The 241,155-nt window shown below is 47.1% G+C and overlaps 1 protein-coding gene across 1 annotated transcript; it reads left to right on the top strand.

Annotated features, from left to right (window-relative positions):
• Positions 1 to 30,075: 30,075 nt before the first annotated feature.
• LOC138663070 (myosin-3-like) lies at positions 30,076 to 219,000 on the top strand. Its single transcript, XM_069749138.1, has 41 exons — positions 30,076 to 30,100; positions 31,646 to 31,686; positions 33,887 to 34,098; positions 34,281 to 34,424; positions 61,016 to 61,172; positions 61,390 to 61,417; positions 61,565 to 61,676; positions 61,980 to 62,072; positions 62,157 to 62,220; positions 64,989 to 65,087; positions 65,218 to 65,321; positions 65,417 to 65,555; positions 67,098 to 67,216; positions 67,300 to 67,449; positions 67,524 to 67,694; positions 68,597 to 68,906; positions 69,067 to 69,140; positions 69,304 to 69,391; positions 69,465 to 69,582; positions 69,732 to 69,855; positions 188,133 to 188,269; positions 191,433 to 191,688; positions 195,181 to 195,423; positions 195,501 to 195,677; positions 195,825 to 195,970; positions 196,110 to 196,200; positions 196,387 to 196,776; positions 197,211 to 197,337; positions 199,247 to 199,365; positions 199,459 to 199,655; positions 199,937 to 200,120; positions 203,723 to 203,888; positions 203,964 to 204,088; positions 204,547 to 204,855; positions 205,130 to 205,333; positions 205,522 to 205,647; positions 205,735 to 205,905; positions 207,606 to 207,710; positions 207,783 to 207,878; positions 208,514 to 208,651; positions 218,076 to 219,000. The coding sequence occupies exons 3-41, from the start codon at positions 33,895 to 33,897 to the stop codon at positions 218,097 to 218,099; spliced, it is 5,829 nt and encodes a 1,942-aa protein (XP_069605239.1). The 5' UTR covers positions 30,076 to 30,100; positions 31,646 to 31,686; positions 33,887 to 33,894; the 3' UTR covers positions 218,100 to 219,000.
• The last annotated feature ends 22,155 nt before the right edge of the window (positions 219,001 to 241,155 follow it).

Below are 241,155 nucleotides of genomic sequence, written 5' to 3'. Positions count from 1 at the left end.
TTATCCAAATTGTAAAATGGGCGGCATTGATTTAAAGGATGCCTACTACCATCTCCCTATTCCTAACAGATATCAAAAATACTTAAGAGTGGCAGTAACTCTTGAGGGGGAGATTCATCATTTCCAGTACACGGCCATGCCCTTTGGTCTCTCCACAGCACCGAGGATCTTCACCAAAGTAATGTTAGAGGTGATGGCCTACCTTCGCCAAAAGGACACCTTAATCATCCCCTATTTAGATGATTTTTTAGTTGTAGGAAATTCGTCCCTTCAGTGTGCTGAACGGTTAACTGACACTGTCTCATCCTTAAAAGACCTGGGCTGGATCATCAACTACGAAAAATCCAGACTCATCCCACTTTCTCTCCAGACATTTTTAGGGTTCAATCTAGACTCCACAAAACAAAAATGTCTACTCCCACAAGTAAAAATATCTCTAATAGAGGAGAAAGTAGCAGCGGCCATTCACAAACCCCAAATGAACAGAGGAAATTCCTTAGGGCACCTCGAATCAAAAATTACATTATCAGAGAAGGTATTATCTTCCTTGTTGTTGTGGCTAGATAATAAGAACTTAACGGGCAGTGTCCCTTGGGTGATAACACCATCCCACACGGTAACTACTGATGCTAGTCCCCACGGGTGGGGTGCACACATGGGGGATAAATTCTGCCAGAGAATATGGAATAAAGATGAGATTTTTTATTCATCAAATTTAAAAGTTGAATGCAGTAAACTGCACTGCGTCAATTTCTCCCACAGCTACGAGGAAATCATGTCAGAATCTGTTCAGACAACACTACGACAGTGGCGTATTTAAACAAACAAGGCGGCAAACGATCAGAAACTCTGTCTTCCACAAAGAATACCTTAATCCTGGCCGAAAACCATCTGTTGTCCCTCTCTGCAGTCCACATCAAAGGAGAGAGCAATCAACAAGCAGACTTTCTAAGTCGACACACTCTACATCAAGGAGAATGGTGTCTAAATCCTCACATATTCCACAAAGTAACATTATTGTGGGGCAGGCCCCAGATAGACCTGTTTCCTACGAAACAGAACAGACAAGTCCAGAAATTTGCATCTCGGTCCCGTGCAGACCACCCGGACATTCTAGATGCTCTTCAAACACCCTGGCAATTCAAGCTGGCATATGCCTTCCCTCCGATAATTCTGCTTCCACAAGTAATACGGAAGATCAGGGAAGAACAGGCCAGGATAATATTGATAGCACCATTCTGGCCCAAAAGACCATGGTTCTCGTGCCTGCAGTCAATGTCGGTGACAGACCCATGGGTCCTCCCCTCAATCCCAGACCTTCTCTCTCAGGGACCTTTCTTCCACCCTCATAATAATAATAATAATAATACTTATTTTTATATAGCGCTAACATATTCCACAGCGCTTTACAGGTTGCATACATTATCATCGCTGTCCCCGATGGGGCTCACAATCTAGAATCCCTATCAGTATGTCTTTGGAATGTGGGAGGAAACCGGAGTGCCGGACAGCCTCCACTTGACGGCCTGGAATTTGAAAGGCAGATATTAAATTCCAGGGGGTTCTCAAAAGGCCTAATTGATAAACTCCTGCTTAGCAGGAAACCATCTACAACAAAAATTTATACCAAAATATGGAAAAAGTTTCTTCAGTTCCATACAGGTTCAAACCCCTCTGAAGTCCCGATAAAATCTATCCTAGAATTTCTACAGAAAGGGAAAGAGGTCTGTCGGTTAACACACTAAAGGTTCAGGTGTCCGCTCTGGGTGCCATCTATGGCCATGATATTGCTGGTAATAAATGGGTATCCCGCTTAATCGCGGCCTGTGAACGAGTTACTCCTGTCCACATACCTAGAATAGCTCCTTGGGACCTAAACCTAGTCCTAGACTCTCTAACGGAACCTCCGTTTGAGCCTATAGACACAGTATCTCTAAAACACTTGTCGCTAAAAACAGCCTTCTTAGTAGCCTTAACATCGGCTAGAAGAGTCAGCGACATTCAGGCCTTGTCGATAGATCAACCTTACCTTCTCACTTTTCATGACAGACTAGTTTTAAAACCAGACCCCTTATTCCTTCCTAAGGTAGCAGGGAAATTCCACAGGTCACAAGAAATACACCTTCCTACTTTCTTTAAAGACCCCTCTACTCCTGAAGAACAAAAATTTCACACTCTAGATGTCAGGAGAGTAGTTTTGCAATATGTTGAAAAAACTAGTAGTTGGAGGCAGAGTAGGGCTCTGTTCATGTTCTTCCAGGGCAAAAAGAAAGGGTATGGAGTCACAAGAGCAACATTATCCAGGTGGATAAGGGACATTCCACCAGAGCCATGGCTTCCTCCTGGGCCGAAAAAGGGAATGTTCCAATTGAGGACATATGTAAGGCCGCAACATGGTTGGCTCCTTCCACTTTCTGTAATCACTACAGGCTTAATCTTTCATCAGACTCTGACCTACACTTTGGCAGGACTATCCTCAGCATGGTGGTCCCCCCCCTAGGTGTTGGTCTCTGGAAATCTCTCCAGTGGGTGCTGTCATGGCGAAGGGTAAATAACCGGATTACTTACGGTAATGCTCTTTTAATGAGTCCATGACAGCACCCAGTCACATCCCTCCCTAATAAATAAAAGCCAATGTAATTACTTCTATGAAGTTTATAGCCTTACGATATATCGTAATATTTGACTAATACTGGCGGTCCTCCAGGTACTACTGAAATTAAACTGAGGAGGAGAGGGGGACCGCCCCCTTTTATCTCTCTGTAGGTTTCCTGTTCCTTGGGGCGGATCCCTATCTCTCCAGTGGGTGCTGTCATGGACTCATTAAAAGAGCATTACCGTAAGTAATCCGGGTAATTTGCAGCATTATATGGAGCAAATATCTCTATGGAGCATCTTATGGGGCCATAATCAGCATTTGTGCAGCATTATATGGGGCAAATATCTTTATGGAACATCTTATGGGGCCACAATCAGCATTTGTGCAGCATTATTTGGGGCAAATATCTCTACGGAGCATCTTATGGGGCCATAGTATACATATTTGCAGCATTATATGGGGCAAATGTCTATGGAGCATCTTATGGGGCCATAATCAGCATTTGTGCAGCATTATATGGGGCCATAATCAACATACAGTGGGGCAAAAAAGTATTTAGTCAGTCAGCAATAGTGCAAGTTCCACCACTTAAAAAGATGAGAGGCGTCTGTAATTTACATCATAGGTAGACCTCAACTATGGGAGACAAACTGAGAAAAAAAAATCCAGAAAATCACATTGTCTGTTTTTTTAACATTTTATTTGCATATTATGGTGGAAAATAAGTATTTGGTCAGAAACAAAATTTCATCTCAATACTTTGTAATATATCCTTTGTTGGCAATGACAGAGGTCAAACGTTTTCTGTAAGTCTTCACAAGGTTGCCACACACTGTTGTTGGTATGTTGGCCCATTCCTCCATGCAGATCTCCTCTAGAGCAGTGATGTTTTTGGCTTTTCGCTTGGCAACACGGACTTTCAACTCCCTCCAAAGGTTTTCTATAGGGTTGAGATCTGGAGACTGGCTAGGCCACTCCAGGACCTTGAAATGCTTCTTACGAAGCCACTCCTTCGTTGCCCTGGCGGTGTGCTTTGGATCATTGTCATGTTGAAAGACCCAGCCACGTTTCATCTTCAATGCCCTTGCTGATGGAAGGAGGTTTGCACTCAAAATCTCACGATACATGGCCCCATTCATTCTTTCATGTACCCGGATCAGTTGTCCTGGCCCCTTTGCAGAGAAACAGCCCCAAAGCATGATGTTTCCACCACCATGCTTTACAGTAGGTATGGTATTCTTTTTCCTCCAAACACGACAAGTTGTGTTTCTACCAAACAGTTCCAGTTTGGTTTCATCAGACCATAGGACATTCTCCCAAAACTCCTCTGGATCATCCAAATGCTCTCTAGCAAACTTCAGATGGGCCCGGACATGTACTGGCTTAAGCAGTGGGACACGTCTGGCACTGCAGGATCTGAGTCCATGGTGGCGTAGTGTGTTACTTATGGTAGGCCTTGTTACATTGGTCCCAGCTCTCTGCAGTTCATTCACTAGGTCCCCCCGCGTGGTTCTGGGATTTTTGCTCACCGTTCTTGTGATCATTCTGACCCCACGGGGTGGGATTTTGCGTGGAGCCCCAGATCGAAGGAGATTATCAGTGGTCTTGTATGTCTTCCATTTTCTAATTATTGCTCCCACTGTTGATTTCTTCACTGCAAGCTGGTTGGCTATTGCAGATTCAGTCTTCCCAGCCTGGTGCAGGGCTACAATTTTGTTTCTGGTGTCCTTTGACAGCTCTTTGGTCTTCACCATAGTGGAGTTTGGAGTCAGACTGTTTGAGGGTGTGCACAGGTGTCTTTTTATACTGATAACAAGTTTAAACAGGTGCCATTACTACAGGTAATGAGTGGAGGAAAGAGGAGACTCTTAAAGAAGAAGTTACAGGTCTGTGAGAGCCAGAAATCTTGATTGTTTGTTTCTGACCAAATACTTATTTTCCACCATAATATGCAAATAAATTGTTAAAAAAAACAGACAATGTGATTTTCTGGATTTTTTTTTCTCAGTTTGTCTCCCATAGTTGAGGTCTACCTATGATGTAAATTACAGACGCCTCTCATCTTTTTAAGTGGTGGAACTTGCACTATTGCTGACTGACTAAATACTTTTTTGCCCCACTGTATGTGCAGCATTATATGGATCAGATATCTCTATGGAGCATCTTATGGGGCCACAATCAGCATATGGATATTCAAAAACACTTAACCTACTGATGTCTCTATTAATTGTACTTTTATTGGTTTCTGCTGCATTTCCCACCCTAGGCTTATACTTGAGTCATTAAGTTTTCCCAGTTTTTTGTGGCAAAGTTAGGAGTCTTGGCTTATACTCCGGTCGGCTTATACTTGAGTATATACGGTAATTTTAAGAGTAGGTTAATTTTAACATTGAGAGCTAGAATATCAAAAATAAAATCCAGAAAATCACATTGTACAAAATATATAAATGTATTTGCATTTTGCAGTGAGAAATAAGTATTTGATCCCCTACCAACCATTAAGAGTTCTGGCTCCTACAGACCAGTTAGACGCTCCTTATCAAGTCGTTACCTGCATTAAAGATAGTTGCCTTACATAGTCTCCTTCATAAAAGACTCCTGTCCACAGGCTCTATCAGTCAGACTCTAACCTCTACAACATGGGTAAGACCAAAGAGCTTTCTAAGGATGTCAGGAACAATATCATAGACCTGCACAAAGCTGGAATGGGATACAAAACCATAAGTAAAGTGGGTGAGAAGGAAACAACTGTTGGTGCAATAGTAAGAAAATGGAAGAAAAACGAAATGACTGTCAATTGACATCGATCAGGGGCACCATGCAAGATCTCACCTCGTGGGGTATCCTTGATCATGAAGGTGAGAGATCAGCCTAAAACTACATGGGGGAACTTGTTAGTGATCTCAAGACAGTGGGATTATAGTCACCAAGAAGACCATTGGTAACACATTACGCCATAAAGGTTTAAAATCCTACAGTGCCCACAAGGTCCCCCTGCTCAAGAAGGCACATGTGCAGGCCCGTCTGAAGTTTGCCAATGAACACCTGGATGATTCTGTGAGTGATTGGGAGAAGGTGCTGTGGTCAGGCGAGACAAAAATTGAGGGATTTGGCATTAGCTCAACTCGCCATGTTTGGAGGATGAGAAATGCTGCCTATGACCCAAAGAACACCATCCCCACTGTCAAGCATGGCGGTGGAAACATGTTTTAGGGGTGTTTCTCTGCTAAAGGCACAGGACTACTTCACATCAATGGAAAATGGATGGAGCCATGTACCGTAAAATCCTGAGTGATAACCTCCTTCCCTCCGTCAGGACATTAAAAATGGGTTGTGACTGGCTCTTCCAGCAAGACAATGACCCAAAACCTTCCGGCAAGGCAACAAAGGAGTGGCTCAGAAAGAAGCACATTAAGGTCATGGACTGGCCTCGGGCGGACTATAATAGGGTCAATCTGGGCGGTAGCCCAGGGCCCAGTGGTGTTGGGGGGCCCTGGGCTACCGCTCAGATTGCCCACCGCCATAAGGGCATTACTGCCCTGACTGGCGTATGGGCCCGGTGAGCAGAGGGGGCCTGCATCGGGCCCCGTCTCATCTGCTCACCGGACCCCTACCGGCGCTGCGGCAGTTAAACGCTATTGATGTGCGGGCGCGCGCGCACGTCAATAGTTAACTCATCGTCAGCCGCCGGCGAGTGCGCACTTCAGCTGCGAGGAGAGAGCATCGCCGAAGGAGCACGGACAGGTGAGGAGAACATTTTTTTCGTTGTTGCAAATGGCAATCCGGGGGGCCCAGGCCAGTATGCTGGACACTGGGGGCAGAGATGCTGGGGGCAATATGCTGGACACACTGGGGGCAATATGCTGGAGACACTGGGGCAGATTGCTGGACACACTGGGGGCAATATGTTGGCGACACTGGGGCAGGATGCTGGACAAACTGGGGATAATATGCTGGAGACACTGGGAGCAATATGCTGGAGACACTGAGGCAGGATGCTGGACAAATGGGCAATATGCTGGACACACGGGCAGAATGCTGGACAAACTGGGGGCAATATGCTGGACACACGGGCAGAATGCTGGACAAACGGGGCAATATGCTGGAGACACTGGAGCAGGATGCTGGACAAACTGGGGCAATATGCTGGACACACTGGGCGCAAAATGCTGGAGACACTGGGGCAGATTGCTGGACACACTGGGGCAATATGCTGGACACACTGGGGGCAATATGCTGGACACACTGCGGCAATATGCTGGACACACTGGGGGCAATATGCTGGAGACTCTGGGACAGCATGCTGGACAAACTGGGGGCAATATGCTGGACACACTGAGGACAATATGCTGGAGACACTGGGGCAGAATGCTGGACAAACTGGGGGCAATATGCTGGAGACACTGGGGCAGGATGCTGGACAATCGGGGCAATATGCTGGACACACTGGGGGCAATATGCTGGACACACTGGGGGCAATCTGCTGAAGACACTGGGGCATATTGCTGGACACACTGGGAGCAATATGCTGGACACACTGGGGCAGAATTCTGGACAAACTGGGGGCAATATGCTGGAGACATTGGGGCAGGATGCTGGACACACTGGGGGCAATATGCTGGACACACTGGGGGAAATATGCTGGAGACACTGGGGCAGATTGCTGGACACACTGGGGGCAATATGCTGGACACACTGGGGCAGGATGATGGACACACTGGGGGCAGGATGATGGACACACTGGGGGCAGGATACTGGACACATTGGGGGCAGAGATGCTGGACATTGGGGGCAGAGATGCTGGACACATTGGGGGCAGAGATGCATGACATTGGGAGCAGAGATGCTGGACATTGGGGGCAGGATGCTGGACACATTGGGGCAGAGATGCTGGACATTGGGGCAGAGATGCTGGACACATTGGGGGCAGAAATGCTAGACACTGGGGGCAGAGATACTGGACACACTGGGGGCAGGATGCTGGACACATTGGGGGCAGAGATGCTGGACATTGGGGGCAGGGTACTGGACACTCTGGGGGCAGGATGCTGGACACATTGGGGCAGAGATACTGGACATTGGGGGCAGAGATACTGGGCACTGGGGGCAGAGATGCTGGACACATTGGGGCAGAGATGCTGGACATTGGGGGCAGAGATACTGGGCACTGGGGGCAGAGATGCTGGACACATTGGGGCAGAGATGCTGGACACACTGGGGGCAGGACTGGAGACAGATGGGGCAGGATTGGAGACATGGGCAGAATGAAAGACATGGGGCAGGATTGGAGACAGATCGTGCAGGATCATGGGGCAGGATGGATACGATGCAGTCTGATGGGGCAGGATGGGGAGATCATATGGGGGAGGATGGATACTCAGGGCAGGATGGGAGAACATATGGCTGTAGCCAGGAATGAGATACACAGGGCCAGGATGGGGGATATTATTATTACCATAGGGGATAATTAAGGAATATTATTACTGCAGTAATGTATTTACTTTATTTTTTGAGGACACTGTTTTAATTGGGGGGGCGGTCCTGTTACTGTGTAGAGTGACACTATGTTGCCTCTTTTTCTTCATGTGGTGTAATGTAGAAGTTGGGAAAAATTAAGTAATGTGTTCTGCAAGCGGAGCTCGAGATAACTGTGTTATTTCCTGCAGAGACGAGTCCTGGCTGGATGAATTGATGGCGGTCTGTGCTGGATGAAAGATGAAGGTCTTCACCTAGAGACGTCACTGGTGAGTCAGTGTTACCTATACACTGACACGTGACACTGCATACTAAGTACAGATCTCCTGTAAATACTGGCACTTATGGTGATAGTATTGTGTTTTATTTTTTTTTCTTCCTAACTGAAGGGTAAATTGACTAGATCAATGGATGTTTGACAGGTTATAGTTTCACACAGCAACTATTTTTCTGGAATAATCTGGTTCAGGTATATGATGACCCCGTCGCATGACCCCATCACATGACCGGGGAGCCCACAGTGTCTGAACAGCCCGGGGCCCTGGCTACCCTTAATCCACCCCTGACTGGCCTAGCCAGTCTCCAGACCTTAATCCCATAGAAAACTTATGGAGGGAGATGAAGCTCCAAGATGGACCAAAATTCCTCCTGACATGCGCGCAAACCTCATCATCAACTACAAAAAACGTCTGACTGCTGTGCTTGCCATAAAGGATTTTGCCACCAAGTCTTGTTTGCCAGAGGGATCAAATACTTATTTCTCACTGCATGATGCAAATAAATTTATATAATTTATACAATGTCATTTTCTGGATTTTATTTTTGATTTTCTATCTCTCAATGTTAAAATTAACCTATCCTTAAAATTATAGACTGTTCATGTCTTTGTCAGTGGGCAAACTTTACAAAATCAGCAAGGGATGAAATATTTATTTCACCCACTGTATATCTGCTATAAATATCGGATCGATGCAAGCCCCAATATTCATATCTGGACACCGATGACGAAGAATTTTTGATCGGAGGAAGCACTATTCTTGAAACCACAGCAGTCATGCAATTCTCCGGCTACGCACGAAGATGTCTCAGACTTCATATCTTCATATCTAGTCTCCCTGCTGTAAGAATCTGGTCACCGCAGGAGGTCCCTACTTCAGTGGATATGGAAGTGTCTGATCTTTATCTCATTTCCCTTGTTTTAATTAGTCCCATATGTAGGCCGATTTCAATGAGGTTGAAGTGTCTGCTGAGCTCTTCTCCCTTCTCTGGAGACTTCTTATGGGTGTTTTTTTTTTGGCCAAGACTAGGTAAAAACAATGCTTCCCGACATTTCAGAAAAGTGAATTTATAAGCTGGTGCAGTCGCTCAGATAGCAATTACCTAATAGGAACAGATTTGCTGAGTTGTGAAGACGCAAGTAGTCGCTCAAAATACAATTCCCCAATATGAGTGCTGGACAGCAGAGCTTGACATTGTCTTGCTCCGAGTGTCTTGAGCTGCCTCTAATCCCCCCATATAATGTTTCCTGGCTTAAGCTAGGGGCTCAGAATGCCCGTTATTAGCAACTGGCATTTGCCCATTGTCTTGGGGGACTGTGTCCAACCCTCCTTATCTCATTCTTGGAGGGACGTGGCGCTTTCATAGAGATGGCATCTGGAGCAGATGGAGGAGACTTAGGGGCAAATGTCATGAAAGTCTGAGTGAGGACAGACAGGTCTATATCGGGGTGATACGCGGTAGGGAGGGGACACCACTTATAGCTGGAAAATTCATCTTTTCCCGATATGATGTCACATAACGTCCCAGGGTGGCGTCATCTCATATAGCAGAAAGTGGGGTAACGTAAAGTCTCTTACATCCAGAGCACTTAAAGGGCACTTCCACTTATTTCCTATTTATCCACCTATGGTCTCCACATGCCTGTACTAGTGCAGCACTGGTGTTCATATATTAGAGAACACTTTGTGCAATTTTCATGGTAGTAAAATTCAGAGAAAACGATGCTTTACAGCATGCTGCACACAAACCAGGGGCGGGGCTTCCTACATGAGCTCGTTTCACTGTTGTGTGGGGGAGTAGGAAGCACCTTATTTGTGGATGGACGCATGGTGGGCACCATATTTGGGGTCCTGCATTGGGTTGAGCACTGTATTTGTGAGCCTACCCTTTGGCAGGCACTGTTTTTGGGTTCTGGCCCTGTGATGACCACTGTTTTGGGGGTCCTGTCCTGTGCCGTATTGTATTTGGAGTCTAGTTCTGTGGTGGGCAATACATTTAGAGTATGGTCCAGCGGTGGGTGCTGTATTTGGAATATGGTCCAGTGGTGGGCACTGTATTTGAGGTCCAACATTGGAGATGGAACTGTATTTAGGGTCTAGTCCAGTGGTGAGCACTGTTTTGTGGTCTGACATTGGGCTGGGTTCTGTATTTGCTATCTGGCACTGTATTTGGGGCCTACTAATTTGGTGGGCACTGTATTTGGGTCTCGTCCCATGGTGGGCACTGTATTTGGTTCTAGTCCCCTGGTGGGAACTGTATTTGAGCTTAATCCCATGGTGGGCACTGTATTTGGGCTTAGTCCCATGGTGGGCATTGTATTTGGGATCTGGTCCCATGGTGGACACAGTATTTGGGTCTAGTTCCGTGGTGGACCCTCTATTTGGGCCTAGTCCCATGGTGGACACTGCATTTTGGTCTAGTCCCATGGTGGGCCCTGTATTTGGGTCTAGTTCTGTGGTGGGCACTGTATTTGATTCTAGTCCCATGGTGGACACTGTATTTGGGTCTAGTCCCGTGGTGGGCCCTGTATTTGGGCCTAGTCCCATGGTGGACATTGTATTTGGGTCTAGTCCCATGGTGGACACTGTATTTGGGTCTAGTCCCATGGTGGGCCCTGTGTCATGATCCCAATGGCAGGGGATCACTAAAGGACAAGCACAGATACAAACAAGCTCTAGGGCGATGGAACCTGAGCTGACCGCGACCCTGAACCTAACACACAAATAAAAGTAGCCGGGGAACGTGCCTACGATGATCCTAGACGTCTCGCTCCAGCCGAAGATCTAACTTCCCCTATTAGAAGAAACACAGACCTCTCTTGCCTCCAGAGAAATACCCCACAGAAATAGCAGCCCCCCACATATAATGACGGTGAAATGAGAGGAAAGCACATACGCAGTATGAAAACAGTTTCAGCAAAATGAGGCCCGCTAAAGCTAGATAGCAGAGGATACAAAAGTGAACTGCGCGGTCAGCGAAAAACCCTTCAAAAAACCATCCTGAAATTACTTGAACTCATGTGCCAACTCATGGTACATGAGGAGCAATTTCAGCCCACTAGAGCAACCAGCAGCAAGAATCACATATCTGCAGGCTGGACTAAAAAACCAAATAAAGCAAAACACCAAAACAGGAAAATCCAAACTTTGCTTGACCAGAAGGTTCTAGGAGCAGGGAGCAGAGGTAACAAGACACACTGGATACATTGATAACCGGCGAGGAAATGCCAGCAAAGCCAGGTTAAATAGGAAACTCCCATATCCTGATGGAACAGGTGGAACCCAGAGACCCAGGAAAGACAAGTCACCCAGTACCATCAGTAACCACCAGAGGGAGCCCAAAAACAACTCACAACAGTACCCCCCCCTTGAGGAGGGGTCACCGAACCCTCACGAGAACCACCAGGGCGACCAGGATGAGCCCTATGAAAAGCGCGAACCAAATCATCAGCATGAACATCCGAGGCAACCACCCAAGAATTATCCTCCTGACCATAACCCTTCCACTTGACCAAATACTGGAGTTTCCGTCTGGAAACACGAGAATCCAAGATCTTCTCCACAACATACTCCAATTCTCCCTCCACCAGCACTGGAGCAGGAGGCTCAAGCGAAGGAACAACAGGTACCTCATACTTCCGCAACAACGACCGATGGAACCCATTATGAATAGCAAACGATGCCGGGAGATCCAAACGAAACGACACAGGGTTAAGAATTTCCAAGATCCTATAGGGACCGATGAACCGAGGCTTGAACTTAGGAGAAGAGACCTTCATAGGAACAAAACGAGAAGACAACCACACCAAGTCCCCAACAAGAAGTCGAGGACCCACGCGGCGACGGCGATTAGCAAACTGCTGAGCCTTCTCCTGGGACAACTTCAAATTGTCCACCACATGACTCCAAATCCGATGCAACCTATCCACCACCATGTCCACTCCAGGACAATCAGAAGGCTCCACCTGACCAGAGGAAAAACGAGGATGAAACCCCGAATTACAAAAGAAAGGAGAAACCAAGGTAGCAGAACTAGCCCGATTATTAAGGGCAAACTCGGCCAGCGGCAAAAAGGTAACCCAGTCATCCTGATCAGCAGAAACAAAACACCTTAAATAAGTTTCCAAGGTCTGATTAGTTCGTTCAGTCTGGCCATTCGTCTGAGGATGGAATGCAGACGAAAAGGACAAATCAATGCCCATCTTAGCACAGAACGTCCGCCAAAATTTAGACACAAACTGGGATCCCCTGTCAGAAACGATGTTCTCAGGAATCCCATGCAAACGAACCACATTCTGAAAAAACAGAGGGACCAACTCAGAGGAGGAAGGTAACTTAGGCAAGGGTACCAGATGAACCATTTTAGAAAAGCGATCACACACAACCCAGATGACGGACATTTTTTGAGAGACAGGGAGATCCGAAATAAAGTCCATGGAAATGTGCGTCCAAGGCCTCTTCGGGATAGGCAAAGGTGACAACAATCCACTGGCCCGAGAACAGCAAGGCTTAGCCCGAGCACAAACCTCACAAGACTGCACAAAAGAACGCACATCCCTCGACAAGGAAGGCCACCAAAAAGACCTGGCCACCAAGTCTCTAGTACCAAATATTCCAGGATGACCTGCCAACGCAGAAGAATGGACCTCGGAGATGACTCTACTGGTCCAATTATCCGGAACAAACAGTCTCTCAGGCGGACAACGATCCTGCAAAGCACGTCGCAAGTCTGGGGAGACAGCAGACAAAATCACCCCATCCCTAAGGATACCAGAGGGCTCAGAATTTCCAAGGGAGTCAGGCACAAAACTCCTAGAAAGAGCATCCGCCTTCACATTCTTTGAACCTGGCAGGTATGAAACCACAAAATTGAAACGAGAGAAAAACAGTGACCAACGAGCCTGTCTAGGATTCAGACGCCTGGCAGACTCAAGGTAAATCAAATTTTTGTGATCAGTCAAGACCACCACACGATGTCTAGCACCCTCTAGCCAATGACGCCACTCCTCAAATGCCCACTTCATGGCCAAAAGTTCCCGATTACCAACATCATAATTCCGCTCAGCCGGCGAAAACTTTCTAGAAAAAAACGCGCATGGCTTCATCACTGAGCCATCGGAGCTTCTCTGTGACAAAACCGCCCCCGCTCCAATCTCGGAAGCATCAACCTCAACCTGAAAAGAGAGCGAAACATCTGGCTGACGCAACACAGGAGCAGAAGAAAACCGGCGCTTAAGTTCCTGAAAGGCCTTCACAGCCGCAGGAGACCAATTAGCAACATCAGCACCCTTCTTAGTCAAATCCGTCAAAGGCTTAACAACACTAGAAAAATTAGTTATAAAACGACGATAGAAATTAGCAAAGCCCAAGAACTTCTGTAGACTCTTAAGAGATGTAGGCTGCGTCCAGTCACAAATAGCCTGAACCTTGACGGGATCCATCTCAATAGTAGAAGGGGAAAAAATATACCCCAAGAAAGAAATCTTCTGGACTCCAAAGAGACACTTTGAGCCTTTTACAAACAAGGAATTGGCCCGCAGGACCTGAAACACCTTCCTGACCTGCTGAACATGAGACTCCCAGTCATCAGAAAAAACCAAAATATCATCCAAATACACAATCATAAATTTATCCAGATATTCACGGAAAATATCGTGCATAAAGGACTGGAAGACTGAAGGAGCATTAGAAAGTCCGAAAGGCATTACCAAATACTCAAAATGGCCCTCAGGCGTATTAAATGCTGTTTTCCACTCATCACCTTGCTTTATTCGTATAAGATTATACGCACCCCGAAGATCAATCTTAGTGAACCATTTAGCCCCCTTAATGCGAGCAAACAAATCAGTCAACAATGGCAAAGGATACTGATATTTTACGGTAATCTTATTCAAAAGACGATAATCTATACAAGGCCTCAAGGAACCATCTTTTTTGGCCACGAAAAAAAAACCTGCTCCCAAAGGGGACAAAGATGGACGGATATGTCCCTTTTCCAAGGACTCCTTAACATAATCCCGCATAGCAGTATGCTCTGGCACTGACAGATTGAACAAACGACCTTTAGGAAATTTACTGCCTGGAATTAAATTTATAGCACAATCGCAATCCCTGTGAGGAGGAAGCGAACTGAGCTTAGGCTCCTCAAAAACATCCCGATAGTCAGACAAAAACACAGGAATCTCAGAAGGAGTAGATGAAGCGATAGAAATCGGAGGTGCATCATCATGAACCCCCTGACAACCCCAGCTTAACACAGACATCGATTTCCAGTCAAGGACTGGATTATGAGTTTGTAACCATGGCAGACCAAGCACTAGGACATCATGCAAATTATACAGTACCAGGAAGCGAATCACCTCCTGATGAACAGGAGTCATACGCATGGTCACTTGTGTCCAGTACTGAGGTTTATTCATAGCCAAAGGTGTAGAGTCAATTCCCTTCAAAGGAATAGGAACTTCCAGAGGCTCCAGACTAAACCCACAGCGATTGGCAAATGACCAATCCATAAGACTCAGGGCAGCGCCTGAATCCACATAGGCATCGACGGAAATGGATGATAATGAACAAATCAGAGTCACAGACAGAATGAACTTAGACTGTAAAGTACTAATGGCAACAGACTTATCAACCTTTTTTGTGCGTTTAGAGCATGCTGATATAACATGAGCTGAATCACCACAATAAAAGCACAACCTTTTTTTCCGCCTATAATTTTGCCGTTCACTTCTGGACTGAATTCTATCACATTGCATTATCTCAGGTGACGGTTCAGACGACACCGCCAAATGATGCACAGGTTTGCGCTCCCGTAAACGCCGATCAATCTGAATAGCCATAGTCATAGACTCATTCAGACCAGTAGGCGCAGGGAACCCCACCATAACATCTTTAATGGCCTCAGAAAGGCCATCTCTGAACTTTGCAGCCAGGGCGCACTCATTCCACTGAGTAAGCACCGACGACTTCCGAAATTTTTGACAATAAATTTCTGCTTCATCTTGCCCCTGAGAGAGGGCCAACAAAGCTTTTTCAGCCTGAATCTCTTGGTTAGGTTCCTCATAGAGCAAACCCAATGCCAGAAAAAACGCATCCGCATTAAGCAACGCAGGGTCCCCTGGTGCCAATGCAAATGCCCAATCCTGAGGGTCACCCCGCAGGAAAGATATAATAATCTTGACTTGCTGAGCAGGGTCTCCAGAGGAGCGAGATTTCAAAGAAAGAAACAACTTGCAATTGTTCCTAAAATTCAGAAAACGAGATCTATCTCCAGAAAAAAACTCTGGGACAGGAATTCTAGGTTCAGACATAGGAGCATGTACAACAAAATCCTGTATATTTTGAACCTTAGCGGCAAGATTATTCAGGCTGGAAGCCAAACTCTGGACGTCCATGATAAACAGCTGGGATCAGAGCCATTCAAAGATTAAGAGGAGGAGGAAGTAGCCAGGCTGCAATAAGGCTAGGCAGCAAACTCTGAGGGAAAGTGAAAAAAAAAAAAAAAAAAAAACATCCTCAGACTACTTATCCTCCTACTTCAGCCAATACAATTAACACTTTGTGGCCGGTTATACTGTCATGATCCCAATGGCAGGGGATCACTAAAGGACAAGCACAGATACAAACAAGCTCTAGGGCGATGGAACCTGAGCTGACCGCGACCCTGAACCTAACACACAAATAAAAGTAGCCGGGGAACGTGCCTACGATGATCCTAGACGTCTCGCTCCAGCCGAAGATCTAACTTCCCCTATTAGAAGAAACACAGACCTCTCTTGCCTCCAGAGAAATACCCCACAGAAATAGCAGCCCCCCACATATAATGACGGTGAAATGAGAGGAAAGCACATACGCAGTATGAAAACAGTTTCAGCAAAATGAGGCCCGCTAAAGCTAGATAGCAGAGGATACAAAAGTGAACTGCGCGGTCAGCGAAAAACCCTTCAAAAAACCATCCTGAAATTACTTGAACTCATGTGCCAACTCATGGTACATGAGGAGCAATTTCAGCCCACTAGGGCAACCAGCAGCAAGAATCACATATCTGCAGGCTGGACTAAAAAACCAAATAAAGCAAAACACCAAAACAGGAAAATCCAAACTTAGCTTGACCAGAAGGTTCTAGGAGCAGGGAGCAGAGGTAACAAGACACACTGGATACATTGATAACCGGCGAGGAAATGCCAGCAAAGCCAGGTTAAATAGGAAACTCCCATATCCTGATGGAACAGGTGGAACCCAGAGACCCAGGAAAGACAAGTCACCCAGTGCCATCAGTAACCACCAGAGGGAGCCCAAAAACAGAACTCACAACAGCCCTGTATTTGGGTCTAGTCCCATGATGGGCCTTGTATTTGGGTCTAGTCCCATGGTGGACACTGTATTTGGGTCTAGTCCTGTGGTGGTCTCTGTATTTGGGTCTAGTCCCATGGTGGACACTGTATTTGGGTCTAGTCCCATGGTGGGCCCTGTATTTGGGTCTAGTCCTATGACGGGCCTTGTATTTGGGTCTAGTCCCATGTTAGGCACTGTATTTGGGTCTAGTCCCGTGGTGGGCCCTGTATTTGGGTCTAGTCCCATGTTAGGCCCTGTATTTTGTTCTAGTCCTGTGGTGGGCCCTGTATTTAGATCTAGTCCTGTGGTGGACCCTGTATTTGGATCTAGTCCCATAGTGGACACTGTATTTGGGTCTAGTCCCATGGTGGACACTGTATTTGGGTCTAGTCCCGTGGTGGACACTGTATTTGGGTCTAGTCCCATGGTGGACACTGTATTTGGGTCTAGGCCCATATTAGGCACTGTATTTGGGTCTAGTCCCATGGTGAGACCTGTGTGGGGGTCTAGTCATGTGGTGAACACTGTATTTGGGTCTAGTCCCGTGGTGGGCCCTGTATTTGGGTCTAGTCATGTGGTGGACACTGTATTTGGGTCTAGTCCCATGGTGGACACTGTATTTGGGTCTAGTCCCATGGTGGACACTGTATTTGGGTCTAGTCCCATGTTGGACACTGTATTTGGGTCTAGTCCCATGGTGGACACTGTATTTGGGTCTAGTCCTGTGGTGGTCCCTGTATATGGGTCTAGGCCCATATTAGGCACTGTATTTGGGTCCAGTCCCGTGGTGGGCCCTGTGTGTGGGTCTAGTCCAGTAGTGGGCCCTGTATTTGGGTCTAGTCCCGTGGCGGGCCCTGTATTTGGGTCTAGTCCCATGGTGGGCCCTGTATTTGGGTCTAGTCATGTGGTGGACACTGTATTTGGGTCTAGTCCCATGGTGGACACTGTATTTGGGTCTAGTCCCATGGTGGACACTGTATTTGGGTGTAGTCCCATGTTGGACACTGTATTTGGGTCTAGTCCCATGGTGGGCCCTGTATTTGGGTCTAGTCATGTGGTGGACACTGTATTTGGGTCTAGTCCCATGGTGGACACTGTATTTGGGTCTAGTCCCATGGTGGACACTGTATTTGGGTCTAGTCCCATGTTGGACACTGTATTTGGGTCTAGTCCCATGGTGGACACTGTATTTGGGTCTAGTCCTGTGGTGGTCCCTGTATTTGGGTCCAGGCCCATATTAGGCACTGTATTTGGGTCCAGTCCCGTGGTGGGCCCTGTGTGTGGGTCTAGTCATGTGGTGAACACTGTATTTGGGTCTAGTCCCGTGGCGGGCCCTGTATTTGGGTCTAGTCCCATGGTGGGCCCTGTATTTGGGTCTAGTCATGTGGTGGACACTGTATTTGGGTCTAGTCCCATGGTGGACACTGTATTTGGGTCTAGTCCCATGGTGGACACTGTATTTGGGTGTAGTCCCATGTTGGACACTGTATTTGGGTCTAGTCCCATGGTGGACACTGTATTTGGGTCTAGTCCTGTGGTGGTCCCTGTATATGGGTCTAGGCCCATATTAGGCACTGTATTTGGGTACAGTTCCGTGGTGGGCCCTGTGTGTGGGTCTAGTCCAGTAGTGGGCCCTGTATTTGGGTCTAGTCATGTGGTGGACACTGTATTTGGGTCTAGTCCCATGGTGGACCCTGTATTTGGGTCTAGTCCTGTGGTGGTCCCTGTAATTGGGTCTAGTCCCATGTTAGGCAATGTATTTGGGTCTAGTCCCATGGTGGGCCCGGTATTTTGGGTCTAGTCCTGTGGTGGGCACTGTATTTGATTCTAGTCCCATGGTGGGCATTGTATTTAGGGTCCAGCATTGGGGCGGGCACAATATTTTCAGTCCGGCCCTGTGGAGGGCACTGTATTTGGAGTCTGTTTTTTGGTAGGCACTGTATTTGGGGTCCGGTCCCATTGTGGGTACTGTATTTGGGGTCTGGTCTCTTGTTGGGCATTGTAGTTGAGGTCCGGTCTCTTGTCGGGCACTGTCTTTGAGGTTCGGTCCCTTGTCGGGCACTGTATTTGAGGTCCAGTTCCTTGATGGGCACTATATTTGGGGTCTGGTCCTTTGGTGGGCCCTGTATGTGGGGTCTGGCATTGTATTTGGGGTCCAGTTCAATGTATTTGGGTGTCTTGTCCTGTGGTGGGCACTGTATTCGGGGGCCCAGTGCTATAAAGAGAACAGTATTTGGGTCTGCTCCTTTGGCAGGCACTATATTTGACAGTTCAAAGGAAGAGTAGGATTTCGGCTCTGAGGACAGTGTGGTGCCTGGAGCAATGTGAGTGGGTAGGAGTCCGTAATGTAGTGACTGCACCAGCAGAATAGTGAGTGCAGCTCTGGGGTATAATGCAGGATGTAACTCAGGATCAATAATATGTGTACACAGTGACTGCACCAGCAGAATAGTGAGTGCAGCTCTGGAGTATAATACAGGATGTAACTCAGGATCAGTAATGTAATGTATGTACACAGTGACTGCACCAGCAGAATAGTGAGTGCAGCTCTGGAGTATAATACAGGATATAACTCAGGATCAGTAATGTATGTACACTGTGACTGCACCAGCAGAATAGTGAGAACAGCTCTGGGGTATAATGCAGGATGTAACTCAGGATCAGTAATATGTGTACACAGTGACTGCACCAGCAGAATAGTGAGTGCAGCTCTGGAGTATAATACAGGATGTAACTCAGGATCAGTAATGTAATGTATGCACACAGTGACTGCACCAGCAGAATAGTGAGTGCAGCTCTGGGGTATAATGCAGGATGTAACTCAGGATCAGTAATATGTGTACACAGTGACTGCACCAGCAGAATAGTGAGTGCAGCTCTGTAATATAATGCAGGATGTAGCTTAGGATCAGTAATGTAATGTATGCACACAGCGACTGCACCAGCAGAATAGTGAGTGCAGCTCTGGAGTATAATACAGGATATAACTCAGGATCAGTAATGTAAGGTATGTACACAGTGACTGCACCAGCACAATAGCAACCGGCCTGCACATCAGAGGACTCGGGGGTGAGACCCCAGGTCTGCAGAGACCCAGAGAAGTCGCAAGGCTTTCAACATGGAGGAGAAGCCTGCTAGCATGCAAGATGGTCCTTCCGGAGGAAACCTGAGTGCTCAAGGAGGTGAGGCTGACCTCACTGAGGAAGGTTGGGGGCTGCAGAGACCCTGGGAGTCTGTGTCCACCTATGGCTCCCAGGTCATGAGCCACCTCTGTGAGTATAAAGATGCAAGTAAGACCCTCAGAAGGCTCTGGGAGGAGCTGTGCTGCACAAGCGCCAAAGCTGCAGGTTCCTCCAAACCGAGGAAGACGCAACTCCAGGCAGAGGTGAAGAGACTTAAGATTGAAAGTAATTAGCTGGAGGTGAGGAAAGCCTTCATCAGAGAAAAAAGTGGACCATTTAAAGGAAAACTGCAGAATGAAGACCGATTCAGAGAAATGGCTCATAACAGAGAGCAAAGGCAGATGGGGCTGCAGCCTGAGAGCCAGGTGGATGATGACCAGCAGAAAGCCTCACCAGGCGGCCTGCAAAGTCACCAGCAGGCCACGTGCTCCGAGCTCCCTGCAGGATAGCCGACATTGACATCTGGGCACAGTTCTGCTGGCTCTGGGGAGGACAGTGATAATAGCAGCCAGGGAGGTGCGCTAATGGTGGAGATTAAGCTCCTGGAGTCCCCAGTGTGCCTTCAGAACTTCCATCTTGGTGATGATTTACCAGAGGAGGCAACTGTGCGGCTCAAAAGAAAAAGGCAAAGAAGACTACCAAAACAAAGCTACAGGAAGCGATAAGCTATGTGTATACCCCCTCCCTGTACCCCCTGAGTCGGCTGCAGGGTCAGTATAAGCCCCTCTGCCCAGCCCGGGTTCTGCTGTGGATCCGGTGCAAAGGTGCGGGGAGATTACAGAGCATGGTAGTGAGGCGTAGAGCTCCATCTCTGCTTGTAGTAGCGGGGACGTAGCAGGAGGTGCATCAGCCGAGAGGCTGGACAGTGAGGGCAGCCCTGCAGCGGGCGAACGGTCAGGCCACGATATTGTGGTGCACTCCACAGTGGGAAGGGGAGCAGCCCGGTGTCAAGTGCAGCTCTGGTAGTCTCAGCTCCCCTGAATGTTGTTGCCACTGATCACTTAGTTGAGAGGGGTTGCCGAGGCTGGGAGTTCCGGTCCTCCCAAAGTCCTATTGTGCTGCAGCGAAAGATCAGTGGCGCCTGGTATCAACTGTGAAACAGCAGAAATTACCAACGGATGATGCGGAGGGCACACGTAAGACCAGGGGTGAGGTCGCCTTCAGTTCTGTGGAGGAGATTGAACCTCTAGTGCCTGATGATGCAGAGGTAAAAATGTCATCCCTGTTGTCACTGGTCCAGCAGGAGTGAATGTGGCTATAGGTATGAATGAGGAAGATCTTTTTCTAGTGGTGTGGTTGCTGGTTTGGTGGATGGTGAGGGGGTAATGGAGGTGGGTAATAGTAATACTGTTGATGTTGATGTGGTCACTGGTCCGGTTGCCCCCCTGTTGGTGGCAGCACCCGTCAGTAGTTACGCCGCTTTCACATCCGTGGGACATAGGGCATCCTCCTCGTCTCTGGGCTCTGGAGACGGTATGTTGCAGCGGCGTCTCCTGGAGGCTCTAAAGAAGGGGGTGAGATCACTAATTGTAGAGGGTCGAGAGGTTGATCTAGCCTTCTGGATAGAGAGGCATGGCCTCAGGGCCTTCAGAGAGCAAAATGGGGGGATACTTTGTGGTTCCTCTCAACAGCCGAGCCAGGTAGTGTGCATAGGAATGTGGTCCGTCTTTAGTGGAGAGGCAGTGATGCATGTCCTCCAAGATCTAAGGTTGTGGAGCTCCTGCTGAAGATGGCCTTCAAGGCGATTGACATCTGCACCTTGATACATCCCTATTCCACGCCTGAGTTTGATGTCAGCTTTGTTCGGCCGGAGGGGCTTGAGCTCTTCATGTCGAATTATGAGTTGGCAAAAAATGAGCCCGGCTGGCGAGACTTTGCCAATCAGGCGGTGTTTCGACAAAACCAAGTCAAGAAAGTGACTGTGATGACTTGTAACGAGTCTCTTTCTTGTTCTTACATCATGGCGTGGCTTGGCCGGTATGGAGAGGTGGTGGATATGCCGAAGAAAAACCATGACAAGTTTGGTATCTGGTCAGGGGCCTGGACGTTTATGGTAAAACTTAAGTGCTCAGGTGGTACAGTTGCCCACATTCCATCATCTGCCTTCCTGGGTAGGGATCGTATCCTGGTCTTCTACTAGGGGCAATCGAAGCTCTGTCACAGGTGCGGCAACACCACACAGTTCAGTGCAAACTGCACTGTGCAGAAATTTGCATTGTGTGGGGATATCGGCCATCTTTCTGCATCTTGTGTGAAGATTAGGTGCCACCTGTGTTGTGAATTAGGTCACCCATTCAGCCGTTGTCCTTGCTCCTTCGCTAATGCAGTCATGAACCCGATGGGAGAAAGCCTTGAGGCTGACTCTGCTGGGGAAGGGACTAGCAAGAGTGAGAGAGCTGAGGGGTCAAGGAGGAAAAGCAATAAAAAGATGTCTGCCCAGCTGAGGTGTCTAGGCAAGCGCAGACAGGAGAGGGAGCTGGGCGAGCCAATGGCTACTGGGGTGGCCCCTGTCCTGGACGCCAGTCTTGCTGCTGAGGCCCTAAAGGATGATGAGTTGGATGAGGTGGTCAGGAGGATCCACAGGGAGGAATGCGCCATTTCCTCAGAATCCTCCCATTATGAATGTATGGATGAGGATTATAGGCAGTAGCTAGATGACAAGCATAAGCTCGGCACCAAAATGAAGAGAGAAGGGAGTTAAAACATCTTCTCCTGCTCTGACCAAGGTACCTAAGGAAGGAAAAACTGACTCCCCTCTGGTTGGTCTTTCTAACCGGTTCCAAACCCTTGAGAACATCTCTTCCTCTGAGGAGGAAGCTGAGGGTGAGGTTCTGGCTTCGGCGGGGCCTACAGGGGTTGCCGAGTCTCCTTCTTCTGGGAATGTAAGGTTCTTGCAGGGAGGCACTGGCCCAGAGTCTGGAGAAGAGGACAATAATAAGAAAAAACAAGTGGGAATGGATACCTCTATGTCATTAAAGATTGGGAAGCATTTCTCCTCTGAGGCAGAGGATAAGGGGAGTGGGAAGAAGAAAGCCATCTAACTCAATCACCAATCATGGCGGTACCCACTCCATTGATGCTGGCGTCTATTAATGTCACCAGCATAAAGTCAAATACAGCTAGATTTGCGGCCTTTGATTTTCTCAGCTGGGTTGAAGCTGACATTTTCTTTTTGCAAGAGACCAGGCTGCTAAACATGGCAGATGTGTTTAAAGCTAAGAGAGTGGAGACTCGGGCCCTCCTATTGGTCTCTTGCGGCCGAGCCATATAGCGGAGTGGCGGTCCTTTTTACCGCAGCGGTGGAATGCTGACGGGTTATTAAGTTAGAAATGGGGAGGTGCCTGATCTTAGATGTCATCATGAAGGGACAAGACCTCCGGCTCATTAACATCTATGGTCCCCAATCTAAATGGGACCGGAAGTGTCTTTTTACAAGTCGGCAGGTTGTCTTTGGAGAGGACTTCAATACTGTCACGAGGCCCCGAGATAGAGGAGGTTCCAGAGACAAGCTGATTTATGATAGCGTCGCCCTTAATAGTATAGCTAGTGAGGCTCTCCTTTTGGATGTCCACATTCAGCGCACACCAGGCCACGAGGGGTTCACCTATCATAGAGGTAACTGTAGGTCCAGGATAGATAGGTTTTATTTAAAGGAGGAAGCTGTCTCTTCAGCAGTGTCTGTTGTTGAGGTGGAATTCTCCGACCACTATTTAATTTTGTTTTCTCTGAGTGTTACAGAGACCCTCCGGATGGGAAGAGGCTTTTGGAGGCTCAATTCGTCTCTCTTGGAAGAAACGGAAATAAGACAGTCATTTGAGGATTTTCTTCAGAGCCATGTACCTTTACTGGATCTGTGTAGTAGTAAGTCAGAGAGGTAGGAGATGTTCAAGGAAAGAGTGGCGATATTCTTCCGCCAGCTGTGGCGATATGTCCTCCGTAGTACACAACTGCGCAAGATTGCCTTGCGCAGTTGTGTACTACGGAGGACATAGAAAGAACTTCAATCCAATATTGCGGCCAGCATGCAGCCAGCGGGTAAGGAAAGGGTGAATCAAACACCCGAAAACTCCGCCCATATGACCAAAAACTGGTCCCGCCAAATTCAGGTGACAGGTTCCCTTTAAGGACGATTTGGTTCCCCTCTTGACTGAGGTATTCAATGAGTCTTTTCCTCAGCACTCTGCCAAAGTCAATGAGGAGGTCTGCCCTGATCATCTTGTCAAAGGGTAAGGACCCATCTTGCATTGAGAATTGGCATCCCATAGCGCTTCTCAATGCAGACAGGAAGGTTCTGCCAAAGGTGCTGTTTAATTGGCTGGTGAAATTTGCACCCCAACTCCTTTCGGAGACCCAGCATTGCTCTGTTCCAGGCCACAGCACATTTAGTGCTGTGCTCTGTGTCCGAGAGGCAGTGGAGCAGGATAGGGCTGGGCACTGGAAGGGGCACATGCTGTCACTGCACCAGGCAAAAGCGTTTGATCCGGTTAATGACGAGTACCTCTGGGCTGTCCTTATGAGATATGGCCTGCCTGAGGGGTTTGTTTATTGGCTTAAGACCTTGTACAGTGGGGCAGAATGTTTCCTGCTTGTGCACAGTTGGATTGGCAGCTCTTTTGAGATTGGGTCTAGTGTTCGCCAAGGTTGCCCCTTGAGCCTGCTGCTGTACGTGTTTGCCATTGACCCACTTCTTAGGAGGGGGGAGCATGGACCGTTGGCCGGTTTTGGGATGGACCGGGCAGCACCAGAAGCCACTCTGAGGGTGGTGGCGTATGCTGATGATATCATTGTTTTTGATTCCTCTCACGAGGAGGCAGGGTGGCTGATATCAGAGGTAGATCGCTACTCGGAGGCATCCGGGTCCAAGGTCAGCCGGGATAAGTTTGAGAATCTCTGGCTGGGAGGAGGAGATCGTGGTTTTGATCTCCCGGACACCCTTCCAGACCCCAAAGTCTCTGCAAAAATCCTTGGCATCGAATTTGTCCAGAGGGATTACCCCAAACAAAATTGGGACAGCAGGCTAGAGATCGCCACTCAGAAGGTGAACCTGCTTCATTGTCCCTTCAGCACAGAGGTGTACAACAGGGTGGGCGCCTCCATTGGCTGGTCTCAGCTGGCTGGTCTCTCCTATGCGGAATCGGCCTATGGAACATTTGGAGACCTTGGTGGTCGGGACCGCTGCACCTTATTTTTAGTTAGCGCAGTGGTTAGGTATCACACGTGAAAAGCATGGTGCTTAGTATCGACGCAATGGAAAATCCTCCCAGTGGAAGATGTGTTTAGGACCATACTCGGTGACCTGGTGAAGGTGCGCTCTCTGGAGTATGGGAGCTGAGCACACGGAAGGCCGCTCTCCTCTGGAGGGGCTTTTCTTTTAGTGCGCCCTAGTCTGGTCATCTCCTTTCCTGGTGGTGGGCTGCTGCTGACACTGTAGATTTTGGTTTTGTTTGATCATTATACAGTGATGTAGGGCTGCAGGCGCCGAACTTGGGCTTTGTGATTTATGGTTATTGTAGTGTGCGCTGCTGTATATATTGTATATATTGTATATAGGGATGTAGATTTGGGTGTAGGTGTTATGTTGGGTGGTGGGAAAAGGGGGAGGTGGGCTTATCTTGTGGGACTATGGGACACTGGGGTGTTTGGGGGAAAACTAGCACTGCCTGATCTGGATTATGGACGTTGGACATGGACTGAGGCATGAGACGCAGGACTAGCGCTCAGGTCAGTGCGGGGGTTGGGAATGGTGGGCTTGAGTGTGGGATGGTGGTTAGCTTAGTCTTGTATATATTTGTATAGACAAAAGCGCACAGAGAGGTCAAAAAATACTCTGTTGTAAAAAAGTCACAGTAAATAAGCAAGTGCTAGTCAAAAAATGAAAAAATACAGGGTATTTAGTTAATACGGTTTTTTGCAAAAAAAAGTATGTTAAGCTGCTCCACCAATTTTTGGTTCTATATATTTGTATAGTTTGTGGTTATTAATAAAAAAAGTTTATGTATATAGTTTTTGTTTGCTATTGTTTATTTTATTTATTATTTTGTTTGGTGACCGGACCAGAAGGTGAAAGTAGTTATTATTCTTTATATATGTATAATATATGTGTGAGGTGAGAATGAGTGGCTGGACCAGTGTTCATTATACTGATTATTTTCTGGTTTATATTTCTGTTTTGTTTCTGTTCTTTTTATTATTATTATTATTATGTTTTTCATTTTTATAATAAAAGATCCACAGGAGGTAAGTCAGGATTATGTACACTGATGAGCAAAAGGATAACGATGTTCTGACCTTCTGACTCTCAGGCTCCATTACTCACCCTCCACTACAGCTCAGATCGTGAGACCACCATCATTTATAGAGAACCATCTTGGCTATCTCATACATAAAAGAGCAGGCCGGAGTGAGCCGTCCCCTCCCCCCAGGCGGTGTACGTGCAGGCCGACATGACAGGGGTTTGGAGCAGAAGGGTAGAGGGTGGAATAACCTTATTCTTCTGAAAACTACAAATTACAACCTGTTCTCACATTTCCTAAAAGCTCTGTGTGTTATTAGGAGGATTCCCAAGTGAAAGGTCACTGGTTTGAGTTGAGGAGCTGTCATGAAGACGATTTCCGTAGTAGAGAGAAGCAGCAGCATCCAGCTCATCGATAGCGGTCTCTCAGCCAAATATATTACCAAACTGCATCATGTGAGCGTGATGACAGCTGGAAAAATACAAAATGAAGTCCGTCCATTCATAAGCCAAGAGGTGGACGTCCAGGCAAAATATCCAAGTCACCAAGTTGGCTCATCACAAGGTCTATCAGTTCTTGAGCAGCAAACATGGCAGTGGAGGAGGCTCATATGCTTCATAATAGTGAGATCACAGACGTCTGTGCAAGCACCCTGCGACGCACGTGGCCTGAGTGGTGGCCTGAAAAAGGTGATGAAGCCTCAACTATGAAGAGGAGCTGATTTGGGGGAATATTAAAGAGAGGAGATGTGTGGGGGGATATTATGTAGAGGAGCTGTGTATGATGGGAAATTATGGAGAGGAGCTGTGTTAGGGAGATATCATGACAAGGACCTATGTGGGGGAAATTATGAAAAGGAACAGTGTGTGGGGGCAAAATACAGAGATTAGCAGTGTATGATGGGAAATCATGGAGAGAAGCTGTGTTGGGGTAATATTATGGAGAGGAGCTGTGTAGGGGGATATGACAAAGCTGCATGAGGGCAATTATGAAGAGGCACTGTGTGTGTGGACATTATGAAGAGGAGCTGTGTGGGGGGAATTTTACAGAAAGGAGCTGTGTAGGGCCCCATTATGGAGAGAAGCTGTGTAGGGGGATATTATGACAAGGAGCTGCATGGGGGAAATTATGAAGAGGCACTGTGTGTGGGGGAAAATATGGAGAGGAACTACTGTGAGGGAATATTATGGAGAGGAGCTATGTAGGGGGTAATTACAGAGAGGAGCTGTGTGTAGGGACATTATGAAGAGGAGCTGTGTGTGGGGTAATATTACGGAGGCGAGCTGTGTGGGGGAATATTACAGAGAGGGGCTGTGTGGGGGTAATATTACGGATGCGAGCTGTGTGGGGGAATATTACAGAGAGGGGCTGTGTGGGGGTAATATTACGGAGGCGAGCTGTGTGGGGAAATATTACAGAGAGGGGCTGTGTGGGGGGTAATATTACGGAGGCGAGCTGTGTGGGGGAATATTACAGAGAGGGCTGTGTGGGGGTAATATTACGGAGGGGAGCTGTGTGGGGGAATATTACAGAGAGGGCTGTGTGGGGGTAATATTACGGAGGCGAGCTGTGTGGCGGTAATATTACGGCAAGGAGCCATGTAGGGCAACATTATGGAGAGGAGCTGTGTGGAGGGGATATTATAGTGAGGAGCTGTGTGGGGTAATGTTACAGAGAGGAGCTGTGTGGGGGAATAATACAGAGATGAGCTGTTAGGGGGGAATATTATGGATATGATCTGTGTGGAGCAACATTATAGAGAGGAGCTGTGTGGAGGGAATATTATGGAGAGGAGCTGTGTGTAGGGACATTATGAAGAGGAGCTGTGTGTCGGGAATATTACAGAAAGGAGCTGTGTAGGGGTAATATTAGGGAGGCGAGCTATGTGGGGGAATATTACGGCGAGGGGCTGTGTGGGGGTAATATTATGGCGAGGAGCTGTGTAGGGCAACATTATGGAGATGAGCTGTGTGGGGTGTGAGGCAGTGGCTTATGTCACAGGTAGGAGTCGCTGTGTGTTCTCCACAGGTTGTGCATGCAGACGGATGAAGAAGTCCATAGGTGTGCATGGGAGTCACAGATTTCCGATCCGGGTTTCCCTGTGGCTGAAGGCCACAGGTTTGTGTGTGTTAAAAGCCCCTAAGAGGTATGGGTGTGTCAGGTGTGTGAGGTGCATGTCAGTGTCAGTCTGGTGTGTGCTGGTGTGCAGAGCAGAGGCCTGCAGAGCGCTGGCTGGGTGCATGGAGGCACAGGCCAGCAGAGCCAGCACCCAGGGCAGCTGAATAGCCTGGCACCCGTAGCGTGCACAGCGTTGCAAGTTGTCCATGGTACTGGTCTTGGATGTGGACAGTCCTGTGCCTGTAAGAGACTGTGATACAGTGATGCAGGACACCCACGAGAACTAGTCGGAGGGGAATGGCATGTGTAGTGTCTGCAACATATGAGGCTGTGTATATGGAGACTGTAATATGGCGTGCGGTCTCCCAGGGAAACTAGACAAGAGAAGTCTGGCCTGTTTAGGCCAGACTGCAAATCTAAAGCCATATAATATGTAATGCTATGAACTGGTGTGAACTGAACACTGATAATATACACTGAAGATATATGCATTTGTGTGAATTGGACTTTAATGCTGTGAGGAAACACATTAAAGAGATTTTTGTGTTGGAACTTTGTGGGTCACTGCCTCTTCACTGCGTACGATGCTACTGCAGCCTTACAGGGGGTAATGATATGGAGAGGAGCTGTGAGGGGGAATAATACAGAGATGAGCTGTGAGGGGGGAATATTATGGATAGGAGCTGTGTGGGGCAACATTATGGAGAGGAGCTGTGTGGGGGTAATATTACAGAGAAGAGTTGTGTGGGGGATAATTACAGGAAAGGGTCAGTGTGGGAGGGATATTTTGTGCAGCAAGCACAATAAGGGGCAATTAGTTATTCAGGCGTGCAGCATAGGAGATACCTTTATTCATAGGGCAGTATAATGATACTTTTATGTCATAGAGCACCATGTCAGGATGTGCTGTTAAAGATGGAGAAGAGGAAAGATTGCACTGATGAGCTGTGGGCATGAAATCTCATCATGGCGTCTGTACTACATGGAGACAAAAAGGATGGGAATGATCAGAGGAGATGTCACCTACAAGGTACCTGGATGTAAATGTATATGTGTGATCCTTCCTACATCTTGTTAGTACTGTGGTTCCTGTATGGTCCACAATCTGATGATGGCTGGTAACAACTCCCAGTATCTCCTTACCATTGTTAAGGACATATTGGAAGTTGCAGATTTAAGTAATACAAATATGGGGCTGACCTGACATTGCAATTGATTACTGTATTGCGTTTGGTGATTCATGTACTGATTGTGGTTCTGGCTCTGTATTCATGTACTGATGGTGGTTCTGTTGCTGTATTCATGTACTGACGGTGGTTCTGATCATGTAGCTTTCCATACCGTGCTTCATGTTAAAACTGAAAAATCCTCCAAATTTAGTTTTGAGATTATAAAGAGGATTTGATTGAATTTCTGCTCCAAAAACTTACAGGTTACCTACAATGCTATAGGTGCTCATATAACAGTATGTACCCCAGTGCACACCCACATTGTGCAGCAGTTAGCCCTAAGGATAACATATCATACGTAGAAATCACCCTTCACAATTAGCGTTTCTTTGTATTTCCTGGTCCTGCATGGTGCAGCATCTCATGCTGTGTCCATCAGGGGGTGCCATGGAGGAGGGAGCCTCTTGGTGATAATCTTGTTATTAAGACCCAGGAGTCGTGACTTCTCACCTTCGCCAAATTCTTAAGTGGAAACAAAATCGAGAAAGCGACATCATCGCTATATATACATTGTAAAGCCAGCGAAAAAAGTGTCCTCCGTATGGAGGAGCGTCCAATTATAGAGGAGGGATAAACAGTAGGGATTAGCTGAGCACTTTATAAAGCTCAGTGCTCCTCACCCACAGGACTCCGTGAGGATCTGCCATCAGTAAGTCCTTGTCCTGGTCAAGTGTCTCTGGCACAGACGGGGCGGAGGAGGGGGGTGAGAACGTTATATTATTACAGTCCAGTATATTACATCTGTGACCTGGGGCTGCTGGAAAACTATGATTCCCAGAATGCACTGCAGCAGTCATGGCGGAGCAGCGGCCGGAAAGCCATGTTGTATATTATGCTGCATCATTTATCTGCCTTTATATTATGTTGTGTTGTGGTCGGTTACGTTCCATGTTATACTGTGCTTTACAATAGGTTTTATATTATATATTATATTGTGTTTTATGTTGTACATCATGTTTTGTATTGTATCGTGTTTTATGTTGTACATCATGTTTTGTATTGTATCATGTTTTATGTTGTACATCACGTTTTGTATTGTTTCATTGTGTTTTATGTTGTACATCACATTTTATATTGTATCATGTTTTATGTTGTACATCACGTTTTGTATTGTATTGTGTTTTATGTTGTACATCACGTTTTGTATTGTATTGTGTTTTATGTTGTACAACACGTTTTGTATTGTATCGTGTTTTATGTTGTACATCACGTTTTGTATTGTATCATTGTGTTTTATGTTGTACAACACGTTTTGTATTGTATCGTGTTTTATGTTGTACATCACGTTTTGCATTGTTTCATTGTGTTTTATGTTGTACATCACGTTTTGTATTGTATCATTGCGTTTTATGTTGTACAACACGTTTTGTATTGTATCGTTGTTTTATGTTGTACATCACGTTTTGTATTGTATTATTGTGTTTTATGTTGTACATCATGTTTTATATTGTATCGTGTTTTATGTTGTGCATCACATTTTGTATTGTTTCATTGTGTTTTATGTTGTGCATCACGTTTTGTATTGTATTGTGTTTTATATTGTACATCACGTTTTATGTTGTATCGTTTTGTTTTATGTTTTACATCAGGTTTTGTGTTGTATCGTTGTGTTTTATGTTTACATCAGGTTTGATATTGTATCGTTGTGTTTTATACTGTACATCACATTTTATATCATATATTATATTGTTGTGTTGTACTATAATCTGCTTTAATATTACGTTGCGCTGTAGTTGGTTACGTTCCAGTGTTTTATTTTGTACATTACAGTATTTTACGTTTTATTATAAAACTTTTTAGAGTTGACCATAAAGTTTTGCGCTGCCCCGGTCCAATGTCCAGTCGTTGCTGCTCTTCATTTCTGCACTCGGTGTCCAGGGTGCTTTCTTCTTTTATGTCACAAGGTGCCAGGCCTGTCACAGCATCATGATGGGGGTGGTTCTGCAACAGCACGGGGCCTAGTGAGGTCAAGAAGCATTGGGACACAGCTGTGGAAGGACCGGACACCGGACCAAGGCAGCGCGAATCACAGCTCAACGCTGAATATTATATTTCTCCAATTTATTATACTACGTATCATGTTATGTTCTTATATATCACAGTATTACACTGTATACTATTACATTATAGTCATTTATAACATGTCATGTGTATAACAAGCTGATACCTCCTTACCTTTCTTATGACCCTTCAGATCTTCATTGCTCCTTATCAGTTGGTGGCTGGACTGAAGAGGTAAGATTTTTTTTTAACTTCCCCTTTAAATATCATATGCAGGCAGTACACCTGTCACCACTACACCTCTTACAGTGGGGCAAAAAAGTATTTAGTCAGTCAGCAATAGTGCAAGTTCCACTACTTAAAAAGATGAGAGGCGTCTGTAATTTACATCATAGGTAGACCTCAACTATGGGAGACAAACTGAGAAAAAAAAATCCAGAAAATCACATTGTCTGTTTTTTTATCATTTTATTTGCATATTATGGTGGAAAATAAGTATTTGGTCAGAATCAAAATTTCATCTCAATACTTTGTAATATATCCTTTGTTGGCAATGACAGAGGTCAAACGTTTTCTGTAAGTCTTCACAAGGTTGCCACACACTGTTGTTGGTATGTTGGCCCATTCCTCCATGCAGATCTCCTCTAGAGCAGTGATGTTTTTGGCTTTTCGCTTGGCAACACGGACTTTCAACTCCCTCCAAAGGTTTTCTATAGGGTTGAGATCTGGAGACTGGCTAGGCCACTCCAGGACCTTGAAATGCTTCTTACGAAGCCACTCCTTCGTTGCCCTGGCGGTGTGCTTTGGATCATTGTCATGTTGAAAGACCCAGCCACGTTTCATCTTCAATGCCCTTGCTGATGGAAGGAGGTTTGCACTCAAAATCTCACGATACATGGCCCCATTCATTCTTTCATGTACCCGGATCAGTCGTCCTGGCCCCTTTGCAGAGAAACAGCCCCAAAGCATGATGTTTCCACCACCATGCTTTACAGTAGGTATGGTGTTTGATGGATGCAACTCAGTATTCTTTTTCCTCCAAACACGACAAGTTGTGTTTCTACCAAACAGTTCCAGTTTGGTTTCATCAGACCATAGGACATTCTCCCAAAACTCCTCTGAATCATCCAAATGCTCTCTAGCAAACTTCAGACGGGCCCGGACATGTACTGGCTTAAGCAGTGGGACACGTCTGGCACTGCAGGATCTGAGTCCATGGTGGCGTAGTGTGTTACTTATGGTAGGCCTTGTTACATTGGTCCCAGCTCTCTGCAGTTCATTCACTAGATCCCCCCGCGTGGTTCTGGGATTTTTGCTCACCGTTCTTGTGATCATTCTGACCCCACGGGGTGGGATTTTGCGTGGAGCCCCAGATCGAGGGAGATTATCAGTGGTCTTGTATGTCTTCCATTTTCTAATTATTGCTCCCACTGTTGATTTCTTCACTCCAAGCTGGTTGGCTATTGCAGATTCAGTCTTCCCAGCCTGGTGCAGGGCTACAATTTTGTTTCTGGTGTCCTTTGACAGCTCTTTGGTCTTCACCATAGTGGAGTTTGGAGTCAGACTGTTTGAGGGTGTGCACAGGTGTCTTTTTATACTGATAACAAGTTTAAACAGGTGCCATTACTACAGGTAATGAGTGGAGGAAAGAGGAGACTCTTAAAGAAGAAGTTACAGGTTTGTGAGAGCCAGAAATCTTGATTGTTTGTTTCTGACCAAATACTTATTTTACACCATAATATGCAAAAAAAATGATAAAAAAACAGACAATGTGATTTTCTGGATTTTTTTTTTTCTCAGTTTGTCTCCCATAGTTGAGGTCTACCTATGATGTAAATTACAGACGCCTCTCATCTTTCTAAGTGGTGGAACTTGCACTATTGCTGACTGACTAAATACTTTTTTGCCCCACTGTATGTGGGCGGATGGCTGATTTTGGAGGATGAGGTCTCCAGCACTGAAATAGCCCCCAGGTCTTACGAGATCCTTGTAAATACTGTGGTTACATTCTGGAGTCATGATGAAGACTTCAAGTTCGGCTCCTCCCGTGATCGGCCCCTGAGTCATCCCTATAGTGCACATGTGTTCTCTTACCAACACATTTAACCCCTTCCCAACTTTTTTTTAGAGGAAACTGAGCAGTAATCTAAATGTTTCTATTTTTTTTAGGAAGATTTTGTGAGTTTCTGCTCCAAAAACCCATTGTGGAAACTTTCCAAAACTCCTAAAAAAAACTTCTGAGAACTTAGTGAAAAGGCTCGGTGTGTACATACCATAAGGATATGCGAACGCAGATTTTTTTTTTCCGCTTTTGAAGCAAAAATTGAGCAGAAACTTGGGAGTTTCCGCTTGAAAAACTGAGCAAAAATATCTTGTGTGTGCGTAATACCAAGAGCAGCAGATTATGAAACTTTTTCACTTTGTGCTCCACTAGCTGCAGCCATGAGTAGTGACCAGGAGATGATGGCGTTCGGTGTGGCCGCACCTTTCCTTAGAAAGACCGAGAAGGAAAGGACGGAGGCACAGAATCAGCCCTTCGATGCCAAAACCTACTGCTTCGTTACTGACCCAACCATCGAATACATCAAGGGGAAAATCAAGAGTTCAGAGGCCGGAAAGACAACGGTGGACACAGAGGATGGGCGGGTAAGAACCATGATGGCATAGGCATACGGGGACACTCCTCATTAGATAATTCCAGGGGTGGAGGACTGTTACCATGGGAGGAGCCATAGACCATGTAGACAATCCAGTGGTCAAAGGAACAATCACAGGGATTGTCAGGCAGGGTCAAGACTTACACCGTCCCTATTTTCTTCACATTTCAGACTGTCACACTGAAGCCTGACGACGTCTTCCCCATGAACCCACCCAAGTTCGATAAAATCGAAGACATGGCGATGCTAACTCACCTGCATGAACCGGCTGTCCTGTTCAACCTCAAGGATCGCTACAAGGCCTGGATGATTTATGTAAGATGTAGAACTGTATATACATGAGTAGTGATTAGCATAGCTCACAACAGTCCCTCATACTGCGGGACTGTCCCGATTTTGAGGCCGTGCCTCGCAGTCCCGCACGGGACTCTGCTTCTCCAGCACAGCCAGCAGGAGAAGCAGCTGACACGCCCCCTTGTATTAGGCCACGCCCCCTCCGTATTGTCTTCTCCGGTGGTTCAGAGAGGGAGAGAGGACATTCTGAGGTACATGTGTGTGTTGCACACATATATACAGCTGGCCCTGCGGTACTTACAGAACAAGGCATTATAACCAGGAGTAGTGGCAGCAGTTACAGCAATCCAGTGCAGCCTGTTAGCCATAGGCACAGTATATATATATATATATATCCTTTATATACTACAGCAGTTATGGAGTGGAGCCAATAGATAGTGGTGTTGTCTGAGTGCATGCAGAGCTGGGCTACATTGCAATGTGCAGGATCTGTGAGGCAGCAGTGTGGACAGCGACAGGTGGTGAAATCTTTGCCTGCTTTGTAAGCAGAGCTGCTGGGACACATCTACAGCCCCGACTGTACACTGGCATCGTCATGTTGGGCCATTATTGTTGTGAATTCTGTTGTCGAACTCCCTCCTGTGGTCGTGAATGGTACTTCGGCGAGTTCTGTCTATGGGCTCCCTCTGGTGGCTATGAGTGAAGCTGCTGCTTCTGAGGTTCCTTACACAGGTGACGTGGTTTGTCCTTTGGTTGGCTGCTCTATTTAACTCCTCTCAGATCGTTACTCCATGCCAGCTCTCAGTGTTTTTGCATTGGTTCAGTTCGCTCCCGGATCTCTCTGGTGACCTGCCTTCTCCTGCTGAAGCTAAGTTCCTGATAGTCATTATTTGTTCACTGTTTTCTTGTCCAGCTGGTTATCATGATTTTGTCTTGCTAGCTGGAAGCTCTGGGATGCAGGGTGGCCCCTTCGCACCGTGAGTCGGTGCGGAGGTCTTTTTGCATACTCTGCGTGGTCTTTTGTAGGTTTTTGTGCTGATCGCAAAGTTACCTTTCCTATCCTCTGTCTATCTAGTAAGTCTGGTCTCCCTTTGCTGAAACCTGTTTCATCTCTGCGTTTGTGACTTTCATCTTTACTCACAGTCAATATATGTGGGGTGCTTCCTTTACCTTTGGGAAATTTCTCTGAGGCAAGGTAGGCTTTATTTTCTATCTCTAGGGCTAGATAGTTCTTAGGCTGTGACGAGGCGCCTAGGTCTGGTCAGGAGCGCTCCACGGCTATTTCTAGTGTGTGTGATGGGATTAGGGATTGCGGTCAGCAGAGCTCCCACATCCCAGAGCTCGTCCTGTATGAGGTTTAACTATCAGGTCATTCCGGGTGCTCCTAACCACCAGGTTATAACAGTACAGCTGGCCCAAAGTATTAATGCATCTCAATAGAGGGATAAGAGAAGTTCTGAGACCATTTTTTTTTCTTTGCACTGTGTTTTGTCTTTCTTTTCCCCTAGACCTTTGGGTGGTTCAGGACACAGGTGTAGAAATGGACATTCAAGGTCTGTCCTCTTGTGTGGATCATCTCACTGCAAGGGTACAAAACATTCAAGATTTTGTGGTTCAGAATCCTATGTTAGAGCCTAGAATTCCTATTCCTGACTTATTTTCTGGGGATAGATCTAGGTTCTTGAATTTCAAAAATAATTGTAAACTGTTTCTAGCTTTGAAACCCCGCTCCTCTGGTGACCCCGTTCAACAGGTAAAAATCATTATTTCTTTGTTACGGGGTGACCCTCAAGACTGGGCATTTTCCCTTGCGCCAGGAGATCCTGCATTGCGTGATGTTGATGCGTTTTTTCTGGCGCTTGGATTGCTTTATGATGAACCAAATTCAGTGGATCAGGCAGAGAAAATCTTGCTGGCTTTGTGTCAGGGTCAGGATGAAGCGGAGGTGTACTGTCAGAAGTTTAGAAAGTGGTCTGTGCTTACTCAGTGGAATGAATGTGCCCCTGCGGCAATTTTCAGAAAGGGTCTTTCTGAAGCCCTTAAGGATGTCATGGTGGGATTTCCCACGCCTACTGGTCTGAATGAGTCTATGTCTTTGGCCATTCAGATCGATCGGCGCATCCGTGAGCGCAAAGCTGTGCACCATATGGCAGTAATCTCTGAGCATAGGCCTGAGCCTATGCAGTGTGATAGGACTTTGACCAGAGCTGAACGGCAAGAACACAGACGTCGGAATGGGCTGTGTTTTTACTGTGGTGAATCCACTCATGCTATCTCCGATTGTCCTAGGCGCACTAAGCGGTTCGCTAGGTCTGCCACCATTGGTACGGTACAGTCTAAATTTCTTTTGTCCGTTACTCTGATTTGCTCTCTGTTGTCCTATTCTGTAATGGCATTTGTGGATTCAGGCGCTGCCCTGAATTTGATGGACTTGGAGTTTGCCAGGCGCTGTGGTTTTTTCTTGGAGCCCTTGCAGTATCCTATTCCATTGAGAGGAATTGATGCTACGCCTTTGGCCAAGAATAAGCCTCAGTACTGGACTCAATTGACCATGTGCATGGCTCCTGCACATCAGGAGGATATTCGCTTTTTGGTGTTGCATAATCTGCATGATGTGGTCGTTTTGGGGTTGCCATGGCTACAGGTCCATAATCCAGTGTTGGATTGGAAATCTATGTCTGTGTCCAGCTGGGGTTGTCAGGGGGTACATGGTGATGTTCCATTGCTCTCAATTTCACCTTCCACTCCTTCTGAAGTCCCTGAGTTTTTATCAGATTACCGGGATGTATTTGAGGAGCCCAAGTCTGGTGCCCTACCTCCTCATAGGGACTGCGACTGTGCTATTAATTTGATTCCTGGTAGTAAGTTTCCTAAGGGCCGTCTGTTTAATTTATCTGTGCCAGAGCACGCCGCTATGCGGAGTTATATAAAGGAATCTGTCAGGATTCCCCTGACCGCTGCCACCAATTTGTCACAATTCACACCGTGACCGTCACCCCTACGTCACGGGTCGGGGTGGCTTTGGGCCAACAGACGGCTATCACATGTGCAGGGGGGCTTATCTTAGTTATCCCTCCACTGCTAACAATGTGATGAGAAAACACACACAAGGCTATTGACCTCTTAGTTTACAGCAGGGGCTTATTCTAGGTATCCCACTGCTTTCAATATACCACAAACTGCAGGGATTTATGTATATCCCGCTTACAGTTCCACTTAACACTTGCAGTTCTCTGGCACCCCCCTTACTCTCAGGTCAGATTAGGTACTGCACCCTGGGTAATTAGTCGCCAGAAAGGCTGCCTGCTATGTACTGGCTATTGGGCACGCTGCAGCGACGCAATAAACTACTCCCACTCAGGCAGGAACAATAATTATCAACCCCGCAGCCGCTTCAGCATCACCCAAAAGTCTGCACACTATCGGTATCACTGCCACCAGCTTCGATTAAACGGGTCCGAAGCTAACCCAACACAACAGTAACAGTAGCGTATTACCCATCAGAAGACTTAGGGTACGGTTTAGAACAGTAGAACGAACTAATATTAAATATTATATTCCATAAAAATTAGGCAGTGCTTTATCAAAAATATTTTATAAAGATGTTACAAATGAGACAATTGCAAATATGTACATGGGTAATTATAACAAAAAGGGAATAAAGGAGAAAAGATAACACTCACATGTTCAAAGCATGGCAGGCAACCATACGTCCCAGCTCATTGGACGTGCTGCTGGCTTCAGGAGAAGACAAGAAGTCAAGAAGAAGAAATCAAGCAGAAGACTGAGCTGGGGAGCCTGCCACAAACTTAAAACTTTAAGGCTGTGACATCACAGAAAGGCTGGCTTATCCAGACCCTCCTCTCTCTATATTCTGGGTAAACTTTAAACTATTTTCTCTGATTTCTATAACTTCACTACAAAACATGTCAGAGTCATAACAAACCTAGCATTCATCTCGGATTAACGTGAGCATTCTAATGAGATCAAATATGTCCTATCTGGGATACATGTTTACAGAGAAACCCCTACTTCTTTACCAGATGGAGTTAGAAGCTCAGGTTTTACGTGGTAAATAGATCCACCGAGGGGTGTAAAGAATATATATTTTCGTGTTTTTTACGTAAACGGGTTGTGTAATATCTTAACAAAACAAGACAAAGGACTTCCATGCATTTCTGGAAAGTTAGAATCCAGTTCTAGCCTGTCACTTTCCACTGCAAGAATGCTGGTCGTAAATACTTCGGCTCTCTGAGCTAGAGGTAATAAACTCTTCCTCCCCCATCTACATTGGCAAAGCAGCTCTTGGCTGAGTGAAAGGGAAGGAATTTGAAGCTACAAACTGTTGCAGCATCACTCCAAGAAGGGGGGCTTAGCCCACGCAGGCTAGCAAGAGAACTACTTATGATATTTCATACCATATCGTGACACTTCCCCCTTTTGGTGTGCGCTAGGGAGGCAGTGCCCCACGGTATGCCTCCATGGGCACCTCAGTAGGTTCACCCTGGCGGGAGAGTCCATCTGCATTCCCATGCTCTTTGCCCGTTTTGTGTTCAATGGTGAAGTCAAACTGTTGAAGGGCAAGGCTCCAGCGTAGCAACCTGCCATTGGCTCCACACATGGCGTTCAGCCAGCGCAGAGGGTTGTGGTCGGTCACCACAGTGAAGGGGTGACCGTACAAGTAGGGCTGCAAGCGGTGCAGGGCCCAGACTATGGCCAGGCACTCCTTCTCGATGGTGGAGTAGGCCACTTCCCTCGGCAAAAGTTTCCGGCTCAGGTATAACACGGGGTGCTCTTGGTCCTCCGAGTCAACCTGGCTGAGCACAGCACCAAGGCCAAACTCGCTGGCGTCGGTCTGCACCAAGAACGGTCGACTGCTGTCGACTGCTTTCAACACAAGGGCGTTGCACAGTGCGGTTTTCAATGCCTGGAAGGCCCCCTCGCAGCCATCTGTCCAGTTGACAATGTGGGGTAGCTTCTTCCTGGTGAGGTCCGTCAAAGGTTTTGCCAGGCTACTATAGTGCTGTACGAAGCGCCTATAGTACCCTGCAGTGCCCAAGAAGGACATCACCTGTTTCTTGGTCACGGGAGTGGGCCAGTTCACGATCACTCCCACTTTGTCAGGCTCTGGCTTCAGGGTGTTCCCGCCTACCCGGTGCCCCAGGTAGTGAACCTCCCTCATGCCCATCTGGCACTTTCCCGGCTTGATAGTCAGTCCTGCTTGGTGAATTCGCCTGAGCACCTCCTCGAGATGCTGCAGGTGTTCCTTCCAGGAGGAACTGAAGATGGCAATGTCATCCAAGTACGCCACAGCGTACTTCTCCAGTCCCTGAAGCAGGAGGTTGACCATCCGCTGAGAAGTGGCAGGGGCATTCTTCATGCCGAAGGGCATGACCGTGGACTCATACAGTCCAAAGGGTGTGATAAAGGCGGACTTCTCCTGCGCCTCGGGGCTCAGGGGAATCTGCCAGTATCCTCGACTCAGATCCATTATGGTTAGGTAATCTGCGCCAGCTAACTTATCCAGCAGCTCCTCGATGCGCGGCATTGGGTGCGCGTCAGAGGCTGTGATGGCATTGAGCCCCCTGTAGTCCACGCAGAACCGGGTGGTCCGGTCTTTCTTTGGCACGAGAACTACAGGTGATGCCCACGCGCTCTTTGACCGTCGAATCACCCCCAGCTGTAACATCTCATCGATCTCTTGGCGCATAATCTGCTGCACCTGGTCAGAGATTCGATAGGGTGTTCGCCATAGTGGGGCGTGATTCCCGGTGTCCACCTCGTGGACGGCTAACTCAGTCCTCCCAGGTCGGTTGGAGAACATGACCCGAAGGGTTCCAGTGTGGTTTGCAACTGCAACCGCTGGGGTTCAGTTAACGAGGCGCTTACCTCCACGTCCTCGATGGACCCATTGGCCTTGGCTTGGGCCAGCATGTCCAGGAGGGTGTCTTCCTCACCGTCTTCGGGCAAGCTGCAGACCGGTAGGACAAAAGGTTCACGTTCGTGATGAGCCTTCATCATGTTGACGTGAAAGGCCTTTCGCCTACCCCGAGCGTGGTCAAGCGTGACCACGTAAGTGACCGGGTTGAGCTGTTGGTGGACGACGTACGGGCCCTCCCAGGCTGCCTGAAGCTTATCCGTTGGTACGGGGACCAGCACCCACACCTTTTGACCCACGTGGTAGGTCCGCTCCCCGGCGTTCTGGTCGTACCAGTGCTTCTGATCAGCCTGAGCCTGCGTCATGTTGTCATGCACCAACTGCATCAAGGTCTGCATCTTGTCACGGAAGCGCATGACATACTCCACTATGGACACTTCAGAAGGGTTCGGCTCCTCTTCCCAGGATTCTCTTACCAACCCAAGGGGTCCCCGGACTCGCCTGCCGTACAGGAGCTCAAAGGGGGAGAACCCCGTCGAGGCCTGCGGAACCTCTCGGTAAGCGAACAGCAGGTGTGGGAGGTACCGCTCCCAGTCGCGCGTGCCCTTGAGTCTCAACCAGCATGCGTAGCATCTGTTTGAGGGTACCATTGAAGATACGCACTTGATACGAGGTGCTTCACCTGCATTCTCTTACAGAGAGCCTCCATTAGGCGAGACATAAATTGGGTCCCTTGATCAGTAAGCATTTCCCTGGGAAACCCTACACGTGAAAAGATAGCCAACAGGGCATCCGCCACCTTATGTGCCCTAGTTGACGACAGAGCTACTGCCTCTGGGTACCGGGTAGCATAGTCTACCACAGTAAGGATGTATTGCTTTCCAGAGCTGCTGGGGACGGCCAGCGGGCCCACAATGTCCACCGTGATCCTCTGGAAAGGCTCTTCTATCACTGGCAAAGGAATCAGGGGAGCCTTAAGAGCAGGCCCCGCCTTCCCCACTCTTTGACAAGTGATACAGGAGCGGCAGTAGTTCGACACATCTGTCCCCATCTTAGGCCAATAGAAGTGTTGAGACAGCCGGGCCTTAGTTTTGCTGATCCCCAAGTGTCCAGCTAGCGGTATCTCATGGGCAATCCGCAACAACTCACCCCGGAATTGCTGTGGGACGACCAGCTGTCTTTCCCTCAACCACTCCTTTTGTGATTCTCCGGGTACTGTCTCCCGGTACAACCTTCCTTGTTCCTAGAACACCTTCTCCTTATCAGTCTCGGAGAAGCGCGTCCCGGCGAGTTGTCTCAAACTCTCTAGGCTCACATCTGTGTACAGAGCGGCCTGAAACTCCTGGCTAGGGAAAGCCAGAAGAGACGTCAGGGTCCCTTCCCCACGGGAACCCTCTTGGACCTGCTCTGGGTCCACCTCTGGTTCAGTCACAGTGATGACTGAGGAGGGTCCGGAAGGCAGACAGTTATGTGTGTTCCGGGCACTCTGACTGCGGGTGACAGCAGCTACGTAGGCTGTCTCCCCGGGGGTTTCTTCAGACCCATCAGCCGGCGCTGCTATGGGCTCTACCTCCCCATCCACCCCCAACACTCCAGGGGCAGTGCTACTTATGGGCCAGTTACCTTCCTCAGTGGCACTGGTCACTTTCATGGCATCACCTTCCTCACGGTTCCCATGCCTCTCCCCATTTCCTGTAGCACCGACACTTGCCCCTGTTAGGGGTTCCTCAGCCGTCTCACTCCGCAGAGCGACGTGGCTGGCCATGCCTGTACCTATGGACACATCAACCTTCACAGAAAAATCATTATCAGGTTCAGCTGGCACAGGTACAACATTTTCAACATCAATCCTAGGAAAAAAATGGTTAATAGATGCATCATTACAAGATAAAGCATGGTCAGGTAACACATGCGATTTCCCATCATCATCATCATCAGGGTTAACTTTACCCTCATTAGTAGATTGGGGAGGGGTGTCAGGGACGTAGTATGCAACCATCCTCCCCAAATCAGTCCCCAACAAAACATCAGTGGGCAAATTATCAGACAGCCCCACTTCCTTCACCCCGCTCCCGGCACCCCAATCAATAAAAACCCGGGCCATCGGTAAGGGACAGCTGATGCCCCCAATCCCAGTGACAGTTAGGGTTTTCCCCGGAATGATTTCTTCAGGGGCCGCCAGTTCGGGTCGGATGAGGGTTCGTTCAGCCCCGGTGTCCTTGAGGCCTGTAGCAACATGGCCTCTCACAGTGACGTGCTGTACGTTGTCACACACCCTCCCAACCACACCACCCACCAAAAGAACTGCTGCATTAGGCCCTGGGGCCTTGGCTGGGGTGTTCTTCTGCTTGGTTGGGCAGGAGGGACTGATATGACCAGTCTGATGGCAGGTGAAACACTTGCGAGGTTCGGTGGTAGGTCTAGTGCTGTTGGCCACGGGGCCAGGACCTCTGGTGTTTTGGCTGGCAGGGATACTGGCGTTGGTTGCAGGCTTACCCCCTCTCCAGCTGGTGGTGACTGGCTTCCGCACTTCCGATCTACGGTTGGCCTCGTAGGCATCGGCAATCTGCGCTGCTTTCGTCACGTCTTTGGGTTCTCTGTCCATCACGAACTGTCGCACCTCAGCTGGGCAAAGATGAAAGAACTGGTCTTTGATCATCAGGTCTCGCAGCTGTGCAAAGGTGGTCACTGACAGTCCTTGGGTCCACTGGTCAAAGTGGGTCCCCAGTCCATGCACCACATCACTGTAACTGTCGTGTGGGCCACGTTGGAGGGTCCAAAACTTTCTACGGTACACCTCGGGTGTAAGCTGGTACTTGGCTATCAGAGCCTGCTTGATGGCCTCATAGTCACCATCTTGTTCTTGAGGGAGGGCAGCAAACGCCTCCAGAACTTTGCCTCTCAGCCCTGGTGTCAGGTATCATGCCTATTCATCTGTAGGCAGCCGGTACTGTCTGCAGGCTTTCTCAAAGGCCCGCAGAAAAGTGTCCAAGTCCCCGTCCTTCTCCATAACAGGAAAGTGATCGGGCCGGGGCTTAGGTATCTGAGCGCTGCTGGGCTCATGTCTCTGGGCGGTGGAGGGCATCCCCCCCTGCCGGAGCATCTCCAGTTCATGTTCTCACTGGGCTTGGCGCTCGGCTCTCTCAGCCTCCCGCTCAGCTCGCTGGGCCTCTCTCTCAGCTCGGGCCTCTCTCTCGGCTTGCTGGGCCTCCTGCCGGTATTGCTGAATCAGCTGCCGACGTCCCTCATGGTCGTCAGTGGGGAATTCTTTCAAGGCCGCCTGCAGGTGGGGGTCCAATTCGCCCAGATTGCTAACAGGGCCAGCATTCAGTGGTTGGACCTCTGCTGCAGCACCATGTTCACTGGTGCTGGCTTCTGCGGCCTCTGGGCTCTGTGACCTGGCTTGGTCGGCTTCAAATTGCACCAGGTCAGCGACCATTTGAGCCTTGGACTTTTCCTGGGGCTTCATGCCATGGTACATGCATATCCCAGCAAGAATGTCCTTCTTCTGCTGGTTGTACCAGACTTCCCCTTTCGCAGCCATGGTTGCCAAATAAAAGATAGTATAGAAAAACGAAGAGGAAGGGAGGGGATAATTACCAGTACGCAATTGTCTCACAACTAAAAACACTGAGTTCGTTCTCCAAACTTGTTTGCGCAGAGTCCTCGCAAGAACTTTCTGCAAGTTTTTAGTGAGAGGAATGATTGCTCAAACCAAATCACTAATGCTCTAATATCCCACCGCCTTGCCACCAAATGTCAGGATTCCCCTGACCGCTGCCACCAATTTGTCACAATTCACACCGTGACCGTCACCCCTACGTCACGGGTCGGGGTGGCTTTGGGCCAACAGACGGCTATCACATGTGCAGGGGGGCTTATCTTAGTTATCCCTCCACTGCTAACAATGTGATGAGAAAACACACACAAGGCTATTGACCTCTTAGTTTACAGCAGGGGCTTATTATAGGTATCCCACTGCTTTCAATATACCACAAACTGCAGGGATTTATGTATATCCCGCTTACAGTTCCACTTAACACTTGCAGCTCTCTGGCGCCCCCCTTACTCTCAGGTCAGATTAGGTACTGCACCCTGGGTAAGTAGTCGCCAGAAAGGCTGCCTGCTATGTACTGGCTATTGGGCACGCTGCAGCGACGCGATAAACTACTCCCACTCAGGCAGGAACAATAATTATCAACCCCGCAGTGGCTTCAGCATCACCCAAAAGTCTGCACACTATCGGTATCACTGCCACCAGCTTCGATTAAACGGGTCCGAAGCTAACCCAACACAACAGTAACAGTAGCGTATTACCCTTCAGAAGACTTAGGGTACGGTTTAGAACAGGAGAACGAACTAATATTAAATATTATATTCCATAAAAATTAGGCAGTGCTTTATCAAAAATATTTTATAAAGATGTTACAAATGAGACAATTGCAAATATGTACACGGGTAATTATAACATAAAGGGAATAAAGGAGAAAAGATAACACTCACATGTTCAAAGCATGGCAGGCAACCATACGTCCCAGCTCATTGGACGTGCTGCTGGCTTCAGGAGAAGACAAGAAGTCAAAAAGAAGAAATCAAGCAGAAGACTGAGCTGGGGAGCCTGCCACAAACTTAAAACTTTAAGGCTGTGACATCACAGAAAGGCTGGCTTATCCAGACCCTCCTCTCTCTACATTCTGGGTAAACTTTAAACTATTTTCTCTGATTTCTATAACTTCACTACAAAAAAATGTCAGAGTCATAACAAACCTAACATTCATCTCGGATTAACGTGAGCATTCTAATGAGATCAAATATGTCCTATCTGGGATACATATTTACAGAGAAACCCCTACTTCTTTACCAGACGGAGTTAGAAGCTCAGGTTTTACGTGGTAAATAGATCCACCGAGGGGTGTAAAGAATATATATTTTTGTGTTTTTTACGTAAACGGGTTGTGTAATATCTTAACAAAACAAGACAAAGGACTTCCATGCATTTCTGGAAAGTTAGAATCCAGTTCTAGCCTGTCACTTTCCACTGCAAGAATGCTGGTCGTAAATACTTCGGCTCTCTGAGCTAGAGGTAATAAACTCTTCCTCCCCCATCTACATTGGCAAAGCAGCTCTTGGCTGAGTGAAAGGGAAGGAATTTGAAGCTACAAACTGTTGCAGCATCACTCCAAGAAGGGGGGCTTAGCCCACGCAGGCTAGCAAGAGAACTACTTATGATATTTCATACCATATCGTGACAGAATCCTTGGAGAAGGGTCATATTCGTCCGTCGTCGTCACCATTGGGAGCAGGGTTCTTTTTTGTGGCCAAGAAGGATGGTTCTTTGAGACCTTGTATTGATTACCGCCTTCTTAATAAGATCACAGTTAAATTTCAATATCCTTTGCCGCTGCTGTCTGATTTATTTGCTCGGATTAAGGGGGCTAGTTGGTTCACCAAGATAGATCTTCGTGGTGCGTATAATCTTGTGCGAATTAAACAGGGTGATGAATGGAAAACGGCATTTAATACGCCCGAGGGCCATTTTGAGTACCTGGTTATGCCATTCGGGCTTTCTAATGCTCCATCTGTATTTCAGTCCTTCATGCATGACATCTTCCGAGAGTACCTTTATAGATTCATGATTGTATATTTGGATGACATTTTGGTCTTTTCGGATGATTGGGAATCTCATGTGAAGCAGGTCAGAATGGTGTTCCAGGTCCTTCGTGCTAATTCCTTGTTTGTGAAGGGGTCAAAGTGTCTCTTTGGAGTTCAGAAGGTTTCATTTTTGGGTTTCATTTTTTCCCCTTCTACTATCGAGATGGACCCTGTTAAAGTTCAGGCATTTACGATTGGACTCAGCCGACATCTGTGAAGAGCCTGCAGAAGTTCCTGGGCTTTGCTAATTTTTATCGTCGCTTTATCGCTAACTTTTCCAGTGTTGCTAAGCCGTTGACTGATTTAACCAAGAAAGGTGCTAATGTGGTCAATTGGTCCTCTGCGGCTGTAGAGGCTTTTCAGGAGTTGAAGCGTCGTTTTGCTTCTGCCCCTGTGTTGTGCCAGCCAGATGTTTCGCTCCCTTTTCAGGTGGAGGTTGATGCTTCTGAAATTGGAGCAGGGGCTGTTTTGTCGCAAAGAAGTTCTGATGGCTCGGTGATGAAACTCTGTGCCTTCTTTTCTAGAAAATTCTCGCCTGCTGAGCGCAATTATGATGTGGGCAATCGGGAGTTGTTGGCCATGAAGTGGGCATTCGAGGAGTGGCGACATTGGCTTGAGGGAGCTAAACATCGCGTGGTGGTCTTGACGGATCACAAGAATTTGACTTATCTCGAGTCTGCCAAACGGTTGAATCCTAGCCAGGCTCGATGGTCGCTCTTTTTCTCCCGTTTTGATTTTGTGGTTTCATACCTTCCGGGATCTAAGAATGTGAAGGCTGACGCCCTGTCAAGGAGTTTTGTGCCTGACTCTCCGGGTGTTCCGGAGCCGGCGGGTATTCTTAAAGAAGGGGTAATTTTGTCTGCCATTTCCCCTGATTTGCGGCGTGTGCTGCAAAAGTTTCAGGCTGATAGACCTGACCGTTGTTCTACGGAGAAACTGTTTGCCCCTGATAGATGGACTAGTAGAGTTATCTCGGAGATTCATTGTTCAGTATTGGCTGGTCATCCTGGAATCTTTGGTACCAGAGATTTGGTGGCTAGATCCTTTTGGTGGCCTTCTTTGTCACGGGATGTGCGTTCTTTTGTGCATTCCTGTGGGATTTGTGCTCGGGCTAAGCCCTGCTGTTCTCGTGCCAGTGGGCTGCTTTTGCCCTTGCCGATTCCTAAGAGGCCCTGGACGCATATTTCCATGGATTTTATTTCTGATCTCCCTGTTTCTCAAAAGATGTCGGTCATTTGGGTGGTTTGTGATCGCTTCTCTAAGATGGTCCATTTGGTACCCTTATCTAAACTGCCTTCCTCCTCTGATTTGGTGCCATTGTTTTTCCAGCATGTGGTTCGTTTGCATGGCATTCCAGAGAACATCGTCTCGGACAGAGGTTCCCAGTTTGTTTCGAGGTTTTGGCGGTCCTTTTGCGCTAAGATGGGCATTGATTTGTCTTTTTCTTCGGCTTTCCATCCTCAGACTAATGGCCAAACCAAACGAACTAATCAGACTTTGGAGACATATCTGAGATGCTTTGTTTCTGCTGATCAGGATGATTGGGTGTCTTTCTTGCCTTTGGCTGAGTTCGCCCTTAATAATCGGGCCAGCTCGGCTACTTTAGTTTCTCCTTTTTTCTGTAATTCTGGTTTCCATCCTCGTTTCTCTTCAGGGCAGGTTGAGCCTTCGGACTGTCCTGGTGTGGATGCGGTGGTGGACAGGTTGCAGCAGATTTGGACTCATGTGGTGGACAATTTGACATTGTCCCAGGAGAAGGCTCAACGTTTCGCTAACCGCCGGCGTTGTGTTGGTCCCCGACTTCGTGTTGGGGATTTGGTTTGGTTGTCATCTCGTCACGTTCCTATGAAGGTTTCCTCTCCTAAGTTTAAGCCTCGTTTCATTGGACCATGTAAGATTTCTGAAGTTCTTAATCCTGTGTCATTTCGTTTGGACCTTCCAGCTTCTTTTGCCATCCATAATGTGTTCCATAGGTCGTTGTTGCGGAGATATGTGGCGCCTGTGGTTCCCTCCGTTGATCCTCCTGCCCCGGTGTTGGTCGAGGGGGAGTTGGAGTATGTGGTGGAGAAGATTTTGGATTCTCGTGTTTCGAGATGGAAACTCCAGTACCTGGTCAAGTGGAAGGGTTATGGTCAGGAAGATAATTCCTGGGTTTTTGCCTCTGATGTTCATGCTGCCGATCTTGTTCGTGCCTTTCATTTGGCTCATCCGGATCGGCCTGGGGGCTCTGGTGAGGGTTCGGTGACCCCTCCTCAAGGGGGGGGTACTGTTGTGAATTCTGTTGTCGAACTCCCTCCTGTGGTCGTGAATGGTACTTCGGCGAGTTCTGTCTATGGGCTCCCTCTGGTGGCTATGAGTGAAGCTGCTTCTTCTGAGGTTCCTTACACAGGTGACGTGGTTTGTCCTTTGGTTGGCTGCTCTATTTAACTCCTCTCAGATCGTTACTCCATGCCAGCTCTCAATGTTTTTGCATTGGTTCAGTTCGCTCCTGTATCTCTCTGGTGACCTGCCTTCTCCTGCTGAAGCTAAGTTCCTGATAGTCATTATTTGTTCACTGTTTTCTTGTCCAGCTGGTTATCATGATTTTGTCTTGCTAGCTGGAAGCTCTGGGATGCAGGGTGGCCCCTTCGCACCGTGAGTCGGTGCAGAGGTCTTTTTGCACACTCTGCGTGGTCTTTTGTAGGTTTTTGTGCTGATCGCAAAGTTACCTTTCCTATCCTCTGTCTATCTAGTAAGTCTGGCCTCCCTTTGCTGAAACCTGTTTCATCTCTGCGTTTGTGACTTTCATCTTTACTCACAGTCAATATATGTGGGGGGCTTCCTTTACCTTTGGGAAATTTCTCTGAGGCAAGGTAGGCTTTATTTTCTATCTCTAGGGCTAGATAGTTCTTAGGCTGTGACGAGGCGCCTAGGTCTGGTCAGGAGCGCTCCACGGCTATTTCTAGTGTGTGTGATGGGATTAGGGATTGCGGTCAGCAGAGCTCCCACATCCCAGAGCGCGTCCTGTATGAGGTTTAACTATCAGGTCATTCCGGGTGCTCCTAACCACCAGGTCATAACACATTATACAATATGGAGCACTGTGTGGCTATTATACAGTATGGAACATAATGTGGGGCCATTATACAGTATAGAGCACTGTGTGGCCATTATGCAGTATTGAGCATCATGTGTGGCCATTATGCAGTATTGAGCATCATGTGTGGCCATTATACAGTATTGAGCACTGTGGGGCCATTATACAGTATGGAGCACTGTGTGGCCATTATGCAGTATTGAGCATCATGTGTGGCGATTATACAGTATGGAGCACTGTGTGGCTATTATACAGTATGAAGCATCAAGTGGGGCCATTATACAGTATGGAGCATCCTGTGGGGCCATTATTGTTGTGAATTCTGTGGCAGAGTTCACTCCTGTGGTCACAAGTGGTACTTCGGCTGATTCTCTCTGGGATCTTCCGTTTGTGGAGGAAAGTGGTACTGCAGCTTCTGAGTTTCCTCCCTCAGGTGATCTGGTGAGCTCGTTAGCTTCTTCTCTACTTAACTCCACCTGATGCTTTGATCTATGCTTCCTGTCAATGTTTCAGTGTGGGACTTGTTTTTTCCCTGGATCATTCCTGTGGCCTGCTGCTCTGCAAAGCTAAGTTTTGCTTATGTTATTTTGTTGCTATTTTTCTGTCCAGCTTGCTTTATTGGTTTTTCTCGCCTGCTGGAAGCTCTGAGACGCAGAGGGACCACCTCCGTACCGTTAGTCGGTGCGGAGGGTCTTTTTGTCCCCTCTGCGTGGTTTTTTATAGGTTTTTGTGCTGACCGCAAAGTTATCTTCCCTATCCTCGTTCTGTTCAGCTAGTCGGGCCTCACTTTGCTAAATCTGTTTCATCTGTATGTTTGTGTTTTCATCTTACTCACAGTCATTATATGTGGGGGGCTGCCTTTTCCTTTGGGGAATTTCTCTGAGGCAAGGTAGGCTTATTTTTCTATCTTCAGGATTAGCTAGTTTCTCAGGCTGTGACGAGGCGCCTAGGTTCTGGTCAGGAGCGCTCCACGGCTACCTTTAGTGTGGTTTGATAGGCTTAGGGATTGCGGTCTGCAGAGTTCCCACGTCTCAGAGCTCGTTCTATTATTTTGGGTTATTGTCAGTTCACTGTATGTGCTCTGACCTCCATGTCCATTGTGATTCTGAATTGCCTTTCATAACAGTACAGGAAGCCAAAAGTGCTAATGATTCTCAATAGAGGGAAAAAAGAAGTTCTGAGACCATTTTTTTTTCTTTGCACTGTGTTTTGTCTTTTTTTTCCCCTAGACATTTGGGTGGTTCAGGACACAGGTGTAGCAATGGACATTAAAGGTCTGTCTTCATGTGTAGATCAGCTCACGGCAAGAGTTCAAAATATTCAAGATTTTGTGGTCCAGAAATCTTTGCTTGAACCAAGAATTCCTATTCCAGATTTGTTTTTTGGAGATAGAACTAAATTTCTGAGTTTCAAAAATAATTGTAAACTATTTCTGGCTTTGAAACCTCGCTCTTCTGGTGACCCAATTCAACAGGTTAGGATCGTCATTTCTTTTTTGCGCGGCGACCCTCAGGACTGGGCGTTTTCTCTTGCGTCAGGAGATCCTGCATTGAGTAATATCGATGCGTTTTTCCTGGCGCTTGGGTTGTTGTACGATGAGCCTAATTCAGTGGATCAGGCAGAAAAAAATTTGCTGGCTCTTTGTCAGGCTCAGGATGAGATAGAGGTATATTGTCAGAAATTTAGAAAGTGGTCAGTGCTCACTCAATGGAATGAATCTGCGTTGGCAGCAATATTCAGAAAGGGTCTCTCTGAAGCCTTTAAGGATGTCATGGTGGGATTTCCTATGCCTGCTGGTTTGAATGAGTCTATGTCTTTGGCCATTCAGATCGGTCGACGCTTGCGTGAGCGTAAACCTGTGCACCATTTGGCGGTATTACCTGAGCTTAAACCTGAGCCTATGCAGTGTGATAGGACCTTGACCAGAGTTGAACGGCAAGAACATAGACGTCTGAATGGTCTGTGTTTCTACTGTGGTGATTCCACTCATGCTATCTCTGATTGTCCTAAGCGCACTAAGCGGTTCGCTAGGTCTGCCACCATTGGTACTGTACAGTCAAAATTTCTTCTGTCCGTTACCTTGATCTGCTCTTTGTCATCATATTCTGTCATGGCATTTGTGGATTCAGGCGCTGCCCTGAATTTGATGGACTTGGAATATGCTAAGCGTTGTGGGTTTTTCTTGGAGCCCTTGCAGTGTCCTATTCCATTGAGAGGAATTGATGCTACGCCTTTGGCCAAGAATAAGCCTCAATACTGGACCCAGCTGACCATGTGCATGGCTCCTGCACATCAGGAGGTTATTCGCTTTCTGGTGTTGCATAATCTGCATGATGTGGTCGTGTTGGGGTTGCCATGGCTACAAGCCCATAATCCAGTATTAGATTGGAAATCCATGTCGGTGTCCAGCTGGGGTTGTCAGGGGGTACATGGTGATGTTCCATTTCTGTCAATTTCGTCATCCACTCCTTCTGAGGTCCCAGAGTTCTTGTCTGATTACCGGGATGTATTTGATGAGCCCAAGTCCAATACCCTACCTCCACATAGGGATTGTGATTGTGCTATCAATTTGATTCCTGGTAGTAAATTCCCAAAAGGTCGATTGTTTAATTTGTCCGTGCCTGAGCACACCGCTATGCGCAGTTATGTGAAGGAATCCCTGGAGAAGGGGCATATTCGCCCGTCATCGTCGCCATTAGGAGCAAGGTTCTTTTTTGTAGCCAAGAAGGATGGTTCGCTGAGACCTTGTATAGATTACCGCCTTCTTAATAAGATCACGGTTAAATTTCAGTACCCCTTGCCATTGTTATCTGATCTGTTTGCTCGGATTAAGGGGGCTAGTTGGTTCACAAAGATAGATCTTCGTGGTGCGTATAATCTGGTGCGAATTAAGCAAGGTGATGAATGGAAAACTGCATTTAATACGCCCGAGGGTCATTTTGAGTATCTCGTGATGCCATTCGGACTTGCCAATGCTCCATCAGTGTTTCAGTCCTTTATGCATGACATCTTCCGAGAGTACCTGGATAAATTCCTGATTGTGTACTTGGATGACATTTTGATCTTCTCGGATGATTGGGAGTCTCATGTGAAGCAGGTCAGAACGGTTTTTCAGGTCCTGCGTGCTAATTCTTTGTTTGTGAAGGGATCAAAGTGTCTCTTTGGTGTGCAGAAGGTTTCATTTTTGGGGTTCATCTTTTCCCCTTCTACTATCGAGATGGATCCTGTTAAGGTCCAAGCCATCCATGATTGGACTCAGCCGACATCTCTGAAAAGTCTGCAAAAGTTCCTGGGCTTTGCTAATTTTTATCGTCGCTTCATCTGCAATTTTTCTAGTATTGCTAAACCATTGACCGATTTGACCAAGAAGGGTGCTGATGTGGTCAATTGGTCTTCTGCTGCTGTGGAAGCTTTTCAAGAGTTGAAGCGTCGTTTTTCTTCTGCCCCTGTGTTGTGTCAACCAGATGTTTCTCTTCCGTTCCAGGTCGAGGTTGATGCTTCTGAGATTGGAGCAGGGGCTGTTTTGTCGCAGAGAGGTTCTGGTTGCTCAGTGATGAAACCATGCGTTTTCTTTTCCAGGAAGTTTTCGCCTGCTGAGCGTAATTATGATGTGGGCAACCGAGAGTTGCTGGCCATGAAGTGGGCATTCGAGGAGTGGCGTCATTGGCTTGAAGGAGCTAAGCATCGCGTGGTGGTATTGACTGATCATAAGAACTTGACTTATCTCGAGTCTGCCAAGCGCTTGAATCCTAGACAAGCTCGTTGGTCGTTGTTTTTTGCCCGTTTTGACTTTGTGATTTCGTACCTTCCGGGCTCTAAAAATGTGAAGGCGGATGCTCTGTCTAGGAGTTTTGTACCCGACTCTCCGGGTTTATCTGAGCCGGCGGGTATCCTCAAGGAAGGAGTAATTGTGTCTGCCATCTCCCCTGATTTGCGGCGGGTGCTGCAAAAATTTCAGGCTAATAAACCTGATCGTTGCCCAGCGGAGAAACTGTTTGTCCCTGATAGGCGGACGAATAGAGTTATCTCTGAACTTCATTGTTCGGTGTTGGCTGGTCATCCTGGAATCTTTGGTACCAGAGAGTTAGTGGCTAGATCCTTTTGGTGGCCCTCTCTGTCGCGGGATGTGCGTTCTTTTGTGCAGTCCTGTGGGATTTGTGCTCGGGCTAAGCCCTGCTGTTCTTGTGCCAGTGGGTTGCTTTTGCCCTTGCCGGTCCCGAAGAGGCCTTGGACACATATCTCTATGGATTTTATTTCTGACCTTCCCGTTTCTCAAAAGATGTCAGTCATTTGGGTGGTCTGTGATCGCTTTTCTAAGATGGTCCATCTGGTACCCTTGTCTAAATTGCCTTCCTCCTCTGATTTGGTGCCTTTGTTCTTCCAGCATGTGGTTCGTTTGCATGGCATTCCAGAGAATATTGTTTCTGACAGAGGTTCCCAGTTTGTTTCGAGGTTTTGGCGAGCCTTTTGTGGTAGGATGGGCATTGACTTGTCTTTTTCCTCGGCTTTCCATCCTCAGACTAATGGCCAGACCGAGCGAACCAATCAGACCTTGGAAACATATCTGAGGTGCTTTGTTTCTGCTGATCAGGATGACTGGGTGTCCTTTTTGCCTTTGGCTGAGTTCGCCCTTAATAATCGGGCCAGCTCGGCTACCTTGGTTTCACCGTTTTTCTGCAATTCTGGGTTCCATCCTCGTTTCTCTTCAGGACAGGTTGAGTCTTCGGACTGTCCTGGTGTGGATACTGTGGTGGACAGGTTGCAGCAGATTTGGACTCAGGTAGTGGACAATTTGACCTTGTCCCAGGAGAAGGCTCAACTTTTCGCTAATCGCAGACGCCGTGTGGGTCCCCGACTTCGTGTTGGGGATCTGGTTTGGTTATCTTCTCGTCATATTCCTATGAAGGTTTCCTCTCCTAAGTTTAAACCTCGTTTTATTGGTCCGTATAGGATTTCTGAGGTTCTTAATCCTGTGTCTTTTCGTCTGACCCTTCCAGATTCTTTTTCCATACATAACGTATTCCATAGGTCATTGTTGCAGAGATACGTGGCACCTATGGTTCCATCTGTTAAGCCTCCTGCCCCGGTTTTGGTGGAGGGGGAATTGGAGTATATTGTGGAGAAGATTTTGGATTCTCGTGTTTCAAGACGGAAACTCCAGTATCTGGTTAAATGGAAGGGTTATGCTCAGGAGGATAATTCCTGGGTTTTTGCCTCTGATGTCCATGCTCCCGATCTTGTTCGTGCCTTTCATGTGGCTCATCCTGGTCGGCCTGGGGGCTCTGGTGAGGGTTCGGTGACCCCTCCTCAAGGGGGGGTACTGTTGTGAATTCTGTGGCAGAGTTCACTCCTGTGGTCACAAGTGGTACTTCGGCTGATTCTCTCTGGGATCTTCCGTTTGTGGAGGAAAGTGGTACTGCAGCTTCTGAGTTTCCTCCCTCAGGTGATCTGGTGAGCTCGTTAGCTTCTTCTCTACTTAACTCCACCTGATGCTTTGATCTATGCTTCCTGTCAATGTTTCAGTGTGGGACTTGTTTTTTCCCTGGATCATTCCTGTGGCCTGCTGCTCTGCAAAGCTAAGTTTTGCTTATGTTATTTTGTTGCTATTTTTCTGTCCAGCTTGCTTTATTGGTTTTTCTCGCCTGCTGGAAGCTCTGAGACGCAGAGGGACCACCTCCGTACCGTTAGTCGGTGCGGAGGGTCTTTTTGTCCCCTCTGCGTGTTTTTTTATAGGTTTTTGTGCTGACCGCAAAGTTATCTTCCCTATCCTCGTTCTGTTCAGCTAGTCGGGCCTCACTTTGCTAAATCTGTTTCATCTGTATGTTTGTGTTTTCATCTTACTCACAGTCATTATATGTGGGGGGCTGCCTTTTCCTTTGGGGAATTTCTCTGAGGCAAGGTAGGCTTATTTTTCTATCTTCAGGATTAGCTAGTTTCTCAGGCTGTGACGAGGCGCCTAGGTTCTGGTCAGGAGCGCTCCACAGCTACCTTTAGTGTGGTTTGATAGGCTTAGGGATTGCGGTCTGCAGAGTTCCCACGTCTCAGAGCTCGTTCTATTATTTTGGGTTATTGTCAGTTCACTGTATGTGCTCTGACCTCCATGTCCATTGTGATTCTGAATTGCCTTTCATAACACATTATACTGTACGCAGCATCATGTGAGGCCATTATACAGTACTAGATTGTGGCCCGATTCTTACGCATCGGGTATTCTAGAATATGCATGTCCCCGTAGTATATGGACAATGATGATTCCAGAATTCGCGGCAGACTGTGCCCGTCGCTGATTGGTCGAGGCAACCTTTATGACATCATCGTCGCCATGGCAACCATTATGATATCTACGTCGATACTGTGCCCGTCGCTGAATCAGAGACGCGGGATGTCTACATCCTTTATGACATCATCATCGCTGTGCCTGTGCCATTATACAGTATGGAGCATCATGTGGGGCCATTATACAGTATGGAGCACTATGTGGCCATTTTACAGTATGGAGCATCATGTGGGGCCATTATACAGTATGGAGCACTGTGTGGCCATTATACAGTATTGAGCATCATGTGTGGCCATTATACAGAATTGAGCATCATGTGTGGCCATTATACAGTATGGCGCACTGTGTGGCTATAGTGCAGCATTAAGCATCATGTGGGGCTATTATGCAGTATGGAGCACTGTGTGGCCATTATACAGTATGGAGCACTGTATGGCCATTATACAGTATTGAGCATCATGTGGGGCCATTATACAGTATGGAGCACTGTGTAGCCATCATACAATATGAAGCATCACGTGGGGCCATTATACTGTACGCAGCATCATGTGGGGTCATTATACAGGATGGAGCACTGTGTGGCCATTATACAGTATGGAGCATCACGTGGAGCCATTATACTGTACGCAGCATCATGTGGTGCCATTATACGGTGCGGAGCACTGTGTGGCCATTATACAGTATTGAGCATCATGTGGGGCCATTATACAGTATGGAGCATTGTGTGGCCATTATACAGTATTGAGCATCATGTGTGGCCATTATACAGAATTGAGCATCATGTGTGGCCATTATACAGTATGGCGCACTGTGTGGCTATAGTGCAGCATTAAGCATCATGTGGGGCCCTTATGCAGTATGGAGCACTGTGTGGCCATTATACAGTATGGAGCACTGTGTGGCCATTATACAGTATTGAGCATCATGTGGGGCCATTATACAGTATGGAGCACTGTGTGGCCATCGTACAATATGGAGCATCACGTGGGGCCATTATACTGTATGCAGCATCATGTGGGGTCATTATACAGGATGGAGCACTGTGTGGCCATTATACAGTATGGAGCGTCACGTGGGGCCATTATACTGTACGCAGCATCATGTGGGGCCATTATACGGTGCGGAGCACTGTGTGGCCATTTTATAGTATTGAGCATCATGTGGGGCCATTATACAGTACGGCACATCATGTGTGGCCATTATATAGTATGGAGCATCATGTGGGGCCATTATACAGTATGGAGCACTGTGGGGCCATTATACAGTATTGAGCATCATGTGGGGCCATTATACAGTATGGAACACTATGTGGCCATCATACAATATCGAGCATCACGTGGGGCCATTATACTGTACGCAGCATCATGTGGGGCCATTATACAGGATGGAGCACTGTGTGGCCATTATACAGTATGGAGCATCACATGGGGCCATTATACTGTACGCAGCATCATGTGGGGCCATTATACCGTGCGGAGCACTGTGTGGCCATTATACAGTATTGAGCATCATGTGGGGCCATTATACAGTATGGAGCATCACGTGGGGCCATTATATAGTATTGAGCATCATGTGGGGCCATTATACAGTATGGAGCATTGTGTGGCCATTATAGAGTATTGAGCATCATGTGGGGCCATTATACTGTATGTTTAATCATGCGGGGTCATTATGCAGTATGGAGCACTGTGTGGCCATTATACAGTATTGAGCATCCTGTGGGGCCATTATACAGTATGGAGCACTGTGTGGCCATTATACAGTATGGAGCATCATGTGTGGCCATTATACTGTACGCAGCATCATGTGGGGCCATTATGCAGTACGGAGCATCATGTGTGGCCATTATATAGTATGGAGCATCATGTGGGGCCATTATACAGTATGGAGCACTGTGGGGCCATTATACAGTATGGAGCATCATGTGAGGCCATTATACAGTATGGAGAACTGTGTGGCCATCATACAATATGGAGCATCACGTGGGGCCATTATACTATATGCAGCATCATGTGGGGCCATTATGCAGTACGGAGCATCATGTGTGGCCATTATATAGTATGGAGCATCATGTGGGGCCATTTTACATTATGGAGCCCTGTGGGGCCATTATACAGTATGGAGAATCATGTGAGGCCATTATACAGTATTGAGCATCATGTGAGGCCATTTTACAGTATGGAGCACTGTGTGGCCATTATACAGTATGGAGCATCATGTGTGGCCATTATACAGTATGGAGCACCATGTGTGGCCATTATACAGTATTGAGCATCATGTGTGGCCATTATACAGTATGGAGCACTGTGTGGCCATATTTTTTCTGTTTATAATTATTGTTTATGAAACATTGTGATCAGCAGTGCTAAATGGGTGTGATTGGGGAATGGATATGGGTGTGACTATTTGTGTAATGGGTGTGGTCAAGGCGTGGCTTAAAATTTGCCACTGGTGAGACGTCACTATAGTGATCAATACTACACCCAGATCTCCAGGACATAGAGCGGTGATATCACTGTATATACATCACTGGTGAGAGGTCACTATACTGTAGTGATCAGTACTACACCCAGATCACCAAGACACAAATCTGTAAAATCACTGTATATACAGGGGATGAAATTAGTATTGATCACGTCACCAATTTTATATATACTTATATTTTCAATATATTTGTAAAGTTGCTCTTGACATGAAATTCTCACCTCATCTCGGTAACAGCATTTCCAATCCACATATGCTAAGAAAACAGCATTGATGTTCATAAATTAAGTTATGTTTAATAATGAGAAATCATGCAGGAAGCCATTATTGATCACATGAAGAAAGGACCAAAAAGCCCTGGAAATTCCTAACACTGGCTGAGATCTATCAGTAATTAGAAAGTGATCCTGCCACTTAGTGACAAATAATACCAGCTGGTTCATCTGATTGCTGTAAAATGGTGTCTCATTTCCACGGAGCCACATAAGAAATATCTCATGATTGGGAACACCAGTGACCTGTCTCAAGACCTTCACAACCTTATTGTTGAAAAATAAGCTGATGGTATAGGTTACAGAAGAATTTCTAAACTACTGAAAGGTCCAGTGAGCACTTTTGGGCCATAATCTGGAAGTGAAAAAACATAGTTTCACCATAAACTGGCCACGAATAGGTGCTACAGGCAAGATTTCAGAGGAGTAAAAAGAATTTTCAAAAGAGTTGTCCAAGAGCCAAGAACCATATGTGGAGAGCTACAGAAAGACCTAGAATCAGCAGGTAGAATTGTTTAAAAGAAAACAATAAGTAATGCACTCAACCTCCATGGCCTGTATGCACACTCACCACACAACCTCCATGGCTTGTATGTACACTCACCACATAGCCTCCATGGCTTGTATGTACACTCACCACATAGCCTTCATGTCCTCACCATGCAAGACTCCATTGCTGACCAAAAAGTATGTTTTAGTGCGTTTAAAGTTTTCCTCAACTACGTTTAGACAAGCATGTGAAATACTGGGAGAATACAAGATGAGACATAATGCACATCATGTTTGGAGATCAAAAGTCACTGCATATCACCCAAAAACACCATATCAGGAGGGAAGTGTGGGAGTTGGATCATCATGGTGTGGGGCTGTTTTTAAGCATACGGCACTGGCAAACTTAATATGTTTGAAGTAAGGATGAATGGACAAATGTACCGTGATATTCATAACAAAACTCTGCTGCCATCCACCAGGATGATGAAGATGAAACGAGGGTGGACATTTCATCAGGACAATTATCCCAAATACATGGCCATGGAAACTCTCAATAGGTTTCACAGAAAGAAAATAAATCTGCTAGAATGGCCGAGCCTATCATCGGACCTGAATCCAATAGAGATTGTATGGAAAGAACTAAAGCTCAGAGTCCATAGGAGCCATGGAATGGACCTGAATCCAGTAGAGAATGTATGGAAATAACTAAAGCTTAGAGTCCATAGGATCCATGGACCGGACCTGAATCCAATAGAGATTGTATGGAAAGAACTAAAGTTCAGAGTCCATAGGAGCCATGGAACGGACCTGAATCCTGCAGAGAAAGTATGGAAAGAAGTAAAGCTCAGAGTCCATAGGAGCCATGGACCGGACCTGAATCCAGTAGAGAATGTATGGAAAGAACTAAAGCTCAGAGTTCATAGTAGCCATGGACTGGACCTGAACCAAATAGAGAATGTATAGAAAGAACTAAAGCTCAGAGTCCATAGAAGGAGCCGCGAAACGGACCTGAATCCAGTAGAGAATGTATCAAAAGAATTAAAGCTTAGAGTCCAAAGAACGAGCCACGGAATGGACCTGAATCCAATAGAGGATGTATGGAAAGAACTAAAGCTCAGAGTCTATAGGAGCCATGGACCGGACCTGAATCCAATAGAGAATGTATGGAAAGAACTAAAGCTCAGAGTCCATAGGAGCCATGGACTGGACCTGAATCAAATAGTGAATGTATGGAAAGAACTAAAGCTCAGAGTCTATAGAAGGAGCCACGGAAGGGACCTGAATCCAGTAGAAAATGTTTGGAAAGAACTAAAGCTCAGAGTCCATAGAAGGAGCCATGGAACGGACCTGAATCCAATAGAGGATGTATGGAAAGAACTAAAGCTCAGAGTCCATAGGAGCCATGGACCGGACCTTAATCCAGTAGAGAATGTATGGAAAGAACTAAAGCTCAGAGTCTATAGAAGGAGCCACAGACCGCACCTGAATCCAATACAGTATGTATGGAAAGAACTAAAGCCCAGAGTCCATAGGAGCCACAGACCGGACCTTAATCAAATAGAGAATGTATGGAAAGAACTAAAGCTCAGAGTCTATAGGAGCCACGGAACGGACCTGAATCCAATAGAGAATGTATGGAAAGAACTAAAGCTCAGAGTCCATAGAAGGAGCCATGGAATGGACCTGAGTCAAATAGAGAATGTATGGAAAGAACTAAAGCTCAGAGTCCATAGAATGAGCCGCGGAATGGACTTGAATCCAATAGAGAATGTATGGAAAGAACTAAAGCTCAGAGTCCATAGAAGGAGCCACAGACCGGACCTGAATCCAATACAGAATGTATGGAAAGAACTAAAGCCCAGAGTCCATAGGAGCCACAGACCGGACCTTAATCAAATAGAGAATGTATGGAAAGAACTAAAGCTCAGAGTCCATTGAAGGAGCCATGGAATGGACCTGAATCCAGTAGAGAATGTATGGAAAGAGCTAAAGCTCAGAGTCTATAGAAGGAGCCACTGACCGGACCTGAATCCAATAGAGAATGTATGGAAAGAACTAAAGCTCAGAGTCTAAAGAAGGAGCCACTGACCGGACCTGAATCCAATAGAGAATGTATGGAAAGAACTAAAGCTCAGAGTCAATAGAAGGAGCCACGGAATGGACCTGAATCCAACAGAGAATTTATGGAACGAACTAAAGATTGAGTCCATAGAAGGAGCCATGGAAGGTTCGGGATGTGATGAGAGTTTGTGTGGAAGAATGGGCCAAAATCCCACCTGAGCAATGCTTGCAACTCGTTTCTCCAAACAGATGGCGTCTTGAAGCTTCATCGCCAACAAAGGCTTTTTACCAGGTATTAATTACATGTCAGTAACGTGGTCAATACTTGTTCCCGGTGTCATTTCTCATTATTACACACAACTTATGGACCTCTCTGTTGATTTCTTTGCTGACGCTATAAGCCTCGCTCCTGTATTACAGACCTATTCTGGACTGTTCTGTGTCACCGTGAACCCCTACAAGTGGCTGCCTGTGTACAACCCTGAGGTGGTCAATGCCTACCGAGGCAAGAAGCGTCAGGAGGCCCCACCACACATCTTCTCCATCTCCGATAACGCCTATCAGTTCATGCTGACCGGTGAGTCTCGGTGCTTTATCGAGCTTAAACTACATTATGTCGTATTGTTCTGTCACATCCAGAGCTGCGTTCACAGTTCTGATTCACAAAAAGAAGAAGCTGAACCAGTAGAGGATGACCGATCAGGCAGTGCAGCTCTGGCTGTGACTAGAGTATAAGGTGTAATAGTACAGTAGAAAGAACTTGTCAATGAAAATGTTTCCTCCTTCACCCACAGATCGTGAAAACCAGTCAATCCTGATCACGTATGTAAACATTGATATTTTTTCTTCCTACTTATGATTATTTCAAATATTTTTTTTTTTTAACATTTAAATATATTATTTAATTACTATTTTTTTTAAAATGAGCTTTCCGTATTGTAACGAGAGGGTGATTGTGATGTTCTGTAGCGGAGAATCCGGAGCCGGGAAGACCGTGAACACGAAACGCGTCATCCAGTACTTTGCGACAATTGCAGCTGTTGGAGACACAAAGAAGAAGGAGTCAGGAAGCGGCATGAAGGTACGGGCCGAAATGTCGTCGAGATTGTGCCGGAGAGTTTGAAAAGTCATCTTAAAATATGGAAAGAAATATATGATATATTATTATTTTACACCATTTTCAGTTTTGTATTTCTTTTTGCTCTTAGCAATTAACCCATTTTAGACCTTCTTTGACTTTACAAGAAAGCTGAACATTTTTTCAAAATTTTTCATTGTAATTTTTTTCTGTATTAGCGGAAACTGGAAATATTGCTTTTCTGACTTCGGTTTTAATTTTCTGTTTTAATTGATTTTTAATAGTTTTTTTCCTTTTTGTGTACAGGGAACCCTGGAAGATCAAATCATCCAGGCCAATCCCCTCCTGGAAGCCTTCGGCAACGCCAAGACCGTGAGGAATGACAACTCTTCCCGATTTGTATGTTTTAGTTTATTTTATTTTTTTTGCGTTTTATATTATTATGTTATATATGAATTATCAATTTTTTTTTCCACCCAACAGGGAAAATTTATTCGTATCCACTTTGGAACCACAGGGAAACTCGCCTCAGCAGATATCGAAACATGTAGATATTTTTTTATTTATGTAACTGTGCTTTCAAAAATGTGTATAAAATATTTTTAATGTAATTTTTATTTCCTTTTTGGAATATTTACAGATGTAAACAAACATTTTTATTTATATACATTTTTAATTTAGTATTTTATTCTTAGAAAATATATCAAATAAATATATATTAATATAATTTATATAATTTTGTAATATATTTAGAAAAATATAATTTTTACACTTGCTTTTTATTCTTAGAAAATATATAATATATATATATACTGTATATATACATATATATATATTAATAGAATTGAAATATATTTGTAATATATTTTTATAAATTATTTAGCAAAGTATAATTTTTAATTTTGTATTTTATTCTTAGAACATATATCAAATAAATATATATAACTATAATTAAAATAAATTAAAAATACATTTGTAATATATTTTTATAAATTATTTAATTTTTAAAAATATTATTAGTTTTGCTTTTTATTCTTAGAAAATATATAACATAAATATATATTAATATAATATTGTAATATATTTTTATAAATTATTTAATTTATTAAAATATAATGTTTAATTTTGCATGTTAGTCTTAGAAAATATATCAAACAAATATATAGTAATATAATTAAAATAAATGTGTAATATATTTTTATACAGTATTTAATTTATACAAACAATTTTTCATTTTGCATTTTATTCTTAGAAAATATATCAAACAAACTATATATTAATAGAATAAAAATAAATTTGTAATATATATCTATAAATTATTTAATTTATAAACATTCAATTTTTAATTTTGTATTTTATTCTTTAAAATATATCAAATAAATATATTAATAGAATAAAAATAAATATTTTTAAAAATTATTTCTAAAAATATAATTTTTAATTTTATATTTTATTCTTGGAAAATGTATCAAATAAATAAAGATATACATATATATATATATATATATATATATATATATACACACATGTATAACTGTAATTCAAATAAGTTTGTGGTATATTTTTATAAATTATTTAATTTAGAGAAATATACAGTGCCTTGCAAAAGTATTCAGCTCCCTGGAACTTTTCAACCTTTTCCCACATATCATGCTTCAAACATAAGGATACCAAATGTATATTTTTGGTGAAGAATCAACAAGTGGAACACAATTGTGAAGCTGAATGAAATTTATTTGCTATTTTACATTTTTGTGGAAAATCAAAAACTGAAAAGTGGGGTGTGCAATATTATTTGGCCCCTTTAACTTAATACTTTGTTGCACCACCTTTTGCTGCGATTACAGCTGCCAGTCGCTTGTGGCACGTCTCTATCAGTTTTGTACATCGAGAGACTGAAATTCTTGCCCATTCTTCCTTGGCAAACAGCTCGAGCTCAGTGAGGTTTGATGTAGATCGTTTGTGAACAGCAGTTTTCAGCTCTTTCCACAGATTCTCGATTGGATTGAGGTGTGGACTTTGACTTGGCCATTCTAACACCTGGATACGTTTATTTGTGAACCATTCCATTGTAGATTTTGCTTTATGTCTGAGATCATTGTCTTGTTGGAAGACAAATCTTCGTCCCAGTCTCAGGTCTTTTGCAGACTCCAACAGGTTTTCTTCAAGAATGGTCCTGTATTTGGCTCCATCCATCTTCCCATCAATTTTAACCATCTTCCCTGTCCCTGCTGAAGAAAAGCAGGCACAAACCATGATGCTGCCACCACCATATTTGACAGTGGGAATGGTGTGCTCAGGGTGATGAGCTGTGTTGCCTTTATGCCAAACATATTGTTCGGCATTGCTGCCAAAAAGTTCGATATTGATTTCATCTGACCAGAGCACCTTCTTCCACATGTTTGATGTGTCTCCCAGGTGGCTTGTTGCAAACTTTAAACGTCACTTTTTATGGATATCTTTGAGAAATGGCTTTCTTCTTGCCACTCTTCCATAAAGGCCAGATTTGTGCAGTGTACGACTGATTGTTGTCCTATGGACAGACTGTCCCACCTCAGCTGTAGATCTCTGCAGTTCATCCACAGTTATCATGGGCCTCTGATGCATCTCTGATCAGTCTTCTCCTTGTTTGAGATGAAAGTTTAGAGGGACGGCCGGGTCTTGGCAGATTTGCAGTGGTATGATACTCCTTCCATTTCAATATGATCGCTTGCACAGTGCTCCTTGGGATGTTTAAAGTTTTGGAAATCATTTTGTATCCAAATCCAGCTTTAATCTTCTCCACAACAGTATCATGGACCTGCCTGTTGTGTTCCTTGGTCTTCATGATGCTGTCTGTGCTTCACACAGAACCTGAGACTATCACAGAGCAGGTGCATTTATACGGAGACTTGATCACACACAGGTGGATTATATTTATCATCATTAGGCATTTAGGACAACATTGGGTCATCCAGAGATCCACAATGAACTTCTGGAGGGAGTTTGCTGCACTGAAAGTAAAGGGGCCGAATAATATTGCACGCCCCACTTTTCAGTTTTTGAATTTCCACAAAAAATTAAAATAACCAATAAATTTCGTTCAACTTCACAATTGTGTTCCACTTGTTGTTGATTCATCACCAAAAATTTACATTTGGTATCTTTATGTTTGAAGTATGCTATGTGGGAAAAGGTTGAAAAGTTTCAGAGGGCCGAATACTTTCGCAAGGCACTGAAAAAACATTTTTTACAGGAAGTCTGATAACCCGATTAATACATTTTAGTAATTTGTGAGTCCTCTGAGATTCCCGTTTCTCAATCATCTCATTGCAGATCTTTTGGAGAAATCGAGAGTAACTTTCCAGCTTCAGGCAGAACGAAGTTATCACATTTTCTACCAAATCTTGTCAAACAAGAAGCCTGAATTAATCGGTTCGTGGGTGCTTTCATCAGACAACTTTTCGCAATAATAAAGAGTTGAAAAAAACTTGTTTCAAATTTTGAAATGTAAAAAAAAATATATAAAGTTTTTGTTTTTTATAGTTATTTCAATTTTTTTCAGATATGCTGTTGATCACCACAAATCCATACGATTTTCCATACATCAGCCAAGGGGAGATTAAGGTAGCCAGCATTGATGATTCCGAGGAGCTGATGGCCACAGATGTACGTTGCTTTTATTTCTGTGGTTATATTGAGTTTTACACTGGTTTGGATAGGACTGAATTTTTTTTTATTCTATATTTGGCTTGTGATTGCAGAACGCCATCGATATTTTGGGCTTTTCTCCTGAAGAGAAAGTTGGAATTTACAAATTGACAGGAGCAGTCATGCATTATGGAATCATGAAGTTCAAGCAAAAGCCAAGAGAGGAGCAAGCGGAGCCTGATGGGACTGAAGGTGAGCCCTGACTGGGGATGGTTCACTTTAGTAGCTTCAGGCTCCATCTAAAGGACTAGATTAAGTTCTAAGAGTATGGTGAATGGCAAGTGGACCAAGTGGACACAAAAAGGCTGCTATGATGGCCAAGTTTGATTTATATGTCTGTCTTCTTCCATCCAAGAGTGGGAGATGTCAAGTGTTTTTGGCAACAATTTCATTCCTGAAAACTGTGTTCAAACCTTCCAGGACTCACCTGAATATACCTTCAAGACCATAGTCAAGGCAGTCCTTGGAATTTAGTTACGGATAGTGGTAGTATTCGGTCGAGGGATAGAGTCGAGTGCTATTTTCTTCTATCTAAGAGTCGGAGGTGCCAAGTGTTTTAAATTATCACCCTAAGGGCAGTGGTCACACCTTCCAAGCCATCCATAAATATACCTTCAAGACAGTAGTCATAGGAGTGTTAGGACTAGAGTTAGGGGTGGTGCTAAGGTTTGGTGTAGGGATTAGGTTGATGGCTATTTTCTTCCATTCAAGACCTGGAGATACCAAGTGTTTTTAGTCCCAGTCCTAAGGACAATGGTCACACTTTCCATAAACCCTGATCATACCTTCAAGAAGTAGTCATAGCACTCCTAAGGCTGAGGATAGTTCTAGGGTTAAGGATACGGTTACGTTAAGACTATTTTCTTTCATTCAAGAGTTGGAGATACCGAGTGTTTTAAGTTCCAATCCTAAAGGCTGTGATCACGCCTTCCAGGTCATCCGTGAATATACCTTCAAGACACTGGTGTAATTATAGCAGTCTTTGAGTTAGGGATAGGGTTAGGTTTTGGGCTATTTTCTTCCATCCAAGAGTTGGAGGTGCCAAGTGTTTTTAGAACAAATCTCAAGCTTGAAGACTGTAAGTATACCGTCCAGGTCACCCGTGAATATACCTTTAAGGCAGAATTCATAGCAATTTTAGGACTAGGGTTAGTGCTAGGGTTGGGTGTAGGAAAAATGTTAGATTGAGGACTGTGTTTTTCCATCCAAAAGTCAAAGGTGCCAAGAGTTCTAGTCCCAGCGCTAAAGACACTGGTCACATCTTCCAGGCCAGCCGGGCATAAGTTCACAATAGTCATAGCAGTCCTTAATGGTGCCCCTCTCATCATAATCTCTATGATGAGGCCGATTGAGTTAATTTAACCCTCCACATTTACGGCAGATGTGTGCACTGAATTTATGTAGCGGGCTCCATGGAGGGTGAGTGCCAACTACATCATATAAGTGGCACCTGAGAGTACCTGCCATGATCTCAACAGTTTGACCTAGTAGATGCAGCAGGAATTTCGGAAAGGGGGTGGGTTGCTTCCTACACCCATCATAGTGGAGTGACAGTGGTTTGTCATGGGAGCCAGAATTTTATTGACGGCCCTTGTTTCTGCCATATTGGTACTCCTATGAAGCCTGTGGCTGGTCTACACAGGAGACTGGTAGTTATACAATACACTGCTATACCAGAGTAGTGCTCTCCGGTGTCAGCTGGAGGCTTATTCACCATTACTGTCTTCACCCCAGTGGCTGATAAAACCGCATACCTGACGGGCCTGAACTCTGCAGACTTGCTGAAAGCTCTCTGCTATCCCAGGGTCAAAGTGGGCAATGAATACGTGACCAAGGGCCAAACCGTGGAGCAAGTAAGGACACAATGACCCACAGCTCTCCGTCTCATCGTGAGCTGACCAGCAGCTGACATCAAACACATCATTATATTGTGCAGGTCCATCATAACGTCAACGCTCTCAGCAAGTCCGTGTATGAGAAGCTCTTCTTGTGGATGGTAACGCGTATAAACCAGCAGCTCGATACCAAACTCCCCAGACAGCACTTCATCGGGGTCCTGGATATTGCTGGCTTTGAGATCTTTGAGGTTGGTGTCTGTAGTGCCGGTCTCTCTCGATGAGAGGTCCAGACTCGTATAAAAAAAATATCTGTCACTTGTAGTTGAACAGTTTGGAACAACTTTGCATCAACTTCACCAACGAGAAGCTGCAGCAGTTCTTCAACCACCACATGTTTGTCCTGGAACAAGAGGAGTACAAGAAGGAAGGGATTGAGTGGGAGTTCATCGACTTCGGCATGGACCTGGCCGCCTGCATCGAGCTCATTGAGAAGGTATTTTTGTCCTTTTATATTCTTATCCTCATTTTCTTGTGTAGAAAAGCAAAACATTTGTATTAAGTTTTGACTGGCGTAATGTGGGCTGCAAGTATTTTTCACCAAATAACCCTTGGACCATTAGCCTTCCCTTAGTTCCTTCCTCCAATCCATTATTGAACCCCTTATGTTTTAATGTAACTATTTCATTATCCTAACCCTAGCCCTAGTCTTAACCCTAGCCCTAGTCCTATCCCTAATTCTAGTCCTAAACCTAACCCTAGTCCTATCCCTTACCTTAGTTCTATCCCTAACTCTAATCCTAAACCTAACCCTAGTCATATGCATAGCCCTAGTCCTAAACCTAACCCTAGTCCTATCCATAGCCTTAGTCCTACCCCTAACCCTAGTCTTAAACCTGACCCTAGTCCTATCCCTAACCATAGTCTTATCGTTAACATAGTCCTATCCATAGCATAGTCCTATCCCTAACCCTTAATCCTAGTTTTATCTTAAACCCTAGCCCCAACCATACTACCAGCCCTAATCAGATTCCTAACCCTAGTCCTAGCCCTATCCACAGTCCGGAACATGACAATAGTCCTAGCCCTTAACGTAGTGCTATCCATAAACGAATAACCCCTGTAGCTGTACCAAAATATAATGCAGCCTTTGTCATCACAGTCACTGCTATGCAGAGTGCAGGAGCCGAGGACAAATTCATCTTGACTGCTGCCCTCTGCACAGGAACCTACTGCGCATAGGCAATCACATCACTTGCCGGGCAGGCATTCACTGTGCCCCTGCTCCAATCAAACAAAATGAGGTGGCGGGGCCGGGAGGCAAAATTTTGCACTACCATAGAACTTGGCGCTCTCTTTTGCCCCACCACTGAAACCCACACCCCATGTCTTCCACAGCCGATGGGCATCTTCTCCATCCTGGAAGAGGAGTGCATGTTCCCCAAGGCCACCGACACTTCCTTCAAGAACAAGCTGTACGATCAACATCTTGGCAAATCCAACAACTTCCAGAAGCCGAAGCCGGCCAAAGGCAAAGCCGAGGCTCACTTCTCCCTGGTCCACTACGCTGGGACTGTGGACTACAACATCTCTGGCTGGCTGGAGAAGAACAAGGACCCACTGAATGAGACTGTGGTGGGACTCTACCAGAAGTCATCAATGAAGATCCTGGCTAACCTCTACTCTACATACTCAGGAACGGAAGCAGGTGAGAACCAGTGGGTCGTTCGGGTGTCACACCTAGGGGACCGCCATCCATCACTCTCAGCTCGGTGGTAAGACAGGTTGTCCTGAGAGGAGGGCCCATGTAAGAAAGTTGAAGGTTTCCATTTTCACTGAATAATTGTGTAACACTGCTCCTGTTACAGCTGAAGGGGGAACAGCCAAGAAAGGGGCGAAGAAGAAGGGCTCCTCCTTTCAGACCGTATCCGCCCTATTCCGGGTAAGACATTTGTATCTTAACATCGTGTGTTACATTGGACTGCAGGTGACATCTGTGGTGTTTCATAGGACTGCAAGTGGCATATGTGGTGTTACATAGCACTGCAGGTGATATATGTGGTTTTACATAGGACTGCAGGTGACCTCTTCATCCTTCTGTGTAGGAGAACCTGAATAAGCTGATGTCTAACCTGCGAACCACTCATCCACACTTTGTGCGCTGCCTTATCCCCAATGAGACCAAGACCCCAGGTAATGTGACTTTCCGCCCTGATATCTTTCTCCGCCCGCGGGTCAAGTGACTGACCGGTTCCTTTCCCGCCAGGTGAAATGGATCACCATCTGGTCCTGCACCAGCTGCGGTGTAACGGGGTGCTGGAAGGGATCCGCATCTGCAGGAAAGGGTTTCCTAATAGGATCCTGTATGGAGACTTCAAGCAAAGGTGCAACAGCTTGTGCTCAGCCTCAGTGGCAGATACCAGAGAACAGGAGATATGGTCCACCTGTCCTGCAGTTGCCATCTCCCAGATTACTGTTCTCTGTTATCATCCATTTTGTATGGCAGGTCTTTATCATGATTTATCTTGGGCAGATACCGGATCCTGAACGCCAGCGCCATCCCTGAGGGGCAATTCATTGACAGCAAGAAAGCTTGTGAGAAGCTGCTGGGCTCCATCGACATCGATCACAATCAGTATAAGTTCGGGCACACCAAGGTAACCCCAAAATGTCACCATGCTGAGCTGGCGTCCTCTGTCATACTGACACCTGCTGGTAGCACAGAGGTATTACACCGCACTGCCTCTTCCTTGTACATATGGCGCCTGCTCGGGGTATATGAGCGTTTTTCTGCCTCTTCCTCGTACATATGGCTCCTGCTCGGGGTATATGAGCGTTTTTCTGCCTCTTCCTCGTACATATGGCGCATGCTCGGGGTATATGAGCGTTTCTCTGCCCCTTCCTCGTACATATGGCGCCTGCTCGGGGTATATGAGCGTATTTCTGCCTCTTCCTCGTACATATGGCGCCTGCTCGGTGTATATGAGTGTTTTTCTGCCTCTTGTATATATGGCGCCTGCTCGGGGTATATGAGCGTTTTTCTGCCTCTTCCTTGTATATATGGCTCCTGCTCGGGGTATATGAGCGTTTTTCTGACTCTTCCTCGTACATATGGCGCCTGCTCGGGGTATATGAGTGTTTTTCTGCCTCTTCCTCGTACATATGGCTCATGCTCGGGGTATATGAGTGTTTTTCTGCCTCTTCCTCGTACATATGGCGCCTGCTCGGGGTATATGAGTGTTTTTCTGCCTCTTCCTCGTACATATGGCCCCTGCTCGGGGTATATGAGTGTTTTTCTGCCTCTTCCTCGTACATATGGCTCCTGCTCGGGGGTATATGAGTGTTTTTCTGCCTCTTCCTTGCACATATGGCTCCTGCTCGGGGTATATGAGCGTTTTTCTGCCTCTTCCTTGTACATATGGCGCCTGCTCGGGGTATATGAGCGTTTTTCTGCCTTTTCCTCGTACATATGGCGCCTGCTCAGAGTATATGAGCGTTTTTCTGCCTCTTCCTCGTACATATGGCGCCTGCTCAGGGTATATGAGTGTTTTTCTGCCTCTTCCTCGTACATATGGCTCCTGCTCGGAGTATATGAGCGTTTTTCTGTCTCTTCCTCGTACATATGGCTTTTGCTCGGGGTATATGAGTGTTTTTCTGCCTCTTCCTCGTACATATGGCTCCTGCTCGGGGTATATGAGCGTTTTTCTGCCTCTTCCTTGTACATATGGCTCCTGCTGGGGGTATATGAGTGTTTTTCTTCCTCTTCCTCGTACATATGGCTCCTGCTCGGGGTATATGAGTGTTTTTCTGCCTCTTCCTCGTCCATATGGCGCCTGCTCGGGGTATATGAGTGTTTTTCTGCCTCTCCCTCATCCATATGGCGCCTGCTCGGGGTATATGAGCGTTTTTCTGCCTCTTGCCTGTACATATGGCTCCTGCTCGGGGTATATGAGTGTTTTTCTGCCTCTTCCTCGTACATATGGCACCTGCTCGGGGTATATGAGCGTTTTTCTGCCTCTTCCTCGTATATATGGCTCCTGCTCGGGGTATATGAGTGTTTTTCTGTCTCTTCCTTGTACATATGGCGCATGCTCGGGATATATGAGTGTTTTTCTGCCTCTTCCTCGTACATATGGCGCCTACTCGGGGGTATATGAGTGTTTTTCTGCCTCTTCCTCGTATATATGGCGCCTGCTCGGGGTATATGAGTGTTTTTCTGCCTCTTCCTCATGTATATGGCGCCTGCTCGGGGTATATGAGTGTTTTTCTGCCTCTTCCTCGTACATCGTACATATGTCTCCTGCTCGGGATATATGAGTGTTTTTCTGCCTCTTCCTTGTATATATGGCTCCTGCTCGGAGGTATATGAGTGTTTTTCTGCCTCTTCCTCGTACATATGGCTCCTGCTGGGGGTATATGAGTGTTTTTCTGCCTCTTCCCTGTACATATGACTCCTGCTCGGGGTTTTTGTGCGTTTTTCTGCCTTTTCCTCGTACATATGGCTCCTGCTCGGGGTATATGAGTGTTTTCCTGCCTCTTACTCGTCCATATGGCGCCTGCTCGAGGTATATGAGCGTTTTTTTGCCTCTTCCCTGTACATATGGCTCCTGCTCGGGGTATATGAGTGTTTTTTTGCCTCTTCACTGTACATATGGCTCCTGCTCGGGGTATATGAGTGTTTTTCTGCCTTTTCCTCGTATATATGGCTCCTGCTCGGGGTATATGAGCGTTTTTCTGCCTCTTTCTTGTACATATGGCGCCTGCTCGGGGTATATGAATGTTTTCCTGCCTCTTCCTCGTATATATGGCTCCTGCTCGGGGTATATGAGTGTTTTCCTGCCTCTTCCTTGTATATATGGCTCCTGCTCGAGGTATATGAGTGTTTTCCTGCATCTTCCTCGTCCATATGGCGCTTGCTCGGGGTATATGAACGTTTTTCTGCCTCTTCCCTGTACATATGGCTGCTGCTCGGGGTATATGAGTGTTTTTCTGCCTCTTCTCTGTACATATGGCTACTGCTCGGGGTATATGAGTGTTTTTCTGCCTCTTCCTCATACATATGGCTCCTGCTCGGGGTATATGAGTGTTTTTCTGCCTCTTCCTAGTATATATGGCGCCTGCTCGGGGTATATGAGTGTTTTTCTGCCTCTTCCTCGTACATATGGCGCCTGCTCGGGGTATATGAGTGTTTTTCTGCCTTTTCCTCATACATATGGCGCCTGCTCGGGGTATATGAGTGTTTTTCTGCCTCTTTCTCGTACATATGGCGCCTACTCGGGGGTATATGAGTGTTTTTCTGCCTCTTCCTCGTACATATGGCGCCTGCTCGGGGTATATGAGTGTTTTCCTGCATCTTCCTCGTCCATATGGCGCCTGCTCGGGGTATATGAACGTTTTTCTGCCTCTTCCCTGTACATATGGCTCCTGCTCGGGGTATATGAGTGTTTTTCTGCCTCTTCTATGTACATATGGCTCCTGCTCGGGGTATATGAGTGTTTTTCTGCCTCTTCCTCATACATATGGCTCCTGCTCGGGGTATATGAGTGTTTTTCTGCCTCTTCCTCGTATATATGGCGCCTGCTCGGGGTATATGAGTGTTTTTCTGCCTCTTCCTTGTACATATGGCGCCTGCTCGGGGTATATGAGTGTTTTTCTGCCTTTTCCTCGTACATATGGCGCCTGCTCGGGGTATATGAGTGTTTTTCTGCCTCTTCCTCGTACATATGGCACCTACTCGGGGGTATATGAGTGTTTTTCTGTCTCTTCCTCGTATATATGGCTTCTGCTCGGGGTATATGAGTGTTTTTCTGCCTCTTCCTCGTACATATGCGGCCTGCTTGGGGTATATGAGTGTTTTTCTGCCTCTTCCTCGTAAATATGGCGTCTGCTCGGAGTATATGAGCGTTTTTCTGTCTCTTCCTCGTATATATGGCGCCTGCTCGGGGTATATGAGTGTTTTTCTGCCTCTTCCTTGTACATATGGCGCCTGCTCGGGGTATATGAGCATTTTTCTGTCTCTTCCTTGTAAATATGGCTCCTGCTTGGGGTATATGAGTGTTTTTCTGCCTCTTCCTCGTACATATGGCTCCTGCTCGGGGTATATGAGCGTTTTTTTGCCTCTTTCTCGTACATATGGCTCCTGCTCGGGGTATATGAGCGTTTTTCTGCCTCTTCCTCGTACATATGGTGCCTGCTCGGGATATATGAGCGTTTTTCTGCCTCTTCCTCGTACATATGGTGCCTGCTCGGGATATATGAGCGTTATTCTGCCTCTTCCTCGTACATATGGCGCCTGCTCGGGGTATAAGAGTGTTTATCTGCCTCTTCCTCGTACATATGGCACCTACTCGGGGGTATATGAGTGTTTTTCTGTCTCTTCCTCGTATATATGGCTTCTGCTCGGGGTATATGAGTGTTTTTCTGCCTCTTCCTCGTACATATGCGGCCTGCTTGGGGTATATGAGTGTTTTTCTGCCTCTTCCTCGTACATATGGCTCCTGCTCGGGGTATATTAGCGTTTTTCTGTCTCTTCCTCGTACATATGGCGCCTGCTCGGAGTATATGAGTGTTTTTCTGCCTCTTCCTCGTACATATGGCTCCTGCTCGGGGTATATGAGCGTTTTTCTGCCTCTTCCTCGAACATATGGCGCCTACTCGGGGGTATATGAGTGTTTTTCTGCCTCTTCCTCGTACATGTGGCGCCTGCTCGGGGTATATGAGCGTTTTTCTGCCTCTTCCTCGTACATATGCGGCCTGATCGGGGTATATGAGTGTTTTTCTGCCTCTTCCTCGTACATATGGCGCCTACTCTGGGGTATATGAGTGTTTTTCTGCCTCTTCCTCGTACATATGGCACCTGCTCGGGGAATATGTGTGTTTTTCTGCCTCTTCCTCGTACATATGGCTCCTGCTCGGGGTATATGAGTGTTTTTCTGTCTCTTTCTCGTACATATGGCTCCTGCTCGGGTTATATGAGTGTTTTTCTGCCTTTTCCTCGTACATATGGCTCCTCCTCTGGGTATATGAGTGTTTTCCTGCCTCTTCCTCGTCCATATGGCGCCTGCTCGAGGTATATGATCGTTTTTCTACCTCTTTCCTGTACATATGGCTCCTGCTCGGGGTATATGAGTGTTTTCTGCCTTTTCCTTGTACACATGGCTCCTGCTCGGGGTATATGAGTGTTTTTCTGCCTCTTCCTCGTACATATGGCGTCTGCTCGGGGTATATGAGTGTTTTCCTGCCTCTTCCTCGTACATATGGCGCCTGCTCGGGGTATATGAGTGTTTTTCTGCCTCTTCCTCGTACATATGGCGCCTGCTCGGGGTATATGAGTGTTTTCCAGACTCTTCCTCGTCCATATGGCGCCTGCTCGAGGTATATGAGCGTTTTTCTGTCTCTTCCTCGTACATATGGCGCCTGCTCGGGGTATATGAGCGTTTTTCTGCCTCTTCCCTGTACATATGGCTCCTGCTCGGGGTATATGAGTGTTTTTCTGCCTCTTCCCTGTACATATGGCTCCTGCTCGGGGTATATGAGCTTTTTTCTGCCTTTTCCTCGTACGTATGGCGCCTGCTCGGGGTATATGAGTGTTTTTCTGCCTTTTCCTCGTATATATGGCGCCTGCTCGGGGTATATGAGTGTTTTTCTGCCTCTTCCTCGTACATATGGCCCCTGCTCGGTGTATATGAGTGTTTTTCTGTCTCTTCCTCGTATATATGGCGCCTGCTCGGGGTATATGAGTGTTTTTCTGCCTTTTCCTCGTACATATGGCGCCTGCTCGGGGTATATGAGTGTTTTTCTGCCTCTTCCTCGTACATATGGCCCCTGCTCGGTGTATATGAGTGTTTTTCTGTCTCTTCCTCGTACATATGGCGCCTGCTCGGGATATATGAGTGTTTTTCTGCCTGTTCCTTGTACATATGGCTCCTGCTCGGGATATATGAGTTTTTTTCTGCCTCTTCCTTGTACATATGGCGCCTGCTTGGGGTATATGAGTGTTTTCCTGCCTCTTCCTCGTCCATATGGCGCCTGCTCGAGGTATATAAGCGTTTTTCTGCCTCTTCCTCGTACATATGGCTCCTGCTCGGGGTATATGAGCGTTTTTCTGCCTTTTCCTCGTACATAAGGTTCCTCCTCGGGGTATATGAGTGTTTTTCTGCCTCTTCCTCGTACATATGACTCCTGCTCGGGATATATGAGCATTTTTCTGCCTCTTCCTCGTACATATGGCGCCTGCTCGGGGTATATGAGTGTTTTTCTGCCTCTTCCCTGTAGATATGGCTCCTGCTCGGGATATATGAGTGTTTTTCTGCCTCTTCCTCGTACATATGGCTCCTGCTCGAGGTATATGAGCGTTTTTCTGCCTCTTCCCTGTACATATGGCTCCTGCTCGGGGTATATGAGTGTTTTTCTGCCTCTTCCTCGTACATATGGCTCCTGCTGGGGGTATATGAGTGTTTTTCTGCCTCTTCCCTGTACATATGGCGCCTGCTCGGGGTATATGAGCGTTTTCTGCCTTTTCCTCGTACATATGGCTCCTGCTCGGGGTACATGAGTGTTTTCATGCCTCTTCCTCGTCCATATGGCGCCTGTTCGAGGTATATGAGCGTTTTTCTGCCTCTTCCCTGTACATATGGCTCCTGCTCGGGGTATATGAGTGTTTTTCTGCCTCTTCACTGTACATATGGCTCCTGCTCGGGGTATATGAGTGTTTTTCTGCCTCTTCCTCGTACATATGGCTCCTGCTCGGGGTATGTGAGTGTTTTTCTGCCTCTTCCTCGTATATATGGCGCCTGCTCGGGGTATATGAGTGTTTTTCTGCCTCTTCCTCGTACATATGGCTCCTGCTCGGGGTATATGAGTGTTTTTCTGCCTCCTCCTGGTATATATAGCTCCTGCTCGGGGTATATGAGTGTTTATCTGTCTCTTCCTCGTACATATGGCCCCTGCTCGGTGTATATGAGTGTTTTTCTGTCTCTTCCTCGTACATATGGCTCCTGCTCGGGGTATATGAGTGTTTATCTGTCTCTTGCTCATACATATGGCTCCTGCTCGGGGTATATGAGTGTTTTTCTGTCTCTTCCTCATACATATGGCTCCTGCTCGGGGTATATGAGCGTTTTTCTGCCTCTTCCCTGTACATATGGCACCTGCTCTTGGTATATGAGTGTTTTTCTGCCTTTTCCTCGTACATATGGCGCTTGCTCGGGGTATATTAGTGTTTTTCTGCCTCTTCCTCGTACATATGGCCCCTGCTCGGTGTATATGAGTGTTTTTCTGTCTCTTCCTCGTATATATGGCGCCTGCTCGGGGTATATGAGTGTTTTTCTGCCTTTTCCTGGTACATATGGCACCTGCTCGGGGTATATGAGTGTTTTTCTGCCTCTTCCTCGTACATATGGCCCCTGCTCGGTGTATATGAGTGTTTTTCTGTCTCTTCCTCGTATATATGGCGCCTGCTCGGGGTATATGAGTGTTTTTCTGCCTTTTCCTGGTACATATGGCACCTGCTCGGGGTATATGAGTGTTTTTCTGCCTCTTCCTCGTACATATGGCCCCTGCTCGGTGTATATGAGTGTTTTTCTGTCTCTTCCTCGTATATATGGCGCCTGCTCGGGGTATATGAGTGTTTTTCTGCCTCTTCCTTGTACATTTGGCTCCTGCTCGGGATATATGAGTGTTTTTCTGCCTCTTTTTTGTACATACGGCGCCTGCTCGGGGTATATGAGTGTTTTTCTGCCTTTTCCTCGTACATATGGCGCCTACTCGGGGTATATGAGTGTTTTTCTGCCTCTTCCTCGTATATATGGCGCCTGCTCGGGGTATATGAGTGTTTTTCTGCCTTTTCCTCCTACATATGGCGCCTACTCGGGGTATATGAGTGTTTTTCTACCTCTTCCTCGTATATATGGCGCCTGCTCGGGGTATATGAGTGTTTTCTGCCTTTTCCTCCTACATATGGCGCCTGCTCGGGGTATATGAGTGTTTTTCTGCCTCTTCCTCGTACATATGGCTCCTGCTCGGGGTATATGAGCGTTTTTCTGCCTCTTCATCGTACATATGGTGCCTGCTCGGGATATATGAGCGTTTTTCTGCCTCTTCCTCGTACATATGGTGCCTGCTCGGGATATATGAGCGTTATTCTGCCTCTTCCTCGTACATATGGCGCCTGCTCGGGGTATAAGAGTGTTTATCTGCCCCCCTCCTCGTACATATGGCTCCTGCTCGGGGAATATGAGTGTTTTTCTGCCTCTTCCTCGTACATATGGCTCCTGCTCGGGGTATATGAACGTTTTTCTGCCTCTTCCTCGTACATATGGCGCCTGCTCGGGGTATATGAGTGTTTTTCTGCCTCTTCCTCGTACATATGGCTCCTGCTCGGGGTATATGAGCGTTTTTCTGCCTCTTCCTCGTACATATGGCTCCTGCTCGGGGTATATGAGCGTTTTTCTGTCTCTTCCTCGTACATATGGCGCCTGCTCGGGGTATATGAGTGTTTATCTGTCTCTTCCTCGTACATATGGCTCCTGCTCGGGGTATATGAGCGTTTTTCTGCCTCTTCCTCGTACATATGGCGCCTGCTCGGAGTATATGAGTGTTTTTCTGCCTCTTCCTCGTACATATGGCTCCTGCTCGGGGTATATGAGCGTTTTTCTGCCTCTTCCTCGAACATATGGCGCCTACTCGGGGGTATATGAGTGTTTTTCTACCTCTTCCTCGTACATATGGCGCCTGCTCGGGGTATATGAGCGTTTTTCTGCCTCTTCCTCGTACATATGCGGCCTGCTCGGCGTATATGAGTGTTTCTCTGCCTCTTCCTCGTACATATGGCGCCTACTCTGGGGTATATGAGTGTTTTTCTGCCTCTTCCTCGTACATATGGCACCTGCTCGGGGAATATGAGTGTTTTTCTGCCTCTTCCTCGTACATATGGCTCCTGCTCGGGGTATATGAGTGTTTTTCTGTCTCTTCCTCGTACATATGGCTCCTGCTCGGGTTATATGAGTGTTTTTCTGCCTTTTCCTCGTACATATGGCTCCTCCTCGGGGTATATGAGTGTTTTCCTGCCTCTTCCTCGTCCATACGGCGCCTGCTCGAGGTATATGAGCATTTTTCTGACTCTTCCCTGTACATATGGCTCCTGCTCGGGGTATATGAGTGTTTTCTGCCTTTTCCTCGTACACATGGCTCCTGCTCGGGGTATATGAGTGTTTTTCTGCCTCTTCCTCGTACATATGGCGCCTGCTCGGGGTATATGAGTGTTTTCCTGCCTCTTCCTCGTACATATGGCGCCTGCTCGGGGTATATGAGTGTTTTTTTGCCTCTTCCTCGTACATATGGCGCCTGCTCGGGGTATAAGAGTGTTTATCTGCCCCCCTCCTCGTACATATGGCTCCTGCTCGGGGAATATGAGTGTTTTTCTGCCTCTTCCTCGTACATATGGCTCCTGCTCGGGGTATATGAACGTTTTTCTGCCTCTTCCTCGTACATATGGCGCCTGCTCGGGGTATATGAGTGTTTTTCTGCCTCTTCCTCGTACATATGGCTCCTGCTCGGGGTATATGAGCGTTTTTCTGCCTCTTCCTCGTACATATGGCTCCTGCTCGGGGTATATGAGCGTTTTTCTGTCTCTTCCTCGTACATATGGCGCCTGCTCGGGGTATATGAGTGTTTATCTGTCTCTTCCTCGTACATATGGCTCCTGCTCGGGGTATATGAGCGTTTTTCTGCCTCTTCCTCGTACATATGGCGCCTGCTCGGAGTATATGAGTGTTTTTCTGCCTCTTCCTCGTACATATGGCTCCTGCTCGGGGTATATGAGCGTTTTTCTGCCTCTTCCTCGAACATATGGCGCCTACTCGGGGGTATATGAGTGTTTTTCTACCTCTTCCTCGTACATATGGCGCCTGCTCGGGGTATATGAGCGTTTTTCTGCCTCTTCCTCGTACATATGCGGCCTGCTCGGGGTATATGAGTGTTTCTCTGCCTCTTCCTCGTACATATGGCGCCTACTCTGGGGTATATGAGTGTTTTTCTGCCTCTTCCTCGTACATATGGCACCTGCTCGGGGAATATGAGTGTTTTTCTGCCTCTTCCTCGTACATATGTCTCCTGCTCGGGGTATATGAGTGTTTTTCTGTCTCTTCCTCGTACATATGGCTCCTGCTCGGGTTATATGAGTGTTTTTCTGCCTTTTCCTCGTACATATGGCTCCTTCTCGGGGTATATGAGTGTTTTCCTGCCTCTTCCTCGTCCATACGGCGCCTGCTCGAGGTATATGAGCATTTTTCTGACTCTTCCCTGTACATATGGCTCCTGCTCGGGGTATATGAGTGTTTTCTGCCTTTTCCTCGTACACATGGCTCCTGCTCGGGGTATATGAGTGTTTTTCTGCCTCTTCCTCGTACATATGGCGCCTGCTCGGGGTATATGAGTGTTTTCCTGCCTCTTCCTCGTACATATGGCGCCTGCTCGGGGTATATGAGTGTTTTTTTGCCTCTTCCTCGTACATATGGCGCCTGCTCGGGGTATATGAGTGTTTTCCTGACTCTTCCTCGTCCATATGGCGCCTGCTCGAGGTATATGAGCGTTTTTCTGTCTCTTTCTCGTACATATGGCGCCTGCTCGGGGTATATGAGCGTTTTTCTGCCTCTTCCCTGTACATATGGCTCCTGCTCGGGGTATATGAGTGTTTTTCTGCCTCTTCCCTGTACATATGGCTCCTGCTCGGGGTATATGAGCTTTTTCTGCCTTTTCCTCGTACGTATGGCGCCTGCTCGGGGTATATGAGTGTTTTCTGCCTTTTCCTCGTACATATGGCGCCTGCTCGGGGTATATGAGTGTTTTTCTGCCTCTTCCTCGTACATATGGCCCCTGCTCGGTGTATATGAGTGTTTTTCTGTCTCTTCCTCGTATATATGGCGCCTGCTCGGGGTATATGAGTGTTTTTCTGCCTTTTCCTCGTACATATGGCGCCTTCTCGGGGTATATGAGTGTTTTTCTGCCTCTTCCTCGTACATATGCGGCCTGCTTGGGGTATATGAGTGTTTTTCTGCCTCTTCCTCGTACATATGGCGTCTGCTCGGGGTATATGAGCGTTTTTCTGTCTCTTCCTCGTATATATGGCGCCTGCTCGGGGTATATGAGTGTATTTCTGCCTCTTCCTTGTACATATGGCGTCTGCTCTGGGTATATGAGCATTTTTCTGTCTCTTCCTTGTACATATGGCTCCTGCTTGGGGTATATGAGTGTTTTTCTGCCTTTTCCTCGTACATATGGCTCCTGCTTGGGGTATATGAGCGTTTTTTTGCCTCTTCCTCGTACATATGGCTCCTGCTCGGGGTATATGAGCGTTTTTCTGCCTCTTCCTCTTACATATGGTGCCTGCTCGGGATATATGAGCGTTTTTCTACCTCTTCCTCGTACATATGGTGCCTGCTCGGGATATATGAGCGTTATTCTGCCTCTTCCTCGTACATATGGCGCCTGCTCGGGGTATAAGAGTCTTTATCTGCCCCCCTCCTCGTACATATGGCTCCTGCTCGGGGAATATGAGTGTTTTTCTGCCTCTTCCTCGTACATATGGCTCCTGCTCGGGGTATATGAGCGTTTTTCTGCCTCTTCCTCGTACATATGGCGCCTGCTCGGGGTATATGAGTGTTTTTCTGCCTCTTCCTCGTACATATGGCTCCTGCTCGGGGTATATGAGCGTTTTTCTGCCTCTTCCTCGTACATATGGCTCCTGCTCGGGGTATATGAGCGTTTTTCTGTCTCTTCCTCGTACATATAGCGCCTGCTCGGGGTATATGAGTGTTTATCTGTCTCTTCCTCGTACATATGGCTCCTGCTCGGGGTATATGAGCGTTTTTCTGCCTCTTCCTCGTACATATGGCGCCTGCTCGGAGTATATGAGTGTTTTTCTGCCTCTTCCTCGTACATATGGCTCCTGCTCGGGGTATATGAGCGTTTTTCTGCCTCTTCCTCGAACATATGGCGCCTACTCGGGGGTATATGAGTGTTTTTCTGCCTCTTCCTCGTACATATGGCGCCTGCTCGGGGTATATGAGCGTTTTTCTGCCTCTTCCTCGTACATATGCGGCCTGCTCGGGGTATATGAGTGTTTTTCTGCCTCTTCCTCGTACATATGGCGCCTACTCTGGGGTATATGAGTGTTTTTCTGCCTCTTCCTCGTACATATGGCACCTGCTCGGGGAATATGAGTGTTTTTCTGCCTCTTCCTCGTACATATGGCCCCTGCTCGGTGTATATGAGTGTTTTTCTGTCTCTTCCTCGTATATATGGCGCCTGCTCGGGGTATATGAGTGTTTTTCTGCCTTTTCCTCGTACATATGGCGCCTTCTCGGGGTATATGAGTGTTTTTCTGCCTCTTCCTCGTACATATGCGGCCTGCTTGGGGTATATGAGTGTTTTTCTGCCTCTTCCTCGTACATATGGCGTCTGCTCGGGGTATATGAGCGTTTTTCTGTCTCTTCCTCGTATATATGGCGCCTGCTCGGGGTATATGAGTGTATTTCTGCCTCTTCCTTGTACATATGGCGTCTGCTCTGGGTATATGAGCATTTTTCTGTCTCTTCCTTGTACATATGGCTCCTGCTTGGGGTATATGAGTGTTTTTCTGCCTTTTCCTCGTACATATGGCTCCTGCTTGGGGTATATGAGCGTTTTTTTGCCTCTTCCTCGTACATATGGCTCCTGCTCGGGGTATATGAGCGTTTTTCTGCCTCTTCCTCTTACATATGGTGCCTGCTCGGGATATATGAGCGTTTTTCTACCTCTTCCTCGTACATATGGTGCCTGCTCGGGATATATGAGCGTTATTCTGCCTCTTCCTCGTACATATGGCGCCTGCTCGGGGTATAAGAGTCTTTATCTGCCCCCCTCCTCGTACATATGGCTCCTGCTCGGGGAATATGAGTGTTTTTCTGCCTCTTCCTCGTACATATGGCTCCTGCTCGGGGTATATGAGCGTTTTTCTGCCTCTTCCTCGTACATATGGCGCCTGCTCGGGGTATATGAGTGTTTTTCTGCCTCTTCCTCGTACATATGGCTCCTGCTCGGGGTATATGAGCGTTTTTCTGCCTCTTCCTCGTACATATGGCTCCTGCTCGGGGTATATGAGCGTTTTTCTGTCTCTTCCTCGTACATATAGCGCCTGCTCGGGGTATATGAGTGTTTATCTGTCTCTTCCTCGTACATATGGCTCCTGCTCGGGGTATATGAGCGTTTTTCTGCCTCTTCCTCGTACATATGGCGCCTGCTCGGAGTATATGAGTGTTTTTCTGCCTCTTCCTCGTACATATGGCTCCTGCTCGGGGTATATGAGCGTTTTTCTGCCTCTTCCTCGAACATATGGCGCCTACTCGGGGGTATATGAGTGTTTTTCTGCCTCTTCCTCGTACATATGGCGCCTGCTCGGGGTATATGAGCGTTTTTCTGCCTCTTCCTCGTACATATGCGGCCTGCTCGGGGTATATGAGTGTTTTTCTGCCTCTTCCTCGTACATATGGCGCCTACTCTGGGGTATATGAGTGTTTTTCTGCCTCTTCCTCGTACATATGGCACCTGCTCGGGGAATATGAGTGTTTTTCTGCCTCTTCCTCGTACATATGGCTCCTGCTCGGGGTATATGAGTGTTTTTCTGTCTCTTCCTCGTACATATGGCTCCTGCTCGGGTTATATGAGTGTTTTTCTGCCTTTTCCTCGTACATATGGCTCCTCCTCGGGGTATATGAGTGTTTTCCTGCCTCTTCCTCGTCCATACGGCGCCTGCTCGAGGTATATGAGCGTTTTTCTGACTCTTCCCTGTACATATGGCTCCTGCTCGGGGTATATGAGTGTTTTCTGCCTTTTCCTCGTACACATGGCTCCTGCTCGGGGTATATGAGTGTTTTTCTGCCTCTTCCTCGTACATATGGCGCCTGCTCGGGGTATATGAGTGTTTTCCTGCCTTTTCCTCGTACATATGGCGCCTGCTCGGGGTATATGAGTGTTTTTTTGCCTCTTCCTCGTACATATGGCGCGTGCTCGGGGTATATGAGTGTTTTCCTGACTCTTCCTCGTCCATATGGCGCCTGCTCGAGGTATATGAGCGTTTTTCTGTCTCTTTCTCGTACATATGGCGCCTGCTCGGGGTATATGAGCATTTTTCTGCCTCTTCCCTGTACATATGGCTCCTGCTCGGGGTATATGAGTGTTTTTCGCCTCTTCCCTGTACATATGGCTCCTGCTCGGGGTATATGAGCGTTTTTCTGCCTTTTCCTCGTACGTATGGCGCCTGCTCGGGGTATATGAGTGTTTTTCTGCCTTTTCCTCGTACATATGGCGCCTGCTCGGGGTATATGAGTGTTTTTCTGCCTCTTCCTCGTACATATGGCCCCTGCTCGGTGTATATGAGTGTTTTTCTGTCTCTTCCTCGTATATATGGCGCCTGCTCCGGGTATATGAGTGTTTTTCTGCCTTTTCCTCGTACATATGGCGCCTGCTCGGTGTATATGAGTGTTTTTCTGTCTCTTCCTCGTACATATGGCCCCTGCTCGGTGTATATGAGTGTTTTTGTGTCTCTTCCTCGTACATATGGCTCCTGCTCGGGGTATATGAGTGTTTTTCTGCCTCTTCCCTGTACATATGGCTCCTGCTCGGGGTATATGAGCGTTTTTCTGCCTTTTCCTCGTACGTATGGCGCCTGCTCGGGGTATATGAGTGTTTTTCTGCCTTTTCCTCGTACATATGGCGCCTGCTCAGGGTATATGAGTGTTTTTCTGCCTCTTCCTCGTACATATGGCCCCTGCTCGGTGTATATGAGTGTTTTTCTGTCTCTTCCTCGTATATATGGCGCCTGCTCGGGGTATATGAGTGTTTTTCTGCCTTTTCCTTGTACATATGGCGCCTGCTCGGGGTATATGAGTGTTTTTCTGCCTCTTCCTCGTACATATGGCCCCTGCTCGGTGTATATGAGTGTTTTTTTGCCTCTTCCTCGTACATATGGCGCCTGCTCGGGGTATATGAGTGTTTTCCTGACTCTTCCTCGTCCATATGGCGCCTGCTCGAGGTATATGAGCGTTTTTCTGTCTCTTTCTCGTACATATGGCGCCTGCTCGGGGTATATGAGCGTTTTTCTGCCTGTTCCCTGTACATATGGCTCCTGCTCGGGGTATATGAGTGTTTTTCTGCCTCTTCCCTGTACATATGGCTCCTGCTCGGGGTATATGAGCGTTTTTCTGCCTTTTCCTCGTACGTATGGCGCCTGCTCGGGGTATATGAGTGTTTTTCTGCCTTTTCCTCGTACATATGGCGCCTGCTCAGGGTATATGAGTGTTTTTCTGCCTCTTCCTCGTACATATGGCCCCTGCTCGGTGTATATGAGTGTTTTTCTGTCTCTTCCTCGTATATATGGCGCCTGCTCGGGGTATATGAGCGTTTTTCTGTCTCTTTCTCGTACATATGGCGCCTGCTCGGGGTATATGAGCGTTTTTCTGCCTGTTCCCTGTACATATGGCTCCTGCTCGGGGTATATGAGTGTTTTTCTGCCTCTTCCCTGTACATATGGCTCCTGCTCGGGGTATATGAGCGTTTTTCTGCCTTTTCCTCGTACGTATGGCGCCTGCTCGGGGTATATGAGTGTTTTTCTGCCTCTTCCTCGTACATATGGCCCCTGCTCGGTGTATATAAGTGTTTTTCTGTCTCTTCCTCGTATATATGGCGCCTTCTCCGGGTATATGAGTGTTTTTCTGCCTTTTCCTCGTACATATGGCGCCTGCTCGGTGTATATGAGTGTTTTTCTGTCTCTTCCTCGTACATATGGCCCCTGCTCGGTGTATATGAGTGTTTTTCTGTCTCTTCCTCGTACATATGGCTCCTGCTCGGGGTATATGAGTGTTTTTCTGCCTCTTCCCTGTACATATGGCTCCTGCTCGGGGTATATGAGCGTTTTTCTGCCTTTTCCTCGTACGTATGGCGCCTGCTCGGGGTATATGAGTGTTTTTCTGCCTTTTCCTCGTACATATGGCGCCTGCTCGGGGTATATGAGTGTTTTTCTGCCTCTTCCTCGTACATATGGCCCCTGCTCGGTGTATATGAGTGTTTTTCTGTCTCTTCCTCGTATATATGGCGCCTGCTCGGGGTATATGAGTGTTTTTCTACCTTTTCCTCGTACATATGGCGCCTGCTCGGGGTATTTGAGTGTTTTTCTGCCTCTTCCTCGTACATATGGCCCCTGCTCGGTGTATATGAGTCTTTTTCTGTCTCTTCCTCGTATATATGGCGCCTGCTCGGGATATATGAGTGTTTTTCTGCCTGTTCCTTGTACATATGGCTCCTGCTCGGGATATATGAGTGTTTTTCTGCCTCTTCCTTGTACATATGGCGCCTGCTTGGGGTATATGAGTGTTTTCCTGCCTCTTCCTCGTCCATATGGCGCCTGCTCGAGGTATATGAGCGTTTTTCTGCCTCTTCCTCGTACATATGGCTCCTGCTCGGGGTATATGAGCGTTTTTCTGCCTTTTCCTCGTACATAAGGTTCCTGATCGGGGTATATGAGTGTTTTTCTGCCTCTTCCTCGTACATATGGCTCCTGCTCGGGATATATGAGCATTTTTCTGCCTCTTCCTCGTACATATGGCGCCTGCTCGGGGTATATGAGCGTTTTCTGCCTTTTCCTCGTACATATGGCTCCTGCTCGGGGTACATGAGTGTTTTCTTGCCTCTTCCTCGTCCATATGGCGCCTGTTCGAGGTATATGAGCGTTTTTCTACCTCTTCCCTGTACATATGGCTCCTGCTCGGGGTATATGAGTGTTTTTCTGCCTCTTCCTCGTACATATGGCTCCTGCTGGGGGTATATGAGTGTTTTTCTGCCTCTTCCCTGTACATGTGGCGCCTGCTCGGGGTATATGAGCGTTTTCTGCCTTTTCCTCGTACATATGGCTCCTGCTCGGGGTACATGAGTGTTTTCTTGCCTCTTCCTCGTCCATATGGCGCCTGTTCGAGGTATATGAGCGTTTTTCTGCCTCTTCCCTGTACATATGGCTCCTGCTCGGGGTATATGAGTGTTTTTCTGCCTCTTCACTGTACATATGGCTCCTGCTCGGGGTATATGAGTGTTTTTCTGCCTCTTCCTCGTACATATGGCTCCTGCTCGGGGTATATGAGTGTTTTTCTGCCTCTTCCTCGTATATATGGCGCCTGCTCGGGGTATATGAGTGTTTTTCTGCCTCTTCCTCGTACATATGGCTCCTGCTCGGGGTATATGAGTGTTTTTCTGCCGCCTCCTGGTATATATAGCTCCTGCTCGGGGTATATGAGTGTTTATCTGTCTCTTCCTCGTACATATGGCCCCTGCTCGGTGTATATGAGTGTTTTTCTGTGTCTTCCTCGTACATATGGCTCCTGCTTGGGGTATATGAGTGTTTATCTGTCTCTTGCTCGTACATATAGCTCCTGCTCGGGGTATATGAGTGTTTTTCTGTCTCTTCCTCGTACATATGGCTCCTGCTTGGGGTATATGAGTGTTTATCTGTCTCTTGCTCGTACATATGGCTCCTGCTCGGGGTATATGAGCGTTTTTCTGCCTCTTCCCTGTACATATGGCACCTGCTCGGGGTATATGAGTGTTTTTCTGCCTTTTCCTCGTACATATGGCGCTTGCTCGGGGAATATGAGTGTTTTTCTGCCTCTTCCTCGTACATATGGCCCCTGCTCGGTGTATGTGAGTGTTTTTCTGTCTCTTCCTCGTATATATGGCGCCTGCTCGGGGTATATGAGTGTTTTTCTGCCTTTTCCTGGGACATATGGCGCCTGCTAGGGGTATATGAGTGTTTTTCTGCCTCTTCCTCGTACGTATGGCCCCTGCTCGGTGTATATGAGTGTTTATCTGTCTCTTCTTCGTACATATGGCGCCTGCTCGGGATATATGAGTGTTTTTCTGCCTCTTCCTCGTACATATGGCGCCTACTCGGGGTATATGAGTGTTTTTCTGCCTCTTCCTCGTACTTATGGCCCCTGCTCGGTGTATATGAGTGTTTTTCTGTCTCTTCCTCGTATATATGGCGCCTGCTCGGGGTATATGAGTGTTTTTCTGCCTTTTCCTCGTACATATGGCGCCTGCTCGGGGTATATGAGTGTTTTTCTGCCTCTTCCTCGTACATATGGCCCCTGCTCGGTGTATATGAGTGTTTTTCTGCCTCTTCCTTGTACATTTGGCTCCTGCTCGGGATATATGAGTGTTTTTCTGCCTCTTTTTTGTACATATGGCGCCTGCTCGGGGTATATGAGTGTTTTTCTGCCTTTTCCTTGTACATATGGCGCCTACTCGGGGTATATGAGTGTTTTTCTGCCTCTTCCTCGTATATATGGCGCCTGCTCGGGGTATATGAGTGTTTTTCTGCCTTTTCCTCGTACATATGGCGCCTGCTCGGGGTATATGAGTGTTTTTCTGCCTCTTCCTCGTATATATGGCGCCTGCTCGGGGTATATGAGTGTTTTTCTGCCTTTTCCTCGTACATATGGCGCCTTCTCGGGGTATATGAGTGTTTTTCTGCCTCTTCCTCGTACATATGGCTCCTGCTCGGGGTATATGAGTGTTTTTCTGCCTCTTCCTCGTACATATGGCCCCTGCTCGGTGTATATGAGTGTTTTTCTGTCTCTTCCTCGTATATATGGCACCTGCTCGGGGTATATGAGTGTTTTTCTGCCTTTTCCTCGTACATATGGCGCCTGCTCGGTGTATATGAGTGTTTTTCTGTCTCTTCCTCGTACATATGGCCCCTGCTCGGTGTATATGAGTGTTTTTCTGTCTCTTCCTCGTACATATGGCTCCTGCTCGGGGTATATGAGTGTTTTTCTGCCTCTTCCCTGTACATATGGCTCCTGCTCGGGGTATATGAGCGTTTTTCTGCCTTTTCCTCGTACGTATGGCGCCTGCTCGGGGTATATGAGTGTTTTTCTGCCTTTTCCTCGTACATATGGCGCCTGCTCGGGGTATATGAGTGTTTTTCTGCCTCTTCCTCGTACATATGGCCCCTGCTCGGTGTATATGAGTGTTTTTCTGTCTCTTCCTCGTACATATGGCGCCTGCTCGGGATATATGAGTGTTTTTCTGCCTGTTCCTTGTACATATGGCTCCTGCTCGGGATATATGAGTGTTTTTCTGCCTCTTCCTTGTACATATGGTGCCTGCTTGGGGTATATGAGTGTTTTCCTGCCTCTTCCTCGTCCATACGGCGCCTGCTCGAGGTATATGAGCGTTTTTCTGCCTCTTCCTCGTACATATGGCTCCTGCTCGGGGTATATGAGCGTTTTTCTGCCTTTTCCTCGTACATAAGGTTCCTGATCGGGGGTATATGAGTGTTTTTCTGCCTCTTCCTCGTACATATGGCTCCTGCTCGGGATATATGAGCATTTTTCTGCCTCTTCCTCGTACATATGGCGCCTGCTCGGGGTATATGAGTGTTTTTCTGCCTCTTCCCTGTACATATGGCTCCTGCTCGGGATATATGAGTGTTTTTCTGCCTCTTCCTCGTACATATGGCTCCTGCTCGAGGTATAGGAGCGTTTTTCTGCCTCTTCCCTGTACATATGGCTCCTGCTCGGGGTATATGAGTGTTTTCTGCCTCTTCCTCGTACATATGGCTCCTGCTGGGGGTATATGAGTGTTTTTCTGCCTCTTCCCTGTACATGTGGCGCCTGCTCGGGGTATATGAGCGTTTTCTGCCTTTTCCTCGTACATATGGCTCCTGCTCGGGGTACATGAGTGTTTTCTTGCCTCTTCCTCGTCCATATGGCGCCTGTTCGAGGTATATGAGCGTTTTTCTGCCTCTTCCCTGTACATATGGCTCCTGCTCGGGGTATATGAGTGTTTTTCTGCCTCTTCACTGTACATATATCTCCTGATCGGGGTATATGAGTGTTTTTCTGCCTCTTCCTCGTACATATGGCTCCTGCTCGGGGTATATGAGTGTTTTTCTGCCTCTTCCTCGTATATATGGCGCCTGCTCGGGGTATATGAGTGTTTTTCTGCCTCTTCCTCGTACATATGGCTCCTGCTCGGGGTATATGAGTGTTTTTCTGCCTCCTCCTGGTATATATAGCTCCTGCTCGGGGTATATGAGTGTTTATCTGTCTCTTCCTCGTACATATGGCCCTTGCTCGGTGTATATGAGTGTTTTTCTGTCTCTTCCTCGTACATATGGCTCCTGCTCGGGGTATATGAGTGTTTATCTGTCTCTTGCTCGTACATATGGCTCCTGCTCGGGGTATATGAGTGTTTTTCTGTCTCTTCCTCGTACATATGGCTCCTGCTCGGGGTATATGAGCGTTTTTCTGCCTCTTCCCTGTACATATGGCACCTGCTCGGGGTATATGAGTGTTTTTCTGCCTTTTCCTCGTACATATGGCGCTTGCTCGCGGTATATGAGTGTTTTTCTGCCTCTTCCTCGTACATATGGCCCCTGCTAGGGGTATATGAGTGTTTTTCTGCCTCTTCCTCGTACGTATGGCCCCTGCTCGGTGTATATGAGTGTTTATCTGTCTCTTCTTCGTACATATGGCGCCTGCTCGGGATATATGAGTGTTTTTCTGCCTCTTCTTCGTACATATGGCGCCTACTCGGGGTATATGAGTGTTTTTCTGCCTCTTCCTCGTACTTATGGCCCCTGCTCGGTGTATATGAGTGTTTTTCTGTCTCTTCCTCGTATATATGGCGCCTGCTCGGGGTATATGAGTGTTTTTCTGCCTTTTCCTCGTACATATGGCGCCTGCTCGGGGTATATGAGTGTTTTTCTGCCTCTTCCTCGTACATATGGCCCCTGCTCGGTGTATATGAGTGTTTTTCTGCCTCTTCCCTGTACATATGGCTCCTGCTCGGGGTATATGAGTGTTTTTCTGCCTCTTCCTCGTACATATGGCTCCTGCTGGGGGTATATGAGTGTTTTTCTGCCTCTTCCCTGTACATGTGGTGCCTGCTCGGGGTATATGAGCGTTTTCTGCCTTTTCCTCGTACATATGGCTCCTGCTCGGGGTACATGAGTGTTTTCTTGCCTCTTCCTCGTCCATATGGCGCCTGTTCGAGGTATATGAGCGTTTTTCTGCCTCTTCCCTGTACATATGGCTCCTGCTCGGGGTATATGAGTGTTTTTCTGCCTCTTCACTGTACATATGGCTCCTGATCGGGGTATATGAGTGTTTTTCTGCCTCTTCCTCGTACATATGGCTCCTGCTCGGGGTATATGAGTGTTTTTCTGCCTCTTCCTCGTATATATGGCGCCTGCTCGGGGTATATGAGTGTTTTTCTGCCTCTTCCTCGTACATATGGCTCCTGCTCGGGGTATATGAGTGTTTTTCTGCCTCCTCCTGGTATATATAGCTCCTGCTCGGGGTATATGAGTGTTTATCTGTCTCTTCCTCGTACATATGGCCCTTGCTCGGTGTATATGAGTGTTTTTCTGTCTCTTCCTCGTACATATGGCTCCTGCTCGGGGTATATGAGTGTTTATCTGTCTCTTGCTCGTACATATGGCTCCTGCTCGGGGTATATGAGTGTTTTTCTGTCTCTTCCTCGTACATATGGCTCCTGCTCGGGGTATATGAGCGTTTTTCTGCCTCTTCCCTGTACATATGGCACCTGCTCGGGGTATATGAGTGTTTTTCTGCCTTTTCCTCGTACATATGGCGCTTGCTCGGGGTATATGAGTGTTTTTCTGCCTCTTCCTCGTACATATGGCCCCTGCTAGGGGTATATGAGTGTTTTTCTGCCTCTTCCTCGTACGTATGGCCCCTGCTCGGTGTATATGAGTGTTTATCTGTCTCTTCTTCGTACATATGGCGCCTGCTCGGGATATATGAGTGTTTTTCTGCCTCTTCTTCGTACATATGGCGCCTACTCGGGGTATATGAGTGTTTTTCTGCCTCTTCCTCGTACTTATGGCCCCTGCTCGGTGTATATGAGTGTTTTTCTGTCTCTTCCTCGTATATATGGCGCCTGCTCGGGGTATATGAGTGTTTTTCTGCCTTTTCCTCGTACATATGGCGCCTGCTCGGGGTATATGAGTGTTTTTCTGCCTCTTCCTCGTACATATGGCCCCTGCTCGGTGTATATGAGTGTTTTTCTGCCTCTTCCCTGTACATATGGCTCCTGCTCGGGGTATATGAGTGTTTTTCTGCCTCTTCCTCGTACATATGGCTCCTGCTGGGGGTATATGAGTGTTTTTCTGCCTCTTCCCTGTACATGTGGTGCCTGCTCGGGGTATATGAGCGTTTTCTGCCTTTTCCTCGTACATATGGCTCCTGCTCGGGGTACATGAGTGTTTTCTTGCCTCTTCCTCGTCCATATGGCGCCTGTTCGAGGTATATGAGCGTTTTTCTGCCTCTTCCCTGTACATATGGCTCCTGCTCGGGGTATATGAGTGTTTTTCTGCCTCTTCACTGTACATATGGCTCCTGATCGGGGTATATGAGTGTTTTTCTGCCTCTTCCTCGTACATATGGCTCCTGCTCGGGGTATATGAGTGTTTTTCTGCCTCTTCCTCGTATATATGGCGCCTGCTCGGGGTATATGAGTGTTTTTCTGCCTCTTCCTCGTACATATGGCTCCTGCTCGGGGTATATGAGTGTTTTTCTGCCTCCTCCTGGTATATATAGCTCCTGCTCGGGGTATATGAGTGTTTATCTGTCTCTTCCTCGTACATATGGCCCTTGCTCGGTGTATATGAGTGTTTTTCTGTCTCTTCCTCGTACATATGGCTCCTGCTCGGGGTATATGAGCATTTTTCTGCCTCTTCCCTGTACATATGGCACCTGCTCGGGGTATATGAGTGTTTTTCTGCCTTTTCCTCGTACATATGGCGCTTGCTCGGGGTATATGAGTGTTTTTCTGCCTCTTCCTCGTACATATGGCCCCTGCTAGGGGTATATGAGTGTTTTTCTGCCTCTTCCTCGTACGTATGGCCCCTGCTCGGTGTATATGAGTGTTTATCTGTCTCTTCTTCGTACATATGGCGCCTGCTCGGGATATATGAGTGTTTTTCTGCCTCTTCTTCGTACATATGGCGCCTACTCGGGGTATATGAGTGTTTTTCTGCCTCTTCCTCGTACTTATGGCCCCTGCTCGGTGTATATGAGTGTTTTTCTGTCTCTTCCTCGTATATATGGCGCCTGCTCGGGGTATATGAGTGTTTTTCTGCCTTTTCCTCGTACATATGGCGCCTGCTCGGGGTATATGAGTGTTTTTCTGCCTCTTCCTCGTACATATGGCCCCTGCTCGGTGTATATGAGTGTTTTTCTGCCTCTTCCTTGTACATTTGGCTCCTGCTCGGGATATATGAGTGTTTTTCTGCCTCTTTTTTGTACATATGGCGCCTGCTCGGGGTATATGAGTGTTTTTCTGCCTTTTCCTCGTACATATGGCGCCTACTCGGGGTATATGAGTGTTTTTCTGCCTCTTCCTCGTATATATGGCGCCTGCTCGGGGTATATGAGTGTTTTTCTGCCTTTTCCTCGTACATATGGCGCCTGCTCGGGGTATATGAGTGTTTTTCTGCCTCTTCCTCGTATATATGGCGCCTGCTCGGGGTATATGAGTGTTTTTCTGCCTTTTCCTCGTACATATGGCGCCTTCTCGGGGTATATGAGTGTTTTTCTGCCTCTTCCTCGTACATATGGCTCCTGCTCGGGGTATATGAGTGTTTTTCTGCCTCTTCCTCGTACATATGGCCCCTGCTCGGTGTATATGAGTGTTTTTCTGTCTCTTCCTCGTATATATGGCGCCTGCTCGGGGTATATGAGTGTTTTTCTGCCTTTTCCTCGTACATATGGCGCCTGCTCGGTGTATATGAGTGTTTTTCTGTCTCTTTCTCGTACATATGGCCCCTGCTCGGTGTATATGAGTGTTTTTCTGTCTCTTCCTCGTACATATGGCTCCTGCTCGGGGTATATGAGTGTTTTTCTGCTTCTTCCCTGTACATATGGCTCCTGCTCGGGGTATATGAGCGTTTTTCTGCCTTTTCCTCGTACGTATGGCGCGCCTGCTCGGGGTATATGAGTGTTTTTCTGCCTTTTCCTCGTACATATGGCGCCTGCTCGGGGTATATGAGTGTTTTTCTGCCTCTTCCTCGTACATATGGCCCCTGCTCGGTGTATATGAGTGTTTTTCTGTCTCTTCCTCGTACATATGGCGCCTGCTCGGGATATATGAGTGTTTTTCTGCCTGTTCCTTGTACATATGGCTCCTGCTCGGGATATATGAGTGTTTTTCTGCCTCTTCCTTGTACATATGGCGCCTGCTTGGGGTATATGAGTGTTTTCCTGCCTCTTCCTCGTCCATATGGCGCCTGCTTGAGGTATATGAGCGTTTTTCTGCCTCTTCCTCGTACATATGGCTCCTGCTCGGGGTATATGAGCGTTTTTCTACCTTTTCCTCGTACATAAGGTTCCTGCTCGGGGTATATGAGTGTTTTTCTGCCTCTTCCTCGTACATATGGCTCCTGCTCGGGATATATGAGCATTTTTCTGCCTCTTCCTCGTACATATGGCCCCTGCTCGGTGTATATGAGTGTTTTTCTGCCTCTTCCTTGTATATTTGGCTCCTGCTCGGGATATATGAGTGTTTTTCTGCCTCTTTTTTGTACATATGGCGCCTGCTCGGGGTGTATGAGTGTTTTTCTGCCTTTTCCTCGTGCATATGGCGCCTACTCGGGGTATATGAGTGTTTTTCTGCCTCTTCCTCGTATATATGGCGCCTGCTCGGGGTATATGAGTGTTTTTCTGCCTTTTCCTCGTACATATGGCGCCTACTCGGGCTATATGAGTGTTTTTCTGCCTCTTCCTCGTATATATGGCGCCTGCTCGGGGTATATGAGTGTTTTTCTGCCTTTTCCTCGTACATATGGCGCCTGCTCGGGGTATATGAGTGTTTTTCTGCCTCTTCCTCGTATATATGGTGCCTGCTCGGGGTATATGAGTGTTTTTCTGCCTTTTCCTCGTACATATGGCGCCTTCTCGGGGTATATGAGTGTTTTTCTGTCTCTTCCTCGTACATATGGCTCCTGCTCGGGGTATACAGTGGGGCAAAAAAGTATTTAGTCAGTCAGCAATAGTGCAAGTTCCACCACTTAAAAAGATGAGAGGCGTCTGTAATTTACATCATAGGTAGACCTCAACTATGGGAGACAAACTGAGAAAAAAAAATCCAGAAAATCACATTGTCTGTTTTTTTTATCATTTTTTTTGCATATTATGGTGGAAAATAAGTATTTGGTCAGAAACAAACAATCAAGATTTCTGGCTCTCACAGACCTGCAACTTCTTCTTTAAGAGTCTCCTCTTTCCTCCACTCATTACCTGTAGTAATGGCACCTGTTTAAACTTGTTATCAGTATAAAAAGACACCTGTGCACACCCTCAAACAGTCTGACTCCAAACTCCACTATGGTGAAGACCAAAGAGCTGTCAAAGGACACCAGAAACAAAATTGTAGCCCTGCACCAGGCTGGGAAGACTGAATCTGCAATAGCCAACCAGCTTGGAGTGAAGAAATCAACAGTGGGAGCAATAATTAGAAAATGGAAGACATACAAGACCACTGATAATCTCCCTCGATCTGGGGCTCCACGCAAAATCCCACCCCGTGGGGTCAGAATGATCACAAGAACGGTGAGCAAAAATCCCAGAACCACGCGGGGGGACCTAGTGAATGAACTGCAGAGAGCTGGGACCAATGTAACAAGGCCTACCATAAGTAACACACTACGCCACCATGGACTCAGATCCTGCAGTGCCAGACGTGTCCCACTGCTTAAGCCAGTACATGTCCGGGCCCGTCTGAAGTTTGCTAGAGAGCATTTGGATGATCCAAAGGAGTTTTGGGAGAATGTCCTATGGTCTGATGAAACCAAACTGGAACTGTTTGGTAGAAACACAACTTGTCGTGCTTGGAGGAAAAAGAATACTGAGTTGCATCCATCAAACACCATACCTACTGTAAAGCATGGTGGTGGAAACATCATGCTTTGGGGCTGTTTCTCTGCAAAGGGGCCAGGACGACTGATCCGGGTACATGAAAGAATGAATGGGGCCATGTATCGTGAGATTTTGAGTGCAAACCTCCTTCCATCAGCAAGGGCATTGAAGATGAAACGTGGCTGGGTCTTTCAACATGACAATGATCCAAAGCACACTGCCAGGGCAACGAAGGAGTGGCTTCGTAAGAAGCATTTCAAGGTCCTGGAGTGGCCTAGCCAGTCTCCAGATCTCAACCCTATAGAAAACCTTTGGAGGGAGTTGAAAGTCTGTGTTGCCAAGCGAAAAGCCAAAAACATCACTGCTCTAGAGGAGATCTGCATGGAGGAATGGGCCAACATAGCAACAACAGTGTGTGGCAACCTTGTGAAGACTTACAGAAAATGTTTGACCTCTGTCATTGCCAACAAAGGATATATTACAAAGTATTGAGATGAAATTTTGTTTCTGACCAAATACTTATTTTCCACCATAATATGCAAATAAATTGTTAAAAAAACAGACAATGTGATTTTCTGGATTTTTTTTTCTCAGTTTGTCTCCCATAGTTGAGGTCTACCTATGATGTAAATTACAGACGCCTCTCATCTTTTTAAGTGGTGGAACTTGCACTATTGCTGACTGACTAAATACTTTTTTGCCCCACTGTATGAGCGTTTTTCTGCCTCTTCCTCGTACATATGGCCCCTGCTCGGTGTATATGAGTGTTTTTCTGTCTCTTCCTCGTATATATGGCGCCTGCTCGGGGTATATGAGTGTTTTTCTGCCTCTTCCTCGTACATTTGGCTCCTGCTCGGGATATATGAGTGTTTTTCTGCCTCTTTTTTGTACATATGGCGCCTGCTCGGGGTGTATGAGTGTTTTTCTGCCTTTTCCTCGTACATATGGCGCCTACTGGGGGTATATGAGTGTTTTTCTGCCTCTTCTTCGTATATATGGCGCCTGCTCGGGGTATATGAGTGTTTTTCTGCCTTTTCCTCGTACATATGGCGCCTACTCGGGGTATATGAGTGTTTTTCTGCCTCTTCCTCGTATATATGGCGCCTGCTCGGGGTATATGAGTGTTTTTCTGCCTTTTCCTCGTACATATGGCGCCTGCTCGGGGTATATGAGTGTTTTTCTGCCTCTTCCTCGTATATATGGCGCCTGCTCGGGGTATATGAGTGTTTTTCTGCCTTTTCCTCGTACATATGGCGCCTTCTCGGGGTATATGAGTGTTTTTCTGCCTCTTCCTCGTACATATGGCTCCTGCTCGGGGTATATGAGCGTTTTCTGCCTCTTCCTCGTACATATGGCTCCTGCTCGGGGTATATGAGTGTTTTTCTGTCTCTTTCTCGCTCATATGGCTCCTGCTCGGGGTACATGAGTGTTTTTCTGCCTCTTCCTCGTATATATGGCTCCTGCTCGGGGTATATGAGCGTTTTTCTGTCTCTTCCTCGTACATATGGCGCCTGCTCGGCGTATATGAGTGTTTTTCTGCCTTTTCCTTGTACATATGGCGCCTGCTCGGGGTATATGAGTGTTTATCTGTCTCTTCCTCGTACATATGGCTCCTGCTCGGGGTGTATGAGCGTTTTTCTGCCTCTTCCTCGTGCATATGTGGCCTGCTTGGGGTATATGAGTGTTTTTCTGCCTCTTCCTCGTACATATGGCGCCTGCTCGGGGTATATGAGTGTTTTTCTGCCTCTTCCTCGTACATATGGCGCCTACTCTGGGGTATATGAGCGTTTTTCTGCCTCTTCCTCGTACATATGCAGCCTGCTTGTGGTATATGAGTGTTTTTCTGCCTCTTCCTCGTACATATGGCGCCTGCTCGGGGGTATATGAGTGTTTTTCTGCCTCTTCCTCTTACATATGCGGCCTGCTTGGGGTATATGAGTGTTTTTCTGCCTCTTCCTCGTACATATGGCGCCTGCTCGGGATATATGAGTGTTTTTCTGCCTCTTCCTCGTACATATGGCGCCTACTCGGGGTATATGAGTGTTTTTCTGCCTCTTCCTCGTACCTATGGCCCCTGCTCGGTGTATATGAGTGTCTTTCTGTCTCTTCCTCGTATATATGGCGCCTGCTCGGGGTATATGAGTGTTTTTCTGCCTTTTCCTCGTACATATTGCGCCTGCTCGGGGTATATGAGTGTTTTTCTGCCTTTTCCTCGTACATATGGCGCCTACTCGGGGTATATGAGTGTTTTTCTGCCTCTTCCTCGTATATATGGCGCCTGCTCGGGGTATATGAGTGTTTTTCTGCCTTTTCCTCGTACATATGGCGCCTGCTCGGGGTATATGAGTGTTTTTCTGCCTCTTCCTCGTATATATGGCGCCTGCTCGGGGTATATGAGTGTTTTTCTGCCTTTTCCTCGTACATATGGCGCCTTCTCGGGGTATATGAGTGTTTTTCTGCCTCTTCCTCGTACATATGGCTCCTGCTCGGGGTATATGAGCGTTTTTCTGCCTCTTCCTCGTACATATGGCTCCTGCTCGGGGTATATGAGTGTTTTTCTGTCTCTTCCTCGTACATATGGCGCCTGCTCGGGGTATATGAGTGTTTTTCTGCCTCTTCCTCGTACATATGGCGTCTGCTTGGGGTATATGAGCGTTTTTCTGCCTCTTCCTCGTATATATGGCGCCTGCTTGGGGTATATGAGTGTTTTTCTGTCTCTTTCTCGTTCATATGGCTCCTGCTCGGGGTACATGAGTGTTTTTCTGCCTCTTCCTCGTATATATGGCTCCTGCTCGGGGTCTATGAGAGTTTTTCTGTCTTTTCCTCGTAGATATGGCGCCTGCTCGGCGTATATGAGTGTTTTTCTGCCTTTTCCTTGTACATATGGCGCCTGCTCGGGGTATATGAGTGTTTATCTGTCTCTTCCTCGTACATATGGCTCCTGCTCGGGGTGTATGAGCGTTTTTCTGCCTCTTCCTCGTGCATATGCGGCCTGCTTGGGGTATATGAGTGTTTTTCTGCCTGTTCCTCGTACGTATGGCGCCTGCTCGGGGTATATGAGTGTTTTTCTGCCTCTTCCTCGTACATATGGCGCCTACTCGGGGTATATAAGCGTTTTTCTGCCTCTTCCTCGTACATATGCAGCCTGCTTGTGGTATATGAGTGTTTTTCTGCCTCTTCCTCGTACATATGGCGCCTGCTCGGGGGTATATGAGTGTTTTTCTGCCTCTTCCTCTTACATATGCGGCCTGCTTGGGGTATATGAGTGTTTTTCTGCCTCTTCCTCGTACATATGGCGCCTGCTCGGGATATATGAGTGTTTTTCTGCCTCTTCCTCGTACATATGGCGCCTACTCGGGGTATATGAGTGTTTTTCTGCCTCTTCCTCGTACCTATGGCCCCTGCTCGGTGTATATGAGTGTTTTTCTGTCTCTTCCTCGTATATATGGCGCCTGCTCGGGGTATATGAGTGTTTTTCTGCCTTTTCCTCGTACATATGGCGCCTGCTCGGGGTATATGAGTGTTTTTCTGCCTCTTCCTCGTACATGTGGCCCCTGCTCGGTGTATATGAGTGTTTTTCTGCCTCTTCCTTGTACATTTGGCTCCTGCTCGGGATATATGAGTGTTTTTCTGCCTCTTTTTTGTACATATGGCGCCTGCTCGGGGTATATGAGTGTTTTTCTGCCTTTTCCTCGTACATATGGCGCCTACTCGGGGTATATGAGTGTTTTTCTGCCTCTTCCTCGTATATATGGCGCCTGCTCGGGGTATATGAGTGTTTTTCTGCCTTTTCCTCCTACATATGGCGCCTACTCGGGGTATATGAGTGTTTTTCTACCTCTTCCTCGTATATATGGCGCCTGCTCGGGGTATATGAGTGTTTTTCTGCCTTTTCCTCCTACATATGGCGCCTGCTCGGGGTATATGAGTGTTTTTCTGCCTCTTCCTCGTACATATGGCTCCTGCTCGGGGTATATGAGCGTTTTTCTGCCTCTTCCTCGTACATATGGTGCCTGCTCGGGATATATGAGCGTTTTTCTGCCTCTTCCTCGTACATATGGTGCCTGCTCGGGATATATGAGCGTTATTCTGCCTCTTCCTCGTACATATGGCGCCTGCTCGGGGTATAAGAGTGTTTATCTGCCCCCCTCCTCGTACATATGGCTCCTGCTCGGGGAATATGAGTGTTTTTCTGCCTCTTCCTCGTACATATGGCTCCTGCTCGGGGTATATGAGCGTTTTTCTGACTCTTCCTCGTACATATGGCTCCTGCTCGGGGTATATGAGCGTTTTTCTGCCTCTTCCTCGTACATATGGCGCCTGCTCGGGGTATATGAGTGTTTATCTGTCTCTTCCTCGTACATATGGCTCCTGCTCGGGGTATATGAGCGTTTTTCTGCCTCTTCCTCGTACATATGGCGCCTGCTCGGAGTATATGAGTGTTTTTCTGCCTCTTCCTCGTACATTTGGCTCCTGCTCGGGGTATATGAGCGTTTTTCTGCCTCTTCCTCGAACATATGGCGCCTACTCGGGGGTATATGAGTGTTTTTCTGCCTCTTCCTCGTACATATGGCGCCTGCTCGGAGTATATGAGTGTTTTTCTGCCTCTTCCTCGTACATATGGCGCCTACTCGGGGTATATAAGCGTTTTTCTGCCTCTTCCTCGTACATATGCAGCCTGCTTGTGGTATATGAGTGTTTTTCTGCCTCTTCCTCGTACATATGGCGCCTGCTCGGGGGTATATGAGTGTTTTTCTGCCTCTTCCTCTTACATATGCGGCCTGCTTGGGGTATATGAGTGTTTTTCTGCCTCTTCCTCGTACATATGGCGCCTGCTCGGGATATATGAGTGTTTTTCTGCCTCTTCCTCGTACATATGGCGCCTACTCGGGGTATATGAGTGTTTTTCTGCCTCTTCCTCGTACCTATGGCCCCTGCTCGGTGTATATGAGTGTTTTTCTGTCTCTTCCTCGTATATATGGCGCCTGCTCGGGGTATATGAGTGTTTTTCTGCCTTTTCCTCGTACATATGGCGCCTGCTCGGGGTATATGAGTGTTTTTCTGCCTCTTCCTCGTACATGTGGCCCCTGCTCGGTGTATATGAGTGTTTTTCTGCCTCTTCCTTGTACATTTGGCTCCTGCTCGGGATATATGAGTGTTTTTCTGCCTCTTTTTTGTACATATGGCGCCTGCTCGGGGTATATGAGTGTTTTTCTGCCTTTTCCTCGTACATATGGCGCCTACTCGGGGTATATGAGTGTTTTTCTGCCTCTTCCTCGTATATATGGCGCCTGCTCGGGGTATATGAGTGTTTTTCTGCCTGTTCCTCCTACATATGGCGCCTACTCGGGGTATATGAGTGTTTCTCTACCTCTTCCTCGTATATATGGCGCCTGCTCGGGGTATATGAGTGTTTTTCTGCCTTTTCCTCCTACATATGGCGCCTGCTCGGGGTATATGAGTGTTTTTCTGCCTCTTCCTCGTACATATGGCTCCTGCTCGGGGTATATGAGCGTTTTTCTGCCTCTTCCTCGTACATATGGTGCCTGCTCGGGATATATGAGCGTTTTTCTGCCTCTTCCTCGTACATATGGTGCCTGCTCGGGATATATGAGCGTTATTCTGCCTCTTCCTCGTACATATGGCGCCTGCTCGAGGTATAAGAGTGTTTATCTGCCCCCCTCCTCGTACATATGGCTCCTGCTCGGGGAATATGAGTGTTTTTCTGCCTCTTCCTCGTACATATGGCTCCTGCTCGGGGTACATGAGTGTTTTTCTGCCTCTTCCTCGTATATATGGCTCCTGCTCGGGGTATATGAGCGTTTTTCTGTCTCTTCCTCGTACATATGGCGCCTGCTCGGCGTATATGAGTGTTTTTCTGCCTTTTCCTTGTACATATGGCGCCTGCTCGGGGTATATGAGTGTTTATCTGTCTCTTCCTCGTACATATGGCTCCTGCTCGGGGTGTATGAGCGTTTTTCTGCCTCTTCCTCGTGCATATGTGGCCTGCTTGGGGTATATGAGTGTTTTTCTGCCTCTTCCTCGTACATATGGCGCCTGCTCGGGGTATATGAGTGTTTTTCTGCCTCTTCCTCGTACATATGACGCCTACTCTGGGGTATATGAGCGTTTTTCTGCCTCTTCCTCGTACATATGCAGCCTGCTTGTGGTATATGAGTGTTTTTCTGCCTCTTCCTCGTACATATGGCGCCTGCTCGGGGGTATATGAGTGATTTTCTGCCTCTTCCTCTTACATATGCGGCCTGCTTGGGGTATATGAGTGTTTTTCTGCCTCTTCCTCGTACATATGGCGCCTGCTCGGGATATATGAGTGTTTTTCTGCCTCTTCCTCGTACATATGGCGCCTACTCGGGGTATATGAGTGTTTTTCTGCCTCTTCCTCGTACCTATGGCCCCTGCTCGGTGTATATGAGTGTCTTTCTGTCTCTTCCTCGTATATATGGCGCCTGCTCGGGGTATATGAGTGTTTTTCTGCCTTTTCCTCGTACATATTGCGCCTGCTCGGGGTATATGAGTGTTTTTCTGCCTTTTCCTCGTACATATGGCGCCTACTCGGGGTATATGAGTGTTTTTCTGCCTCTTCCTCGTATATATGGCGCCTGCTCGGGGTATATGAGTGTTTTTCTGCCTTTTCCTCGTACATATGGCGCCTGCTCGGGGTATATGAGTGTTTTTCTGCCTCTTCCTCGTATATATGGCGCCTGCTCGGGGTATATGAGTGTTTTTCTGCCTTTTCCTCGTACATATGGCGCCTTCTCGGGGTATATGAGTGTTTTTCTGCCTCTTCCTCGTACATATGGCTCCTGCTCGGGGTATATGAGCGTTTTTCTGCCTCTTCCTCGTACATATGGCTCCTGCTCGGGGTATATGAGTGTTTATCTGTCTCTTCCTCGTACATATGGCGCCTGCTCGGGGTATATGAGTGTTTTTCTGCCTCTTCCTCGTACATATGGCGTCTGCTTGGGGTATATGAGCGTTTTTCTGCCTCTTCCTCGTATATATGGCGCCTGCTCGGGGTATATGAGTGTTTTTCTGTCTCTTTCTCGTTCATATGGCTCCTGCTCGGGGTACATGAGTGTTTTTCTGTCTCTTCCTCGTATATATGGCTCCTGCTCGGGGTCTATGAGCGTTTTTCTGTCTTTTCCTCGTAGATATGGCGCCTGCTCGGCGTATATGAGTGTTTTTCTGCCTTTTCCTTGTACATATGGCGCCTGCTCGGGGTATATGAGTGTTTATCTGTCTCTTCCTCGTACATATGGCTCCTGCTCGGGGTGTATGAGCGTTTTTCTGCCTCTTCCTCGTGCATATGCGGCCTGCTTGGGGTATATGAGTGTTTTTCTGCCTGTTCCTCGTACGTATGGCGCCTGCTCGGGGTATATGAGTGTTTTCCTGCCTCTTCCTCGTACATATGGCGCCTACTCGGGGTATATAAGCGTTTTTCTGCCTCTTCCTCGTACATATGCAGCCTGCTTGTGGTATATGAGTGTTTTTCTGCCTCTTCCTCGTACATATGGCGCCTGCTCGGGGGTATATGAGTGTTTTTCTGCCTCTTCCTCTTACATATGCGGCCTGCTTGGGGTATATGAGTGTTTTTCTGCCTCTTCCTCGTACATATGGCGCCTGCTCGGGATATATGAGTGTTTTTCTGCCTCTTCCTCGTACATATGGCGCCTACTCGGGGTATATGAGTGTTTTTCTGCCTCTTCCTCGTACCTATGGCCCCTGCTCGGTGTATATGAGTGTTTTTCTGTCTCTTCCTCGTATATATGGCGCCTGCTCGGGGTATATGAGTGTTTTTCTGCCTTTTCCTCGTACATATGGCGCCTGCTCGGGGTATATGAGTGTTTTTCTGCCTCTTCCTCGTACATGTGGCCCCTGCTCGGTGTATATGAGTGTTTTTCTGCCTCTTCCTTGTACATTTGGCTCCTGCTCGGGATATATGAGTGTTTTTCTGCCTCTTTTTTGTACATATGGCGCCTGCTCGGGGTATATGAGTGTTTTTCTGCCTTTTCCTCGTACATATGGCGCCTACTCGGGGTATATGAGTGTTTTTCTGCCTCTTCCTCGTATATATGGCGCCTGCTCGGGGTATATGAGTGTTTTTCTGCCTTTTCCTCCTACATATGGCGCCTACTCGGGGTATATGAGTGTTTTTCTACCTCTTCCTCGTATATATGGCGCCTGCTCGGGGTATATGAGTGTTTTTCTGCCTTTTCCTCCTACATATGGCGCCTGCTCGGGGTATATGAGTGTTTTTCTGCCTCTTCCTCGTACATATGGCTCCTGCTCGGGGTATATGAGCGTTTTTCTGCCTCTTCCTCGTACATATGGTGCCTGCTCGGGATATATGAGCGTTTTTCTGCCTCTTCCTCGTACATATGGTGCCTGCTCGGGATATATGAGCGTTATTCTGCCTCTTCCTCGTACATATGGCGCCTGCTCGTGGTATAAGAGTGTTTATCTGCCCCCCTCCTCGTACATATGGCTCCTGCTCGGGGAATATGAGTGTTTTTCTGCCTCTTCCTCGTACATATGGCTCCTGCTCGGGGTATATGAGCGTTTTTCTGACTCTTCCTCGTACATATGGCTCCTGCTCGGGGTATATGAGCGTTTTTCTGCCTCTTCCTCGTACATATGGCGCCTGCTCGGGGTATATGAGTGTTTATCTGTCTCTTCCTCGTACATATGGCTCCTGCTCGGGGTATATGAGCGTTTTTCTGCCTCTTCCTCGTACATATGGCGCCTGCTCGGAGTATATGAGTGTTTTTCTGCCTCTTCCTCGTACATATGGCTCCTGCTCGGGGTATATGAGCGTTTTTCTGCCTCTTCCTCGAACATATGGCGCCTACTCGGGGGTATATGAGTGTTTTTCTGCCTCTTCCTCGTACATATGGCGCCTGCTCGGAGTATATGAGTGTTTTTCTGCCTCTTCCTCGTACATATGGCGCCTACTCGGGGTATATAAGCGTTTTTCTGCCTCTTCCTCGTACATATGCAGCCTGCTTGTGGTATATGAGTGTTTTTCTGCCTCTTCCTCGTACATATGGCGCCTGCTCGGGGGTATATGAGTGTTTTTCTGCCTCTTCCTCTTACATATGCGGCCTGCTTGGGGTATATGAGTGTTTTTCTGCCTCTTCCTCGTACATATGGCGCCTGCTCGGGATATATGAGTGTTTTTCTGCCTCTTCCTCGTACATATGGCGCCTACTCGGGGTATATGAGTGTTTTTCTGCCTCTTCCTCGTACCTATGGCCCCTGCTCGGTGTATATGAGTGTTTTTCTGTCTCTTCCTCGTATATATGGCGCCTGCTCGGGGTATATGAGTGTTTTTCTGCCTTTTCCTCGTACATATGGCGCCTGCTCGGGGTATATGAGTGTTTTTCTGCCTCTTCCTCGTACATGTGGCCCCTGCTCGGTGTATATGAGTGTTTTTCTGCCTCTTCCTTGTACATTTGGCTCCTGCTCGGGATATATGAGTGTTTTTCTGCCTCTTTTTTGTACATATGGCGCCTGCTCGGGGTATTTGAGTGTTTTTCTGCCTTTTCCTCGTACATATGGCGCCTACTCGGGGTATATGAGTGTTTTTCTGCCTCTTCCTCGTATATATGGCGCCTGCTCGGGGTATATGAGTGTTTTTCTGCCTTTTCCTCCTACATATGGCGCCTACTCGGGGTATATGAGTGTTTTTCTACCTCTTCCTCGTATATATGGCGCCTGCTCGGGGTATATGAGTGTTTTTCTGCCTTTTCCTCCTACATATGGCGCCTGCTCGGGGTATATGAGTGTTTTTCTGCCTCTTCCTCGTACATATGGCTCCTGCTCGGGGTATATGAGCGTTTTTCTGCCTCTTCCTCGTACATATGGTGCCTGCTCGGGATATATGAGCGTTTTTCTGCCTCTTCCTCGTACATATGGTGCCTGCTCGGGATATATGAGCGTTATTCTGCCTCTTCCTCGTACATATGGCGCCTGCTCGGGGTATAAGAGTGTTTATCTGCCCCCCTCCTCGTACATATGGCTCCTGCTCGGGGAATATGAGTGTTTTTCTGCCTCTTCCTCGTACATATGGCTCCTGCTCGGGGTATATGAGCGTTTTTCTGACTCTTCCTCGTACATATGGCTCCTGCTCGGGGTATATGAGCGTTTTTCTGCCTCTTCCTCGTACATATGGCGCCTGCTCGGGGTATATGAGTGTTTATCTGTCTCTTCCTCGTACATATGGCTCCTGCTCGGGGTATATGAGCGTTTTTCTGCCTCTTCCTCGTACATATGGCGCCTGCTCGGAGTATATGAGTGTTTTTCTGCCTCTTCCTCGTACATATGGCTCCTGCTCGGGGTATATGAGCGTTTTTCTGCCTCTTCCTCGAACATATGGCGCCTACTCGGGGGTATATGAGTGTTTTTCTACCTCTTCCTCGTACATATGGCGGCTGCTCGGGGTATATGAGCGTTTTTCTGCCTCTTCCTCGTACATATGCGGCCTGCTCGGGGTATATGAGAGTTTTTCTGCCTCTTCCTCGTACATATGGCGCCTACTCTGGGGTATATGAGTGTTTTTCTGCCTCTTCCTCGTACATATGGCACCTGCTCGGGGAATATGAGTGTTTTTCTGCCTCTTCCTCGTACATATGGCTCCTGCTCGGGGTATATGAGTGTTTTTCTGTCTCTTCCTCGTACATATGGCTCCTGCTCGGGTTATATGAGTGTTTTACTGCCTTTTCCTCGTACATATGGCTCCTCCTCGGGGTATATGAGTGTTTTCCTGCCTCTTCCTCGTCCATACGGCGCCTGCTCGAGGTATATGAGCGTTTTTCTGACTCTTCCCTGTACATATGGCTCCTGCTCGGGGTATATGAGTGTTTTCTGCCTTTTCCTCGTACACATGGCTCCTGCTCGGGGTATATGAGTGTTTTTCTGCCTCTTCCTCGTACATATGGCGCCTGCTCGGGGTATATGAGTGTTTTCCTGCCTCTTCCTCGTACATATGGCGCCTGCTCGGGGTATATGAGTGTTTTCCTGACTCTTCCTCGTCCATATGGCGCCTGCTCGAGGTATATGAGCGTTTTTCTGTCTCTTTCTCGTACATATGGCGCCTGCTCGGGGCATATGAGCGTTTTTCTGCCTCTTCCCTGTTCATATGGCTCCTGCTCGGGGTATATGAGTGTTTTTCTGCCTCTTCCCTGTACATATGGCTCCTGCTCGGGGTATATGAGCGTTTTTCTGCCTTTTCCTCGTACGTATGGCGCCTGCTCGGGGTATATGAGTGTTTTCTGCCTTTTCCTCGTGCATATGGCGCCTGGTCGGGGTATATGAGTGTTTTTCTGCCTCTTCCTCGTACATATGGCCCCTGCTCGGTGTATATGAGTGTTTTTCTGTCTCTTCCTCGTATATATGGCGCCTGCTCGGGGTATATGAGTGTTTTTCTGCCTTTTCCTCGTACATATGGCGCCTTCTCGGGGTATATGAGTGTTTTTCTGCCTCTTCCTCGTACATATGGCTCCTGCTCGGGGTATATGAGCGTTTTTCTGCCTCTTCCTCGTACATATGGCTCCTGCTCGGGGTATATGAGTGTTTTTCTGTCTCTTCCTCGTACATATGGCGCCTGCTCGGGGTATATGAGTGTTTTTCTGCCTCTTCCTCGTACATATGGCGCCTGCTTGGGGTATATGAGCGTTTTTCTGCCTCTTCCTCGTATATATGGCGCCTGCTCGGGGTATATGAGTGTTTTTCTGCCTCTTCCTCGTACATATGGCGCCTGCTCGGGGTATATGAGCGTTTTTCTGTCTCTTCCTCGTACATATGGCGCCTGCTCGGGGGTATATGAGTGTTTTTCTGCCTCTTCCTCGTACATATGGCTCCTGCTCGGGGTATATGAGTGTTTATCTGTCTCTTGCTCGTACATATGGCTCCTGCTCGGGGTATATGAGTGTTTTTCTGTCTCTTCCTCGTACATATGGCTCCTGCTCGGGGTATATGAGCGTTTTTCTGCCTCTTCCCTGTACATATGGCACCTGCTCGGGGTATATGAGTGTTTTTCTGCCTTTTCCTCGTACATATGGCGCTTGCTCGGGGAATATGAGTGTTTTTCTGCCTCTTCCTCGTACATATGGCCCCTGCTCGGTGTATGTGAGTGTTTTTCTGTCTCTTCCTCGTATATATGGCGCCTGCTCGGGGTATATGAGTGTTTTTCTGCCTTTTCCTGGTACATATGGCGCCTGCTAGGGGTATATGAGTGTTTTTCTGCCTCTTCCTCGTACGTATGGCCCCTGCTCGGTGTATATGAGTGTTTATCTGTCTCTTCTTCGTACATATGGCGCCTACTCGGGGTATATGAGTGTTTTTCTGCCTCTTCCTCGTACTTATGGCCCCTGCTCGGTGTATATGAGTGTTTTTCTGTCTCTTCCTCGTATATATGGCGCCTGCTCGGGGTATATGAGTGTTTTTCTGCCTTTTCCTCGTACATATGGCGCCTGCTCGGGGTATATGAGTGTTTTTCTGCCTCTTCCTCGTACATATGGCCCCTGCTCGGTGTATATGAGTGTTTTTCTGCCTCTTCCTTGTACATTTGGCTCCTGCTCGGGATATATGAGTGTTTTTCTGCCTCTTTTTTGTACATATGGCGCCTGCTCGGGGTATATGAGTGTTTTTCTGCCTTTTCCTCGTATATATGGCGCCTGCTCGGGGTATATGAGTGTTTTTCTGCCTTTTCCTCGTACATATGGCGCCTGCTCGGGGTATATGAGTGTTTTTCTGCCTCTTCCTCGTATATATGGCGCCTGCTCGGGGTATATGAGTGTTTTTCTGCCTTTTCCTCGTACATATGGCGCCTTCTCGGGGTATATGAGTGTTTTTCTGCCTCTTCCTCGTACATATGGCTCCTGCTCGGGGTATATGAGTGTTTTTCTGCCTCTTCCTCGTACATATGGCCCCTGCTCTGTGTATATGAGTGTTTTTCTGTCTCTTCCTCGTATATATGGCGCCTGCTCGGGGTATATGAGTGTTTTTCTGCCTTTTCCTCGTACATATGGCTCCTGCTCGGTGTATATGAGTGTTTTTCTGTCTCTTCCTCGTACATATGGCCCCTGCTCGGTGTATATGAGTGTTTTTCTGTCTCTTCCTCGTACATATGGCTCCTGCTCGGGGTATATGAGTGTTTTTCTGCCTCTTCCCTGTACATATGGCTCCTGCTCGGGGTATATGAGCGTTTTTCTGCCTTTTCCTCGTACGTATGGCGCCTGCTCGGGGTATATGAGTGTTTTTCTGCCTTTTCCTCGTACATATGGCGCCTGCTCGGGGTATATGAGTGTTTTTCTGCCTTTTCCTCGTACATATGGCCCCTGCTCGGTGTATATGAGTGTTTTTCTGTCTCTTCCTCGTACATATGGCGCCTGCTCGGGATATATGAGTGTTTTTCTGCCTGTTCCTTGTACATATGGCTCCTGCTCGGGATATATGAGTGTTTTTCTGCCTCTTCCTTGTACATATGGTGCCTGCTTGGGGTATATGAGTGTTTTCCTGCCTCTTCCTCGTCCATATGGCGCCTGCTCGAGGTATATGAGCGTTTTTCTGCCTCTTCCTCGTACATATGGCTCCTGCTCGGGGTATATGAGCGTTTTTCTGCCTTTTCCTCGTACATAAGGTTCCTGCTCGGGGTATATGAGTGTTTTTCTGCCTCTTCCTCGTACATATGGCTCCTGCTCGGGATATATGAGCATTTTTCTGCCTCTTCCTCGTACATATGGCGCCTGCTCGGGGTATATGAGTGTTTTTCTGCCTCTTCCCTGTACATATGGCTCCTGCTCGGGATATATGAGTGTTTTTCTGCCTCTTCCTCGTACATATGGCTCCTGCTCGAGGTATATGAGCGTTTTTCTGCCTCTTCCCTGTACATATGGCTCCTGCTCGGGGTATATGAGTGTTTTTCTGCCTCTTCCTCATACATATGGCTCCTGCTGGGGGTATATGAGTGTTTTTCTGCCTCTTCCCTGTACATGTGGCGCCTGCTCGGGGTATATGAGTGTTTTTCTGCCTTTTCCTCGTACATATGGCGCTTGCTCGGGGAATATGAGTGTTTTTCTGCCTCTTCCTCGTACATATGACCCCTGCTCGGTGTATGTGAGTGTTTTTCTGTCTCTTCCTCGTATATATGGCGCCTGCTCGGGGTATATGAGTGTTTTTCTGCCTTTTCCTGGTACATATGGCGCCTGCTAGGGGTATATGAGTGTTTTTCTGCCTCTTCCTCGTACGTATGGCCCCTGCTCGGTGTATATGAGTGTTTATCTGTCTCTTCTTCGTACATATGGCGCCTACTCGGGGTATATGAGTGTTTTTCTGCCTCTTCCTCGTACTTATGGCCCCTGCTCGGTGTATATGAGTGTTTTTCTGTCTCTTCCTCGTATATATGGCGCCTGCTCGGGGTATATGAGTGTTTTTCTGCCTTTTCCTCGTACATATGGCGCCTGCTCGGGGTATATGAGTGTTTTTCTGCCTCTTCCTCGTACATATGGCCCCTGCTCGGTGTATATGAGTGTTTTTCTGCCTCTTCCTTGTACATTTGGCTCCTGCTCTGGATATATGAGTGTTTTTCTGCCTCTTTTTTGTACATATGGCGCCTGCTCGGGGTATATGAGTGTTTTTCTGCCTTTTCCTCGTACATATGGCGCCTACTCGGGGTATATGAGTGTTTTTCTTCCTCTTCCTCGTATATATGGCGCCTGCTCGGGGTATATGAGTGTTTTTCTGCCTTTTCCTCGTACATATGGCGCCTGCTCGGGGTATATGAGTGTTTTTCTGCCTCTTCCTCGTATATATGGCGCCTGCTCGGGGTATATGAGTGTTTTTCTGCCTTTTCCTCGTACATATGGCGCCTTCTCGGGGTATATGAGTGTTTTTCTGCCTCTTCCTCGTACATATGGCTCCTGCTCGGGGTATATGAGTGTTTTTCTGCCTCTTCCTCGTACATATGGCCCCTGCTCTGTGTATATGAGTGTTTTTCTGTCTCTTCCTCGTATATATGGCGCCTGCTCGGGGTATATGAGTGTTTTTCTGCCTTTTCCTCGTACATATGGCGCCTGCTCGGTGTATATGAGTGTTTTTCTGTCTCTTCCTCGTACATATGGCCCCTGCTCGGTGTATATGAGTGTTTTTCTGTCTCTTCCTCGTACATATGGCTCCTGCTCGGGGTATATGAGTGTTTTTCTGCCTCTTCCCTGTACATATGGCTCCTGCTCGGGGTATATGAGCGTTTTTCTGCCTTTTCCTCGTACGTATGGCGCCTGCTCGGGGTATATGAGTGTTTTTCTGCCTTTTCCTCGTACATATGGCGCCTGCTCGGGGTATATGAGTGTTTTTCTGCCTCTTCCTCGTACATATGGCCCCTGCTCGGTGTATATGAGTGTTTTTCTGTCTCTTCCTCGTACATATGCCGCCTGCTCGGGATATATGAGTGTTTTTCTGCCTGTTCCTTGTACATATGGCTCCTGCTCGGGATATATGAGTGTTTTTCTGCCTCTTCCTTGTACATATGGTGCCTGCTTGGGGTATATGAGTGTTTTCCTGCCTCTTCCTCGTCCATATGGCGCCTGCTCGAGGTATATGAGCGTTTTTCTGCCTCTTCCTCGTACATATGGCTCCTGCTCGGGGTATATGAGCGTTTTTCTGCCTTTTCCTCGTACATAAGGTTCCTGCTCGGGGTATATGAGTGTTTTTCTGCCTCTTCCTCGTACATATGGCTCCTGCTCGGGATATATGAGCATTTTTCTGCCTCTTCCTCGTACATATGGCGCCTGCTCGGGGTATATGAGTGTTTTTCTGCCTCTTCCCTGTACATATGGCTCCTGCTCGGGATATATGAGTGTTTTTCTGCCTCTTCCTCGTACATATGGCTCCTGCTCGAGGTATATGAGCGTTTTTCTGCCTCTTCCCTGTACATATGGCTCCTGCTCGGGGTATATGAGTGTTTTTCTGCCTCTTCCTCGTACATATGGCTCCTGCTGGGGGTATATGAGTGTTTTTCTGCCTCTTCCCTGTACATGTGGCGCCTGCTCGGGGTATATGAGCGTTTTCTGCCTTTTCCTCGTACATATGGCTCCTGCTCGGGGTACATGAGTGTTTTCTTGCCTCTTCCTCGTCCATATGGCGCCTGTTCGAGGTATATGAGCGTTTTTCTGCCTCTTCCCTGTACATATGGCTCCTGCTCGGGGTATATGAGTGTTTTTCTGCCTCTTCACTGTACATATGGCTCCTGATCGGGGTATATGAGTGTTTTTCTGCCTCTTCCTCGTACATATGGCTCTTGCTCGGGGTATATGAGTGTTTTTCTGCCTCTTCCTCGTATATATGGCGCCTGCTCGGGGTATATGAGTGTTTTTCTGCCTCTTCCTCGTACATATGGCTCCTGCTCGGGGTATATGAGTGTTTTTCTGCCTCCTCCTGGTATATATAGCTCCTGCTCGGGGTATATGAGTGTTTATCTGTCTCTTCCTCGTACATATGGCCCTTGCTCGGTGTATATGAGTGTTTTTCTGTCTCTTCCTCGTACATATGGCTCCTGCTCGGGGTATATGAGTGTTTATCTGTCTCTTGCTCGTACATATGGCTCCTGCTCGGGGTATATGAGTGTTTTTCTGTCTCTTCTTCGTACATATGGCTCCTGATCGGGGTATATGAGTGTTTTTCTGCCTCTTCCTCGTACATATGGCTCCTGCTCGGGGTATATGAGTGTTTTTCTGCCTCTTCCTCGTATATATGGCGCCTGCTCGGGGTATATGAGTGTTTTTCTGCCTCTTCCTCGTACATATGGCGCCTGCTCGGGGTATATGAGTGTTTTTCTGCCTTTTCCTGGTACATATGGCGCCTGCTAGGGGTATATGAGTGTTTTTCTGCCTCTTCCTCGTACGTATGGCCCCTGCTCGGTGTATATGAGTGTTTATCTGTCTCTTCTTCGTACATATGGCGCCTACTCGGGGTATATGAGTGTTTTTCTGCCTCTTCCTCGTACTTATGGCCCCTGCTCGGTGTATATGAGTGTTTTTCTGTCTCTTTCTCGTATATATGGCGCCTGCTCGGGGTATATGAGTGTTTTTCTGCCTTTTCCTCGTACATATGGCGCCTGCTCGGGGTATATGAGTGTTTTTCTGCCTCTTCCTCGTACATATGGCCCCTGCTCGGTGTATATGAGTGTTTTTCTGCCTCTTCCTTGTACATTTGGCTCCTGCTCTGGATATATGAGTGTTTTTCTGCCTCTTTTTTGTACATATGGCGCCTGCTCGGGGTATATGAGTGTTTTTCTGCCTTTTCCTCGTACATATGGCGCCTACTCGGGGTATATGAGTGTTTTTCTTCCTCTTCCTCGTATATATGGCGCCTGCTCGGGGTATATGAGTGTTTTTCTGCCTTTTCCTCGTACATATGGCGCCTGCTCGGGGTATATGAGTGTTTTTCTGCCTCTTCCTCGTATATATGGCGCCTGCTCGGGGTATATGAGTGTTTTTCTGCCTTTTCCTCGTACATATGGCGCCTTCTCGGGGTATATGAGTGTTTTTCTGCCTCTTCCTCGTACATATGGCTCCTGCTCGGGGTATATGAGTGTTTTTCTGCCTCTTCCTCGTACATATGGCCCCTGCTCTGTGTATATGAGTGTTTTTCTGTCTCTTCCTCGTATATATGGCGCCTGCTCGGGGTATATGAGTGTTTTTCTGCCTTTTCCTCGTACATATGGCGCCTGCTCGGTGTATATGAGTGTTTTTCTGTCTCTTCCTCGTACATATGGCCCCTGCTCGGTGTATATGAGTGTTTTTCTGTCTCTTCCTCGTACATATGGCTCCTGCTCGGGGTATATGAGTGTTTTTCTGCCTCTTCCCTGTACATATGGCTCCTGCTCGGGGTATATGAGCGTTTTTCTGCCTTTTCCTCGTACGTATGGCGCCTGCTCGGGGTATATGAGTGTTTTTCTGCCTTTTCCTCGTACATATGGCGCCTGCTCGGGGTATATGAGTGTTTTTCTGCCTCTTCCTCGTACATATGGCCCCTGCTCGGTGTATATGAGTGTTTTTCTGTCTCTTCCTCGTACATATGCCGCCTGCTCGGGATATATGAGTGTTTTTCTGCCTGTTCCTTGTACATATGGCTCCTGCTCGGGATATATGAGTGTTTTTCTGCCTCTTCCTTGTACATATGGTGCCTGCTTGGGGTATATGAGTGTTTTCCTGCCTCTTCCTCGTCCATATGGCGCCTGCTCGAGGTATATGAGCGTTTTTCTGCCTCTTCCTCGTACATATGGCTCCTGCTCGGGGTATATGAGCGTTTTTCTGCCTTTTCCTCGTACATAAGGTTCCTGCTCGGGGTATATGAGTGTTTTTCTGCTTCTTCCTCGTACATATGGCTCCTGCTCGGGATATATGAGCATTTTTCTGCCTCTTCCTCGTACATATGGCGCCTGCTCGGGGTATATGAGTGTTTTTCTGCCTCTTCCCTGTACATATGGCTCCTGCTCGGGATATATGAGTGTTTTTCTGCCTCTTCCTCGTACATATGGCTCCTGCTCGAGGTATATGAGCGTTTTTCTGCCTCTTCCCTGTACATATGGCTCCTGCTCGGGGTATATGAGTGTTTTTCTGCCTCTTCCTCGTACATATGGCTCCTGCTGGGGGTATATGAGTGTTTTTCTGCCTCTTCCCTGTACATGTGGCGCCTGCTCGGGGTATATGAGCGTTTTCTGCCTTTTCCTCGTACATATGGCTCCTGCTCGGGGTACATGAGTGTTTTCTTGCCTCTTCCTCGTCCATATGGCGCCTGTTCGAGGTATATGAGCGTTTTTCTGCCTCTTCCCTGTACATATGGCTCCTGCTCGGGGTATATGAGTGTTTTTCTGCCTCTTCACTGTACATATGGCTCCTGATCGGGGTATATGAGTGTTTTTCTGCCTCTTCCTCGTACATATGGCTCCTGCTCGGGGTATATGAGTGTTTTTCTGCCTCTTCCTCGTATATATGGCGCCTGCTCGGGGTATATGAGTGTTTTTCTGCCTCTTCCTCGTACATATGGCTCCTGCTCGGGGTATATGAGTGTTTTTCTGCCTCCTCCTGGTATATATAGCTCCTGCTCGGGGTATATGAGTGTTTATCTGTCTCTTCCTCGTACATATGGCCCTTGCTCGGTGTATATGAGTGTTTTTCTGTCTCTTCCTCGTACATATGGCTCCTGCTCGGGGTATATGAGTGTTTATCTGTCTCTTGCTCGTACATATGGCTCCTGCTCGGGGTATATGAGTGTTTTTCTGTCTCTTCTTCGTACATATGGCTCCTGCTCGGGGTATATGAGCGTTTTTCTGCCTCTTCCCTGTACATATGGCACCTGCTCGGGGTATATGAGTGTTTTTCTGCCTTTTCCTCGTACATATGGCGCTTGCTCGGGGTATATGAGTGTTTTTCTGCCTCTTCCTCGTACATATGGCCCCTGCTAGGGGTATATGAGTGTTTTTCTGCCTCTTCCTCGTACGTATGGCCCCTGCTCGGTGTATATGAGTGTTTATCTGTCTCTTCTTCGTACATATGGCGCCTGCTCGGGATATATGCGTGTTTTTCTGCCTCTTCTTCGTACATATGGCGCCTACTCGGGGTATATGAGTGTTTTTCTGCCTTTTCCTCGTACATATGGCGCCTGCTCGGGGTATATGAGTGTTTTTCTGCCTCTTCCTCGTACATATGGCCCCTGCTCGGTGTATATGAGTGTTTTTCTGCCTCTTCCTTGTACATTTGGCTCCTGCTCGGGATATATGAGTGTTTTTCTGCCTCTTTTTTGTACATATGGCGCCTGCTCGGGGTATATGAGTGTTTTTCTGCCTTTTCCTCGTAAATATGGCGCCTACTCGGGGTATATGAGTGTTTTTCTGCCTCTTCCTCGTATATATGGCGCCTGCTCGGGGTATATGAGTGTTTTTCTGCCTTTTCCTCGTACATAAGGCGCCTGCTCGGGGTATATGAGTGTTTTTCTGCCTCTTCCTCGTATATATGGCGCCTGCTCGGGGTATATGAGTGTTTTTCTGCCTTTTCCTCGTACATATGGCGCCTTCTCGGGGTATATGAGTGTTTTTCTGCCTCTTCCTCGTACATATGGCTCCTGCTCGGGGTATATGAGTGTTTTTCTGCCTCTTCCTCGTACATATGGCCCCTGCTCGGTGTATATGAGTGTTTTTCTGTCTCTTCCTCGTATATATGGCGCCTGCTCGGGGTATATGAGTGTTTTTCTGCCTTTTCCTCGTACATATGGCGCCTGCTCGGTGTATATGAGTGTTTTTCTGTCTCTTTCTCGTACATATGGCCCTTGCTCGGTGTATATGAGTGTTTTTCTGTCTCTTCCTCGTACATATGGCTCCTGCTCGGGGTATATGAGTGTTTTTCTGCTTCTTCCCTGTACATATGGCTCCTGCTCGGGGTATATGAGCGTTTTTCTGCCTTTTCCTCGTACGTATGGCGCCTGCTCGGGGTATATGAGTGTTTTTCTGCCTTTTCCTCGTACATATGGCGCCTGCTCGGGGTATATGAGTGTTTTTCTGCCTCTTCCTCGTACATATGGCCCCTGCTCGGTGTATATGAGTGTTTTTCTGTCTCTTCCTCGTACATATGGCGCCTGCTCGGGATATATGAGTGTTTTTCTGCCTGTTCCTTGTACATATGGCTCCTGCTCGGGATATATGAGTGTTTTTCTGCCTCTTCCTTGTACATATGGCGCCTGCTTGGGGTATATGAGTGTTTTCCTGCCTCTTCCTCGTCCATATGGCGCCTGCTTGAGGTATATGAGCGTTTTTCTGCCTCTTCCTCGTACATATGGCTCCTGCTCGGGGTATATGAGCGTTTTTCTACCTTTTCCTCGTACATAAGGTTCCTGCTCGGGGTATATGAGTGTTTTTCTGCCTCTTCCTCGTACATATGGCTCCTGCTCGGGATATATGAGCATTTTTCTGCCTCTTCCTCGTACATATGGCCCCTGCTCGGTGTATATGAGTGTTTTTCTGCCTCTTCCTTTTACATTTGGCTCCTGCTCGGGATATATGAGTGTTTTTCTGCCTCTTTTTTGTACATATGGCGCCTGCTCGGGGTGTATGAGTGTTTTTCTGCCTTTTCCTCGTGCATATGGCGCCTACTCGGGGTATATGAGTGTTTTTCTGCCTCTTCCTCGTATATATGGCGTCTGCTCGGGGTATATGAGTGTTTTTCTGCCTTTTCCTCGTACATATGGCGCCTACTCGGGCTATATGAGTGTTTTTCTGCCTCTTCCTCGTATATATGGCGCCTGCTCGGGGTATATGAGTGTTTTTCTGCCTTTTCCTCGTACATATGGGGCCTGCTCGGGGTATATGAGTGTTTTTCTGCCTCTTCCTCGTATATATGGCGCCTGCTCGGGGTATATGAGTGTTTTTCTGCCTTTTCCTCGTACATATGGCGCCTTCTCGGGGTATATGAGTGTTTTTCTGCCTCTTCCTCGTACATATGGCTCCTGCTCGGGGTATATGAGCGTTTTTCTGCCTCTTCCTCGTACATATGGCCCCTGCTCGGTGTATATGAGTGTTTTTCTGTCTCTTCCTCGTATATATGGCGCCTGCTCGGGGTATATGAGTGTTTTTCTGCCTTTTCCTCGTACATATGGCGCCTGCTCGGGGTATATGAGTGTTTTTCTGCCTCTTCCTCGTACATATGGCCCCTGCTCGGTGTATATGAGTGTTTTTCTGCCTCTTCCTTGTACATTTGGCTCCTGCTCGGGATATATGAGTGTTTTTCTGCCTCTTTTTTGTACATATGGCGCCTGCTCGGGGTGTATGAGTGTTTTTCTGCCTTTTCCTCGTACATATGGCGCCTACTGGGGGTATATGAGTGTTTTTCTGCCTCTTCTTCGTATATATGGCGCCTGCTCGGGGTATATGAGTGTTTTTCTGCCTTTTCCTCGTACATATGGCGCCTACTCGGGGTATATGAGTGTTTTTCTGCCTCTTCCTCGTATATATGGCGCCTGCTCGGGGTATATGAGTGTTTTTCTGCCTTTTCCTCGTACATATGGCGCCTGCTCGGGGTATATGAGTGTTTTTCTGCCTCTTCCTCGTATATATGGCGCCTGCTCGGGGTATATGAGTGTTTTTCTGCCTTTTCCTCGTACATATGGCGCCTTCTCGGGGTATATGAGTGTTTCTCCTTCACCTCATTGGGGGACACAGGACCATGGGTTATGCTGCTGTCACTAGGAGGCTGACACTAAGCTGAGACAAAAAAGGGTTAGCTCCTCCCCTGCAGTATACACCCTCATGCTGGCATGCAGAGACCCAGTTTAAGCTTAGTGTCCGTAGGAGGCACACTGATTTTTTCTCTCTTTTTTCATCTATTCCGGACGAAGGGGGCGACGGATTCTTCTAAGGTCCGATCTCCCCCGAACCAACAACAGGCGAGCACGGGAGTTTCACCTCACCGTATCCTCTCCTGCGACGTGGGAGCCACTGCCTGAGCTGTCCTTTTTTTGGGCGACGGTTTCTCCCCTAATGGGCCCCGATCTCCCCTTATACAGACGAGCACTGGTGTTCCTACCTCCAGTATCCTCCTCTGCAGCCAGGCCTTTTTATTGCCGGACATATGCCCTGTCCACCAGGTTCTACCCTCGGCTGTACAGTGGCTTTATCCCAGTGGCGTCCGTGCAGACCACACTGCATCACCAATGTGACTTGTGACTCAGGTGGTGGACGGTTCCTCTCCACCCCCCATGTGGGGTAGGTGGATAGAAGGCTTCCCAACCCCTGCACCGTTCCTATATATGGCACCATGGTTCCCTCTCACCTCCATTTCAGGGTAAGTGCCCGGTGGGGGGACTGGGGGGGTGTGTCGCCGGCGGTCAGGAGGGCTCCTCATCCCTGGGCTCCATCTGCAGGCTTTTTGGGCGGTCCCTGTCCCTTTCCGGCTCTCGCGACCGCGCGCCGGGCCGAGGCCGCAAATTTAGTCCCCGGCTTCGGCCTAGCCGCTGGTCGCCGCCGATAAGCTCCGCCCACTCCAGCCAGTGTCTGTGGCGCCGCCCCCCGCTCCTGGCGCTTCTCACAGCCGCCGAGATTTCTCTTCCTGATCTCGGCGGCCATCTTGGTCCCTCTCCTCAGCGCCGCAGCTCCTGCCTGTCGCATCTCTGGTGCGTCAGTGGTCCACGTGCAGCCGGCTTCCTCCTCTCAGAGTGAACACCCCAGCAGTTCGTCTCTCCTGGATAGCGGGACACAGGACCGGGGTAAGGAGACATCGTTAGCTCCCCTCTGCAGCGCCCTCTCAGTCACTGGTCACCTCTATATAGACCCTGTAATTTTGTCTGCATTAGCATCATGTCGCAGTCAAGGTCTAAAAAATCTTCTAAGGTGCATACAACCTTCTTTTCTGCGTGTACCACCTGCCAGGCCCCTCTTCCCAGGCCTCAAAGCTCTCCCCTCTGCTCTGCCTGCGATGCCCCATGTGCCCAGGAGCCCTCCACCGCCGCCGACCCTGGAGTACCTAGCCCCCCCCCGTGGGTCGCCTCGCTTTCTCAGTCCGTGGATTTTTTAGCTAACGCCATCAAGTCCATTCAAAATCCTCCCGGGGAACGGGGCAATCCGCTACAGGTGCTAAGGGATCCCTCCATAGCAGGGGAATCGTCGGCCAGCAGGGGCCGCTCGCCTCTTAAAGAGGCACGGTCGTCCAGAAAACGGACCCGTACTACCTCTCCGGAGCGTTCTCCTCGTCACTCAGACTCTGGCAGCTCCACCTCTCGCTCACCCTCTTTGGGGGCTCGAAGCGTTCAGGACTCTGAACATGAGTCTGAAATTTCTTTGGATCCGGAGGCTCCGGAGTTCAGAGCCACGGTTGACTCCCTCATCGTAGCAGTCAATCACGCACTAAAAGTGGATGACGATTCTAATTCCGCTCCGGAACATGCGGTCTCCTTTTCCAGAACCAAGCGTTCTCACAAAGCTTTTGCCTCTCATCCAGCCTTCCTGGACATAGTCAGGCGTCACAGGGAACACCCAGACAAGCGCTTCACGGGTAAGAAGGTCTTGGTTTCCAAGTATCCCTTCTCAGCTGATCTCGTGAAAGACTGGACGGATCCCCCCACGGTAGATCCGCCGGTCTCGCGCCTGGCTTCTAAGACTCTTCTCTCAGTCCCGGAGGGCGCTTCAATTAAGAGTCCCACCGAACGCCAGATAGACTCTCTAGCTCGCTCGGTGTACGAAGCCTCTGGCTCGTCCCTGTCTCCCTCCTTCGCCGCGGCCTGGGTGTCCAAGGCTATGGTTTCCTGGGCGGATGCCCTAGCGAAATCCATTAATGAGCAGGACCTCCCCTCGGAGATGGCGGACCTGGCTAAGCAGCTAGCCATGGCCAGCGATTATGTTATGTTCGCATCCCTCGACGCGGCAAATTGCGCTGCTTCGGCGGCTTCCAACGCCATCGCTATTAGAAGGGCCCTTTGGCTCAGAGATTGGCGCGCAGACTCTTCCTCTAAAAAATCCCTGATTTCTCTCCCTTTTCAAAGCGGGCGTCTTTTCGGCGAAAAGCTTGACCAGCTTATTTCCGACGCCACAGGGGGAAAGAGCAAGTTTCTTCCCCAACAGAGGCCCAAGGTGGCTTTCCAGCCCCAGCCTTACTTTCGTTTTCGGCCTTTTCGTACCAACTCTGCCTGGTCCAATCCCTCTGGCCTTCCCAGATCGGACCGCTCCGCCCGCGCAGACAGAGACGTTCGTCCATCCTTCAGACCTAATCCCTCCTGGCGCGGGAAACCGAGGCAGCCCCGAACCAGAGGTTCCAGACCTCCCAGATTCCCTTCTCAATGACTCGGGAACAGCGCCAGTCGATCCCAGAAGAGTAGGCGGTCGTCTACTCCTTTTTCAACAAGCCTGGCTCTCCGTCGTTCACGACGAATGGGTCAGAGATCTGGTATCGTCTGGCTACAAGATAGAGTTCTCCTCTCCCCCTCCCACTCGGTTCTTCCCCTCTCGTCTTCCCAGTTCGGGAGCTCAGTCTCGCGCCCTTCTTTGCGCCATCCACTCCCTCCGCCAGAGCGGGGTCATCGTGCCGGTCCCGGAACACGAGAGGTTCAGAGGCTTCTACTCAAACCTCTTCGTCGTGCCAAAGAAGGACGGGACCGTTCGTCCCATCTTGGATCTGAAGCTTCTGAACAGGTGCGTGAGAGTCCGGCACTTCAGGATGGAATCGCTCAGATCGGTCATCTCCTCCATGGAAAGAGGGGAATTTCTGGCCTCGATAGACATCAAGGATGCCTATCTTCACATCCCGATCTTCCCGCCTCATCAGAGGTTCCTTCGCTTTGCCATTCGAGAGGACCATTTTCAGTTCACAGCCTTGCCCTTCGGTCTCGCCACGGCGCCCAGGGTGTTCACCAAGGTCATGGCGGCTGTCATGGCCATTCTTCACTCTCGAGGAGTCGTCGTATTACCTTACCTAGACGATCTCCTCATAAAGGGCCCGTCGTTTCAGGCCTGCGAGTCAAGCGTCCACATTACCCTGGATTCGCTTTCTCGCCTGGGTTGGCTGATCAACTTAGACAAGTCATCTCCCGTTCCTTCCCGTCGGATCTCCTTTCTGGGAATGATCCTGGACACTTCAAGGGGGCTGGTTTTGCTTCCTCGGTCCAAGGTCCAAGCGCTCCAGCAGGGAGTCCGTACACTCTGCCATCCTCGCCCGCGAACCATTCGGTTCGCCATGAAGATCCTGGGAAAGATGGTTGCGGCAATCGAAGCTGTTCCCTTCGCTCAACTCCATCTCCGCCCCTTACAACAGGCTCTGCTGGACAACTGGGACAGGAGTCTCTTTTCTCTCGACCTCCCTTGTCCCCTGTCTCCTCGGGTCAGACATTCTCTCATTTGGTGGACCCTGGGACCATCTCTTCTCCAGGGGAAGTCCTTCCTCCCGTTCCGCTGGTTAGTGGTAACCACCGACGCCAGTCTTCTTGGCTGGGGAGCGGTGTTTCTTCACCACTCGGCCCAGGGTCGTTGGACTGCTCGGGAATCCAGCCTCCCCATCAACATTCTGGAGATTCGTGCTATCAGACTTGCTCTGATTCACTTCCACGCTCTGCTTGCGGGTCACCCAATAAGAGTCCAATCGGACAACGTCACGGCGGTGGCTTACATCAACCACCAGGGGGGTACCCGCAGCAGGGCGGCGATGAGGGAAGTCTCTCTCATCCTTCGTTGGGCCGAGACCAACCACTCCATCATCTCGGCGGTGCACATTCCGGGAGTCGAGAACTGGGCAGCGGACTTCCTGAGCCGCCAGGGCCTTGCCTCGGGGGAATGGGAACTTCACCCAGAAGTTTTTCACCAGATCTGTCTTCGCTGGGGGACCCCGGACGTGGATCTGATGGCATCCAGATGGAACGCCAAGGTCCACAACTTCATCGCTCGATCTCGGGATCCCCAGGCCATAGGAGTGGACGCGCTAATTTCTCCGTGGCATCATTTTCAACTCCCATACGTGTTTCCTCCTCTTCCCTTACTGCCGAAGGTCATCCGAAAGATCAGGACGGAGGGAGGCCCGGTCATTCTGGTCGCCCCAGACTGGCCTCGTCGCGCTTGGTACGCGGAGCTCGTTCAGCTCGTAGCCGACGTCCCCTTGCGGTTGCCAGACCGCCCAGACCTACTTCGCCAAGGACCGATCTACCATCAGAGCTCAGGGGCCCTACGTTTGACGGCGTGGCTGTTGAAACCTGGATTCTAGCTCGTGCTGGTTTCTCTCAGCAGGTCATTCCTACCATGCTAAGTGCTCGCAAGGCGTCCTCTGCCTCTATCTACCACCGCGTCTGGAAGACCTTCTTTTCTTGGTGCAGGCTCCGAGGGCTCCCTCCGCTCAGCTTCTCCATCCCTTGTATCCTGAATTTCCTTCAGTCCGGTCTGGATTCCGGTTTGGCCCTGAGCTCTCTTAAAGGTCAGATCTCAGCCTTATCCGTGCTGTTCCAGCGTAGGATCGCCACCAACCTTCAGGTCAAGACTTTCATTCAGGGAGTCTCCCACGTTGTTCCTCCTTACAGGATGCCTTTGGAGACCTGGGATCTCAATTTGGTCCTGGGGGCTCTCCAGGAACCGCCGTTCGAACCCCTTCAAGACGTTCCGCTCTCTGTTCTCTCTTGGAAGGTTGCCTTCCTGGTAGCGGTGACGTCCATCAGAAGGGTTTCAGAGCTCGCCGCTCTATCCTGTCGGGCACCTTTCCTTGCCTTTCATCAGGACAAGGTAGTCCTACGTCCTTCTCCCGCGTTTCTTCCAAAGGTGGTCTCATCTTTCCACCTTAACGAGGACATCATCCTTCCCTCCTTTTGTCCGCAGCCTAAACATAGGGTCGAGAAGGCTCTCCATACTCTGGACGTGGTACGGGCTCTCAGGAAGTACATTTCCAGAACGGCACACTTCAGAAAATCGGACGCCCTTTTCGTGCTCCCGGAGGGTCACAGAAAGGGTTTGGCGGCGTCTAAATCCTGCTATCCAGGAATCCTATCGGGTCAGGGGCAGTCCTATCCCGGCGGGGATTAGAGCTCACTCCACTCGGTCGATGGGTGCTTCCTGGGCCATCCGGCACCAGGCATCAGCGGAGCAGGTTTGCAAGGCCGCAACGTGGTCCAGCCTACACACGTTCACGAAGCATTACAATGTTCACATCCAATCCTCTGCGGACGCGGCCCTTGGCAGGCGCATCCTGCAAGCGGCCGTTGCGCACCTGTAGTCAGATGGTACACGGAGTTATTTGGTTGTATTGTTTCCCTCCCAGGGACTGCTTTGGGACGTCCCATGGTCCTGTGTCCCCCAATGAGGTGAAGGAGAAATAGGGATTTTTGTGTGTACTCACCGTAAAATCCTTTTCTCCGAGCCACTCATTGGGGGACACAGCACCCACCCTGGTAGCCTTACGGCTAGTTATCTTTTTTAGTCTTTGACTGTTGTTTGACATGTTATGTTCCAATGTTTTTTGATATATTGTTCTCATTATCCTACTGCTTTTGCACTTAACTGGGTCTCTGCATGCCAGCATGAGGGTGTATACTGCAGGGGAGGAGCTAACCCTTTTTTGTCTCAGCTTAGTGTCAGCCTCCTAGTGACAGCAGCATAACCCATGGTCCTGTGTCCCCCAATGAGTGGCTCGGAGAAAAGGATTTTACGGTGAGTACACACAAAAATCCCTATTTTTCTGCCTCTTCCTCGTACATATGGCTCCTGCTCGGGGTATATGAGCGTTTTTCTGCATCTTCCTCGTACATATGGCTCCTGCTCGGGGTATATGAGTGTTTTTCTGTCTCTTTCTCGTTCATATGGCTCCTGCTCGGGGTACATGAGTGTTTTTCTGCCTCTTCCTCGTATATATGGCTCCTGCTCGGGGTATATGAGCGCTTTTCTGTCTCTTCCTCGTACATATGGCGCCTGCTCGGCGTATATGAGTGTTTTTCTGCCTTTTCCTTGTACATATGGCGCCTGCTCGGGGTATATGAGTGTTTATCTGTCTCTTCCTCGTACATATGGCTCCTGCTCGGGGTGTATGAGCGTTTTTCTGCCTCTTCCTCGTGCATATGTGGCCTGCTTGGGGTATATGAGTGTTTTTCTGCCTCTTCCTTGTACATTTGGCTCCTGCTCGGGATATATGAGTGTTTTTCTGCCTCTTTTTTGTACATCTGGCGTCTGCTCGGGGTATATGAGTGTTTTTCTGCCTTTTCCTCGTACATATGGCGCCTACTCGGGGTATATGAGTGTTTTTCTCCCTCTTCCTCGTACCTATGGCCCCTGCTCGATGTATATGAGTGTTTTTCTGTCTCTTCCTCGTATATATGGCGCCTGCTCGGGGTATATGAGTGTTTTTCTGCCTTTTCCTCTTACATATGGCGCCTGCTCGGGGTATATGAGTGTTTTTCTGCCTCTTCCTCGTACATATGGCGCCTGCTCGGGGTATATGAGTGTTTTTCTGCCTCTTCCTCGTATATATGGCGCCTGCTCGGGGTATATGAGTGTTTTTCTGCCTTTTCCTCGTACATATGGCGCCTGCTCGGGGTATATGAGCGTTTTTCTGTCTCTTCCTCGTACATATGGCGCCTGCTCGGGGTATATGAGTGTTTTTCTGCCTCTTCCTCGTACATATGGCGCCTGCTTGGGGTATATGAGCGTTTTTCTGCCTCTTTATCGTATATATGGCGCCTGCTCGGGGTATATGAGTGTTTTTCTGCCTCTTCCTCGTACATATGGCGCCTGCTCGGGGTATATGAGCGTTTTTCTGTCTCTTCCTCGTACATATGGCGCCTGCTCGGGGGTATATGAGTGTTTTTCTGCCTCTTCCTTGTACATATGGCGCCTGCTCGGGGTATATGATTGTTTTTCTGCCTCTTCCTCGTACATATGGCTCCTGCTCGGGGTATATGAGTGTTTTTCTGTCTCTTTCTCGTTCATATGGCTCCTGCTCGGGGTACATGAGTGTTTTTCTGCCTCTTCCTCGTACATATGGCGCCTGCTCGGCGTATATGAGTGTTTTTCAGCCTTTTCCTTGTACATATGGCGCCTGCTCGGGGTATATGAGTGTTTATCTGTCTCTTCCTCGTACATATGGCTCCTGCTCGGGGTATATGAGCGTTTTTCTGCCTCTTCCTCGTGCATATGCGGCCTGCTTGGGGTATATGAGTGTTTTTCTGCCTCTTCCTCGTACATATGGCGCCTGCTCTGGGTATATGAGTGTTTTTCTGCCTCTTCCTCGTACATATGGCGCCTACTCGGGATATATGAGCGTTTTTCTGCCTCTTCCTCGTACATATGCAGCCTGCTTGTGGTATATGAGTGTTTTTCTGCCTCTTCCTCGTACATATGGCGCCTGCTCGGGGGAATATGAGTGTTTTTCTGACTCTTCCTCGTATATATGGTGCCTGCTCGGGGTATATGAGTATTTTTCTGCCTCTTCCTCGGACATATGGTGCCTGCTCGGTGTATATGAGTGTTTTTCTGTCTCTTCCTCGTACATATGGCCCCTGCTCGGTGTATATGAGTGTTTTTCTGTCTCTTCCTCGTACATATGGCTCCTGCTCGGGGTATATGAGTGTTTTTCTGCCTCTTCCCTGTACATATGGCTCCTGCTCGGGGTATATGAGCGTTTTTCTGCCTTTTCCTCGTACGTATGGCGCCTGCTCGGGGTATATGAGTGTTTTTCTGCCTTTTCCTCGTACATATGGCGCCTGCTCGGGGTATATGAGTGTTTTTCTGCCTCTTCCTCGTATATATGGCGCCTGCTCGGGGTATATGAGTGTTTTTCTGCCTTTTCCTCGTACATATGGCGCCTTCTCGGGGTATATGAGTGTTTTTCTGCCTCTTCCTCGTACATATGGCTCCTGCTCGGGGTATATGAGCGTTTTTCTGCCTCTTCCTCGTACATATGGCTCCTGCTCGGGGTATATGAGTGTTTTTCTGTCTCTTCCTCGTACATATGGCGCCTGCTCGGGGTATATGAGTGTTTTTCTGCCTCTTCCTCGTACATATGGCGTCTGCTTGGGGTATATGAGCGTTTTTCTGCCTCTTCCTCGTATATATGGCGCCTGCTCGGGGTATATGAGTGTTTTTCTGTCTCTTTCTCGTTCATATGGCTCCTGCTCGGGGTACATGAGTGTTTTTCTGCCTCTTCCTCGTATATATGGCTCCTGCTCGGGGTCTATGAGCGTTTTTCTGTCTTTTCCTCGTAGATATGGCGCCTGCTCGGCGTATATGAGTGTTTTTCTGCCTTTTCCTTGTACATATGGCGCCTGCTCGGGGTATATGAGTGTTTATCTGTCTCTTCCTCGTACATATGGCTCCTGCTCGGGGTGTATGAGCGTTTTTCTGCCTCTTCCTCGTGCATATGCGGCCTGCTTGGGGTATATGAGTGTTTTTCTGCCTGTTCCTCGTACGTATGGCGCCTGCTCGGGGTATATGAGTGTTTTTCTGCCTCTTCCTCGTACATATGGCGCCTACTCGGGGTATATAAGCGTTTTTCTGCCTCTTCCTCGTACATATGCAGCCTGCTTGTGGTATATGAGTGTTTTTCTGCCTCTTCCTCGTACATATGGCGCCTGCTCGGGGGTATATGAGTGTTTTTCTGCCTCTTCCTCTTACATATGCGGCCTGCTTGGGGTATATGAGTGTTTTTCTGCCTCTTCCTCGTACATATGGCGCCTGCTCGGGATATATGAGTGTTTTTCTGCCTCTTCCTCGTACATATGGCGCCTACTCGGGGTATATGAGTGTTTTTCTGCCTCTTCCTTGTACCTATGGCCCCTGCTCGGTGTATATGAGTGTTTTTCTGTCTCTTCCTCGTATATATGGCGCCTGCTAGGGGTATATGAGTGTTTTTCTGCCTTTTCCTCGTACATATGGCGCCTGCTCTGGGTATATGAGTGTTTTTCTGCCTCTTCCTCGTACATGTGGCCCCTGCTCGGTGTATATGAGTGTTTTTCTGCCTCTTCCTTGTACATTTGGCTCCTGCTCGGGATATATGAGTGTTTTTCTGCCTCTTTTTTGTACATATGGCGCCTGCTCGGGGTATATGAGTGTTTTTCTGCCTTTTCCTCGTACATATGGCGCCTACTCGGGGTATATGAGTGTTTTTCTGCCTCTTCCTCGTATATATGGCGCCTGCTCGGGGTATATGAGTGTTTTTCTGCCTTTTCCTCCTACATATGGCGCCTACTCGGGGTATATGAGTGTTTTTCTACCTCTTCCTCGTATATATGGCGCCTGCTCGGGGTATATGAGTGTTTTTCTGCCTTTTCCTCCTACATATGGCGCCTGCTCGGGGTATATGAGTGTTTTTCTGCCTCTTCCTCGTACATATGGCTCCTGCTCGGGGTATATGAGCGTTTTTCTGCCTCTTCCTCGTACATATGGTGCCTGCTCGGGATATATGAGCGTTTTTCTGCCTCTTCCTCGTACATATGGTGCCTGCTCGGGATATATGAGCGTTATTCTGCCTCTTCCTCGTACATATGGCGCCTGCTCGGGGTATAAGAGTGTTTATCTGCCCCCCTCCTCGTACATATGGCTCCTGCTCGGGGAATATGAGTGTTTTTCTGCCTCTTCCTCGTACATATGGCTCCTGCTCGGGGTATATGAGCGTTTTTCTGACTCTTCCTCGTACATATGGCTCCTGCTCGGGGTATATGAACGTTTTTCTGCCTCTTCCTCGTACATATGGCGCCTGCTCGGGGTATATGAGTGTTTATCTGTCTCTTCCTCGTACATATGGCTCCTGCTCGGGGTATATGAGCGTTTTTCTGCCTCTTCCTCGTACATATGGCGCCTGCTCGGAGTATATGAGTGTTTTTCTGCCTCTTCCTCGTACATATGGCTCCTGCTCGGGGTATATGAGCGTTTTTCTGCCTCTTCCTCGAACATATGGCGCCTACTCGGGGGTATATGAGTGTTTTTCTACCTCTTCCTCGTATATATGGCGCCTGCTCGGGGTATATGAGCGTTTTTCTGCCTCTTCCTCGTACATATGCGGCCTGCTCGGGGTATATGAGAGTTTTTCTGCCTCTTCCTCGTACATATGGCGCCTACTCTGGGGTATATGAGTGTTTTTCTGCCTCTTCCTCGTACATATGGCACCTGCTCGGGGAATATGAGTGTTTTTCTGCCTCTTCCTCGTACATATGGCTCCTGCTCGGGGTATATGAGTGTTTTTCTGTCTCTTCCTCGTACATATGGCTCCTGCTCGGGTTATATGAGTGTTTTTCTGCCTTTTCCTCGTACATATGGCTCCTCCTCGGGGTATATGAGTGTTTTCCTGCCTCTTCCTCGTCCATACGGCGCCTGCTCGAGGTATATGAGCGTTTTTCTGACTCTTCCCTGTACATATGGCTCCTGCTCGGGGTATATGAGTGTTTTCTGCCTTTTCCTCGTACACATGGCTCCTGCTCGGGGTATATGAGTGTTTTTCTGCCTCTTCCTCGTACATATGGCGCCTGCTCGGGGTATATGAGTGTTTTCCTGCCTCTTCCTCGTACATATGGCGCCTGCTCGGGGTATATGAGTGTTTTCCTGACTCTTCCTCGTCCATATGGCGCCTGCTCGAGGTATATGAGCGTTTTTCTGTCTCTTTCTCGTACATATGGCGCCTGCTCGGGGCATATGAGCGTTTTTCTGCCTCTTCCCTGTTCATATGGCTCCTGCTCGGGGTATATGAGTGTTTTTCTGCCTCTTCCCTGTATATATGGCTCCTGCTCGGGGTATATGAGCGTTTTTCTGCCTTTTCCTCGTACGTATGGCGCCTGCTCGGGGTATATGAGTGTTTTCTGCCTTTTCCTCGTGCATATGGCGCCTGGTCGGGGTATATGAGTGTTTTTCTGCCTCTTCCTCGTACATATGGCCCCTGCTCGGTGTATATGAGTGTTTTTCTGTCTCTTCCTCGTATATATGGCGCCTGCTCGGGGTATATGAGTGTTTTTCTGCCTTTTCCTCGTACATATGGCGCCTTCTCGGGGTATATGAGTGTTTTTCTGCCTCTTCCTCGTACATATGGCTCCTGCTCGGGGTATATGAGCGTTTTTCTGCCTCTTCCTCGTACATATGGCTCCTGCTCGGGGTATATGAGCGTTTTTCTGTCTCTTCCTCGTACATATGGCGCCTGCTCGGGGTATATGAGTGTTTTTCTGCCTCTTCCTCGTACATATGGCGCCTGCTTGGGGTATATGAGCGTTTTTCTGCCTCTTCCTCGTATATATGGCGCCTGCTCGGGGTATATGAGTGTTTTTCTGCCTCTTCCTCGTACATATGGCGCCTGCTCGGGGTATATGAGCGTTTTTCTGTCTCTTCCTCGTACATATGGCGCCTGCTCGGGGGTATATGAGTGTTTTTCTGCCTCTTCCCTGTACATATGGCTCCTGCTCGGGGTATATGAGCGTTTTTCTGCCTTTTCCTCGTACGTATGGCGCCTGCTCGGGGTATATGAGTGTTTTCTGCCTTTTCCTCGTGCATATGGCGCCTGGTCGGGGTATATGAGTGTTTTTCTGCCTCTTCCTCGTACATATGGCCCCTGTTCGGTGTATATGAGTGTTTTTCTGTCTCTTCCTCGTATATATGGCGCCTGCTCGGGGTATATGAGTGTTTTTCTGCCTTTTCCTCGTACATATGGCGCCTTCTCGGGGTATATGAGTGTTTTTCTGCCTCTTCCTCGTACATATGGCTCCTGCTCGGGGTATATGAGCGTTTTTCTGCCTCTTCCTCGTACATATGGCTCCTGCTCGGGGTATATGAGTGTTTTTCTGTCTCTTCCTCGTACATATGGCGCCTGCTCGGGGTATATGAGTGTTTTTCTGCCTCTTCCTCGTACATATGGCGCCTGCTTGGGGTATATGAGCGTTTTTCTGCCTCTTCCTCGTATATATGGCGCCTGCTCGGGGTATATGAGTGTTTTTCTGCCTCTTCCTCGTACATATGGCGCCTGCTCGGGGTATATGAGCGTTTTTCTGTCTCTTCCTCGTACATATGGCGCCTGCTCGGGGGTATATGAGTGTTTTTCTGCCTCTTCCTCGTACATATGGCTCCTGCTCGGGGTATATGAGTGTTTATCTGTCTCTTGCTCGTACATATGGCTCCTGCTCGGGGTATATGAGTGTTTTTCTGTCTCTTCCTCGTACATATGGCTCCTGCTCGGGGTATATGAGCGTTTTTCTGCCTCTTCCCTGTACATATGGCACCTGCTCGGGGTATATGAGTGTTTTTCTGCCTTTTCCTCGTACATATGGCGCTTGCTCGGGGAATATGAGTGTTTTTCTGCCTCTTCCTCGTACATATGGCCCCTGCTCGGTGTATGTGAGTGTTTTTCTGTCTCTTCCTCGTATATATGGCGCCTGCTCGGGGTATATGAGTGTTTTTCTGCCTTTTCCTGGTACATATGGCGCCTGCTAGGGGTATATGAGTGTTTTTCTGCCTCTTCCTCGTACGTATGGCCCCTGCTCGGTGTATATGAGTGTTTATCTGTCTCTTCTTCGTACATATGGCGCCTACTCGGGGTATATGAGTGTTTTTCTGCCTCTTCCTCGTACTTATGGCCCCTGCTCGGTGTATATGAGTGTTTTTCTGTCTCTTCCTCGTATATATGGCGCCTGCTCGGGGTATATGAGTGTTTTTCTGCCTTTTCCTCGTACATATGGCGCCTGCTCGGGGTATATGAGTGTTTTTCTGCCTCTTCCTCGTACATATGGCCCCTGCTTGGTGTATATGAGTGTTTTTCTGCCTCTTCCTTGTACATTTGGCTCCTGCTCGGGATATATGAGTGTTTTTCTGCCTCTTTTTTGTACATATGGCGCCTGCTCTGGGTATATGAGTGTTTTTCTGCCTTTTCCTCGTATATATGGCGCCTGCTCGGGGTATATGAGTGTTTTTCTGCCTTTTCCTCGTACATATGGCGCCTGCTCGGGGTATATGAGTGTTTTTCTGCCTCTTCCTCGTATATATGGCGCCTGCTCGGGGTATATGAGTGTTTTTCTGCCTTTTCCTCGTACATATGGCGCCTTCTCGGGGTATATGAGTGTTTTTCTGCCTCTTCCTCGTACATATGGCTCCTGCTCGGGGTATATGAGTGTTTTTCTGCCTCTTCCTCGTACATATGGCCCCTGCTCTGTGTATATGAGTGTTTTTCTGTCTCTTCCTCGTATATATGGCGCCTGCTCGGGGTATATGAGTGTTTTTCTGCCTTTTCCTCGTACATATGGCTCCTGCTCGGTGTATATGAGTGTTTTTCTGTCTCTTCCTCGTACATATGGCCCCTGCTCGGTGTATATGAGTGTTTTTCTGTCTCTTCCTCGTACATATGGCTCCTGCTCGGGGTATATGAGTGTTTTTCTGCCTCTTCCCTGTACATATGGCTCCTGCTCGGGGTATATGAGCGTTTTTCTGCCTTTTCCTCGTACGTATGGCGCCTGCTCGGGGTATATGAGTGTTTTTCTGCCTTTTCCTCGTACATATGGCGCCTGCTCGGGGCATATGAGTGTTTTTCTGCCTCTTCCTCGTACATATGGCCCCTGCTCGGTGTATATGAGTGTTTTTCTGTCTCTTCCTCGTACATATGGCGCCTGCTCGGGATATATGAGTGTTTTTCTGCCTGTTCCTTGTACATATGGCTCCTGCTCGGGATATATGAGTGTTTTTCTGCCTCTTCCTTGTACATATGGTGCCTGCTTGGGGTATATGAGTGTTTTCCTGCCTCTTCCTCGTACATATGGCGCCTGCTCGGGGTATATGAGTGTTTTCCTGCCTCTTCCTCGTACATATGGCGCCTGCTCGGGGTATATGAGTGTTTTCCTGACTCTTCCTCGTCCATATGGCGCCTGCTCGAGGTATATGAGCGTTTTTCTGTCTCTTTCTCGTACATATGGCGCCTGCTCGGGGCATATGAGCGTTTTTCTGCCTCTTCCCTGTTCATATGGCTCCTGCTCGGGGTATATGAGTGTTTTTCTGCCTCTTCCCTGTACATATGGCTCCTGCTCGGGGTATATGAGCGTTTTTCTGCCTTTTCCTCGTACGTATGGCGCCTGCTCGGGGTATATGAGTGTTTTCTGCCTTTTCCTCGTGCATATGGCGCCTGGTCGGGGTATATGAGTGTTTTTCTGCCTCTTCCTCGTACATATGGCCCCTGCTCGGTGTATATGAGTGTTTTTCTGTCTCTTCCTCGTATATATGGCGCCTGCTCGGGGTATATGAGTGTTTTTCTGCCTTTTCCTCGTACATATGGCGCCTTCTCGGGGTATATGAGTGTTTTTCTGCCTCTTCCTCGTACATATGGCTCCTGCTCGGGGTATATGAGCGTTTTTCTGCCTCTTCCTCGTACATATGGCTCCTGCTCGGGGTATATGAGTGTTTTTCTGTCTCTTCCTCGTACATATGGCGCCTGCTCGGGGTATATGAGTGTTTTTCTGCCTCTTCCTCGTACATATGGCGCCTGCTTGGGGTATATGAGCGTTTTTCTGCCTCTTCCTCGTATATATGGCGCCTGCTCGGGGTATATGAGTGTTTTTCTGCCTTTTCCTCGTACATATGGCGCCTTCTCGGGGTATATGAGTGTTTTTCTGCCTCTTCCTCGTACATATGGCTCCTGCTCGGGGTATATGAGTGTTTTTCTGCCTCTTCCTCGTACATATGGCCCCTGCTCTGTGTATATGAGTGTTTTTCTGTCTCTTCCTCGTATATATGGCGCCTGCTCGGGGTATATGAGTGTTTTTCTGCCTTTTCCTCGTACATATGGCTCCTGCTCGGTGTATATGAGTGTTTTTCTGTCTCTTCCTCGTACATATGGCCCCTGCTCGGTGTATATGAGTGTTTTTCTGTCTCTTCCTCGTACATATGGCTCCTGCTCGGGGTATATGAGTGTTTTTCTGCCTCTTCCCTGTACATATGGCTCCTGCTCGGGGTATATGAGCGTTTTTCTGCCTTTTCCTCGTACGTATGGCGCCTGCTCGGGGTATATGAGTGTTTTTCTGCCTTTTCCTCGTACATATGGCGCCTGCTCGGGGTATATGAGTGTTTTTCTGCCTCTTCCTCGTACATATGGCCCCTGCTCGGTGTATATGAGTGTTTTTCTGTCTCTTCCTCGTACATATGGCGCCTGCTCGGGATATATGAGTGTTTTTCTGCCTGTTCCTTGTACATATGGTTCCTGCTCGGGATATATGAGTGTTTTTCTGCCTCTTCCTTGTACATATGGTGCCTGCTTGGGGTATATGAGTGTTTTCCTGCCTCTTCCTCGTACATATGGCGCCTGCTCGGGGTATATGAGTGTTTTCCTGCCTCTTCCTCGTACATATGGCGCCTGCTCGGGGTATATGAGTGTTTTCCTGACTCTTCCTCGTCCATATGGCGCCTGCTCGAGGTATATGAGCGTTTTTCTGTCTCTTTCTCGTACATATGGCGCCTTGCTCGGGGCATATGAGCGTTTTTCTGCCTCTTCCCTGTTCATATGGCTCCTGCTCGGGGTATATGAGTGTTTTTCTGCCTCTTCCCTGTACATATGGCTCCTGCTCGGGGTATATGAGCGTTTTTCTGCCTTTTCCTCGTACGTATGGCGCCTGCTCGGGGTATATGAGTGTTTTCTGCCTTTTCCTCGTGCATATGGCGCCTGGTCGGGGTATATGAGTGTTTTTCTGCCTCTTCCTCGTACATATGGCCCCTGCTCGGTGTATATGAGTGTTTTTCTGTCTCTTCCTCGTATATATGGCGCCTGCTCGGGGTATATGAGTGTTTTTCTGCCTTTTCCTCGTACATATGGCGCCTTCTCGGGGTATATGAGTGTTTTTCTGCCTCTTCCTCGTACATATGGCTCCTGCTCGGGGTATATGAGCGTTTTTCTGCCTCTTCCTCGTACATATGGCTCCTGCTCGGGGTATATGAGTGTTTTTCTGTCTCTTCCTCGTACATATGGCGCCTGCTCGGGGTATATGAGTGTTTTTCTGCCTCTTCCTCGTACATATGGCGCCTGCTTGGGGTATATGAGCGTTTTTCTGCCTCTTCCTCGTATATATGGCGCCTGCTCGGGGTATATGAGTGTTTTTCTGCCTCTTCCTCGTACATATGGCGCCTGCTCGGGGTATATGAGCGTTTTTCTGTCTCTTCCTCGTACATATGGCGCCTGCTCGGGGGTATATGAGTGTTTTTCTGCCTCTTCCTCGTACATATGGCTCCTGCTCGGGGTATATGAGTGTTTATCTGTCTCTTGCTCGTACATATGGCTCCTGCTCGGGGTATATGAGTGTTTTTCTGTCTCTTCCTCGTACATATGGCTCCTGCTCGGGGTATATGAGCGTTTTTCTGCCTCTTCCCTGTACATATGGCACCTGCTCGGGGTATATGAGTGTTTTTCTGCCTTTTCCTCGTACATATGGCGCTTGCTCGGGGAATATGAGTGTTTTTCTGCCTCTTCCTCGTACATATGGCCCCTGCTCGGTGTATGTGAGTGTTTTTCTGTCTCTTCCTCGTATATATGGCGCCTGCTCGGGGTATATGAGTGTTTTTCTGCCTTTTCCTGGTACATATGGCGCCTGCTAGGGGTATATGAGTGTTTTTCTGCCTCTTCCTCGTACGTATGGCCCCTGCTCGGTGTATATGAGTGTTTATCTGTCTCTTCTTCGTACATATGGCGCCTACTCGGGGTATATGAGTGTTTTTCTGCCTCTTCCTCGTACTTATGGCCCCTGCTCGGTGTATATGAGTGTTTTTCTGTCTCTTCCTCGTATATATGGCGCCTGCTCGGGGTATATGAGTGTTTTTCTGCCTTTTCCTCGTACATATGGCGCCTGCTCGGGGTATATGAGTGTTTTTCTGCCTCTTCCTCGTACATATGGCCCCTGCTCGGTGTATATGAGTGTTTTTCTGCCTCTTCCTTGTACATTTGGCTCCTGCTCGGGATATATGAGTGTTTTTCTGCCTCTTTTTTGTACATATGGCGCCTGCTCGGGGTATATGAGTGTTTTTCTGCCTTTTCCTCGTATATATGGCGCCTGCTCGGGGTATATGAGTGTTTTTCTGCCTTTTCCTCGTACATATGGCGCCTGCTCGGGGTATATGAGTGTTTTTCTGCCTCTTCCTCGTATATATGGCGCCTGCTCGGGGTATATGAGTGTTTTTCTGCCTTTTCCTCATACATATGGCGCCTTCTCTGGGTATATGAGTGTTTTTCTGCCTTTTCCTCGTACATATGGCGCTTGCTCGGGGAATATGAGTGTTTTTCTGCCTCTTCCTCGTACATATGGCCCCTGCTCGGTGTATGTGAGTGTTTTTCTGTCTCTTCCTCGTATATATGGCGCCTGCTCGGGGTATATGAGTGTTTTTCTGCCTTTTCCTGGTACATATGGCGCCTGCTAGGGGTATATGAGTGTTTTTCTGCCTCTTCCTCGTACGTATGGCCCCTGCTCGGTGTATATGAGTGTTTATCTGTCTCTTCTTCGTACATATGGCGCCTACTCGGGGTATATGAGTGTTTTTCTGCCTCTTCCTCGTACTTATGGCCCCTGCTCGGTGTATATGAGTGTTTTTCTGTCTCTTCCTCGTATATATGGCGCCTGCTCGGGGTATATGAGTGTTTTTCTGCCTTTTCCTCGTACATATGGCGCCTGCTCGGGGTATATGAGTGTTTTTCTGCCTCTTCCTCGTACATATGGCCCCTGCTCGGTGTATATGAGTGTTTTTCTGCCTCTTCCTTGTACATTTGGCTCCTGCTCTGGATATATGAGTGTTTTTCTGCCTCTTTTTTGTACATATGGCGCCTGCTCGGGGTATATGAGTGTTTTTCTGCCTTTTCCTCGTACATATGGCGCCTACTCGGGGTATATGAGTGTTTTTCTTCCTCTTCCTCGTATATATGGCGCCTGCTCGGGGTATATGAGTGTTTTTCTGCCTTTTCCTCGTACATATGGCGCCTGCTCGGGGTATATGAGTGTTTTTCTGCCTCTTCCTCGTATATATGGCGCCTGCTCGGGGTATATGAGTGTTTTTCTGCCTTTTCCTCGTACATATGGCGCCTTCTCGGGGTATATGAGTGTTTTTCTGCCTCTTCCTTGTACATATGGCTCCTGCTCGGGGTATATGAGTGTTTTTCTGCCTCTTCCTCGTACATATGGCCCCTGCTCTGTGCATATGAGTGTTTTTCTGTCTCTTCCTCGTATATATGGCGCCTGCTCGGGGTATATGAGTGTTTTTCTGCCTTTTCCTCGTACATATGGCGCCTGCTCGGTGTATATGAGTGTTTTTCTGTCTCTTCCTCGTACATATGGCCCCTGCTCGGTGTATATGAGTGTTTTTCTGTCTCTTCCTCGTACATATGGCTCCTGCTCGGGGTATATGAGTGTTTTTCTGCCTCTTCCCTGTACATATGGCTCCTGCTCGGGGTATATGAGCGTTTTTCTGCCTTTTCCTCGTACGTATGGCGCCTGCTCGGGGTATATGAGTGTTTTTCTGCCTTTTCCTCGTACATATGGCGCCTGCTCGGGGTATATGAGTGTTTTTCTGCCTCTTCCTCGTACATATGGCCCCTGCTCGGTGTATATGAGTGTTTTTCTGTCTCTTCCTCGTACATATGCCGCCTGCTCGGGATATATGAGTGTTTTTCTGCCTGTTCCTTGTACATATGGCTCCTGCTCGGGATATATGAGTGTTTTTCTGCCTCTTCCTTGTACATATGGTGCCTGCTTGGGGTATATGAGTGTTTTCCTGCCTCTTCCTCGTCCATATGGCGCCTGCTCGAGGTATATGAGCGTTTTTCTGCCTCTTCCTCGTACATATGGCTCCTGCTCGGGGTATATGAGCGTTTTTCTGCCTTTTCCTCGTACATAAGGTTCCTGCTCGGGGTATATGAGTGTTTTTCTGCCTCTTCCTCGTACATATGGCTCCTGCTCGGGATATATGAGCATTTTTCTGCCTCTTCCTCGTACATATGGCGCCTGCTCGGGGTATATGAGTGTTTTTCTGCCTCTTCCCTGTACATATGGCTCCTGCTCGGGATATATGAGTGTTTTTCTGCCTCTTCCTCGTACATATGGCTCCTGCTCGAGGTATATGAGCGTTTTTCTGCCTCTTCCCTGTACATATGGCTCCTGCTCGGGGTATATGAGTGTTTTTCTGCCTCTTCCTCGTACATATGGCTCCTGCTGGGGGTATATGAGTGTTTTTCTGCCTCTTCCCTGTACATGTGGCGCCTGCTCGGGGTATATGAGCGTTTTCTGCCTTTTCCTCGTACATATGGCTCCTGCTCGGGGTACATGAGTGTTTTCTTGCCTCTTCCTCGTCCTTATGGCGCCTGTTCGAGGTATATGAGCGTTTTTCTGCCTCTTCCCTGTACATATGGCTCCTGCTCGGGGTATATGAGTGTTTTTCTGCCTCTTCACTGTACATATGGCTCCTGATCGGGGTATATGAGTGTTTTTCTGCCTCTTCCTCGTACATATGGCTCCTGCTCGGGGTATATGAGTGTTTTTCTGCCTCTTCCTCGTATATATGGCGCCTGCTCGGGGTATATGAGTGTTTTTCTGCCTCTTCCTCGTACATATGGCTCCTGCTCGGGGTATATGAGTGTTTTTCTGCCTCCTCCTGGTATATATAGCTCCTGCTCGGGGTATATGAGTGTTTATCTGTCTCTTCCTCGTACATATGGCCCTTGCTCGGTGTATATGAGTGTTTTTCTGTCTCTTCCTCGTACATATGGCTCCTGCTCGGGGTATATGAGTGTTTATCTGTCTCTTGCTCGTACATATGGCTCCTGCTCGGGGTATATGAGTGTTTTTCTGTCTCTTCCTCGTACATATGGCTCCTGCTCGGGGTATATGAGCGTTTTTCTGCCTCTTCCCTGTACATATGGCACCTGCTCGGGGTATATGAGTGTTTTTCTGCCTTTTCCTCGTACATATGGCGCTTGCTCGGGGTATATGAGTGTTTTTCTGCCTCTTCCTCGTACATATGGCCCCTGCTAGGGGTATATGAGTGTTTTTCTGCCTCTTCCTCGTACGTATGGCCCCTGCTCGGTGTATATGAGTGTTTATCTGTCTCTTCTTCGTACATATGGCGCCTGCTCGGGATATATGAGTGTTTTTCTGCCTCTTCTTCGTACATATGGCGCCTACTCGGGGTATATGAGTGTTTTTCTGCCTTTTCCTCGTACATATAGCGCCTGCTCGGGGTATATGAGTGTTTTTCTGCCTCTTCCTCATACATATGGCCCCTGCTCGGTGTATATGAGTGTTTTTCTGCCTCTTCCTTGTACATTTGGCTCCTGCTCGGGATATATGAGTGTTTTTCTGCCTCTTTTTTGTACATATGGCGCCTGCTCGGGGTATATGAGTGTTTTTCTGCCTTTTCCTCGTACATATGGCGCCTACTCGGGGTATATGAGTGTTTTTCTGCCTCTTCCTCGTATATATGGCGCCTGCTCGGGGTATATGAGTGTTTTTCTGCCTTTTCCTCGTACATAAGGCGCCTGCTCGGGGTATATGAGTGTTTTTCTGCCTCTTCCTCGTATATATGGCGCCTGCTCGGGGTATATGAGTGTTTTTCTGCCTTTTCCTCGTACATATGGCGCCTTCTCGGGGTATATGAGTGTTTTTCTGCCTCTTCCTCGTACATATGGCTCCTGCTCGGGGTATATGAGTGTTTTTCTGCCTCTTCCTCGTACATATGGCCCCTGCTCGGTGTATATGAGTGTTTTTCTGTCTCTTCCTCGTATATATGGCGCCTGCTCGGGGTATATGAGTGTTTTTCTGCCTTTTCCTCGTACATATGGCGCCTGCTCGGTGTATATGAGTGTTTTTCTGTCTCTTTCTCGTACATATGGCCCCTGCTCGGTGTATATGAGTGTTTTTCTGTCTCTTCCTCGTACATATGGCTCCTGCTCGGGGTATATGAGTGTTTTTCTGCTTCTTCCCTGTACATATGGCTCCTGCTCGGGGTATATGAGCGTTTTTCTGCCTTTTCCTCGTACGTATGGCGCCTGCTCGGGGTATATGAGTGTTTTTCTGCCTTTTCCTCGTACATATGGCGCCTGCTCGGGGTATATGAGTGTTTTTCTGCCTCTTCCTCGTACATATGGCCCCTGCTCGGTGTATATGAGTGTTTATCTGTCTCTTCTTCGTACATATGGCGCCTACTCGGGGTATATGAGTGTTTTTCTGTCTCTTCCTCGTATATATGGCGCCTGCTCGGGGTATATGAGTGTTTTTCTGCCTTTTCCTCGTACATATGGCGCCTGCTCGGGGTATATGAGTGTTTTTCTGCCTCTTCCTCGTACATATGGCCCCTGCTCGGTGTATATGAGTGTTTTTCTGCCTCTTCCTTGTACATTTGGCTCCTGCTCTGGATATATGAGTGTTTTTCTGCCTCTTTTTTGTACATATGGCGCCTGCTCGGGGTATATGAGTGTTTTTCTGCCTTTTCCTCGTACATATGGCGCCTACTCGGGGTATATGAGTGTTTTTCTTCCTCTTCCTCGTATATATGGCGCCTGCTCGGGGTATATGAGTGTTTTTCTGCCTTTTCCTCGTACATATGGCGCCTGCTCGGGGTATATGAGTGTTTTTCTGCCTCTTCCTCGTATATATGGCGCCTGCTCGGGGTATATGAGTGTTTTTCTGCCTTTTCCTCGTACATATGGCGCCTTCTCGGGGTATATGAGTGTTTTTCTGCCTCTTCCTCGTACATATGGCTCCTGCTCGGGGTATATGAGTGTTTTTCTGCCTCTTCCTCGTACATATGGCCCCTGCTCTGTGCATATGAGTGTTTTTCTGTCTCTTCCTCGTATATATGGCGCCTGCTCGGGGTATATGAGTGTTTTTCTGCCTTTTCCTCGTACATATGGCGCCTGCTCGGTGTATATGAGTGTTTTTCTGTCTCTTCCTCGTACATATGGCCCCTGCTCGGTGTATATGAGTGTTTTTCTGTCTCTTCCTCGTACATATGGCTCCTGCTCGGGGTATATGAGTGTTTTTCTGCCTCTTCCCTGTACATATGGCTCCTGCTCGGGGTATATGAGCGTTTTTCTGCCTTTTCCTCGTACGTATGGCGCCTGCTCGGGGTATATGAGTGTTTTTCTGCCTTTTCCTCGTACATATGGCGCCTGCTCGGGGTATATGAGTGTTTTTCTGCCTCTTCCTCGTACATATGGCCCCTGCTCGGTGTATATGAGTGTTTTTCTGTCTCTTCCTCGTACATATGCCGCCTGCTCGGGATATATGAGTGTTTTTCTGCCTGTTCCTTGTACATATGGCTCCTGCTCGGGATATATGAGTGTTTTTCTGCCTCTTCCTTGTACATATGGTGCCTGCTTGGGGTATATGAGTGTTTTCCTGCCTCTTCCTCGTCCATATGGCGCCTGCTCGAGGTATATGAGCGTTTTTCTGCCTCTTCCTCGTACATATGGCTCCTGCTCGGGGTATATGAGCGTTTTTCTGCCTTTTCCTCGTACATAAGGTTCCTGCTCGGGGTATATGAGTGTTTTTCTGCCTCTTCCTCGTACATATGGCTCCTGCTCGGGATATATGAGCATTTTTCTGCCTCTTCCTCGTACATATGGCGCCTGCTCGGGGTATATGAGTGTTTTTCTGCCTCTTCCCTGTACATATGGCTCCTGCTCGGGATATATGAGTGTTTTTCTGCCTCTTCCTCGTACATATGGCTCCTGCTCGAGGTATATGAGCGTTTTTCTGCCTCTTCCCTGTACATATGGCTCCTGCTCGGGGTATATGAGTGTTTTTCTGCCTCTTCCTCGTACATATGGCTCCTGCTGGGGGTATATGAGTGTTTTTCTGCCTCTTCCCTGTACATGTGGCGCCTGCTCGGGGTATATGAGCGTTTTCTGCCTTTTCCTCGTACATATGGCTCCTGCTCGGGGTACATGAGTGTTTTCTTGCCTCTTCCTCGTCCATATGGCGCCTGTTCGAGGTATATGAGCGTTTTTCTGCCTCTTCCCTGTACATATGGCTCCTGCTCGGGGTATATGAGTGTTTTTCTGCCTCTTCACTGTACATATGGCTCCTGATCGGGGTATATGAGTGTTTTTCTGCCTCTTCCTCGTACATATGGCTCCTGCTCGGGGTATATGAGTGTTTTTCTGCCTCTTCCTCGTATATATGGCGCCTGCTCGGGGTATATGAGTGTTTTTCTGCCTCTTCCTCGTACATATGGCTCCTGCTCGGGGTATATGAGTGTTTTTCTGCCTCCTCCTGGTATATATAGCTCCTGCTCGGGGTATATGAGTGTTTATCTGTCTCTTCCTCGTACATATGGCCCTTGCTCGGTGTATATGAGTGTTTTTCTGTCTCTTCCTCGTACATATGGCTCCTGCTCGGGGTATATGAGTGTTTATCTGTCTCTTGCTCGTACATATGGCTCCTGCTCGGGGTATATGAGTGTTTTTCTGTCTCTTCCTCGTACATATGGCTCCTGCTCGGGGTATATGAGCGTTTTTCTGCCTCTTCCCTGTACATATGGCACCTGCTCGGGGTATATGAGTGTTTTTCTGCCTTTTCCTCGTACATATGGCGCTTGCTCGGGGTATATGAGTGTTTTTCTGCCTCTTCCTCGTACATATGGCCCCTGCTAGGGGTATATGAGTGTTTTTCTGCCTCTTCCTCGTACGTATGGCCCCTGCTCGGTGTATATGAGTGTTTATCTGTCTCTTCTTCGTACATATGGCGCCTGCTCGGGATATATGAGTGTTTTTCTGCCTCTTCTTCGTACATATGGCGCCTACTCGGGGTATATGAGTGTTTTTCTGCCTTTTCCTCGTACATATAGCGCCTGCTCGGGGTATATGAGTGTTTTTCTGCCTCTTCCTCGTACATATGGCCCCTGCTCGGTGTATATGAGTGTTTTTCTGCCTCTTCCTTGTACATTTGGCTCCTGCTCGGGATATATGAGTGTTTTTCTGCCTCTTTTTTGTACATATGGCACCTGCTCGGGGTATATGAGTGTTTTTCTGCCTTTTTTTCGTACATATGGCGCCTACTCGGGGTATATGAGTGTTTTTCTGCCTCTTCCTCGTATATATGGCGCCTGCTCGGGGTATATGAGTGTTTTTCTGCCTTTTCCTCGTACATAAGGCGCCTGCTCGGGGTATATGAGTGTTTTTCTGCCTCTTCCTCGTATATATGGCGCCTGCTCGGGGTATATGAGTGTTTTTCTGCCTTTTCCTCGTACATATGGCGCCTTCTCGGGGTATATGAGTGTTTTTCTGCCTCTTCCTCGTACATATGGCTCCTGCTCGGGGTATATGAGTGTTTTTCTGCCTCTTCCTCGTACATATGGCCCCTGCTCGGTGTATATGAGTGTTTTTCTGTCTCTTCCTCGTATATATGGCGCCTGCTCGGGGTATATGAGTGTTTTTCTGCCTTTTCCTCGTACATATGGCGCCTGCTCGGTGTATATGAGTGTTTTTCTGTCTCTTTCTCGTACATATGGCCCCTGCTCGGTGTATATGAGTGTTTTTCTGTCTCTTCCTCGTACATATGGCTCCTGCTCGGGGTATATGAGTGTTTTTCTGCTTCTTCCCTGTACATATGGCTCCTGCTCGGGGTATATGAGCGTTTTTCTGCCTTTTCCTCGTACGTATGGCGCCTGCTCGGGGTATATGAGTGTTTTTCTGCCTTTTCCTCGTACATATGGCGCCTGCTCGGGGTATATGAGTGTTTTTCTGCCTCTTCCTCGTACATATGGCCCCTGCTCGGTGTATATGAGTGTTTTTCTGTCTCTTCCTCGTACATATGGCGCCTGCTCGGGATATATGAGTGTTTTTCTGCCTGTTCCTTGTACATATGGCTCCTGCTCGGGATATATGAGTGTTTTTCTGCCTCTTCCTTGTACATATGGCGCCTGCTTGGGGTATATGAGTGTTTTCCTGCCTCTTCCTCGTCCATATGGCGCCTGCTTGAGGTATATGAGCGTTTTTCTGCCTCTTCCTCGTACATATGGCTCCTGCTCGGGGTATATGAGCGTTTTTCTACCTTTTCCTCGTACATAAGGTTCCTGCTCGGGGTATATGAGTGTTTTTCTGCCTCTTCCTCGTACATATGGCTCCTGCTCGGGATATATGAGCATTTTTCTGCCTCTTCCTCGTACATATGGCCCCTGCTCGGTGTATATGAGTGTTTTTCTGCCTCTTCCTTTTACATTTGGCTCCTGCTCGGGATATATGAGTGTTTTTCTGCCTCTTTTTTGTACATATGGCGCCTGCTCGGGGTGTATGAGTGTTTTTCTGCCTTTTCCTCGTGCATATGGCGCCTACTCGGGGTATATGAGTGTTTTTCTGCCTCTTCCTCGTATATATGGCGTCTGCTCGGGGTATATGAGTGTTTTTCTGCCTTTTCCTCGTACATATGGCGCCTACTCGGGCTATATGAGTGTTTTTCTGCCTCTTCCTCGTATATATGGCGCCTGCTCGGGGTATATGAGTGTTTTTCTGCCTTTTCCTCGTACATATGGGGCCTGCTCGGGGTATATGAGTGTTTTTCTGCCTCTTCCTCGTATATATGGCGCCTGCTCGGGGTATATGAGTGTTTTTCTGCCTCTTCCTCGTACATATGGCGCCTGCTCGGGGTATATGAGTGTTTTTCTGCCTCTTCCTCGTACATATGGCTCCTGCTCGGGGTATATGAGTGTTTTTCTGCCTCTTCCTCGTACATATGGCTCCTGCTCGGGGTATATGAGCGTTTTTCTGCCTCTTCCTCGTACATATGGCCCCTGCTCGGTGTATATGAGTGTTTTTCTGTCTCTTCCTCGTATATATGGCGCCTGCTCGGGGTATATGAGTGTTTTTCTGCCTTTTCCTCGTACATATGGCGCCTGCTCGGGGTATATGAGTGTTTTTCTGCCTCTTCCTCGTACATATGGCCCCTGCTCGGTGTATATGAGTGTTTTTCTGCCTCTTCCTTGTACATTTGGCTCCTGCTCGGGATATATGAGTGTTTTTCTGCCTCTTTTTTGTACATATGGCGCCTGCTCGGGGTGTATGAGTGTTTTTCTGCCTTTTCCTCGTACATATGGCGCCTACTGGGGGTATATGAGTGTTTTTCTGCCTCTTCTTCGTATATATGGCGCCTGCTCGGGGTATATGAGTGTTTTTCTGCCTTTTCCTCGTACATATGGCGCCTACTCGGGGTATATGAGTGTTTTTCTGCCTCTTCCTCGTATATATGGCGCCTGCTCGGGGTATATGAGTGTTTTTCTGCCTTTTCCTCGTACATATGGCGCCTGCTCGGGGTATATGAGTGTTTTTCTGCCTCTTCCTCGTATATATGGCGCCTGCTCGGGGTATATGAGTGTTTTTCTGCCTTTTCCTCGTACATATGGCGCCTTCTCGGGGTATATGAGTGTTTTTCTGCCTCTTCCTCGTACATATGGCTCCTGCTCGGGGTATATGAGCGTTTTTCTGCATCTTCCTCGTACATATGGCTCCTGCTCGGGGTATATGAGTGTTTTTCTGTCTCTTTCTCGTTCATATGGCTCCTGCTCGGGGTACATGAGTGTTTTTCTGCCTCTTCCTCGTATATATGGCTCCTGCTCGGGGTATATGAGCGTTTTTCTGTCTCTTCCTCGTACATATGGCGCCTGCTCGGCGTATATGAGTGTTTTTCTGCCTTTTCCTTGTACATATGGCGCCTGATCGGGGTATATGAGTGTTTATCTGTCTCTTCCTCGTACATATGGCTCCTGCTCGGGGTGTATGAGCGTTTTTCTGCCTCTTCCTCGTGCATATGTGGCCTGCTTGGGGTATATGAGTGTTTTTCTGCCTCTTCCTTGTACATTTGGCTCCTGCTCGGGATATATGAGTGTTTTTCTGCCTCTTTTTTGTACATCTGGCGTCTGCTCGGGGTATATGAGTGTTTTTCTGCCTTTTCCTCGTACATATGGCGCCTACTCGGGGTATATGAGTGTTTTTCTCCCTCTTCCTCGTACCTATGGCCCCTGCTCGATGTATATGAGTGTTTTTCTGTCTCTTCCTCGTATATATGGCGCCTGCTCGGGGTATATGAGTGTTTTTCTGCCTTTTCCTCTTACATATGGCGCCTGCTCGGGGTATATGAGTGTTTTTCTGCCTCTTCCTCGTACATATGGCGCCTGCTCGGGGTATATGAGTGTTTTTCTGCCTCTTCCTCGTATATATGGCGCCTGCTCGGGGTATATGAGTGTTTTTCTGCCTTTTCCTCATACATATGGCGCCTGCTCGGGGTATATGAGCGCTTTTCTGTCTCTTCCTCGTACATATGGCGCCTGCTCGGGGTATATGAGTGTTTTTCTGCCTCTTCCTCGTACATATGGCGCCTGCTTGGGGTATATGAGCGTTTTTCTGCCTCTTTATCGTATATATGGCGCCTGCTCGGGGTATATGAGTGTTTTTCTGCCTCTTCCTCGTACATATGGCGCCTGCTCGGGGTATATGAGCGTTTTTCTGTCTCTTCCTCGTACATATGGCGCCTGCTCGGGGGTATATGAGTGTTTTTCTGCCTCTTCCTTGTACATATGGCGCCTGCTCGGGGTATATGATTATTTTTCTGCCTCTTCCTCGTACATATGGCTCCTGCTCGGGGTATATGAGTGTTTTTCTGTCTCTTTCTCGTTCATATGGCTCCTGCTCGGGGTACATGAGTGTTTTTCTGCCTCTTCCTCGTACATATGGCGCCTGCTCGGCGTATATGAGTGTTTTTCAGCCTTTTCCTTGTACATATGGCGCCTGCTCGGGGTATATGAGTGTTTATCTGTCTCTTCCTCGTACATATGGCTCCTGCTCGGGGTATATGAGCGTTTTTCTGCCTCTTCCTCATGCATATGCGGCCTGCTTGGGGTATATGAGTGTTTTTCTGCCTCTTCCTCGTACATATGGCGCCTGCTCTGGGTATATGAGTGTTTTTCTGCCTCTTCCTCGTACATATGGCGCCTACTCGGGGTATATGAGCGTTTTTCTGCCTCTTCCTCGTACATATGCAGCCTGCTTGTGGTATATGAGTGTTTTTCTGCCTCTTCCTCGTACATATGGCGCCTGCTCGGGGGAATATGAGTGTTTTTCTGACTCTTCCTCGTATATATGGTGCCTGCTCGGGGTATATGAGTATTTTTCTGCCTCTTCCTCGGACATATGGTGCCTGCTCGGGATATATGAGTGTTTTTCTGCCTCTTCCTCGTACATATGGCGCCTGCTCGGGGGAATATGAGTGTTTTTCTGACTCTTACTCGTATATATGGTGCCTGCTCGGGGTATATGAGTATTTTTCTGCCTCTTCCTCGGACATATGGTGCCTGCTCGGGGTATATGAGTGTTTTTCTACCTCTTCCTCGTACATATGGCGCCTGCTCGGGATATATGAGTGTTTTTCTGCCTCTTCCTCGTACATATGGCGCCTGCTCGGGGTATATGAGTGTTTTTCTGCCTTTTCCTCGTACATATGGCGCCTACTCGGGGTATATGAGTATTTTTCTGCCTCTTCCTCGTACCTATGGCCCCTGCTTGGTGTATATGAGTGTTTTTCTGTCTCTTCCTCGTATATATGGCGCCTGCTCGGGGTATATGAGTGTTTTTCTGCCTCTTCCTCGTACATATGGCGCCTGCTCGGGGTATATGAGCGTTTTTCTGCCTCTTCCTCGTACATATGCGGCCTGCTCGGGGTATATGAGCGTTTTTCTGCCTCTTCCTCGTACATATGGCGCCTACTCTGGGGTATATGAGTGTTTTTCTGCCTCTTCCTCGTACATATGGCACCTGCTCGGGGAATATGAGTGTTTTTCTGCCTCTTCCTCGTACATATGGCTCCTGCTCGGGGTATATGAGTTTTTTTCTTTCTCTTCCTCGTACATATGGCTCCTGCTCGGGTTATATGAGTGTTTTTCTGCCTTTTCCTCGTACATATGGCTCCTCCTCGGGGTTTATGAGCGTTTTCCTGCCTCTTCCTCGTCCATACGGCGCCTGCTCGAGGTATATGAGCGTTTTTCTGCCTCTTCCCTGTACATATGGCTCCTACTCGGGGAATATGAGTGTTTTCTGCCTTTTCCTCGTACATATGGCTCCTGCTCGGGGTATATGAGTGTTTTTCTGCCTCTTCCTCGTACATATGGCGCCTGCTCGGGGTATATGAGTGTTTTCCTGCCTCTTCCTCGTACATATGGCGCCTGCTCGGGGTATATGAGTGTTTTTCTGCCTCTTCCTCGTACATATGGCGCCTGCTCGGGGTATATGAGTGTTTTCCTGCCTCTTCCTCGTCCATATGGCGCCTGCTCGAGGTATATGAGCGTTTTTCTGTCTCTTCCTCGTACATATGGCGCCTGGTCGGGGTATATGAGCGTTTTTCTGCCTCTTCCCTGTACATATGGCTCCTGTTCGGGGTATATGAGTGTTTTTCTGCATCTTCCCTGTACATATGGCTCCTGCTCGGGTTATATGAGCGTTTTTCTGCCTTTTCCTCGTACGTATGGCGCCTGCTCGGGGTATATGATTGTTTTCCTGCCTTTTCCTCGTACATATGGCGCCTGCTCGGGGTATATGAGTGTTTTTCTGCCTCTTCCTCGTACATATGGCCCCTGCTCGGTGTATATGAGTGTTTTTCTGTCTCTTTCTCGTATATGTGGCGCCTGCTCGGGGTATATGAGTGTTTTTCTGCCTTTTCCTCGTACATATGGCGCCTGCTCGGTGTATATGAGTGTTTTTCTGTCTCTTCCTCGTACATATGGCCCCTGCTCGGTGTATATGAGTGTTTTTCTGTCTCTTTCTCGTACATATGGCGCCTGCTCGAGGTATATGAGTGTTTTTCTGCCTTTTCCTCGTACATATGGCGCCTGCTCGGTGTATATGAGTGTTTTTCTGCCTCTTCCTCGTACATATGGCCCCTGCTCGGTGTATATGAGTGTTTTTCTGTCTCTTCCTCGTATATATGGCGCCTGCTCGGGGTATGTGAATGTTTTTCTGCCTTTTCCTCGTACATATGGTGCCTGCTCGGGGTATATGAGTGTTTTTCTGCCTCTTCCTCGTACATATGGCCCCTGCTCGGTGTATATGACTGTTTTTCTGCCTCTTCCTTGTACATATGGCGCCTGCTTGGGGTATATGAGTGTTTTCCTGCCTCTTCCTCGTCCATATGGCGCCTGCTCGAGGTATATGAGTGTTTTTCTGCCTCTTCCTCGTACATATGGCTCCTGCTCGGGGTATATGAGCGTTTTTCTGCCTTTTCCTCGTACATATGGTTCCTGCTCGGGATATATGAGCGTTATTCTGCCTCTTCCTCGTAGATATGGCGCCTGCTCGAGGTATATGAGCGTTTTTCTGCCTCTTCCCTGTACATATGGCTCCTGCTCGGGGTATATGAGTGTTTTTCTACCTCTTCCTCGTACATATGGCGCCTGCTCGGGATATATGAGTGTTTTTCTGCCTCTTCCTCGTACATATGGCGCCTGCTCGGGGTATATGAGTGTTTTCCTGCCTCTTCCTCGTCCATATGGCGCCTGCTCGAGGTATATGAGTGTTTTTCTGCCTCTTCCTCGTACATATGGCTCCTGCTCGGGGTATATGAGCGTTTTTCTGCCTTTTCCTCGTACATATGGTTCCTGCTCGGGATATATGAGCGTTTTTCTGCCTCTTCCTCGTAGATATGGCGCCTGCTCGAGGTATATGAGCGTTTTTCTGCCTCTTCCCTGTACATATGGCTCCTGCTCGGGGTATATGAGTGTTTTTCTACCTCTTCCTCGTACATATGGCGCCTGCTCGGGATATATGAGTGTTTTTCTGCCTCTTCCTCGTACATATGGCGCCTGCTCGGGGTATATGAGTGTTTTTCTGTCTCTTCCTCGTATATATGGCTTCTGCTCGGGGTATATGAGTGCTTTTCTGCCTCTTCCTCGTACATATGGCGCCTGCTCGGGGGAATATGAGTGTTTTTCTGACTCTTCCTCGTATATATGGTGCCTGCTCGGGGTATATGAGTATTTTTCTGCCTCTTCCTCGGACATATGGTGCCTGCACGGGGTATATGAGCGTTTTTCTGCCTCTTCCTCGTACATATGGCGCCTGCTCGGGGTATATGAGTGTTTTTCTGTCTCTTCCTCGTATATATGGCTTCTGCTCGGGGTATATGAGTGTTTTTCTGCCTCTTCCTCGTACATATGGCGCCTGCTCGAGGTATATGAGCGTTTTTCTGCCTCTTCCCTGTACATATGGCTCCTGCTCGGGGTATATGAGTATTTTTCTGCCTCTTCCTCGGACATATGGTGCCTTCTCGGGGTATATGAGCGTTTTTCTGCCTCTTCCTCGTACATATGGCGCCTGCTCGGGTTATATGAGTGTTTTTCTGCCTTTTCCTCGTACATATGGCGCCTACTCGGGGTATATGAGTATTTTTCTGCCTCTTCCTCGTACCTATGGCCCCTTCTCGGTGTATATGAGTGTTTTTCTGTCTCTTCCTCGTATATATGGCGCCTGCTCGGGGTATATGAGTGTTTTTCTGCCTCTTCCTCGTACATATGGCGCCTGCTCGGGGTATATGAGCGTTTTTCTGTCTCTTCCTCGTATATATGGCGCCTGCTCGGGGTATGTGAGTGTTTTTCTGCCTTTTCCTCGCACATATGGCGCCTGCTCGGGGTATGTGAGTGTTTTTCTGTCTCTTCCTCGTACATAATGCGCCTGCTCGGGATATATGAGTGTTTTTCTGCATGTTCCTTGTACATATGGCTCCTGCTTGGGATATATGAGTGTTTTTCTGCCTCTTCCTTGTACATATGGCGCCTGCTTGGGGTATATGAGTGTTTTCCTGCCTCTTCCTCGTCCATATGGCGCCTGCTCGAGGTATATGAGTGTTTTTCTGCCTCTTCCTCGTACATATGGCTCCTGCTCGGGGTATATGAGCGTTTTTCTGCCTTTTCCTCGTACATATTGTTCCTGCTCGGGGTATATGAGTGTTTTTCTGCCTCTTCCTCGTAGATATGGCTCCTGCTCGGGATATATGAGCGTTTTTCTGCCTCTTCCTCGTACATATGGCGCCTGCTCGAGGTATATGAGCGTTTTTCTGCCTCTTCCCTGTACATATGGCTCCTGCTCGGGGTATATGAGTGTTTTTCTACCTCTTCCTCGTACATATGGCGCCTGCTCGGGATATATGAGTGTTTTTCTGCCTCTTCCTCGTACATATGGCGCCTGCTCGGGGTATATGAGTGTTTTTCTGCCTTTTCCTCGTACATATGGCGCCTACTCGGGGTATATGAGTATTTTTCTGCCTCTTCCTCGTACCTATGGCCCCTGCTCGGTGTATATGAGTGTTTTTCTGTCTCTTCCTCGTATATATGGCGCCTGCTCGGGGTATATGAGTGTTTTTCTGCCTTTTCCTCGTACATATGGCGCCTCCTCGGGGTATATGAGTGTTTTTCTGCCTCTTCCTCGTACATATGGCCCCTGCTCGGTGTATATGAGTGTTTTTCTGCCTCTTCCTTGTACATTTGGCTCCTGCTCGGGATATATGAGTGTTTTTCTGCCTCTTTTTTGTACATCTGGCGTCTGCTCGGGGTATATGAGTGTTTTTCTGCCTCTTCCTCGTACCTATGGCCCCTGCTCGGTGTATATGAGTGTTTTTCTGTCTCTTCCTCGTATATATGGCGCCTGCTCGGGGTATATGAGTGTTTTTCTGCCTTTTCCTCTTACATATGGCGCCTGCTCGGGGTATATGAGTGTTTTTCTGCCTCTTCCTCGTACATATGGCGCCTGCTCGGGGTATATGAGTGTTTTTCTGCCTCTTCCTCGTATATATGGCGCCTGCTCGGGGTATATGAGTGTTTTTCTGCCTTTTCCTCGTACATATGGCGCCTGCTCGGGGTATATGAGCGTTTTTCTGTCTCTTCCTCGTACATATGGCGCCTGCTCGGGGTATATGAGTGTTTTTCTGCCTCTTCCTCGTACATATGGCGCCTGCTTGGGGTATATGAGCGTTTTTCTGCCTCTTTATCGTATAAATGGCGCCTGCTCGGGGTATATGAGTGTTTTTCTGCCTCTTCCTCGTACATATGGCGCCTGCTCGGGGTATATGAGCGTTTTTCTGTCTCTTCCTCGTACATATGGCGCCTGCTCGGGGGTATATGAGTGTTTTTCTGCCTCTTCCTCGTACATATGGCGCCTGCTCGGGGTATATGATTGTTTTTCTGCCTCTTCCTCGTACATATGGCTCCTGCTCGGGGTATATGAGTGTTTTTCTGTCTCTTTCTCGTTCATATGGCTCCTGCTCGGGGTACATGAGTGTTTTTCTGCCTCTTCCTCGTACATATGGCGCCTGCTCGGCGTATATGAGTGTTTTTCAGCCTTTTCCTTGTACATATGGCGCCTGCTCGGGGTATATGAGTGTTTATCTGTCTCTTCCTCGTACATATGGCTCCTGCTCGGGGTATATGAGCGTTTTTCTGCCTCTTCCTCGTGCATATGCGGCCTGCTTGGGGTATATGAGTGTTTTTCTGCCTCTTCCTCGTACATATGGCGCCTGCTCTGGGTATATGAGTGTTTTTCTGCCTCTTCCTCGTACATATGGCGCCTACTCGGGGTATATGAGCGTTTTTCTGCCTCTTCCCCGTACATATGCAGCCTGCTTGTGGTATATGAGTGTTTTTCTGCCTCTTCCTCGTACATATGGCGCCTGCTCGGGGGAATATGAGTGTTTTTCTGACTCTTCCTCGTATATATGGTGCCTGCTCAGGGTATATGAGTATTTTTCTGCCTCTTCCCTGTACATATGGCTCCTGCTCGGGGTATATGAGTGTTTTTCTACCTCTTCCTCGTACATATGGCGCCTGCTCGGGATATATGAGTGTTTTTCTGCCTCTTCCTCGTAGATATGGCGCCTGCTCGGGGTATATGAGTGTTTTTCTTCCTTTTCCTCGTACATATGGCGCCTACTCGGGGTATATGAGTATTTTTCTGCCTCTTCCTCGTACCTATGGCCCCTGCTCGGTGTATATGAGTGTTTTTCTGTCTCTTCCTCGTATATATGGCGCCTGCTCGGGGTATATGAGTGTTTTTCTGCCTTTTCCTCGTACATATGGCGCCTCCTCGGGGTATATGAGTGTTTTTCTGCCTCTTCCTCGTACATATGGCCCCTGCTCGGTGTATATGAGTGTTTTTCTGCCTCTTCCTTGTACATTTGGCTCCTGCTCGGGATATATGAGTGTTTTTCTGCCTCTTTTTTGTACATCTGGCGTCTGCTCGGGGTATATGAGTGTTTTTCTGCCTTTTCCTCGTACATATGGCGCCTACTCGGGGTATATGAGTGTTTTTCTGCCTCTTCCTCGTACCTATGGCCCCTGCTCGGTGTATATGAGTGTTTTTCTGTCTCTTCCTCGTATATATGGCGCCTGCTCGGGGTATATGAGTGTTTTTCTGCCTTTTCCTCTTACATATGGCGCCTGCTCGGGGTATATGAGTGTTTTTCTGCCTCTTCCTCGTACATATGGTGCCTGCTCGGGGTATATGAGTGTTTTTCTGCCTCTTCCTCGTATATATGGCGCCTGCTCGGGGTATATGAGTGTTTTTCTGCCTTTTCCTCGTACATATGGCGCCTGCTCGGGGTATATGAGCGTTTTTCTGTCTCTTCCTCGTACATATGGCGCCTGCTTGGGGTATATGAGTGTTTTTCTGCCTCTTCCTCGTACATATGGCGCCTGCTTGGGGTATATGAGCGTTTTTCTGCCTCTTTATCGTATATATGGCGCCTGCTCGGGGTATATGAGTGTTTTTCTGCCTCTTCCTCGTACATATGGCGCCTGCTCGGGGTATATGAGCGTTTTTCTGTCTCTTCCTCGTACATATGGCGCCTGCTCGGGGGTATATGAGTGTTTTTCTGCCTCTTCCTCGTACATATGGCGCCTGCTCGGGGTATATGATTGTTTTTCTGCCTCTTCCTCGTACATATGACTCCTGCTCGGGGTATATGAGTGTTTTTCTGTCTCTTTCTCGTTCATATGGCTCCTGCTCGGGGTACATGAGTGTTTTTCTGCCTCTTCCTCGTACATATGGCGCCTGCTCGGCGTATATGAGTGTTTTTCAGCCTTTTCCTTGTACATATGGCGCCTGCTCGGGGTATATGAGTGTTTATCTGTCTCTTCCTCGTACATATGGCTCCTGCTCGGGGTATATGAGCGTTTTTCTGCCTCTTCCTCGTGCATATGCGGCCTGCTTGGGGTATATGAGTGTTTTTCTGCCTCTTCCTCGTACATATGGTGCCTGCTCTGGGTATATGAGTGTTTTTCTGCCTCTTCCTCGTACATATGGCGCCTACTCGGGGTATATGAGCGTTTTTCTGCCTCTTCCTCGTACATATGCAGCCTGCTTGTGGTATATGAGTGTTTTTCTGCCTCTTCCTCGTACATATGGCGCCTGCTCGGGGGAATATGAGTGTTTTTCTGACTCTTCCTCGTATATATGGTGCCTGCTCGGGGTATATGAGTATTTTTCTGCCTCTTCCTCGGACATATGGTGCCTGCTCGGGATATATGAGTGTTTTTCTGCCTCTTCCTCGTACATATGGCGCCTGCTCGGGGGAATATGAGTGTTTTTCTGACTCTTCCTCGTATATATGGTGCCTGCTCGGGGTATATGAGTATTTTTCTGCCTCTTCCTCGGACATATGGTGCCTGCTCGGGGTATATGAGTGTTTTTCTACCTCTTCCTCGTACATATGGCGCCTGCTAGGGATATATGAGTGTTTTTCTGCCTCTTCCTCGTACATATGGCGCCTGCTCGGGGTATATGAGTGTTTTTCTGCCTTTTCCTCGTACATATGGCGCCTACTCGGGGTATATGAGTATTTTTCTGCCTCTTCCTCGTACCTATGGCCCCTGCTCGGTGTATATGAGTGTTTTTCTGTCTCTTCCTCGTATATGTGGCGCCTGCTCGGGGTATATGAGTGTTTTTCTGCCTCTTCCTCGTACATATGGCGCCTGCTCGGGGTATATGAGCGTTTTTCTGCCTCTTCCTCGTACATATGCGGCCTGCTCGGGGTATATGAGCGTTTTTCTGCCTCTTCCTCGTACATATGGCGCCTACTCTGGGGTATATGAGTGTTTTTCTGCCTCTTCCTCGTACATATGGCACCTGCTCGGGGAATATGAGTGTTTTTCTGCCTCTTCCTCGTACATATGGCTCCTGCTCGGGGTATATGAGTTTTTTTCTGTCTCTTCCTCGTACATATGGCTCCTGCTCGGGTTATATGAGTGTTTTTCTGCCTTTTCCTCGTACATATGGCTCCTCCTCGGGGTTTATGAGCGTTTTCCTGCCTCTTCCTCGTCCATACGGCGCCTGCTCGAGGTATATGAGCGTTTTTCTGCCTCTTCCCTGTACATATGGCTCCTGCTCGGGGAATATGAGTGTTTTCTGCCTTTTCCTCGTACATATGGCTCCTGCTCGGGGTATATGAGTGTTTTTCTGCCTCTTCCTCGTACATATGGCGCCTGCTCGGGGTATATGAGTGTTTTCCTGCCTCTTCCTCGTACATATGGCGCCTGCTCGGGGTATATGAGTGTTTTTCTGCCTCTTCCTCGTACATATGGCGCCTGCTCGGGGTATATGAGTGTTTTCCTGCCTCTTCCTCGTCCATATGGCGCCTGCTCGAGGTATATGAGCGTTTTTCTGTCTCTTCCTCGTACATATGGCGCCTGGTCGGGGTATATGAGCGTTTTTCTGCCTCTTCCCTGTACATATGGCTCCTGTTCGGGGTATATGAGTGTTTTTCTGCATCTTCCCTGTACATATGGCTCCTGCTCGGGTTATATGAGCGTTTTTCTGCCTTTTCCTCGTACGTATGGCGCCTGCTCGGGGTATATGATTGTTTTTCTGCCTTTTCCTCGTACATATGGCGCCTGCTCGGGGTATATGAGTGTTTTTCTGCCTTTTCCTCGTACATATGGCCCCTGCTCGGTGTATATGAGTGTTTTTCTGTCTCTTCCTCGTATATGTGGCGCCTGCTCAGGGTATATGAGTGTTTTTCTGCCTTTTCCTCGTACATATGGCGCCTGCTCGGTGTATATGAGTGTTTTTCTGTCTCTTCCTCGTACATATGGCCCCTGCTCGGTGTATATGAGTGTTTTTCTGTCTCTTTCTCGTACATATGGCGCCTGCTCGAGGTATATGAGTGTTTTTCTGCCTTTTCCTCGTACATATGGCGCCTGCTCGGTGTATATGAGTGTTTTTCTGCCTCTTCCTCGTACATATGGCCCCTGCTCGGTGTATATGAGTGTTTTTCTGTCTCTTCCTCGTATATATGGCGCCTGCTCGGGGTATGTGAGTGTTTTTCTGCCTCTTCCTCGTACATATGGCGCCTGCTCGGGGTATATGAGTGTTTTTCTGCCTCTTCCTCGTACATATGGCCCCTGCTCGGTGTATATGACTGTTTTTCTGCCTCTTCCTTGTACATATGGCGCCTGCTTGGGGTATATGAGTGTTTTCCTGCCTCTTCCTCGTCCATATGGCGCCTGCTCGAGGTATATGAGTGTTTTTCTGCCTCTTCCTCGTACATATGGCTCCTGCTCGGGGTATATGAGCGTTTTTCTGCCTTTTCCTCGTACATATGGTTCCTGCTCGGGGTATATGAGTGTTTTTCTGCCTCTTCCTCGTAGATATGGCTCCTGCTCGGGATATATGAGCGTTTTTCTGCCTCTTCCTCGTACATATGGCGCCTGCTCGAGGTATATGAGCGTTTTTCTGCCTCTTCCCTGTACATATGGCTCCTGCTCGCGGTATATGAGTGTTTTTCTACCTCTTCCTCGTACATATGGCGCCTGCTCGGGATATATGAGTGTTTTTCTGCCTCTTCCTCGTACATATGGCGCCTGCTCGGGGTATATGAGTGTTTTTCTGCCTTTTCCTCGTACATATGGCGCCTACTCGGGGTATATGAGTATTTTTCTGCCTCTTCCTCGTACCTATGGCCCCTGCTCGGTGTATATGAGTGTTTTTCTGTCTCTTCCTCGTATATATGGCGCCTGCTCGGGGTATATGAGTGTTTTTCTGCCTTTTCCTCGTACATATGGCGCCTGCTCGGGGTATATGAGTGTTTTTCTGCCTCTTCCTCGTACATATGGCCCCTGCTCGGTGTATATGACTGTTTATCTGTCTCTTCCTCGTACATAATGCGCCTGCTCGGGATATATGAGTGTTTTTCTGCATGTTCCTTGTACATATGGCTCCTGCTTGGGATATATGAGTGTTTTTCTGCCTCTTCCTTGTACATATGGCGCCTGCTTGGGGTATATGAGTGTTTTCCTGCCTCTTCCTCGTCCATATGGCGCCTGCTCGAGGTATATGAGTGTTTTTCTGCCTCTTCCTCGTACATATGGCTCCTGCTCGGGGTATATGAGCGTTTTTCTGCCTTTTCCTCGTACATATGGTTCCTGCTCGGGGTATATGAGTGTTTTTCTGCCTCTTCCTCGTAGATATGGCTCCTGCTCGGGATATATGAGCGTTTTTCTGCCTCTTCCTCGTACATATGGCGCCTGCTCGAGGTATATGAGCGTTTTTCTGCCTCTTCCCTGTACATATGGCTCCTGCTCGGGGTATATGAGTGTTTTTCTACCTCTTCCTCTTACATATGGCGCTTGCTCGGGATATATGAGTGTTTTTCTGCCTCTTCCTCGTACATATGGCGCCTGCTCGGGGTATATGAGTGTTTTTCTGCCTTTTCCTCGTACATATGGCGCCTACTCGGGGTATATGAGTGTTTTTCTGCCTCTTCCTCGTACCTATGGCCCCTGCTCGGTGTATATGAGTATTTTTCTGTCTCTTCCTCGTATATATGGCGCCTGCTCGGGGTATATGAGTGTTTTTCTGCCTTTTCCTCGTACATATGGCGCCTGCTCGGGGTATATGAGTGTTTTTCTGCCTCTTCCTCGTACATATGGCGCCTGCTCGGGGTATATGAGTGTTTTTCTGCCTCTTCCTCGTATATATGGCGCCTGCTCGGGGTATATGAGTGTTTTTCTGCCTTTTCCTCGTACATATGGCGCCTGCTCGGGGTATATGAGCGTTTTTCTGTCTCTTCCTCGTACATATGGCGCCTGCTCGGGGTATATGAGTGTTTTTCTGCCTCTTCCTCGTACATATGGCGCCTGCTTGGGGTATATGAGCGTTTTTCTGCCTCTTCCTCGTATATATGGCGCCTGCTCGGGGTATATGAGTGTTTTTCTGCCTCTTCCTCGCCTCGTACATATGGCGCCTGCTCGAGGTATATGAGCGTTTTTCTGTCTCTTCCTCGTACATATGGCGCCTGCTCGGGGGTATATGAGTGTTTTTCTGCCTCTTCCTCGTACATATGGCTCCTGCTCGGGGTACATGAGTGTTTTTCTGCCTCTTCCTCGTACATATGGCGCCTGCTCGGCGTATATGAGTGTTTTTCAGCCTTTTCCTTGTACATATGGCGCCTGCTCGGGGTATATGAGTGTTTATCTGTCTCTTCCTCGTACATATGGCTCCTGCTCGGGGTATATGAGCGTTTTTCTGCCTCCTCCTCGTGCATATGCGGCCTGCTTGGGGTATATGAGTGTTTTTCTGCCTCTTCCTCGTACATATGGCGCCTGCTCTGGGTATATGAGTGTTTTTCTGCCTCTTCCTCGTACATATGGCGCCTACTCGGGGTATATGAGCGTTTTTCTGCCTCTTACTCGTACATATGCAGCCTGCTTGTGGTATATGAGTGTTTTTCTGCCTCTTCCTCGTACATATGGCGCCTGCTCGGGGGAATATGAGTGTTTTTCTGACTCTTCCTCGTATATATGGTGCCTGCTCGGGGTATATGAGTATTTTTCTGCCTCTTCCTCGGACATATGGTGCCTGCTCGGGGTATATGAGCGTTTTTCTGCCTCTTCCTCGTACATATGGCGCCTGCTCGGTGTATATGAGTGTTTTTCTGTCTCTTCCTCGTACATATGGCCCCTGCTCGGTGTATATGAGTGTTTTTCTGTCTCTTTCTCGTACATATGGCGCCTGCTCGAGGTATATGAGTGTTTTTCTGCCTTTTCCTCGTACATATGGCGCCTGCTCGGTGTATATGAGTGTTTTTCTGCCTCTTCCTCGTACATATGGCCCCTGCTCGGTGTATATGAGTGTTTTTCTGTCTCTTCCTCGTATATATGGCGCCTGCTCGGGGTATGTGAGTGTTTTTCTGCCTTTTCCTCGTACATATGGCGCCTGCTCGGGGTATATGAGTGTTTTTCTGCCTCTTCCTCGTACATATGGCCCCTGCTCGGTGTATATGACTGTTTTTCTGCCTCTTCCTTGTACATATGGCGCCTGCTTGGGGTATATGAGTGTTTTCCTGCCTCTTCCTCGTCCATATGGCGCCTGCTCGAGGTATATGAGTGTTTTTCTGCCTCTTCCTCGTACATATGGCTCCTGCTCGGGGTATATGAGCGTTTTTCTGCCTTTTCCTCGTACATATGGTTCCTGCTCGGGGTATATGAGTGTTTTTCTGCCTCTTCCTCGTAGATATGGCTCCTGCTCGGGATATATGAGCGTTTTTCTGCCTCTTCCTCGTACATATGGCGCCTGCTCGAGGTATATGAGCGTTTTTCTGCCTCTTCCCTGTACATATGGCTCCTGCTCGGGGTATATGAGTGTTTTTCTACCTCTTCCTCGTACATATGGCGCCTGCTCGGGATATATGAGTGTTTTTCTGCCTCTTCCTCGTACATATGGCGCCTGCTCGGGGTATATGAGTGTTTTTCTGCCTTTTCCTCGTACATATGGCGCCTACTCGGGGTATATGAGTATTTTTCTGCCTCTTCCTCGTACCTATGGCCCCTGCTCATAGTAACATAGTAACATAGTTAGTAAGGCCGAAAAAAGACATTTGTCCATCCAGTTCAGCCTATATTCCATCATAATAAATAGCCAGATCTACGTCCTTCTACAGAACCTAATAATTGTATGATACAATATTGTTCTGCTCCAGGAAGACATCCAGGCCTCTCTTGAACCCCTCGACTGAGTTCGCCATCACCACCTCCTCAGGCAAGCAATTCCAGATTCTCACTGCCCTAACAGTAAAGAATCCTCTTCTATGTTGGTGGAAAAACCTTCTCTCCTCCAGACGCAAAGAATGCCCCCTTGTGCCCGTCACCTTCCTTGGTATAAACAGATCCTCAGCGAGATATTTGTATTGTCCCCTTATATACTTATACATGGTTATTAGATCGCCCCTCAGTCGTCTTTTTTCTAGACTAAATAATCCTAATTTCGCTAATCTATCTGGGTATTGTAGTTCTCCAATCCCCTTTATTAATTTTGTTGCCCTCCTTTGTACTCTCTCTAGTTCCATTATATCCTTCCTGAGCACCGGTGCCCAAAACTGGACACAGTACTCCATGTGCGGTCTAACTAGGGATTTGTACAGAGGCAGTATAATGCTCTCATCATGTGTATCCAGACCTCTTTTAATGCACCCCATGATCCTGTTTGCCTTGGCAGCTGCTGCCTGGCACTGGCTGCTCCAGGTAAGTTTATCATTAACTAGGATTCCCAAGTCCTTCTCCCTGTCAGATTTACCCAGTGGTTTCCCGTTCAGTGTGTAATGGTGATATTGATTCCCTCTTCCCATGTGTATAACCTTACATTTATCATTGTTAAACCTCATCTGCCACCTTTCAGCCCAAGTTTCCAACTTATCCAGATCCATCTGTAGCAGAATACTATCTTCTCTTGTATTAACTGCTTTACATAGTTTTGTATCATCTGCAAATATCGATATTTTACTGTGTAAACCTTCTACCAGATCATTAATGAATATGTTGAAGAGAACAGGTCCCAATACTGACCCCTGCGGTACCCCACTGGTCACTTCGACCCAGTTAGAGACTATACCATTTATAACCACCCTCTGCTTTCTATCACTAAGCCAGTTACTAACCCATTTACACACATTTTCCCCCAGACCAAGCATTCTCATTTTGTGTACCAACCTCTTGTGCGGCACGGTATCAAACGCTTTGGAAAAATCGAGATATACCACGTCCAATGACTCACCGTGGTCCAGTCTATAGCTTACCTCTTCATAAAAACTGATTAGATTGGTTTGACAGGAGCGATTTCTCATAAACCCATGCTGATATGCTCGGTGTATATGAGTGTTTTTCTGTCTCTTCCTCGTATATATGGCGCCTGCTCGGGGTATAAGAGTGTTTTTCTGCCTTTTCTTCGTACATATGGCGCCTGCTCGGGGTATATGAGTGTTTTTCTGCCTCTTCCTCGTACATATGGCGCCTGCTCGGGGTATAAGAGTGTTTTTCTGCCTCTTCCTCGTACATATGGCCCCTGCTCGGTGTATATGACTGTTTTTCTGTCTCTTCCTCGTACATAATGCGCCTGCTCGGGATATATGAGTGTTTTTCTGCATGTTCCTTGTACATATGGCTCCTGCTTGGGATATATGAGTGTTTTTCTGCCTCTTCCTTGTACATATGGCGCCTGCTTGGGGTATATGAGTGTTTTCCTGCCTCTTCCTCGTCCATATGGCGCCTGCTCGAGGTATTTGAGTGTTTTTCTGCCTCTTCCTCGTACATATGGCTCCTGCTCGGGGTATATGAGCGTTTTTCTGCCTTTTCCTCGTACATATGGTTCCTGCTCGGGGTATATGAGTGTTTTTCTGCCTCTTCCTCGTAGATATGGCTCCTGCTCGGGATATATGAGCGTTTTTCTGCCTCTTCCTCGTACATATGGCGCCTGCTCGAGGTATATGAGCGTTTTTCTGCCTCTTCCCTGTACATATGGCTCCTGCTCGGGGTATATGAGTGTTTTTCTACCTCTTCCTCTTACATATGGCGCCTGCTCGGGATATATGAGTGTTTTTCTGCCTCTTCCTCGTACATATGGCGCCTGCTCGGGGTATATGAGTGTTTTTCTGCCTTTTCCTCGTACATATGGCGCCTACTCGGGGTATATGAGTGTTTTTCTGCCTCTTCCTCGTACCTATGGCCCCTGCTCGGTGTATATGAGTATTTTTCTGTCTCTTCCTCGTATATATGGCGCCTGCTCGGGGTATATGAGTGTTTTTCTGCCTTTTCCTCGTACATATGGCGCCTGCTCGGGGTATATGAGTGTTTTTCTGCCTCTTCCTCGTACATATGGCGCCTGCTCGGGGTATATGAGTGTTTTTCTGCCTCTTCCTCGTATATATGGCGCCTGCTCGGGGGTATATGAGTGTTTTTCTGCCTTTTCCTCGTACATATGGCGCCTGCTCGGGGTATATGATTGTTTTTCTGCCTTTTCCTCGTACATATGGCTCCTGCTCGGGGTATATGAGTGTTTTTCTGTCTCTTTCTCGTTCATATGGCTCCTGCTCGGGGTACATGAGTGTTTTTCTGCCTCTTCCTCGTACATATGGCGCCTGCTCGGCGTATATGAGTGTTTTTCAGCCTTTTCCTTGTACATATGGCGCCTGCTCGGGGTATATGAGTGTTTATCTGTCTCTTCCTCGTACATATGGCTCCTGCTCGGGGTATATGAGCGTTTTTCTGCCTCTTCCTCGTGCATATGCGGCCTGCTTGGGGTATATGAGTGTTTTTCTGCCTCTTCCTCGTACATATGGCGCCTGCTCTGGGTATATGAGTGTTTTTCTGCCTCTTCCTCGTACATATGGCGCCTACTCGGGGTATATGAGCGTTTTTCTGCCTCTTCCTCGTACATATGCAGCCTGCTTGTGGTATATGAGTGTTTTTCTGCCTCTTCCTCGTACATATGGCGCCTGCTCGGGGTATATGAGCGTTTTTCTGCCTCTTCCTCGTATATATGCAGCCTGCTTGTGGTATATGAGTATTTTTCTGTCTCTTCCTCGTATATATGGTGCCTGCTCGGGGTATATGAGTATTTTTCTGCCTCTTCCTCGGACATATGGCGCCTGCTCGGGGTATATGAGTGTTTTTCTGTCTCTTCCTCGTATATATGGCTTCTGCTCGGGGTATATGAGTGTTTTTCTGCCTCTTCCTCGTACATATGGCGCCTGCTCGAGGTATATGAGCGTTTTTCTGCCTCTTCCCAGTACATATGGCTCCTGCTCGGGGTATATGAGTGTTTTTCTACCTCTTCCTCGTACATATGGCGCCTGCTCGGGATATATGAGTGTTTTTCTGCCTCTTCCTCGTACATATGGCGCCTGCTCGGGGTATATGAGTGTTTTTCTGCCTTTTCCTCGTACATATGGCGCCTACTCGGGGTATATGAGTATTTTTCTGCTTCTTCCTCGTACCTATGGCCCCTGCTCGGTGTATATGAGTGTTTTTCTGTCTCTTCCTCGTATATATGGCGCCTGCTCGGGGTATATGAGTGTTTTTCTGCCTTTTCCTCGTACATATGGCACCTGCTCGGGGTATATGAGTGTTTTTCTGCCTCTTCCTCGTACATATGGCCCCGCTCGGTGTATATGAGTGTTTTTCTGCCTCTTCCTTGTACATTTGGCTCCTGCTCGGGATATATGAGTGTTTTTCTGCCTCTTTTTTGTACATCTGGCGTCTGCTCGGGGTATATGAGTGTTTTTCTGCCTTTTCCTCGTACATATGGCGCCTACTCGGGGTATATGAGTGTTTTTCTGCCTCTTCCTCGTACCTATGGCCCCTGCTCGGTGTATATGAGTGTTTTTCTGTCTCTTCCTCGTATATATGGCGCCTGCTCGGGGTATATGAGTGTTTTTCTGCCTTTTCCTCGTACATATGGCGCCTGCTCGGGGTATATGAGTGTTTTTCTGCCTCTTCCTCGTACATATGGCGCCTGCTCGGGGTATATGAGTGTTTTTCTGCCTCTTCCTCGTATATATGGCGCCTGCTCGGGGTATATAAGTGTTTTTCTGCCTTTTCCTCGTACATATGGCGCCTGCTCGGGGTATATGAGCGTTTTTCTGTCTCTTCCTCGTACATATGGCGCCTGCTCGGGGTATATGAGTGTTTTTCTGCCTCTTCCTCGTACATATGGCGCCTGCTTGGGGTATATGAGCGTTTTTCTGCCTCTTCCTCGTATATATGGCGCCTGCTCGGGGTATATGAGTGTTTTTCTGCCTCTTCCTCGTACATATGGCGCCTGCTCGGGGTATATGAGCGTTTTTCTGTCTCTTCCTCGTACATATGGCGCCTGCTCGGGGGTATATGAGTGTTTTTCTGCCTCTTCCTCGTACATATGGCTCCTGCTCGGGGTATATGAGTGTTTTTCTGTCTCTTTCTCGTTCATATGGCTCCTGCTCGGGGTACATGAGTGTTTTTCTGCCTCTTCCTCGTACATATGGCGCCTGCTCGGCGTATATGAGTGTTTTTCAGCCTTTTCCTTGTACATATGGCGCCTGCTCGGGGTATATGAGTGTTTATCTGTCTCTTCCTCGTACATATGGCTCCTGCTCGGGGTATGTGAGCGTTTTTCTGCCTCTTCCTCGTGCATATGCGGCCTGCTTGGGGTATATGAGTGTTTTTCTGCCTCTTCCTCGTACATATGGCGCCTGCTCTGGGTATATGAGTGTTTTTCTGCCTCTTCCTCGTACATATGGCGCCTACTCGGGGTATATGAGCGTTTTTCTGCCTCTTCCTCTTACATATTCAGCCTGCTTGTGGTATATGAGTGTTTTTCTGCCTCTTCCTCGTACATATGGCGCCTGCTCGGGGGAATATGAGTGTTTTTCTGACTCTTCCTCGTATACATGGTGCCTGCTCGGGGTATATGAGTGTTTTTCTGCCTCTTCCTCGGATATATGGTGCCTGCTCGGGGTATATGAGCGTTTTTCTGCCTCTTCCTCGTACATATGGCGCCTGCTCGGGGTATATGAGTGTTTTTCTGTCTCTTCCTCGTATATATGGCTTCTGCTCGGGGTATATGAGTGTTTTTCTGCCTCTTCCTCGTACATATGCGGCCTGCTTGGGGTATATGAGTGTTTTTCTGCCTCTTCCTCGTACATATGCGGCCTGCTTGGGGTATATGAGTGTTTTTCTGCCTCTTCCTCGTACATATGGCGCCTGCTCTGGGTATATGAGTGTTTTTCTGCCTCTTCCTCGTACATATGGCGCCTACTCGGGGGTATATGAGTGTTTTTCTGCCTCTTCCTCGTACATATGGCGCCTGCTCGGGGAATCTGAGTGTTTTTCTGCCTCTTCCTCGTACATATGGCGCCTACTCGGGGGAATATGAGTGTTTTTCTGCCTTTTCCTCGTACATATGGCGCCTGCTCGGTGTATATGATTGTTTTTCTGTCTCTTCCTCGTACATATGGCCCCTGCTCGGTGTATATGAGTGTTTTTCTGTCTCTTTCTCGTACATATGGCGCCTGCTCGAGGTATGTGAGTGTTTTTCTGCCTTTTCCTCGTACATATGGCGCCTGCTCGGTGTATATGAGTGTTTTTCTGTCTCTTCCTCGTACATATGGCCCCTGCTCGGTGTATATGAGTGTTTTTCTGTCTCTTCCTCGTATATATGGCGCCTGCTCGGGGTATGTGAGTGTTTTTCTGCCTTTTCCTCGTACATATGGCGCCTGCTCGGGGTATATGAGTGGTTTTCTGCCTCTTCCTCGTACATATGGCCCCTGCTCGGTGTATATGACTGTTTTTCTGTCTCTTCCTCGTACATAATGCGCCTGCTCGGGATATATGAGTGTTTTTCTGCATGTTCCTTGTACATATGGCTCCTGCTTGGGATATATGAGTGTTTTTCTGCCTCTTCCTTGTACATATGGCGCCTGCTTGGGGTATATGTGTGTTTTCCTGCCTCTTCCTCGTCCATATGGCGCCTGCTCGAGGTATATGAGTGTTTTTCTGCCTCTTCCTCGTACATATGGCTCCTGCTCGGGGTATATGAGCGTTTTTCTGCCTTTTCCTCGTACATATGGTTCCTGCTCGGGGTATATGAGTGTTTTTCTGCCTCTTCCTCGTAGATATGGCTCCTGCTCGGGATATATGAGCGTTTTTCTGCCTCTTCCTCGTACATATGGCGCCTGCTCGAGGTATATGAGCGTTTTTCTGCCTCTTCCCTGTACATATGGCTCCTGCTCGGGGTATATGAGTGTTTTTCTACCTCTTCCTCGTACATATGGCGCCTGCTCGGGATATATGAGTGTTTTTCTGCCTCTTCCTCGTACATATGGCGCCTGCTCGGGGTATATGAGTGTTTTTCTGCCTTTTCCTCGTACATATGGCGCCTACTCGGGGTATATGAGTATTTTTCTGCCTTTTCCTCGTACCTATGGCCCCTGCTCGGTGTATATGAGTGTTTTTCTGTCTCTTCCTCGTATATATGGCGCCTGCTCGGGGTATATGAGTGTTTTTCTGCCTTTTCCTCGTACATATGGCGCCTGCTCGGGGTATATGAGTGTTTTTCTGCCTCTTCCTCGTACATATGGCCCCTGCTCGGTGTATATGAGTGTTTTTCTGCCTCTTCCTTGTACATTTGGCTCCTGCTCGGGATGTATGAGTGTTTTTCTGCCTCTTTTTTGTACATCTGGCGTCTGCTCGGGGTATATGAGTGTTTTTCTGCCTTTTCCTCGTACATATGGCGCCTACTCGGGGTATATGAGTGTTTTTCTGCCTCTTCCTTGTACCTATGGCCCCTGCTCGGTGTATATGAGTGTTTTTCTGTCTCTTCCTCGTATATATGGCGCCTGCTCGGGGTATATGAGTGTTTTTCTGCCTTTTCCTCGTACATATGGCGCCTGCTCGGGGTATATGAGTGTTTTTCTGTCTCTTCCTCGTATATATGGCGCCTGCTTGGGGTATATGAGTGTTTTTCTGCCTCTTCCTCGTACATATGCGGCCTGCTTGGGGTATATGAGTGTTTTTCTGCCTCTTCCTCGTACATATGGCGCCTGCTCTGGGTATATGAGTGTTTTTCTGCCTCTTCCTCGTACATATGGCGCCTACTCGGGGGCATATAAGTGTTTTTCTGCCTCTTCCTCGTACATATGGCGCCTGCTCGGGGAATCTGAGTGTTTTTCTGCCTCTTCCTCGTACATATGGCGTCTGCTCGGGGTATATGAGCGTTTTTCTGTCTCTTCCTCGTATATATGGCGCCTGCTCGGGGTATATGAGTGTTTTTCTGCCTCTTCCTTGTACATATGGCGCCTGCTCGGGGTATATGAGCGTTTTTCTGTCTCTTCCTTGTACATATGGCTCCTGCTTGGGGTATATGAGTGTTTTTCTGCCTCTTCCTCGTACATATGGCTCCTGCTCGGGGTATATGAGCGTTTTTGTGCCTCTTCCTCGTACATATGGCTCCTGCTCGGGGTATATGAGCGTTTTTCTGCCTCTTCCTCGTACATATGGTGCCTGCTCGGGATATATGAGTGTTTTTCTGCCTCTTCCTCGTACATATGGTGCCTGCTCGGGATATATGAGCGTTTTTCTGCCTCTTCCTCGTACATATGGCGCCTGCTCGGGGTATAAGAGTGTTTATCTGCCTCTTCCTCGTACATATGGCGCCTGCTCGGGGTATATGAGTGTTTTTCTGCCTCTTCCTCGTACATATGGCGCCTGCTCGGGGTATATGAGTGTTTTTCTGCCTTTTCCTCGTACATATGGCTCCTGCTTGGGGAATATGAGTGTTTTTCTGCCTCTTCCTCGTACATATGGCTCCTGCTCGGGGTATATGAGCGTTTTTCTGCCTCTTCCTCGTACATATGGCGCCTGCTCGGGGTATATGAGTGTTTTTCTGCCTCTTCCTCGTACATATGGCTCCTGCTCGGGGTATATGAGCGTTTTTCTGTCTCTTCCTCGTACATATGGCGCCTGCTCGGGGTATATAAGTGTTTATCTGTCTCTTCCTCGTACATATGGCTCCTGCTCGGGGTATATGAGTGTTTTTCTGCCTCTTCCTCGTACATATGGCGCCTGCTCGGAGTATATGAGTGTTTTTCTGCCTCATCCTCGTATATATGGCTCCTGCTCGGGGTATATGAGCGTTTTTCTGCCTCTTCCTCGTACATATGGCGCCTGCTCGGGGTATATGAGTGTTTTCCTGCCTCTTCCTCGTCCATATGGCGCCTGCTCGAGGTATATGAGCGTTTTTCTGTCTCTTCCTCGTACATATGGCGCCTACTCGGGGGTATATGAGTGTTTTTCTGCCTCTTTCTCGTACATATGGCGCCTGCTCGGGGTATATGAGCGTTTTTCTGCCTCTTCCTCGTACATATGCGGCCTGCTTGGGGTATATGAGTGTTTTTCTGCCTCTTCCTCGTACATATGGCGCCTACTCTGGGGTATATGAGTGTTTTTCTGCCTCTTCCTCGTACATATGGCACCTGCTCGGGGAATATGAGTGTTTTTCTGCCTCTTCCTCGTACATATGGCTCCTGCTCGGGGTATATGAGTGTTTTTCTGTCTCTTCCTCGTACATATGGCTCCTGCTTGGGTTATATGAGTGTTTTTCTGCCTTTTCCTCGTACATATGGCTCCTCCTCGGGGTATATGAGTGTTTTCCTGCCTCTTCCTCGTACATATGGCGCCTGCTCGGGGTATATGAGTGTTTTCCTGCCTCTTCCTCGTACATATGGCGCCTGCTCGGGGTATATGAGTGTTTTTCTGCCTCTTCCTCGTACATATGGCGCCTGCTCGGGGTATATGAGTGTTTTCCTGCCTCTTCCTCGTCCATATGGCGCCTGCTCGAGGTATATGAGCGTTTTTCTGTCTCTTCCTCGTACATATGGCGCCTGCTCGGGGTATATGAGCGTTTTTCTGCCTCTTCCCTGTACATATGGCTCCTGCTCGGGGTATATGAGTGTTTTTCTGCCTCTTCCCTGTACATATGGCTCCTGCTCGCGGTATATGAGCGTTTTTCTGCCTTTTCCTCGTACATATGGCGCCTGCTCGGGGTATATGAGTGTTTTTCTGCCTTTTCCTCGTACATATGGCGCTTGCTCGGGGTATATGAGTGTTTTTCTGCCTTTTCCTCGTACATATGGCGCCTGCTCGGGGTATATGAGTGTTTTTCTGTCTCTTCCTCGTATATATGGCGCCTGCTCGGGGTATATGAGTGTTTTTCTGCCTTTTCCTCGTACATATGGCGCCTGCTCGGGGTATATGAGTGTTTTTCTGCCTCTTCCTCGTACATATGGCCCCTGCTCGGTGTATGTGAGTGTTTTTCTGCCTCTTCCTTGTACATTTGGCTCCTGCTCGGGATATATGAGTGTTTTTCTGCCTCTTTTTTGTACATCTGGCGTCTGCTCGGGGTATATGAGTGTTTTTCTGCCTTTTCCTCGTACATATGGCGCCTACTCGGGGTATATGAGTGTTTTTCTGCCTCTTCCTCGTACCTATGGCCCCTGCTCGGTGTATATGAGTGTTTTTCTGTCTCTTCCTCGTATATATGGCGCCTGCTCGGGGTATATGAGTGTTTTTCTGCCTTTTCCTCGTACATATGGCGCCTGCTCGGGGTATATGAGTGTTTTTCTGCCTCTTCCTCGTACATATGGCGCCTGCTCGGGGTATATGAGTGTTTTTCTGCCTCTTCCTCGTATATATGGCGCCTGCTCGGGGTATATGAGTGTTTTTCTGCCTTTTCCTCGTACATATGGCGCCTGCTCGGGGTATATGAGCGTTTTTCTGTCTCTTCCTCGTACATATGGCGCCTGCTCGGGGTATATGAGTGTTTTTCTGCCTCTTCCTCGTACATATGGCGCCTGCTTGGGGTATATGAGCGTTTTTCTGCCTCTTCCTCGTATATATGGCGCCTGCTCGGGGTATATGAGTGTTTTTCTGCCTCTTCCTCGTACATATGGCGCCTGCTCGGGGTATATGAGCGTTTTTCTGTCTCTTCCTCGTACATATGGCGCCTGCTCGGGGGTATATGAGTGTTTTTCTGCCTCTTCCTCGTACATATGGCGCCTGCTCGGGGTATATGATTGTTTTTCTGCTTCTTCCTCGTACATATGGCGCCTGTTTGGGGTATATGAGCGTTTTTCTGCCTCTTCCTCGTATATATGGCGCCTGCTCGGGGTATATGAGTGTTTTTCTGCCTCTTCCTCGTACATATGGCGCCTGCTCGGGGTATATGAGCGTTTTTCTGTCTCTTCCTCGTACATATGGCGCCTGCTCGGGGGTATATGAGTGTTTTTCTGCCTCTTCCTCGTACATATGGCGCCTGCTCGGGGTATATGATTGTTTTTCTGCCTCTTCCTCGTACATATGGCTCCTGCTCGGGGTATATGAGTGTTTTTCTGTCTCTTTCTCGTTCATATGGCTCCTGCTCGGGGTACATGAGTGTTTTTCTGCCTCTTCCTCGTACATATGGCGCCTGCTCGGCGTATATGAGTGTTTTTCAGCCTTTTCCTTGTACATATGGCGCCTGCTCGGGGTATATGAGTGTTTATCTGTCTCTTCCTCGTACATATGGCTCCTGCTCGAGGTATATGAGAGTTTTTCTGCCTCTTCCTCGTGCATATGCGGCCTGCTTGGGGTATATGAGTGTTTTTCTGCCTCTTCCTCGTACATATGGCGCCTGCTCTGGGTATATGAGTGTTTTTCTGCCTCTTCCTCGTACATATGGCGCCTACTCGGGGTATATGAGCGTTTTTCTGCCTCTTCCTCGTACATATGCAGCCTGCTTGTGGTATATGAGTGTTTTTCTGCCTCTTCCTCGTACATATGGCGCCTGCTCGGGGGAATATGAGTGTTTTTCTGACTCTTCCTCGTATATATGGTGCCTGCTCGGGGTATATGAGTGTTTTTCTGCCTCTTCCTCGGACATATGGTGCCTGCTCGGGGTATATGAGCGTTTTTCTGCCTCTTCCTCGTACATATGGCGCCTGCTCGGGGTATATGAGTGTTTTTCTGTCTCTTCCTCGTATATATGGCTTCTGCTCGGGGTATATGAGTGTTTTTCTGCCTCTTCCTCGTACATATGCGGCCTGCTTGGGGTATATGAGTGTTTTTCTGCCTCTTCCTCGTACATATGCGGCCTGCTTGGGGTATATGAGTGTTTTTCTGCCTCTTCCTCGTACATATGGCGCCTGCTCTGGGTATATGAGTGTTTTTCTGCCTCTTCCTCGTACATATGGCGCCTACTCGGGGGTATATGAGTGTTTTTCTGCCTCTTCCTCGTACATATGGCGCCTGCTCGGGGAATCTGAGTGTTTTTCTGCCTCTTCCTCGTACATATGGCGCCTACTCGGGGGAATATGAGTGTTTTTCTGACTCTTCCTCGTATATATAGTGCCTGCTCGGGGTATATGAGTGTTTTTCTGCCTCTTCCTCGGACATATGGTGCCTGCTCGGGGTATATGAGCGTTTTTCTGCCTCTTCCTCATATATATTGCGCCTGCTCGGGGTATATGAGTGTTTTTCTGTCTCTTCCTCGTATACAGTGGGGCAAAAAAGTATTTAGTCAGTCAGCAATAGTGCAAGTTCCACCACTTAAAAAGATGAGAGGCGTCTGTAATTTACATCATAGGTAGACCTCAACTAGGGGAGACAAACTGAGAAAAAAAAATCCAGAAAATCACATTGTCTGTTTTGTTATCATTTTTTTTGCATATTATGGTGGAAAATAAGTATTTGGTCAGAAACAAACAATCAAGATTTCTGGCTCTCACAGACCTGTAACTTCTTCTTTAAGAGTCTCCTCTTTCCTCCACTCATTACCTGTAGTAATGGCACCTGTTAAAACTTGTTATCAGTATAAAAAGACACCTGTGCACACCCTCAAACAGTCTGACTCCAAACTCCACTATGGTAAAGACCAAAGAGCTGTCAAAGGACACCAGAAACAAAATTGTAGCCCTGCACCAGGCTGGGAAGACTGAATCTGCAATAGCCAACCAGCTTGGAGTGAAGAAATCAACAGTGGGAGCAATAATTAGAAAATCGAAGACATACAAGACCACTGATAATCTCCCTCGATCTGGGGCTCCACGCAAAATCCCACCCCGTGGGGTCAGAATGATCACAAGAACGGTGAGCAAAAATCCCAGAACCACGCGGGGGGACCTAGTGAATGAACTGCAGAGAGCTGGGACCAATGTAACAAGGCCTACCATAAGTAACACACTACGCCACCATGGACTCAGATCCTGCAGTGCCAGACGTGTCCCACTGCTTAAGCCAGTACATGTCCGGGCCCGTCTGAAGTTTGCTAGAGAGCATTTGGATGATCCAGAGGAGTTTTGGGAGAATGTCCTATGGTCTGATGAAACCAAACTGGAACTGTTTGGTAGAAACACAACTTGTCGTGTTTGGAGGAAAAAGAATACTGAGTTGCATCCATCAAACACCATACCTACTGTAAAGCATGGTGGTGGAAACATCATGCTTTGGGGCTGTTTCTCTGCAAAGGGGCCAGGACGACTGATCCGGGTACATGAAAGAATGAATGGGGCCATGTATCGTGAGATTTTGAGTGCAAACCTCCTTCCATCAGCAAGGGCATTGAAGATGAAACGTGGCTGGGTCTTTCAACATGACAATGATCCAAAGCACACCGCCAGGGCAACGAAGGAGTGGCTTCGTAAGAAGCATTTCAAGGTCCTGGAGTGGCCTAGCCAGTCTCCAGATCTCAACCCTATAGAAAACCTTTGGAGGGAGTTGAAAGTCCGTGTTGCCAAGCGAAAAGCCAAAAACATCACTGCTCTAGAGGAGATCTGCATGGAGGAATGGGCCAACATACCGACAACAGTGTGTGGCAACCTTGTGAAGACTTACACAAAACGTTTGACCTCTGTCATTGCCAACAAAGGATATATTACAAAGTATTGAGATTAAATTTTGTTTCTGACCAAATACTTATTTTCCACCATAATATGCAAATAAAATGTTAAAAAAAACAGACAATGTGATTTTCTGGATTTTTTTTCTCAGTTTGTCTCCCATAGTTGAGGTCTACCTATGATGTAAATTACAGACGCCTCTCATCTTTTTAAGTGGTGGAACTTGCACTATTGCTGACTGACTAAATACTTTTTTGCCCCACTGTATATGGCTTCTGCTCGGGGTATATGAGTGTTTTTCTGCTTCTTCCTCGTACATATGCGGCCTGCTTGGGGTATATGAGTGTTTTTCTGCCTCTTCCTCGTACATATGGCGTCTGCTCGGGGTATATCAGCGTTTTTCTGTCTCTTCCTCGTATATATGGCGCCTGCTCGGGGTATATGAGTGTTTTTCTGCCTCTTCCTTGTACATATGGCTCCTGCTCGGGGTATATGAGAGTTTTTCTGTCTCTTCCTTGTACATATGGCTCCTGCTTGGGGTATATGAGTGTTTTTCTGCCTCTTCCTCGTACATATGGCTCCTGCTCGGGGTATATGAGCGTTTTTGTGCCTCTTCCTCGTACATATGGCTCCTGCTCGGGGTATATGAGCGTTTTTCTGCCTCTTCCTCGTACATATGGTGCCTGCTCGGGATATATGAGTGTTTTTCTGCCTCTTCCTCGTACATATGGTGCCTGCTCGGGATATATGAGCGTTTTTCTGCCTCTTCCTCGTACATATGGCGCCTGCTCGGGGTATAAGAGTGTTTATCTGCCTCTTCCTCGTACATATGGCGCCTGCTCGGGGTATATGAGTGTTTTTCTGCCTCTTCCTCGTACATATGGCGCCTGCTCGGGGTATATGAGCGTTTTTCTGCCTCTTCCTCGTACATATGCAGCCTGCTTGTGGTATATGAGTGTTTTTCTGCCTCTTCCTCGTACATATGGCGCCTGCTCGGGGGAATATGAGTGTTTTTCTGACTCTTCCTCGTATATATGGTGCCTGCTCGGGGTATATGAGTGTTTTTCTGCCTCTTCCTCGGACATATGGTGCCTGCTCGGGGTATATGAGCGTTTTTCTGCCTCTTCCTCGTACATATGGCGCCTGCTCGGGGTATATGAGTGTTTTTCTGTCTCTTCCTCGTATATATGGCTTCTGCTCGGGGTATATGAGTGTTTTTCTGCCTCTTCCTCGTACATATGCGGCCTGCTTGGGGTATATGAGTGTTTTTCTGCCTCTTCCTCGTACATATGCGGCCTGCTTGGGGTATATGAGTGTTTTTCTGCCTCTTCCTCGTACATATGGTGCCTGCTCTGGGTATATGAGTGTTTTTCTGCCTCTTCCTCGTACATATGGCGCCTACTCGGGGGTATATGAGTGTTTTTCTGCCTCTTCCTCATACATATGGCACCTGCTCGGGGAATCTGAGTGTTTTTCTGCCTCTTCCTCGTACATATGGCGCCTACTCGGGGGAATATGAGTGTTTTTCTGACTCTTCCTCGTATATATAGTGCCTGCTCGGGGTATATGAGTGTTTTTCTGCCTCTTCCTCGGACATATGGTGCCTGCTCGGGGTATATGAGCGTTTTTCTGCCTCTTCCTCATATATATTGCGCCTGCTCGGGGTATATGAGTGTTTTTCTGTCTCTTCCTCGTATATATGGCTTCTGCTCGGGGTATATGAGTGTTTTTCTGCTTCTTCCTCGTACATATGCGGCCTGCTTGGGGTATATGAGTGTTTTTCTGCCTCTTCCTCGTACATATGGCGTCTGCTCGGGGTATATCAGCGTTTTTCTGTCTCTTCCTCGTATATATGGCGCCTGCTCGGGGTATATGAGTGTTTTTCTGCCTCTTCCTTGTACATATGGCTCCTGCTCGGGGTATATGAGAGTTTTTCTGTCTCTTCCTTGTACATATGGCTCCTGCTTGGGGTATATGAGTGTTTTTCTGCCTCTTCCTCGTACATATGGCTCCTGCTCGGGGTATATGAGCGTTTTTGTGCCTCTTCCTCGTACATATGGCTCCTGCTCGGGGTATATGAGCGTTTTTCTGCCTCTTCCTCGTACATATGGTGCCTGCTCGGGATATATGAGTGTTTTTCTGCCTCTTCCTCGTACATATGGTGCCTGCTCGGGATATATGAGCGTTTTTCTGCCTCTTCCTCGTACATATGGCGCCTGCTCGGGGTATAAGAGTGTTTATCTGCCTCTTCCTCGTACATATGGCGCCTGCTCGGGGTATATGAGTGTTTTTCTGCCTCTTCCTCGTACATATGGCGCCTGCTCGGGGTATATGAGTGTTTTTCTGCCTCTTCCTCGTACATATGGCTCCTGCTTGGGGAATATGAGTGTTTTTCTGCCTCTTCCTCGTACATATGGCTCCTGCTCGGGGTATATGAGCGTTTTTCTGCCTCTTCCTCGTACATATGGTGCCTGCTCGGGGTATATGAGTGTTTTTCTGCCTCTTCCTCGTACATATGGCTCCTGCTCGGGGTATATGAGCGTTTTTCTGCCTCTTCCTCGTACATATGGCTCCTGCTCGGGGTATATGAGCGTTTTTCTGTCTCTTCCTCGTACATATGGCGCCTGCTCGGGGTATATGAGTGTTTATCTGTCTCTTCCTCGTACATATGGCTCCTGCTCGGGGTATATGAGTGTTTTTCTGCCTCTTCCTCGTACATATGGCGCCTGCTCGGAGTATATGAGTGTTTTTCTGCCTCATCCTCGTATATATGGCTCCTGCTCGGGGTATATGAGCGTTTTTCTGCCTCTTCCTCGTACATATGGCGCCTACTCGGGGGTATATGAGTGTTTTTCTGCCTCTTTCTCGTACATATGGCGCCTGCTCGGGGTATATGAGCGTTTTTCTGCCTCTTCCTCGTACATATGCGGCCTGCTTGGGGTATATGAGTGTTTTTCTGCCTCTTCCTCGTACATATGGCGCCTACTCTGGGGTATATGAGTGTTTTTCTGCCTCTTCCTCGTACATATGGCACCTGCTCGGGGAATATGAGTGTTTTTCTGCCTCTGCCTCGTACATATGGCTCCTGCTCGGGGTATATGAGTGTTTTCCTGCCTCTTCCTCGTCCATATGGCGCCTGCTCGAGGTATATGAGCGTTTTTCTGTCTCTTCCTCGTACATATGGCTCCTGCTTGGGTTATATGAGTGTTTTTCTGCCTTTTCCTCGTACATATGGCTCCTCCTCGGGGTATATGAGTGTTTTCCTGCCTCTTCCTCGTACATATGGTGCCTGCTCGGGGTATATGAGTGTTTTCCTGCCTCTTCCTCGTACATATGGCGCCTGCTCGGGGTATATGAGTGTTTTTCTGCCTCTTCCTCGTACATATGGCGCCTGCTCGGGGTATATGAGTGTTTTCCTGCCTCTTCCTCGTCCATATGGCGCCTGCTCGAGGTATATGAGCGTTTTTCTGTCTCTTCCTCGTACATATGGCGCCTGCTCGGGGTATATGAGCGTTTTTCTGCCTCTTCCCTGTACACATGGCTCCTGCTCGGGGTATATGAGTGTTTTTCTGCCTCTTCCCTGTACATATGGCTCCTGCTCGGGGTATATGAGCGTTTTTCTGCCTTTTCCTCGTACATATGGCGCCTGCTCGGGGTATATGAGTGTTTTTCTGCCTTTTCCTCGTACATATGGCGCCTGCTCGGGGTATATGAGTGTTTTTCTGCCTTTTCCTCGTACATATGGCGCCTGCTCGGGGTATATGAGTGTTTTTCTGCCTCTTTCTCGTACATATGGCGCCTGCTCGGTGTATATGAGTGTTTTTCTGTCTCTTCCTCGTACATATGGCCCCTGCTCGGTGTATATGAGTGTTTTTCTGTCTCTTCCTCGTACATATGGCGCCTGCTCGAGGTATATGAGTGTTTTTCTGCCTTTTCCTCGTACATATGGCGCCTGCTCGGTGTATATGAGTGTTTTTCTGCCTCCTCCTCGTACATATGGCCCCTGCTCGGTGTATATGAGTGTTTTTCTGTCTCTTCCTCGTATATATGGCGCCTGCTCGGGGTATGTGAGTGTTTTTCTGCCTTTTCCTCGTACATATGGCGCCTGCTCGGGGTATATGAGTGTTTTTCTGCCTCTTCCTCGTACATATGGCCTCTGCTCGGTGTATATGACTGTTTTTCTGTCTCTTCCTCGTACATATGGCGCCTGCTCGGGATATATGAGTGTTTTTCTACATGTTCCTTGTACATATGGCTCCTGCTTGGGATATATGAGTGTTTTTCTGCCTCTTCATTGTACATATGGCGCCTGCTTGGGGTATATGAGTGTTTTTCTGCCTCTTCCTCGTACATATGGCTCCTGCTCGGGGTATATGAGTGTTTTTCTGCCTCTTCCTCGTACATATGGTTCCTGCTCGGGGTATATGAGTGTTTTTCTGCCTCTTCCTCGTAGATATGGCTCCTGCTCGGGATATATGAGCGTTTTTCTGCCTCTTCCTCGTACATATGGCGCCTGCTCGAGGTATATGAGCGTTTTTCTGTCTCTTCCCTGTACATATGGCTCCTACTCGGGGTATATGAGTGTTTTTCTGCCTCTTCCTCGTACATATGGCTCCTGCAGGGGGTATATGAGTGTTTTTCTGCCTCTTCCCTGTACATATGGCGCCTGCTCGGGGTATATGAGCGTTTTTCTGTCTTTTCCTTGTACATGTGGCTCCTGCTCGGGGTATATGAGTGTTTTCCTGCCTCTTCCTCATCCATATGGCGCCTGCTCGAGGTATATGAGTGTTTTTCTGTCTCTTCCTCGTACATATGGCGCCTGCTTGGGGTATATGAGCGTTTTTCTGCCTCTTCCCTGTGCATATGGCTCCTGCTCGGGGTATATGAGTGTTTTTCTGCCTCTTCACTGTACATATGGCTCCTGCTCGGGGTATATGAGTGTTTTTCTGCCTCTTCCTCGTACATATGGCTCCTGCTCGGGGTATATGAGTGTTTTTCTGCCTCCTCCTCGTATATATAGCTCCTGCTCGGGGTATATGAGTGTTTATCTGTCTCTTCCTCGTACATATGGCCCCTGCTTGGTGTATATGAGTGTTTATCTGTCTCTTGCTCGTACATATGGCTCCTGCTCGGGGTATATGAGTGTTTTTCTGTCTCTTCCTCGTAGATATGGCGCCTGCTCGGATATATGAGTGTTTTTCTGCCTCTTCCTCGTACATATGGCGCCTGCTCGGGGTATATGAGTGTTTTTCTGCCTCTTCCTCGTACATATGGCTCCTGCTCGGGGTATATGAGTGTTTTTCTGCCTCCTCCTCGTATATATAGCTCCTGCTCGGGGTATATGAGTGTTTATCTGTCTCTTCCTCGTACATATGGCTCCTGCTTGGGGTATATGAGTGTTTATCTGTCTCTTGCTCGTACATATGGCTCCTGCTCGGGGTATATGAGTGTTTTTCTGTCTCTTCCTCGTAGATATTGCGCCTGCTCGGATATATGAGTGTTTTTCTGCCTCTTCCTCGTACATATGGCGCCTGCTCGGGGTATATGAGTGTTTTTCTGCCTTTTCCTCGTACATATGGCGCCTACTCGGGGTATATGAGTGTTTTTCTGCCTCTTCCTCGTACCTATGGCCCCTGCTCGGGGTATATGAGTGTTTTTCTGTCTCTTCCTCGTACATATGGCGCCTGCTCGGGGTATATGAGTGTTTTTCTGCCTCTTCCTCGTACATATGGCGCCTGCTTGTGGTATATGAGCGTTTTTCTGCCTCTTCCTCGTATATATGGCGCCTGCTCGGGGTATATGAGTGTTTTTCTGCCTCTTCCTCGTACATATGGCGCCTGCTCGGGGTATATGAGTGTTTTTCTGCCTCTTCCTCGTACATATGGCGCCTGCTTGGGGTATAGGAGCGTTTTTCTGTCTCTTCCTCGTATATATGGCGCCTGCTCGGGGTATATGAGTGTTTTTCTGCCTCTTCCTCGTACATATGGCGCCTGCTCGGGGTATATGAGCGTTTTTCTGTCTCTTCCTCGTACATATGGCGCCTGCTCGGGGGTATATGGGTGTTTTTCTGCCTCTTCCTCGTACATATGGCTCCTGCTCGGGGTATATGAGTGTTTTTCTGCCTCTTCCTCGTACATATGGCTCCTGCTCGGGGTATATGAGTGTTTTTCTGTCTCTTTCTCGTTCATATGGCTCCTGCTCGGGGTATATGAGTGTTTTTCTGCCTCTTCCTCGTACATATGCGGCCTGCTTGGGGTATATGAGTGTTTTTCTGCCTCTTCCTCGTACATATGGCGCCTACTCTGGGGTATATGAGTGTTTTTCTGCCTCTTCCTCGTACATATGGCACCTGCTCGGGGAATATGAGTGTTTTTCTGCCTCTGCCTCGTACATATGGCTCCTGCTCGGGGTATATGAGTGTTTTCCTGCCTCTTCCTCGTCCATATGGCGCCTGCTCGAGGTATATGAGCGTTTTTCTGTCTCTTCCTCGTACATATGGCTCCTGCTTGGGTTATATGAGTGTTTTTCTGCCTTTTCCTCGTACATATGGCTCCTCCTCGGGGTATATGAGTGTTTTCCTGCCTCTTCCTCGTACATATGGTGCCTGCTCGGGGTATATGAGTGTTTTCCTGCCTCTTCCTCGTACATATGGCGCCTGCTCGGGGTATATGAGTGTTTTTCTGCCTCTTCCTCGTACATATGGCGCCTGCTCGGGGTATATGAGTGTTTTCCTGCCTCTTCCTCGTCCATATGGCGCCTGCTCGAGGTATATGAGCGTTTTTCTGTCTCTTCCTCGTACATATGGCTCCTGCTCGGGGTATATGAGCGTTTTTCTGCCTCTTCCCTGTACACATGGCTCCTGCTCGGGGTATATGAGTGTTTTTCTGCCTCTTCCCTGTACATATGGCTCCTGCTCGGGGTATATGAGCGTTTTTCTGCCTTTTCCTCGTACATATGGCGCCTGCTCGGGGTATATGAGTGTTTTTCTGCCTTTTCCTCGTACATATGGCGCCTGCTCGGGGTATATGAGTGTTTTTCTGCCTTTTCCTCGTACATATGGCGCCTGCTCGGGGTATATGAGTGTTTTTCTGCCTCTTTCTCGTACATATGGCGCCTGCTCGGTGTATATGAGTGTTTTTCTGTCTCTTCCTCGTACATATGGCCCCTGCTCGGTGTATATGAGTGTTTTTCTGTCTCTTCCTCGTACATATGGCGCCTGCTCGAGGTATATGAGTGTTTTTCTGCCTTTTCCTCGTACATATGGCGCCTGCTCGGTGTATATGAGTGTTTTTCTGCCTCCTCCTCGTACATATGGCCCCTGCTCGGTGTATATGAGTGTTTTTCTGCCTCTTCCTCGTATATATGGCGCCTGCTCGGGGTATGTGAGTGTTTTTCTGCCTTTTCCTCGTACATATGGCGCCTGCTCGGGGTATATGAGTGTTTTTCTGCCTCTTCCTCGTACATATGGCCTCTGCTCGGTGTATATGACTGTTTTTCTGTCTCTTCCTCGTACATATGGCGCCTGCTCGGGATATATGAGTGTTTTTCTACATGTTCCTTGTACATATGGCTCCTGCTTGGGATATATGAGTGTTTTTCTGCCTCTTCATTGTACATATGGCGCCTGCTTGGGGTATATGAGTGTTTTTCTGCCTCTTCCTCGTACATATGGCTCCTGCTCGGGGTATATGAGTGTTTTTCTGCCTCTTCCTCGTACATATGGTTCCTGCTCGGGGTATATGAGTGTTTTTCTGCCTCTTCCTCGTAGATATGGCTCCTGCTCGGGATATATGAGCGTTTTTCTGCCTCTTCCTCGTACATATGGCGCCTGCTCGAGGTATATGAGCGTTTTTCTGTCTCTTCCCTGTACATATGGCTCCTACTCGGGGTATATGAGTGTTTTTCTGCCTCTTCCTCGTACATATGGCTCCTGCAGGGGGTATATGAGTGTTTTTCTGCCTCTTCCCTGTACATATGGCGCCTGCTCGGGGTATATGAGCGTTTTTCTGTCTTTTCCTTGTACATGTGGCTCCTGCTCGGGGTATATGAGTGTTTTCCTGCCTCTTCCTCATCCATATGGCGCCTGCTCGAGGTATATGAGTGTTTTTCTGTCTCTTCCTCGTACATATGGCGCCTGCTTGGGGTATATGAGCGTTTTTCTGCCTCTTCCCTGTGCATATGGCTCCTGCTCGGGGTATATGAGTGTTTTTCTGCCTCTTCACTGTACATATGGCTCCTGCTCGGGGTATATGAGTGTTTTTCTGCCTCTTCCTCGTACATATGGCTCCTGCTCGGGGTATATGAGTGTTTTTCTGCCTCCTCCTCGTATATATAGCTCCTGCTCGGGGTATATGAGTGTTTATCTGTCTCTTCCTCGTACATATGGCCCCTGCTTGGTGTATATGAGTGTTTATCTGTCTCTTGCTCGTACATATGGCTCCTGCTCGGGGTATATGAGTGTTTTTCTGTCTCTTCCTCGTAGATATGGCGCCTGCTCGGATATATGAGTGTTTTTCTGCCTCTTCCTCGTACATATGGCGCCTGCTCGGGGTATATGAGTGTTTTTCTGCCTCTTCCTCGTACATATGGCTCCTGCTCGGGGTATATGAGTGTTTTTCTGCCTCCTCCTCGTATATATAGCTCCTGCTCGGGGTATATGAGTGTTTATCTGTCTCTTCCTCGTACATATGGCTCCTGCTCGGGGTATATGAGTGTTTATCTGTCTCTTGCTCGTACATATGGCTCCTGCTCGGGGTATATGAGTGTTTTTCTGTCTCTTCCTCGTAGATATGGCGCCTGCTCGGATATATGAGTGTTTTTCTGCCTCTTCCTCGTACATATGGCGCCTGCTCGGGGTATATGAGTGTTTTTCTGCCTTTTCCTCGTACATATGGCGCCTACTCGGGGTATATGAGTGTTTTTCTGCCTCTTCCTCGTACCTATGGCCCCTGCTCGGGGTATATGAGTGTTTTTCTGTCTCTTCCTCGTACATATGGCGCCTGCTCGGGGTATATGAGTGTTTTTCTGCCTCTTCCTCGTACATATGGCGCCTGCTTGTGGTATATGAGCGTTTTTCTGCCTCTTCCTCGTATATATGGCGCCTGCTCGGGGTATATGAGTGTTTTTCTGCCTCTTCCTCGTACATATGGCGCCTGCTCGGGGTATATGAGTGTTTTTCTGCCTCTTCCTCGTACATATGGCGCCTGCTTGGGGTATAGGAGCGTTTTTCTGTCTCTTCCTCGTATATATGGCGCCTGCTCGGGGTATATGAGTGTTTTTCTGCCTCTTCCTCGTACATATGGCGCCTGCTCGGGGTATATGAGCGTTTTTCTGTCTCTTCCTCGTACATATGGCGCCTGCTCGGGGGTATATGGGTGTTTTTCTGCCTCTTCCTCGTACATATGGCTCCTGCTCGGGGTATATGAGTGTTTTTCTGCCTCTTCCTCGTACATATGGCTCCTGCTCGGGGTATATGAGTGTTTTTCTGTCTCTTTCTCGTTCATATGGCTCCTGCTCGGGGTATATGAGTGTTTTTCTGCCTCTTCCTCGTATATATGGCTCCTGCTCGGGGTATATGAGCGTTTTTCTGTCTCTTCCTCGTACATATGGCGTCTGCTCGGGGTATATGAGTGTTTTTCTGCCTCTTCCTCGTATATATGGCTCCTGCTCGGTGTATATGAGCGTTTTTCTGTCTCTTCCTCGTACATATGGCGCCTGCTCGGCGTATATGAGTGTTTTTCTGCCTTTTCCTTGTACATATGGCGCCTGCTCGGGGTAAATGAGTGTTTATCTGTCTCTTCCTCGTACATATGGCTTCTGCTCGGGGTATATGAGTGTTTATCTGTCTCTTGCTCGTACATATGGCTCCTGCTCGGGGTATATGAGTGTTTTTCTGTCTCTTCCTCGTAGATATGGCGCCTGCTCGGATATATGAGTGTTTTTCTGCCTCTTCCTCGTACATATGGCTCCTGCTCGGGGTATATGAGTGTTTTTCTGTCTCTTTCTTGTTCATATGGCTCCTATTCTGACTCATGGATATGTAGAACGTAGTGGTGTCTGGATAGACCTTTCTTTTTAGGCGCTTCCGTATTCACCTGTACTCACGTTCATACCGATTAATCAGACAGCTTAACTCAGCCACGATCTCATGTAAGAAGACTCCAGGAAAAGAGAGTTGCTGTAACTGAAATTCTTGTATTATGATGAAAGTAGCAGGTAAAAAGGAATATTCAACAGAGGACATGTAGTAGGATGCATACAGATGGAGGAATGATAACAAAATGGAGAATAAGGGCGTGAACAAACATACATCACAAGACTACAGTGAGAGAGTTGGGACAAAATACAGGGAAAGGCAAACTTCTGCCTAGAAAGAAGGAACGAACACAAGCAATGCAAATATTAAATGATTTCTCAAGTCGTGAGACATGACACTCCCCGTCTGAAGTCCTTGGATTTCACGATGTCCGTAATTCTTCGAAGTCGTTCGAAGCTGAAAAAGAAAAACAAGAGGAAAGAAAACATGCATGCAATAATAAACATCAAAGAATTTAAAGTCCAAACTCGTTGTTGTCGACCCGTAGATCAAACCGAAAGATAAGTCCAAATACAGTATATTAAATCCATCTTCAGATTGGGGAAGCCGCAAACATGCCAACTCTTCCACCAACCCAGAATCCAATGGGAATGTTAACAGTTCAATCCAAAGGAAAATGTCAATATTCAATAAACTGGGAGACGAGGAGGAATGCTCCCCGCCGTGAGCAACGTCCAGGAGCATGTTCAGTTCATGTGATGTCCTCCTTTTGTAGAAGCAGCACGAGTTCAGTGACCGGGCGGAAGAAGGTTCGGGTAGAGCCCCCTTTTGTCACCTTAACTTCTACCTTACGAGTCTTTCCGTCCTCACTGGGTAGGACCTTGGCGATAAGTCCCATTGGCCAGTCATTGCGATGAGCCTCTTTGTCCTTTAAGAGAACGAGGTCTCCTTCTTGGAGATTGGGACTGGGCGTCTGCCATTTGTGACGGTTTTGAAGCAAGTGCAAATATTTAGTCTTCCAGCGATGCCAAAACACGTTAGCCAGATGTTGTACTTGCCTCCACTGACGTTTGTAAATGTCCTTGTTATCGAAATTCCCAGGCGGAACTGTAGCAGCTCCAGTCTTCTGTGTAAGAAGTGTAGCTGGAGTAAGGATCATTGGAGCATCGGGGTCGGATGATACTGGAACCAAAGGTCTAGCATTTATTATGGCTGACACTTGGAAGGTGAAGGTGTCCCGTTTGATATCCCACAGTAGACCAAGGCTGCGCTGTGTTGCAGGAACATCAGAACCCAAGTCGAGGTCTTTTAGGTTTGTGGCATGGTCTTCAGATGGAAACGCGTTCATTACCTCTTGACTGTTAGAGATAATCTTGTGGAGTCTGAGGTTTGATGTGGATAGCATTTCCTGTGTCCTGGAGAGTAGGTCGATTGCATCTTCACTTGTGGGCAAGGACTTGAGCCCATCGTCCACGTAGAAGTTCTTCTCTACAAATTGCCGAGCATCGGATCCGTACTCTCTCTCACCTTCCTGGGCTGTCCGTCTCAGACCATAGATCGCCACAGCAGGTGAGGGACTATTGCCGAAGACATGGACCTTCATCCGGTAGTCTATGACCTGATTGTTGACATTGTTGCCTTTGTGCCATAGGAACCTAAGATAGTTTCTGTTGTCTTCTTTCACGATGAAGCAATGAAACATCTGCTGAATGTCGGCCATTATGGCGACAGGTTCTTGTCTGAAGCGGATCAATACTCCAAGGAGGATGTTGTTCAGGTTGGGCCCAGTTAGGAGCAGGTTATTGAGAGAGAGGCCTTCAAACTGAGCACTGGAGTCAAACACCACTCTGATCTGATTAGGCTTGCGAGGGTGATAGACACCAAAGGATGGAAGATACCAACATTCTTCTCCCTCCCTCAGTGGTGGCGCAGGTTCGGCATGATCTCTGTCAAAGATGTTCTGCATAAAGTCAATGAAATGCTTCTCCATCTCTGGTTTCCTCTTTAGGGTACGCTTTAAGGATGAGAACCTTGCAGTAGCTTGTTGCAGGTTGTTTGGCAACCTCACTCTTGGGAAACGAAAGGGTAAAGGAGCTACCCAACTGTTGGAGTCATCTTGAGCAAATTCTTTATCCATAACCTTTATGAATTCTTTATCTTCCCTTGTGGGTGCCAACTTGTTGTCACTACTTGTAGAGTCGAACACTGATGACCCGAGGTTTTCATCCCTGGGCTGGTGCGTGTTCATGTTGTTGAAGGATTCCTGTTGCCACTTGGTGTTGCTCACTTTCTCTTTCACCCAGTAGTGATGTTGGCATGGTTGGAAATGGGTGCTGCGACCATTTGACAAGATGTGTGTTTTGTAAGAGGAGATGTTGTTAGGTCTCTTCATCTTATGTATGCAAACATTGCCTACGATTACCCAGCCTAGATCTAAGTGTTGGGCAAATGGTGCATCGTGTGGTCCGTTAATTTGCTGACATACCTTGTGCAGCCGGAGAATGTCTCTGCCCAGCAGAATCAGGATATCTGCTTTGTTGTTGAGGGCTGGTATCTTGTTTGCTATCCTCTTGAGATGTTGATGATGAAGAGCAGCCTCTGGCGTTGGGATCTCTTCTCGATTGGATGGAATCTGGTTGCACTCGACCAGTGTAGGTAACGGTATCTCGACGGTGTTCTCGAGAGATGTCGCTGTAAGACCACTGGCCCTTCTCCCAGAAAGCTCTGTAACACCACTGCAGGTACCTAAGGTGTAAGGGTAAGCATTTCCCTTTAAGTTAAACATATCAAAGAGTTCTGACCTTGCAAGTGATCGGTTGCTCTGATCATCCAGAAGGACATACACCTTCACGGCTTTCTCTGGGTGACCGTTGGGATACACGTTCACCAGGCAAATCTTCTCACAGGACTTGTCCCAGAGGTCTTCTCCGCAGACTTCTGTGCATGAAGAAGATATTGTGGTATGGCTTGCAGTTTGAGCTGCGTCCTCCCTGCCATGGCTCGTGGTGGGGGAAGGAGTAAGTGTAGAGTCAAGACGGAATGGGTGGAGTGCTTGTACGTGGTCCTCACTGTCACACTCCATGCACTTAATTGTAGTTTTACAGTCTTTAGCAAGGTGTTCAGTAGAAGCACAACATCTGTAGCATACCCCGAACTTCTTTAGAAGCTCCTTACGTTCTTGGAGCGGTTTCTTCCTGAAGCCGATGCACCTTTTTAAGGGATGTGGCTTCTTGTGGATGGGACATTCACGATTTGGGTTCTCTATCTTTTCTCCCTTGTTACTCTTGCCTGGGGCTGATGTTGGTAAGGGAAGAATATCCGTCTTCTTCACTGACACTGGACCCCTGCGGTTTCTGTCATTCGAGCGTGTGCTGACGTATTTAGAAGGAGGTGAAGCTGGGCCACTGGATTCTTCGTAGGAAAAGCTTGGGTCGTTCTTACGCTCTGCCACGTCTTTTATAAACTCACAGAAGTAGGAGAATGGAGGAAATGACACTTGATGGTCCTTCTTGTATTTTGACCCTAGTGTAGTCCACTTTTCTTGCACGTTGTACGGTAGCCTGGAGATAATGGGATTTACTCCACGAGCAGTGTCCAGGTAGCTGAGGCCAGGTAGGTGGGTGTCTGCCTTGGCCAGCTGGAGCTCTAACAGCAAGTCACTGAGCTCTAGGAACTTTGAACTGTCTTTGCTTGATATCTTTGGAACACTCTGTAATCGCTTGAACAGTGCATCCTCTATGGCTTCTGGACTGCCAAAGTTTTTCTCTAGTCTTTCCCATGCAGCGATGAGACCAGCCGTTGGATTACTGATATGTACAGACCTGAGTCTCTTGACACGCTCTGTGGATTGTGGTCCTAGCCATCTGATTAGCAGGTCCAGCTCTTCGGCAGCAGTGATGCCAAGGTCACTAGTTACGGTTCTAAAGGCATTTTTCCAACCTCTGTAATTTTCAGGTTGGTCGTCAAACCTTGTGAGACCGGTTTTAGTAAGTTCGCGGCGAATCATGTACCTTGCGAAGTCGGACATGTCTGTTCTTTCTGACTTAGGATGCACGAATGTAGGCTGAGCAGTGTTGTACATAGGGGTGGAGACGTCCTGGCCTTGAAACGTGGGTAAGTATGGAGTGGCATATGCATTTAGTCCAGCAACCGGTTTGGTGGGTATAGTCTCTGCTACATGCGGAGCTGGCACTGCGCGGTTGTCGAGAGTATAATGACCTGCCGGCATATTGGGTTGCGTGTAGATAATAGCCTGTGGAGTTTGGTGAGATGCGGGGTCTTGGCGCATACTGGAATACGAAGGAAGTTCAAGTTTGGGAGCATTGTACTGACCTTGAATGCAGGGTTCTGTAAGTGGATCGGCATCCTGGTGCCCTGGAGAAGCATGAACGCTACCAGGAGTGTTAGTAATGATCTGCGGTTCGCCATTTTGGCTTAGCACGTAGTCTCTTGTGCGTTCAATAGGGTCTTCTGCCTCCACTTCACACAAACTGATGCTGTCTCTTTGACTCCCACTGATAGCTCGCTCCAGGATCCTTAACTCTGCCATGGCTGTCGCGTGCTCGCATTCCTTCTCCAGAGCTTCCTTGCGTGCTGCATCCGCATCCATTTCTGCTCTCCTGTGTGCTGTGGCTGCATCCATTTCTGCTCTCTTTTGTGCTGTGGCTGCATCCATTTCTGCTCTCCTTTGCGCAAAGGCAGCTTGTATCTTAGACGTTTCGGCCTTAGCACGTGCTCTTATAAGCTGCTGGCTGAGAGTGGAATATTTTGATGAACTTGACCTAGATGAGCGTTTTAAGTGCTTGGACAATTTGGATGAGCGAGTTGATGCATCTGGTGTCCGTGCAATTTTAGCCTCTAACTTGGTTTTAATGTCACGTACGGTGCAGTCTCTTTCAGAATTAAGCTGCTGGAAACTTTGCAATTCGTTTAAAGTCTCTGGCAGATTCAGTTTTTTCAGGAGAATATTGTATTGGTCAGTCTTCTCCATATACATTTGGTATGCTGTGCATAATTGTTCTAGGGCTCCCTCAAGTGGTAACTCGTGAGAAGCGGGCCTTGATACAGTGTCTATGTGATTCAGCACTTTCTCCCACAGTGAAGACACATCACTATATACGACACATTTTGCAGTCTCTAAATTCTCCATGACTTTCCATGTAGGTTTGACTGTACGTTTTCCCCTTTCACTAGCTGGTGGATGGGGATCTGGGTCTCTTTCCTGTGTTTGTAAGTCTGGTAGGGACATTGTATTCCTTGCTTCAGACATGATTTGATTGCAGGCAGGAAGAGTGGAGGATGAGGGTTATACTTCTTCCTGTTTATCTGCAGTGTGTGCTTCTATGCACGCTGGGGTCTGGCTGGGAACTGGTTTACTATCTATCTGGGAAATGTCCTTTTCCACTGAGGTTCAGCACAGACCTTGAATTACTGTCTCTGAAGGCAGGCTATTCCTTTTTACTATTCTGACTCATGGATATGTAGAACGTAGTGGTGTCTGGATAGACCTTTCTTTTTAGGCGCTTCCGTATTCACCTGTACTCACGTTCATACCGATTAATCAGACAGCTTAACTCAGCCACGATCTCATGTAAGAAGACTCCAGGAAAAGAGAGTTGCTTTAACTGAAATTCTTGTATTATGATGAAAGTAGCAGGTAAAAAGGAATATTCAACAGAGGACATGTAGTAGGATGCATACAGATGGAGGAATGATAACAAAATGGAGAATAAGGGCGTGAACAAACATACATCACAAGACTACAGTGAGAGAGTTGGGACAAAATACAGGGAAAGGCAAACTTCTGCCTAGAAAGAAGGAACGAACACAAGCAATGCAAATATTAAATGATTTCTCAAGTCGTGAGACATGACAGCTCCTGCTCGGGGTATATGAGTGTTTTTCTGTCTCTTCCTCGTATATATGGCTCCTGCTCGGGGTATATGAGCGTTTTTCTGTCTCTTCCTCGTACATATGGCGCCTGCTTGGGGTATATGAGTGTTTTTCTGCCTCTTCCTCGTACATATGGCGCCTACTCGGGGTATATGAGCGTTTTTCTGCCTCTTCCTCGTTCATATGCAGCCTGCTTGGGGTATATGAGTGTTTTTCTGCCTCTTCCTCATACATATGGCGCCTGCTCGGGGGTATATGAGTGTTTTTCTGCCTTTTCCTCTTACATATGCGGCCTGCTTGGGGTATATGAGTGTGTTTCTGCCTCTTCCTCGTACATATGGTGCCTGCTCTGGGTATATGAGTGTTTTTCTGCCTCTTCCTCGTACATATGGCGCCTACTCGGGGGTATATGAGTGTTTTTCTGCCTCTTCCTCATACATATGGCGCCTGCTCGGGGAATCTGAGTGTTTTTACTGCCTCTTCCTCGTACATATGGCGCCTACTCGGGGGAATATGAGTGTTTTTATGCCTCTTCCTCGTATATATGGTGCCTGCTCGGGGTATATGAGTGTTTTTCTGCCTCTTCCTCGGACATATGGTGCCTGCTCGGGGTATATGAGCGTTTTTCTGCCTCTTCCTTGTATACTGTTTGGTCCATATATATTTGGACAGAGACAACATTTTTCTAATTTTGGTTATAGACATTACCACAATGAATTTTATAAAAACAATTCAGATGCAATTGAAGTTCAGACTTTCAGCTTTCATTTGAGGGTATTTGTCTCTGTCCAAATATATATGGACCTAACTGTATATGGCTCCTGCTCGGTGTATATGAGTGTTTTTCTGCCCCTTCCATGTACAAATGGCGCCTGATCGAGGGTATATGTGTGCTTTCTTGTAGGTGTTTTTTAAGGCCGGTCTCCTGGGCACCCTGGAGGAGATGAGGGATGACCGCCTGACTCTGCTCATCACCCGCACACAAGCCTTATGTCGGGGCTTCCTGATGAGGCAGGAGTTCCAGAAGATGATGGAGAGGAGGTGAGGAGGTTTTTATGGACGGGGCCATGCTGCGCTATAGGGGCATTGTTACATCAGGTGCACAGCACTGGAGCCGGTTTCATGGGGGTTCCTGGACAGAGCTCCTTGTATCTAGTATATACAGTGGCCAGACTGTGGCCCGGCGCACAGTCCAATGCATGCATTGTAGCTAAGTATTGTTCTGCAGTTTACATATAAGTCCCATGCAGAGTCATGAACAATAATACCGAAAACAGTGTTCATATAATACCGTTACGTAGGGCTATGTACCATAATACTGCAACAAAGTGTTCATATTGTGGGGTGATCTCTTAACGTGAGATCACAGTGATTGCCTGTCCCTGACCTAATAAATATGAGCCAAGTGCGTGCATCGAAGAATTACATCGGAAACAGAAGTTAGATATGTGCTCCTCTCTCAGCAAAGTCTGGCACACAACTGATTTTATTAGCACAGAACAAATGATCATGTAACAGGCAGAAAAAGGTGTCGCGCATCTCCTGACAACCATCATGTCAGTCTGTGATGGCTCCATGTTAGGTCTGCTCCATATATGGTCGACTCTTCAGTGTATCTGCTTCACATTCCAAGGATTCCTTCCAGGGCGTTGTTCCTGGATGCAGACGCCATCTTGCCACACTACATTTCATTAGCCATTCTCTCCTTCACAATATAACACTGCCATAAAATAATTCCACCATGCAGCGTCAATAAGTCAACACCGCACCTCCCTACATCTCCTTCTCATTTGTCTATCACCTACCCGTCCTCTCTATAATGCTGCACCGCCCTACATCTCTACATCTCCTTCTCCTCATCTGTCTATCACCTACCCTTCCTCTCTATAGTGCTGCACCGCCCTATATCTCCTTCTCCTCATCTTTCTATCACCTACCCGTCCTCTCTATAGTGCTGCACCGCCCTATATCTCCTTCTCCTCATCTGTCTATCACCTACCCGTCCTCACCACAGTGCTGCACCGCCCTATATCTCCTTCTCCTCATCTGTCTATCACGTACCTGTCCTCTCTATAGTGCTGCACCGCCCTACATCTCCTTCTCATTTGTCTATCACCTACCCGTCCTCTCTATAGTGCTGCACCGCCCTACATCTCTACATCTCCTTCTCCTCATCTGTCCATCACCTACCCGTCCTCTCTATAGTGCTGCACCGCCCTATATCTCCTTTTCCTCATCTGTCTATCACCTACCCGTCCTCTCTATAGTGCTGCACCGCCCTATATCTCCTTCTCCTAATCTGTCTATCACCTACCCGTCCTCACCACAGTGCTGCACCGCCCTATATCTCCTTCTCCTCATCTGTCTATCACCTACCTGTTCTCTCTATAGTGCTGCACCGCCCTATATCTCCTTCTCCTCATCTGTCTATCACCTACCCATCCTCTCTATAGTGCTGCACCGCCCTATATCTCCTTCTCCTCATCTGTCTATCACCTACCCGTCCTCACCACTGTGCTGCACCGCCCTATATCTCCTTCTCCTCATCTGTCTATCACCTACCTGTCCTCTCTATAGTGCTGCACCGCCCTATATCTCCTTCTCCTCATCTGTCTATCACCTACCCATCCTCTCTATAGTGCTGCACCGCCCTATATCTCCTTCTCCTCATCTGTCTATCACCTACCCATCCTCTCTATAGTGCTGCACCGCCCTATATCTCCTTCTCCTCATCTGTCTATCACCTACCCATCCTCTCTATAGTGCTGCACCGCCCTATATCTCCTTCTCCTCATCTGTCTATCACCTTCCTGTCCTTTCTATAGTGCTGCACCGCCCTATATCTCCTTCTCCTCATCTATCACCTACCTGTCCTCTGTATAGTGCTGCACTGCCCTATATCTCCTTCTCCTCATCTGTCTATCACCTACCTGTCCTCTCTATAGTGCTGCACCGCCCTATATCTCCTTCTCCTCTCTGTCTATCACCTACTCGTCATCTGTATAGTGCTGCACCACCCTACCCATCCTCTCCACAGTGCTGTACCACCTTACATCTCCTCCTTATCTCTGTCTCCCACCTACCTGTCCTCTCCACAGTGCTGCACCACCCTACATCTCCTCCTCATCTGTCTACCACCTACCCGTCCGCTCCACAGTGCTGCACCGCCCTACATCTCCTCCTCATCTGTCTACCACCTACCTGTCCTCTCCACAGTTCTGCACCGTCCTACATCTCCTCCTCACCTCTGTCTAGCACCTACCCGTCCTCTCCCCAGTGCTGCACCGTCCTACATCTCCTTCTCATCTGTCTATCACCCTACCCGCCCTCTCCAAGGTGCTTCACCACCCTACATCTCCTCATGTCTACCACCCTACCCGTCCTCACCACAGTGCTGCACCGCCCTACATCTCCTCATCTGTCTACCACCTACCTGTCCTCTCCACAGTGCTGCACCGTCTTACATCTCCTCATCTGTCTACCACCTACCCGTCCTCACCACAGTGCTGCACAGCCCTACATCTCCTTATCTGTCTACCACCTACCTGTCCTCTCCACAGTGCTGCACCACCCTACATCTCCTCATCTGTCTACCAACCTACCTGTCCTCACCACAGTGCTGCACTGCCTTACACCTCCTCCTCATCTGTCTACCACCTACCTGTCCTCTCCACATTTCTGCACCATCCTTCATCTCCTCATCTGTCTACCACCTACCCGCCCTCTCCACAGTGCTTCACCACCCTACATCTCCTCATCTGTCTACCACCTACCCGTCCTCACCACAGTGCTGCACCGCCCTACATCTCCTCATCTGTCTACCACCTACCTGTCCTCTCCACAGTGCTGCACCACCCTACATCTCCTCATCTGTCTACCACCCTACCCGTCCTCACCACAGTGCTGCACTGCCTTACACCTCCTCCTCATCTGTCTACAACCTACCTGTCCTCTCCACATTTCTGCACCATCCTTCATCTCCTCCTCACCTCTGTCTACCACCTACCCGTCCTCTCCACATTTCTGCACCGTCCTTCATCTCCTCCTCATCTCTGTCTACCACCTACCCGTCCTCTCCACAGTTCTGCACCACCCTATATTTCCTCCTCATAGATTGCCCCCCCCCCCCTTTAATTCAGCCCTTTGGCTGTAGGACAGCAAGGATGCAGACCCTGAAGTCACGAGGTAATGTTTCTATCTCCAGAGAGGCCATCTTCTGCATCCAATACAACATCCGCGCTTTCATGAATGTAAAACACTGGCCATGGATGAAGCTTTACTTCAAGATCAAGCCTCTTCTCAGGAGTGCCGAGACTGAGAAGGAGATGGCAGCCATGAAAGAGGAATTCACCAAAACCAAGGATAATCTAGCAAAGTCAGAGGCGAAAAGGAAGGAGCTGGAGGAGAGGATGGTAAAACTTCTCCAAGAGAAGAATGACCTGCATCTGCAAGTTCAGTCTGTAAGTATAGAGACCTGTACGCTGCGACCACTAAAGGAGGTGATGTACAGTTGTGCTCAAAAGTTTACATACCCCGGCAGAATTTTTGCTTTCTTGGCCTTTTTTCAGAGAATATGAATGATAACACCAAAACTTTTTCTCCACTCATGATTAGTGGTTGGGTGAAGCCATTTATTGTCAAACTACTGTGTTTTCTCTTTTTAAATCATAATGACAACACAAAACATCCAAATGGTCCTGATCAAAAGTTCACATACCCCATTTCTTAATACCGTGTATTGCCCCCTCTAACATCAATGACAGCTTGACGTCTTTTGTGGTAGTTGTGAATGAGGTTCTTTATTTTCTCGCATGGTAAAGCTGCCCACTCTTCTTCTGCGATCTGTCTTCTATATTATGTTGCCTAACTGCCTCACATCATTACTAACTACAGGACATGTGCCTCGACGCGCGTTTTGCTGGTATACCAGCTTTTTCTAATGGCCCTTAGAAAAAGCTGGCGTAAGGCAGATTGCAGTACCTGAGTGCTAGCACAATTTGCTCTGTACTGAGTCATACCTTGTCAAAGCAGAGACTTCACGCAGTATACAGCATGTGTTTGAAAATCTGAGTTTACACACTCTTTACCACCTGCCGCAGGACCGTATTACCGGTAGCCGCTTTCAATGAGCGATCACCCTTTGTGGCTGTGCTTCTAATAGTTGGCCAATTTTTGACAACAATCCTACAATAGGATATCAGTGATTTATTCCAACATATTAGCCGAGGGAGAGTCTACAATCAGAAGCTGCTTTAACATAGGCATTAATCAATGAGCACCGCATTGTTCCTAATATGGTTATATCGTCTACAAAATATAAGACTTTTCAGTGCATTTAGAAATTGTTTAACAGCACTGAAAATTATATACACATTTGCTCTGCCTCTTATTATTCTGAATAATTGTAGGTGAACAGGTTGACTGTCAATTTATGGGGACAACATCCATAATCACATATTATTTACACATCTCCCACATTATCTTTTCTACAGGAGTTATTGGGTCACCCTATAAATTATCCCCAATATGCATCCACACTGGATGTGTGTACAGTAATTTTAGATGCAATATTTTAATGCATATGGAATAAAAGTTTACTTTTAGTTACACATTATCTTTTATTCTTCTTCTACTTTGAATTCACTCTAGAACCTTCACTTTGTTCTGCTGTAGCCAATGACAGGTCGACTTGGCCTTGTGTGTTGGATCATTGTCATGTTGGAACGTCCAAGTACGTCCCATGCGCAGCTTCTTCCAGGCTAATAAGTGCAAATTTGCCTCTAGTATTTGCTGATAACGTGCTGCATTCATCTTTCCTTCAACTTTGACCAAGTTTCCTGTGCCTTTGTAACTCACACATCCCAAAACATCAGCGATCCACCTCCATGCTTTACAGTAGGAATGGTGTTCCTTTCATCATAGGCCTTGTTGACCTCTCTCCAAATGTAACGTTTATGGTTGCGGCCAAAAAGTTCAATTTTGGTCTCATCACTTCAAATTACCTTGTTCCAGAAGTTTTGAGGCTTGTCTCTGTGCTGTTTTGCATATTGTAGGCGAGATACTTTGTGGCATTTGCGCAGTAATGGCTTTCTTCTGGTGACTCGACCATGCAGCCCATTTTTCTTCAAGTGCCTCCTTATTGTGCATCTTGAAACAGCCACATCACCAGTTTTCAGAGAGTCCAGTATTTCAGCTGATGTTATTTGTGGGTTTTTCTTTGCATCCCAAACAATTTTCCCGGCAGCTCTGGACGACATTTTTGTTGGTCTACCTGACCGTGGTTTTGTTTTTACAGAGCCCCTGATTTTCCATTTGTTAATCACAGTGTGAATGCTGCTGACTGGCATTATCAATTCCACTTATATCTTTTTGTATCCCTTTCCTGTTTTATACAGTTCAACTACCTTTTCTCATAGATCTGTTGACAATTCTTTTGCTTTCCCCATGACTCACAATCCAGAAACGTAAGTGGCTGGATGAAATACAGTATGCAAGAGTCTGTCTGGATCCCAGAAACTCACTCAGCTTCCATGCACACACACTGATTACAAGCAAACAGGTCACAGGTGAGGATGTTACCTTTAGTAGCCATTCAAACCCATTTGTGTCAACTTTTGTGCATGTTATGAGGCCAAAACCACCAGGGTATGTGAACTTTTGATCAGGGTCTTTTGGATGTTTTGGGCTGTCACTATAATTTAAAAAGAGAAAACAGTAGTTTGACAATAAATGGCTTCACCCAACCACTAACCATGAGTGGAGAAAAAGTTTTGGTGTTATCATTCATATTCTCGGAAAAAAGGCCAAAAAAGCAAAAATTCTGCAGGGTATGTAAACTTTTGAGCACAACAGTATGTAGAGCTCTCTGGTGGAAAAGAAGCTGTGTGATGCCCTCTAGAGGAGGTTGAGTCTGCGGTGCCCTCTGGAGGGCGTGGTGTTTGTAGCGCCCTCTGGAGGAGGTGGTGTCTGTAGTGCCCTTTGGAGAAGGTGGTGTCTGTAGTGCCCTCTGGAGAAGGTGGTGTCTGTAGTACCTCTGGAGGATGTGGTGTCTGTAGCGCCCTCTGGAGAAGGTGGTGTCTGTTGCGCCCTCTGGAGAAGGTGGTGTCTGTAGCGCCCTCTGGAGAAGGTGGTGTCTGTAGCGCTCCCTGGAGAAGGTGGTGTCTGTGGCGCCCTCTGGAGAAGGTGGCGTCTCTAGCGCCCTCTGGAGAAGGTGGCGTCTGTAGTGCCCTCTGGAGAAGGTGGTATCTGTAGCACCATCTGAAAAAGGTGGTTGTAGTACCTCTAAAGGATGTGGTGTCTGTAGTGCCTCTGGAGAAGGTGGTGTCTGTAGCGCCCTCTGGAGAAGGTGGTGTGTAGCGCCCTTAGGAGAAGGTGGTGTCTGTAGCGCCCTCTGGAGAAGGTGGTGTCTGTAGCGCCCTCTGGAGAAGGTGGTGTCTGTAGCGCCCTCTGGAGAAGGTGGTGTCTGTGGCGCCCTCTGGAGAAGGTGGTGTCTGTGGCGCCCTCTGGAGAAGGTGGTTTGTATAATGCCTCTGGAGGATGTGATGTCTGTAGTGCCTTCTGGAGGATGTGGTGTCTGTAGTGCCTCTGGAGATGGTCGTATCTGTAATGCCTCCTGGAGGAGTTGGTGTTTGTGATGCCCTCTGGAGAAGGTGGTGTCTGTAGCACCCTCTGGAGGAGATGGTGTCTGTGTTGCCCTGTGGAGGAGGTCATGTCTGTAGTGCCTTCTGGAGGAGTTGGTGTTTGTGATGCTCTCTGGAGGAGGTGGTGTCTGTGGTGCCCTCTGGTGGAGGTGGTGTCTGTAGTGCCGCCTCTGGAAGAGAACTTGTGTCTGCAGTGCCACCCCCCCGGAGGGTGAATGTGTGTCTGCAATGCCTCGGCAGGGATATCAGTCTGCATGGCTCCCTGGAGGTGTTGTACTGGTGGCCGTTAATCTTTTTTTCTCTTACCATAAGGAAACCGAGAACCTGACGGACGCGGAGGAGCGATGTGATCAGCTGATCAAGAGTAAAATTCAACTGGAGGCCAAAATCAAGGAACTGAATGAGAGGCTGGAGGATGAGGAAGAGTCCAACGCCGATCTCACAGCCAAGAAGCGGAAACTGGAGGACGAATGCTCCGAGTTGAAGAAGGACATCGATGACCTTGAGTTGACGTTGGCCAAGGTTGAGAAGGAGAGACATGCCGTCGAGAACAAGGTAATCTCTTCCGGAGGAGGTGTGAGGTGCAGAGATGTGTTCAGCCGCTCACGTACATCTGGTCTCTTCTGTAATAGGTTAAAAACCTCACTGAGGAGATGGCCGCCCTGGACGAGACCATCGCCAAGCTGACCAAGGAGAAGAAGGCCCTCCAGGAGGCCCACCAGCAGACCCTGGACGACCTGCAGGCTGAAGAAGACAAGGTCAATGCATTGACCAAGCTGAAAACCAAACTGGAGCAGCAGATCGATGATGTGAGGACAGACAGATGCTGGGAGTAGCATTGCTAAATGGAGACAATACCTGGGTGTTACACCTTTACATTTCCCAAGAGGAGTTACCCTTTAGGTTTGTGACTCTTTCCTCACCTTATTGAATTATTTATTAACCCTTCCCTGTAGCTGCAAGGCTCTCTGGAGCAGGAGAAGAAAGTCCGGATGGACAACGAGCGGGCCAAGAGGAAGCTCGAGGGAGACCTGAAACTGGCCCAGGACTCCATCATGGACCTGGAGAACGACAAGCAGCAGCTAGATGAGAAACTGAAAAAGTAAGGAGGGGGCTGGGAGCCTGCACTCCATATATTGCTCTGTAGGGGAGGCCACAGAGCCTCAGAATTTCTCATTTAAAACCTCACTTTCTTCTCAAGATGGTTTGTAAGTGTTCCTTGTTGTCCCATCTGTTCACAGGAAAGATTTTGAGATCAGTCAACTGCTGAGCCGGATCGAAGATGAGCAAGTGATGGGGAACCAACATCAGAAGAAGATCAAAGAGCTACAGGTGCAACTGATGTTACTGCATGTGTCCCACAGGACATACAGGTCACGGGTCACACACAGGACACAGACCTGCTTGGGGTTAGAGGGGTCCGTCCCCCTTCGGGGCTGCAGAATGATCGGTAGTCCCGTCCTGCTTATATGGCCTTGCTGTGATGTTTCTGACCCTTCTCCACCATTTTACTCTTAGTCTCGTATTGAAGAACTGGAGGAAGAGATCGAAGCTGAGAAGGCGACGCGAGCGAAAGCAGAAAAACAGCGATCTGAGCTGTCTCGGGAGCTGGAAGAGATCAGCGAGAGGCTGGAGGAGGCCGGAGGAGCAACTGCGTCCCAGATCGAGATGAACAAGAAGCGGGAGACGGATTTCCAGAAGATGCGCCGAGACCTGGAAGAGATCTCTCTGCAGCACGAGGCCACGGTTGCAACTTTGCGCAAGAAGCACGCCGACAGCGGGGCCGAGTACGGCGAGCAGATCGACAACCTGCAGCGCGTTAAGCAGAAGCTGGAAAAAGAGAAGAGCGAGATGAGGATGGAGATCGACGACATCAACGGCAACCTGGAGGCCATGACCAAGTCCAAGGTCAGGAGAGTCGGCAATGACCCCCTGGGGCTGCTAGGAGTATTGATGGTGCATGGGTTTGACAATCCAGTCTCCTGGAAAGCTCTGAGGATTTCGAACTTACTTTTCAAGACCTCGCAGTCAGAGAATGAAAACCTTTTCACAGATGAGGGTTCGTTGCAATTATTTCCAGTCTACTATGACCAGAACTGTCTGGAGATCCTTGGTCTCCTGCGACCTATGGCTTAACCAGAGTAATAACACATACCCTCAGCTGTGTGAACAGGATTAGATCAGGACAGTTTGCTCAGGGCGAAGAATGTTTCCATTCACTGACATGAAGCAGAGATCTTGAAAATATGGAGAAATCGAAACGGAAAATGTTCTTGATAGATGTAGACCATATATATAATATGTCGATTACACCTAAGTCTGTTCTTATGTGAACGCCTCAGATGAACCTGGAGAAAATCTGCCGCACGCTGGAGGATCACCTGAGCGAGTTCAAAGCCAAGACGGAGGAGAACCAGCGGACGGTGGTGGAGCTCACCATGCATCGGGCTCGTCTGCAAACCGAGACAGGTGATGAAGGACAATGCACGTGCCCTATGTGGAGCTGCAGCCACCGGGGGGCGCACTGCACAGCAGACCGTCTCCTTGTGAGGTGGTCATCATGTTTTTTTAAGCACATCCCAGTTGTTCTTTTATGTCCAGTCAGCCATACTGGATGTAAAATTAGACACGTGCGGCCAGATGATGCTGAATGGGGGGGCATTCATAAATAAAGGGGAACCACAGAAAATATCACATCTGTGGGGTCCGTGAGCTTGGACGGCGTCCGAGTTTCATTGTGAGGGCCTCTGACAACATATACAGTATAATCCAGGGTTAATGTGGTGGGCTCATGGTGGCAGCTCTCGCCGATGGTAGTGAGCTCAGGCTTATGGTACTGGACTCAGTCTTATGGTGGTGGGTTTAGGTTTATAGGGGTGGACTCTGCCTTCTGGTGCTGTTCTCAGACTTAAAAGTGGTGTGCTAAGGCTTATGGAGATGGGCTCAGGCTTACTTATGGTGGTGAGCTCAGGCTTATGGAGGCGGTCTCAGAATTATGATAGTGGGCTCAGGCTTATGGTAGTGAGCTCAGGATTATGGTTCTGGTCTCAAGCATATTGTGCTGGGCTCAGGATTATAGGGGTAGGCTCAAGGTTATGGATGTGGGCTATGGCGTTTGGTAGTGGATTCAAGTTTGGGATTTTAGGCTCAGGCTAATGAAAGTGGGCTTAGGATCATGGTGGTGGGCTTATGTTTTGGGAGATGGGCTAAGGCTTATTTATACTGGTTGGCTCTGGCTTATGGAGATGGTCTCAAGATTATGGTGCTGTTCTGAGGTTTATGGTGGTGGGCTTAGTCTTATGGTGCTGGGCTCAGGATTATAGGGGTAGGCTCCAGTTTATGGAGGTGGGCTATAGCTTATGGTAGTGGATTCAAGTTTGTGGTTTAAGGGTCAGGCTAATGGAGGTGGGCTCAGGATCATGGTGCTAGGCTCATGTTTATGGAGAGGGGCTCAGTCTTATTTATAGTGGTGTGCTCAGAATTATTGTGCTGAGCATATGGTTATGGTGGTGTTCTCAGGCTTGTGGTCGTGGGCTCAGGCTTTTACTGATGGGCTGAGACTTACAATAGTGGACTCAGGCTTATGATGGTGGGCTCACGCTTATGGTTCTGGGCTCAGGTTTGTAGTTGTGGGCTCAGGCTCATGATGGTAGCTCAGGCCTATGAGTGAGCTCAAAATTATAGTGCTGAGCTCAGGCTGATGGTGGTAGGCTCAGGCTTATGTTAGTGGGCTTATGCTTTTTTTTCTAGGGCTCAACATTATGAAGGTGGGCTCAGGCTTATTATGGTGGGCTCAGGCTTATAGTGCTGGGCTCAGGTTTGTAGTTGTGGGCTCAGGCTCATGGTAGTGAGCTCACAATTATGGGGCTGAGCTCAGGCTGATGGTGCTGGGCTCAGAATTCTAATTGTGGGCTCAGGCTTATGATGGTGGGCTCAGGCTTATGGGTAGCTGAGGCCTATGGTAGTGAGCTCAGGATTATGGTGCTGAGCTCAGGATTATGGTGCTGGGCTCAGGCTTATGGTGCAGGGCTCATAATTCTAGTTGTGGGCTCAGGCTTATGGTGCTGGGCTCTGGCTTATGGGTAGCTGAGGCCTATGGTAGTGAGCTCAGGATTATGGTGCTCAGCTCAGGATTATGGTGCTGGGCTCAGAATTTTAGCTGTGGGCTCAGGCTTATGGGGAGCTGAGGCTTATGGTGCTAGGCTCTGGCTTATGGTTGTGGGCTCAGGCTTATGGTAGTGGTCCAGATCTATGGAAGTGACCTTGTCACATATAATTATGACACGTCTAGAGATGACTTTTGGGTCTGGAGGACATCTGTCGATGCTTCGGGGGAGATGGAAACCACTAGTATTTTACACTCTGCTTTTGATTTCAGGCGAGTTGTCCCGACATCTGGAAGAGAAGGAGACTCTAGTGTCTCAGCTGTCGAGATCTAAGCAAGCGTTCATCCAGCAGGTGGAGGAGCTGAAGAGAAGTCTGGAGGAAGAAGTGAAGGTGAGATGACTGAGACCTGGACCTGCAGATCTTCTCCAGGCCACGTAACGGGTCTGATTGCCGGTCTCCCCCCCATTGTTTCCCCATAACCAGACCAAGAATGCCCTGGCTCACGGCTTGCAGTCGTCTCGCCATGATTGTGACCTCCTGAGGGAACAGTACGAGGAGGAGCAGGAGGCCAAGTCTGAGCTTCAGAGAGTCTTGTCCAAGGCCAACGGTGAAGTGGCACAATGGAGGACGAAATATGAGACCGATGCCATTCAGCGAACTGAGGAGCTGGAAGACGCCAAGTAAGCCTTCCTATATATGATCTGGTAAAATCTGGTGGGATTCTCCACAGTTAGAGAGGTATAACCCACAATATGAATGTGAGGACATCACTGTCATCTCTAACATAAAGGTTTCCAGGCAGAGAGTTGGTGGCATTATACTAATATTTGTTTGTAGTTTCCTCATGAAAGGCTGGTGGGAGGTTCACTGGATTGAGCAGTAGTGTTCAGTATATTAAAGGTAATGTGTCCTACAATATACAGTCAGTACAGACCAATGAGATCAATACTGCCCTCTGCAGAAGGAAGTTGGCGCAGCGCCTCCAGGAGGCAGAGGAGCATATCGAGGCTGTAAATTCTAAGTGCGCCTCCCTGGAGAAGACTAAGCAGAGGCTTCAAGCAGAGGTGGATGACCTAATGATTGATGTGGAGAGGGCAAACTCTCTGGCGGCTGCTCTGGACAAGAAGCAGAAGACCTTTGACAAGGTATTTGGATGTGTAAAGCTCTCAACAGCATTGGGAGAAATTCAATATCTTCCAATGTCCAGACCCTGAGATAATAAGTCAGAGCACTGAGACAATACCTCAGATGAGAGGGATTTGAGATAAAACATCAGTTACTTAATAAATCACGGCTCCGAGATTATCTCTGGTATGAGGTCAGGATCCTACAAAATCATTTTTGGATTTCTGATAAATCTGATAAGTTTGGATCTGAAATAATATAGAATAAGTATCGGAGATAATGTCTAATATGGGGTCTGAAAGCGAGATAATAAGTCATCATCTTTAAAATAAATCAGGGCACTGAGATAATAGGTTTGAGGTCAGGATTTGAGATCATATTAGATAGTTAAGAAATGAGATAATAAGGTGGAGCTCTGAGGCATTATGAAATATGACGGTTGGATCTGAGATAATATCAGATATGAGGTCTGGATCTCAGATAATATAGCAAAAACGTGGCATGAAACAATAAGTAAGACAGGTGATTTTATGGTGTCCACAAAATAAACAGATCAAAATAGATATCAAGAGGAGTGAGGGCCCTGCTGCTCGCAAGCTACAAACTATGAGGAAAAGGGGAGACACGAGAGGTGGATGGTAACAATTGCTTTCGTTGTTCGGACCAGCCATAGTGTAAGGATCGGGTGTTCATGTAAAGCTGCATGGACCAGTTAACTGCCTAAGTATGTATCAGTAACGACACAGAGGGCTATTAACTGCATAAAGTGTATGAGAACATGATGCGAGGAACCTGGTTATGGTTTAAGTTTTTTTAATTGGCCACACAGGGATAGTTAGGTTAATGCGTTGAGGCGGTAGGCCAATCTGAACAAATGAGTTTTTAGGGCACGCTTAAAACTGTGGGGATTAATCGTATTATCCTAGGTAGTGCATTCCAGAGAACTGGCGAAGCACGTGTAAAGTCTTGGAGACGGGAGTGGGAGGTTCTGATTATTGAGGATGCTAACCTGAGGTCATTAGCGGAGCAGAGGGCACGGGTAGGGTGGTAGACTGAGACCAGAGAGGAGATGTAGGTGTTGCTGAGCCATGGAGTGCTTTGTGGATGAGGGTAGTAGTCTTGTACTGGATTCTGGAGTGGATGGGTAACCAGTGTAATGACTGGCACAAGGTAGAGGCATCGGTGTAACGGTTGGTGAGGAATATGATCCTGGCTGCAGCATTCAGCACAGATTGGAGCGGGGAGAGTTTGGTAAGAGGGAGGCCGATTAGTAGAGAGTTACAATAGTCCAGACGAGAATGAATAAGTGAAACAGTAAGAGTTTTTGCAGAGTCGAAAGAAAAGGGCGAATTCTAGAAATGTTTTTGAGATGCAGATAAGAAGAGCGAGCCAGTGATCGGATGTGGGGGGTGAATGAAAGCTCGGAATCAAGTTTGACCCCAAGGCAGTGGGCATGTTGCTTGGGAGTAATGGTGTAACCACACACGGAGATGACAATGTCAGGCAAAGGTAGGTTAGTAGAGAAAACACGAGGAGCTCAGTTTTTGACAGGTTCAGTTTCAGATAGAGGGAGGACATGATGTTAGAGACAGCGGTAAGACAATCACTGGTGTTTTCTAAAAAGGTCGGCGTGATAACAGAAGAAGAGGTGTATAATTGGGTGTCGTCAGCATAGAGATGGTACTGGAAACCAAATCTACTGATTGTTTGTCCAATAAGGGCAGTATACATAGAGAAGAGGAGGGGGCCTAGGACTGATCCTTGAGGAACCCCAACAGAAAGGGGAAGGTGAGAGGAGGAGGAACCAGCAAAACATACAGTGAAGGAGCGGTCAGAGAGATAGGAGGAGAACCAGGAGAGAATGGTGTCCTTGAGGCCGATGGAGCGGAGCATAGTGAGAAGGAGCTGATGATCCACAGTGTCGAATGCTGCGGAGAGATCCAAGAGAATTAGCATGGAGTAGTGACCATTAGATTTAGCTGTTAGTAGGTCATTAGAGACTTTAGTGAGGCCAGTTTCAGTAAAGAGCGGAAGCCAGATTGAAGAGGGACAAGAAGAGAGATATCTGAGAGATAGCGGGTAAGACGGGAGTGGACCAGGCGTTCGAGGAGTTTGGAGATGAAGGGAAGATTAGAGACAGGTCTATAATTAGCGGCACAGTTTTGGTCGAGGGATAGTTTTTAAGTAATGGATGTATGATGGCATGCTTAAATGAGGAGGGAAAGATACCAGAAGAGAGAGAAAGGTTGAATATTTTTGTTAGGTGAGAGGTGACAGCCGGGGAAAGGGACTGGAGGAGATGTGACGGAATGGGGTCACTGGTGCAAGTGGTCGGGCAAGAAGATGCAAGGAGCCTGCTTACTTCTTCTTTTGTAACTGGTTCAAAATCAGAGAGTGAACTACAGTAGATGCAGTAGGGGAGGGAGGACAGTGCATGGTATGAAGTTATTGGGAGATAATTTCCTGTTGGATGTGGTCAATTTTTTCTTTGAAGTAATTGGAAAATGAAATCACACTTGTGTGTGAGCGCTGCCTGTATGGGCAGTGTAGCCCCAAATGAAGTGATATACCTTAAAATATCAGGACATAAGTGCCTGCCTGTGTGGGAAGCGGAATCCACCATGGACTAGTGGTGGATTATCTAAGATAATAGATAAAAGGTCAGGATCTGAGATAACTAAGAGCTTTCAGATAATAAATACAAGGTCAAGATCTGAGATAATAAGTAAGAGCTTTAAGATAATAGATACAAGGTCTAGATCTGAGATAAGACCTCTGAAATAGATAACCAGTCAGGATCTGAGATAATAACTAAGAGCTTTGAGATAATAGATAAATGGTCAGGATCTGAGAGAATAAGTAAGAGCTTTGAGATAATATCAGATCTGTGGTTAGGATATGAGATAATAAGTCAGGGCTCTGAGATAATATCAGATACGAGTTCGGGATCTGAGATATTAAGTCAGGGTTCTGAGATACTACCAGATATGAAGTCAGATTATGGGATAATAAGCGCCAGGGCTCTGGGATAATATCAGATATAAGGTCAGGATCTGGGATAGTAAGTCAGGGCTCTGGGATAATATCAGATATGAGGTCAGGATCTGGGATAATAAGTCAGAGCTCTGGGATAATATCAGATATAAGGTCAGGATCTGGGATAGTAAGTCAGGGCTCTGGGATAATATCAGATATAAGGTTAGGATCTGGGATAATAAGTCAGGGCTCTGGGATAATATCAGATATAAGGTCAGGATCTGAGATAGTAAGTCAGGGCTCTGGGATAATATCAGATATGAGGTCAGGATCTGGGATAATAAGTAAGGGCTCTGGGATAATATCAGATATAAGGTCAGGATCTGGGATAGTAAGTCAGGGCTCTGGAATAATATCAGATATGAGGTCAGGATCTGGGATAATAAGTCAGGGCCCTGGGATAATATTAGATATAAGGTCAGGATCTGGGATAATAAGTCAGGGCTCTGGGATAATATCAGATATAAGGTCAGGATCTGGGATAGTAAGTCAGGGCTCTGGGATAATATAAGATATGAGGTCAGGATCTGGGATAATAAGTCAGAGCTTTGATATTTGACTTTTGGTTGTAATTTTCCCAAATTAGATCCTCTCAGAATGGCGGCAGAAATACGAGGAATCTCAGTCTGAACTTGAATCTTCTATGAAAGAATCGAGATCTCTAAGCACGGAGCTCTTCAAAATGAAGAACGCGTACGAGGAGACCCTGGACAGTCTGGAGACGATAAGGAGGGAAAATAAGAACCTGCAGGGTGAGTGCAGCACCCACACATAAGCAGCCTCATGTACCGGGAATTATGGGAAATAACCCGCTGTGTCTTACTCAGAGGAGATCACGGACCTCACGGAACAAGTGACCATGAGCAGTAAGACAATTCATGAGCTGGAGAAGGCCAAGAAGCAGGTGGAGATGGAGAAGAGCGAAATGCAGGCTTCACTGGAGGAAGCGGAGGTACCCCGCCTGTACATCAGATCACATGCAGTGCCCGATCACCACCGGCAGGGGGCGGTGAAGTCCTCCTGCTTCATCCACAGAGATGAACACGGACAACCATGCCTTCCCGACCTATTCAATAAATGGTCTTTTTCTGCTCATATAGGATATGTTCACACAACGCAGTTTTGGACCATTGCGGCAAAAAAAAAAATTGTGTGAACATATCCTTAGACTGCTGCATTCAGATTTGGGGGGTGGAGTAAATTCCATTTTAAGGTAAAAAATACCAATTAAAGGGGTGCTTTAGTCTGCAAAAAATTCCATCTGGGTCATAACCTGCTCAATGTGAACCAATGGGAGAGATAATTGTCCAGATGGACCAACTCCAGGAGAGAGGTGGGATTTTGGTCACGTCTTGTTCTCATCGTCTCGATAGATTATTATATCACCAATCCCCTGTTGTCTGTTTAAAGGCAACTCTGGAGCATGAAGAGGCCAAGATCCTCCGCATCCAGCTGGAACTGACCCAAGTGAGGGCCGACATCGAACGCAGGGTGGCAGAGAAGGATGAGGAGATCGAACAGATGAAGAGGAACTACCAGAGGACATTTGAGACCATGCAGACGGCCCTGGATTCTGAGATCAGGAACAGAAACGAGGCTATCAGAATTAAGAAGAAGATGGAGGGCGACCTCAACGAGATGGAGATACAGCTCAGCCATTCACACCGCGTCGCGGCAGAAGCTCAGAAATACCTGAGGAACGTTCAAGGGCAACTCAAGGTGAGTCTCGTGTGTGGTAGAAGATGGCAACAACTCAATCACAGCTGCTGACCTACAATTGACTCCTGCCTTCAGAGTAGTCCATGAAATAGTCACTATTGTGTAGTCCTCTCTTCCTTTGGACAGTGGACTTCTGCTGATAAGTCTAGTTCTGTGAAGTTTCATCATGAAAACTCAAAGTTTGTTGGTTCTTCACCCAAAGCTGTAGAGTCTTCCACCTGGTGAACATTTTGCCCGTTCCCCAGTGACTCTTGGGTTATCCATTTCCTGCTAGGATGTTCAGATCCACCTTGATGACGCTGTCCGTGGTCAGGAAGAGCTCAAGGAGCAGCTTGCCATCGTTGAGCGTAGAAACAACCTCTTGGTGGTGGAGATCGAGGAGCTGAGGACTTCCCTAGAACAGACAGAGAGATCCAGGAAGATAGCGGAACAGGAGCTCATGGACTCCACCGAGCGAGTTCAGCTCCTGCATTCCCAGGTAAGGGAATGACGTCATGATTCGTTACTTTTGGGTGAAGATGGTACATGGTGACCCCAGTGCTGACTATCTACAGATCATCCTACATGTGATGGTCTTCATCAGTCATGAAGACGTCAGGCCCTCTCATTGACAGGTGGTGACTGTGATGGCAATGGGTTTTCAGAAGATACTTTTCTTTTCACCAGAACACGAGCCTCATCAGCATCAAGAAGAAGCTGGAGAGCGACATCTCACAACTGCAAGGTGACATGGAGGACGTGACCAAGGAGGCCAGGGACGCCGAGGAAAAAGCAAAGAAAGCCATCACTGATGTAAGACACGCATAACTCTTATACAGTGGCGGAACCTGTAAATCTGTGATCACATCAGGGAAAGTTGTTGTTGTTTGAAATTTTCAGGCAGCCATGATGGCCGAGGAACTAAAAAAGGAGCAAGACACCAGCGCCCACCTCGAGAGGATGAAGAAGAATCTGGATCAAATGGTGAAGGATCTGCAGTTGCGTCTGGAAGAAGCTGAACAGCTGGCACTTAAGGGCGGCAGGAAACAACTTCAGAAGCTCGAAGCTAGAGTAAGAACCGAGCAAAACCAATAAAATGTACAACAATGTAGCTCCTATACTACTGCCCCTATGTACAAGAATATAACTACTATAATAATGCCCCCTATGTACAGGAATATAACTACTATAATACTGCCCCTATGTACAAGAATATAACTACTATAATAATGCCCCCTATGTACAAGAATATAACTACTATAATACTGCCCCCTATGTACAAGAATATAACTATTATAATACTGCTCCTATGTACAAGAATATAACTACTATAAAAATGCCCCTATGTACAAGAATATAACTACTATAATACTGCCCCTATGTACAAGAATATAACTACTATAATACTGCCCCCTATGTACAAGAATATAACTACTATAATACTACCCCTATGTACAAGACTATAACTACTATAATACTGCCCCTATGTACAAGAATATAACTACTATAATACTGCTCCTATGTACAAGAATATAAGTACTATAATACTGCTCCTATGTACAAGAATATAACTACTATAATACTGCCTCCTATGTACAAGAATATAACTACTATAATACTGCCCCTATGTACAAGAATATAACTACTATAATACTGCTCCCTATGTACAAGAATATAACTACTATAATACTTCCCCTATGTACAAGAACATAACTACTATAATACTGCTCCTATGTACAAGAATAAAACTACTATAATACTGCTCCTATATACAAGAAAATAACTACTATAATACTGCTCCTATGTACAGGAATATAACTACTATAATAATGCCCCTATGTACAAGAATATAACTACTATAATACTGCCCCTATGTACAAGAATATAACTACTATAATACTGCCCCCTATGTACAAGAATATAACTACTATAATACTGCCCCTATGTACAAGAATATAACTACTATAATACTGCTCCTATGTACAAGAATAAAACTACTATAATACTGCTCCTATGTACAAGAATATAACTACTATAATACTGCTCCTATGTACAAGAATATAACTACTATAATACTGCCCCCTATGCACAAGAATATAGCTACTATAATACTGCCCCTATGTACAAGAATATAACTACTATAATACTGCTCCTATGTACAAGAATATAACTACTATAATACTGCCCCTATGTACAAGAATATAACAACTATAATACTGCTCCTATATACAAGAATATAACTACTATAATACTGCCTCCTATGTACAAGAATATAACTACTATATACTGCCCCTATGTACAAGAATATAACTACTATAATACTGCCCCTATGTACAAGAATATAACTACTATAATACTGCCCCTATGTACAAGAATATAACTACTATAATACTGCTCCTATGTACAAGAATATAACTACTATAATACTGCCTCCTATGTACAAGAATATAACTACTATAATACTGCCCCTATGTACAAGAATATAACTACTATAATACTGCTCCCTATGTACAAGAATATAACTACTATAATACTGCCCCTATGTACAAGAATATAACTACTATAATACTGCCCCTCTGTACAAGAATATAACTACTATAATACTGCCCCTATGTACAAGAATATAACTACTATAATACTGCTCCCTATGTACAAGAATATAACTACTATAATACTGCCCCTATGTACAAGAATATAACTACTATAATACTGCTCCTATGTACAAGAATATAACTACTATAATACTGCCCCCTGTGGCGGTTTCTGCACAGGTCAGAGAGCTGGAGGCAGAGTTGGATCTGGAGCAGAAGAGAAGTACAGATGTGATTAAGGGCTTTAGGAAGTTTGAGAGACGGGTGAAGGAGCTCACGTTCCAGGTAAGAGATTGATCCTGGGATCCGGTTGATCCCTTCGCCGAATGTCTTATTAACCTTTTTTCTGTACTTCAGGCTGAGGAGGACAAGAAGAATAATCTGCGGCTGCAGGATCTGGTGGATAAACTGCAGCTGAAAGTCAAGTCCTACAAGAGACTTACGGAGGAGGCGGTGAGTGAGAGCAGCGGGAGGGAGGAGGCGTCGGGGCTGCCGCAGAGGCATCATAGGGGTTAAATGTGCACAACCCGTCCTGAAGATGAACACTGCTCATAATCAAGTCACCCCCAGAGCTGCACTCACTATTCTGCTGTTACATCGTTTCTTATCCCCCAGTCACCTCCAGAGCTGCAGTCACTATTCTACTGTTACATTGTGTCTTATCCTCCAGTCACCTGCAGAGCTGCACTCACTATTCTGCTGTTACATCGTGTCTTATCCTCCAGTCACCTCCAGAGCTGCACTCACTATTCTGCTGTTACATCATGTTTTATTCTCCAGTCATTTCCAGAGCTGCACTTCCTATTCTGCTGTTACATCGTGTCTTATCCTCCAGTCACCTCCAGAGCTGCAGTCACTATATCCACCCTAATGCTACACAGCAGTGCTCACCATGTACCAGTACCGCCAGCAGGAGGCAGAGGACTGCTGTGATGTTCTGTACACCTAGTGCTATCAGTAGAGCATTATTTTTGTGCCTGCAGCTTTGGATGTGACTAGAGTATAATAAATTAAATATTTCTGGATAGTTACAATGTATCCACTCTTCATTGATGCCACTATTTAACTCTTTCATGTCTCATGTGCAGGAAGAACATTCGAACACCCACATGTCCAAGTGCAGGAGGGTTCAGCATGACCTGGAGGAGGCCGAAGAGCGGGCGGACATTGCCGAATCCCAGGTCAACAAGCTGCGGCTGAGGACTCGGGAAACCATCACCACCAAGGTGGGTCCTGCGTGGGCCAGGTGTATGCCCCTATTAACACCATTGTAGGTTCTGCAGGGGTGGAGTTTTGCCTTATGTTCACCAATGGGGACTTTGCAGGGGTGGGGTTTCATAGTCCCACCAATGAAGGTTCCGCATGGGCGGGGCTTACCTTATTAACATGTAGCGTAGTCGTGTCCATATCTCGCATAGGCAGTTATGGAGAGTAAGTCTATGAATACTGAATGCAGCATTAAATGTGATTGGAGTATAGGATTTATGAGCGCAGCTCTGGATGTGATTTGTGTAGAAGAATTGTGACTGCAGCTCTGCATGCGAGGAGAGGATAAGATTTATGAATGCAGCTCTGCATGTTACTGGCTTATGTAATTTATGATGCAGCTTGTGAGGACACAGCATTTCTTCTTAATCATGCCAGGTGTAAATTCCGTAGGCACGGAAGCATAGACTATTGTCTCTTCTGGTGGGTTAAATTGATATTTGTAAATTGATGATTGGTTGTTATTTGCTTCTTATATCAGCTCCTGCAGTTTATTGGACTGTTATCTTTGCAAATCAATGACGCAGGGTCACTAAGCAATGATGTTTGCTGATATGTTGATTACACATTATACCAGCCCATGCAGTTTGTTGACTTGCAAACATTGGAGGATGAACTATACCCCCACCATTGGCACCCCGCTTTTGGCGGGTACCCACAAAGAGATAACAGCAAGCGTAGTAAGCTGACCAAGAGCAGTGAGGTATGAGGCCAGGTGACCTGATTGTCCCAACCTGAATTCTTCAAGACGTCTTTGAGGGTTCAGCGATGGTCAATGGAGCAGATCTGTGTTCTTCCAGCTGGGGTCGTGGTCCCCTAAGCTGACATTCTGTAGAGTTACTGGGACCAGAGGAAAAGTCTCCGTATATAGTTTACAAGTATCTTCAAGCCATCATTCACAGGGGGCAGGGGTGATGATGTTGACCCGCAGCGTCAAATTATTTATAGTTTATCCTTCATTGTTTGCAAGTCAACAAACTGCATGGCCTGGTATAATGTGTAATCAACATATCAGCAAACATCATTGTTCAGTGACCCTGCCTCAGGAGCTGATGTAAGAGGTAAATAACAACCATTCATCAATTTACAAAAAGCATAATTAACCCCTTAACGTCCAATGACGGGCATAGCCCTTCATGGTTGGGTGTCAGTGCCCGAACCAGGATGGGCTATGCCCCTCATGCATTTAAACCATCACTGCGAGTAAAAACAGTGGCGGTTCAGGGCCAACAGCTGTCTGTGAAAAAAGTGAAATAAAGTCCATAAAGGGACTAGGTAAAAAAGAAAACATTTCAAAAAAAAAATATGTACAAAAATATATATATACTAGCTGAAGAGCCCGGCGTTGCCTGGGCATAGTAAATATCTGTGGTTAGTTATAGCACGTCACTTTTCTCTTATTTTCCCATCACGCCTCTCATTTTCCCAATCACATCTTTCATTTTCCCCCTCACATCTCTCATTTTCTCCCTCACACCTCTCATTTTCTCCCTCCCTCCTCTCATTCCCGCCTAACACTTGTCCTTTCGACCTCACATCTGTCATTTTCCGATCACTACACTATTTTCCCTCACTCCTCTCATTTTGCACTCACACCTTTTCATTTTCACCTCACACCTCTCATTTTCACCTCAGTATATACATGTTTGTCATCTCCCTTATATATAGTATACACCTGTATGTCATCTCCTGTATATAGTATATACCTGTATGTCATCTCCCCTGTATATAGTATATACCTGCTGTGTGTCATCTCCCCTGTATATAGTATATACCTGTATGTCATCTCCTCCTATATATAGTATATACCTGTATGTCATCTCCTCCTATATATATTATATACCTGTATGTCATCTCCTCCTATATATAGTATATACCTGTATGTCATCTCCTCCTGTATATAGTATATACCTGTGTGTCATCTCCCCTGTATATAGTATATATCTGTGTGTCATCTCCTCCTGTATATAGTATATACCTGTATGTCATCTTCTATATATAGCATATACCTGTATGTCATCTCCTCCTGTATATAGTATATACCTGTAGGTAATCTGCTCCTGTATATAGTATATACCTGTGTGTCATCTCCTCCTGTATATAGTATGTACCTGTATGTCATCTCCCCTGTATATAGTATATACCTGTGTGATCTCCTGTATTAGACCTCGTTAACACGTTATTTGCTCAGTATTTTTACCTCAGTATTTGTAAGATAAATTGGCAGCCTGATAAATCCCCAGCCAACAGGAAGCCCTCCCCCTGGCAGTATATATTAGCTCACACATACACATAATAGACAGGTCATGTGACTGACAGCTGCCGTATTTCCTATATGGTACATTTGTTGCTCTTGTAGTTTGTCTGCTTATTAATCAGATTTTTATTTTTGAAGGCTAATACCAGACTTGTGTGTGTTTTAGGGCGAGTTTCGTTTGTCAAGTTGTGTGTGTTGAGTTGTGTGTGGCGACATGCATGTAGCGACTTTTGTGAGATGAGTTTTGTGTGGCAACATGCGTGTAGCAACTTTTTGTGTGTCGAGTTGCATGTGACAGGTTAGTGTAGCAAGTTGTGTGCAGCAAGTTTTGCGCATGGCGAGTTTTGCGCGTGGTGAGTTTTATGTCTGGTGCCTTTTGAGTATGTGCAAGTTTTGTGTGAGGCAACTTTTGCATGTGTTGCAAATTTTGTGCATGTGGCAATTTTTCCGCATGTGCAAGTTTTGCATGTGGCAAGTCTTCCATGAGGTGAGTTTTGCACTTGTGGCGAGTTTTGCGTGAGCCTAGTTTTTGCATGTGGCGAGTTTTGCGCGTGGTGAGTTTTGAGCAGCGACTTTTGTGTTTCGACTTTTATGTGGCGAGGTTGGTGTATTTGTGGTGAAATGTGTGCTGAGGGTGGTATATGTGTTCAAGCACGTGGTAGTGTGTGGCGCATTTTGTGTGTGTGCTCATATCCCCATTTGTGGTGAGTATCTCATGTCGGGGCCCCACCTTAGCAACTGATCGGTATATACTCTTTGGCGCCATCGCTCTCATTCTTTAAGTCCCCCTTGTTCACATCTGGCAGCTGTCAATTTGCCTCCAACACTTTTCCTTTCACTTTTCCCCATTATGTAGATAGGGGAAAAATAGTTTGGTGAATTGGAAAGCGCGGAGTTAAAATTTCACCTCACAACATAGCCTATGACGCTCTCAGGGTCCAGACGTGTGACTGTGCAAAATTTTGTGGCTGTAGCTGCGACGCCTCCAACACTTTTCATTTCACTTTTTCCCCATTATGTAGATAGGGGCAAAATTGTTTGGTGAATTGGAAAGCGCGGGGTTAAAATTTCACCTCACAACGTAGCCTATGACGCTCTCAGGGTCCAGACGTGTGACTGTGCAAAATTTTGTTTCTGTAGCTGCGACGCCTCCAACACGTTTCCTTTCACTTTTTTCCCCATTATGTAGATAGGGGCAAAATTGTTTGGTGAATTGGAAAGCGCGGGGTTAAAATTTCACCTCACAACGTAGCCTATGACGCTCTCAGGGTCCAGACGTGTGACTGTGCAAAATTTTGTGGCTGTAGCTGCGACGGTGCAGATGCCAATCCCGGACATACACACACACATACACACACACACACATTCAGCTTTATATAGTAGACTAGCTGAAGAGCCCGGCGTTGCCTAGGCATAGTAAATATCTGTGGTTAGTTATAGCACCTCACTTCTCTTATTTTCCCATCACGCCTCTCATTTTCCCAATCACATCTTTCATTTTCCCCCTCACATCTCTCATTTTCTCCCTCACACCTCTCATTTTCTCCCTCACTCCTCTCATTCCCTCCTAACACTTGTCATTTCAACCTCACATCTGTCATTTTCTGATCACTCCACTATTTTTCCTCACTCCTCTCATTTTGCACTCACACCTTTTCATTTTCACCTCACACCTCTCATTTTCACCTCATCACCTCAGTATATACATGTTTGTCATCTCCCTTATATATAGTATACATCTGTATGTCATCTCCTGTATATAGTATATACCTGTATGTCATCTCCCCTGTATATAGTATATACCTGCTGTGTGTCATCTCCCCTATATATAGTATATACCTGAATGTCATCTCCTTCTATATATAGTATATACCTGTATGTCATCTCCTCCTGTATATAGTATATACCTGTGTGTCATCTCCCCTGTATACAGTATATATCTGAGTGTCATCTCCTCCTGCATATAGTATATACCTGCATGTCATCTTCTATATATAGCATATACCTGTATGTCATCTCCTGTATATAGTATATACCTGTGTGTCATCTCCCCTGTATATAGTATATATCTGAGTGTCATCTCCTCCTGCATATAGTATATACCTGCATGTCATCTTCTATATATAGCATATACCTGTATGTCATCTCCTCCTGTATATAGTATATACCTGTATGTCATCTCCTCCTGTATATATATGTACCTATATGTCATCTCCTCCTCTATATAGTATATACCTGTGTGTCATCTCTCCTGTATATAGTATATATCTGTGTGTCATCTCCCCTGTATATAGTATATACCTGTGTGTCATCTCCTCCTGTATTAGACCTCGTTCACACGTTATTTGCTCAGTATTTTTACCTCAGTATTTGTAAGCTAAATTGGCAGCCTGATAAATCCCCAGCCAACAGGAAGCCCTCCCCCTGGCAGTATATATTAGCTCACACATTTACATAATAGACAGGTCATGTGACTGACAGCTGCCGTATTTCCTATATGGTGCAATTGTTGTAGTTTGTCTTCTTATTAATCAGATTTTTATTTTTGAAGGATAATACCAGACTTGTGTGTGTTTTAGGGCGAGTTTCGTTTGTCAAGTTGTGTGTGTTGAGTTGCGTGTGGCGACATGCATGTAGCGACTTTTGTGAGATGAGTTTTGTGTAGCAACATGCGTGTAGCAACTTTTTGTGTGTCGAGTTGCATGTGACAGGTTAGTGTAGCAAGTTGTGTGCAGCAAGTTTTGCGCATGGCGAGTTTTGCGCGTTGCGAGTATTATGTGTGGTGCCTTTTGAGTATGTGCAAGTTTTGTGTGAGGCAACTTTTGCATGTGTTGCAACTTTTGTGCATGTGGCAATTTTTCCGCGTGTGCAAGTTTTGCGTGTGGCGAGTTTTTCATGAGGAGAATTTTGCACTTGTGGCGAGTTTTGCAAGAGCCTAGTTTTTGCATGTGGCGAGTTCTGCGCGTGGCGAGTTTTGAGTGGCGACTTTTGTGTTTTGACTTTTATGTGGCGAGGTTGGTGTATTTGTGGTGAAATGTGTGCTGAGGGTAATATGTGTTCAAGCACGTGGTAGTGTGTGGCGCATTTTGTGTGTGTTCATATCCCCGTGTGTGGTGAGTATCCCATGTCGAGGCCCCACCTTAGCATCTGTACGGTATATACTCTTTGGCGCCATCGCTCTCACACTTTAAGTCCCCCTTGTTCACATCTGGCAGCTGTCAATTTGCCTCCTACACTTTTCCTTTCATTTTTTCCCATTATGTAGATAGGGGCAAAATTGTTTGGTGAATTGGAAAGCGCGGGGTTAAAATTTCACCTCACAACGTAGCCTATGACGCTCTCGGGGTCCAGACGTGTGACTGTGCAAAATTTTGTTGCTGTAGCTGCGACGCTTCCAACACTTTTCCTTTCACTTTTTCCCCATTATGTAGATAGGGGCAAAATTGTTTGGTGAATTGGAACGCGCGGTGTGACTGTGCAAAATTTTGTTTCTGTAGCTGCGACGCCTCCAACACTTTTCCTTTCACTTTTTTCCCCATTATGTAGATAGGGGCAAAATTGTTTGGTGAATTGGAAAGCGCGGGGTTAATATTTCACCTCACAACATAGCCTATGACGCTCTCGGGGTCCAGACGTGTGACTGTGCAAAATTTTGTTGCTGTAGCTGCGACGCTTCCAACACTTTTCCTTTCACTTTTTTCCCCATTATGTAGATAGGGGCAAAATTGTTTGGTGAATTGGAACGCACGGGGTTAAAATTTCGCCTCACAATATAGCCTATGACGCTCTCGGGGTCCAGACATGTGACTGTGCAAAATTTTGTGGCTGTAGCTGCGACGCCCCCAACACTTTTCCTTTCACTTTTTCCCCATTATGTAGATAGGGGCAAAATTGTTTGGTGAATTGGAACGCGCGGGGTTAAAATTTCACCTCACAACGTAGCCTATGACGCTCTCAGGGTCCAGACGTGTGACTGTGCAAAATTTTGTTTCTGTAGCTGCGACGCCTCCAACACTTTTCCTTTCACTTTTTTCCCCATTATGTAGATAGGGGCAAAATTGTTTGGTGAATTGGAAAGCGCGGGGTTAATATTTCACCTCACAACATAGCCTATGACGCTCTCAGGGTCCAGACGTGTGACTGTGCAAAATTTTGTTGCTGTAGCTGCGACGCTTCCAACACTTTTCCTTTCACTTTTTTCCCCATTATGTAGATAGGGGCAAAATTGTTTGGTGAATTGGAACGCGCGGGGTTAAAATTTCGCCTCACAATATAGCCTATGACGCTCTCGGGGTCCAGACGTGTGACTGTGCAAAATTTTGTGCCTGTAGCTGCGACTGTGCAGATGCCAATCCCGGACATACACACACACATACATACACACATACACACACACATTCAGCTTTATATAGTAGATTACAAAATAATGATGATAATAATAATAAAAATCCACTAATAAATACACATTCTTATGTGTACGTTTGGTATCACCGCGTTCGGAACACTCTATAGGAGTGTCACACTATTTAACCCCTTCAGTGAATGCCGTAAAAAAAAAAAACACCCAAAAAAGTACCAAATTATGCTTTATCATTATACCGCTTGGAAAAAATGGAATAAAGCGCAATCAAAAAGACGAATGTAAATAAACATAGTATCACTGAAAACGTCATCTTGTCCCGCAAAAAGCGAGCCGCCGTACAGCTCCGTCAGCAGAAAAAATAAAAAGTTATAGCACTTAGAATAAAGCGATGCAAAAATTGTTTTTTTCCATAAAAATATCTATTGTGTAAAAACTTTAAACATGAAGTAAAAATACATAAATGTGGTATCACTGTAATCATACTGTCCAGAAGAAAAAAGCTGTCTTATCAATTTTACCACAAGCGGAATGGAGAAAACAAAAACCTTAATTGCTGTTTCTTTGTTCATTCTGCCTCCATAAAAATCGGAATAGAAAGTGATCAAAAAATGTCATGTGCCCGAAAATGGTACCAATAAAAATGTCACTTCTAGCACTTAAGGGGCTCTGTATATGGAGTCTGCAAACTATTCTAGGAAAATCTGCGCTGCAGGAGGTAAATGGCTAAAAGAAGAAAAATTTAGCCGAAATTTTTTTTTTCTTAACTCTGTTATAAACTTCTGTAAAGCACCTGGTGGTTCAAGATGCTCACCACACATATAGATAAAATTGACAAAACAAAGAATATAGACGGCACCAGGCTCAAAATGCACCCAATCTTTGACGCAAAGCAGCACAATGTCTGCGCAGGATTCGTGTAGCAAGCACAGATAAAGCAGACTACGGCGGTGCTCCACATAGAAAAATCAAGTCCATTCCATATAGTAAAAAAGAAGAATATGTGGCACTCACCCAGAAAAGCTGCTGAATTAAAGTCCTTTATTCATGATGCGATAAAACGGAACACTTTTGGAGAGGCGGCTGGGATCGGGAGATGGTGCTAGGAGGAGGAGAGGTGGACACCTCTCCTCCTCCTAGCACCATCTCCCGATCCCAGCCGCCTCTCCAAAAGTGTTCCGTTTTATCGCATCATGAATAAAGGACTTTAATTCAGCAGCTTTTCTGGGTGAGTGCCACATATTCTTCTTTTTTACTATATGGAATACACATATAGATAAGCTCCTTGAGGGGTCTAGTTTCCAAAATGGTGTCACTTGTGGGGGGTTCGCACTGTTAAGGAACATCAGGGGGTCTCCAAAAGTGACAAGGCGTCCTATCTCAATTCCAGACAATTTTGTGTTTAAAAAGTCAAACCTTTCTCCATCCCTTCCGAACTCTGCCATGCGCCCAAACAGTAGTTTGCCCCCACATATGGGGTATCAGCGTACTCAGGAGAAATTACACAATAAATATTGGGGTCCATTTTCTTCTGCTTCCTTTTTTAAAATAAAAATATTGGTGCTAAAATATGATTTTTGAGGAAACAATGTGATTTTTAATTTTCACGGCTCTGCGTGATAAACTTCTGTGAAGCACTTGGGGGTTGAAGGTGTTCACCACACATCTAGATAAGTTCCTTGGGGGGTCTAGTTTCCAAAATGGTGTCACTTGTGGGGGGTTTCCACTGTTTAGGAACATCAGGGGCTCTGTAAACGCGACATGGAGTCCACTCTAAATTCCAGCCAATTTTACGTTCAAAACCTCAAACGGCACTCCTTCCCTTCCAAGCCCTGCCGTGCACCTAAAGAGTAGTTTATCCCCACATATGGGGTATCGGCATACTCAGGAGGAATTGCACAGCAAATATTGTGGTTCATTTCTTCCTGATACCCATGATAAAATTTAAAAAATTTTGTCCGAAGTTCAATTTTTGTAAAAAAAAGTTAAATGTTCATTTTTTTTCCTTCCACATTGTTTCAATTCCTGTGAAGCACCTGAAGGGTTAATAAACTTCTTGAATGTGGTTTTGAGCACCTTGAGGGGTGCAGTTTTTAGAATGGTGTCACTTTTGGGCATTTTCTGTCTTGTACACCCCTCAGTAACTTTAAATGTGAGGTGGTCCCTAAAAAAATGGTTTTGTGAATTTTGTTGTGAAAATGAGAAATCGCTGGTCAACTTTTAACCCTTATAACGTCCAAACAAAAAAAAAAGCTTCAAAAATTGTGCTGATGTGAAGTCGACATGTGGGAAATGTTATGTAGTAACTATTTTGTGTGACATAATGTTTTGATTTAGGGGCACAAAAACTAAAAGTTTGAAAATTGTGACATTTTCAATAAATTTTGAAGAAATTTTACCACTATCATAAAGTACAATATGTCATGAAAAAATGAATCAAAATCACCGGGATCCATGGAAGCGTTCCAGAGTTATTACCTCATAAAGTGACAGTGGTCAGATTTCAAAATTAAGGCTGGTGATTAACCTACAAAGTGGCTTGGTCCTTAAGGGGTTAAAGAAGGAATGCTGTGTGGTCACATCGCACAGCTCCAAATGTCACTGGAGTATATCATTTATGATGCAGCTCTGGATATGGCTGGAGTATAGGATTTATGAGTGCAGCTTTGGATGTGAGTGGAGTATAGGATTTAGGAGCGCAGCTCTGGATGTGAATGGAGTGTACGCTGAGTTGCTTTTATCTCATTCGCTTATTTTGTGCTTTTAGGTGTTTATGACGACTCAGGAATAAGTCCACAGACGGGAAGATGGCGGTCGCGGTGACCGGAAGACGCTGACTACATCCACGGGACTGAAATCAATTCTGTATGGCGGCTGTTATCAGGAGCTTTTATCCCACAGCGTCAGATGGGCTTAGAGATGGCGGGTATCGGGGCGTGGGGATGGTGGGTATCGGGGCGTGGGGATGACAGGTATCAGTGGTAGAGATGGCTGGAATCGGGACTCAGAGATGGCGTGTATTGGGGCATGGGGATGGCGTGGGGGTGGCGGGTATAGGGCATGGAGATGGCGGGTATCGAGTCGTGGACAAGGTGGGTATCGGGGCGTGGACAAGGTGGGTATCAGGGTGTGGAGGTGGTGAGTATCAGGGCGTAGAAAAGGCAGGTATCGGGCATGGGGATGGCGAGGAGTGGGGATGGCAGATATCGGGGTGTGGGGATGGCGTGGGGGTGGCGGGTATAGGGGCATGGAGATGGCAGGTATCAGGGCGTTGGGGTGGTGGTGGCGGGTATAGGTCATGGAGATGGCGGGTATCGGGGAGTGGACAAGGTGGGTATCGGGGCATGGAGGTGGCGAGTATTTTGGGGAGTGGACAAGGTGGGTATCGGGCGTGGGGTTGGCGAGGAGTGGAGCTGGCGGGTATCGGTTCATGGGGGTGGCAGGTGCTGTGGGCACGAATTTCCTGTAGAAATCTCTGGTGAATGTCACGTGAAGCCATCACTAAAGGAGAATCACGCCGTCGGAGGCATTGTGCTTCAGAGGGGGAGGGGCTCTCCTGACCGCCTGCTCCCATTACCCACAATGCCCCTTCACCCTGACGTTCTGCCCCTTATTCAGTCTCACCATGTAGTCGTCTTTCACACTGTGTCCGTCTGATCAGTCCTGATACAATAAATGAAATCTAGAAACTGCTCGTGGCTCCTTTAATCGCGGCGTTGTCCGTTATATATGGAAGCCTGAATCCTTCCATAGAAGCTTCTGTGACACCCGGTGTCATTCTTACATCCGGCCACCAGAGGGAGAGGCAGTGCTATCAAGAATTTATCAGAAACCTGTCACTTGAAGCAACCAATCACATTCCAGCTCTTGTGCCATCTGCCCCATAGCAACCAATCACATCCCAGCTCTTGTGCCAGCTTCCCCAAAGCAACCAACCACATTCTATCTCGTGTGCAATCTGCCCCATAGCAACCAATCACATTCCGGCTCTTGTTTCATCTGACCCATATGACCAATTACATACTAGCTCTTCTTCCCCACAGCAAACAACATCCCAGTTCTTGTGCCATCTGCCCCATAGAAAACAATCACACTGCAGGTCTTATTTTTCATCTTCCACATAGCAACCAATCACATCTTAGCTCTTGTGTCATCTGACTACTAGCAACCAATCACATACCAACTCTTGTGAAATCTGCCCCATAGCAACCAATCACATGCCAGTTCTTGTGCTAGCTGGCCCAAATCACCCAATCACATTCCACTTCTTATGCCATGTGCCTCATAGCAACCAATCACAGGTCTCATTTTTCATCTGCCACATAACAACTAATCACATCTTAGCTCTTGTGTCATCTGACCCCTAGCAACGAATCACTTCACAGTTTTTTTTTGTCAACTGCCCCATAGCAACGAATCACATTGCAGGTCTTGTATCATCTGACACATAGAAAACAATCATATCCCAGCACTTATGTGTCATCTGCCCCATAACAACCAATCACTTTCCTTCTCTTATTTCTCCATGGCAACCAAATACATTCCAGCTCTTGTATCTTCTGCACTATAGCAGCCAATCACAACCCAAATCTTCTTTCGCCATTGCCCCATAGCAATCAATCTCATTCCAGCTCTGCTGTGTTCTGCCCCATAGCAACCAATCACATTCGACCTCTTATGCCATCTGCCCCTAGCAACCAATTACATTTTAGCCCTACTGTCATCTGACCCACAGCAAGCAATTACATCTCATCTCTTATTTCTCCTTTGCTCCATAGCAACCAATCACATTCCAGTTCTTGTGTCATGTGCCCCATAGCAACCAATCAAATTTCAGCTCTTGTATCCTCTGACACATAGCAAGCAATCACATCCCAGCACTTATGTGTCATCTGCCCCATAGCAACCAATCACATTCTTTCTCTTATTTCTCCTTTGCTCCATGGCAACCAATCACATTCCAGCTCTTATTTCTCCGTTGCCCCATAGCCACCAATCACATCCCAGCTCTTGTGTCATCTGGCCCATAGCAACCAACTACATTCCAGCCAGCTCTTATGGCACCTGTCCCTAGCAACCAATCACATCCTAGGTCTTATTTTTCCTCTGCCCCATAGCAACCAATTACATTCTATCTCTTGTGCAATCTTCCCTTAGCAAGCAATCAATTTTCAACCCTAATGCCATCTGCCCCATAGCAACCAATCACATTTCACCTCTTATGCCATCTGCCCCATAGTACCAAAAATCAGCTCTATCATTTGACACATAGTAAGCAATCACATCCCAGCACTTATGTGTCATCTGCCCCATAGCAACCAATCACATTCCTTCTCTTATTTCTTCTTTGCTCCATGGCAAACAATTACATTCCAACTCTTGTGTCATCTGCACTATAGCAACCAATCACATGCCAGCTCTTGTGTCATCTGGCCCAGAGCAACAAACCACATTCCAGCTCTTATGCCACCTGTCCCTAGCAACCAATCAGATATCAGCTCTTAATTCTTCTTTGCCCCATAGCAACCAATCACGTTCCAGCTTTTATTTCTCCTTTGCCCTATAGCAACCAATCACATTCCAGCTTTTGTGTATTCTGCCCCATAGCAGGTTTTATTTTTCATCTGCCACATAGCAACCAATAACATTCCAGCTCTTATGCCATCTGCCCCATAGCAACCAATCACATCCCAGCTCTTGTGACCATCTTGAGTCATCTGACCCATAGCAACCAATCACATTCCAGCTCTTATACCATCTGCCCCTAGCAACCATTCACATTCCAGCTCTTATTTCTCCTTTGCCCCATAGCAACCAATCACTTTCCAGCTCTTATACCACCTGCCCCTAGCAACAATTCACATTCCAGCTCTTATTTCTCCTTTGCCCCATAGGAACCAATCACATTCCAGCTCTTATACCATATGCCCCTAGCAACCATTCACATTCCAGCTCTTATTTCTCCTTTGCCCCATAGCAACCAATCACATCCCAGGTCTTATTTTCCATCTGCCCCATAGCAACCAATTACATTCTATCTCTTGTGCAATCGGCCCCATAGCAACCAATCACATTCCAGCTCTTCTGCCCCATAGCAACCAATAACATCCTCGTTCTTGTGTCATCTGCCACATAGCAACCAATTACATCTTAGATCTTGTGTCATCTGCAGCCAATCACCTTCCAGCTCTTGTCATCTGCCCCATAGCAACCAATCACATACCAACTCTTCTGAAATCTGCCCCATAGCAACTAATCACATGCCGGTTCTTGTGCTATCTGGCCCATAGTAACCAATCACATTCCACCTCTTATGCCATGTGCCCCATAGCAACCAATCACATCACAGGTCTTATTTTTCATCTGCCACATAGCAACCAATCACATCCCAGCTCTTATTTCTCCTTTGCCCCACATAAACCACTCACATTCCTCCTCTTATTTCTCATTTGCTTCATAACAAGCTGTCATAGGAAATATTAAGATGTCTGAAGCCACTAGTGAGGGGGCATTCACCCCGCTCCCACCTCCTCTCTCTTTTGCAGTAGAACAAGAGCTTGCAATCTAAGCTGCCTTGAATAAGAATTGCCCAGTTGACATAGAGGAAATTACGCAAAGGACAATGAAGATATCCCACAAAACATCCTTAAAACCAATAATTTTGTTAATCAAGATTTAAAAGAAATGCATAAAAAGCAAAATGCCGTTATAGGGGACGCTGAGCACAATATCGAGAAGGTAGAGGTAAAACAGTAAGAGCATTACAATGAATGATAGACCTGGGAGGTTACCACTCCAGGGCTAACCTATAAAGGGTACATACTTATGGTGTTAGTCAATACATATCCGTATAATGAAAACTGCTAACAAATCAACCCCTCCAAATAAAGTTATGGTTCCACAGGATAAACCAAAATAATAAATGTAACCACCAAGTTTATATGAAAATCCAAATCAAGGTCCAAAATACTATGCCCCCGAATACGGTAAGACAGAAGCAGACCAAATACGCAATAGTACGCTAATCCAAATCCCCTATAGTTCCAAATAGATTGACCTATTCATATATAAACAAGGCAAATATCATGGAAAAAGGCTAATATCATGTGGAAAATAGTGCTCCTGGCGTCCCCTCACCCCGACGCGCGTTTTGCCACCAGATTATTCTTGCATTTCTTTTAAATCTTGATTACTAAAATTATTGGTTTTATGGATATCTTGTGGGATCTCTTCCTTGTCCTGTATACATGATATATGGGATTTGGTTGTTGCAATATCTATGAAGTGTCCCTGTAACATTGGACACATATTATTATTATTATTATTTATTATTATAGCCCCATTTATTCCATGGCGCTTTACATGTGAGGAGGGGTATACATAATAAAACAAGTACAATAATCTTGAACAATACAAGTCACAACTGGTACAGGAGGAGAGAGGACCCTGCCCACGAGGGCTCACAATCTACAAGGGATGGGTGAGGATACAGTGGGTGAGGGTAGAGCTGGTCATGCAGCGGTTTGGTCGATCGGTGGTTACTGCAGGTTGTAGGCTTGTCGGAAGAGGTGCGTCTTCAGGTTCTTTTTGAAGGTTTCGATGGTAGGTGAGAGTCTGATATGTTGTGGTAGAGAGTTCCAGAGTAGGGGGGGTGCACGAGAGAAATCTTGTATGTGATTGTGGGAAGAGGAGATAAGAGGGGAGTAGAGAAGGAGATCTTGTGAGGATCGGAGGTTGCGTGCAGGTTGCGTGCATGTTGATCTAATACAGAAAATTATGTGTATATGGGAAGTGACCAATCTAATTAAAATTCCTTTAGAAGCCAAGAACCCCTGGTGGGAACAGGTAAGACAGGAAAGGTCTTTTCCAATAGTTGGATAAAAAAGGGACATGTGTTTACGCATAGATAGAGAAGTGGAAGAGTCTTCAGTCCCCATTAAATATATCCTGAGTTGAAATTAAACTTTTGTTCCAATCAAGGGAAATATACATTTACACCAGAGTACTACAGGAAAGACCAAGGTCCGATATGAACCGAGCGCCCACCGTATTGGCTCCCACCCCACTATCCAAGAGGATAGATATTTTTCTCAGTTTTTATATCAAAAACCACTTCTGAGGGTAGGAAAAACTGAGGTACACATGCGGAGTAGATATATACACCGAGGTTGTTATCTTCCACACAACCTGGGGTAAGAAGTTTTCCAACGGCTTTTTGTGCTTTGGTAAAGAAGGACAGACACCAATGAAATGCACCTTTTGACCACAGAAAAAAAACATCCCTGTTTTGCGGCGAACCATAAGAGACTCGTACCGAAGGGAGGCCCTTCCTAACTGCATTGGTTCTTAAGAGCACACAGGGAGAACCTCAGTTTTAGAGAGTACCTTGGGGGACAGATTCACAACAGGTCTACCCCTGAGGGGTATATCTATGGGTAAGGCCAGAGCCATGGCTGTCTCCAACGACTCAGGAATCTCGTAAAGCGCTAGAGCGTCTTTTAAGCTTTCAGACAGGCCCTGACAAAACTGACTTGTAAGAGCAGGATCATTCCACCGGGTGTCAGTGACCCATCTACAGAACTGTGAGCAGAATTCCTCTGCTGGCCAGTCTCCCTGCTGGAGCTTACGTAACTTAGACTTAGCAAGGGAGACACAGTCTGGATATCATACACAAGGCCTAGAGCCTCAAAAAACCTATCAACCGACAGGAGAGACAGTGAGTCTAACTGAGTGAAAAGATCCAGGATTGAGGATCTCCTTGAAGAAGACAAATAACAATCCAAACCCATTGCTCCTTACTCCCAGATGAACGAGGATGAAGCCTAAAATAAAGCTTGCAAGCTTCACGGAACAAAATAAATGTATCCCTTCACCAAGAAAATCTATCCAGGAGGACCACCTTAGGTACCGGTTCAGCCTGATTTCCCGCCTGACCAACAGTCTGTGGCTGCAAGACTCTAGATTGCAATTGTCTGGAAAGGACTGCAATGGGATCCATAGCAAGATACAAAATGTGGGGCTTGTGAAAATGTCAAGCTGTGACAGTCTTCGGTAAGGAAGGAGGACCTCAAAATGACCCAAGGAACTGGGACCCCAACTATCTCTGTCACAGGGTGGGGGGTGGGGGAAAGGAGGGGGGCCATCTCCGTGCCCAGCTTATTAAGCTCTCTCAATTCGTTTTTATTTCATGTAATTGTATATGCTGTTTGTTTTCTCCCCTTTGTAAAATATTTTGTATATTTTTATAAACACTACCTATTGTTATGGAATAAATACAACATTTAATTGTTCTGTTCCTTTTGTTCTGTAAACCGCACCAATACGCTACCAGAACCAGGTGTCCAGTGACCCGGTATATAAAAAAATGACTTGTGGTGGCAGCAAGTAGTTCTTGGGTTATCATGCAGCTAGCCATGACCATGGGAATTGGAAGTGATTGGACGTGTGTATATGCCACACGCTTACTATTAATTTCCCAATAATTGACCTTAGGTCACATTCACGCAATCAGTATTTGGTCAGCATTTTACCTCAGTATTTGTAAGCCAAAACCAGGAGTGGGTGATAAATACAGAAGTGGTGACGTGTTTCTATTATACTGTTCTTCTGACTGTTCCACTCCTGGTTTTGGCTTACAAATACTGAGGTAAAATACTGACCAAATACTGAACGTATGAACGTGGTCTTACTGGAAACAACTGCAGCCTCCTCCATTAATCGTCAGTCAATTGCATAATTGTCCCAATGATAGTGGGTAGTAGAGGGCTGTTTGTGACACAAAGATAACAGCATGGGTGGTTCAGTTACGATCCCCCTGGCCGTGATCTTTTACAATGGTGTCAGTGGTGGGATTCTGTGTAACCCCCTCATTGTCATCCTTGACAATTAGGGGGCAGCAGTGGGACTCTGCGTCGTCTGCCCCGAGACGGGGCCTAGTGCAGCTATTAATTTTGTGGGTGGGGTGGTTGGGAGGACCTGTGAAAATGTACAACTGGTTACTGTGGGCAACATCGTTACGGTTGGGCTTAAGGACACCGGCACGGAACATACCCACATCCATCCGGAGTTTGTGCTACCAGAATAACTCATTCCTGGGAAGACCTGACTGTCTTCCGCTTTGGAGGTGTTCGCCGTCCCTTACTGATAGCCCGGGTTTTCCTGGATTGGGGTGCGGGGAGGGGGTTAAGGGAAGTGGTGGTGTCCGAGAATCTCCCCACAAATGTTTTATAGGGAACTGATCTGGGATGGTTGGTTGCCCGATACATCTCTGACAACCCTCCCAGATCTGATGTATCAGGTGATACCACTGTCCATAATGTGAATGTCATGCATAATGAAAATGTGTTCTGAGATAAGCGAGAACTCGACCAAGTCACGCTGCGGGTTGATGTTGCTGAGGATCCTCTAAAAGAAGACAGCATAAATGCTAAAGGAAATGAGTACAGGCACAGGGATCACAAAGCAGGTGGTCTCAATCAGCTGACCAGTGTTATGATGGACTGTGACATGGCTGGTAGTAGCTGCCGCATAATTAGTACAGCGCTTGAGGTAACAAGGGGGCAGCGAAAATCTTATTCTCAGTCTGTCCTGGGGTGGGAAAGTATGTCCGACAACCGGTCCAAGTGAGTGAAAATTGTGTTCCACTGTCTGTCTGGACAATGGGAAAGAGGGACTCTCTAGCCTGTCAAGAGAGTGGAAAAATTGTACCCTAGTCTGTCAGGATGATAGGAAGGAGTGTCCTACAACCTGTCAGAGTTGTGCGAAAATTGGGTTCGCAGCCTGTCAGACAAATAGGAAAATGTTGTTATTCCCCGAGGACGCAGACTACCTAGCCACTGTCACCCGCAGCCCGAGAGCCCAGAACGCAGGCAATGCCTTGCCTTCTGGACCCTCATTATCCACCTGGATAACAGGACCAGTGACTAACCCAGAACAGGTCCCCAAGGGTTCCTGTGAGGTTGGAACCTTAGTGTCGCTACTGGCTACCTTAAGCGAGTAGTCTCAGACCTGTCTGGTAGTACTGAGTAACCTCTCAGAAAAACCCATCTCCACATGCCAGAAGGAAAGGATACTGTGGAATCCAGGAAGGGTGGGCTGTAAGGTGTGCTTTTGGGGGGGATCTGTTAATCAGCCCTCCACACCACCTCTAAAAAGGGAAGGTCTCATAGAAAATATTAAGATCTCTGAAACCACTAGTGAGGGGGCATTCACCCCCATCCCACCTCCTCTCTTTTTTGAAGTAGAACAAGAGCTTGCAATCTAAGCTGCCTTGAAATAGAATTGCCCAGTTGACATAGAGGAAATTACATATAGCTGTGAAGTGACCAATCTAATTAAAATTACTTTTGAAGCCAAGACTCCCTGGTGGCGACAGGTAATTAAGACAGGAAAGTTCTTTTTAGAGGGTTGAATAACAAAAGTGACATGTGTTTACACGTAGATAGAGAAGTAGAAGAGTCTTTTGTCCCCAGGAAATACATCCGGAGATGAAATTAAACTTTTGTTCCCGTCAAGGCAAATGTTATACATTTACACCTGACACAACAGAATTGGTGGAAATTTATGAATATCGGGGGTTGTATAAATCCGATAGTGATGGGACATACATTATCAACTTCAGGACTAATATAGGAGAAGAAAATGTATATTTTTTCATAACTGTGACACCTGCCTGTAAGCCCCAATTCAATAGTGGCCAGATCACTGAAACCAGCCATGTCATGTTTACTATCTATGGAAAGATAAAATCCCGATAAAAACTATGGTGGCGATCTCGAACTTCTGCCACTGTCAGGAGTGAAGATACTGTTAATGTTGAATTTCATAAAATCTTGAAGGGCTGAGGGCATCTCACAACCCGGGCCATGTGAGGTCAACAATGGGGGATGTGTGGGTGTAGCTGAGGTGCTAACAAAAGGTCAAGGCGAATTATGATCTACGTTCAATACTGAGGAAGATATATATCGGTATAGGCCTTGTCCCATCAACCAGATGTTTTTAATCAGATCGCTTTCATTAACTAGCTGAGCCATCTCCGTGCCGAGCTTAATAAATTAATCTATTTTTATTTCATATAATTGTATATGCTGTATTGTTTTGTCCCCTTTGTAAAATCATTTGTATATTTTTTATCTATGTTTCTGGATTAAATATAAAATGTAATTGTTCACTTCCTTTTGTTCTGTAAACCGCACCCCAAAGCCATACGCTACCAGAATCAGAACCTGACATCATGTCAGCCTATATATACTGTAGAAAAAATGACTGATGGTGGCAGCGAGTACAGTACAGACCAAAGGTTTGGACACACCTTCTTATTTAAAGATTTTTCTGTATTTTCATGACTATGAAAATTGTAAATTCACACTGAAGGCATCAAAACTATGAATTAATACGTGAAATTACACACTTAACAAAAAAGTGTAAAGCAACTGAAAATATGTCTTATATTCTAGGTTCTTCAAAGTAGCCACCTTTTGCTTTGATGACTGCTTTGCACACTCTTGGCACTCTCTTGATGAGCTTCAAGAGGCAGTCACCAGAAATGGTCTTCCAACAATCTTGAAGGAGTTCCCAGAGATGATTAGCACTTGTTGGCCCTTTTGCCTTCACTCTGCGGTCCAGCTCACCCCAAACCATCTTGATTGGGTTCAGGTCTGGTGACTGTGGAGGCCATGTCATCTGGCGTAGCACCCCATCACTCTCCTTCTTGGTCAAATATCCCTTACACAGCCTGGAGGTGTGTTTGGGGTCATTGTCCTGTTGAGAAATAAATGATGGTTCAACTAAATGCAAACCGGATGGAATAGCATGCCGCTGCAAGATGTTGTGGTAGCCGTATTTAGCAACTGGATAAAATTTAACCTTTATTAGGTATATACTAAAATGCCTATATGGCACATAAATATGAACCACAAAAAACAGATATATATACAAATGGGAACCTAATGTGAAAAAGTGCCCTTTTACCTACACAGAAAGGGGAAGGACAAGACAAGACTAACAAAAAATACCAAACACTGAACAGCACCGACCACAATGTAATTCCTGCCAATCTACTTATGTTACCTTATGATCCCAGGAACATATATCTCTTTGGGATCACGAAATGTGGGCCAACAATGAGCAAGGTATGGGTATTGGACAACCGATGTGACCTTCCGTTAGGTAACCTCCTTATAACCGTGTCCCTACAGTCCCAAAAATATTGCCCTTGCTTATTTAACTATAATAGGACAGAACAGTATCTATACTAAGTGTCCTAAACAATCCAGAAATACTTCATGTGTGGCTCCACATTTAGATTGGTGTCAGTGCGGTATAGCAGCCTACACAGAAAACACATTTGCGATGCCACAGATACCACAGAAAATTAAATTCGCTACCCATCTATCAAACTTGGATACATATATCTCATTTACCAATATACATGAGTGTTCCCTATGGGTAGAGATGTGGCACTTTACAGGGTTAAATGATGGTGGAGCATACACTCAGAAACGCTGCATTGTGTGAGACCCAAAATCAGTAGACAAGACCCATATATATGGGTGGATCTCACCGCATTTTCAATGCTGCCGTCACAAGCCGTTTCCCTCTCACCGTCCACCTCATGCCTGGCCCTGGTGTAAAAAGTATTGCTGCATGCGGCGTCTCCCGACGCGTTTCTTCCTCATAGATTCATCAGGGGAGAATGCTGCTGCCATTGCAGGTCTCCCCTCTCTGCGTTTTTATAAACTCAGCTCGGCGCCGTGCCAAAATTGGCTCCGCCCCCTGGCGTGTGACGCGCACCCCGGGCTTCTCACTATACTTCCGGGCAGCCGGAGTCTTACTCCTGCTAAACCTACACTGAAGTGCTCCGCTCGGCGGCGCATGCGCACCGCCGTGAAACGGACACTTACTGCAATAGATGTATAAGCAGCCTCCTGCCGGAAAAATAAAAATAGGGAAATGGGACACAAATACATGTGTTCATGCTATTTTGTCCCCTACAGTGCTTCTTCCTACTGCAGCCTACATCCAAAGCATTATTATTATGCTGCATAAGCGATAAGCACCATAGAGACAGGAACAGTGATACAATCACCCATCCTGCAATCACCGATTGGCATGATTCATGAAACACTCAGTATTTTTTATGACTAAAAATGACGGGGGACAACAGGTAAGCTGCCTACTGAGAGAACTCATAAGGGCTCTATTGCCCCAACAGAAAGAGCAAGGACGAGAGGGCAAATGCACAAAAAATATATATGGGGGAGAAAAATACTTTGATGCTAATTAACTGTTATAGGGAACGAATTTGTATATACGGGACACCACCTGCCATCACCACCCAAAAACGTGGGAAATAGTGACCCTATCAATACCCTACCATGATATAGCTACACTCCTTTCCCTACCTACCGCGGAGGTTGGCACCCTAAAAGAACCCTGCGCAAATGGCGCCCCCACTCAGCGTCGACTGTCCCAATACTCCTTACCCTATAAAACCCTCATACCCACAAAGGATAGCTGGAAAAAGGAAGAAAATATTGGATAATATATAATATCATTCACCCTGGCCTCTTATAAGACATCTCAGCTATTAAATATTATCCAATATTTTCTTCCTTTTTCCAGCTATCCTTTGTGGGTATGAGGGTTTTATAGGGTAAGGAGTATTGGGACAGTCGACGCTGAGTGGGGGCGCCATTTGCGCAGGGTTCTTTTAGGGTGCCAACCTCTGCGGTAGGTAGGGAAAGGAGTGTAGCTATATCATGGTAGGGTATTGATAGGGTCACTATTTCCCACGTTTTTGGGTGGTGATGGCAGGTGGTGTCCCGTATATACAAATTCCTTCCCTATAACAGTTAATTAGCATCAAAGTATTTTTCTCCCCCATATATATTTTTTGTGCATTTGCCCTCTCGTCCTTGCTCTTTCTGTTGGGGCAATACAGCCCTTATGAGTTCTCTCAGTAGGCAGCTTACCTGTTGTCCCCCGTCATTTTTAGTCATAAAAAATACTGAGTGTTTCATGAATCATGCCAATCGGTGATTGCAGGATGGGTGATTGTATCACTGTTCCTGTCTCTATGGTGCTTATCGCTTATGCAGCATAATAATAATGTTTTGGATGTAGGCTGCAGTAGGAAGAAGCACTGTAGGGGACAAAATAGCATGAACACATGTATTTGTGTCCCATTTCCCTATTTTTATTTTTCCGGCAGGAGGCTGCTTATACATCTATTGCAGTAAGTGTCCGTTTCACGGCGGTGCGCATGCGCCGCCGAGCGGAGCACTTCAGTGTAGGTTTAGCAGGAGTAAGACTCCGGCTGCCCGGAAGTATAGTGAGAAGCCCGGGGTGCGCGTCACACGCCAGGGGGCGGAGCCAATTTTGGCGCGGCGCCGAGCTGAGTTTATAAAAACGCAGAGAGGGGAGACCTGCAATGGCAGCAGCATTCTCCCCTGATGAATCTATGAGGAAGAAACGCGTCCGCATGCAGCAATACTTTTTACACCAGGGCCAGGCATGAGGTGGACGGTGAGAGGGAAACGGCTTGTGACGGCAGCATTGAAAATGCGGTGAGATCCACCCATATATATGGGTCTTGTCTACTGATTTTGGGTCTCACACAATGCAGCGTTTCTGAGTGTATGCTCCACCATCATTTAACCCTGTAAAGTGCCACATCTCTACCCATAGGGAACACTCATGTATATTGGTAAATGAGATATATGTATCCAAGTTTGATAGATGGGTAGCGAATTTAATTTTCTGTGGTATCTGTGGCATCGCAAATGTGTTTTCTGTGTAGGCTGCTATACCGCACTGACACCAATCTAAATGTGGAGCCACACATGAAGTATTTCTGGATTGTTTAGGACACTTAGTATAGATACTGTTCTGTCCTATTATAGTTAAATAAGCAAGGGCAATATTTTTGGGACTGTAGGGACACGGTTATAAGGAGGTTACCTAACGGAAGGTCACATCGGTTGTCCAATACCCATACCTTGCTCATTGTTGGCCCACATTTCGTGATCCCAAAGAGATATATGTTCCTGGGATCATAAGGTAACATAAGTAGATTGGCAGGAATTACATTGTGGTCGGTGCTGTTCAGTGTTTGGTATTTTTTGTTAGTCTTGTCTTGTCCTTCCCCTTTCTGTGTAGGTAAAAGGGCACTTTTTCACATTAGGTTCCCATTTGTATATATATCTGTTTTTTGTGGTTCATATTTATGTGCCATATAGGCATTTTAGTATATACCTAATAAAGGTTAAATTTTATCCAGTTGCTAAATACGGTTATAATTCTCATTTGGATAAGTACACCACGCTTATTATATACGTTACATTGGCATGGCAGGATTCCTCAGTACAGGAATTGACACAAATCAGTGGGTTACGGAGGCCAGAGAGGTTTTCTCTGAGAGATCTTATACCCAGAAAAAATATGTTCCCTCATTTAATGCTGCATTTAAAGAGTTAACCAGGGTATATAAAGATCAAATAGCTTCATGGTGGGAGGTACAGAGCTTAGATAATTACATCAAATCTGGCATTGTTCCTAGACATCTAAGAATTACCTTGGCACCAGGTTATCGGTATAAAAACCCCAGTCTATTAGCTAAATGGGAGAGAGAAGCTACGGCAAGTTCGCTTAGACTGATGGGACTTTTGCTGGATGAGGAAAAACAGAATTTAAATGTCTTGAATGAATCCCTGAAAGAGCATATAGATATAACGAAAAAGTTTTCCTCCGAACCTGAATTCTCTAAAAAAGAGACCCAATTGCAGAATTCAGTAGAGAGATTTCAGTATCATTTGAAAGACAAAAAACATAAATTTTTTATAAGAGATCTTCAGGAATTCAAAGACAACAGGGCTTATTTGTTTTCCGCCAGCAGATTTCCCCGTAAGACAGAGACGGATATCTCATCATCGGAGGCTGAGATCTCTGACAGTGAAGGGAGATCTGGTGGACAGAGAGGAAAAGGAAAAAACAGAGGAAGAGGGGGTAATTGGACACGTGGCAGTAACAAAAGATCTCCGGTTAAGAGTAATTTTTTAGACCTGAGCTATCCCCTCAGGAGCCGCACCAATCCCCCAACATGAACATGCAAGTAATTAATCTCTCCTCTAGAGCACTGTCAGAGACCGAAGTAGCTTTATTGGGGAGGGGTCTTTCTTTTGTGCCCAGTTCAGACATGGATATGTTTGAAGTAATTAAAGACGTCAATTTGTTTGTTAGACGTCTAAAATGGAAAAAATTCTTCTTGAAGGAAGAGAGAAAACAATGTGCAGAATTGGGTATAGCGGAAGATTTTTTGCAGGATGTACGTCTACTATTCCATCTAAGCGACATGGACCCAAACATTGAGGGTCTAGGGCCATTCACTAAATTGAAGAACAAGAGCTCTAGTATGCCCCCACCTATGGGAGATCTGAGTTCCATAGACATTTTCTTGAATTTAGTTACAGAGGACCTCATGAAGGCATCAGACACAAAGAGTAAAAACGTGCATAATCTATCTAAGAGTGAAATGAATTGTCTCTGTAACTTGGAAAAAGACAAAAGTATCACTATCAAGCCCTCCGACAAAGGGGGAAATGTGGTGGTGATGGATACTAGAGATTATCATAAGCTGTGCCTCTCACTATTGGAGGGGAAGGAGGAATACAACATACTACCACATAACCCCCTTAAACAATTTGAATGTGAATTGAAATCCATTATTGAGGAGGGCTTTAGGGACTGTGTAGTGAGCAAGGACGAGAGGGATTTTTTGTTAGCTAAACACCCAGTAACACCTACTTTTTATTGCCTTCCAAAGATCCATAAGGGGACGAATCCCCTTAAAGGACGTCCGATTGTTTCAGGCAATAATAGTTTGACAGAAACACTTGGAATTTATGTTGATAAGATTCTAAAACCATTTGTGGGAGCCTTGAATTCCTATGTGCGGGACACCACGGACCTTTTGCTCAAACTAGAGGGTATTTTCCTTGACCCAGACATGATCCTGGGGAGCATTGATGTGGAGGCACTGTACTCGTCGATCCCACATGATAAAGGTCTAATGGCAGTGGGCCATTATCTGGGCACGAGAGGTACACAGTATGACAGACATAATAACTTTGTCATGTAGGCCTTGGAATTTTGTCTCACTCGAAATGTTTTTTTGTTCGACCGTAAGTACTTCCACCAGCTCAGGGGCACTGCGATGGGTAGCCCTTGTGCACCTTCGTATGCAAATCTGCTCCTGGGCTGGTGGGAGGAAACGGTCGTTTTTGCAGACACACTAACCCATCCTGAGGAGAGGATAGTTTTGTGGCTGAGGTATATTGATGACGTCTTTGTAATTTGGAGAGGAGAAGCCATTGAATTCGGAAATTTTGTTGAAGGGCTAAACGTTAATGATCTGGGGCTCCGCTTCACTTATGAAGCTAGTACCACTAGTCTGGCATTCTTGGACATACGGATAGATAAATGTCCCAATGGTGAATTGACCACAAGAACACACAGAAAGGACACAGCCACAAACTCCCTCCTCAGATGGGAAAGCAGTCACCCCGCTCCTTTAAAGAGAGGTATCCCCAAGGGACAATATTTCAGAGTACGTAGAAACTGCTCAAACAACGATATGTTCCAGGAACAAGCCAAGGACCTAAGAACTAGGTTCTTACAAAGGGGCTATCCAGAGGGGGTACTTAATAAAGCGTATAAGGAATCATTGAGAAAGGAAAGGAAGGACTTATTGACATCTAAGCCCAAGCCTGATGAAGAAAACATCATACGCTTTATTACGAGGTATTCAAATGGAGCAAATCAGATTAGAGAAATATTCCAAAGACACTGGCCAATTTTACACATGGATAGAGAATTAAGGAAATATGTCCCATCTGTACCTCAAATCACCTATAGAAGAGGTAAATCCCTTCGTGACAGACTGGTCCACAGCCATTTTGATCAAGGTAACAGCTCTTTTTTAACAACAAATCAATCAAAAGGCTGTTACAGATGTGGTAATTGCAAAAACTGTGCCGCTATTAGACCTGCCAAAAGTTTTGTAGGGGGTGTCACAGGCACTATGTACACAATTCGGCATTTTATCAATTGCCGCACCAAAGGTGTGATCTATAAGGCCACGTGTGAATGTGGCCTTGAATATGTGGGCAAGACTAAAAGGGAATTTCGTAGGAGAGTGGGCGAGCACCTCCGTGACATTGTTAACAAGCGTGAGACCCCAGTGGCAACCCACATGAATGCATGTCATCAAGGTAATCCTAAAAAAATCTATTTCATGGGCATCGACAGGATAGTGCCTCCACAAAGAGGGGGTGACTGGGATAGATTAATACTCCAAAAAGAGACTAGGTGGATAGTTATGCTAAAGACTGTACAGCCATTAGGGCTGAATGAGACACAATCATATAGTTGCTTTTTGTAACATGGTTGTGCGGTAATAGATACAATATTCCACACCCCTGGGACGTCAAATGTGATAGGGTTAGGTACCAGGGCTAGTCGTCGTGGAGTGGGGGCGCCGATTGCGCAGGTTTTTAGGGTGCCAACCCCCGCGACAGGTAGGGTTATGTTTATAGGGATAATCTCCTTCAACCCTCATTCACCCTGGCCTCTTATAAGACATCTCAGCTATTATTATTATTATTATTATTATACATTTTTATAGCGCCATTTATTCCATGGCGCTTTACATGTGAATACGGGGCAAATATAGACAAATACATTAAACATGAGCAGATAACAAGGCACACGAGTACATAAGGAGGGAGGACCCTGCCCGCGAGGGCTCACAGTCTGCAGGGGGTGGGTGAGGATACACTAGGAGAGGGAAGAGCTGGCTGTGCGGCTGTTCAGTAGGTTGAGGATCACTGCAGGCTGTAGGCTTGTCGGAAGAGATGAGTCTTCAGGTTCTTTTTGAAGGTTTCTATGGTAGGCGCAAGTCTGATGTGTTGGGGTAGAGAGTTCCAGAGTATGGGGGAAGCACGGGAGAAGTCTTGGATGCGGTTATGGGAAGAAGAGATGAGAGGGGAGTAGAGAAGGAGGTCTTGGGAGGATCGGAGGTCGCGTGTAGGTAGGTACCGGGAGACCATGTCACAGATGTATGGAGGAGACAGGTTGTGGATGGCTTTGTATGTCAGTGTGAGGGTTTTGAACTGGAGTCTCTGGGCGATAGGAAGCCAGTGAAGGGCTTGACACAGGGGAGAGGCTGGGGAATAGCGGGGGGACAGGTGGATTAGTCGGGCAGCAGAGTGTAGGATGGATTGGAGTGGTGCCAGAGTGCTAGAGGGGAGTCCAGAGAGTAGGAGGTTGCAGTAGTCGAGGCGGGAGATGATAAGGGCATGCACTAGCGTTTTTGCAGTGTTGCGGTCAAGGAAAGCACGGATCCGGGAAATATTTTTGAGTTTGAGACGACAGGAGGAGGCAAGGGCTTGGATATGTGGCTTGAAAGAGAGGGCAGAGTCGAGGATCACCCCGAGGCACCGGGCGTGTGGGACTGGGGATAGTGAGCAGCCATTGACATTGATGGATAGGTCTGGTGGAGGGGTAGAGTGAGATGGGGGAAAGATGATGAATTCTGTTTTGTCCATGTTCAGTTGTAGAAAGCGAGCAGAAAAGAAGGCTGAAATGGCAGACAGACAGTGCGGGATTTTGGTAAGCTATTAAATATTATCCAATATTTTCTTCCTTTTTCCAGCTATCCTTTGTGGGTATGAGGGTTTTATAGGGTAAGGAGTATTGGGACAGTCGACGCTGAGTGGGGGCGCCATTTGCGCAGGGTTCTTTTAGGGTGCCAACCTCCGCGGTAGGTAGGGAAAGGAGTGTAGCTATATCATGGTAGGGTATTGATAGGGTCACTATTTCCCACGTTTTTGGGTGGTGATGGCAGGTGGTGTCCCGTATATACAAATTCCTTCCCTATAACAGTTAATTAGCATCAAAGTATTTTTCTCCCCCATATATATTTTTTGTGCATTTGCCCTCTCGTCCTTGCTCTTTCTGTTGGGGCAGTAGAGCCCTTATGAGTTCTCTCAGTAGGCAGCTTACCTGTTGTCCCCCGTCATTTTTAGTCATAAAAAATACTGAGTGTTTCATGAATCATGCCAATCGGTGATTGCAGGATGGGTGATTGTATCACTGTTCCTGTCTCTATGGTGCTTATCGCTTATGCAGCATAATAATAATGCTTTGGATGTAGGCTGCAGTAGGAAGAAGCACTGTAGGGGACAAAATAGCATGAACACATGTATTTGTGTCCCATTTCCCTATTTTTATTTTTCCGGCAGGAGGCTGCTTATACATCTATTGCAGTAAGTGTCCGTTTCACGGCGGTGCGCATGCGCCGCCGAGCGGAGCACTTCAGTGTAGGTTTAGCAGGAGTAAGACTCCGGCTGCCCGGAAGTATAGTGAGAAGCCCGGGGTGCGCGTCACACGCCAGGGGGCGGAGCCAATTTTGGCGCGGCGCCGAGCTGAGTTTATAAAAACGCAGAGAGGGGAGACCTGCAATGGCAGCAGCATTCTCCCCTGATGAATCTATGAGGAAGAAACGCGTCGGGAGACGCCGCATGCAGCAATACTTTTTACACCAGGGCCAGGCATGAGGTGGACGGTGAGAGGGAAACGGCTTGTGACGGCAGCATTGAAAATGCGGTGAGATCCACCCATATATATGGGTCTTGTCTACTGATTTTGGGTCTCACACAATGCAGCGTTTCTGAGTGTATGCTCCACCATCATTTAACCCTGTAAAGTGCCACATCTCTACCCATAGGGAACACTCATGTATATTGGTAAATGAGATATATGTATCCAAGTTTGATAGATGGGTAGCGAATTTAATTTTCTGTGGTATCTGTGGCATCGCAAATGTGTTTTCTGTGTAGGCTGCTATACCGCACTGACACCAATCTAAATGTGGAGCCACACATGAAGTATTTCTGGATTGTTTAGGACACTTAGTATAGATACTGTTCTGTCCTATTATAGTTAAATAAGCAAGGGCAATATTTTTGGGACTGTAGGGACACGATTATAAGGAGGTTACCTAACGGAAGGTCACATCGGTTGTCCAATACCCATACCTTGCTCATTGTTGGCCCACATTTCGTGATCCCAAAGAGATATATGTTCCTGGGATCATAAGGTAACATAAGTAGATTGGCAGGAATTACATTGTGGTCGGTGCTGTTCAGTGTTTGGTATTTTTTGTTAGTCTTGTCTTGTCCTTCCCCTTTCTGTGTAGGTAAAAGGGCACTTTTTCACATTAGGTTCCCATTTGTATATATATCTGTTTTTTGTGGTTCATATTTATGTGCCATATAGGCATTTTAGTATATACCTAATAAAGGTTAAATTTTATCCAGTTGCTAAATACGGTTATAATTCTCATTTGGATAAGTACACCACGCTTATTATATAAGATGTTGTGGTAGCCATGCTGGTTCAGTATGCCTTCAATTTTGAATAAATCCCCAACATTGTCACCAGCAAAGCCCCCCACACCATCACACCTCCTCCTCCATGCTTCACGGTGGAAACCAGGCATGCAGAGTCCATCCGTTCACCTTTTCTGCATCACACAAAGACACGGTGGTTGGAACCAAAGATCTCAAATTTGGACTCATCAGACCAAAGCACAGATTTCCACTGGTCTAATGTCCATTCCTTGTGTTCTTTAGCCCAAACAAGTCTCTTCTGATTGCCTGTACTTAGCAGTGGTTTCCTAGCAGCTATTTTACCATGAAGGCCTGCTGCACAAAGTCTCCTCTTAACAGTTGTTGTAGAGATATGTCTGCTGCTAGAACTCTGTGTGACATTGACCTGGTCTCTAATCTGAGCTGCTGTTAACCTGCGATTTCTGAGGCTGGTGACTTGGATAAACTTACCCTCAGAAGCAGAGGTGACTCTTGGTCTTCCTTTCCTGGGGCGGTCCTCATGTGAGCCAGTTTCTTTGAAGCGCTTAACCCCTTCATGACCTTGGGATTTTTCATTTTTCCATGTTCGTTTTTCGCTCCCCTCCTTCCCAGAGCCGTAACTTTTTTATTTTTCCGTCAATTTGGCCATATGAGGGCTTATTTTTTGCGGGACGAGTTGTACTTTTGAACGACATCATTGGTTTTAGCATGTCGTGTCCTAGAAAACGGGAAAAAAATTCCAAGTGCAGTGAAATTGCAAAAAAAGTGCAGTCCCACACTTGTTTTTTGTTTGGCTTTTTTGCTAGGTTGACTAAATGCTAAAACTGACCTGCCATTATGATTCTCCAGGTCATTACGAGTTCATAGACACCTAACATGACTAGGTTATTTTTTACCTAAGTGGTGAAAAAAATGTCCAAACTTTGCTAAAAAAAAAAATGGCGCCATTTTCCGATACTCATAGCGTCTCCATTTTTCATGATCTGGGGTCGGTTGGGGCTTATTTTTAGCGTGTCAAGCTGGCGTTTTTAAGGATAGCATTTTGGTGCAGATATGTTCTTTTGATCGCCCGTTATTGCATTTTAATGCAATGTTGCGGTGACCAAAAAAACGTAATTCTGGCGTTTCAAATTTTTTTCTCCCTACGCTGTTTAGCGATCAGGTTAATGCTTTTTTTTATTGATAGATCAGGCGATTCTGAACGCGGCGATACCAAATATGTGTAGGTTTGATTTTTTTTATTGATTTATTTCGATTGGGGCAAAAGGGGGGTGATTTAAACTTTTATATTTTTTTCACATTTTTTTTACTTTTTTCTTTTACTTTTGCCATGCTTCAATAGCCTCCATGGGAGGCTAGAAGCAGGCACAGCACGATCGCCTCTGCTACATAGCAGGCACAGCACGATCGCCTCTGCTACATAGCAGCGATCTTATGTTCGCTGCTATGTAGCTGAAAATCAGGTGTGCTGTGAGCGCCGACCACAGGGTGGCGCTCACAGTTGCCGGGGATCTGTAACCATAGAGGTCTCAAGGACCTCTATGGTTACTATTCAGAAGCATCGCCGACCTCCGATCATGTGACGGGGTCGGCGATGACGTCATTTCCAGCCGCCCGGCCGGATGCCGTAGTTAAATGCCGCTGTCTGCGTTTGACAGCGGCATTTAACTAGTTAATAGGTGCGGGCAGATCGCGATTCTGCCCGCGTCTATTGCGGGCACATGACAGCTGTTCAAAACAGCTGACATGTCCCAGCTTTGATGCGGGCTCACCGCCGGAGCCTTGCATGAAAGAGGGGCTTCTGACCTCGGACGTACTATCCCGTCCGAGGTCAGAAAGGGGTTAATGGTTTTTGCAACTGCCCTTGGGGACACTTTCAAAGTTTTCCCAATTTTTCGGACTGACTGACCTTCATTTCTTAAAGTAATGATGGCCACTCGTTTTTCTTTACTTCGCAGTTTTTTTCTTGCCATAATACAAATTCTAACAGTCTATTCAGTAGGACTATCAGCTGTGTATCCACCAGACTTCTGCACAACACAACTGATGGTCCCAACCCCATTTATAAGGCAAGAAATCCCACTTATTAAACCTGACAAGGCACACCTGTGAAGTGAAAACCATTCCCGGTGACTACCTCTTGAAGCTCCTCAAGAGAATGCCAAGAGTGTGCAAAGCAGTCATCAAAGCAAAAGGTGGCTACTTTGAAGAACCTAGAATATAAGACACTAGATGGTGGCCCGATTCTAATGCATCGGGTATTCTACAATATGTATATAGCAGCCACATAGTATATAGCACAGGCCACATAGTATATAGGAGCCATGTAGTATATAGCAGACAAATACTACGTGGCCTGTGATATATACTATGTGGCTGCTATATACATATTGTAGAATACCCGATGCGTTAATAAAGGCCACGCAATATATAACAGTCCTTTATTCGCTTAAAGCGGTGTGAGACATTATGCGGAGAAGCGGCAGGAAAGAGGATTAGGTGCGGGGGAAAATGAGAAGGACTATGGCCGTTTCACGCAAATGCCAATCACATTCCAGCTCTTGTGCAGTCTATTATATCACCTTCAAGCACTAACAATAAATCATTCCGGTTCTTGCGTCTTCTGACCCATAGCAACCAATCACATTATAGCTCTTATTTCTTCTTTGCCCCATAGCAACCAATCATATCCCTGCTCTTATTTCTCCTTTGCCCCATAGCAACCAATCATATACCAGTTCTTGTGTCATCTGACCAATAGCAACCAATCACATCCTGGCTCTTATGTGTCACCTGCCCCATAGCAACCAATTACCAGCTCTTATTTTTCACATTTCTGCTCCTACTTTGTCTCCACCATAGCAACCAATCACATTCCTCCTTTGCTCTGTAGCAAACAATCACATTCCAGCTCTTGTCTCATCTACACCATAACAACCAATCACATTCCAGGTCTTATTTCTCTTTTTCCCCATAGCAACAAATCACGTCCCAGCTCTTGTGACATCTGACCCAATGATCCATCACATTCCAGCTCGTGTAATCTGACTCCTAGCAACGAATCACATTCCAGCTCTTATTAATTCATTGCTCCATAGCAACCAATTACTCCAGATCTTATATCATCTGCCTCAGAGAAATCTATAACATCCTAGCCCTTGTGCAATTTGTTCCATAGCAACCAATCACATCCCAGATCCTATATCATCTTAAAAATAGCAACAAATCACATTCCAGCTCTTGGCATCTGTCCTATAGCAACCTATCACATCCCTGCTTTTATTTCTGCCTTGCTCCATTGCAACCATATTCCCACTCTTGCAATCTGCCTCATAGCAACCAATCACATTCCATTTCTTGTGTCATTTGTTCCACAGCAACCAATCACATCCCAGTTGTTATATCATCTGACCCATAGCA

This window comes from Ranitomeya imitator, chromosome 2, assembly GCF_032444005.1.
Source record: "Ranitomeya imitator isolate aRanImi1 chromosome 2, aRanImi1.pri, whole genome shotgun sequence".
In the NCBI taxonomy this organism is placed as follows: domain Eukaryota; kingdom Metazoa; phylum Chordata; class Amphibia; order Anura; family Dendrobatidae; genus Ranitomeya; species Ranitomeya imitator.
Note: the sequence above shows the minus strand (reverse complement) of the source record. Positions and strands in the feature narration are given on the sequence as shown.

What these genes read in the sequence shown, in the direction of transcription:
- LOC138663070 (XM_069749138.1), top strand. Translation starts at nt 33,895, where the DNA reads ATGAGTAGTGACCAGGAGATGATGGCGTTCGGTGTGGCCGCACCTTTC. An exon ending in GCATCGAGCTCATTGAGAAG is followed by an intron (nt 67,695 to 68,596) that starts GTATTTTTGTCC and finishes TGTCTTCCACAG; the next exon opens with CCGATGGGCATCTTCTCCAT. An exon ending in TGGAGCAGCAGATCGATGAT is followed by an intron (nt 195,678 to 195,824) that starts GTGAGGACAGAC and finishes CCTTCCCTGTAG; the next exon opens with CTGCAAGGCTCTCTGGAGCA.